A 249395-nucleotide genomic window follows, 5' to 3' on the forward strand; every position below is an offset into this window, starting at 1 on the left:
ATATTGGAGCCAGGTACTGATGGCTCACTCCTGTAATCCTAGCTACTCCAGAGGCTGAAATTGGGAGGACCAAGGTTCCAAACCAGCCTGGACAAATAGTTCACAAGACTCCATCTGCAGAGCAAAAATGGACTGGAGGTGTGGTTCAAGAGGTAGAGTGCCTACTTTGCAAGCACGAAGCTCTGAGTTCAAATCCCACTGCTAACCAAAAAATATTGGAGATGAGGAGTGGAATCTACTGAGGATGGAAAGACTCAGGAAAAGATCACTCTTTCCTCTCTGTCCCTGACTACATCTCTCCCAGGCCTTGTGGATTGCCTTTGCTGTGCCAAGCTCCATTTCGCTACCTCTGTCTCTCTGTCTCTGTCTCCCTGTCTCTGTATCCCCAAATTGCCCCAACCCCTCCACCTTTGCCTCAATTTTATGCTCTCTGGAGACATTTTTCTTTTTCTCCAGATAACTGAATTATGTACAAAAGAACATTACCAACAAGTCAAACAAAGCCTCATTGTTCTGTTCCCCTGACATTTTTCCCTTCCCCCACCAGAGGCAAATGTCATTATAAATTTGGGATGTAAAACTTTGATTCAAGGTTGTGTACTTCTGCCCTTCTGCCAGATGTGGTGGTACGTGACTATAATCCCAGCACTTGGGAGGCTGAGGCAGGAGGATTGACAATTTGAGGCCAGCCCAGGCTACATAGTGAAACCCTGCCTCAAAAAAAAAAGACTGTGGGCTTCCTGAGGACAATGATTGAGTGCTTTCATCCTTCAGATTCCCCACCCCAAGCAAAGGGCTCAGTATTTCATTTAACAAGCACTGTGACAAAATGCCTGAGATAATCAACTTAAAACAGGAAAGGTTTATTTTAGTTCGTGGTTTCAGTCCAAGGTCGTTTGACTTTGTTGGTTTCGGACCTGTGGTGAGTGAGAATATCATGGTGAGGAGCACATGGTAGAGCAGAGTTAGGGCCTCATGCTTGCTAGGCAGGTGCTGTACCACTTGAGCCACTTTGCCAGCATAAACTTCCTACTTTGAAAAAGTTTTAGGTTAACATAGAAGCTGTAAAAATAGTACTGGAGCCAGGCTTGTGCCTATAATCCTAGCCACTCAGGAGACAGAGATCAGGAGGATTGAGGTTTATGGCCAGGCCAGGCAAAAAGTTCCCAAGAACCCCATCTCAACGAATGGCTGGGTGCAGTTGTACCCGTGCGTCATTTCAGCTATGTGGAAAGCATAAATACGAAGATAGCAGTCTAGGCCAGCTAGGCATAAATTTGAGACCCTATTCAAAAGGTAACTAAAACAAAAAGGCTCAAGTGGTAGAGTGCCTGCCTAGCAAGCTGAGGGCCTGAGTTTAAAGACTAGTACCGCCAAAAAAAAAAAAACGTACTGAGAACTCACAGATACCCTTCATCCAGTTTCCCTGTATGCTAACATGTTACCTAACCACATCATTTTGTCAAGATTAGGGAAACCACATTGGTACATTACTATTAATTAAGCCATAGACTTTATTCATCTTTTATCAGTTTTACCACTAATGTCCTTTTCTGGTCTGGGATTCGATCCAGAGCCAAATGCACTGCATTTAGTTATCACTTCTCATTATTCCCTTCTGATCTGTAAGTTTCTCCATTTCTCCTTGGTTCTCATGACCTTGACAGTTTTGAAGAGTCCCGGACAGCTATTTATAGAACCCTGCAGTCTGGGCTTATCTGCTGGTTTCCTCATGAGGAGGATAAGGTTATGGGTTTGGGGGAAGAAGACCACAGAGGTGCAGTGCCCTTCTTATTGCATGGCATCAGGGATACATGACAGCCACATGACAATGTGCTCCCACCGACAGTTTGAATGAGGGTCCCCACTCTTCCACATCCTCATTATACTTCTCTCTGACTTCTTTTCTTTTTTTGAGTGGTACTGGGGTGAGACAGGGTCTCTTGAACTGTTTGCCTGGGCTGACTTTGAACCATGATCCTCCTGATCTCTACCTCCTGAGCAGCGAAGATTAGAGGTGTGACCCAGCGCATGGCTTTCTCTGACTTCTTGATTGTAGCCATCCTGGTAGGTACCACTGTGATGTTTGCCTTGATCACCTGGTCAGGATAGTGTGTGTCACTATCCTGAAGTTATTTATCCATAAAGTTGTTAGGTTTCTATTTCTAAACACATTTTTTATTCTCTACATATATTGGTTTGAAATGAGTTATTAAGTCCAGCCCACCTTCAAGGAGATCTCCATATATTTTCTGGAATAATTGTGCAAGGAAGATTTGTTCCTTCTCCATCATTTATTTGATTAATCATTTATTGATGCAAACATGGACTCATGAATTTTATAATTTGGTTATAATCCAATACTATGTTGTTTTTCCTTTTTAAAATCCATGTCCTTCCTGTACTTTTGAAAGATATTGGTCTATAAATCCAGAATTCCTTATAGTGTTTTTCTAAAGTAGAGATACCTGAATTAAACTCCAGTAGAGAAATATTTTTTCTTAAGTTTTATTTATTTTGTAAATTTTTTATCATCGTACTGGGAGTACATTGTGACATTTATAAAAGTGCTTACAATATATCTGAGCTGAATTTAATTTAGTTAAATTCACCCCCTCCATCATTCTCCTTTATCCCCCCATTCTTAGAATAGTTTCAACAGGTCTCATTTTTCCATTTCAGTAGAAAATTTGTGGGATATATGTGTGAACACGTCCACCCATTTTACAGATGAGGAAGTTGAAGTGTAGCAAGGTTAATTGAATTGGCCATGTTTATACAGTATGTGACAGGAATTTACACAGGAGTTCTCCTTCCAAAACTTCCAACAGCATATCTCTACCCTCTGCTTAAACCCCTCTTGTGACATTTAGCTCACTACCTCACAAGAGCTCTTCCTAGTAGGACTACAGTCACCCAGGTAGTGGGATGGAATGAGGGAAAGCTTGAACGTGGTCTAGGGAGGAGCACAGTAGGATAGAGCAGTGGGGAAGAAAAGGGATTTAGCTAGAGAGAAAGCAGTGATTGGGTCCAGGGCAAGGCAACTGAAGACCGGAGTGTTTCCCTGCATTTCAGGGAAGCAGTTGTCTGCCAGCCTAATAAAGTGCAGAGAGCAGTCAAGATCACTTCTAATGCCCCCATACCCACCTAGCACCACCTGTTATTATCTCCCTTCCCCAGTGGACAGCCTTCAGTTATTGTATTAACTTTTGCCCATCCTCTTAGATATAAACTATATTTACGGGCCGGTGGAGCACCTGCCTAGCAAACGTGAGGCCCTGAGTTCAAACCACAGTTTGAACACTAACTATATTCCTCAACTCAACAAATATTTCTTGAGCATTTGCTATATATGCTGGAGCCTATTGTAGATGACACAGGAGAGTGGGAAAGTGTGTGTGTGCGTGTGTGTGTGTGTGTGTGTAGGAGAGGAAGAAGGGCCTTCTATTGCTCCTTTTATCTGGATTAAATTAAGTATCTCTCATTTCGCTTTCCCTGATTTCCTTTTTTAAATAGCTCTATTGAGATATAATTTCACAGAGCATATAATTGTCCCTTGATAGCGTATAGTTCAGCCGGGCACCGGTGGCTCATGCCTGTAATCCTAGCTACTCAGGAGGCAGAAATCAGGAGGATCACAGTTCAAAGCCAGTCCAGGCAAATAGTTTGTGAGACCTTATCTCATAAAACCCTTCACAAAACTAGGGCGGGGGAGTGGCTCAAGGTGAAGGCCCTGAGTTCAAACCCCAGTATTGCAAAAAAAAAAAAAAGAAAAAAAGTGTACAGTTCAGTGGTTTTTAGTATTTTCACAGATTTGTGTAACCATCACTACAGTTTGAGAACATTTTTCTTACCTCAAGAAGAAATCATTTAGATAATATTCCCCTGTCTCCTGTTCTTCCCCTAAGCCCAAAGTAACCACTAATCAAATTTCTATCTCCATAGATTTCCTTATTGTGAATTTTCATGAATGGAATCATACAATATACAGTATTTGGGACAAGATTCCTTCTTTTAGTATGTTTTCAAGGTTCGTCCAAGTTACAGCGCCTTGCCAATGCTTCATACCACGTTCATCGATCATCTGTTGAGGGACATTTGTTGCCTCCACCTTTTGTCTATTGTGAACAGTGCTGCGCTAAACATCCATGTCCAAGGTTTTTCGTGGGTATATGCTTTCATTTCTCTTGGGTATATAACTAGGAGTAGAATTTCTGGATCTGTATATTTATGTATATTAGCTGTATATTTAATCACTTGGGGAACTGCCAAACTATTTCCCAAAGAGGCCGGACCATTTTCTGTTCCCACTAGCTCGGGATGAGGAACCCCATTTTTCCACATTCTCATCAGGACTTGCTGTCTGATGTTTGTATTCTAGCCATCCTAGGAAGTAGGAAGTGGTTTTGATCTGCAGCATTCCTGTAAGAGGTGCTTGAGTTGCTTTTGGTGGAAAGCACTGACCCCTTATTTGAGCCCACAAATTAACTAAAAACAGAAGAAGCTTGGCACCTCCATCTCCATTTTGTATCTGTCTTTGCTCTAAGCCATTCTCTATACAGTCACTTTACAATCACCTTGCATTCCAAAAAGGACAAAACTGATAATATCTTTATGACAATGAACTGGAGCCACCTCGAGCTGCCACACTCCCAGTGAGGACAATTATCCCAAGAATCCTCTCAAACAGGAACCAGATTTCTCCCTCCGGGTGATAACTTCCCAGAACTCAACCAGACCTCTAGACCTGACCAAGGTTGCCGGCCCCACCAGTCATGAGACCAACCAGACCACACCTGTGACTGGCCTATTTAACTATGCATACCTTTGTCCCCTGTCCCCAGTTCTTTTGTCCACGTAAACCTAAGCTCATGTCTGTACCCCAAGACGGCTGAAGATGAGCTAAATGCTTCCTCTGCCTCTGCCCACGCCATGTCCTGAGCTGTGTAAAAAACCTTCTCTGTCTTCACCAAGCCTCTTTATTTGGCGTTTAGGGGTGGTGGTCAGACCTGGCATATGGACTCTCAGGAGTTTGGGTCTTAGGTCCAAACTCTGATTTCATTTACGTGATGCCTACTGATGTCCGAGCATCTTCTCATGTATTTTTGGCCACTTATCTACCTTCTTTGGAGAGTTGTAAATTCACAGTCATTGTCTATATTTTTATGTTAGCATACATTAATAGTACGGGGAAGGTTCACTGTGCTAGTTCCATCAGTGCATACAGTGTACTTTGAACAAGTTTTAATTGGATTAGTCATCTTATTACTAATGAGTTACAAAACTTCCTTATATATTTGAGACATAAATATTTACTCTTTTCCTAACACTTGCCTGAAATCCAGGTCTGGTAGGAAAATGCACAAAGCGGCCTTGCTATGGAGAGGATGGTGCAATAAGGCAGGAAACAATCTCAAACCAAAGGAGCTGAAGGTGTAGAGAAAGGACTCAGCCTGGCTTCTGCTCTTTGAAGAAGTCTGTGAGCCGTGGAGAGATTCCCAGGTCAAGGGGAAGCTACATCTATCTAGCTGACTAACAGTGGTCCTCCAAGTAGTTGTTAACGAGTATTTGACAAGCTGGGCAATGGTGGCTCATGCCTGTAATCCTAGCTTCTCAGCAGGCAGAGATCAGGAGGATCGAGGTTCGAAGCCAGCCCCAGGCAAACAGTTCATGAGACCCTATCTCAAAAATATCAAAACAAAACAGGGCTGGAGGAGTGGCTCAAGTGATAGAGCGCCTGCGTAGCAAACATGAGGCTCTGAGTTCAAACCCTAGGACCACAAAAAAACAAGTCTTTGGCCATGTAGAGACTTTATTAAATGGTGCTCTTTCTGCAGAGAGCTTGGGAGTTGAAACAATCATGCCAGCCCCTCCTACACACACACACACACACACACACACACACACACACACACACACACACACACACAAGGTTTCCCCTGCCAACTTCTGAGTGGTAGGCCAAGGGAGAGTACAGTCACTCTGCTAGGCTAGTGTTCAGTTTAAGGGTTGCTAGGCAACCATGGGGTTTCATTCAGCCACCATCCCCAAATCCTAGCCCTGGCCAGGCTGCCAGCAGTATTACCAGTACCACAGAAAAGAGTCACCTGCCTGCAGGTTGGACACTGTGGAGGGCCAAGAAGAGTGGGCTCTAGGGCCTGGTTGAGAGGAGGCGGTCACAGTCCTACAACTTAGGATTTGCCACGGTGACCACGGTGACTACAGGTCACCTCTTCCACTCACCTTTGTCCACTTCTCAGTGTCCATTTCTCAGGTGAGGGGAAATGTGACACTAGAAGGTAGACCACTGGCACCCAAGGAGATCCCAGCACCTCTAAGGGTTCATCTCTTTCTTGGGGCTCATTACCCCAGCCACAACTTCACGAGTCCCTTCATTTCTGAGTGTCCCTCCCTACAGGCAGGTGGTCTAGGCCATGGGCAGCAGTGGAGGTGCTGCCATGCTTGTTTGGCTAGCCAGAAAGGACAGCGTGGTGAAGAGGGGCCTCTGGGCAGTCTGTGTGTTCCTGCACCTGCCTACCCTAGCACCAAACCCTGCACACGTGGGCAAGAGCTGTGCATGCCTTTAGCTCAGAGAACAGACACAGCCGCCAGACTACCGGGATTCAAACATCAAGTCTGTCACTTACTAGTGTGACTCCAGTAAGGCTACTCCACCACTCTGTGTCCCCTGTGCCACATCAGGGGTTCCCTATTGACGGGGACAACACTTTCTAACTCATAAGGGGATTAAGATGTGTTCACATATGTAAAGTGGTGGGTGTTAACTGTTATATTCATCCCAGAAGGAAAGGGTTCAGCTACACCAGCAGGCATGCGGCATGTGGTGCGTGAGTGGGCGCTTCACATATGCTCATAGTGAATCCCTGATGACTCCAGTTTGAAGATCTGCCTCTTGTGCTTCTGTAAGGAGGGAGTGAGCAAGCGAAGAGCTCAGTCTCCTGGCTCCCCTGCTGCCGGGGCCTCTGGACTCCACAGCCTGCCACACAGGGCAGAGCAAAGAATGATCTCTGGGCAGGAGGACATCAAAAGTATTCATTTCCCCTCTCTGCGGAATGGAAGCATGCAGCCTGAAGGAAGCAGGAAGGGCCTCCAGATTGGACCCTTGTCCATGTTTTGGGTCCTGTTTTTTTTTTGCAGTGTAGGGTATTTTCGAGATAGGGTCTCAAGAACTATTTGCCTGGGGCTGGCTTTGAACGGCGATCCTCCTGATCTCTGCCTCTCTGGGATTACAGACACGAGCTACTGGTGCCTGGAGAGTTCCTGCTTTTAAAGCATTGTGGGGTTTTCTGAGGTTGCAATGTATTTTCCTCCTGTAGGCAGAACCCAGGAAACTAAGCTACGTTTTCCTGTTCCCTTCTCTAAGTCCTCATGGCAGGAAGACTAGATCCTCCTTAATTGTTAACTTGGCCACCTGTCCCTCCCACTCCGTGCAGGCAAATCTTCACAAAGACTTGGCACCTCCCACAAAGAGAGCTTTGATTTCTCAGGAGTGAAAGTCTCTCATCCCATGCCAGTCTTGTCAAAGAAAACTCAAGCAAAGCGGAAGAAATACTCCAAGAGGAAGATATCAAAAGTAAAGGAGCGTGGCCCCATCCCCAGGACCCCACAGTTCTGAGCCCTTGCTTCTCTCACAGAGCAGGGAATCTGCCTTTGAGTGACTTAGCTCACTTGGAGAGGAGCAAAATCCAAAGCTAAAAACATTGATTCCCAGCTCCTGGGTTTCCCCTCACACCCGGGACTCTTGCTAGACAGAGGAATACACTTACCTCCTGAGATCACCAGCCAGCCAAACTTCAAATTCCGCTTCATCTCCATCCTCACACCCAAGGTCAAAGTCAAATTAAGACCATATATTGAGATGAAAGTGCAGGGATAGTGGTAGTGAGAGTTTGGATGACCAACTTTTTACAGACCAAACCTGGATATATCATACCAGACCCCTCCCCGCAAAAAACCATAATGAGCCGGGAGCCTGTGACTCACTCCTGTAATCCTAGCTACTCAGGAGGCAGAGATCAGGAGGATCTTGGTTCGAGGCCAGCCTGGGCAAATAGTTCATGAGACCCTATCTCGAAAAAAATCCTTCACAAAAATAGGGCTGGTGGAGTGGCCCAAGGTGTAGGCTCTGAGGTCAAGCCCCAATACTGCAAAAAAAAAACCCCAAAACCCATAATGCTATAAAATGAATAATATATGTGCTATTACCTTAACATAAAAATAGGTGTTTATTTAAAACTATGCTATTTATTATATTCTTTTCTGTATAGTTATTGAAATGAGACAATTCTAGGGTTAGTTAACAATGGCAATTCATAGTAATTAAGACTAAACTAATAATATGTGGGACCAAACATATAACAATGATTATGTTTCTTTCTGTCCGTGTGACACAACTTTTTAATTTTTTAGCTCCTTACTAGATATTTAAATTTTGTATAAGGGGATTCATTGTGATATTTCCATCCAATGCATATGCTGTACTCTTACCAAATTCATGCCCTCAATTACTCTTTCTTATCCTCTCTTCCTCCCCCTACTTTTCTTGGTGATACTGGGGTTTGAACTCAGGGCCTTATGCTTGCTAGGCAGGTGCTCTACCAGTTGAGCCACTCTACCAGCTCTTTTTTGTGTGTTGGGTATTTTCAAGATAGGGTCTCCTAACTGTTTGCTCAGGCTGGCCTTGATCCTCCTGATCTCTGCCTCCCGAATAGCTAGGATTACAGGTGTGAGCCACCAGCGCCCTGCTTCTTCCTTCCCTTTTAAAACAACTTTTAGTGGAGTTTATTCTTCTATTTTCATTCTCCACTCTTTTTTTTGGCAGTACTGGGGTTTGAACTCAGGGTCTTGCGCTTGGATCATGCCTCCAGCCCTTTTTGCTTTAATTTTTTTTTCAGATAGAGACAAGCTTTTTCCTGGTTAGGCCTCAAACCTTGATCTGAGTTGCTGGGATAATGGGTATGAACCACCTCAGCGGGTTCTTTGATTGAAATAGGGTCTCACTAATTTTTTGCCCTGGCTGACCTTGAATAGCGATCCTCCCCATCTCTGCCTCCCGAGTAGCTGGGATTGCAAGAGTAAGCAATGGCACCTGACCCTTTTTAAAAATTTTAATTGTCAAATTTTATTTATTTGTGGTACTGGTGTTTGAACTCAGGACCCTGTGCTTGCTAGACAGGTGCTCTACCACTTGAGCCATGTCCCTGGTCTAACCACTCTGTATTCTTTGTGTGTGTGTGTGTGTGTGTGTGTGTGTGTGTGTGTGTGTGTGTGTGTTACTGGGGTTTAAACTCAGGTTTCATGCTTGCTAAGCAGGCACTCTACCACTTGAGCCTCACCTGCAGTCCTATTTGCTCTGGTTATTTGGAGATGGGGTCTCACTTTTTGCCCAGGCTGGCCTGAATCACAATCCTTCTATTTTAGGCTTCCCGTCATAACTGGGATGACAGGCACAGGCCACCACTGCACGCAGCTAATGATTGAGATTGGGTTCTCGAGAACTTTTTGCCTGGGCTAGCCTGAAATCATGATCCTCCCAAGCTCAGCTTCCCAAGTACTTAGGCTTACAAGCGTGAGCCCCTGGCACCTGGCTCCATGTTCTTAAGGTACATGAATATGACTTTTCAAAAGGAAAGCATAGGGCTGGCAGAATGGCTCAAGTGGTAGAGTGCCTGCCTAGCAAGCTTTGAGGTCCTGAGTTCAAACCCAAGTAACAACAAAAAAAGTCAAAAAGAGAGTGTAAACACAATAGGACTAATTGAACAGATATTGCCTCTATTTGATTTTTAAAATAGCATGACATATTTCTTTTGGTCCCATGGTGTGGTAGGATATTTTTAGTCTTTCTGGGTTTTTTTCTGATAATATTCTGAACTGTCTGTAGCCCTTAGAACATCTTTTTGTCTTTTATATAGTAGTAAAATTGTGTCCAATCAAATATAAAATTTATTTTGCTTGCAGTTCTGCTCTTATGAAGCCCACACTGTACTCATTCCTTCTGTCACTCTGATGTGATGACATCAAGCCTCTCAACAAAAGAAGCTTGACCTTTGAATACTTGGGATTTTTCTCACTAGCAACAGCAGGTTTTCAGATTTCTAAGAAGGCCCAGCCACTTTGTGTCTACAAGATTGTTTTGGTAGAGAAGCCATTTTGTCAATCAGGCCTGTTGAATCTATAAATTCACCACACAGTTTATCCGGGTCTTCACACACTTTTTAAATACTTCATAGAAAGTTGATGTTATCACAAGTTAAATCTCTCTTTCTCAGGAAAGCACAGAGGTAATTTGAACTTGGGAAGTTGCTGCTGGAGTCCAGGGAAGTTAGTTTTATTGCAGAAATTGAGAAAGTCTCCTTTAATGTGGCTGCCTTTTCCTGGGAACTTTTGGGTTTTAGTTCTGAAGCAGCCTTATTTCCCCTAAAATGAGTCATGTTTTGCCAAATGTGTTTTCTTTTCTTGTTGTGACCCACACCTGACGTGGAACGGCGCAGATGAGGGGCAGTCATGTTCTCCATGCTCTGCGATGGTCTCTTTAAAGGCCTTGAATTTTAGAGGAGTAGCTGATAAATTTCTCTTTTGCTGTAATCCTTTTCTCCATCCTCATTCTTACTGCATTTCCAAACTAGATAAAGACATTCCTCTCTTTCCACACTTTGAAACTATATTTTTATGACTGGCTGACATATTAACATTTTTCCTCTTGCTTCTGCATGTTTTGCAGAAGCTGAAAAATGACCCCAAACTTTCATTATGAAAGCCTTAATCTTACAAGTAAGCCAAGCACATTGGTCTTTAAGCAGAGTTGTGCACGAAGTGTGCATGACATTTAACAGATCTTTTCATTTTCTCAAAAATAAAAAGTAAATAAATTGTACATAGCCCCAACAATACAAAGTCTCTAGACTGAGTGGAAGTTTCTACAATTTATATTTGTACTGTCTGCTGAATATACAGATAGATTGGTAAAATCTAGTGTTTGTTGTTTCATGGTTTCTATGGCTTCATTCATATCTTCATAGAAATAAAAAGGAAATGAGGCTCCAATTTGTTTTTAAATCAAAGTACCTAATATCTAGGGGAGACATTTTTTTTCTTGTTGCAATGTATCACATCTTTTTATATACTGTAGAAGGCACGATAACCGGTAAGATCTGACAGAAATAGCTCCACTAAGAGACCAACAACTGTTGGCAAGATTTCCCCCACAGGACATTTTAACAGCAAGCTCCGGAAATACAGCTTTAGTCATTTTCATAGCGCCACCAAGGGCCCCCACGACAAGGTATGTTTGCTTGTGTGGTATGCTCAAGTTCCCTCAAATTGAACTCTTTTCAGCTGAGCCTTGGCACCTTTGGAGGTGACTTTTGATCCTTACAGAATACCTGCAGGTTTCCCCCAGTACTTGTGGCTGTCGGTCTTCACAGGTGCTTTCACACCCTCTTCCACCATGCCCATGATCGGTGTCGCATTCTTTCCTCGCTCCTGTGTAGTATGTTTCTCGTGGGTCATTTATTGCTCTAATCCAGTGTTATTCATCTGTCATTAAGGTAACAATAGTTTACCCTTCAGTGTTTGTGACAATGGTATGTAGCAGTTCTCATTTTCATTATCAGAATTCTTATAAAACATAGTATTATGGTCTAAATTTTGTCCCCCCAAAATGTCTATTTGTAGTTTGAACCCCCAAGTATCTCAGAATGTGAATGTATTTGTAAGTAAGGCTTGTAAAGAAGTAATTAAGTTAAAGGGAAATCAGTCAGGCAGGCCCTAATCCAATCTGTCTAGTGTTCTTACAAAAAGAAGAAATTTAGGCACACAAAAAGACACTGTGGATGCATGAGGGCAGAGAACGTGAGGACACAGCACAAAGGCAGCCAAGGAGAACAGCCTCAGAATAAAACAAACCTTCCAACACCTTGATCTTGGACTTCCAGCCTCTAGAACAGTGCAAAGAGATATTTCTGCTATTTAAGCCACCCAGACTGTGGTATTCTGTTATGACAGCCTTAGCAGACTGATACACATGCTCAAAATATTCAGAATGTTCAAGGTTAAATTAGCCTAACTCAATACAAATCATGACAGACTTGATGCTCACAGTTTCGGGGAAATGATGCAATAATGGATGACCCTTTATAGTAAACCAGAGATCATGCTTGTCAATATCATCAGTCAGAGGGAAACAAGTCATAGCAACACTGAAGGCCATCCCCGTTTCCCGCTAGCAGCTCTGTAGTTTTCACCCCTTAGTGGGTCTGACCATGTGTGCTTCATTCTCTCCTCCTGCCATCTTCTGTACCCATGATAGAAAACAGAGACTTCACAGCTTAGGGAGAAGGTTCCTGGGACTTCACACATTCTATTATAAAAGTGGAGCAGTCTCGAGACTAACTGGGAGCCGTGGGAGATTGAGAAAGGACAAAAGACAAACATGCAAAAAGCTGGGATCAGGTGGGCTGGGCGCTCTGGTGGAGACACACAACAGCCTGCACCACCTCAGCGAGTTTATTAGATGCAGCAGCGAACAAGGAAGCAGAGCCACAGTTCAAGGGGCGGAGTGGCATTGTAGTTATCAGGAGCAGGGGGACCTGCGATCGCGGCTTTCTGCGCATGCTGGTCCTGTTCCTGTCTGAGGTCATGATGGACGCGTCCTTGCTCTCACGCTAAGCAGCTGGGCTGCATTTTGCTCCTGCTCCCTTCTGCAGCTGGGGGCTGTGCCCATCCTGGCCTGCACATTATTTGACATGGCTGTGCTCATGTCAGGTTTTCCTAGGCTTCTTATACTCCACTCTCCACAGAGCAGACCAAGAAAAACCAAGACAGTTGGTCATCCAAAACAGTGCTCCTAGAATCCCGCAGGGAATATTCCATTTTTCACCTAAGGGGTAGTCGCTTGGTATCTACCTTATAATGACTTTTAACTGTTCATTTATGTCTTCTGTATTCTTGTGTATGTATATTATTTTTCAAAACATACATATCGTAGTCAGACACCGGTGGCTCACACCTGTAATCCTAGCTACTCAGGAGGCAGAGATCAGGAGGATCGAGGTTCAAAGCCAGCCTGGGCAAAGAGTTCTCCAGACCCTATCTTGAAAAAACCCATCACAATAAAGGGCTGATAGAATGGCTCAAGTGGCAAGAGCACCTGCCTGGTAAGTGTGAGGCCCTGAGTTCAAATGCCAGTGCCACAAAAAAGAAACAAACTTAACTGAAATTTGGCCAAGCAATGAATCTTTGTCTTTTCCTTCCCACATCCCATTTCTGACCACAATGAACTGGAATTCGATATTTACTGTGTGTTTCCTCACATTCATTGGTCTACACTTGTGAAAAAAAATTATGACTTGGTAAGTGTTTGTTGAACGAATGATGTGCTTTCTTGGGGCTACCTACAAAGTCCCCCTCTCTCATAGCCTCCTTCTTGCAACTGCATTTTATGCCTGGCTGTGTTGGTGAAATCCTGGGGCTGGCTCTGTCCAACTGACACCATATTTTTTGAGTAGCCCTCTCCTGCTATCATCCCAGAATGTACAGGCTGGTACAAAATTCATTTCTTTAAGACATATGTATTGACTATCCACTGCACGCCCTGACCTGTGTCTGGAGTACAAAGAAACAAAAGCTAAATTGAAAGGATAATCAAATGCTGACTTTCTGGAAGGGAACATTGGTCTGTGGGAGTCATTTGCTAGGGGCTCTGCATTGATGCTTCCTGGAAATGACTGTTAGGCATTAGCTGCTGGTTAAGCAGAGCTGAAATCTGCGAGAGTCCAATCAATGTTTGGGAACACGTGAATTTCAGAAGCATCTTGCTGGGTTCTCTGACCTCCATAATTCTCTTTGCTGGTAACAATAACAAATGCCCCTCAATCAAGATGCCTGTTTTTCCTTTTTTTTTTTTTTTTTTGAGGGTGCAGTTGAGGTACAACAGGAGAGTGCTATGTGACACTAGAAATACACAGAGGGTTTTCATAGGATACCAGACCAGCTTAGGACTTGCCTAGACAGGACATTAAAAAAAAAAAACCAATCTTAGTTTCAAGTGGTGGGGGAGAGACAGCTGTGAAGTCTAGAAATAGGCATACTTTTTAAGCTTTTGGTTTATTTGTTACATAGCCTGGCTCTCAAAACCCCGAGCATAGTGTCAAAGGCTCAAAGGCTCCGATATGATCAGAGAGTATTTTCAAAGAACACAATCTTCTCTAGCTGATTTCAGCAGAAAGGGATTTTGGATTTCAGTGGTTTACAGAATCATCAATGGGGATGGAAGAAAAGGGCCCCTGCTGGGCTTCCAGGAATGCTCCCAAATCACACCACAGAACAGAGCCACCATGCAGCTGTGACTCCTGCTAGTGACAGGAAACTGCTTGTCAAACCAGGGCGCCACAACCATAGCAGCGTGTTCCCAGAGTTTGCCATCTCTGCTATGACCTATGCCTGTAAATGTTTGGCTTTAAGTCCTGTTTCCCTCCTACTGAACTCATATCCAAATTCAAGTCTTCAGCTAAATCTGATAAGAACTTAAGTCACAACCAGAACCCCAGCTGCAAGGAAATGTGGGAAATAGGTTTGAGCTTTCCAGCCTCTGAAATACAGGAAGGCACACGATAAAAAGGTTAGAATGAACACCAAGTGGCCAGTCCATAGGACCTGTCACAGGCACTGATCACTGATATTGGTCAAGGATTGTTGTATTAGTCAAGATGATTTCAATTATCCAGACATGGTGGCAATGTCTGTAATCCCAGCACTCAGGAGGCTGAGGCAGGAGGATCTGGAGTTCAAGGCCAGCCTGGGCTACATAGTGAGGCCCTGTCTCAAAAAAATATTTGTAATTGCAAATAACATAAAAACTCAAACTAGTTTAAACAAAATGGGGACTTTAATGGCTTGAGTGAGTGAGTAATGAGACCAGAGGCAAGGCTGGTTTCAGACAAGGCTGTCAAGGCAGTGCTTCCTCAATGTGGTTCCATGCTCAGGCAGGCTGTCCCCTGGCTGTCCTAAAACAGTTGTTAGGAACTCCCAAGTATGTGTTTCCTTCTTCATGGTCAAAAGAGAGAATCTGTGTCCCACTTGGATTTCCCAGCAAAGGCTCTGAAATTTGACCACTTTATATCATATATACACTCCTGAATTAATCACTGGAGCCAAGGGACAGTTGATATTAATTGACTTAGGCCAGGGCAAGATCGTATTCCCAAACCTATCACTGTGGCCAGAGGAGATGTTTGGAGGAACAGAGAATGGGTTCTTTATTTTAAAAGTTATTATTTCCACATGTAATGCATAAATATATTCTCACAAAATGTAGTCACTCCAGCCAAGTTGCCCTTCAGAATGGCTCCAATTTACATATTCATTAAAATGTATGAGAAGCTGGGCACCAATGGCTCACGCCTTTAATCCTAGCTACTTGGGAGGCTGAGATCAGGAGGATCGCAATTTGAGGCCAGCCCCTGGGGAAATGGTTCACGAGACCCTAGCTCCAAAATAACCAGAGAAAAATGGATTGGAGGTGTAGCACCCAGTGGGATGTTAATCTTTCCATACAGATTTGTATGAGTTCGTGTTTAACTTGGTAAACTATTTAATACAGATAGTAAAAGTTTTTACAAATTCTAAAACTCAAAGCAAGTTCTGAAACTGAATGCATATACAGTTATCTTCTAAGTCAGCTATGGTATGTGCACACAGGCAAATATTTCACATACATTCACATTTTGGTTTTTCTGAAAGATGTCTTCACATCTATGTCCAAAGATGACAGGTTAAACTGAATTCATGCAAGTCATTTCTATTAATTTTGAATAGAAATCTTTGAAGAGTACAATAAAAAGAAAAGCATGCGTTGCCACAGTTGGCACTATCTTCCGCCAAGTGCTTTATGTCATGTCAATTTATACCAACGAAGGAAACAACAGCCATTCATTCTTCCTACTGCGTTCCCTCAAGTGAGCCTTCCCTTCTATTGGTACTTGAGCTTGCTTTCCCCTCATGTCTCACAGGTGAAAAGAAAACCAAAACATGCTGCTGGTTTTACCTTAGATTCCGCAAAGGCCAAAAGACGATGAGCCGGGCACCAGTGGCTCACGTCTGTAATCCTAGCTACCCAGGAGGCAGCGATCAGGAGGATCACAGTTCAAAGCCAGCCCTTTACAAATAGTTTTAGAGACTCTATCTCAAAAATACCCGTCACAAGAAAAGGCTGGTGGAGTGGCTCAAGTGGTACAGCGCCTGCCTATCAAGTGTGAAGCCCTGAGTTCAAACCCCAGTGCTGTAAAAAAAAAAAATATATATATATATATATATATGTTTATTTTTTTTTGCCAAATAAAATGTTACCCTAATAAGAAATGTAGTGAAAAGATGAGGTTCTCACCCTCTACCACACTTAATTTAATCCACAATACCTTTTTATTTTTTTACTTATTTGAATATTTAATTCATTCCTCTTTTCAAGGTAAAACAATATCACATCCTGATCTCAGCATTTATACCTAAAGAATTCATGATAGAAACTTAATAGCATTATCTCGGAGAGACAGTTGGTGGAGAAAGGACTACATTAGAAACGAAACTGAGGCAAACAGGGATAAACTTTGAAGTTGCATACAAAGAACTGCAGCCACATGGGTGACCGGAAAGAATGCCTCCCACACACGCACCCATGCCAACCCAGCTAGTTCTTGCTAGGTGGCCATATGGGCTGGTGATGGGTCTTTTGGGTTTATCAAGGGAAGCCAGAAATTTTAACTTGAATGTGAAACCTATTGATATTTAAGTTCTGGCAGCTAATATAAAAATGTTTCGAAATACTTTCAGAGTCAAACCAACAATGTCTTTAGGCCATTGTGGGACACACACACCAGTTTTTGAACTTTGCAGTGGCTGCATGTGTAGACTGAGTGTAAGACAGACCTGCTTCTGGACTGTATGAGTTTTCTAGTGCTGCATAACACATTGGCACAAACTTACAAACTCAGCAGGTTAAAACAGTAGCCATTTATTTTCTTCTTTCGTTTTTTTTTTTTCTTTTTTGGCAGTACTGAGATTTGAACTTGGGGTCTTGTGCTTGCAAGACAGGTGCTCTACCACTTGAGCCAAGTCCCAAGCCCTCTTTTCCAACAGTTTCTATGACCAAGATTCTGCTTAACTGGGTGTCTCATTCAGTTCAGGCTGCCATTGCAAATTATTGTAGAGTGGAGGTAAATTAGATAATAGACGTTTATTACTCACAGCTCTGCAGACTAGACGTCTACCTTCGGGGCTTGTGGCATGGTCAGGTTCTGGTAAAGGCCCTCTTCCAGGTTGCAGATTCTTGGCTTCTCATTGTATCTTCACATGGCAGAAAGAGGGCAAGGCACCTCTCTGATGTCCCTTTTGTACACTTAATCTCAGCCAAAAGGCTGAGAAGTGTAGGGGGGTGTCCTTTCCAGAACAGCACACATCCTATTCGTGAGGGCTCCATCCTTATGACCTAATTACCTCCCAAATGACCCACTTCCTAATGTCATCACGTTGGGATTAGGGTTTCAACAAATGAATTTGGTGGAGCACTCCAAACATTCAGTCCATGGACCTGGATCTCTGCTCAGGGTCTCCAGAGGCTGAAATCAAAGCACTGTCAGGCTGAGATGTCACCTGAGCTCAAGATCTTCTTCCAAGCTCATCAGTGATTGGCCCAATTTACTTCCTCACAGTTGTAGAGTGACATCCTTGTGTTCTTCTCTTCCAGGGTCTGCTCTCAGCTCTTAGAGCCATCCTCGACAGGCCCTCTCAGAACATGATAGCTGCGTCCTCAAGGCTAACAGACTCTCCCTGTTAAGGACTCCCCAGGTCAGGTCACACCCACTCAGGGTAATCTCCCTTTATATTAACTCAAAGTCTACTGATGAGGGAATCTGTGCAGTGGCAAAATTCCTTCATCCTTGCCCCATAAAATTAACTGAATTATGAGAGTGATACCCATCATATCCATAGGTCCTACCCGTGCAAGGGGAGGAGATTGCACCAGGGGTATATACCAGGGGTAGAAATATTGGGGGCTGTTTTAGATTTCTAAGTACCACAGAGGCCGATGTCTACCATTGATTTCCTTAACTTTTTCTTTCTTTTTTTTATGGGTCTAGGACTTGAACTCAGGGCCTACATCTTGAGTCACTCAACCAGCCCTTTTTTTGTGAAGGGTTTTTTTGAAATAGGGGCTCATGAACTATTTGCCTGGGGTGGATTTGAAATGAGATCCTTCTGATCTCAGCCTATTGAGTAGCTAGGGTTACAGGTGTGAGCCACTGGTGTCTGGCTGATTTCATTAACTTAATGTAATTATTAGTGAGTACATTTACATCTGTGGTTTTCTTCTTTGGTTTATAATGTTCAACGTTGATTTTGTTCCTCTGTTCCTTTGTTTTTCCATTACTGTCTTCTTTTGTGTAAAACAAACATTTAATAATTTTTCACTTTAACCTTTTTTTTGTGTTTGTGGTGCCTGGAGACCTCCTGAGTAGCTAGGATTGCAGGCATGAGCCACCAGTGCCTGCAAAGCCCTATAGTTTGGAGGGTTTTTGCCCCTTAGTTTTTGCTCTGGGAGTTGCAATATTCATCTTAATTTAAAATACTGCTCTTCAGGGCTGGCAGAGTGGCTCAGGCAGTAGAGCGCCTGCCTAGCAAGCGTGAGGCCTTGAGTTCAAATCCCAGAACTGCCCTACCCAGAAAATATAATGTTCTTCAGATTAATGCTAATTTAATTCTAGTGAAATAAGATTTTGTTCTGATTCCCTGCATTTGTGCTATGCTTGTCATTCATATCACATCTTTATATATTAGAGTTCAGTAATGTAATTTCATACAGTTATCTTCTAAATCAGTTAAGAGGAAAAGCTTTATATGCATACTCTTATTTTTCTTTTCTTTCTATTTTTTCTTGCTATTTCAGGGTTTGAACTCAGAGCCTCATGCTTGCTTGGCAGGTGCTCTACCACTTGAGCCACTCCACCAGCCCTTGTATACTCTATTTTATATTTACCTACCTATTTACTAATGCTCTTTTCTTTTTTACAGATGGATCTGTATCATTTCCCTTTAGCCCGGAGGCAGATCACTAGTAACAGTTTCTCTCAACCTTGTTTATCTGGGGATGCCTTTATTTCTCTTTCATTTTCGAAGGACTTATTTTCTTACTGCATATAGAATTCCAGACTGAGATTTCCTGTCTTTCTTTCATCCTTTGGTATTTTGAATATGTCATCCTACTGTCTGTGGGCGTTTGTGGTTTCTGGCAGGAAAGCACAAATCATTGAGAGTCCTTTGTATATGACTTACTTCTCTCTTGCTGCTTTCCGGATTCACTGTTTGTCATCTTGTGACACTTTGTGACATGTTCAAGTGTGGGTCTCCTTATGCATTTGTCCTAGAGGTCATTTAGCTTCCTGGATATGTAAATTAATATTTTCTCATCAAATTTGACAAGTTTAAGGCTTTTCAGATATTTTTTCTGCCATCTTCTCTCCTCTTTCTGAAACTTCCATTGTGTGTATGTTGTACTTAAGGTAACCCTTTGTTTTCTGAGGCTCTGCTCCTATTTCCTCCATCTTCTTATTCTCTGTTTTTCAGATTGCACAATCTCCATCTTCAGGTTCAGTGATTCTTCCTTCTGCCAACTCGGATTTACTGCTGAGCTTTTCATTTCACATATTACACTTTTCAACTTTAGTTCATTCTTTCTTCAAATAACTTCTACATTTTGCTGATATGCTCTAGTTAATGAGACATTGCCACCATACTTTGTTTTCATTCTTTAAGTATGGTTTCTACTAGTCCTTTGAACACATTAAAAATAGCTACTTTGAAGCCTTTGTCTGCTAAACCAACATCCGGGCTTTCCCTAGGTAGTTATTTCTTCTTCTCCTTCTCCTTTTCTCCTCCTCCTCCTCCTTCTTCTTCCCCTTCTCCCCACCCCCTAGCCCTCCTCTTCTTCTAATTCAGTGGTACTGGAGTTTGAACTCAGGGCCTCTTGCTTGCTAGGCAGGCACCTCTTGAGCCACTCTACCAGCCCTCTAGGTAGTTTCTATTGCCTGTTTTCCACCTATGAATGGCTAATACTTTCCTGTTTCCTCGCATGACTCATAGTTATTTCTGCTAAGAGCTGGCTATTTTATATAATGCATAGTACAAACTCTGGATTCTGATCCCCCCACACCCGGGGCTTATTATCACTCCTGTTTGTTCATTTAGTGACTCGATTACTCACTTTGTAGCTGTATCTCCCATGTTGTGTGTAGTTGCTGGTGTCTGCTCAGGCTTTTTTTTTTTTAAGTCGCTTCCTAAGGGTTACCACTGAGTTAGCATGGCTTAGTGACCAGCCTATGATTGATCAGTAGGACTTCTACCATTTGCCAGTTAATCTGTGTGTGGTTTGGGGAACACATTCAAAAGTCACGCAGTTCAAAATTCTGCCCAGGCTTTATTTTCTTTGTGTGCAACATCTCATATTCAGTAATGGGATAGGTAGATAACTAGAGCCATTGCTGGTGTCTCCTGACCAAGTGTGCTGCCTTGTACAAGCAGGCAGATGTATAGACTACCAGGGATGTATGAAAGCCCACTGTGCCTGTCTTGTTCCCCAGATGTTCCTCTTCAATTTATGGCTGTTCTGATAATCTGTTTGTCCCCCCACTGCAGAGATCTCAGCGTAGTTGTGATGTTTGTTAAACTCCCACTGTTCTAACCAAGGCTCCATGATTCTTCTTGAATATATACTTCTTGATTTGTTGTTTGCTTTGGGGTCATATTTGTAGGAATTTTAAAAATGGAATTTTCCCAGTTTTATTGGTTCTCTTTCTTGGAGGGAGAATTTTTTCCAAACTCTTCACTCCGCCATTCTGTAAGTCACCACAGTTGTATGTGGTTGTACAAGAGTCTCTCTCCATGGACATAAATACTGTAATTTTCAAATAACCCTAAAAGAAAGAGGCATTGTTGCCTAAAAGTATAAAGAAATATAGGAAATCTTATACCTTATGCCACTCAATTTGCTGTGAACCTAAAACGTCTCTAAAAATGGAATCTATTTTGTGCTCCAAGGCATAAATCTGCCCAAATCATTTTAAATATTCAACTCATAAAAATAATTATTAAGTAATCTGATGGTCCTTAGCTTTTGTTTTCATGTTTTTGTCTTAAAATGTTTTATGTATGTGTGTATATCTATACACATATACATACATATACATGCATATATATGTGTGTATATATGTATAAAAACAATTTTTCTTTTGGTGGGACTGGACTTTGAGCTCAGAGCTTCACACTGGCAAAGCACTCTACTGATTGAGCCACACCTCTAGTTTATTTGCTCTGGTTATTTTGGAGACGGGATCTCATGAACTATTTGCCTTGGCTGGCCTCAAACTGCGATCCTCCTGATCTCAACCTCCCAAGTAGCTAGGATGACAGCCATGAGACACTGGTGACTGACTGATGTGTTATACTTTTGTGTGTTAAAATATATTTACTTATATCTTCATGTTTTATGCCTAGCCCACCCCAATGTTTAAAACACTCTCCTGCATTTATGTTTTTACCTTTATAATTTTATGCTCAGGCCCTTAATCTATCTAAAATTTACCTTTATGAAAATCATGAGGTAAAGATCTAATTTTATTTTTCCTGAATGGATAACTGGTTTTCCTAATACCATTATTAAATACTTCATCTTTTCTTCTTTTGTTAACGGTGTTGGTTCAGTCTGTTATCAGACTTCCAAATTCTTTGTCTTGTGTGGAAGAATCCATGGCAGGACACGTGGGTATAAAGGGAGTTTATTAAAAGAGAAGAGAAATAGAAAGGGAAGCATGGTGAGGCCCAGGTGGAAGCCGGAAGCCAAGAGAGCATATTTCTGCTTTTCCGGCGCTTTTAAAGCCTACAATAACCCGTGGGAAGGGGAGAACAAGGTGATTCACAGCCAATAATCAATGATTGGGGAAGGTCATGTGTGGTTCCTGGCCAGGTGAGGGCAGTCCCTGAGCCAAAGCATGGTTAATCTAAGATGTAGCATTTTTTCTATGAGTCCCAAACGTTCCCTAAATTAGCCTGCTTCACTTTGTCAAAAACTGGATTGCTCTACATATTTGAATCTATTTTGGACACTATTTGGATCCACTGATCTAACAGTCAAGTGCTGTTCCATTACCATTTTAATCAGTACACTCTCGTGTTAGGTTTGGCTATCGAGTGGGGCAAGTCTTCTGTCATATTCTTTTTCAAGATTGGCTCAGCTGTTGCACATTTTTTCTTCGAAGTGGTTTTTAGGATGGATTTGTTAGATTGTATAAAAAATGCCATAAGGATTTTTATTGGGGTTAAATTTATAGGCTTTTAAAAGTGGTTGACATTTTTATAACAGGAATTGTGTTATTCTAGAGTAGACCATATCTGTCACCTCATTCAGGCTTTCTTTCATGTCCTTCCGTTCAGTTTCCCATGTTTTCATATAGATTTTGTACACTTTTATTATTAGCTCTTTTTCCCAAAGCAGTGTATACTTCTGGGGATTACTGTGTGTGGGATTTGTACCTATTACTTTTTATAGGCGATCACTGCTGGTATATAAAAACATTTCTGCTTTTCTATGACGTGCTTACATTTTGATACTATGCTGAATTATTTTTATTGATTCTAATGGTTTCACAGTTAATTTGTGAGATTTTTATGTAAACAATCATATTTTTAACAAATAACAATGGTTCTATCTTTCTTTTTCAGTATTTATATCTTCGCCAAAAGTTAATTCATCCATTCCATTACTGTTTATTAGGGAACTCCTTCGTTCCAGTCAGTTCTGTACTCTGGGATAGGGGAATGGACAAAACAGACAGTTTCTGTCCTCTACAGCTTATATTTGACTCAGGAGAGATTGACAATCTAGAAAAGACAAAAAAAGGCCAATAAACATTGGCAAAATATCTCCAAATTTAGAAGCTTAAAATAATACTAAACGTTTATTAGCTCACACAGTTTATGCAGGTAAGGAGTCCAGGGGCAGTTTCACTAGGGGTTACTGGCTCAGGGCCTCTTATGAGATTGGAGTCGAGATGTCAGCAGGATGCTTCACTGTCTGAAGGCTCGACTGGGGCTGAAGGATACATTACCAAGGTAGCTTCTTCACATAGCTGCTAAATTGGTGCTGGATGTTGGCAAAAGGCCTCAGTTCCTTATCACATGGTCCTTTCCATAGGGCTGCTAACGGGTCCTCTTTACATGGCCCCAGGCTTTCCCCAGAGTGATCTAAGAGGAGACAGACAGAAACTGTAATGCCTTTTATGAATGTGCCTTAAAGGATACTCTGTGTTATTAGGGCCAACCCTGTTTAGTGTGTGTGTGTGTGGTTCCACAAAAGTACAAATACCAGGAGGCCTGGCTACCACAGACATTTATGAAGTCTGAGGGAATTACAAACCACAAAAGCTGAATATGTCAGTAGAAAAACGCAGAGAAGTAAAGGCCAAAACACAGGCTTGTAAAGAACAATGGAGGTGATTGCCTAGCATGCCTGAGGCCCTGGGTTCCATCCCCAGTATCCTACAAACAATGCAGAATTATAAAGGAAGGAAACACTTGGAGTGATTCTCTATCATAAACTCAATAATCATTTTAGAACAAATATTTTGTAATGCCTGAAATGAAATTTGTGGATAAATAACCTACCTAATCACATAATTTGAAAAGATGAATAGAATTATTACCAGGCTAAGTAGTCTAAGAAGACATAGTTCAAAAGACTCCAAGTTCTTGTGTCACCTAATCAGAGAACTGGGCAGAAACACAAAATGCAAAATGGTAACAAAACTATTGAAAGAAAAGGAAGAAAGAATAAGAGGAGACACCACAAGAGAAAAAGTGTTGGGCCCTTGCCAGGTGGCACAGAAGCACTGATTTCTTTAAGCTTAATTTATAAGTTGTAAGGCAGGAAAAATCTGGGCAGTTCTTAGAGAGGCGCTTGGGTGGCTGGCAGGTACCCTTGACACAGCCTTATCACATCCTGTGCAAGTGCTTTTGCTAATTTTTGGCAGACCCAAAGGCATCTCTTGTGACAGTACTATCTTGTGACAGTGTTTAGGTTGGCCAGCGTGTTTACAGCCTAGCTGGGATTTATGGCTGTAGAGATGGTTCAGGGCTGTGCTGGGGTGCCTGAGAGCTTTGTTTGCTTAAGAGAAGAAAGCCCTAGGGCTGGGGTGGCTCAAGTGGTAGAGCACTGCCTAGCAAGCAAGTATAAGGCCATAAGTTCAAATCCCAGTGCCACAAAAGAAAAAAAAGAGAGAGACAGAGCCTTAGGCAAGTTGCTTTCCCTGCCTACTAACCTGCCTCATAATTTCCTAATTGTAAGATGAGGGCATACATAGTGAAAAATTTTAGCAAAATAAGATGGGTTTCAACCTCTAATGAGTCATCCTCATCAGGAAGACGTAATGCAGTCAGTTGCTTCCACCTAAAAATGCCAACCAGTACAGGGGCGTTGTATTAGCTATCCGACTGCTATGAATGGTATTGCCATTGCAGTGATTTCCAAATGGTGGAAGACTCATGGGAAAATTATGAACAAAACAAATTACAATTTTCTCTGATTTGCCTGATTTGCATTCTGGAAGAATTCAGTTTTAATTTAAACTATATAAAATACTTCCGTTTTTATATAACATAGTTAGCTTATAAACTCAGATAACTTTAAACAGTCTTTTCACCAACCTTAATGTCCTATAGGACATTGGAAAGTCACAAAAGACAAGACTTCAGCAACTCTGCCTTCATTTGCCAGTAGTGCCCCCAAATTGTGACAACCAAAATCCAAAAACGTTCCCTAGGGAGCATTATAGCCTCCACTGTCACTGCTACTGTTGAGGGAGGTGATAGCTAAGATGGGGACACTGAGGCAGTTTAGCAGGAAGCAACGTTTTGTTTTATTGTGCTGACACAGACCCAGCGGACTCGTGTCCAAAGGCTGAGGCCTGAGAACAAAGGAGTCTCACCTTGCAAGCAGGTTACGGAGGCAATAAAATTAAAAAACGAGGTCTAACCCATATATGGTTATATGGAATTCTATAGGCTACTTCACCCTAGTTATTTACTGCCCCTCTACCCCTGATGCTATGTGACCTTCTTCACCTTTGAATTCTTTAGGTTTTATCTCTCTGCTATGCCATCGCTTCCCCACTGCTACTTTCTCAGAACTCAGGCCTGTCTGTTTTCTTCTGGTCCTCCTCCCTGCTACATCATTCCCCACTTTGATGCTTGGACCCACCTACGGTCAAAGAGCATCACCCTGATCTAGGCGTTTGTATTTCCATAGCATCATTACATGGGAGGCCATTTTCCTTTCTGTAATAGCCTCCGTAATAGCCCTGATAGATCGCAGTACCAGGGGAACCAGGCAGGGCAGTATTAAGCACGCTCCTAGGATTAGGCCCATTGCCCCTATCAAGGTTTTGAATCCACCCAAGGCAGAAAGCCACCCTCCAGACAGGTCATTGGGACCCCATCCTCTGCAAGTCTAGAGGGGGACATGGACGAGCTTTCTCATTTTGTCTGTGATCTGTTCTATGACCTTTCCCAATCTGTAAGCAGCAGTTGCTTAGGTTAAATTTTCCACAAACTCCTCCTTCAGAAACAAGCAAATAGTCTAAAGCCAAGCAGTTCTGCTAGATGGCATCACGCATCTTAGTGCTTTATTTTGCCAGCAAATGAGGGCTCTTGCAGTTTCATTAGTTATAATGTCAACAACAGCCAGCAGCCTGATGATGTGGTTGAGCATATATATAGGGGTGCGATAGCCCCAGGACACATCTTCTGCCCAGGTGGCAGGACCACAGTACTGGATGATTCGCTCGGGAGGCCATAGGTCATTTTTTTCCCAAGCCCAGTGGTCTCGAATGTTGGTCCCCCCCACAAACATAGCACAAAGTGACATTCAGTGCCTGGGCTATAGACTCAGCCAGTGAGAGGAACAAGGTTTTAGCTTTGGCAGAGGTGGAAAATTTACTCCTCATCTCCTTATAAAAGGAGTGAAAACCTTGGTATGAGGAAGTCTCATGGGTAACAGTTACTAATTTGAGGTGCATCAGACTCTCAGGTTCAAGACCCTTTTTTTATACTAATTACTTTTTTATACTAATTACTTTTCCCCGTGTTAATCAGACAGCTTAAGTACAGTGAAATTTACAGGGTTTCAGGTGCTACGGCTGTAGTTAGGGGCAGCTTTCCTTTGTGAACAAGGGCTTCATATTTTGTCCTTTGTTAAACCAGATCAGTAACAATAAATAGTAGTTATGCATCCCGTTCAAAAGAGAAGAGAGCAGATAAAAGCCTTTCACCGTGAGCCCAATCAGTGTGTGGGGGGGTTCTGCCAAGCCTATGGCGAAGACTAGTGTGAGAACTACAGCAACAGATACAGACAGGGGTGACAGTGCATTACAGTGAGATAACTGGGGTGAAAACAACCCGTTTCTCCCATTGGAGAGTCAACTCCTCAAACTTCTGCCGTGCATAGACTAGTCACCTTTTGGGGTGAATAGCGCAGGGCTGTGGTCCCGCTGTTCGTGGTCCCCTGTTGTTTCCCGGGAAGCGGAGTCCTGCCGAGGGAGGGTGCTCAGGTTCCGGAGGGTGATCCTACATGGTGAAGCCGGATCAGGGATGCGCTTCCACTCGAGGGAAGCTGGCTTGACTCGGTTATGGTGAATCCAAGGAGAAATCTCTGCTACTTTAACTGCAGTGGGAGTAGTGGACAAGATAACAACAAAAGGGCCTCTCCAATGGGGTTTTAATGGGTGGACATTTTATTTTATTTTTTTGCAGACAATGTCTTTTTTTTTAACTGAGTGGAATTACCATGGCAACAATATATTATCAGTATATATGTCCAAGAAAACACGTTTTTTTAAAAAAAGTTAAAACCACCATCTTTAAGTATCAAAGGACATGTTTAGAACCAGTAAAAATAGTTATCTTGTCTCTATTTAAGTAGAAGACCCTGTCTAAAAATATGAGTTTCTGTCTGGAAAGGCTTTAATGCCAGATAGCCACACATGCAATAAGAACCATTTCTTTAATCCTCTTGGCCTTGGTTATTTTTGAGAGGTCTGGCACCAGTGACTCCATTTGAAATTTGATGGCATTCCCCCTTGTCTTCAAACTCCTTGTCTCTGAGCAGTCTCTTCGGAAGATCTGTCCAAGTACTAACCAGGCCCGGCCCTGCTTAGCTTTCGAGATTAGATGAGATTGGGCTCGTTCAGGGTGATACAGCCTCAGACTGAAGATCTTTCTTGATTAGTTGCTCTTTTCTGGATTTTGTCTGTTTGGTTGGTTTTGGTCCCAAGTGTGTGTGTGGGGGGGAATAACAAACAGATCAGGTGGGAGTCAGCGCCAAATAGACCCTTTTGGTCAAATTTAAGCAACAAAGAGGCTTAGAAGGAGTGGCTCTTAGGCAGCAGGCTTCTGGACAAAGACTATACAAAACAAAATCTAACAAAAGCAGATGTCTAAAAGCTAGCCTGGTTGACACATAAGCACTTATTAGAGTCATTTTTTTTATGGACTTGATTGTAAATGCCCCAGAAGGATCAGAACTGTAATGACAAAAGCTTAAGAGTCATGGTTAAAATTTTGATGGACAATTTATCAACTAACAGAACAGTGTATCAGTACCACTAACCTTTTGTTACCATGTTTATCTAAATTTTGTATTTTAGAAGGTTTGATATACTTGAAAAACATAAATATATTTAATATACAGGAACCAGCAACAGCATCACAGCTCTATAGAGGTTATATATACATATTAGTTTAGTTGTTCTTGAAGTAAAACCTTAGATTTTTATCAGTTGGGGGAAGAACAGTTTTAGTAAACCCAAATAGGCCAGTCACAGACACATATAGGATACTGACCGTATTAGAATCACCCAAGACAACAGTTGTTTAACCATGAAGTCATCTAGAAAGTTTTATATAAACTGTTAGAAAATAAGAGGCATGGAAGGGGCAGAGAGATGGCTCAAACACCAGTGTAGGGTTTATTGTTTAGGTAGGATCCCTGTGGAGGGAGACCCCAGCAAGAGAGCTAGAGCCCACTGCCACACACAGGCTTGGGCTAGATATAGGGGGCTAGTGGAAAAGTACCAGGAAGGTCACTAAGGGATACTGTTGCTGGGCAACCAATAAGGATAAGTTGTAGTTAGGTCACTGTCTGTCCAAATGTCCTTGGCATCTCTCCAGGGAGATAAAGGTAAGCCGTCTGCAAGGGGGAGGGGGTCTAGTCTTAACATGGCTGTCCTCATTGTTAACCCAGCATAAACCAACTCTTAAATGAACGTGACTCAGTTACCTTAATAGTCAAAACCCTGACAAAAATCACCAGAGAATACAGGTAAATGTTTATGGGAATAAGTGTGGGGTTAGGAAACATAGTGGCCAAGAATCATGGCTCAGATGTTGATAAGGGATCACATCCCAGATTGTTGACATTAACAGATGGCTCATGACATACAGCAGATCCCACCAACCTGCAGTCAATGGAGCCCCCTAAAATGACAGGCCCAATCTGACCATCCCAAGGCAAAAATTCCCTCCATCCAACATGTGGAAGGAGTAGGACTAACACCTCCACTCTGTTGAGTCCAGTAAAAACTGGAAGTTTTGATTTCCTGTGTAGTGTTCCTTTTTGAGGTTTTTTTTTTATCCTACCTGGAGGATGCACTTTGGCTTTACATAAGTAAATCTGTTTTAACCCTCATATCAGTGCAGAGCAGTATTCCCTGTGCTCAGCTGCCTCTTGTCTCTCTGTGTTTTAATAAACTCTTGTCTTGACAAATTGTGGATTAACTTGTGGCATCAAAAATTCCTGACAGTTATCTTGACAAAACAAAAAACATTTTTAAGACAATTTTTTGTAAATGTTATCAAGAACAATACAATATTTTAAAGATAGTCTTGTTGTTATGAGCTTAGAGAATTAAGTTTTAGTTTAACACCAGTACATTAAGTTTTGACCTTACAAAACCTTTAATGTAACTCTTAAGATTTTAGTCAACTTAATAATTTACATAAACATCTATAAGCTCCATCTTTTTACGACAACTTACTACATATCTTTATGACAACTTATTTTGTATCCCCGGGGGACTGGTCTTTATCTTTTTTTAAGTATTTTTTATCCTTTTATTTTAAAAACCATATCTTTAATATATATATATATATATATATATATATATATATATGTAACTTGTTGCAATTAACTCATAAAATCTTTTAACTTAGAACCTTATATTTGTATGGGAAAAAAACGAGAAAGAAAGCAACCTTGAAATTATTTTTGTATAAAAGCAATTTATAGAAAGCCCATTTGTTAATAGACCCATGTATTATGAGAGAGAATTTAATTCCAGATTGTATTTATGGCAGAATGAAACATGCTAAACTCATTTCTTTAACTATGGCAGGCTGTGGCACCCCCTTTTCTTTTCTTTTTTTTTTTTTTCTCTTCTGGTCTGAGCTGGAGTGTTAACGCCTGAATGCCTGCATCTTAGTGAGACCTGATTGAAATAAGTTTGAAAGCTGGTTTTCTTAAAAAAGTAGCAGCAGAACAGAGTAATAATTTTTTACATTGACTCTGTAAGAACTATTTTCAAGATGTTTACGTATTTATGTGTAAAAAGCCTAAGTGGTTTATAGCAGATATAAAAATGAATACCCTGGTTTTTTGTCACCGTAAGTATCATACTAACCTTACAGCAGGGTTTTAAGAACCACACACTGAGCACACCGTCAGATGGATCATAATCTGACCAGCCATTAGCAAGGGAAACATAAGCATCTCATGACTGTCCCAATAACAGACCAAGACTACCGCACCAACCTTTTGCAACAGTTTTTTTATTAGCAACAGTCAAAGTGCTCCTTTTTTTTTTCTCACCCTTTTAGATAGGTTCTCCCTGTTTATACCCCCGAGAAGTAAAGGTGCCAGCAAGTTTAGTATTTCTGGCATATTTTAATAATCCTAAATTTTTTTCTATTTACTTTTTATTTTCAAGACATAGAAACTCAACTGAAGGAGTGTATTAAGCCTTTTATCCTTTTTTGTCTCTAAACATTTTATGACATTTTATTTTTTCTCTTGTTTTCTTTTTCTCCCCCCCCTTCACTTCATCCATGAAGACCTCATCCCAATTTTGTTTCCATTTCTCCATTTCCCTCTCTACATTCACAACCCTTCTGCAACATTCCTTTTCTTTCAAGTCTGACCAGATCTTCTGCATCAGCACAAGTCCACTCTTCATGTGTTAATTTTTGTAAGAGCTCAGTTAGTGCTGAGCCTCAGTCCTCCTTCAGGATGCCCATTTTGGGTGCAGATGTGCAAACTGGGGCACCAAAGCTACCCATCAAGACTGGAAGACTCTGACTCCTCCTCAGTCCACCCAATAAATTGCTACCTGAATTTAAATAAACAAGAGTCTGGGTTTTGAAGACCAGTTTTAGCCTCTTGGCTTTTCCATTTTCCTGGGTGTTTGTTTTGTCTTGTTTTTACAATTACTCCGTAAGCTTCATTAACCACAGTTTTATCTAGTGGCCTTTCCAGGGGCCATCCTAACCAATCTACTTCACAAAGGACATTTAGCTCGTTAGGAGTTAACTTAACTCCATAGTCTCCATTAAATCCCTTTTTCAAGTTTTTAACCATACACTGCAAGGGAGTGCTTTTACTCTGATTTCCATCCATCTCCTCCTGTTACCAGATGACAAGACAGACACAGAGGGGGAGGGGTTTTGGAAAAGCACTCCCTTCGTCCACCTCCTGCTGCTCCCCTTGCAGGGACTTAGGTGACTCCATATAAACCCTGGACCAGAGGCCCCGTTGGGTCTCACCCTTGACCTTATGAGTTCACCATGGAACTGAGGATTGGGAGCCTCCCTCGCTTCACAGCTGGGCTGCGTCTCAGGTCGCACTTTCACACACTCTCATATAGCACAGTACTTCCACCCGGCTCCTTAACCATAGAGACACAGTTTCACCCCAACAAGCAGTTACTAGTGGTCTCTGGGGAGGTGATCAGGCTCCCCTTCTGCCTCCTGAGGCAGGCCTGAATTTGAATCTGGCTTCTTACCAGTCTGATGAGTGGTGCTCCCCTTCCCTCGATGGTTCCTGCACCTCACTGGGTGCCCTCACCCCAACCTGCCAGGAGGATGAATCCCCCTTTTGGATCAAGCTGCCTGTTGGCACCTGGTGGGGTCTCCTCCCAGTGGTCTGGGGGACACACGCTGGTGACAAGGGAGGTGAAAACTCGTTGTGTCTCTGCAATCCCGGATAACGAGCCCCTAAGAAATGTTGCAGGGGGTGATAGCTGAGATACAGACTCTGAGGCAGTTCAGCAGGAAGCAATGTTTTATTGTGCCGACACAGACCCAGCAGACTCGTGTCCAAAGGCTGACCCTGAGAACCAAAAGGGTCTCACCTTATGTATCCTTGCAAGCAGGTTATGGAGGCAATAAAATTAAAACAAGGTTTAACCCATATGCGGTTATATGGAATTCTATAGGCTACTTCACCCTAGTTATTTACTGCCCCTCTACCCCTAATGCTATGTGACCGTCTTCACCTTTGAATTCTTTAGGTTTTATCTCTCTGCTATGCCGTCCCTTCCCCCCCTCCTACTTTATCAGGACTCAGGCCTGTTTTCTTCTGATCCTCTTCCCTGCTACACTACCTCTTCAACAACCACATAAGAGCAGATAGAGCCAGGCGCTGGTGGCTCACGCCTGTAATCCTAGATACTAAGGAGACAGAGATCAGGAGGATCACAGTTTGAAGCCAGCCCGGGCAAATAGTTCGAGACTCTATCTCAAAAAAAAAAAAAAACCCCACAAAACAGGGCTGGTGGAGTGGCTCAAGTGGTAGAGTGCCTGCCTAACAAGTGTGAGGCCCTGAGTTCAAATCCCAGCACGAGAGACAGAGACAGAGAGGGGGAAGGGTGTTGTTGCAGGGAGGTACTTGAGAACAGGACATGAAATATTATGGTCTTGGGGTTTCACTTAATGCCTTGACCTCTCCATACGTAATTATCGATGGAATGAAGATCTCAGAGCCAAACACAACCCTGAAACTGTTCCTTATACCACCAAAGACAGATGGGAAAGATAGAGAAGGGGACAAAGCAGCCCTGCAAGGTGATTCACTCCTGTAATCCTGGATAATCAGGAGGTGAACACTGGGAGGATCACAGTTCCACGCCAGCTGGGGCAAATAGTTTGCAAGACCCTATCTCACTCAACCAATACAAGCTGGGTGTAGTGACATGCCTGTCATCCCAGCTATGCAGGAAGTGTAAATAGGAGGAACTCAATCCAGGCTGGTCCTGGCATAAAACCAAGACCCTATTCAAAAAATAACTAAATTTAAAAAGGGCTGGGACATAGACACGCCTGTCTAGTGAGCACAAGGCCCTGAGTTCAAACTTCAGTACCGCTAAAAAAAAAAAAAGGTTGCATTTTTTTTTTGCGGTACTGGGATTTGAACTGAGGGCCTCGAGCTTGCTAGGCAGGAGCACTACCACTTGAGCCACTCCATCAGCCTGCCACTGCACTTTTGAAGAAGTCACAGTGGCATTTTAGAACCTGTCTCACCCCTTTTAGCATTTCGTTCACTTCCTTGGACCATAAACTGCGAGAGCTTCTGATAAGCTTGCTACTGATGAGGGGCGTCTCTGCTTTGTGTGTGACAAGTCGGCTTCTGACCACCTGGAAGGTTAAGTCATGGGGTTTGCTGTCGTTCTGCTTTGGTGTGTTTGGGAAGTCCTGAGGAGTTGAAGTGCTCATTGTCGCTGCAGTCTGCCGGAGTCTCTGGACTCCTGACCACATGAGTCCCAAGCTTGCCGGCAGCATCGACAACTGTGCGTCTTCTGGGAGTGAGTGGCCCGAGAACGCTGGCGGGCTTGCAATCCGCCCACTTCCATTTCCTGGCCTCAGACTCCGAGGCCAGTGCTAGGCAGATGTGCTAGATAGAAGCTAGCCCTCGCAGAGTTGTTCTGCTCGAGGATCTGACAGACTCTTCCAGAAACGGGAGTTGCTTCCCATGCACCCAGGCAGGGCTTCCGAGAAAGATGGCTTAGTTCCTGAGTGCTCCAATTATCTACAGCTGTGTAAAAAGCGATTCCAGAACTTAAGTGGCTGGAAACGACTCCATTATACCTCACAATTTTGTAAGTCAGTGATCCTGGCAGGGCTTGACTGGATGAGTTTTTCTGGCTTGACTAAGGACACTCTGAAGTGACAGAAGCGCTGGTTTGGAGGCTCCAAAGTGGCCTCACTCACATGGCACCTCACGGGTGACAGGAAGGCTGGCTCAGCTGGGACTGCTGTCTACGTTTAGCTCTGCAACATGGCCGCCTCAGGGTAACTGAGATTCTTGCATTGCAGCTTAAGGCTTCCACAGAGAGTGCTGTATCAGGCCTGGGGGAAGCTGCAAGTCTTTTATGAGACATAGCCTCAGAAGTTCCAGAACCATCGCTCTGCTGCATTCTGTTGGGCAAGCAAATCACTAAATCCACCCCAGATTCGAAGGCGAGGGAATTAGACTTTCCTTCTCAATGGGAAGTGTAGCAAAACACTGTGGTCCAGTGGCTCACACCTGTAATCCTAGCTAACTTGGGGGGCTGAGATCAGGAAGATCATGGTTCAAGGCCAGCCCAGGCAAATAGTTCTCGAGACTCCCATATCCAAAATAACCAGAGCAAAATGGTTTGGAGGAGTGATTCAAGTGGTAGAACACTTTGTGAGCATAAAGTCCTGAATTCAAACCCCAGTCCTACCAAAAAAAATCTGCCACAATGGTCTTATGGAAACACTCATTCATTCAGTCAACAAATATTTATTGAACATCTATTATGCACCAGGAACTGTTCTAGTCATTGAACATGGCAATGGGAAATAAGGCAGATAAATGTTCCTGTATTTGCAAAGCTTGTATCTTCCTGGGGGAGGCAGATAACAAACAAGAGAAATGAGTAAAATGTATAGTATGTTAGATTATTGCAAGTTCTAAGGAAAGAAATCAAACAGGAAGAAGTATTGAAATGAGGATAACATTTTTGATACTGTGACTGAGAAGGTGACTTATTTAATTTAAGGATCCGAAGGAAGTGAGGAAACTAGCCACTTACATATCTGGAGGCAAAAATTCTAGGCAGAGAAAATAGCAAGGGTGCAGGGCCTGAGAAGGGACAGTGAGGAGGCCAGCATGGATGGTAAGAAGCAAATGAGGGAAAAGAAAGACTCACCTTGGGGGTGAAGGGAGCCCCAGATCTATTAGGGTCCTGGGAGCTGGACTTAACGCTTTGGTTTTTCTAATGACTGAGAGGAAGCCATCAGACACTTGTGAGCAGAGGAGTGATGTGATCTGATTTATGTAATAATAGTTTTTGGTTTTTTTTTCTGGCAGTCCTGGGGTTTGAACTCAAAGCCTTGTGCTTGCTAGGCAGGCACTCTATCACTTGAGCCTCATCTCCAGGTCTGACAAATGTTTTAAAAGGAACATTCTGGCTGATTTGTTGAGAAAAAGACCAAAGAAAGTCAAGGGCAGAACAGGGAGTCTGGCAGGCTCTTACAGTCATTCAATTAAAGGTGATTGATTTGGTGGCGTACACCAAAGCAGTGGCCACGGGCATGGTGAAAATTGGTTGAATCCTGGACATACTTTGAAGACAGAACTATTGGAACTTATTGACAGACCAGAGATATTGAGTGACATTGAGAGAGAGAGAACAAGAAGGCACAAAAATATGGCTGCTTCTGTAAGATCAATGAAATCTCAGGTCTCTGTCCCTTGACGTACCCTGATAGCACTTTGCATGTGACATATTTTATTGGTAGAATTCATTCAAAATTCCTGTATGGTATTGGGACACCTAAGCCTAGAAGAATCATCCCACAGGATGGTGTGCTCCGGGGCTGGCTAGATTCTTGTAGCCTGTGCACATGAAGGTTGAGTGCCTGTATAATATTGCTAGGCAATCCACATGTTTTGAACACCATCATTTTAACATCAATTCACCAATAAAAAAAAACTCTTCTGATTTTCATAACGTTATTTTACAGTTTCTGGTGTCAATTATATATAACTTAAGTATTGTGAAGCCCTCTGGAGTATGGTATTCTTCAAATAACTAATCCATGGAATGTGTATTCCTAAGTAAGATACCAGATGTTGGCCAAAGCTCCTAGGATGTAGGATGTCTGCTGACACTGGCCAGATATATCTTTATATACCATATACATAAAAGAACCTATGTATGTGTATGCATTGATAAATATACATATATATCTCACCCTGCCCCATTGTCTTTGTTAAAGAATTTAAAAGCAAATTTCTATCAAATTTAACCCTGGTTGGCTTCAGCTCTGAGACCCAGAAGCACTCAGTTTCTGTGAACTTTGTTGCTCTTGTAGGTTTTTCCCCTGATGACTTAGATCCTTGTTGAGGCCATGAACTGACCTGGTCTAAATTTTTTTCTCTCCTTGTGCTGATCTAAGATCCCAGAGGTCTTGGAAAGGAATTCCAAATGCTATTTTTCTGCACCACTTTTCCTAGCTTTACCCCTTTTTAAAAATTATTTATTTATTTATTTTATTCATATGTGCATACAATGTCTGGGTCATTTCTCCCCCCTTCCCCCACCCTCTCCCTCTCCCCCCTTGTCCATTACCATCAAGGCTTATTTTTGCACTTTTTTTTGCAAGAGCCAGGAGAAACCGCACGAGAGCATGTGAAGGGGATTCCTTGCTCACCTCCCTCTGGTGCCCTGGAGCTCTGCCTCTCTGGGTGGGTGGGAATGTGGAGGGTGGGTTGGATTTGCTTAGGTAGAGGGGGGAAGTGTCTTAATTCACTGGAATACCAGAGATTGGGTCATTTATAAAGAAAAGAAATGTATGTCTCAGTTGTCAAGACTGGGAAGTTGAAGATCAAAACACGGCATCTTCCCGATTGCTGGTAGGCAAGGAGAAGAGACAGAGGAGAGGGGAAAGAAGAGGGGAAGAGAGAAAGGGGGAATAAGAGACACAAGAAAGGGCTTAAAGCTGGGCGCCAGTGCCTCCCGCCTGTAATCCTAACTACTCAGGAGGCAGAGATCAGGAGGATTGCAGTTTGAAGCCAGCCCGGGCAAATAGTTTTCGAGACCCTATCTTGAAAAAACACACCACAAAGAAGTCTGGGTGGTGTGGCTTAAGTGGTACAATGCCTGTCTAGCAACTGTGAGGCCCTGAGTTCAATGCCCAGCACTAACAAAAAAGAGAGGGCTTAAATCATCTGTTATAACAAACCCGCTCTTAATGACCTCACTTCCATAGCAGCATCAGTCCATTCATGAGTACAGAGCCTCCATGACCTGATCACCTTTTAAAAGTCCCACTTCTCACACAGCTGCCTTGGGGATTAAGTCCCCAGCATGTGGAGATACAGTCAAACCTTAGTAGGAAAACAGCAGCCTAAGCTGGGGAAGTGACATAGAAGGTGTAGGAGGCATAGAAGTGGAACCCCAATGTGGGTAGAGTAAAGAAACCAGAATGAATCTCACAAGACTGGAGCCTAAGCCACAACAGAGAAATAGTGGGAGACAAGCTGAAACCAAAGTTAGGGTCATGTAATGAGCGGACTTGAAAGCCTTCCCTCCACTAAGGACGGTAACATGACAACTCTTTCCTAGGCACTTTTCCTATCACATCTCATGTGATCTTTGTCTCGTGTAAAGATTCTTTTCTGTTTTGTATTTTGAGGATATTGAAGCCCAGAATAGTTAAAATCCCTTGCTCAAGGTTACCTAGCAATAAGTGGTACAGCGTGAACTTGACCTAGGTCTCTCTAGTTCTTGCCACAATTTTAAACAAGTCAAACTCTCCTGCTTAAAAACCTTCAGCTTCGGAAAGGTGAGGCCGAGAACTGAGCCAAGTCTGAAGCACTGATGGGACTCTACGCTGATTGTCCCCTTCATCCTTAATAGCCACCTGCTCTTCCTCCTTGCCCTCCAGAAACCTGGTCTGTTCTGAGGAGCTGCCCCAGGGCTATCATCATCCCTGCCCAACTGGGAGCCCTGAGGCCTGCCATCTCACCTGCACACCCTCACCTACCAAGGACAGGCACTTTGGCTCAGCCAGGATGGCAAGAACTGTGTGTATTCTCAGGTCAACTTTTGCTTCAATAGCCCTTGTCCCTTCTTGTGAACCAGCAACTGATACAAGGCATCCATCACAGCACTACTGTGCTACTCAAAGGGACGGCCACCAAGTGTTGGTTACCCAACATCAGCCCACGTGTTCATCTTTCTCACCTCTCTCTCTCTCTTACACACACACACATACACACACACACACTGACAGGACACTCCATTATTTGGGGACTTTCCATCTGGTCACATGCTTATGGAGGCACAGAGTACCCAGACGTGACCACACGCACACTTCCACCTTATGAACCCCAGCATGTGGCCAGTATCCTGGTCAAGCAACTAGGACTGGCCCTTGGGACCCCTTCTCCTCTCTCAGGAAGCCAGTCTAAGAGGTCCCTGAAGGCTTAACAGTGTCCCCTCTGTGACTGTAGAGGCTGAGGTCCAGAGAGAAGGAGCTGGGGAGAGGCAGGAAACCTGCCATCCTGCCAGTCCCATATTACAGTCAGGGACTGAGAGCTCCATTCTCTTGGAGTGGCTTGTGACAGTGCAGGCAGGCAACCGTGTAGAACATTTGCTTTTGGCCCATGTGTCAGGACAAGCAGCACTGACCTTTGCCCCAGAAGATGAAAGACATGAGAAGGTCAGTGACAGACAAGCTGCGATTGCTGAGGAAGGAAGGGCAGGTGGGTTCTCCAGCCTCGGAGCTGGTGTTTGTATCTGCTCCCATCAATCATTGGTATTGAATAAATATGTACAGCTACTGAGAACTTCTGTCCTCCCCTCTCCTCCTCCTCCCTTTATTTAGTATTTTCCAGTAGAACCGAGACTGGCTTCCAAGTTATAGCCATTCCCATTTCCTCCCTTCCTTTCTTCTGTCGTTCTCTCCAGGCTCCAGGTATCAACTTGCTGCAAAAGCCCAGTTTTTGCCTCAGTTTCTCCACTCAATACTGCAGCATTTTGCTGTTACTGTGGCCCTCTTGGACCTTCACTCAGACCTCCGAGTTGGCCCCTGACCCTCTGCCAGGCTTTCACCAAATTCTTCTCCAGTGGGAAGAACCCCATTCTCATCTTCCCAGGGCGCTCCTATGAGTGGACCAATCATTCCAAACTCCCAACTTCACCACCTGCTTGACTTAGCAGGAGATGGGATGGATATGAGGAGGTCTTAAGACATGCCAATGGTGGAAGTCCCCGTGACATGTGTCATGGGATAAGGCCTTGAGATTAGATATAAAGTAACTGACAGTTTCAAGTGCCCGACAAATGCTAGTTCCTTCCTTCTTCCCTCAGGCCCTCCCCAAACCTGGCCTCGCTCAGCCTGTAACTGTCCACCCGAGTCCTTCCCACTCACAAAGCTCGGCTGTTCGCAGCATGGTCCCTTTGGCCTGGCTGAAATAAAAGGATATAAGGCTAATTATTATGACCCTCTCCATGTACATATGCTTTTAATGTTGCAAAATATTTTCCCATTTATCATTTCATCATGTTCCTTCAGCAGTTCTCTGCAATATCAGCCCAGACTTTCTCCTGCTGAAGTGGAGTCTAAGAAGCAGAGTCACCCATCTACTCTGTAGTCACGCTGAAGCAATAGGATGGTTTGGTGGTTTTTTTTTTTTTAACATCTTTCTTATTTCATTATTTTATTTTTATTTTTGTTAATTGTTTATACATTTATTCATATGTGCATACATTGTTTGGGCCATCTCTTCCCCCCTATTCCCCTTTCCCCTTCCTCTTCCCCCCACCACCCTCGCTTCCAGGCAGAGCCTGTTCTGCCCTCTTCTCTAATTTTGTTGAAGAGAAAACATAAGAGATAATAAGAAAGACATAGCGGTTTTGCTAGTTGAGATAAGGATAGTTATACAGAGAGATTCCTAGCATTGCTTCCATGCATATGTGTATTACAACCCGAATTGATTCATCTCTACCTGACCTCTTCCACACTTCCTGGTCCCCTTCCCATAGTGGCCTCTGCCAGTTTAAGATTACTTTATTTTCTCCTTTACAGTGGGCACATCAACCACATTCAAGTTTTAGGTTTCCTTCCCTTTCTCCATTCCTCCCGTGCACATTCTCCCTTAGCGTGTGACCATGTCAAGAATATAGCAGTAGGTTGTTCTGATGCCTTCAAATGTTCCCATTTAAGGCCATTCTTGACTTTTGTGGTTATGTTGGAGTATGGATATTATTTTATTTTGTTTTCGTGGCCCTGAGGTTTGAACTCAGGGTCTCACACTTGTTAGGCAGGCTGTCTACCACTTGAGACACTCTGCCAGCCCTTTTTTGAAGGTTTATTAATTAATTAATTTATTTTGGTGGTACTGGGGTTTGAACTCAGGGTCTCATACTTTCTAGGCAGGTGCTGTACCACTTGAGTCACTCTGCTAGCCCCTTTAAAAGGTTTATTTTATTTTATTTTTGGTGGTACTGGGGTTTAAACTTAGGGCTTCATGCTTGCTAGGCATGGGCTCTACCACTTGAGCCACTCTTCTAGCTTGATTTTATTATTATTATTATTATTATTTTGGGAGCACTGGGGTTTGAACTCAGGGTCTCATACCTGCTAGGCAGGCGCTCTTACCACTTGAGTCACTCCGCTAGTCCTTTTTTATGATGGGGTTTTCAAGATAGGGTCTCATGAACTATTTGCCTGGGGCTGGCTTCAAACTGCAATTCTCCTGACCTCTGCCTCCTGAGTAGCTAGGATTACAGGCATGAGCCACTAGCACACAGCTTGGTTTTATTTTTAATGAAACTTCTGTTTTATATTCTGATTGACAAAGCAATACATGGTAATTTTACACCTTTTGGAAAATAAAGGACAGGGAAGGAAAAAAATTAGAAATTCCCTGATATCCACCATTTAGATCTAAATATTGTTTCCTTCCAGACTTTTCTCACAGCATGAATAATAGTTACAGTAATAACTGGTGATATGATGCTATACATAAGCACTACACTAAGGATTTTGTATTTATTATCTGGCTTCAAGATTCACAAAAACCCTATGATATACATAATGACATTTTTATCCTTCTTAAAACAGATGAATTGACGCACACAGAGTTGAAGTGATTTACCCAAAGTTACCACAACTATTGACTTTTGACATTAGAGTTTGAGTTCAGGAAATCTGCCACAGGCCCCAATCCTACCACAGGCCCCAATCCTACCACAGGCTCATGTAGCTGTGTGTGTCAGATGTTTCCTACTGGCCTCTCTACAGCAAGGTCAGCAGATAATTCAAAAGTCACCTGAAATAGTCCCTTACCCTTCTTTGCCACGTGCATTTCTTTTCACCAGAGCAGAATGGGCCCATGTTATACAACAGGAAGACCGAGGAAAGAAATTAAAGGCTGGGAATGGAGTGAGAAACAGGCAGTGTTCACAGGGAGAGGCAGTAACGGGCCTTGCCATGATGCAGCATTGGTATGGAAGTGACACTTGCCTACATAGAGCTGCAACAGTGCCTCTGGAGAAACGCTCCATAGGACATTGTTTTCAGAGGCAAGGTTTCTCTGTCCCTGACCAAGCCAAGACTTTTCAAAAGTTACTTAATATTCCTGAATCCTTATTTTTTCTACTGAGACTAGCCAGAGTGAATCCTCAGGGACCAGCACAGACCCTTGGACCTTCTTTTGAAATCCCCTTGGTTCAGAGCAATGGGGAGTCATTGAAGGCTGCTATGCAAATTAAGTGATCTGAGCAGGTTTGATTCTTGCTGCAGGGGTGGCACACCTTGTGCTCTGTGGAATGGTGGCCCCTAATAACACCACAGCCTTGGTACAACAGATCTTAAGGAGGACAATCAGAGCCAGACATGGTGGTTCAGGCCTGTAATCCCAACACTTGAGGCTGATGCAGGATTGTGAGTTCAAGGCCAGTCTAGGCTACATAGTCAGACCGTGACTCAAAAATAAAGGACAATTAGGGGCACCAGTGCCTCACACCTGTAGTCCTAGCTACTTGGAAGGCTGAAATCAGGAGGATCACGGTTCAAGGCCAGCCCAGGCAAATAATTCATGTGACTATATCTCAGAAAATACCCAATACAAAAAAGGGCTGGTGTAGTAACTCAAATGTTAGAGCACCTGCATAGCAAGTGTGAAGCCCTGAGTTCAAACCCCCTGAGTTCAAACCCCAGTCCCATCAAAAGAAAAAAGAAAAGAATTAGGAGGCTACTGTAATAGTTTAGGAGGGAAATGATCTTGGTGCGGCTCAGCATATCTGCGCGTGGAGAGTAGGGAGAACTTGAATTCGGGTTCCTGTGACTTCAATACCCACGTTCCTTCCTCAGTACCAGTGATCTCCAGGCACAGTCAGTCAGCAGGATGAGACAGAAGCTGAAGCCCTCCCACCACTGAATGGAACATGTATGAACATTACAAAGCACATGTGAAAATAAGATTCCAATGAAATAAATGGTTTTTCAAGTTCTTAACTGTCATGATAGCAAGTACATAGGACAAAGTGTATTTCTAGGGTCATGAATTTAAAACAGCTCAAAAGTGAATTTAAAACCCAGATTTAAAACAGCTCCAAAATGTTCAGCCTAGGGGCTGCTGTTTTGCCTGTCTCATTTGGGTATCACTGCCCTTAACTTGCTGTGTGACTGATAAAATTCTCTTGCTAGGAATAAAAGCACCAGCTTGCCACGTTTGGAGATTTTGTCATTTGTTTTCCATGTGTTTACATTATCCTATTTTCATTATTTTAGCTTTTGGCAGTACTGGGGTTTGAACTCAGGACTCACACTTGCTAGGCAAGCACTCTACCATTTGAGTCACTCCACCAGCCCTTTTTTGTGATGGGTTTTTTCGAGATAGGGTCTCGTGAACTATTTGCCCGGCTGGCTTCGAACTTCGAGCCTCCTGATCTCTGCTTCCTGAGTAGCTAGGATTACAGGTGTGAGCCACTGGCGCCAGCTGCATTATCCTATTTTTATAGGTGCATAAATAAATCTGTAATTTTACTTAACTGAACTCACACGAACAGAAGAAGAAATAAGCTGTTGTACATCAGAGTGTGACACTGTCAACCACTCTCATTATTCTCTGAAGATACCTCACATACATATTTATGGATATATGTATATATGGATATAACCAGCCATCCTACACGAGGGCTGAATGAAAGTGCCACTGTCAATCTTTATATTAAATAGTAACGAAGTATGGTTCCCATTTTGGGGGGGGGGTACTGGGGTTGAACTCAGGTACTGGGGTACTGCACTCACTAGGCAGGTGCTCTACTGCATGAGTCATGCCCCCAGGCATTTTTGCTTTGGTTTGTCTCAAACTCAAAATCCTCCTTCCTCAGTCTCCTCAGTGCTGGGATTCTGGTGTATGCCACCATACCTTGCCAGTTTCGTATTTTCAAGTTAAAAACTAGAGAAAAAATTCTAGGAACTGGGTGTGTTGGCACATACTGTAATCCCAGCTACTCGGAAGTGGAGATTAGGAGGATCATGGTTCAAGGTCAGGGTGAAAAGTTAGTGAGACCCCTATCGAAACAAATAAGCCAGGTCTGGTAGTGCATTTCTGTAATCCCAGTTGTGCAGAAGGCGCAGGCAGGAAGATAGCAGTTTGAGGCTAGACTGTCCCAGGCAAAAACATGAGACCCTATCCAAAAAATAACCAAAGCAAAAAATTCTGGGGGCATGGTTCAAGTGGTAGACTATCTGCCTAGCAAGCATGAGGCCGTGAGTTCAAACCCTTGTGCTGCCAAAAGTAAAAAAGGAAATTCTTATTTTCTCCTCGCTCCTCGATTTGGAGTCCTCTTCTATGTATAGTTGGCTGTCTATACTCTTGGGTTTTGCATCTGCATACTCAAACAACTGATAATTAAAATATTTGAAAAAATGCATCCATCAAAGAGACAGCTGTACTGCCACGATCACTGACGCTCTACTCACAATGGCTAAGAAATGGAAACAATGTAAGTGCCCATCAACTGAGGAATGGATAAAGATCGTGTGGCACATATATGCAAAGGAATACTATTCAGCCATAAAAAGGATGAACCCTGTCATTTGCAAGGACACGGATGGACCTGGGGGTCGTTAAGTGAAATAAGCTAGGCACAGAAAGACAAGTACTGCACGATTTCCCCCACATGTGGAATCTGAAATGTTGGTCTCCTAGACACTGAGAGAAGGTGGTTACCAGAGGCTGGGGAGAGTTGAGAGCAGGGAGAGGAGGGGAATGTTGATGCACAGGTGGTAAGTCACGGGTACAGAGGAGAAGTGAGTTCTAGTGTTCTACCACACAATATGGCAACTATAGAAAATAATGTACTGTATATTTCAAAAATCATAGAGGAAAGGATCTTGAATGTTCTCCCCACAAAGAGCTGATGAGAGGAGGTGGATATGCTTACCCCAATCTGTACGCGGCACAAAGTATGCAGGAGTCAGGCCATCCCGCAGTACACCATCGGCGCATCTGTACTGACAAGCAGACGTCTTCTTGTCGTCACCTCCTATACAGCGACGCAGTATTTACACAGCACTCGCCTTACACGAGGTGGAGGCCACCTAGAGCCGGAACGCACGCTGGAGGCTGCGTGCGGGTTCTGTGAACCTCTACGGCAATTAACAGAGGTCTCGGGCATCCGCAGAGTTGGGCATCTCTGGGACTCCTGGCGCCAATCCCTGGAAGGACTGCCATGGAGAAGGAGGGGCACTTTTCATATCATCCCCGCAACTAGCTCTGCCACCGCTCCGCCACCTTCTCAGATCCCTCACACGGGCGCCGTCTGACCACAGACTTTGTTTTTCAGACCTACAGACGTTCCCCCACTGAGGACGCTGGCTCCTCATGAGAGCTAAGTTGATAAAGGAAGGCTGGCACACTGTTCTCAAGGCACTGCTCAGTGAAGGCAGCAAAAGCCGCCCGGGCTTCGGCCTAAACGCTCGTTTGTTGCATGCCCGCGCGGTCGCCTACCTGTGACCTTCGCGCACCTGTGCGGCGGATGTCGATAGGACACAGCCACAACCCGCGGTCTCCTAGCACCATGCCCAGCACAGGTGGGTGCTTGGTAGATACTTTTCATTCACTTAAAGTCCCCCTTCCTGAACAATGCATGAGCTCCGTCATCTGCGGAAGCAGACTTTCTGTGTGCTGTTGCACACAGGGTGTCGCTGTAGCTTCTGCCACACAAAGAGCCAAAGTACTCACAGTACGGGTGCCGCTTAAACGAGACACGAATTCATTTCCTCATAGATGAGTCTGAGCTGCTACGGTGCCCCGCGTGCCTCATCCGGTTGCTTCACCAAGTTTTAACGTACCCCATCTTCTTGGTCAGATTGGCTCACTGCTTATCTTCATCCTAGCCAGTGGAAGCCCACGTCCCTTCCCGTTAAAGACACCATTCTACTTCCACTTACTGCCTTTCTCTCGAGATGCGCCATACAGCCATACCTAGCTATGAGGGAGACTGAAAACTGTCTTTATTGTGGGCTGCTGTGTGCCAGCTAAACGTTGCATGCCATGTTGTTGTGAGGGGAGGGAGAACAGATGTGGGAAAGCACCCAGCAGTCGCTGCCACAGGAACCTGTTCAACAATTTTAAATGTAAATGCTGCCAGTGAGACTAGGATATCTCCTGATTCTAGATAGGAGCCCAAAATAATCCCTAAAATCTCCACAGGAAGACATCCATCTCCAAAGTAATTAAGCTAGGACTGTGTCAGTCATAAGATTATCTCAGAGTGACTAAAAGAAAATCTATTGCAAGACGGGGGGGGGGAGTGTAAGAGCAACTTTGACCAAAGTATGTTATATACATGTATGGAAATACCACAATGAAAACCCTTTGTACAATTAACTTATGCTTATTAAAATTATCATTAAAAAGAAAGACCAGGAAGTTGCTAAGAATGGATGGGTACATCCAGATTTGGCTGGGGACTTATTTTCCCACACAAGCTGGCACCTTTCTCTGTTAAGGCAGTCTCTTGGGACTTTGCCCAGTCCAGGTTGGGCCCCTGCTCATTCTCATTCATTCACCCATACTTGTTAAGCATCGGCCACAGGTCAGGTGTTATGCCAGGCACTAGACCACTTTGGAGTAAAGTAATAACTTTGAATTTCTAGGCCACCTACCTGAAGATGTACCCCAGAATGATCATTGAGAGCACAGGTTGAGGCTGGGGGTAGAGCTCAAGGGCAGAGCTTGTGCTTAGCATGTGTGAGACCTTCAGCTCAACCTGCAGCACGTATGTGCACACACGAGACCTTGGACTTTCTCTGGGCTTTGATATGGAAAGAAAACTCCACTGAGCTAGTTGTCATGGTTTATCATATCCACAAAGCACACACTATGCACTGTGATTAAGTGCAGTCCTTGCAGAGGACCAACATCTCTCTCTTGGTACTGCCTAAAATCTGAAAGGTATTTAATTCCATCATGCTTAAACAAATAAATGAATTTGTGAAAGCCATTTTAAAGTTATGCATAGTTGCATCCCAGAGAACTTAAGGTGACAATTTACAATATCAAGACTAGGAGATCTATTTATTTCCTCCTTGTTGGAGGAAGCAGAAGAATCTCTCTATGGACCACTAGGAACAAGAAAGTTAGCAAATGATTATAAGAAACCAGCTAAAGAAGATGTGTGACCAGTGTAGAAAGATGAGGATCCTAAAAGATAAAATTTGGTTGGGGATTACCAGTGCTGTCCCAAGGAAAGAACTGGTAGGCACAGGCATCAAAGGTTGCAATCAGTGCCCTGGTTTCTCCAGACCTCGGTGACAGAACCTCTCCAGATGACACTTCTCTTGTTTTGACTGCACACCCACCAAGCAACCTTCTGATTTACTTACCAAGTAGCAAGCAGGCAGCAAAGGACTGGAGCTTCTGAACTGTGGAGTGGCAGAGGAAGTTACCTAAAGTCAGAGGGAAGGCTGTAACACCGGCTGCACATGCCCTCTTTGGATAGTTTTTGGTTTGATATTATTGGGCTTTTGTTTCTTTGTTTTCACTTCTTGCTCTGGGGAATCACAGTATATATAACCCAACTTATCACCTCCCCCAAGTATTCAGACTTTATTTCTTCAAAGTGAAGTGGAGGTCCATTCAGGTTCTTGTATGCTTTCACTTTAAAATTTAGTTTTTGAAATTTTTTTTTGGCAGTACTAGGGTTTGAACTCAGGGTTTTATGCTTGTTCGGCAGGCACTCTACCACTTGAGCCACTCCATCAGCCTTGGGTTTTTTTGTGTGTGTGTGTGGTACTGGGGTTTGAACTACACCTTGAGCCACTCCACCAGCCCTGTTTTTTCATGGGTTTTTTCGAGATAGGGATCCCCAAACTATTTGCACTGGCTGGCTTTGAACCATGATCCTCCTGATTTCTGCCTCTGGACTAGGATTACAGGTGTGATTCACTGGCACCTGGCTTGAAAAATTAAAACTTCCTGGTCCCCAAAACGTAACCTTTCTATGCAAATTTATTTTTTTAAACAATTTTTATGTATTCTCCCAGGGTAAGAGGAGACATAAACAGCAGCATGGTACAGTCACAGTTGCCTGCTTTGCAGAATTAACAATGCATCTTTGGGACCACTCCACATAAGTGCTACACTCTACCTACTGCTTTTTAACAGCTGCCAACTGCTCTTAATATTAATGGGTGAACTGCAGTTTATATAACTGAACTTTAATGCTAGCCATTTCATTTTCTTGCCATGAAGAAGAAATTCTGCCAGGCGCCAAAGTGGCTCATGCCTGTAATCCTAGCTACTCAGGAGGCAGAGTTCAAGAGGATCATGGCTCAAAGCCAGCCTGTGCAAATAGTGCACGAGACCATATCTTGAAAAAACCCATCACAAACATAGAGCTGGTGGAATGGCTCAAGGTGAAGGCCCTGAGTTCAAACCCCAGTACCACAAAAAACAAAAACAAAAAAACCCCAGTACTGCCAAAGAAAAAAGAAAGAAAGAAAATGGGTGCAGAGGTTCATGTCTGTTATTCTAGTTACTCAGGAGGGAGAGATCAGGTGCATAACAGTTGGAAGCCAGCCCATGCAAACAGTTCCAGCCCCAGCAAATAGTTCTGCAAGATCCTATCTCAAAAAACCCTTCACAAAAAGAGGGCTGGTGGAGTGGCTCGAGGTGAAGGCCCTGAGTTCAAGCCCCAATACCGCAAATAAATAAATAAATTAAATTAAATAAAAAGGAAGAAGTTCTGCAGCAAACATCCCCCCATGCTATCATCAGGCCATGCTGTTGAGTCTAGATCAACATGGTAAGTTCCTAGCAGCATCGCTGTTGGGTCAGAGACACATTCATGGTTAAGCGCTGATGTACACTGCCAAACTGCCCCCAAAGAATCTGTACGGGGGCTGGCAAGAGTGGCTCAAGAGGTAGAGCACCTGCCTAAGCAAGTGTAAGGCCCTGAGTTCAAACTCCAGCACCACCCAAAAAAGAAAGAAGCAATAAAAAGTCAGAGGGGGAAATCTCTCAAAAACAAAAATAAAACAAAACAAAAAGAACCTGTACAGATTTGAGCTTCTTCTAACACTGGGGAATGACGTCTATTTTTATTTGTGCTTTGCCAACCATGAGCATCGGCTAACTTTATTTTTTGGGCCATTCTGATCGGTAACACATGGCATCTCCTCGTTTATTGCTGGAAATAATAGCTTGGATGATTACGATGCTTTTGCAGTTGCTCTCTGGCCTTTCTTGTCATTATTTATCTAAAAATAAGCAATTGAATTACTGATAAAAAACATTCATTGTAAGAAGGAAAGTCAAACAATGCAGAAGAGAGGGTAGAAATGGGAGAAAGTCTCATCTCTCCAACCCATCAATCCCACCTCCCTTCTTTGAGCTGTAGAGACTATCACTGCGTGTCCATGAGTGTCACTCTGCTAGATACCAGGGCACCAGGCACTCATTCCAATTCCTCCTAGTTGTAATTACATTGTGAAAGGGGCATGGCTGGTGATTAGCTTTACAATATCCAGAAGAAAGGGCTTTCTGGGCAAATGTACAGTAGTAAAGGCTGCAAAGAAAATGGCTAAGCAATTTATGTGAACAAAGTGGCCTTCAAGCCTTTCTAAAGCTTTTAGAAGGCACCATTTCCCTATGATTAACATGCAAACTATAAATAACGTTGATGTGAGGTGGGTAAGCATCCCCCAGAGGTCTGTGTGCTAAAAACTTGGTCACTGGGGTGGTGGTACTGGGAGGGAGTGGATGTTTAGAAGTGGGACCTTGTGGGAGATCCTTACATCAATAGGGGGCTGCCCTTGGAGGGGATTGTGGGACCACAGTCTCTTCCTTTTCCTCTTGTGCTTTCCTGCCCATTAGGTTTTTCTCTGCCACATATTCTGCCCACCTCAACATGCCACCTCACCACAGGTCCAAAGCAAGAGAAGTATTCTATCATGGACTGGAACCTCTAAAATGGTGAGGCAAAATAAGCCTTTTCTTTTTATGAGTTAATTACCTCAGGTATTTTATTATAGTAATGGAAAGCTGACTACCCCAGATGTGCTTATTAAATCAAAATCCAGAAACACTGCAAGGACCCAAAGCTTAATCTATTTGCTATGTTTTGAAAGCAGTGAGATAGTATTTAAATAGAGAGGAAGAGGAGAAGGAATCAGCAAGAAAAGACACAGGTGGAATCTTCCTACAGAGACCGACAGACTGTGCTAAATTATTTGAGCCTTAGTCTCCTAAAATCAATGAGAATAATTATAAAATTTCTAGCTCATAGGGTTACTGTCATAATGATCTATACAAAATACTTAGCCCAGAACTAGGCATAGAGTAAGCACCCAGCAAATGGTAACTACTCAGCTACTCCTAAAATCTTTCCTGGAAGAGGAAAGGTGTTGGGAGTGGGACGCAGAATGACCCAAAACTTGGGTTCTGGGATAAGGACAGTGAAGAGGCCTGACTAGCAGTGGAAGATTCAGTCACAGAGCAGATGGGAATGGAATGATTGTGGAAAGGTGCTGAAGAGGCAGAAATCAATGTGAAGAGGCGGAACAGTTTGGGATGGAGAAGTCAGCGGGGCAGAGAGCAGTAGGGGGCTACTGCAGTACAGGAGAGAAGCAGGAAACATTCTACCAAAGGAGGAACCAGCGGGCAAAAATCTTGTGGATTAAGAATCCCCAGACCTTGGTGCCTGGTTGTTTGAGGTAGAAGGGAGGGGGTAAAGGGAAGAAGAAAAATCTATAGTTGTTTACTGAATGGACAGAGTTAGTTGGGAGGGGGTTATATCTCTAGCTGGTGATATGAGACTGGAATTCTGCTCCCTACATACTGAGTATGTGTGAGGTGACACCAGAAGACTCCAGTTAGTAAAGTTTGACAAAGTAAAACCACCAATGCCAAGATCTTTGCTTCTCCCTTCCAGAATTCTTAGAATCTAAATAGTTAAAATTCAGAATGGCTGATGTGGCTGCTACATGACAAGTCTCATCACACTCCTCTTTGCTGTGAAATAATCACAGATGCTAATTTCAGAACACTTATTTATCCCCTTTAGACAATGGATTTTCACCTACAAATTTCAGCACTGTTCTAAAACCTCAGTCCCATGCCTACTGAAACATAAGTTTGCTGCATCAAGAAGGCTGCTTCAGGGCTGGCAGGGTGGATCAAGTGGTAAGAGCACCTGCCTAGCAAGTGTGAGGCCCTGAGTTCAAACCCAAAAAAAATTAGTAAGAAAGCTGCTTCAGCCAGGCACCCATGGCTCACGCCTGTAATCTTAGCTACTTGGGAGGCTGAGATTGGGAAGATCATGGTTTGATCTTTCCAACTAGAGCAGAGGGAGAGGTCGCAAGACCCCCATCTCTTTTTTTTTTTGTGGTACTGGGGTTTGAACTCAGGGCCTCATGCTTGCTAGGCAGGTACTCTACCACTTGAGCTACAGTGCCAGCCCACAAGACCCCATCTCAAACAATAGTTGAGCACAGTGGTACCAGCTATGGCAGGAAGCATAAAATACGAGGATCCTGGCCCAGACCAACCTGTGCAAAAAACAAGACCCTATCTCAAAAATAACCAGAGCAAAATGGCTGGAGGCACAGCTCAAGCAGTAGGGCGCCTGCCTAGCAACTATGAAGCCCTAGGTTCAAACTCCCAACACCAAAAAAATAAATAAATAAAAAGGCTGCTTCAGAGACCTGACTCCAATATGGTTACCATTCCAACCTATGGCCTCTCTGACCTCAAATTATAGTTCAGAGTATGGTCCAAGTACCATTATCACTGTTATTATGGAAAATCTATGTTCAGGTTAGAACTGCAGAATCTCAGACTCCATCTCCAGGCCTACTGAATTAAAATCTGCATTTTAACAAGGTTCCCATGTTGAAGTCTCAGGAGCACTAACCTAGAACATGGTTTGGGGAGCTAGATAGTTTTTGGATGGAGCAGGAAGAAATGACTAAATGTAAATATAAAATGATGGTGTGAAGAGTCCCAATTTCAGAAGGCTGAAACAAGCAGCGAATTATAGAATTGAGGGAGCATGGTAGTAATGTAGTCAATAAATGTATTCAGTAGTGAATTAACATGAACATTCATTGAACACTTGCTCTCAGGTCCCTTAAGTATTTGCTAGACAGTATCTCAACTAACCTTCAAAATAATGTATAGCCTCATCACAAACCTACGAGGCAGGTACTGTCAACATTCCCATTTAATACATGAGGAAACTGAGGCACAGGGTATTTAATGACTTGCCCCAGTTCACATAGCTAGTAAGTGCTGGAAGTTGTCTTGGATTTGTGTGTGTGTATACAAATTGTTATATATAGAAAAGTAATAAAGGCAAATCCACCAAAACTTTAGCAGTGGTACCTCTCAGTGAATGAACTGTAACTGAGCGTCCTTCTACAATTTCCTTTTTTCTGCAGTTATTGGGGTTTGAACTCAAGACCCCATGCTTGCTAGGTAGATACCACTACATGAGCTATGCCACAGCCCTGATTTCCTTAGAAATTTTCAGAAAATTTAAAATTATTTTACAATAAACCTGCATTTATTTTATAATCACAGAAAAATGAAGATTATTGTCTTAAGGGGCAGATTTTTGCTTCCCACGTCTTGATGTCACCTGTTGAGCAGCTGGACACTGAGGGGAGTGGATTCTAACAGCTTCAATCAAGGAAAGTGTGTTAGACATGGTGGGGCGTTGCTTAAATGACAGAAATTTGTTTTCTCACAGTTCTGGAGGCTGAAGTCCCAGATTGAGATCCAGCAGGGTGGAATCTGATGAGATCTGTCTTCCTGACTCATAGATGACCACCTTCTCACTGTGTTCTCACATGCAGTTCAGAGAGAGACAGAGAAAACACACTTGTGGGTTTTTTTGTAGTATTGGGGTTTGAAATCAGGGTCTTTGTTTGGTAGGCAGGCACTCTACCACTTCAGCTATGCTTCCAGCCCTGGTGTCTCCTCTTGTAGGGACACTAATTCCATCCAATTCAATCAAGACCACATTTATTTTTGGTGGCACTGAGGTTTGAACTCAGGGCCTTGCACTTGCTAGGCAGGCACATTACCACTTAGCCACACCCCCAGCCCAGACCACATTCACTTAACCTTAACTACTTCCTTACTCCAAAGACAGATACACTGGGGTTTAGGGCTTTACCATATAAAGCTGGGGAGGACACCAGAATTCAGTTCACAACAAAAGGGACAGGATCTATCTACCTACTAGAGTCCATGCAGTTTCAAACATAATCCCTTAAACTTCTCACCAAGACCTGGTAAGGCAGGTGTTATTTTTCCTGTTGCATATGTAATAATAACAATAGTAAAATTTATTAGGCACTTACCACGTAACAGACACAGGGTTAAGAGGGATCTCTGTTAAGGCGTGGAAGAAAGCTTATTAAAATTATTGACTGCAGTTATGAGGAAAGTAGGATCTGTAAGTGATGTGCACAATTATTCAGTTAAGATACCCAAAGAGTGTTAAAGGTGTGGGCTGCTTTTTCTTAATTCTTACAGTAACGTGGGAAGAGAGGGAGGAACTAAAGAACCGTTAAACCGAAACGGAGCCAGTACTTGATAATTCTCAGCATCTCCACAGGGCAAACGATGCTAAAATTAAAAAATAACTTCCAAGCACTGTTAGAAAAGCACAATATATACAAAAAGCTGAGGTGTGAATGTACAAGCTTCTGTTAAAACCCCAGAAACACAGATGTGTCAGAATAGTACAGCCCCACCAAGGGCCCTTTCAAGACAGCCTCTCAAATAATAGCTTACAAGCTGCCCCTCAAGGGTCTCAGGAGTCCAAATTAGAGAAGGGCCAATCTCCAACACATCTACGGGCAGGTCTTTTTTTCTAAAGGAGTGAACCCCAGTGAAATCCGCTAAAGACTCAAAAAGACTTGTAGTTTATTTATCTTTATTGTATTTTAAAATCTGAAAACAGCAGAACATACAGTATTTTTTAAACACCTGGGGAATGTTCATACAATTTGAAAAAAGCCTAAGCTTAAATTAAAATGTTGTTTAATTATCACATAAAATAACACAGATGAAACAATCCTTTACATCAGGTGTGCCCAGTAAATAGCTGCACTGGGATGCATGTATAAAGTACACTTGGTTTTGTTAAGAGAGAACAGAAATTATACTGATGCTTATAACAAAGGGCTAATATTATTAGAAACGATTTTCGACTTATAAATGTGATACAAAGCTACAATGTGCAATAAGGAATAATACCAAAATAATAAGCACGCACGTGTTTCTCTGGGAAGCTTGAGATGACCAAAGCAAGCCCCACATGTCCTGAGGCTGTCTCGCAAAGTGGCAGGAAAGGCAGAGCTGTGGCTGGGACTGGCCCACCAGGGTAGATGGATACTGAGAATAGCTGCTGGGGCCAACGTGCAGGGTGGCAGGAGGAAGTCCTTCTGAGGATGCGCCCTCTGCAGCACTGCAAAGTGTCACTTTAAGTTCAAAAGGGAGGTTTACTTGTGTTGGTGGTTTGGGCATAGAATAAAACACAAATATGAAACATTATGCACAGGAGCAGTAAAAGCATACAAAAACGTATCTACTTTTAAACAGTTACTGTGCTTTTGAAAGTTACTGTGAAAAGAAAAAAAATTAGATCCATACAGAAGAGCAAATTCCTAGGGAAATGTCCAAAATTAGGCAAAGTGTGAGTTTTAAAATAATAGGTATTTATGTGAACCCAATATAGCAGGACTCCAACCCACCACACTCTTGCAACGCAGAACGCTGCCCAAAACCACCTTTCTACCATCACAAGGACATCCCAAACCTGCTGAGAACATTCTAGGCGAGTGGAACCTGAACAGGTGCGGTCGGAGGAGGTGGGGGGGTGGTCAGTCGCAGCAGGAGGCAAGGCGCCCCCTTTCCATCCTTGCGAGAACGCTCCTCCCGCCGTCTGCTCTCCTGCTGTTCGGGTCTCCAGCAGATGAACCCCAGCAGCAAGCCCCCTGCTGAGCCTGCAGGAAGTGCGCTCAAAAAGCAGAGTGCAACGAAGCAGCTGGGCATACATAAAGAACGTGAGCTGAGAATGCTAATGCTAAGATTAAACGCTTGAACAGAGACTAGACTACTGAACTTAACTAAGTGCTAGAGGAACCGTCTGCAAAAGAAAACCCGCGCGGGAACCTGACCTGACAGGCACCTTCTGTAACCTGCTGCTTCCTCGGCTCCCGGGGTGGTGTGGTGGCAGGGCTTCGAGGCTGCACCCTGCGGCCTGCATCATCTGTCACTGTCCATCCAGTTCATGTCCCTTGAGAGCTCTGGCCGGGGACCTGCCGTCTGAAGATCGGTGGCTTCGGCGACAGGATCCCGTGGTCGTCTCGCTGGCAGGACCAAGTCCTCAAACTCGGGGACGACGGGGCCAGGGCTGTCTCGGTAACTCGAACAACGGATGGGACGTGCAGATGATGCAGACACTCACACGGCGGGCTGGAAGGAGCTAGACGACCTCGTCGTCCTCGGGTCCCAGCCGTGGGCTGAGCAGCTCTCTGAGGGGCGAGGCAGGAGAAGCGGCTGCGGAGGCGCCGGCGAAGGTCGGGCTGCTGCTGCCACTGCGCATCTCTGGGGTGGCCACGTGGAACAGCGTGGGCGAGCCGGGCAGGCCGTAACTGGGTGTGAAGTGCTCCTGGTAAGAGCAGGAGGTGAAGTAGGGGAACGACGGGCTGTCTCGGAGGACGGGCGGGTCGGGCTCTACCTCGCGGAAAACTTCGGAAGACAGAGAGGCCACGGTGAAATTGCTCTCAGCATCGTGATCGGGTCTTCGAACCGGTGAAGTCGGGCTATAATTCTCGGAATGAGACAATGAATCACGGCGCTCTCTCTTCTTCCTTTTCCGACTTTTCTTGACAGGAATGTCGTCATCACTTCTGCGGGAGGACGCCCGGGACCTATGAAGGTGCCTGGAGGATTTGGCCCAAGAACGCTGCATTTTGGACACCTTCCAATTAAGAATATCAAGCTTTTGATCCAGGTTTCGGATAGCCTGGTATATAGCCTGGAAATTGGTAAGGACATCTTGCAGCGTTTTCTTTTTCTCTTCCTTTGAGGACTTGCGACGCCACACGCTTCCCTGCGCTTGGTTTTCGCCCGCGCCGCTAGCCATTTTCCTCCCACAAACCCGCACTTACTCTCGCTCGACGCCAATTAGTTGTAAAAATTACCGGAGGGCTTATTTGCCAAATTGCTCAGTCACCAAAGGCCGCTAAACCCTCCAGTCCCACTCTGGCCCAGAAGCTTTGGCACCAGAACGGCACCAGGAACCGCGTGAGGTGCTCCCTCAGCGGCGGCCTCCCGGGTTTGACCGTTACTGGCGCTCGAGAATTTCAACGGTTTTCCAGCCGTAAACCACGCCTGATCACGTGATGCATGCGTGTCGCAAAACCCAGGCGCGTGAGGACCCTCCCCCCCATCCCTGGCGTAAACCAGTGAGCTTTTGCGGCAGTGGAATACACCTATGCCCTGAAAAGTTTTGTTATTTGGAACGCTGTTAGCTTGGACTGAGACACAAAGGGTACCGAATTAAAAAGAGCAGCAGGAGCCGTAAAGTTCCATCGGCAGGAAGTAGGTTGATGAAGTTATTCAGCTGCAAGCACATACTCCCTTCCACAGAAAACGGAGGCTAAATCCTAAGGCAGAGACCAAAGAGGCCTTAAGAACTGGTCCAGACACACAGGGAAGAGGGAGAAAGAACTCTGCACTAGTCCCAGTTAAGAACCTAGCCTTGGGCTGAGGGTATGACTCAAGTGCCTAGCAAGTGCAAGGGCCTGAGTTCAATCCCCCTATCCCCTTGAGTCCTCTTGAGGTTAGAAGTTTGTTTTGACTAGTGTCCTTCAGTCTTTTTCAGTGTCTTGCTATGTAACCCAGACTAGCTTCAAATTCATGATCTGCTTCCTCAGCCTCCCAAGTGCTGAAATTATAGGTGTGCACCACCATACCTGGCTTCACATAAATCATTTTGTTACTCTTCAGAAAGCCCCATACTTGTTCAAAGGGAATCCTTTGGGTTTTGTTCTACAAAAAAGGCCAAGTTTGTGGTAAATGGGAATAGCCAAATTGTTGTGTGGCCACTTTTGTAACATACAGCTTCCTTCTAAAAAAAAAAAAAGAAAAAAAAAAAAGAACTGGTCCAGAAACATTCAGCATTTGCCCAGCAGGATTTCAGAATTGGCATTATCCAGTGACTCCTTAATGCCTCCCACCACCCCCAACTTTTTAATAGAATCGTCCACAGCGATCAACCTAAGCCTCCGAACCATTTTATGTTGGTTGTATGGGGGTGGATTACTTGTCTCTTTTTAGTTCTACAGACAACGGACTGAGAAGAATTTTACTTAGAGGACTGCAGCCATACCTGAACCTGATTTACATGCTGAGATTCTAGATTTTAAACAAATCCTTTAATGGATGAGATTGAAGAAAATATTGGGGAAAAATGTATTTTTCAAAGTTTTTGGCGGTACTGGGGTTTGAACTCGGGGCTTCGTACTTGTAAAGCAGGCACCTCTATCACTTCAGCCACTCCTCTACTCCATTTTGCTGTAGTTATTTTGGAGATGGGGTGGTCTCACAAACTATTTGCCAGGGCTGGCCTCTCTAACCAAGATCCTCCCGATCTCAGCCTCTGGAGTAGCTAGGATTGTAGGCATGATCCACCAGCATTTGGCTATGCTCCTTTTGGTGAGGGTGGGACCTTGGGACCTGTGACTCCCTTCTAACCCACAGGATATAGCAGTGGTGACAGGATGTCAGTTCTGATAATGTTATATAATCTTGCAAGGTATCTCCTGCTAGGAGACGTCCTTCCTTGCTGGCTTTGAGGAAGCAAGTGATCATTTTGTTCCACAATGACAAGCATGATCGTTAATTTCATGAGACAACTTAGCTGAGCTACAGTGCCCAGATATTTGATCCAACAATGTCCTGGATGTTTCTGTGAGGGGGTTTTAAATCAACGCAATTCGAGTAAAGCAGGTTGATCTTCATAGTGGGCCTGACCCAGTCAAAGGCCTGAATAGAACAAAAGCCTGACCTCCCCTGAGCAAGAGGGGATTCTGCCAGTAGATAGCTTTTGGACTTCAACTGAGATAGCAGCTCTTTTCTTGCTCTCCAGCCTGCCAGCCCACCCTGCAGATTTTGAACTTCCAAACTCCATAATCACACAAGCCAATTTCGTAAAATAAAGCTCTTAGTACATTCTCACCTACATACCCTATTGTTTCTGTTTATTTGGGACCAAGGGTGACACTGACCAGCAGACGCTGAGGCCTGTGGTCCAGCAGCCACCAAGAAATTTATTGCTCCCAACAATCATGTGAGCTCAGAAGTGGATTCTTGTGCAGTTGAGCCCCAGAGGAGAGAGGCCTGTCCTGGCCAACACCTGGATTGCAGCCTTACAGGAAACCTAGCTAAGCCATTCTAAATGGGTGTTGTATTAAGTGGCTAAGTGTGTGGCAGTAGTGTTACATGGCAACACACAGCTAACACGAGATGCTGTGAAAACCCAGGGATTCCTGACTGTTTAAACTGTGCATAGTTGGCCCTTAGTTCTTTCTTTCGAGGGTTCTCCTGGCTTCCAGTAAGTCAGCCCTGTATAATGCAATCTTAGCAGGAATATGCTATGGAAATATGGAAGCACTGTGGTACTATAGAAAGAGACTCAGGAGTCATTCAGATCTGAACTTAATGCCACCTCACTATTTTCTATCTGTGTGACCTAGGGCAACTCACTTCACCTTCCCACCAGCATGGACCTCCCTTTCTTTGACATAAGATTGTTTAATAACAGTATTGGCTAGTCAGTTTAACATTATTATAACAAAATATAAGAGGTGATAAGCTTAAAAAGAAGAAAGGTTTATTTTGTCTCTTGGTTTCAGAGGCTTCAGTCCATGGCCATTTGGCCTCATTGTCCTTGGCAGTACATCATGTTGGAGAATGTATGGCAGGGGAAGCTGCTGACCTCATGGCAGCAAGGAAGAAAAAAGCAGAAGGGACCAGGGTCCCAACACCCCTTCAAGGTCATTCTCAGTGACCTAAGCTCCTCCCACCAGGTCCCACATTCTAAAGGTTCCACCATCTCCCAGTAGTGTCACAGGCTGGCATCCAAGCCTCCAACACATGGGGAACACTTATCTAAACCACAGCAAGTATCTACTTTCCAAGGCTGTTGTAGAGATTAAACAAAATAATAACGGATGCGAAGCATGGAGTGCTTGAAACCCAGTAAGCACTGGGGATGCAGAACTACAGACAGTCTGTAGAGGGTTCCTTTATAAAACCCCAAGACAAGCATCAGTGCCTGGAATTGTCCCAGATCCAGGGCCACTCAGTCATCTGTGACAACAGCTGGTAGTAACATGATGAAGACCTGATGGCCATGATCACCATTTTGTACAGAAAGAAAAAGTCTAGAACTTCCAGGTCCGACAAATACTGGGCAAAGGCCCAGAGGGAAAACAGTAACAACAAACCCTTCGGGTTTGAGCACCACAAAGACGAGGCCCTGCCTGTGCTGCTTGCTGCAGTCCCCAGCAGTCATCATAGAGCCTGAACCACAGCACATGCTCAGGAAATCACTGACTGAATGAATGAACGAACAGTGAGTACATCACACAAGGGGCAGAGCTATGCTTTGAATATGGTTTGTCCCCTCTGAAACTCATGCTGAAGTTAATGTCCAGTGGAACAGTGTTGAGAGTAACAAGGACCTTAAAAGGGATTAATACTGTTCTCACAGGACTTGTGTGACCTTTTTGTCTTTTTGATGGTACTGGGGTTTGAACTCAGGGCCTCATGCTTGCTAGGCAGGTGCTCTATCACTTGAGCCACTCCTCCAGCCCTGTTTTGTGTTTTTGCTTTGTTTTGTTTTATAGATAGCGTCTCAAGAACTATTTGCCCAGGCTGGCTTCAAACCGTGACCCTCCTGATCTCTGCCTCTGGAGTAGCTAGGATTACAGGCATGAGCCACCAGCGCCCGGTGTGTGTGAGGCAGCCCCTTGTATTTTGTTTCTTCGGCAGCCCCTTGTATTTTGTTTCTTCTGCATACACTCACTTGCCCTGTCACCTTCTGCCATGTTGGCATGCCCTCACCAGACACGGCTGCTATGCTCTTGTGCTTTTCAGCCCCTAGAACAATGAACCAAAATAAACTTCTTTCCCTGTAAGTTACCTAGGCTCAGGTATTCTGTCACAATGTGTTGGGTGTTCATTCCCACCAGGTGGCTGAGCGGCAAGAGTTGCCTATCAGAGACCTCTGACAGGAGGACTGGAGTCATCCAGGGCTCCCTTCAGGCTGGATTATTTCTACTGCTGTCATGGAGAATGTCCAACCTCCCCCTGCCCCCCACCAAGAGAGGGAAATAGCTGCAGGCAGAGGGACCCTAGCTATTTCACTAGAGGGAAATAGAAAAGTAAATGTCATTTTGAGCACCTGCTGGGTCCCACGCACTGCTTTTGACACACATTACCTATCTCATTTATTTCTTACCAAAACTCTGAGTTAGGAATTCATACTATCTCCATGTGGCAGAAGACATAACTGAGACACAGAGATCTCACAGCTGGCTAAGTAGCAGAGCTGGGATAAGAACCTAGACCTGTGAAACTCTAAGGCCCACGTTCTTTCTACTATGCCAGTATTGGAATCTGACAAGAGCCACTGCCTTTCAGGAAGTCTAAGATCAGGGACCCCATCTTAGTTGACTTTGTGCCTCAAATTCTGTCTCAAATAACAGAGGCTCAGCAAATGTTTCATGAATGCACCTGTCAGGGAAGGGCTCTTTCCAGGGTAACAAATACTTCTTGTCTACAGTCACCAGGTGAGTGGAGGTAGAAGCTGGGGATGCACTGGCGAACAAAAAGCTAATCAAAGGAGATCTACCATACTCAGGCAGGAAATTGTCAGATAATGGTGACCTCTCTGAAGAAGGAAAAAGATCATGATGCAATTCATTATTGGGAGGCTGGGATGTGGCTCAGTGGTAGAGACTTGCCTCACATTCCAAGCACCATGGCCAAAAGAAGAATGGGAGATCAGGGGAGGCTTCTAGAAGAGAAGATATTTATTCTTCATTCACTCATTCATTCATTCATTATTAGACATTTAAAATGAATGACAAAGGCAGGTGTTGTAGCACACACCTGTAATCCCAGCACTTGGTGGCTGTCAAAATAAATAAATAGCTGGGCACTAGTGGCTTACACCTGTTAGCATAACTACTTGATTTTTTTAAAAAAAAATTTTTTTGGGTGGTACTGGGGTTTGAACTCAGGGCCTCATGCTTGCTAGGCACGCACTCTACCACTGGAACCACTCCTCCGGCCCTTGCCTAACTACTTGGGAGGCTGAGAGTAGGAGGATGGTGGTTCAAGGCCAACCCCTGGCAGGGAGATCTCAAGACCCCTTCTCAACCTGTAGCTGGTGCAGTGGTGTGTGACTGTCATCCCAAGCTATAGGGGAGGCTGAGATTAGGAGGATTGTGGTTCCAGGCCAGCCTGGGCAAAAAAGTTTGTGAAACCCCATCTTAATGGAAAAAAGCTGGACATGGTGGCATGGAAGGAAGTTTAAAATAGGAGGATCACAGTCCAGGCTGGCCTGGGCAAAAAGTGAGACTCTTATCTCCAAAATAACCAGTACAAAAAAGGTTGGGGGCGTGGCTCAGGTGTCAGAATGCCTGTCTTGCAAGCATGGAGCCCTGAGTTCAAACCCCAGTACTACCAAAAAAAAAAAAAAAAACTAGAAGAGGCCAGTCATGTGAAGTGTAAGGGAGTGAAACAGTTAGCACAAAGATCCTGTGGCAAGAATCAAGTTGGGGTGTGTGTGTGCGACTGACAAGAAGAAGGCAGTGAGAGAAAGGGGTGAGTGGGAAGAGGTGAGGTATATTCATTTGTCCTGACCAAGTGCCACTCATTGGGGACTTAACAGAAATGTACTGTCTCACAGTTTGGGAGGCTACAAATCTGAAGTCGGGGGTCAGCAGAGTTGGTTCCTTCTGAGGGGTGTAAGGAGGTGTCTCCCCAAGCTTCTGGAGGTTTGCTGACACTATTTGGCATTCCTTGCCTTCTAGAAGCTTCACCCTGGTCTCTGCCTTTATTTTCACATGGCATTGTCCCATGTGTGTGCCTGGGTTGGAATTTCCCCTTCTTATAGGAAAACAGCTATACTTCACTGGGGGCCACCGTCTCCAGGGCGACCTCATTCTAACTTAATTATATCTGCAACAACTTGTGTCTCCAAGTAAGGTCACTTTGTGACGTTCGGGAGTTAGCACTTGAACAGGATTTTTTGGAGGGCACAATTGAATGCGGAACACGAGAAGGTCAGAGAAGGCCTCAGAGTCCAGGGGAAGGAGTTGGATTTGCTGTGGGATGCATCGGGAAGTCACCAAAGGGTTTCAGATCAGACACGATCTGATTTGTTTTAAAAGGCTCGTGCTGGCTGCCGAGTTAGACTGTGAGAGAACACAGCCGATGCCTGCAGGACGTCGCCTGCCAGCGACAGGGATTCTCGTCAGAATGGCCACTCACTGGACCTGAGGCCTCGCTCGCACTGTCCGTCATTAGTTCACAGGAAAACCAAATTTAGCTTCCAATTGGTGAGAGCAACACATCCTCGTGACCACACAGGCAAATACTGTTTTCTTTCCTGGATGCTTACTTTTAAAACTTATAAAAAATAATGCAAAGTCTTGGTTAAAAACAAACCAACCTTCAAACAACAGCAAGGAGTAAATTAGCAAATCTAGGGCCTCAGGCAATGCACCCCACTCCTGTGCAGTTCCACTTCTTGATTTCCTCACAGTCACCTTTAAAAAAAGAATCTCTTGTTGGTGAGGTGGCTCAAGCGGTAGAGCACCTGCCTAGCAAGTCTGAAGCCCCGAGTTCAAATCCCAGTACCACCAAAAATAAATTATATATATTCCCCTTCCTAAAATAGTTTCTGATCAGCTCCATATGTCTCTCTACAGGTTCTTTTTTTATATGTTCATGGGATATATAAACTTTATTTGAATGCATAAATATGACTTGATGTCAAGCAGGAAGTTCTCCAAAAGGCTAAAATTTATTAAACGGTAAAAGTTGGTACTTTCCTCTGGTCTGTCTCTGAACACGGCTGGCTGACACGCTGTTATTAGCAGGCTGCACACGCTGCTCTTTTCACCCCCTGTCCTAAATCTTCAGGTAGCACTTCTCATTTCTCTGGGGACCTCTCGCATTGTTTTCATTTACAACAGAGGGCAAGATTCTTAAGTGCCCATCTCTACTCCGTCAGAGGCAAAACTACAGCCCTCAATTCTTGCTTAAATTGTGACTGCAAATGGCACACAAATGAGGAACTTAATGTAATGTACAAAGACTTGTAACTTCTGTATGCTATAATAGTAACCTGTTTTAATTTTTCATTAATTACCTTATTATTTCCCCTCAAAGCTATAAAAATACCTGTAAAGACACTGAAACCGCACTTTAAAATCATGGACTGATATGTTACACCTTTTTATTTATTTATTTATTTTTCTTATTTACTCAGGGGTTTTTCTTTTCTTTTTTTTCTCTCTTATTTTTTATTATTCATATGTGCGTACAAGGCTTGGGGCATTTCTCCCCCCTGACCCCACCCCCTCCCTTACCACCCACTCCGCCCCCTCCCTCTCCCCCCCATCCCCTCAATACCCAGCAGAAACTATTTTGCCTTGTTGAAGAGAGAGTATAAGCAATAATAGGAAGGAACAAGGGGTTTTGCTAGTTGAGATAAGGATAGCTATACAGGGATTTGACTCACATTGATTTCCTGTGCGTGTGTGTTACCTTCTAGGTTAATTCTTTTTGATCTAACTTTTTCTCTAGTTCCTGGTCCCCTTCTCCTATTGGCCTCAGTTGCTTTTAAGGTATCTGCTTTAGTTTCTCTGCGTTAAGGGCAACAAATGCTAGCTAATTTTTCAGGTGTCTTACCTATCCTCATACCTCCCTTGTGTGCTCTCGCTTTTATCTTGTGATCAAAGTTCAATCCCCTTGTGTTTGCCCTTGATCTAATGTCCGCATATGAGGGAGAACATACGATTTTTGGTTTTTTGAGCCAGGCTAACCTCACTCAGAATGATGTTCTCCAATTCCATCCATTTACCACCAAATGAGAACATTTCGTTCTTCTTCATGGCTGCATAAAATTCCATTGTGTATAGATACCACATTTTCTTGATTCATTTGTAAGTGGTGGGGCATCTTGGCTGTTTCCATAACTTGGCTATTGTGAATAGTGCTGCAATAAACATGGGTGTGCAGGTGCCTCTGGAGTAACCTGTGTTACACCTTTTTAAATAAGTACTTTTATTGTGACAGTACTAGGGTTTTCTTTTTTTTTTTTTTGGCAGTAAGGGTTTTGAACTTAGGGCCTTGCTGCTAGACATGTGCTCTATCACTCGAGCCACACCAGCAGCCCTCTGGTAAAATTCACAGTAAAAATTTGACCAACCTCACAAAGGCAGTTTCTTTCCCTAAACTGGCGTGGAAACATTCTGGTTGAACAGGAGCACTAAGCTGCAAGACCAGAAGAAAGATCGTGGAGGTGTGGAGGCACTGCGAGTCCCAGGGATCTGCCAAGCCTGAGCTCCAAGGTCTCAGATACCCTAGGCCCAAGAGCCGGGGGGCTGAGGGTCCCAGCCCCTGTATAAGAGGTGGAACAGTAGACGGTGCCTCTTGCTGCTTGCTGCTGTAGCCCACTGCTGCTGGAAGTCACGGACTGTAATAGCTGCAAGTGCCAGGGCTGCTGGTGTTTAAAGCCTGGAGCAATAACCCTCCAACCTAGTGATACAGCCATGACTCAGGCTTCCCAAGCCTGGTGCTACAAGCCCCTGGCTGTCAGGGTTCGAAGCCTCATGATTCTGCCGGTGCAAGGCAATGCTGGAGGAGCTTCTCCTCACCAATCCATGATTCCTATTCGGGTAGAGCAAAAGGAGCCCAGCCAGCTGACTGCTGACACAGGCGTGGGACCTCCTCAACCTGACAGCTTGAGGAAGCCCAAGGGAACCCCAAAGTGGCTTTTATTACCCTGAATATTGCGCTGTGCACTAGAGCCCTACTATTGTTTCTGAGCATGAGACTTTTACTTTTGAGAATAAGCTCAATGTTCGAGCAGTTGAGAATGCCTGTTCCAAGGGAGGAGTCCAGGGAGGGCCTGCGGACACTCGAGGGCCTAGGGAAGGGGCCCAGGAGGCCTGGCGCTAGACTGCCAAGGTCAGAGCTGCAGGGGCCTGTGGAACTGTGACTGCACTTGCCTGGGAGTCTCAATCTATGCCTTTTGTCCCCAGGCAAGCAGTACCAACTTCTCATTGTCAAAAGTGTCTTGGTCATACCACAAATGATATAGCTATCCTAACAAGGGAGGGGTTGGAGCCTTCTTTCTCCATAGTTTTCACCTGGGACACTGCTTTGAAAAAGAAACAACTTTCAGACACTTAAGCCCCTTAAAGGCAGGGACTGCTGGGTCATTGAATTTTTGTTGTGTCTCATTATGTAGTCCAGGCTGGCACGAACTTGCAATCCTCCTGCCTCAGCTTACTGAGTATTGGGATTACAGGTGTGTGCCGCCATATCTGTCTTTGAATTCTTTTAATAAGAGAAGCATGTTTTGTTATGTGCATTAAAGAACATCCAATAAACTAAGGACTACCGTGCCATTGAATTTACTATCCCAGCACCTGGCTATAAACATGAATTAATACTTCATGGCCTTCCTACCTGCCTACCCCTCAGATCTAGCTCCCCTCTGGCCACACCTTAGCCAGCCACACCAGTGCTTTAATGATGCGCTGACATTTGGTGATCGCTTCCCAGGTTTTTCTCTTCGCACTCCTCTACCAGCTGGCGGATCAGCATGCTCCTCATACTCCGTCAAAGCGACCCCTGTCTAAGTCCTACAGCAACAAGACCTGGCATTCTAACTCTGAACTAGTTACTGGTAACAGATGTGTTTTCCCAAGAAGTATTTCCTTAGAAGCAGGGATGATGACTGTGTGGAAAGGACCCACAGTAAAGTGATAAATAACATTGAGAATTGAAATTTTTGGTGGGGTCTCAAGCTTATGAAGAAGTTATTTTTACACAGAGATGTCCTTCCTGAAATGACCAAGGAGGCCAAAGTCAACATTGGTACAGGTGTGTTCAAATGTCAACTAGTGAAACTTTTTTTTTTTTTGCAGTACTGGGGTTTGAACTCAGGGCCTCATGCTTGCTAGGCAAGCGCTCTACCACTTGCGCCACACCACCAGCCCTTTCTAGCTAAAACTTGGACACATGATATGCTGCCTCACTAGTAGTGTGTGGCTAACAGAGAGGGAGGAGGAGTCAGATGCAGGAAAGCTTGAGAAAAGAGAAAGGCCATACTTAAAGTACAGCTTTCCTGTTTTCTAGCTCCCAGAGAGGTGCAAAAAGGAAGCCCTTACATATTTAACCATGCCTCTGTGCCTCATCCCTCCTTAATTTGCATGGTTACTTCAGAGGATTTCTCTCAGAAGACGTTTTATTCCCAACACACCATGGAAAGGGTACTAAGACATCTGGTATTCACGGGAAGAGTATTTTAGCACCATCCTTCTCTTGAAGTAACTGTAGGTAAGAAGCTTGCCAAAGGCCATCATCATACACCAGTACAAGCTCAAAAAGAGAGAAAACTGCAGCTCCCAGTGGATTCTCAAGTCCTCACCCACGTAAGAGGCAGGAACATGTGACGAGCCACGCTGAATGAGGTAGCCAGGCATCTGGAACTTCTCTGCAAACACAAGCTGCCCACCATGTACCTCCTTATAGCAAAAAGCTCTACCTGGGCTGTTGGAGTGGCTCAGTAGAAGAGCACCTGCCTACACAGCCAGAGGTCTGTCCCTAGTGCGTGTGCACGGCACACACACCCAAAGCAGAAACTGAATCTGTAAATGCAAAAATAAGTAAGTACTTGACAAACCTTTTGTCAAGAAGTGGGCCTGCCAGTAGGGTTTGGCATTGCTTTTACACTACTATCCCCCAAGCCCCACACCATGCCCTCGTAGTTTTTTTCTTTTATGATCTAATTCAATAGCCACAAATTTAGGGTCTTCAAAAACACATCAGACACCAGGTTGGATAAGGCTGTGCTTTATTACATGCATAATTACAAATCTGTGCTAAGTGAAAATGTATAAAGCAATGGCGACCTGGATTTAAGCCACACAGAGAAAGGGCTGGACAATCCCATTAGCCCTTCTGCCCATGTCTATTCCATTGCCTTGGACAGGATTGTTTCCACTGCTTACAATTTGCATAGCACTTTCCAAAGTACTTTCCATTCATTGTCTCAGTTTATCCTCACAACAACCCTGTGAGGTAGGTAGGGCAATTAACACTATCCCCATTTTGCAGATGGGAACACTGAGGCACAGAGCGGTTAAGATCTTGAGGCTAGTTAGTAGAAGCGTAGGGAATAGAAATCAGGTGTCCCAACTCCCCAGTCCATGTCTTCCTTTTTACACTATGTCACTATGCATGACCAGGGAGCAGAGAAAAGTGAGCAGTGAGCCACAGGTTTGGTTCAAGCTGTACCTATGAACAGGTGAGGATAAAGCTAAGAAAGCATGGCCGAAGGGTTGGCAACACTCAGCAGCTTGCTCCAAGCTTCCTGTGGAAACTCGAGCTGTATTGGCCTTTGGCTGAAGCCGGTTTCTGGATACCTAGCTACTGCTGGTGTCTGTGCATGAGCTTCACCTGCACTTTGACCAACTCTCAGGAATTAAAAATGTCCAGTCAGACGGGTTGTCTTTGGCTACTTCCTTTGGAGCTGGCCCTACGAATGAGCTTACCACAGAGCAGTTCACATGGTGCCAATGGGCTGGAACCTGGCCCCTCTCATCTTCCTGGTCTCAGTGACTTACCTAACAGCTGGTATACTTCCTATAGCCAGAAATGTATGGGCAGAGGTAAGAGCAGGAGGCCGGCCTTGGTCAAATGAAAAGTCTCCATCATGACAACACTATCACTCTTAGGTGACTTGACCAAGAAGATGCTGTCAGGCCCAACTCCTTTCTGGCCTGTACCTGGTTAGCAGCATAGCTTCAAAAGACAGCTTAAGAGAATGAAAACTATTCATTAAATGTATCATTTGTATCTTGAGTGGAATAAATTTTTAATCATTGCAGTCCCAAAGAACCAAATGTATAACTAAAAAAAGGAAATACTTATATAAAAAGCTGAGTACTAAAAAGGCAGGACAACAGGGAAGAAAGGAGGCTGAAGAGGAGACAAAGTGAAGAGGAGGAAAGAGGAGCATTCTTAAAGGGTCATATAGTCTGAAGTACCCTTGATATGACCATGAACTGAACAGCTCTGCCCTGCTGAAATCATCACAGGCCCCACCTTCTTCCCCATTTCAGCAGATGCCAGTCTCTCATCAAATCCTAGACTGCCCCTGAATTCCAACACATTTGGGCTAGCAGATAATAATAAGCTTTAGCAGCAAACACTTCATAGGTCTGCTTTAAGGCGCTAAAGCCCTCAACACTCCTAAGAAATATTGCTGGCTTTGGCCCCTATGGTGGAGTGAGCAAAGTGCCTGTGACCCCATCAACGCTGGAGCCGTTCCTGTTCTCGGAATGATGCTCTCCCTCCCCACCAAGGCCCACACTCAAAACAGTATGCTTATAAAAATGAAGAGATTTGAATTCAGGACATGGTGGGAGGAGAGGAAGAGGAGAGTACGGTTGAGGAAGGGAGAAGAGGAGAGATGGAAATTGTTTCTACTTTCTGTTTTGTCAGAGCTGTTTCTCCTCAAAGGGCCAAACTTTAGGCGAGGCGTTCATTCAATGAGTGTGCATGCAGAGGCTGAAGACCCTTTGGTAGGAACTTAGAGGTAGGAATTTACAACTGCAGGATTCATCTGGGCTGCATGACCTGATAGACCCCATTCAAGAAATGCAAGCTCCACGCATCACATTCTTTCTTTCTTGGGGATTTGGCAAAATTAGACTAACACCATGGAAAACCCACTTTTCTTCCCTGCAATCTCTTAAAAACTCTGCCCAGATGCAGATGTTTACAAATGAGCATGTGGCCAGTGAATGCTGGGGAAGTAACTTAAAGTTGCTAATTCACATTCTTCCCAGAACTCATTGGTCCTTTGGAGCTAAGGACAGAAACTGAAGCAGTCAGGTCCGCCGACCACCCAGGCCCTCTGCACCCTCTGAACTTCAAACTTACACAGTTCCTGAGCTCCCATCTAGGGAACTTTCACCCTTTCCTTTTCAATATATGAGGGACATAAAAGGGAAGCTAAAATACAAATGTACAGAAAGCTTATTATTTAGATGGTGCAATTCCTTCATGAGCGAATGTCTTAGGTTACCCTCTCCATAAAACTAGACTGCCCTCCAACCAAACATTGCTTTGAGCCTCTAGTTTCTTTGGAAAAGCCTGGCCCTGGAGAGTTCTGTGAAGGAACTTTTTCTCCCCTTGAGGCACATGATCTAGCAATTTCTTGTATACACTCCAACACCGGGGTGCATGGCGTGCGACATAGTTTGGCTTTCTTCGTACCGTCTGACACCTCTCATGTATTTTCTTACCAGGGCTCTTATACTGCTGTTAAGAGTCAAATCCCTCCTGGAAGGGAGTCCGGGCAACCCCAGAGGTAATAAAGCATAAAGGTTTTAGGGCATTGACGCTCGCCCCGCATATTTAGAGATCTAATTTTGTAAAAAAAGAACTCTGTTCTTCCTGTAAGGGTCTAGATTCAGACTTCAGTGCCAAAATAAGTGAACTGCTTTTGCAGTTCAGTCAGTAGATTAATCATTTGCTCAGCCAGCTGGCAAATCCTAAGTGTTGTGGATGTGAGCTAATCCACCAGAGGATGTCTGTTTTGTGGCTCACAGCATCACCTCTACTCTACAGCTCAGCTGAGCCAGGACACTGGGGCCAGAGAAAGAGGAGGCGCGCCAACTCATTTCTGACCAAACATTGAAACACAGCCATTATTTTGCATTATCAGTCCCTGCAACCTTCCTCCAGTGTCACTCATCACACATTAACTGCTTCAGCTTCCTTAAACTCTTTAGATTGAAGATACAAAGATATAAAATACAGCAGCTGTAAAAATCTATGGGCTCTCCCTCCCTTTCCAGCTGCGTGTCCACCAGATATTTTTCTTTGAAAAATCCAAACTCTGTTGAAGCACTTATTGCATTCTTTTCTAGACATTTCCCTTGTGTCATATAATTTTCTTCTTTTTTGGGTGGGACTGGGGTTTGAACTTGGGGCTTCAGGCTTGCAAAGCATGTGCTCTACTGCTTGAGCCATGCCTCCAGCCCTGCTATTTTCTTTTCTAATACCAAAATAGACTAGGCTCAGTTCCTTTTAAAATCACAATTTATCTACTCTTTTGCTATTAAGATATGGGCCTTTGAGGCTACCAACAGACCTCCCTATCATGGCTTTGTTTTAGGTTAAGGATGTCTAATTGCTGGAATGGTGATGGCAGAGAGAACCTTTCCCTTTACCTCAAGACAAGAGCTTCTGAGTGTCAAGATGCTGGCATAGCAGTCTCGTAGAGGACTCCAGCCACAATTGGCCAATCTTTGAGCCAAACCTTAGGACTGGAAATACAGTGACACTGTACACTATAGCTACTTCTAGCGTCCAAGCTACAAGAATTCCTGAGAATCTGAGGTTAATGAATGAAATTTGTCAGGAGTAAGGTATCAAAGGGATCTTGCCACTCTGGAGGGCCAATTGGTGCTTAGCATCTAGAAAGTAGACCTTGGCACAGTGTTATCTGATTTCTTGAATTTATTCTCTGAAGTAGCACCTTAACACAGGCTCACCTGCCCCAAATCAAGAACAGAGCCTACAAAAAACACAAGGGCAAATGAGACACCCTCTGTGTCACTGCTGCACTATGCAATATGACCAAACTTTCCCTTGCCATTAAATACCAGACATAGTAGCGTTTCCAGTTTTTCAAACTTTAGTGGGGAAGGACAGCTAATAAGATAAGCATTGAACTGGAAATATACAGATAAGAACTTTGATCTCTACATGATATACATGGCAGTCAGGCAAAGAGTCTCATCTCGAAGGAAGAGCTCAGTGGCGTGGAAGGGACAAAAGACATAAAGTTACCAAGCCATGATTATGACACCATGTACCCTGGAGCATTTTTTTTTCCTGTTCATTATATGCTAGAATGATATACTTGAAAGGAGAAACTCTGGTGGCTACCTTGATATTTTAAAAAGATAAAAATTAAAATAAGCCTTGGCTACCCAGCTCTGGGCAATAAAAAAAGATCTTCCGATTTTGGAAAGAACTAGAAGTAAAAAGTCCTAGACACAGGGATCAACAACTTTTAAAATGAGGTACACTGTGCTGATTAGGGGATGGTGGATACAGGGGAATGTGCCAAGTGACTACTGCTTCTGGATAGGAAGGATGGTGGGAAGAGCAGGGAACCAACTTGTAAAATGGACAAGGCTGAACTCTTAGTCCTGACAGTGCAGTCTTACTGGAATGGGCACCTGGGGCAGAAATGGAGGCACAGCAGCAGCATGTGGGCCACACGGCAAACAAAAGTGCTGCGTATCTTCTACATGTGCTATAAGAGTTCTGAGCCTTGGCTTACAATTTAACTAGGCTTAGTAGTTTTTTTGTTTTGTTTTGTTTTTTTGTTATTAGGAATGATTAACCAGGCATAGTGCTCATTTGCAGAAAAGACTCAGTACTGAGGAGGAGGAGGCAGAACAGAACGGAGGGGTAGAAATTGCCCGTGGATGAAACTATAGAAAATGAAATAGTGGTCAGAAGGATGCTGGTGGCTGTTTTATTCCACCAGGTGTCCCTATAATGTGATTAAAAAAAAAACTGCAATAAATGTGGCAGGAAATTGAGACAGGCACCTTTTCAATTGGATACAAGCACCTTTGGTGTCACCAGGCCTTGTCCATACCCTTGGGTCTTAGAATGGCTTTATTTATAATTCTGAGGACTCTCAAGGGAGTCACTGTTGCCTATCCTGTTCCAATTCCTTCAACATAATCGAAAGAATCCCAAGCCTAATCTATGCTCATGGGGATAACACTGGCCTGTTGTACATACTTGATGCTGGGAGGAACATGAATGCCCAGTTGTTTTAGTACAAAGGAATGCATGAGGATGCCAATGCAGCTCTGAATCTTCCCTGGTTTACCAGTATGCAGTCTCGACTTGGCTCCCTTTATTGTTCTTACATATTCCAGAAGCCTAAAGCACCATCATTCGTGGAGGTGGCGTCTGGGTAAGAGGATTAGTTAGGACCTCACAAAAATGTGAAATTCCTAGTCATTGACTTTGTTTAGGACTTTGCTAATCATTTCAAGGAAGCAGGAAGAAATTCTTCCTTGCTACTAACAAATTTGTGGCAAAGTCCTTGTCTACTGGTTAACAAATACCATCTGGAAAATTACCCTTTTTGCGGACAAGGAGAAAGTTCTATAACTTATCTTTATGCACTTCAAAAGAGTACCAGGAACAAGCGAGCTATAAAAGTCAACCTCTCTAAATTTGTTTAGAGGAGATTAACCAAAGCAGCATTGTCTTATAATCAGAAATTAAAATTAACATATACATACACACATAACAAACTAATAATGCTAAATATTGTAACAGAAACAAAGATAAGATTTGAATTGAATCTTCACAGTCTAGAAAATACCATTACTATTTTCCTTCTGGCTTTCCTCTCTGTGGTTTGAACAGCAAAGCCCCTTAGTTTACACTTCATCTTCCACCAATGAATGACAGATCCCACAAAAGTGACTTTGTCATGAATTTCCTGTGGGCTATATGTCAGGACGGCTGGAATTTTTCTTGCATAGTTTTTGGTGATTGCATATTGGCTAACAATTATTTTTAAATTAAAAAAAAATTTTAAAGATATAATTAAACCATAGCAATCTTGTTTACTCTTTCATGAAATCTTTCTAATGCAACATCACAGAAGCCTAACTGTATTTTCCCCTAAAAAGATTAATTTCCAGAGATTATGTAGTGCAACTGGTTAACTTGTAGGAAAGAGACAACACACTAATATGACTTCACCATCCAAATATGGGAAATGTGTTTTGGGTACCCAGTTAATAAAACATATCCATGGTCTGCAATGTCCTTCCTGTTTTAAATCCACAACAACCCCGTGACTCTAGTTGAAGAGAATGGAATCAGGATCTTGGTTCGCCATCTGTGCTATGTGTTTCAACACATCCTTTTTGGTAATGATTCCGAGCAATCGCCTGAAAGACAAACACAACACAACCAAACAAAAATAAATGTACAGTTAAAGCAGCACTCGCAAAGGTGACACTTGTCCTCTCAGCCCCTTTCCACCTTATCTTTAAACACTTCCAGAATGATGAGATCACAGGAATGCAAAGTATACAGGTCCCTAAATAGAAGCAAACTTTTCTACCTCTAGGTCTCAAGTACTATAATTTCCTCTGTGTTAAATCTTAGCTATCCCTAACCCAGTTCAAGTGTCCCCTGTTCTAGAACCTGATCCTCTGCCTTGCTCCCAGCAACAGTGTGTTCTCTGCAGGCCTCTTCGGCAGTACTTGTGTGTGCCTGCCTTCCCTATGACACTGCACACTGCTTGAGGATAGAGAAAGGCCTCATTCATTTCTGTGTCTCCCCAGAATCCAGTGGAATACCTTTTTAAATGAAGTAGGGATTCATTAAACGTTGAAAAAAACAATTAGGGAAAGTCCCCTTACTGATTTAGTTCCTGTGACACAACTGTTACACACAACTTCAACATTTTAGAGGAGGGGAAGTTCTTATACACAAAGCATGTTCAGAAAAACTCCATCCCTCTCCTCAACTTCCATTCTTTTCCAATAAAAATAGCAGGACTTCCTTACTGGACAAGAAATATCCTAGAGAGGAAAGAGTCTTGGGCTTGGGAGTCAGAAGGCTTATAGTTAAAAGCCTACCTCTACTACTTATTAACTGGGGACCCTCATGAAAATCATTACACCTCACTGAAACATGGTTTCTTGTCCTCAAATGATAACAACAAAGGAATTTAAAGGGCCAAATACAAGTAAGTAGCCAGCTCTTGTCTGTGGTTTTGCTTTCAGGTATCCATGGTCAACAGTGGTTCAAAAACAAAATACAGTAAAATAAGGTATTTTAAACTTTAGAGAGAAAGATTACATTCACATAACTTTATTATATTGCTATAATTTGTTTTATTTTACATTTATTTCTCTTACTCTCTTACTGATGCTGATTTATAAAAATTAAATGTTATTATTAACATGTATACACGTATAGGAAAATATAGCATATATAGGATTCAGTGCTACCTGTAATTTCAGGTATCCTTGGGTGGTCAAGGATGGGGGCTACTACACTACACGAACCCCACCTGATTCCATTACAATTTCAGTGTGACCTGTGCTCATGTACACAGCTATTTCCTTTGTAGGGGAGCAACTAACAGTTCATATCACTACACATTCTCTTCCACAAGTTCCTTTTCTAGTAATATGATGATAAAAGAGGCATATCAAAAAGGCCTAAAAGTGCTGCTCAAGTTCATTGAAACTGGGTTCTCCTTTCTGTCTCTGTATTTGCTCTTCTCCCACAATCTGCTTCACCTAAGCGTTCTTACCCATTGTGTGTAACCAGGCACTGCCGCAGTCCCAGCTTGCGGAAAATATCCACTACGATCTCCATGGGTGTAAGGTCAGTCACAGTGAAGGGGCTGAGGTCCAGGATGTTCCGAAGCTTCAAGGTGGGTGGAGTATATGGTGGCATTGGAGGAGAATGCTCAGTGAAATAAATGATGGAAGTGCTCACAACCCCATCCTGTTTCTTTCGAGCATTTTCTGTTTGAACAGAGGAAAAGAAAGGTTGAAAATGGAAGTGCTAGTCCTTCTGGTTCCTAATCAGTCCCCTCTTCCCTCTTTCTTCCCCTCTTTCATGCAGATTTATTGAGTTCCTTATCCCCTTTCTGAAATCCTTACCTATTGAAATAATGAGATCTCTTCGGAGGACAAACCCTACAAGTCTTTGGGACTCCCGGGACACCACCACTGGAAAGCCACTGTAAGTGGTTTCACTGATTATAGTCTCTACATCTTCCACAGTCATACTGTCCTGAGTAAGGACAGTCAACAACGGATCATTTCTGCGGGGTTTCATCACGTCCATTGCCAGTGTCTTATGAGCAAACTCTTCTTTGGCTTCAAGAAAGGGGTATCCATTGAGACGGATGTGGGCATCATAGATGCCCTCCCTCCCAAGAGCATCTGCCACCCACTTGCTTGTCATGGCTGCAGCCATCAGAGGCACAATATATTCCAAGCCACCAGTCAGTTCAAACATTATGACAACAAGAGAAACAGTCATCCGAGTCACCCCACCTGCAAGAAATAGACACAGGTTACTGAAGGAGACAAAGCACAGAATCCATTACATTTGTGGACCTATCAAGGCCCCATCCAGGAAAAGCTTACTTACTAGAAATAATGCTAGAACAGGGTCTCACTGACAACTGTGCAGACCCCAGGAACTGCATTAAAGTAAGGGTACAACAGATACAGCTTAGATATCTCAATTTAGCATAGTATAAGATGATGTTCCAATTTTTTCGTTTGATGTTTCTTTCCCCTAATTATAAAATGGACAATCCATGCTCGCTATAAAAAATTCAGAAAAGATAAAAGTAATTACTCATAAGCTCACTGCCTATCAGTGTTTACTCTGTTTAGAGTAAAGTAAAAATTCTGAATGATATTTTCAATTTTTTTCTATGTATTTTTACATAGGTAAGCTCATACTATGTTTAATTCCCCCTACTTTATGTTGGGAACATTTCACATATTATTACAAATTAAGCATCATATTTAAAAAATGTTACACATATTAATGTTGTATTTAAAGGCTGCATAATATGATGTCATATGGATAAACCATAATTTAATTACTTTCTTAATGTACATATTTAGGTTGATTCTAATTTTTTTAAAGACAGCATCTCATTAGGTAGCCCAGGCTGGCCTAGACCTTGAGATCCTCCTGCCTCAGTCTCCCAAGTACTGGGATTGCAGGTATATGCCACCATGCCTGGGTACTTTTTTTGTTCATATAAATAGGCAGCTATCTTTGTCTGAATTCCTGATTATTCCCCCAGTGTGAGAGAGTAGAATTAGCTTTCTTAAAGTGCTTAAAAGAATAGTAAACCCAACAGGAAATGAATAATCATTTAAAAAATCTCTGCAGTCAATTATGCTTAATATCACTCTTTTTTGTAATAAAGTGGGATTTTATTTCAGCCTTTTTTTTTCTGCTGTGCTGGGGATCAAACCCAGGGCCTGGTATATACTAGGCAAGTACTCTACGAATTAGTCACACTCTTTACTCTTCTTTTGTATGTCACTGGAGAAAGACTTTTTTTAAGTTTTAGCAAGGATTTATTTTAGTACAGCAGGATGAAATAGGGAGAAATGGAGGGGGGAAGCAAGAAATATTTCCCACTCCCCATGCAATAAATGGGAGTAAAGACTCAAGACAGAGACTTCTTTGAAATCAACACAAACACTACTCACCTAAGCAGGCTGCAGCCCCAACCATGGCATACAGGCCAGGCGTGATGCAGTCAGCTCCCTGACTACACCAGCTGTTGAAGATGGCCCAGTCATGGTGGTAATAAGCCAATTGCTCCATTCCTACTCCTAAAAGTCGGCCTGCGATAGCACCAACAGCCATGCTAGGGATAAAGAGGCCAGACGGGATCTGCAAAGAGAAAGCAAGAGATGGTTAGCAAGAAATGGCGTGTGGTTGCTTGGTATATGGTAAGGGCTGGAGGATTGACCCTCTGCGAAGCAAACAGGCCAGTGACAATTTAACTAGGCACTATGCTAGCAAGAGGCTGTAAAGATTTGTGTAACACTACAGGGACTAGGGGTTCTCTGGGACGTGCAGGCAAGAATGACTGCAAAGAAGCTTACCCTGATTCGGGGTCCATCAGGCAAGAGCCTGAACTCTCCAGACCAACACAGAGCTGGAGGCAGAAATTAGGCCTTTCCCAAAGAAAAAGGAAAATAGATGGAGTTTCTTACATATGCAGACATTTCTCCCAATTTTGAATTCTTAGAAACAAAAACCTACCCTTCACTGACTACCACATTCTATGCTGGGTGCTCTACAACAACCCTAGGAAGCAGGTGTTATTATTCCCAAATGACAAAGAACCTACATTCAGAGAGGTTAAGTCATTTATCCAAGGTCAAGATCTAGTAAATGCCAGTGCTGGGATTTAAATGGGATGCTCATAACCACGCTCATATATTGAATCCCAGCCCATCACTCACATAAGAAGGACAGTATGTTTTATAACAGCATAAAAAAGATTAAGCAAATAGAAATTGAAGATGAAATAGTGGTTACAGTCATGGTTAACCAAAAAAGGAAATGTCCTCTCTCTCCCTTCTTAGCTTCTAGGCTATTATAATGAATTATTAATATTATGTACTATGAGAGGGAAATGATGGTAAAGATAACCAAAAGAGCAGATTATTCTTAAACAGTTTGTGTTTGACTTTGGAATGCATTTGAAGCTGGCATTCTGATGGTCTATAAATTCACTTTAAGTAGAACAATGAATCCAAAAGGTGAAAAATTAACACGAAAAGCTTTGAAAATCTTTTCATGGTTTCCATCCTATCCTTGGTCTGAATCTCCATTTCCCTAGAAAACAGAGGGAAATGATCTGGCAGTAGGGTGCTAAACAGAAGAAACAGACAAATGAAAACCTAGGAAGGAGGAGGAAAAAACCTTAATGAAGTTTCCTTGTTTATTCTGAAACATGGAAATTATATCAGATATTAAAATTAAAATATGGCAGCCTGAGGTCAACTTTTAAAAAATTAACATATAATAATTGTACATATTTATTAGGTAGAGTGTGATATTTTGATCCATTTGTACAATACGTAATGATCAAGACAGGGTAATTGCCATATTCATTAATGTGGACATTTGTCATTTCTTTGTGTTAGGAACTTTCAAAATCAACTCTTCTCTTTTGAATAAGCAACAACTTATTATTAACTATAGCCACCCTATTTTGCTATAGAAAAGTAGAACTTAATCCTCCTATCAAACTGTACTTTGTACTCACTAACTAAATATTCTCTATCGCCTCCTCCACAGGGAACCACCATTCTACTCTCTACTTCCATAAGATCAAAACTTTTTTAGCTTCCATGTGATAAGCAAGAACATGCTGATATCTGCTTTTGATAAAATATTTTACTATTAACCTGTGAAATGGATCCCACTTGTTAACAAGGAAGCATTGATACCAACTGTAGAAAATATATTTAGCTATATATTGGGTCGAGCCCTATGAAAATGCTATTTTAGCAGTCAAAATGGTGAACTTCATGGGGTCAGCCTAATATTATGCATCACTAAGAAACTAAACACTGCCCCACAAGGACTAACACCGTGGGGGTCAGATATTGTTTTTTGATACAAAGTGCACCCAAATAAATACCTCACCTTCCTTTTTGAGGGGCAAAATATGTGCTGCAGAAAAGGAGAAAGTGTTTCTTCCTAAAATTTCATCATTGAGATTTGCATTTGGCCTAAAACTAGGCTTAGACAACTTGAGATAGAGGGACAATTGTCAAGCTACAAGAACAAATGGGGATAAAAGAGGCATTTGGGGGTAGGGGAATGACCTTGGGGAAGGTGAAGGCCTGGTACCAGGTATCAGGATTGAGGGACACCTTGATTTTGCCCTCCAAAACCCACAGGCACACACTGAACCACTGAGCATCACAAGAATTCCTCACCTTCATGCCAAAGGTGAATATAGTAATGATGATTTTCAGTATGAGTGTCAAAGCCAGCTGCCACATGGCACTGTAGACTCCCATGCCAGCAGGTCTGTCAGGAAGCTCACCACCCTTGCTTGTGTTGAAATGGTTCTCATAATCGCAGAGCTTGGAGGAGTCCAGAAGACCACAGTCATTGAATAGCTCAGAAATGAGCTCACTTGTGCTCATCCGGGTGTATTCATTCGGGAAAGCCAGGATGGCAGTGATGGCTGTCACGATGAGTACCTCTATGACAGGATACTTGCCCAACTGGGTGGTCTTCCGCTTCCGACACCAGGCAATGTTTGTGCGGATAAACAGAGCTCCCCACAGACCGCCAAATATCCCCAGTAGAATGAATGGCACAAGCTCAAAGAGATGCCATGGGGTATGAAACTCCACATAAAATAGAACTAGGCGGCTGTTCCCAAATGGATTGATGGAGCGTAGAGTAAATGCTGCCACCAGGGCAGCAAAGAATGAACGCCACAATGTTTTGAGGGGAAAATAATAGCTGACCTATGAAACAAAAGGTGAGAAATCAAACCAATCAGTATGCAGGAACTGTTTCTTTGAAAAACTGGTGCTGCTGACCTGAGAGGCAAGAATGAAAGCTGTGCACTGCCCAGGGATTTCTGGTCACAAGGTAAATAAAGAACCTGATGTGGACAGAGCACTCAGGGACTGCAATGTATGTGGGTATCCGCCCAAATCCCTGAAACAAAAGCACTCGCATGCTCGACAGTTAGAAGTAATTACCTCTTCCAGACTGAATAATACTCCGCCAATAGGTGCCCCGAAGGCTACAGATACACCAGCAGCTGCTGCAGCTGACAAGACCTGCAATCCAAACAGAAAATTGGTGCTAGAGTAACAGTGTTTTCGCACGCCCATCACATTTGAAAGAAATATTAGCGGTTACTAAACATGTTTAAAAAGTCTTTACATGCTCCATGTCACAAACAGTAAGGTTCGCTATTGACTTTGACAGCAAAGGCTGCATGCTGGGTACTGAACACATGCGTGGTTCACATGCTTAAACAGGAAAGAGAGCCTTCCCTCTGCGACTGAGGCATGTGCTTTATCCTAAATTAAGCCCCCCATTCGCAATACTCCCAGTCCAGTAACTGAATTTGAGTTTGGAGACCTACTTATTTCCCACCTGACTGAAGTGCTTACACTGAAGTATTTAACTAGCACTTTGTAAAGGAACATCTTATATATTCTATTCATTTTAGCAGTACTGGGGTTTGAACTTAGGGCCTCACACTTGCTAGGCAGGTGCTCTTACCACTTGAGCCACTCCACCTGGCCCTTCTATTCATTTTAATTGTGGTGAAACATGTGTAACAAAATTTTCCACCTTAACTATTTTTGAGTGTTCAGTAGTGTTAATTACATTCACAGAACTTTTCATCTTGCCAAACTGTAACTCCATACCCATTAAACAAACAACTCCTCATTCTCCCCCTTCCCATAGGCCCCTGGCAACCACCAGATTATTTCTTTCTTTAAAGGAATACTTTTATTAAAATGAGATGCTAAAGAAGGCTCTAATGATATAAAGCTGAACCTCTAATTGGCTCACAGCTCCTTGGGAGCCTCACTGTTCTCACACCGGGTATTGAGAGTTCCCCGTGCCATGTGCCCTACTCCATATCCAGCGATCTATGGAAACGGAAATAGGAAGACGAGATGTTTAAAGGAAGAGAAGGCCTAAGTATGTTTAGGGGTGGCAAAGAAAGGGGCTATGAGAGAAAGGAAGAAGGAAAAAGAAAGAGGGACAAAGGGACAGAGATAGACAAAGTGATAGTTAGAGAGTGTCACCTCTCTGTGTGGGCATGTATGTACATGTCAAATGTACAGGACCAACACTGGTGATGGAATTCATACATTTCTTTGGATTCCAGTTGCTGTGGAGAGAGAGATGATTTGGAGAGTGAGGAAGTATTTTAGAGAAAACTGAATAAAAGTAATTAAGAGTTTTGAAGAACGCAATGGTTCAAGGCAAAGTAAGCAGGCAGTTTTCTCTGGGCGTATGCACCGGCCTAGGAAATGGAAATGAAGGGGAGGGAAGAATGAGATCGCTGGTGTCAGCTGTGAGGAGTGTTAAATTCATAGCTTCGAAGGCTTTCATTTGAGAAGGATAAAGACATCTAACATGCAACTTGTGGAGGAGGATTTCACCATGTTTAGGATTAATTAGGAGGGAGAAGAAAGAGTTGAGTTGGCTGGTTTGTTTTAGTTTTATATTGCAAAGTTCTGTCCAAACCCTTCTTTCTCAAATATGTTTCACTTGCACTGCCCACTGTGACAAAGTCACTGGCCACTGCCCCTGATGGTGAGGACAATAAGGAAAAATAACTTGCACAAGGCCCTGGGTTTGATCTTCAGCACCACAAAAGCAAAACTGAAAAATGTGAATAAACAAAAAAAAATTGAAGATTAAAATATTCATATGAATCTATTCTGAGAAATATACGGTATTAATACAAAGAAACAGGAAGATCAAATTCCCTTCTCTTTGCATAGAGGCACTATTAAAGCAAAAATATGAAGGAAAGTGACCAGTTTCAAATCCAGTAACAGTCAATACTTCACTCTTGCCTATCAAAATGATTTTTCAACTCACCCACTTTCGCTGTACATCACTCCTATTAACAACCTCCCTAATTTACCACGGCCCTTGTGTCCCTCTGCCACATGACAGGGAGCTAAACAATCTACACATGCTAGCTTTCCTCTCCTTTCTAAGTGTGTCAGGAACTTTCTCCCGTGAACTACCAAAATTTATTCCATATTTGAACTCTCAACATCTTTCAGGTTCCTTCTGGGTCTTGTGGTTAATTTTCGTTTTCAGAAGAAATCACTAGGTTCCAATTCTGTGAAAAATCCTCTTTAATGAAATGACCCAGGTCTTGACCCACTCTCTATGTGATTTCTTTGCAGTTCAGGGAAAATAATACAAGAAACATTATTTTCTTAGGCTCTTAATTAGAGCAGGACAAAAAGTAACCAAGGACTTGGAAGAGTTTTTTAAAATGTTCTAAATAGCATACATTAACTATTGCCTAAATTTGAGAACTACAGAGATGCTATGGTGAGACCAATTTGGCTAGACTGAAGCAAGACATAGAGAAAAACTAATTCAAGTGTGGCATTCAGTAGAAATAAAACATGAAAAGGCTGATATCTAAAATACAACATTTATCTATATTCTTCCTCAGGAATAAACACTTTACTTAAAATCTATTATTTTGTACCTCCTTTTAGCATAGAAGCACCATATACCTGTACAGACATATATAATAAAAAGTTAAAGTCAATATTTCTCCTTCATTACTGCCTCACTCACTCACCCAGCACAAATACACATTTTTAACAGTTGAGGGTAAAACTACTTTCTGGACATTTTCTTTAAGTTCATAGACATATTTTTTTAATTACCTGAATTATGCTATATACATTAGTTACAAACTGGCTTTTTAAGTTTTAATTGTGTTCTATCTCCAGTATTCCATGTCAATATATATAGGGCTATCTATTATTTTTGATGGTTGTATAGTATTCCACAACATGAGCAAAATATGGTTTAAGTTCCCTATTGATAGACATTTGGGTAACTTCACTATGTTGACAAATATAGCACTGACAATCCCCAGGCACCTGTGTACACATACATGCTAAGAAGGCTGTAGGACAAACTCCTAGAAATAGACTTGCTGAGTCAAAGGGTATTTGCATTCACATTGGTAGAATCCTCAAATTGTCACCCCCAAAACTGTACCATTTATGCTCTCAAACAAAAAAAAGTATTAAGCATTAAGTATTATGGCATTTTTACCTCTCTGCGCTTGGCTTCATTCTTCCTGTATTTGTTGAAGCAGTGACACAGGATGTTCCCACAGCAACACGCCACGTGCACTAGGGGGCCCTCTTTACCCAGGCTCAAGCCAGATGACACTGCCAGCACCAAGGTGATGGTTTTGATAACCAGGGTCCACTTACCCAAATAGCCCCTAATAATGAAACCACTCAAGATAGTTTTTATCTGCGGGGAAAACACAGAAAGATTGAATACAGACTAAGGAATCTCATTAAGGAAACTCCATCTTTTGAACAAGTGACATCAAAATGTTTGAACTACAGTGACCCCAGTTTGGGTGGGACCCCAAGAACCCAAGAAAGCCACAACTATTCTTCAATATTCTATGTCCTCTGGGGGGAGGCACACATGACAACTGGACAAGGATGTAAGTCTGGCAGTGTGTAGAGAGACATGGGAGGCAGCCAGGAAGAGCAGGTGTTTTCCTCAGTTTACAAAATGGTGACTCAGAGGCATGTTCTGAGAGGGCAAGGTCAATGTTCTTAAAACAACCTGAAAGATGAGGTTTAGCCTTGATTCCCTGCCGAAGAAATTTGTGACTGTTACCTGGTCGGGAAACAGAGAAGGGCAAGATCATCCTGGCAACCTAAAATTGCAGTGATTTCAGTCACTGTCAAGCAACCTGAATCAAAAGAAGGTAGACCAGCTACCATTACCCCCTTCTAACCTAAATCAGATGGCCCAAGCTAAAAGGAGACTTGAAGGAAAACCTAGAGAATCCTTAGGTGGCCTCAGGATCTGACCTTGATTCATATTCATCAAACTGTGAGATATGCTGGGATACACATTACAAGATTTTAACCAAAAACCATCCATATTGTTACTATTTATAAGCCATTGAACATACCTCTGGGATTCCAGAGCCACAGGCGTAAGGTGCAAAGACTTTGACAAGAAATACGGCAAGGAAAGCAAACAGGAGAGCCCAGAGGACGTACATGAAGTAATTCACTATGTAGGCAAAGGCTCCCTGGAATAGGAGAAGACAGAAACTTGTTTTAATCTAGGCTGCCTCAGTGAGGCATGGGACTCTTCCGAATAATGGCTTTCCAGGAGAGAAGGTCAAAAGGAAAAGACCAGTATTAAATTGCTCAAATGTTTCTTGGCAGATTGTTCAGCAAACAACTACTAAAACACCATCAGACTTTGTGGTACTGAAAAGAAGATGCTTTGCCAAAGGAAATTCACAATGGATTGTAAGAACGGACAGCAAAGAAGAGCAAACCAAAACCCTGAAACAAAACTCACTTGTATGTGAGGGCCTTGATAGGCTTTGTAGTCAGCTCCATAATGATTCTGTGTTGCTTTTACCTAGAGCTTTAGCCTCCTCCTCCTCTTCTTCTTTTTGGAATGATTGAACCTTAGCTAAACATTCCAAGTGAAGACCAGCTCCAAAGCTCCATTGCAGTCACTTTTGACTACCTACCTTGCTGTCAAATTCTCACAGGAGATTACAGTGACTAAAATTCCTGAGTGCTTTTTCTTTTTTAAAAAAAAATTGTAAACGTTTAAGGTACACAACATGGTTTGGTTTGGTTTGAGTTTCTAGTGCTGGGGATTCAACCCAGTACCTCACATGTACTAAAGAACACACTCTACCACTGAGTCATGAGCTACACTTCCAGCTCCTATGTTTTTTTTCTGGTGGTGCTGGGGTTTGAACTCAGGGCCTCATACTTGCAAAGCAGCTCTACCACTTGCGCCACACTGCTGCTCCTGATGCCTTCACTACACATATACATAGTGAAATGATTACTGTAGTCAAACAGACTTACCTATGCGTCACCTTCCACATTTACCTTTCTTTGTATGTGTAGTAATAACACCTAAAATCTACTCTCAACAAAATTAACTCTAGTCCTCATGTGGTACATTAGATAACTAGACTTACTCATCTAATCTAACTAGATATTTATAGCTTTGGCCTACTTCTCCCCATTCCTTCCCCCTCTCTGCCCCTAGTAACCACCATTTTAACTCTTTGTTTATTCAGTGTTTTTTTTTAAAGATTACACATATAATGATTACATCTTGGAGAGAATTTTGCTACCACAGACTCAGCAACAAGGATGTGAGTACAAAGTATCTGATTCTAATTTTCCAGACTTTTCAAAGAATTAAATGGCAATAACTATTTTCATATGGACAAAATATATTTTTGAGATTATTCCCCTATGATAATGAAATGTGGCAAAAAAAATCTACTTTTGACGACTAAAAAGGATTAAGTTATGCCTTATGAAAAAAGGAATTTTGACCACTAGGAGGTTCTACTTGCTTGCAGAAATATTAGCAGTTGAAACTCATTCAAATTACATGGGATATAAAAACTCAAGGAACTTTTGACTTTTCAAAACATAAGACACTATGAAAATAATCCACTGACCTAGAAAAGCAGCAGAATATTCGCTCAGGTTTTCTTTTCCCTAGTTGTATGTTTGAGACAGGTTTTCTATGATCTGAGCTCCTTGGAGGAACAGAAAATTGCTACCTCTTTGCTTTTCAAATGTAGCTTGGAAGCAAGAAGCTTCCCAAAAAAAAAAAAAAGGGAAAGAAAAAAATAACAAAAACTAGCCAGAGGCAGACACCAGTAGGCCAAACTCTTGGCAGAAGAAGGCTTCTTAAAACCTAGAAGACTCTTTCCCCAGGCAAGGATTTCATTCATAAAAAGGAGAGGCAGGGAAATGTGTCACTCAAGCAAATCTCAACCTCCAGTTTGAGAGTAAACATTGGACACAAATACACACAGCTGTACAGGGGCAGCAGGGCGAGCATCATAGCCACAGAATTTTCCTGTATCTTCACTGTAGTGCTGGTTATGTATGTTTACAATAGGATAAAATTGCAGCGACCCTCTCCACACCAGTGTGTGTACCACTGATAAAATAAAGCCCATGTCAGTTTCCTGTACTGTCATTATTCAAGGTGTTAACAGCCGAGGGAAGCTGGGTGAAGGGTACAGAGGACCTCCTTGTACACTGTATTAACACTTCCTATGATTCTCGTTCTCTCTCTCTCTCTCTCCACACACACACACACACACACACACACACACACACACACCCACACCCACACCCACTCCCTAAGTTCTAGGACTTCTCAGACTTTACCTCTTAATCTAGGAGAATAAATAGAGACATTAGAGTAAGGATGGCAGTACTGAGGTTTTTTTGTTCTTTAAAAACATGAAGCTACTTGGGTGGCTAAGGCAGGAGGATCACAAGTTCAAAGCCAGCCTGGGCAACTGAGTGAGATTTTGTGTGAAAATTAAAAAAAAAAATCAGGGCTTGGGGATGTAGCTCAGTGGTAAACCATTTGCCTAGCATGTGCTAGGCCCTGGGTTCCATCCTCAGCACCAGAAAAATTGGAAATTTTACATTCTACTTTTAAATCATTGTTTACATTTAATTTTTGAAAAAAATTCCTTCCAAATAGTCAGGTAAAACTGATGATGTGCAAAGGCACATAACATTCATCCTGTGATTTTACCTGCTCTCTGGCACACTGGCCACACTCCAGTTTGAGAAGCATACACCTAAACTCTTGCAAACACATGGCATGTATCTTTCCCCTTATCAAACCCTTTCTCTGAGCCCCTATGCATAGTCAAATATATACATAAACTTTATCGCTCACTTTGTGTGTGTGTGTATAACACGCCACCTCCAATTGTTTGGGGACCAAGGTGGTAATAAAAATAATTTTAAATTTTTTATTTTAATTGACTCATAATAACTGTGCATATTTATTGGGTACAGTATGATAATTTAATATATGTATACAATGGGTAGTGATCAAATCAGAGTAATTAGCATTTCCACATCCTTAAACATTTAGCATTTCTTTGTGTTTTGAGCCCTCTAACTCATCTCTTCTAGTTCTGTATAAGACACGTAAGAAGGGAATGTAGCTCAGTAGTATGGCACTTTCCTAGCATAAACAAGGCCTGGGTGTGATCCATCACAATAAATAAATAAAATATGCAATCACTCGTTGTAAGCTATAGTCACCTTCTGGTGCTGTAGAACACTAGAATTTACTCCTCCTAACTACATTTTGGTGCCTGCCATCCCACCTCTCTCTATCTCCTCTTCCCCTCCACCTCCCAGATCACTAGTGACCCCTAGTCTACTCTTGACTTCTATGTTACCAACTTTAAAAATAAATTTTAAGAGTATAAACATATATCCTAGTCTTGTCTCCATCACTTCACCAAGAGAGTAGATAAGAGGAGGGAGCTAACATGGCACCCATTTCAGCTGGTGGAAGTCAAAATAGAATTGGGAGTTGAGAGTTTTTTGTTTTGTATTGCTTTTATTTTTAGTGGGAGAGATCTAACATATAATAAAGTGGTTAGAGAAAAGAAAGGAGCTGAAACAAAGTTACTTTTGCATCAAAAACATGCCATATAACAATAAAAATACGATTCAACTATAAGATGGGACTGTGGGCAATTTTATAGCTGGGTTTCTGTTTTTGTGCCATGGAATCATACTTTTTTTTTTTTTTGTAGTACTTACTGGGGTTAGAACTCAGAGTCCAGTGCTTGGTAGGCAGATGCTCTACAACTTGAGCCACAACCCCAGCCCTTTCCATTTCAGTTTATTTGTCAGATAGGGTCTTGTATTTTTGCCCAGGGCTGGCCTAAAACCGTGATCCTCCTACCTCGGTCTCTCTTGTAGTTATGATCACAGGTGTGCACCACCACACCCAGTCCTTATCATATTTTTTAGCCTTCTAATGCAATGCTCAGGGACAAATCACTTTTGGTGCCTATTTGATACTCACATTTTAACCTACTCCACCATCCCTTGATAGAAATTATATTTTACCTGTTGGCTGCCTCTGATATTTCTATTGAAATTATTAGGAAAAGAAAATTTTGATTACAATATATACTAAAAAAAGAAAAACCACCAGGCTTATTTAAGACAAACCAAAAATTTTAAGGTAATCAACAAAAAACAATTCCATACTTCAGAAGAGATGAAAATAGGGTAATACTTCAACCACTTAAATAGGGTAGCTGTCATGGGTTCTCCTTTTCATGAAAAGGAAAATAGTAGACAGTTCCACAATTGCATGAGTACAGTATAAAAAATGAAATAAAGGTAAGCATAAAATTCAGTGATTCAGAAATCACTACATGTTACCTCATCCGTGCTAATGATAAGCTGGGACCAGCTATTCCACTCTGGGCATTTGTATCTGTCTTCAAATGTGACGTGCTTAGACTTCCAGCAACAGTGTTCGTGGTTAAACCAGAATCCCCCAGTGCATATACCTTCTTTTAAGTCTGTCATCCAATGAGCAGAGATGTCTATCAGACCAGCTAAGGAACCTGATTTGAGAGGAGGAAAGGAAAGGCCAAAGTTAAATCCCATTTCTGAAACTCTGTTCTTCAGTAATCTGAATAAATTTTGTCAGTAAAAATGAGGGGAAAGGAATTAAAATAAGAGACAAGCATATACTTTCTTATTCCATTGGCAACCTCTGGCTGTTGGCTTGCTAGATTTTTGCTTATTATCTCTTCATTAAATATCAGTGTCTGTAACATTTTATATAGGGGGGACTTGGGAGAAAGGACAATGTTTGGGTGGACACAAGGGGCTCATGGATTAAGCTGAATTGACATGGTAAAGACATATTTTGACAGTTCCATAAGGACAGTATCATTATTTGACTCTTAATATACACAAAGTTGAGAAAAACATGAATTACCCCACTGAGGAGTAGCCTATGATATTTATTTGAGATGTCTGGGAAGGAGAGCTGATGAAGTTTATGAGGAGAAAGCTTGGATAGCAGGGTTTTGCTCCATGGGCAAGGGAACTGGCACAATGGCAGGAAGGCATCCTAAGCTAAGGGAATGAAATTTATGAGAGTATGAAGTGTGAGGTACATGGAAGGTTGGATGAAGCTGAAGACATGTTGACGCCTCCTGAACCTATGACATCCTGAGCTTTTTTCTTAGTGAGAAGGAGCAAAAGGTATTATTTACAGAACATTCATCAAAGAAAATGAATACCGAACTGGGGATCAGCTCCACAGCCTGATAGACTGATAGGGTTAAGATAGTTAAATTACTTTAGATTCTGGACTTCATGTCATTTCTGTTGTCCAGATGAAGCAACTCTGGCACAGAGAAATTAAATGCCAGAATCATGCTTTAGGGAAATAGTAAAGACATCGTAAAATTCACAGCCCCTGAATTCCCAGACTGTTCCTGCATTCAGACACACTGCTTCTATTGTTGCTCTCCAATGCTTAAAAACAAAATACTCTGTGGGTATGAGGGAACGAAAAATATTCACTGACCACCCAGTGCCAGCAAACACATTAAAAAGTTGAGGATATCGCATCTACATTCTACCAGGTGAGAGGTCATGTCACGTGTGTATTTTGGTGGGTGCTAATAGTGTTAGCACAGGTTATTTACTTGAACACCTAGTCAAATCCAGCACCTACTTTTGGCCACTCCATCCCCCAGCCTTCTCTTCCTTCTAAATCTTATTGCAATGTTGGACATGTCCAACATTGCTATCCTCAACCCCATCTTTCCTTAGTTTTCTACCTCTTCCCCACCTTTTCCCAATTGCTCTTTCTTCTTTGGCTACAAGTTTTATCAGGTTCTGCCTGCTCCAAAAGAATGAAATGCTCTCCTTGACCTTGTTACTGCTTTTATTTACCCTGTCTTGGCAATGACTACCAAAGCTTCTACATTGGCTGCCTTCCCTTGAAATCTGGCTCATAACATATATCTGAGATGGGTTTTCAAGGTTATTGATATGCTCTGTCTAACCTGTTCTCCATCATCTTCCTTTTCCTCAGCCTTTCTATGATAACTGGCATTACAGACTACCCAGTCTACTGTTAACCAGCTGCAAGCCGACCGTGTCCTCTCTTCTGGAAGAGCCAGAAGGGGCAGAGTTAATGCCCTAGGCCATGGGTTGGCAAACTATGGTGTGAGGGCCAAAACTTGCCTGCCCCTGTATTTGTCAATAAGGATGGATACCCTGTTGGCGGCCAGGCTCATCTGTTTACCTATAGTCTAGGGCTGCTTGTGTGCCACATCAGAGAGTGGAGTAGGTGCTAAGAGACCATTTGGCCCACAAATCCTAAAATATTTACTATCTGGCCTCTTTACAGAAAAAAACTTTAACAACTTTTGCTCTAGGCAATTTTTGAAAAGTTTTCCACTCCATGGCTTGTGACGTATCACCCCTAGGTAATAGCTGCAGCTGCATTAACAATTGGGCACTGTGCTAGGTGCTGTATCTCATTTAATTCTTACAGAAAACTTTTAATATAGGTATTTTTGGAGGTACTGGGGTTTGAACTCAGGGCAGGCGCTTTACCAAATGAGTCCTGTCCTCAGCTTTATAGGTACTTTTATTATCACCTTTCACTGATCAGTAAACTAAAGCTGCCAGGGGTTAAGAAATTTGCCTAAAGCTACAAAACTAGCAAGTAGCAGGGCCAGGATTCAAACCCTGGCTGCCTGAAACTAGAGCCTGCGCTATGAACTGCCACCTTCTACCATCCAGATTTCTCACCTAACTTCTATTTCAGCTCAAGATTCCAGATCTTTCTAGACTCCATCTTTCAGTGCTATAAGGTCATCCCTTTTGGCCTCTCTGCCTGTTGTCTTTGGCTTTCTGCTTCCACAATGGGAGAAGAAGCCTGTGTGGGAATGTGCGTTACAGCTGTTATCTGCATAGCAGGGATACCATTCTTAGATTGTGTATAAGTTGAGCATCCTTAATCTGAAATATTTGATGATCCAAAGCCTTTTAAACACTGACATAATGCCACAAGTGGTAAATTACACACCTGAACTCATGTGATGGGTTACAATCAAAATCTAGGTGAATTAAAAATATTGTATAAAATTACCTTCAGGCTATGTGTATTAAGTGTATATGAAATATAAATTAATTTCATATGTAGACTTGGGTTCCTTCCCAAAGATATTTCATTATGTATATGCAAATATTCTAAAATCTGAAAAAATCCAAAACTTGAAATACTTCTGGTCCCAAGAATTTTGGATAAGGGATACTCAACTTATATTATTTCCAGTGGTAGAAGAGGTTGGTGGACCATATAGGAAAAAGTACTACCATCCCACCTTTAGCCACCACGAAGAATGTGATGATAAGTTCCCTAAGAGTATGAGCTATTTCTTATATGCCTTTCTGTACCACCAAAGGGGAAGGTAAATAAAAGTTTAAGAAATAGCTGTATCTGGGTTGGTGGTGTGCACCACTATAATCCCAGCACTCAGGAGGCTGAGGCAAGAGGATGGAAAGTTTGAGGCCAGCCTGGACTACATAGCAAGTTCCAGGTTGGCATAGGCTACATAATAAGACCCTATCTCAAAAAAACAAAGGCTAGGGGTATAGCTCAGTGGTAGAGCACTTGCCTAGCATGCTAGCATGTACAATGTCCTGGGTTCAATCCCCATCACACGTACATACTCTCTCTCACACACACACACACCAGCTACAAAACATGTCTCTTATACCTCATGCAGAATGTGGTTTATAAAAAAAAAAAAAAACTGTCTCCAGTGGGACTCTTCCTCAAGAAATACAGTGCTAAACCCCTTTGCCCAATTAATTTATGCTAATAAAAATTAAGAAAATAGACACAGTGATAAATTCACCTTAAAGTGGACAGGGAATCTTACAGCATATAAAATGTGTTTAAATGCATTTCCTCATTTATTTAAGGGAGGTGATACAGGAATTAATACTCTTTTGAAGATGGGAACATTGAGCTTCCAACTAGCTAACCAGCAATTCATTTCAAGTGGGAGAACATAGCAAACAACTCAGCTCATGACTTGTGGGAGGGGTATGCCACAATTTTGGGAGATTGGTTTTGAGAACTAACAAAGTTTACCATACCTGATAAAAGACCAATAAGGAGCATCAACAACCAGCCGGAAAAAGCATCACTCACACTGTGAATTAAGGCCCACGTTGACTCTTTGCTTTTATTGGTAATCTAGGGGAAAATAAGAAAACATTGGTATACTTTCCACATACTCCTCCTTCACCTCAAAATGTCTAAGTAAAGAAACACAATGACAAATCACCTGGGAACAGAGACCAATTGGGAGTTACTTCCCCACACAATCTTCAGCTGAACCAATTTCACCAAGAACTTCAAGATTTATTGAACGCTACCTGTTCATCTACAGTATTGCGATGCCTACAAAGACCTTATGGAGGGCTTCTTCACTTAGCCACTACTTCCTTACACCATCAATCTGTTTTGTTTATTGTGGGAAGGGGGGCCTCTTTCTCTCCCTACAATAGCTATAGTTAATTCACAGCAAATAGTTTGTTTTGCAAAAAAATAAACAAACATGGGTTTATTTCAGTGATGAAAGTACAGTTTGAGGTTTACCTTCTGGGGCTGTGGTTTGACTCAGGCAAATTCCAGGACTTGATCCCACAAATCCCTAATTGTACATTGACCACAGTTACTAAGTGTTATCAGTGATGTGTCTTTCATTTTCAGAAACCTGTAGACATATCCGACGGTATCAGAAAGTGCAGAAAGTTTTAACATTTAGGTTCTAGCCTTGTCAATTTAACCCTTCAATGTCCACATTTTTTTTTTGGCAGCACTGGAGTTTGAACTCAGGGTCTCATGCTTGCTAGGCAGGCGCTCTTACCACTTGAGCCACTCCGCCAGCCCTTTTTTTTGTTGGGTATTTGGGTCTCTCAAACTATTTGCCCAGGGCTGTCTTCAAACCGTGATCCTCCTGATCTCTGCCTCCTGAGTAGCTAGGATTACAGGTGTGACCTGCCAGCACCCAGCTATGTCCACATTCTTAAAACCATTATTCTGACAGCTTTGTCACTAGAACATCCCCCTCCTTTGTACTATCACTTCTTATCCTTGAAATAATTCATTTGCTACCCCACCTTCATCTAGAACACAAATAATAAATTATAAATTTTTCAAAGGGAGTTTTAAAATGTATTTTAACCTATAACTTTAAGTTTCTAATTTCAGTGCTAAAAAAAGACGAGGTTACATTTTTCCCCCCGTGACATTGTTTCCTCTATGGTTATTAACAGTTGATGTGCTGGGCTTGGTGGCTCATTCCTATAATCCCAGGTGCTTGGAAAGCAGAAGTAGGAGGATCATGGTCCGAGCCCAGCCTGGGAAAAAGAACAAGAACCTATCTGAAAAAAACAAATTAAAGCAAAAAGTCCTGGCAGCATGCCTCAAGAGGTATTGTATTTATCCAGTAAGTATGAGGTCCTGAGTTCTGTTCCTCCCACCCTTCCAAAAACACCCAAACAATTTTTGCTAAAAAAATAAAAGTCCTTATGAACCATGTGATAAACATACTTTAATTGTTTCAGGTTATTAATTGGGATCACTTAACTCAGATATAACCACTAACATGAGAAATGTACCTTTGTCATATCATAGGCGATTCTCACAATTTGAATAACGTTGAATATGCAACTGATGACAAATTGAACTCTAAAAGCAGAAATTCTAAAGCCAGTAAGAATCTCAATTCTAATGCCTGCCTCATCAGTTGATATGGTAGAATAGGTGTGTGTGGTCCAGAAATGCTATAAAACCCAGAACATCTTATAGGCATCACTGGTTTGAGTTATGATAAGCAAATTCAGCAGGATTATCACAATTCCAGGGATTAAGAAGGAATTTCTCAAAATCTGTACCTGGGACAACCTGATTCCAGGTTGTGAGAAAACCACTCAGGGCTGGGAAAAGCTTAAGAATTAAAAACCAAAAAAAGAACAAAAAACCAGGTCGGGGGTGTAGTTCAGCCATAGAACCTACTATACTGTGTGCACAGCCCTGGGTTTGATCCCCAGCACCACAAAAAAAAAAAAAAAAAAAAAAAAGCAAAAGAGCGCTCTACCCGACTCTTCAGGAGGTATACTTGGCTCCGGGAGGAAATTATGAGCCCCAAAGAGAAGGGCTAACTTACCAATCAAAATTTAAAGTTAGTGTCTAAGCAGAAATAGTGAAAAAGAAAAAAAAAATACTACTATTGCTATTGCGACCCAGAGTGACTTGCCAGAAGGTCACCTGCTGAGAATCTCTGGGCTAGCGCTGGGCACCAGCCTTTGTTTGGTGGTGGGACTGGGGTTTGAACTCAACACCAACCTTTTTAATAGGCTTGTCATTGTGGCCCTTACACAAAGTACATGTAGTGATTCCCTCATTTAAGTGATACTGGGCATGCCTGTAATCACAACACTTGGGAGGCTGAAGCAGGAGAATTGAGATTTCAAGGCCAGCCTGGAATACATATTGAGACCTTTCTCAAAAAAAGCAAAGAAACTTTGGCAGACTGCTCAGAGATTTGGTCAACACTTTGAAAAGAGAAATGAGAAAATTCTCTTGACAAATTCAAAAGAGAATTCACAGCCCTAAGTACCACCTATTACCTATCACATTAAATTAAGGTACTTAATCTGAATTTAGCTGGTCTTGTGGTTTATTGGAGATAAATGAATACATTTACTTGGGTTTAATGGTTACACAAGCTATGATCATAAGGAGTTTATCTTGTATACTTCAGAAAACTCTAGGGCTACAAGAATTTTTCTTTAGTCTTTTTAAAAGCCCATTTAATTGCCTTAGTTTAAAAAATCTGGCTTCAAGGGAAAAAAAAACATAAAACAGAAATAAGATGGAGGAGGAAGATCTCTAACATTTATTTTGTCTCATTGCCCCAAGATTTTTTTTCACCTCTGCAGAGGCATGTATACACATTTCAGGTCTGTGAGGAGTTTTTTCAACCACTTATTATAGGAAGATATATCATCATTAAATGCAATTTAAAAAAAAATCTAGGATGAAAATCATAACCAAGATGTCTTTAAAAATAAAAATAAGTTGAGAAATTAAACCCTATACCGCCAGTAGAAACCAGATTCAGCTATATTCAGGGCTGGAATAAGGAAAGAATATATATCTTTAATTTCTTCCCCGGTGTTCCTAACACTCATGTACCATCTTTTGTCTTACCTCTCGGTGCCTATCCCGATCTCGAGACTTCTCTCTCACCCAATCAATTGTGTTGAAATCATCATAGGTCCCTACACCAGGGATTGGCTCCTCCAAGAAGTCCATGATCCTGTTTGAAGAGCCTATTCCGCCACCATTGTACGACTTGTCCCCTGTAGTGAACAGGAAACAGACATTGGTACTTCAGACACTCTTAACGTTTTTGATACCTTCTTTCCGAGCTCCAACAGGTACGCCCTTAAACTATCAGATGACTAGAGTAAAGGTATGTTGATAAAGCAAAACAATCATCTAGTGAGGACATCCATCACATGCAGAAGTTTCTGTGGTCTGGGCTCAAATGAGTAAGGCAGTGTGAATGGGAAGGGAAAGATGAGAGTGACGCAGTACAAAGAGAAATGACAGGCGCTGATGTGCAATGGGAAAGGATTTATGGAACAAAAGACAGGAAGGCGCTTAGAGGAGCTGAGGTGTTTTAGTTTATAGAACAGAGACAAAAGGGTCAAAGGTCTTTGCAGATGTATCACAGCAAGAACCATTTCACATTTATACAGCAATAATTCATTCGAATGAGGTGGATTTTGCCTCCCTGAGGACTTGAAGAAAGCATGCCAGCCTCTTCAAGAGTTAAGCTGGTTGGAATGTACACATTTTCCTTCAATAGATAAAGACTTTGATTCCGGATACAATGGGCTAGTAGGAACTCTATGTATGTGATTAAGTTGAAGATTTACAAACCGAGATTTAGAGAATGGTCCCTCCTTGATCCTTCAACTAGAAGAAACACATTCACTTGTCCACCCATCAGGGTTCTTAACCAGCTTGGTTTTCAGTACTTCCATTGCAATTTATTTATGCACATGCTTGCTCTTCCTTGTTTGTGGTGCTGGGGATGGATCGAACACCTTGCACATGCCAGGCAAGCACTCTATCACCGAGCTACACCCCAGGTCAGTAGTGTCCCCCTTTATCTTCCCTTCCAGACTAGAAGCTCTTTGCTGGTAGCACTCTATCTGATTCATCATCGCCTTCTCCACAGCATTTTAGCATACACTCCATGGTCAATAAATACCAGCTAAATCAAAATGTGTTTGATGAGTGGTAAGGATGAGGGAGAAGTATTTAACCAGTTGTACTCACACATGCTTAGTATTACTTAACAAACTTGTTCAAATTATTTCAGCAACATCCTCTGATGGAACAGTATTTTGGTATTAAACACAAAATTTAAAATGGTATTGCAGGGATCTAATGCGAATGTACCTAGGAGGAAATGCAGAGCAATGCCATTATTTAGTTCACCCAGCCAAAGCTCACATTTACAGCACCAACCTTGGCAGGGACAAGGCTTCATCCGGACTGTTTGGTAATGAACCCTTCTGCAGAGACGGCCCAACTGGGCTTGGCTGACTCCCTCTCCCCCACCTTCACTTCAACTCCTACTGGACAGCTTCAGCACTCTCACGGGGGTAAATTTGAATGGACACACCAAGCTGTATGTGGCTTACCAATTAATCGTAAATCTTCTGAGTGCCTAATTCAGCATACTTTTCATAAGCAATGTACACATTTCAAAGGAAAAGCTCAAGAGTCCAAATCATCTAGGGAGGACGTGGGACAGGAGGGTGGCATGGAGGAGGTGAACAAGTTAATCTTAAAACCCCAAACCAAAGTCCTTTCCATATCTTCACTCGTACCTGGCTGTAAAATGGATGTCTGCTGAATCACCAGCCCAGCGTTTCCTATCATGTCAGTGTCATACTGATAAGATGAAAGCTGTGTGCTATGTGAGAGCTTGGAGGGGGGGAAAGCCAGCTAGGAAATGACAGAAAGAGAATCAAGTATGTGGGAGGGGGAGTGGGACCAAGCTGTTTAAATTCTTAAGTCAAATGCTGACATGAACACAGGACAGCAAACAATCAGAAATCAACTCTGTAAGGCAGGTTAATGCTTCCATTGAATTTGCTCTGGTTTAAGAGTCTTCCTTTCTGGAAGAAAATAAAAACACAGGATTTTGTGAAATTGATTTTAAAAAGCATTAGCTAGCTAGCTACTGTTACGCTATTATATCGATGACCACCCTCCCCCCAGGCTTTATGGCAAAATGCAGATCGGCAACAACATCCTGGCAGAAAAGAAAGAATCCTATTACATCACTAGGTAATATGAGCACTGCATCATTCTCCTTTGTCGTCAGTCTCCTGTTAAAGACGCAATTGTCAGGCCCCTCCAAAGGGCACACAGCAGTGATTAGAATCCAGCTACAGACTGCTTGCGATTCTCCAGATCCCTTGCTCCCAGCGCATGCTTCAGTCCTGAGTCGGGCTCAAGTCTTACCTTCAATCACAGTTTTCTTTTTTTCTGCATCAAGGAAGAAATAACCTTAGCAGCCCGCATTTGCTCATTTAGGTTGAGGCGCTTTTACAGAAGGAGCCCTGCTCTGGGGCACTTCAGAAGGGCACTTGCTGTGTTCTCTGCCTTGCACAGCAACAAACGCCACCTAAAGAGCCACCAGTGCAGGCGGTCAGAGTGTGATGTCACTATTGAGATCACGTGACCAGACCCTTGGACCAGCCTTGGAGAAAGGAAGATTTTTTACTGAGCACAGAAGCCTTAAAGATGTAGTCGCATCTAAACAAATGCCATCAAACTTGGTGGGGGAGTCAGCCCAGAAAACTGGGGTCCTGATAAGTTTAACTTTTCAGACCTTGTTTAGCAGAAATTCCCAGAGGGCAAATGAGAAATGTTCAAAAACATTTAAAGTTACAGAGGTCCTAAGTAAAAAAGAGAGTGGCAAATATAGAAAAGGCTTTATAAAAATGCACAAGACAGCAATACCGTGGATAAAATCACACAAACATAATGCTAAGTGAAAGATGCCAGACACAAAAGAGCGAATAACATCATGATTCTATTCCTTTCACTTCAAATGCAGACAAACCTAAATTATGCCATTGTAGGATACGAATGATTACATCATAAAAAGAAGGAAGAAAATGACAAAAATAAAGATAGGAGCTATCCAGAGACGGTTGCTGTCTGGGAGGACATATGGGGACGATAGGACCCTGGTGGAACACTGGTCATTTTTCTTGATCTGGGTAACTAAGGGATCACCTTATAATTATTCTTTAAAGTGTACATGTTTTATGTCTCATTTTTACATACATATTATAATTAAAGAAAAAGATGAAGCCAAGTGGAGTGGCACACACCTGTAGGCCCAGCTACTTGGGAGGTTGAAGCAAAAGGATCACTTGAGCCCAAGAGTTCTGGGCCAGCCTGGGCAACAAAGTGAGATCCTGTCTCAAAAAAGAAGTTATTTGGGGGCTGGGGATTAGCTAGTGTATGGCATGTACTTATGCATAAAGCCATGAGTTCAATCCCCGGAACAGAAAAAGGAAAAGAAAAATGTACAGACTGAATAGCATATTAGCTTACCACACAAAGTCAGTTCTTTAATATCACCTAGCCACTTTGAACCCCAGAGTACAATAAAGAAAATGAGTTGTCCCTTAGTAGTAATGCTCTCCCCAGAATGTAGTATTGACTCTGATACTCATTAATGCAACCTGGGTGAAGGTACCTATCGTAGTCCTAACAGCAAATTCACTGATACATTCCCAGCCTTCTAAAGGCTTTTCCTTCCCTGGCCCTATTCTGAAGGCTATTTTTAAGCAGATCGTAATTAATTGAGCAATAAGCCCAGTTCAGGAAAGAAGAATAAAATTGTCATCTCCCAACTCCCTAAATGAATCAGCAGGACAGCCACTGTTAAACATTAAACCAGTCGTAGTATGCCCAATAATCAGACCCTGTATGTAGGGCTTTGAAATGTTATTACTCCCATCTGTTCTTAAGGCCTGATATATCCTGAAATGTTAAAACAACAAAACCTAAGTGTGCGGCACTGCATGAAATCTGTATGCTTTTAATTCATGATAATTATATCACTCTCTTGATGAACTAATGTAGCATTAATAAGAATTAAGATGAAGTAGCAATTGCTAGTAAGTGGCAAAGTGTTAAAATACTGCAAAAAGCAACAGCCATTTGTAGGCCAAGTGTGACTGTCTTCTACAATTAAACTTGTAGGAAATTATGTGCATCTTATTAAAAAGGATTACATGCAACTTCATAAGTCTCCTTCAGAGCCAGTAATTGAACAGGATTTTACCTATAGTATCTGAAAACCACTACAGAATTCACTTACATCATCAAATGAGACTTAACATTATTAGTTTTGCTTTATTTGTTTGTTTCTTTCTTTCTTTATTTACTGCAGTATGGGGTTTGAACGCAGGGACTCACACTTGCTAGGTAGGTGCTCTACCACTTGAGCCACTCCATCAGCCCTGTTTTGTGAAGGGTTTTTTGAGATAGGGTCTCACAAACTATTTGCCTGGGCTGGCTCTGAATCTCAATCCTCTTGATCTCTGCTTCCCAAGTAGCTAGGATTACAGGCGTGAGCCACCAGAGCCCTGCTCGCATTTCACATTTTGGCAGATAACTTAGCAGTCAATTTAGTAAAGATACTATATTCACTGGTACTTTAAAAACGTACAGTTTACCCAGGCACTGGTGGCTCACACCTGTAATCCTGGCTATTTAAGAGGCTGAGATTTGAGCCAGCCCAGGCAAATAGTTCGTGAGACCCCCATGTCCAAAACAACCAGAGCAAAATGGACTGGAGGTGTGGCTCAAGTGGTAGAGTGCCTGCTTTGCCAGTGTGAAACCTTAAGTTCAAACCCCAGTTCCACCAATGAAAAAGTATAGTTTATAGTTTCATAACTGGACCCATGTTAATAACTTTTAATTAAAGTTCATATGCTTTCTAACTACTATATCAGCACTTCTATGGGAGAGACTTTTCAAAAACTCCATGAAAATTACTTCCTTTAGGTACTGGAGGGCTGGTAGGTATGATGTAGCTTTCATGCTAAAGTGGGATTCAATTATAATTTAGATTAAGAAATGAGTCACCAGTACTCAGAGTTTGACATGCTATATTTATTTTATTCTTTTCTACCCTCCATTTCCTTCTCTGCCAAATTAGTAATCTCTAACATATGTTCATTACACATATTGCTCAGTATAGGTCAGCTGATATTATTGTGAAAATTGAACAAAATGCATAGTAGAGTTAATATTTTGGGGCAGACAGAGTGATCTTTCTGAAACACAGATCCGACCAGGTCATTTCCTAGTTTCAAAGTTGTCAGTGGCTCCTCAGGAGATGTTTTGAAAACTTTGAGCACATGAAAACCCTTTTAATGACCATTTAGCACAAGAGTGCAAAGCGATTTAAAAATATTCATCACAACATTTAGAATAGGAAAAATGAGATATTTAAAATGTATAATAATGATGAAACTAGTGATGACACTGCTAATCTTTTAGGTTTCATTAATAAAAGGGATTAAATGGTTTGCGTTTTCACCAAGGTATCTAGATCTGACGTGATAAATAGCTTAAGCTTTTGGCCACATTCCCTATCTGGTTATTTTCTTAGCATTTTTTTAAGTTAGTAGAAACTAAATTCCTAAAACTTAGTGGTCAAAACGGCAGCAGGACTAATCGGTAAATTACAAAGGAAGCAACAAAACACAAAAGGCTTTTCAAAAAGCAGTGCATTAAGGGTTAAGCTTTTAGTGTGTAAATACACTGCCACAGAAAGCAGAGCAAAATCAAACAAAGAGCCTGAATGTTAGATTGGGATACTTAGGTAAATTCAGATTTTTGCCTCAAATGGGTAAAAAAAAAGCAAAACTCATCTCAAGGTTTGAAGGCCCAGCGAACATTACATATAAAATAATTTAATGCTCTAACAGGAAAATATTTCAAGTTAAAGTACAATTAGATCTTAACCTAAAGGATAGAAGCCCTAAAAAGGCTGATTTACATTGTATGCATCCAGTAAGCCAGTCAGAAAAGAGTCAATGTTGAAACAGCTTTCCCTGTAGGTTAGGCTTAGGTCTAAAAACTTAATTAACAATGGGCCTTTAAAAGCACACTGCTTGAATGAAGAGGTATATAAATGAGTGCATTTAACCTAGCTCTCATCATGGAAACCAATTCCTAATTTTTCCTAAAAATCATCTGGTGCTTAAAAATAGAAAAACCTCTTAAAATACAAAAAAAAATCCTGATTTGAAAATAATGTTTACTTCAATCTCTAACCAATAAACCATTAGAAATTTACCTGGGGGGCTGAACAGTAACTGATTAAGTGAACTAGTTAAACACTAACAAAAAATGCAAGGGAAAAAGGAGAGACACAGACCTCAGTAGCTTGCTTCAGAAATATCACAGCTGTGGGAGCTCTCACTTGTTGCCAATAGCCTATAGAAATAAACACTCAAAGAAACTGGGCAGGACTATTGGTATATAACATAGGACTTGGAAATAGTCCCCTTTTAAATGTGTATTTTAGTTTTACAGGGATATATTGTATTTATGCAAGGCTAGAACCATATCTATGAAAAATTTGACATGATCCCTAGCACACTTCAGCAGATTTGCATCTTGTGGTTATTTAAATTTCACCTCTATTCAACAACAAAGTCTAAGAATCTGTGATGTGTCACTTCTCATGTCCATACCTGCTCCCTACTTTCTGTTCTTCTACTGGTTCATCCATTCTAATCTCTCAATAAGTCAAAAGCCCTTTTGCAGTCCCTCTCACCTATACATTTGAGAATACATTACAGATAAAGCTCTTGTAATTAGTCAGCATTTGTGGGACCTTTCTATTTAGCAACCATTTGGTACCTCCAGTTTGCTTTCTGTTTTGCTTTCCCTCTTACCCAAATCCAGTGGCCCAAAAACAAATGTTTGGAGAGTAGTCCTCCCATTTAGGCCCTGGGATGGTACGGCTGGACCACATTACACTTTAATACACTATCTTAGTTTGACCCTGGAATACTTACTCAGGGCGACTATTCTGCTGGTATGTAACTGTATGTCAATCTGGTTGTTAAATACTGGAATACCTCCGTAACTATAAATAAACTCTTTTCTGAAGACTCCCCTTCACCACTCCCTAGAAACTCCTGAACTTCCCCAGGATCCAGCAGCTAGAGCCCCAGAAGGCCCCAGAACACTGCACCAGTGCTATGCATGCCATCCAATCTGAATGGGTACTGTCCTGTGTTGATTTGAACATCACCCCTGCATTCATCTCTTTTAGGGGTCTGCTGCTTTGGTTCCTGCTCACAGCAGGTTAAAACTTGCAGGTGTCTAAGACACAGGAAGAACAAGGAAGAAGAAACTATCTTAACTCTGCTGAGAGCAAGACAATAAAAGGGGTGATGAGAGAAATGGCTAATGGAACTGCAAAAACTGCAACAAATTTATGATATATATGCTACTGAAATGATGTTTGCGAGTGAATGAGAACACAAGAAGGTGAAGCATGGCAGAAAGGACTAGGGAAAGCTTTACAGACAAGTCTGAGTCTAGATTCTAACACCACCTTCTAGTTCCTTGGTTCCCACTGGATACAGTTCTGTCTCCCTAGGTTGTAGATATTTGCTTGGGGTCTCCTCTGTCTTTACTGCCTCCTACTCCCATCATCTGCTCTAATTTGAACGTTCCCATCCCTACAGGCTCTCACCACCTGTAGAGCCAGGGTGATTTCCAGAGTTAGGACAAAGAACACTAGGATCTGAGCCTGGTATCTTCAGACTCCCACTGAATTGGAATGCCACAGAAGTCAATGCAGAACTAGTAGTAAAGGGGCTAGATTTGACAGAGCTTCTAAGAAAAAAGCCCTCGGCTCCCTTACTTGCTCTTCATTCCTTCCCTCTCAAATTTACACAGCTACAGCTACGGGACTAACAAGAGGATGAGGAATGTAATGGGTAGGGAGAAAGTACCCTAAAATGTTCACTACATAATATCACAGTGCTGGGGCATTGTTCAGGTAGCATGATTCTGCCTGATAACTTTTAAAGACTGTTTTAAAAGCAGCAATTCTCCAGTTTTTCTATATTAAGTCCACACTGGCTTCTGTACTAATAACCAAAAAGAAGATGGGGACAAGAGATTAACAATTATTCTTTGATGGGAAAAGAAACACTTCAAGAGATAAAATACCAATCAGGAGACTTTTAGGGGTCCATGGGAAGTGTGACGTCATGGATAGAAAAATGAATATAAAACAGCATGTGTGTGTGTACATGTATGAAAATAGCATAAAGAAACCCACTAAAACTGTTTTTAAAAAGTGGGGAGGAGTAAGGAGAGTTAAGAAAGAGTAGTAGAGGGGATGAATTTGATCAAAGTACATTATATGCATGTATGTGCATTTAACTTAGTGTATATACAATTAATTCATACTAATAATATATATAATATGAACTTTTAAAAGTTGTTTTTTTTTAATTTTCAATCATTTTATTTCCAGCTCAGGAGTATATAGGAATTGATATTCTTTTTTTTTTTAGATTGTTTTTTGTTAGTATATGATAGTTATTCAGGGGGTTTTGTTGTGAAATTTCCATAGACACATATATTGTACCCTACATATGAACTTCTAAAACATAAAAAACATATATTTTATCTGAGAATTATCATTAAAAAACACAATTATACTTATGTACAACAGTGTATGTATGTTATTCAATCCAGTGCTATTTGTAGTAGCAAAAACCTGGAAACAATGATAGTGTCCAGTTATAGGTGACTAGTACAAGGAAAGTAGACTGATGTGTATTGAAATAGAAAAATCTCCTGGATATACGGGAAAAAACAAGTCATAAAATCAGAAGTAGAACATATTTTTTAAAAAGTGTCTGGGCTGAGAATGTAGCTCAATGGTAGAATGCTTGCTTAGTGTGTGGAGGCCCTGGGTTTAATCACCAGCACCACAAAAAAAGAAAGAAAATGTGTGTCTATGTGTGATTGGATAGAGAAAGAACTAAACCACTGAATTCTTTCTAGTGGTTATGTCTGGCATAGGACAGTGTGTATGTCGGGGGCAGGGCAGACACTTTTACACCTTACCAAAATGGGTATTGCTTGCATTGTTAGAGTGAGGTGAATTATGTTTTATAAAAGTGATTTTTTTTGCGGTACTGGGGATTGAACCCTGGGCTTTGTACATGCTGGGTACGTGCTCTACCACTGAGCTACACAATCTGCTCCATATAAGTGATTTTTGAAAATAAAAATAGCAACACAGCTAGAAAAGGAGAGGCAGGGCATGCAAAGAGCAGAACTATATTCTGGGAGGAAGACCACTGGGATATTTACGGACAGATCTGATGATAAGTTTCTGGTGAGACACTAGGAGGAAAATGGCTTACTCAGTTTGTAAATGATAGTCTATGGGAAGAAAGCCATGGTCAAAGGGACCTATTGCACAGCAGTGAGAAGATCTGAATTTTAATCCTAGCTCCCTCTACAACTCACTAGTTGTGTCACCTTGGGCAACTCCCTTAAATTTCAGTGGGTATACAGGTCTGTCATCTATAAAATGAGAACATATTAATATTATTTTTAAGGTTCCTTACAATTTCATCCTCTATTATTTTAGTAATGATATTTTTGTTGGTAGTTCGTGTGTTGTACTGAATGACTTCTGAGAGGACCTTATCTTTGAGGAACTCCAAGTATTTTGATTGCATAATTATCTGAGAACACTCTTCTGACAAGATCAGAAAATGGCGCTACCAATACTTGGAAAAGAAAAGCTCATCAGTGAAGTACAGGACAACCTAGTACTTTTGCTAGGACCCAGCATTCCTGGCACAGGGTTAATTAGAGTTACACCAACGTGGCTATAATAGATCTTCGGAGTCCCCAGAAACATGGAGCTCACGCTCCCGAAGCATTACAGTACTCCTTTCCTTTACCACTTGTCATAAATTGGAGCAAGGTAGGGTGGAAAATAATCCACTCACAAATTTCAGTACTGCCAATGGGTTTCTAAAATACTGTACTTCTTTAAAGAAGGGACCAAAGTGGTTTCAATGATGAAAAATAATTGGGGAGTTTCCAAATTCAGCTCCTATGACTAAACAGCTAGAAGTTATTACTCTCATCCTTACAATAAGAAAAAGTTTTTCAAACTAAAAAACAACAACAACTAAAAAAGTCAAGCATTTTTTCCTGGAACCATGAGAGAACTGAGGTTTCAGAGGAAATTACTACCCCAGAATCTGAGAAGATAAGCTTTTTAAAGAGATAGATGCAGCTAAGATCTGCTTACCTGGAGTAGAAAGGGTTGGATCCACAAACTAAATGGCAACTTGGATGAACTGCTGAAGGCTGTGTGTGGACAAGCATGAATCTGAGAAACTCCTGGGGTCCACGGTCTCAGGGGGGGTTCCCACACCAAAGCTCTACTTCCAGGAACCTCTCCAAGTTCTCACAATGAAGACTCAAGGACCTCCTCTTTGCTCTGACTAGGGAAGGGGAAGAGTAAGCGTTGTGAAATGTGCCCAGAGATTTCTTCACAACAAAGGTCTACGCTCCGGGGAAAATACTTTGCCTGAGCCTTATCCCAGATCGGGGGTGGGGAGGGGAGGGCATTCCTCTCACTCCAGTCCCTCTAGCTTTCCAGTCTCACCCAAGGCAGAAAAACATATTCGACCAAAGGGCAGGGCTACAAGTAAACAGGTTGTGAAGGTTGCAGTAAGAAGGGAGGAGAAGGCAAGGAGAATAAAAAGCCCAGGCCACTGGAGGAAAACTTGTGAAGGTTATAGCCACAAGACCCAATAAAACACTGAGAATTAATCAGAAGATTATAAAATGACCTTTTCCCCCATCCTTTGCCACCACACCAAACAGGGCTCTGGTATAATAACAGTAAATTACAGTTGAAACAGTTTACAAGACACAGATTCTCTAGAGGAGTTAGACTTCCGGAAGCTCAAAGTCAAGAAAGAAGACAAAAACAAGGACGCTATAGGAATTTCACCCAACTGACATCTAGTTACACTAAACAGTAAATATGACCCAAGTCCTAGCCAGTTTGCCATAAATCCTAACACAATGAAATTAAAATAGAAAACAGTAACAGAAAAATAGCTGGAAAATCCCCCCAAATGCCTGGAAATTAAACACTGCACTTCCAAATAATCTATGGGTCAAAGAAATATCCAAATTAATTTAAAAATATTTAGAAGTGAATTAAAATATAACATATCAAAATTTATAGGATGCTTCAAAAGCAGTGTTGGATGAAATTCATAGTAATTAATCTCTATATTAGACATCAATACCTAAAATCAATAACCTGAGGGCAAGTACCTAAAAACATTTAAAGGAAGAAATAATACCATTTCTTTTCACAGTATCTTCCAGAAAATAATAGCATGCAGAGAAATTCCTAACTTCTTCTACGAGGCCAACATTATGTGAAAACCAAATAAAGATATTACGAGAAAGGAAAAAGCATAGATCAATATCTCTCATGAACATAGATGTAAAATACTCAAAATATTAGCAAATCAAATCTAACAATGTATACAAAGAGGCTATATATCACAACCAAGATTTATTCCAGGTATAGAGGCTGGTTCAACATTCTGAAAATCAACATATCTACCATATCAATAGGCTGGAGAAAAAAAATTATATGATCATATCGATTACCATCAAAATTTTCTTCATATAATTCAACATTCACTCATGATTAAAACTCTCAGCAAACTAGGAATAAAGGATAATTTTTTTAATTTAGTAAAGAACATCTTCAAAAAATTAATAACTAACATCATACTTTCTTCCCAAGATCAGAGCACTTGCCTAGCATGCAGGAGGCCTTTGGTTTGACCTCTGGTACAATATACATACATACATACATACATACATATATAGATAAAATAAAGCTATTTCACAAAAGCTACTGTAAAGAGAATGAAAAGATAAGTCATGGACTTGCAAAACATGTATCTGATAAAGAAGTGGTATTCAAAATACAAGGAACTTTAAAATTCAATAATGAGAAAACTACATAAATTTAACTGTGTGGGCAAAAGATCTAAAACTCATCAAAGATATACACATAGCAAAGAGCAAAAGCAAAAGACTAACAACACCATTTATCGTTAGCGAAATGCTAATTAAAACAACAATGGGGGCTGGCGGGGTGGCTCAAGTGGCAGAGCACCTGCGTACCAAGTGTGAAGCCCTGAGTTCAAATCACAGTACCACCAAAAAAAGAAACAAACCAAAATGAGATACCATTACACACCTATTAGAATGGTCAAAAATCCAAAACACTGCCAATACCAAAGAACTTGCATTCTTTGTTGGAATGAGTACAGAATGGTAAGCCACTTTGGAAGACAATATGGCAGTTTCTTAGAAAACTAAACACAGTCTCACCTATGATTTAATAATTTCATATCTAAACACACACCTCATTTGAAAACTTCTGACCACACCAAAGCCTGAAAAAATAATGTTTATAGCTACTTTTTCCCCAACTGTCCAAATGGGAAGCAACTGAGATGTCCTTCTCTAAGGTGAATAGATTAAAAAAAATACAGGGGAACATCTAGATAAAGAAATGCTATCTGGTAATAGCAAGGAATGAGCTATCGATTCACACAGAAAGATTGGTGAATCTTTTTGTTTGTTTATTTTTTGAGACAAGGTCACCCTATGTAGGCCAGGCTGGCCTTGAACTCTAAATAGCCCAAGCTGACCTCAAAATTCTGATCCTCCTGCCTCAGCCTCCCAAGCAGCTGGGATTACAGGCTTGTGCCACTCCATTGTGGAAAGACAAATTTACAGAGACAATAAATAGAAGGGTGGTTTTCAGGGGCTCAGAGGAGAGGGGTAAAGCACAGGAGATTTTTTAGGGCAGTGAAACTATTCTTTATGATACCGTAATAGTGGATACATGTCACTATGCATTTGTCAAAATCCATAGAACTTTAGCACAAAGAACTTCAGAACTTAATTATGCAAATTTTAAAAAACCATTTAGGTGTTGGGGGATCCCAGAATGGAATGCAGAATATGACAAAAGAATCTATGTATATCACAAATTTATGAAACAGCCTCACTGAAGAGGATGAGGGTAAAAGGGAATGACCCAAGTAACTATGGAAATGAATGGAATCTGTAGGAGCAAATGCAAAAGGAATTGTGCATAAACACTGCACTTTAATGGATAAAGCTCTCTTTCATGCAGGGTACTGGTTAATAGTTCTGAAATCATTATATATGTATACTGAAAATGAACAGTTATGTAATGGATGGTGGGAGCCAGGTTTCTCACTATTGGAGTGGAGATTACAGACTAGCAAGAGGAGGAGGGCTAAAATAACCCATGTGGTAATGTTTTACAAGTAGAGACATCAATCAGTATGATCTCATGTTTAGCTTAATGTAGATACAGGTAGCTACACATATACATATATATGTATGTCAGTATACATACATGTATTTTCTTACTCAGTTGACTGAAGGGCTTAGAAACAACAATGCCTTGGTGGAAATGAGCATGCCTAAATGCCTATATCTTCATTTCTGATACCATTGTCCTGTGAAAGGAACCAGGGATCCTTGCTGAGATGGCTAATTCTAGTACCAGTGTAGGAAATATACTGCACAAGCCTGGAGCATGTGATAGTGGCAAAAAGTAAGGAAGTGTTTTTTAAACCCCATAATGATAGGGGTATGGAAAATGGAGCCAACTAGAAGAGCTCCCAATGACTAAAGCTAGCACAATTTGCAGGACCCAAAGTATAAAATAAGTGAGTCCATTCTGATGTAAGTGATTGAATAAATCAATAAGAGACAGTAAACAAATCTCCCATGCGTAACAATCCCAAATTATTTTTGTAGGAGGTAGAACATAACTCTGTAGTCCTTAAGTGTGGACCATAATGACTTCCTTCCAAGGAGCACAGTATGGAAAATGGGAGAGTAGCTTTCTTTACATAAGTGGAGAAACCCAAGAACAATAAATCAACCAGGTGATCAAGGTTACCATCAACAACAGTAAGTCATGCTTACAGGATGGGCCTTTCATATGATGTGCTGAGAAGGGCACTTGACCTCAATGGTCTTCCTCTCCAGAGCCTATAATCCCAGTGTAATTGTGAGAAAAAAAAAATCAGATAAATCCCAATTGAGGGACATTCTACAAAACACCTAACAAGTACTCAAAACTGTTAAGGTCATCAAAAATAAGGCAAATCTGAGGATGCATCACAGCCACAAGAAGCCTAAGGAGATGTGATGACTTCACGTAACATGATACCCTGGAAGAGACATGAAGGTAAACACTAAATGAATCTGAATAAAGTATGTACTTTAGCTAATAAAAATAAATGGGGGAAACAGCGTGGCTATCAACTCTAAAATCTGCCCATTTTCCTATGAAATAACCTAAAGGAAGCCCGTAGAGCCTGTGGAAACCACCATAGGTGTCATTTTAAGATTCAGCACATGAAACTGGTGTGCTGTGTGGTCCCACAGAGCTCTTCACACAGGTCACTGTTTTTTCAAATTCAAAAAGCAGCAGCAACTGCCGCTCTCCCAGGCTAAGTGTCTAGGGAAGTTCCCACATTATGAGGACGATAGATTCCTGAGTACTTTTTCTTCTCTGCACACAGTTGTTCTAGTCAGACGGCTCAGGGGAGCCTAACTGAGGTCATGATAGTAGGTTTCTTTATGAGCTGGAGCCCAAGATGTTTTCCATTTATCCCTGGAGAAAAACTGTGACTTTTTTTTTACAGTATGGCACAACAACCAGAACTGCTTCACAAGTTACATGGTAGATTTCAAGTCCCATTACGTTTTTCATTCTGTCACATCTGACTGGTATAATTTTTTTCTGCTCTGGGACATCGGGAGGTTATACTGAGACTCTGCAGGTGGTTTGGGGAACACAGCCTACCCCATAACAAAGCTTAGACTTTGAAGTCATCCCAGATTCTTTTCTATTTTATTCCCCATATCTTTTCGGCCCTATTTATTTCCCCTCTGAAATTTCTCCAGAACCCTATTATTTCTTCCTCTTCATTTCTGTTGTCTTCATTCAGGCCTTTTGATCTTTTGCCTAGACTATTAAATCAGTAACAGTTTCACTGATCTTACAGTTTCCAGTCCACACTTCCCCTCAATCACTCTTCACACTGCCAATTCTCAAAAATTCACATCTGATCATATCATTCCTCTGCTTCTAAATCATTTTTTGGTGACTTGGTTATAAGATAAGGTCCCAAAGCACACACAATCTGACCCCACCTAGATTTCTAGCTAGATAGCCTTCCCTATCCTCTGCTGTCCTCTGCTACCACCCTCCCAAGCCTAAGAGCCTTAGGCCTCATGCAGGCAGACTCTTTGTTTCTAGAATTCAAAAGATACTCTCATGCTGCTGTGCCTTTACCCGCGTGGCAGGTATTCCTCTGCCAGGAATATGTCCTCATTCGGCAGTTAGGTAGGAGCAAGGAACCATGGGTAGAAAGATGAGGAAGTGAGAGAAAGAGGAAATCAAAGAGCATGACTAAAACAGAACAGTGCTGGGCTCATATCTGGGTGCCCCACAAACAGTGAATGAATGAATGGATGCAGCACTGACTATGAGACCCATGCTGCAGAAGCGGGCAAGTGAGAACAGATGGACCATGAGAACAGCTCTGAATGTTTTCCTGTTACTCAATGCTTTTTTCTGTTTTCCTCCTCCTCTGCTTCTTTCAGATCTCTGTGTTTATGTTTCTCTTAATTTACAGACTACTATAACACTACCTCAGATGCATTTAGCAGTGCCATGCATAATTTATTGAGTCATCTCATCAATCAATTTCTCTAGCCATCTGGAAAACCAGAACCACTTTTACTGCCTTTCAAGCTCCTTCTAACTAATCTTTTTAGTACATGCTATTGTGCCTGGTACAAAAATGTAGTATTTTATGCACAGTTTCACCATCTCATCTCAAGGACTTTGTGACCTTTCTCTATTGGTGTTGTCTTTATTAGGAAATCCCATGTGAAAACATTAAATAAAGTAAGAAAAATTTGAAAGCAAAGCAAGAACACTGCATCACTACAGAGTGTAGTAAGTGGGCTGATTTTCACATGTGGCTCACAAAGAGCAGCCTCGTTACTTTATGGTCAGCCCTTGTAAACCATAATCAGTAATTCTCCTAGAAAAGCAAGTGAAAAGTGGGGAAGGACTACTCATGTAAAAACACATTCTACAATCACAGGCAATGTCAAAAAAATTTTGTCTTGCCTTGGTTTTCCAGTCTATAAAATGGGAACAATGAACACTGATGCCCCAATTGTCTACTGCCAGCAACATGAACACACAAGCAGGACTTTGATGATAGGAAGGCTACATGAGACCATTTTTTATTAGAAGCAGTAACAATAACTAAGCTAACCTCTCTGATTTAAACAGAAGGCTTAAATAGAGGCAGCGAGTCTCAGTTTAGGATAACCCTACCTGACCACTTTACTAGAGCCAGTGATGCACCAGTCGCTGTAACTGATGCACCGCAGTTGTAAATATATGTAAGTGGAAGGAACACACAAAGTTCCCTTTTGTGGAAGCAGGCAAATACAGAAAACCATGAAATACCAAACCATAAGTAATTCTCTTTTTATGAACTTCAAATCCAGAGGCTGTCTCCTGGTGTCACTTTCTTGAAGTATCTTCCCAAGGCAAATTTCTTGAGATCCTTGTTTTTTGTTTAGTTTTGGTTTTCTAAGACAGGATCTCCCTCTATAGCCCAAGCTGGCCTCAAACTCTAGACCCTTCAACCTTAGCCTCCCAAGTGCTGAGAGTACTTGGTGTGTGACACTGCTCCCAGTCTTTTGTAATCCCTTTTAACCTGTATTTGTCATACTGATACGTTCATCCCAAGTTTGTCACATTCTCAGAGAGTCCTTACCCAATCATCCTAGCTAAAGTGTTATTCTCCAGTTATCATTTATTGCCATTCAGTTTATTTCCTTCCTGGTACTTATCACAATGGGTAATTAAGTACTCTGGCTACAGCGGCCCTCTGTATCTGCAGGTTGTGCATTTATAGTTTCAACTAATCAATCAATTGAGGGCTGAATTTTCTTTTTGGCAATACTGGGGATTTTTGAAGTTAGGGCTTCACATTTGCTAGACAGGAGCCCTTCCACTTGAACCACTATGCCAGACCTTTTAACTTTGGTTATTTTTGAGATGGGGGTCTCATGTTGTGCCTGGCTAGCCTGGACCATGATCCTCCTTCCTATACTTACTTCCCTCATAGCTGGGATTATGGGCATATGTCGCCATGCTCAGCTTGTCGGTTGGGATTGAGTCTTGCTAAAAGTTACCTCCCAAGTAGCTAGGATTTACAGCTCTTGAGTCCACTGTGCCTGGCTTAAAATAATTTTTTTAAAAAATGGTTTATACAGATATGCCCAGACTCTTTTCTGATCATTACTTTCTTTAAAAAATATAACAACTATTTACATAGCATTTACTTTTTCTTTGGTATTATAAGTAACCTAGAGATGATTTTGAGTAGATGGGAGGAGGTGCACAGGTTCTATGCAAGTACTGCATCGTTTTATATAAAGTACTTGAGCATCCACAGATTTCAGTATCTGAGGGGATTCTTGAACAAATCCCCCTCAGATACAGAAGGAATACTATATTTACTAATTTATTATCTTCCCCAACTAGATCAATGTTCTAGGTCAGTATCTGTCTTAACCCCTCCACTGTATCTCCAGTGTTTTCAATATTGCCTTGTTCATACTAAGTGCTCAAAAACCAGCCCATTAGAAAAATAAAAGTATTGCATGAATAGAAGACTTATGGGAAAAGGAGTTAAACTGTTTAGTAAACAGCTGATACTATGTTCAACTTCATTAATTAAAAATTATTTTTAAATGAGAGCTGAAATAATGGAAATCATTTACCTTCTATTGTGAGAATGTAAAATGACAATATTTCCAGCACTGGTGAGATTATGGGGGAAATAAGCACTCTCATACACTCAGGCTACACCAAAGCTCTCATGTACTGAAAAGATATATCTATTCCATGAATATGACATCATGGACATTCCATGAGTGACATCTTTAGGAAGGATAGAGGAAAGATCAGTGACAGCAGGGGTCAGAGAGGAGGGAGGTCTGATTGCTCAGGGTTAGCAGGAGGGAATTCCTTAGGGGCTGGGCCATTCTGTATCCTGTCAGTGGTGATTGCAAGAATCTAGCAGTGTGTTAAAACTCATAGGACTGTATGCCAGAAAATAAAGGCCGTTTATTCTGCATAAATTAAACGTAATTTGAAAAAGCAATGGTGGTCGGTAATAATGGTACCTTCCATCTCTCGGTCTAAGGGAGGAACATCATCTCTCATGGAGAAGTCCATAGCTGTCCTTGGTATGTCCATCAGGTCTTCGTCACTGGAGCTGCTCTGGAAGCTACTGAAGCTCCCCTGCTGAAAGCCTCTGTTATCCATGGCTCCTGGGCAGAAAGAGAAACAGCAGGCTTATCACAATGGCATCTAAGCTCAAAACCAGATTCTCTTTCTTTTGAGGTAAGTACGCATAACAAGGTTTACCATCTGAATCACTTGGAAGTATACAATTCAGTAATACTGAGTACAATGCTGTGCAACCACAACCACTATCTGCTTGTAAAACTTTTTCATCATCCCCATCAGAAACTCTGTATTCAAGTAAATGGAAGCTCCCCATCTCCAAGCCCCTGGTTCCCTCTATTGTACTTTCTAGCTCAATGGATTTGCTGACTCTGAATATTTCATATAAATGGACTTACACAGTGTACAGCCTTTTACGTTTGGTTTCTTCCATTTAGCATGTTTTCAAGGTTCATCCATATTACAGTATGTATTGGTATTTCACTCATTTTAATGACTGAACAATATTCAATGGTATGGATAAGCTAGTTTGTTTATCTAACCATCATTTGAGGAACATCTGGGTGGTTTTCACCTTTAGGGTGGCCACTTATGTCTTTTTTTTAGGCTCTTACTTTGACAATACAGACCTGAAAGCTACTTAATATATTCAGTTACCCTCTCTAAATAATATACCATTACTCTAGCTTTAACCATGTACTTAATGGTGTTTGATTTGATTTGGTTTTTTGAGATGGGGGTCTCCCTGTGTAGTCCAAGCTGGCCTAGAATTCGTGGTCCTCCTGATTCAGCCTCCCAAGAGCTGGGATTACAGGCCTGTGTCACTATACTCAGATCAATGGTGTTTTTTTGACAACCATTCAAATAAGTATAAAACCAGGATGTGAGGGCGATCTGGCTGCAACATCTCTCACTCCATTGCTCACCAGGATTGATCTGGCTGACCTGGTTGGCTAGGCTGGTATCCCCCCTTCCTCCCTCACCACTCCATAAGCTGGGTGGAAGACAATAACTGTTTTCCAGTGAAGGGTATACGAGTGGCTGTGTTCTCCTAATAGAACCTCCAAACAAGTTCTCAAGGACAAATGAGCATGAAACCAACCGAGGGTATACGTACAAGGATAATGGGAATTCACAAGTAATTACTGAAATAAAAACTACACATCACTAGTGAGAAATGTACTGGCCATTTGGGGATGGAAAAAGAATTCTCTTTTGCCTCTGGATTTTCCAGGACCTCCTAACACAATGTAGATGCACAGAAATGTCAATGATTGACTCAGGAAAAAAGAGGCATATTGTGCCATATTGTTTGCTCAAGAATTTAATATTGCCTTAAGAATAAAAAATTCTACATCCTAAGGGCAAATCTTCAGATTATAAATTTTACTCCCCTCAAAATCTTAGTACACTATTCTTAAAGAAAACAGCATTATGGCCAATTTTACTTTATAAAATCCTTACCCCCTCTCATTTTAAAAAGTGAACTCTTGGTCAAAAATCATAGCCAGGAAAGTTCTATTTAATTAAGTAATATTCCTTTTGAGGTTTCTAACTCTTTTAGGAAACTTCTTGTTTTAGGTTGTTGGAATGATAGGTGATGAATGTGTAGGAATCAAATAGAATTAAATAATAGGCCTGAAAACTGGAATCTGAGCAGATAAATATTTTAAATATTGAACATAGAGGAGAAAGAGCCAACATTTGCCAGGTGCTTATCAATTGTCAGACACTGGGCTAGTGCTTAAAGTGAATTCTTTCATTTTTAATGCTGTGGCATTATAACTCCTACTACCAATGAGGAACGTGAAGCTTGGAAATGCTAAGTAATTTGCCCAGGTAGTGCTTTTTAAACGGAAGCTCCAAATCATGTACTCCATTTCACAATATCTCACCTGTGATAAGGAGACCATCTCAAGTGAAGTGTGAGTGACATTGCATATGAATCATTGTGGGACATTGGGACACAGAAAAATGGTGCTGAGTAGGCTAGATGAGATGAAGTTTGGGAGGCAAAAATTGAGTAATTAAGAACATCAAGGTAATGGGTAAAACCAAGAGAACAGATACTCAAGGGGAAGTTTTGTTTACTCATGTGTAAATATGAATACAAACTAAAGAAATGCACTCTCTTCCTGCCTTGCTGGCTCTGGGCAAATGCTGCACAACGTGAGTGAATCTGAAACTATGTGAGTCAGAGGCCAGGAGAAGTTGGTCTAATTTTTGTCACTCTGGTTTTATAAAGACAGCAAAGTTTACAAATTTTATTCTCAGTTGACAAATTTTATACACTATTGCTATCTATACTCAGTAGCATATAATGATTGTTTTGTCTGATAAAATCATTGAACACCTGCTTTGTACATTGTTTTTTTGGCAACTAAAAATTAATTTATTAAAATGAATGAATTTTAAAGGTACATTGTGAGAGTTACAATAAAAGTTGCTGAGGAATATGGATTTTTTTTCTTTTTCCTTTTGGTGGTACTGGGATTTGAACTCAGGGCCTAAGGCTTGCATGGCATGTGCTCTACCACTTGAGCCACACCTCCAGTCCTTTTTTGCTGTGGTTATTTTGGAGATAGGGTCTCAGCTTTTGCCCAGGCTGGCCTAGACCACGATCCTCCTAATTTTATGCTTCCCACCCACCATGGAGGGGATAACAGGCATGCATCACAACACCCAGCTTTTTTCCATTGAGATGAGGTCTTGCAAACTTTTTACCCCAGGCTGGCCTGGAACTGTGATTCTCCCAATCTCAGCTTTCCACATACTTTGGGATGACAGTTGTATACCACTATGCCCAGCTATTGGTTGAGATGAAGTCTCAAGAACTTTTTTCTGGGGTTGGCCTAGAGCTGCAATCCTCTCGATCTCAGTCTCCCAAGTAACTAGGATTACAGGCGTGAGCTACCAGTGACTGACTTCCTTTTCCTTTTAATACATGGATTCTTACAATGCTGAGAATACAACATTGTAAAGGTGATCTATATTCTTTCCAATGTTTCTCTTTTGTGCTAGCTGTAGGTTAAACAATCATTTTTACAGGAATGTTAATGAAGTAATTTTCATGTGATTGATAATGCATGTATTGATATATACAGCATTTCTCCAATACCTATTTTGTGAATACGTAAAGGCAAACATCTTTCCGCATCACTGATAAAAAACAGAATTATCTTGATTGCAACCCTATCTGATTATTGTTCTTTCAGTGTTGTTTTCTATCTGGCCTCTGAGAAAATGGGAATTGAGACATAGATTATAGTGAAAAACAACAAAAATATTATCTTGGGATATTATTTTCACACATATCAAAAGTTTGTTGAAACATATTTATGATACTTTAAAAAATGCATTCTCATTATTCTGTAGTATGAATGAATACCTTAAAATCTGTGCACCTGTGAACTAAATAAAGCTTATACTGGAACATTACCATGTTTCCATGATGATATATGGCTGGGTAAAGAAGAGGACACATTTACCCAAAATCCTAATAATGTATAAAATTATTATTGATCATAAAACTATTTCCTTAGCCTGAAAAACAGCCTCACTGCATTAAATGGGGCCTAGGATGCTAAGCAACATGTTCAACAGCCTCAGCTGAGCTACTCACCAATCCCTGTTTGCTGGACTCCCTGCTTCCCTATTCTCCCTTCTTCTCTCTCCTTCTCCTGAGAGCAGGTCTCAGCTTCCAACCCAGCATGACAGGGTTCAGTCTAGTTTGTAATTTCCCTACCTTCTTTCACTAACAATGAAAAATCCTATCATCCTTAGCTTTTTTTTTTTACCTTGTTGAACAATGTCTCTGAATATAATCAGTCTCTCATCTCCCCATCTCTGCCCTGCAGATTCTGTCCTCATACCTGTGTCTCATGTAGACACCCCCTTTACCTGCTTGGGCTCTGATCCCACAGCAGAGCCTGTAATCAATGTGAAGTCCAGACATCATCTTTAACATGTTTAAACTACAACAGCACAAGCCAAGCTACCCTTCCCAGTGTGTCCCTCTCACACAACTTGGGCTTGGGTCCTTAACCTAGGCCAGCTACACATACAGATGTCCTCTTCAAACAACAAATAAACAAAAAGAAAAAAATTGCCCGTCCACTTTACTGTGGATCTTAGCTCCCATCTGACAGAGATAAAAGACACTTCCCAGCCTTACTCATTTTATCCTTATTTTATCCTTTAAGAAAATCAACTGCAGGTTGACTGTTTCTAATTCAAAAGCCAGAAATATGAAATGCCTCAAGATCTAAAATTTTTTGAATGCCAACATGATGCCACATATGGAAAATTCCATACCTGGCCTCTTGTGATAGGTGGCAGTCAAAACATGGGTTCACTAAAAATATGGTATAAAAGTACCTTGGGGCTATGTGTATAAGCTACATATGAAACACAAACGAGTTTCAAGATATCTATGTATATGCAAATATTCCAAAATCTAAAAAAATTGAAAATGTGAAACTTCTGGTCACAAGCATTTCTGGTGGTTTTTTTTGGCAGGTTAGGGGATTTTGAACTTGGGACCTTGTGCTTGCTAGGAAAGAGCTCTACCACTTGAGCCATGTAGCCAGTCCTATTTTTTGCTTTAGTTATTTTTCAGATAGGGTCTTGTGTTTTTACCTGTGCCAGCTTCAGACTGTGATCCTGCTACCTACACCTCCCACCTAGCTGGGATTAATGCATGCACAGCTTGTTTTGTTGAGATGGCGTCTCATTAACATTTACCCTGGGCTGGCTTTGAATTGTGATACTCCTAATCTCTACTTCCTAATTAGCTGGGATTACAGTCATAAACCACAATGCCTAGCTTTTTTTTTTTTTGAGACAAGTTCTCACTATGTAGCCTAGGTTGGCCCAGAATTTATGATCCTCCTGCCTCAGCCTGGCAAGTGTTGGGATTACAGACATGCACCACCCCACCTGTCTAGTTCCAAGGTTACTCAATCTGTAACTCTAACTTTCATCTTTCCCTCAGAGGCCAGTACTAAATTCCCAAGGATATCATTTGACACTTTTGTTGCTATTTCAAACTCAACAGAAGAAAAAGGAAAAAAAAAACAGTGGAAACAATGTTAACCTACACACAAATCATAAAATCCAAACAAGACATGTTCCTTGCCCTCATCAGCATTCTTTCTTAAGTACAGATGGCATCAGAGTCAATATTTACAGCTAATGTTTGTCTGACTCTGGGATTTTCTACATTCAAAGAACCTACAAAAAGTACTCAGTATCATGAGTAGGCATTCCAGGTTTCTAGAAATCTAATCTGAAAACATGAACCATTTTCGTTGATGAGAAGAACTGAGGCTAATAGAGTAGCTAACTCAGCAAGTTTTATTTCAATGTAAATGTATTAAATGTCCATGAGTTCCAGATGGTGAGTAGCACTGAAAAAGCAAGACAAATTGTAAGGTGATGCAGAATCCCTCCCCTCTCTCCCCACTGTTACGTGTGTTATTCAGGAAGTGATTTAAAATACATGGTTCCAGCAACTGTACGTTAGCCACACAAATCATAGGGAGAAAGTATGGGAAGTCCAAAAATACTTTATGTTTGGCTTTGGAATGTGTTCTGTAGTCATAGTTTCAGATGGCTGTACCTATTATTCTGGGAATTCGTTAAAACAAAATAATGACACTACAAGAGAAGACCCAACAAAGGAGAAGCTGGAAAACATCTCAGGCTCCCCAGAGGGACCTTGTAAGCCCCTTCCTGTATGTAACCCACTTAAACAGAGCATCCAGCTAAACTGAGCTGCCTATTTCAAACATTTCCTGAAGCAGCCAGCTGCTTCACTGTTTGGGTTATAAAGAGTTCCCATAATCAATGCACAGAAAGACAGGGTCAACACAAGAAAATGAGAAGCAGCAAGTAAATGAAGCAAAGCCGATGCTGTGGATGGGAGTACTACAAAGGAAATAAATGCAATCGGTAAAAGTGGAAGTGGTATTTGTCTGTGGATTACTCAGTCTGACAAAGACTTTAATTTTATTTTGCAGATATAAAGATGCCCAAGAGACATTAAAGCAGAATGAAGAAACAACTTAAAGTTGAGATTTGAACCCACATCTAGTGGAACTCTAAGCCCAGTGGCCTTTCCATTATGCCTTGAGGCTTCACTATGACATGTCAGTCCAAAGAACAGCACATCTGGGATAAATCAAAGTTCTAGGTAGCCACAAGACTGAGGTCAGGCAGAATTTGGGACAGGCCAGGAATAACGTTAAGAGGATTTGATTTATTTTCCCAACAAAAGGACCACAGATAGGACTTGTCATGCAATGGAGGGCCAAGAAGGAGGGAAATTGGGAGGATGTTGTGTGGTTGACATTTTTGTAACAAAGCTGACATATGCCTATTGTCACTTTCTAGCTTAAAATCTTAAACTGTTTCCTCGTTGCCTATAGATTTAAGTTTAAATTTCTTTGCATGGCATTCAGAGCCCTATCAAATCTGGATCCCATTTATCCAGACAGAATTATCTCCTGTCACAAATTTGTTATACCCCACACAGGCCCTGTAAGGTTGACTCTCTGTATCTGTCAGTGCTGCATTTGCCAATTCACCCAGCCACAGATCAGAAATCTTTGGGAAAAAACTGGCTCCTGAAATAATGACAGACTCCAGACTTGAACGTCTCATTATTATTCCCTACATGCTACAGTATAAAAACCATTCACATAGCACTTACATTGTATTAGGTATTATAAGTCATCTAGAGATGAGTTAAAGTGGAAACAGGAGGAAGTGAGTGTGAACTATGCAAATGCTATGCCATTTTATGTAAGGAACTCGAGCATCCATGGCTTTTGGTATCTGTGAGGGTTCATGAAACCAATCCTCCACAGCTGTGGAGGGATGACTGTACTTTTAGGCCTCCATGCCTTTCCATAGGCCAGCTGTGGAATCCCATCCATCCCCACCCCCATTCTCTTTTCTGGTGAAATTTCATTCAACCCAAGTCCAGCTCAAACAGACATTTCCCTCAAAACCCTCATTGTTTACACATCCATGTTAACTGCATAATCTCTTCCACTTGAGCTTTGTGAATACACTGCTCCCTATTTCTGTTGTTCCAACAATTTCGTGTTGTCTCAGAGTAGGTGTTCAAAAATGCTTACTGAGAATTCCAGAAGGAAGGGTTAACAGCTAATCAACATATTTACATGGCTGGCACTCAATAAATCTTTACCTTGCATTACGAGGGGAGGGAAGTGGGGATACAAAAGGTGTTTATTACTCCATCACTAACTCGGGAATTTATGATGTATGTGGGGAAAGAACCTTCACATCATGCAACGTACAACAGCTAAGTGTTAAACTGTAGAATAAAAGTACAATTGGTATTCAAAAACTGGAGAGGCAATTGCAAGCTAGAGAAGGTTTCATGGAGGAGAAAGGGTGTTCTCTGCCCAGGAAACAAAATGGCTAAGGGCTTGGAGATGAGAATGAGGCTAGCATTTGCCCTGACCAGAAGACTAGCTGGGTGTCCATGATCATTTGGATAGAGATAAGTCTCGAAGGACTTGGGAAGCCAGTGGAGTTCATTGTGGCTTTTGAGGAGCAACATGATAAAACACTATTTTTGGAGGTAAGTATGGCAGTGATAGGTTGGAAGAGAGAGAGGAGGAAAGGGCTAGGAAAGCAGTCTGCTACTTACAGTTTCAGTGCAGGATTTAGTTGCAAGTGGAAGAGGGGAAGGGGAAAGGAAAGAAGGGCACAAATTCCCACCATTTGGACTAACACCAAGGCAAAAGCCAGGTGGTGGGTGGACAGAATGGTACTAGTTTGTGGTATGGCATGCTGGTGTCCTGTTTTACTAGTGAAATTTACATGTCGGTTCAAATAAATTAATACTTCCATCTCAACTAACCCACTTAGCAAAAACAATCTTCCATTTCAACTAATTTGCTTAGCAAATCAATATGTGATCAGGCTGACACACATGACCCCTCAAATAAAAATATAAGCATGTCACATATTTCAACACTAACAAGCACAGAGAAGCAATAAACTTTTCTATTTATTGTTTTTGTTCCACAAACGTACTTGGCATGCATAAAAATGCATGGCATTCTGGGAAGATAATATATACCAGATACTGCAAACATGGAAAAGAGAGATGAGAGAGAAACAATGGGGTGAGAGAGGCATTATACAATTTACCAAGACAGGAGTACTGTTTCATCATTTAAAAGAAAACATTAAAACACTCCTATGTATAATAGTAAAAGCAATGTGAGTGCACACACACAATCTTCCATCTGCCCACTAACTGTACTCTGAGCTACTCGAAGACAGGGATACTTAAATCTGTGTCCCCACGTGGTTGCCACAAACAGAGGGCTCAGAAAAGAAACTAGTTTGTATTCCAATTTCAGTTTTAGTTATTTTATTTTGTGAAGTAGAAATGAAGTGTGGATCTTGGATGTTAACCTTTGAGATGACATACAGGTGCTTATTTTAGAGATTTGGTCTAATCTTAAATTCAAGGCACTTGCTCCACCTGTCAGACTTGCAGAAGATAAAGCCCTGGGAGGAAAAAATCATAGTGCTTCTTCTCACAGTGTGCTCTTCATCTGAGAATCAACCTCACAAATGAGCAGGGGTTATGAGAAATGATGCAAAGTCTGAACAGGCAATACCAGAGCAGCAGTCTTCAAACTTGTTGGTCTCAGGATCCCTTTATCCTCAAAATTATTGAGGACCCTAAAGAGCTCTTGTTTATATGAATTATATTGATAGATAATTACTATATTGGAAATTAAAACTAAGAAATATTTCATAAGTATATTTATTCATTTATTTAAATATTATATCCAACCCATTATATGTTAACATTAACATGTCTTGAAAATTAACTGTGTTTGCCAAAATAAAAATTAATGAGGCATTTTTGCATTCTATTTTATGTCTGACTTAATAGAGGAAAGTTGGATTCTGCTTCATACATTCTGTTGGCCATCAGAGCAATGGCATTGCTACCCATCATATAGCTTCTAGAATATTCCACTGTATGCTTATGGGAAAATAAGTGGGAAAGACAAATAATGTCTCAATAGTAATATGAAAAGTTTTGACCCTACAGATGCCCCCAAAGGGTCTTATTGCTAAAGTAGAGAAAGAACTCAGCTTGGAGAAACTGTACTTGGACAATACCCACAGTTGATGAGAAGGGAGAAGACACACAGTCAGACATGTTGACAGCTGTGAAATGAAGCAAATGACAAACTAATCTTTCCAAAGAAAATTCTTTCCAGAGAAGTAATAACCTGGATATATAAAGATATTTTAAAGTCATTAAAAATGGGTCACAATAGATGAATAAGCAAAAAAAAAAAAAAAAAACACTGCTAGGTAATTTACTAAAATTCAGATAAATTAAACTTAATAATATGCTATCTTCATTTAGCAGATCAGGTTTTCTTTAGTTTTCACTCAGAGATTCTTCAGATGTGATAACAAGTATTCTGTTACACAGGCTTTTAAGAGTATGAAAGAAGAAGAAAGTGAGGAATGCATATGGGAAAGGAAGAAATATGATATTCTATTTTGGATTGCATGAATGCATTCCTATTCAGCTCTAAGAATGTCAACTACAAATTGTGAAAAATGAATTCAGAAATTATAAGGTTAATCTACCAAAAACTGAATTTCTATATATTACCATAGAATTAGGAAATACAATTATAAAATAATTCATTTATGATAGAGCCATAAACTTGAAGCATAATATTGCTTAAATATTTATAAAAACCAAACATGAAGGAAAAAGGAAGGCATAAGTCAAGAGAGCTATACCATGACCTTGGTTGGAAAGTCTAAATACGGCAAGAAGGAAAGACTCATTTGAATGACATTACATCTATATATTATATCATCTCAGCCTCCTGAGTTCTGGGATTATAGATGTACACCACCCTGCCCAGCTTAAATCTCTATATATTACTCTAAAGTTCTCATAGCATCTTTTATATAACTTGATATGTTGATACTATAATTCATCTAAAAGAATAAATAGGTGAGGATACTAGTGTATGTACTTTCTTAAATATAAATATGGTAAACTTAATCCTATAGATTTTAATCTTTTACAAAGAAGTAATCATCAAAATCTTATGGCATTGGATTAAGAGAACAGATCCTCGTAATGGATCCAAACTGTCAGAAAAACTTAATAGGTGATAAACCAGAAGCAGCACAAATATAAGAATCACTTTTTAGTAAATAGTTGAGGGATGCCTTGATATAAAAATGGAAAATACAAGATTATAACATACACCACACTGCAGTAAGTTTCAGATGGGCTTTTAAAGTTGATTATAAAAAGAACACAGGATAGTATATTTACCTCAGATGTGGAGACTAGATGGAATTATTTCTGATTATAGAAAAATAAAATGGATTAATTCACATGTGCTAAAATAAATAACTTTTGACATCAGGAAATTACATCATAAAATGAAGGAAAAAGAACAGAAAGGTAATATATCTGTGTCATCGCTGATAAGGGTTAAAGAGAAGATGGATACAAACATGCGAGTAAAAAGCAAAGGAAGACTTTGGGGTTTTTGTCCAGCATGTAAGGAACATGGAAGTCATCACTCTTTTTCTCATGCTGAAAAAAAGCTGAGAAAACTAAGAATCAGCAGCTCTTCTTGAATCCATCAGAAAACTGAGGTCACAGGGCAAAGGTGCATATTGTTGCCACCAAAATTGGAGAGACAGGCTGGCAGACAGAGAATCACAGCTTATATCAAACAGAAACCTCCACAGGAACCCATACCAGGATGGGAAAACCTAACCTATAATTGAAGACTAGTTGAAGGATCAATGTGGACAAGTTTGAGAGTTAAAAACTCTGGGCAGAGTAGGGGTGGGGAACAGTAGTCTTAGGGAAACCCTCCATTTTGATGAGTGCTAAAAGGTTCTCACAGTGGAGAACACAATATCCAAGAACTGTAGGACAAATACAAAAAGTGTAACATATGCATAATGGAACTGCAGAGGTAAAAGAACCAAAGGAACAGAAGAAATATATGCTATAATAGTGACCAAGAGTTTCCCAAAATTCATGATGGGACACCAACCCACAGCTCTAGGAAGTTTCAAAGTACACTAAGGAGGATAAATGCCAAAGATCCTATATCTAGACATATCATATTCAAACTACAGAAAAATCAAAGGAAAAAAATCATAAAATCAGCCATGGAAATAAACACCTTATCTATGGAGAAGCAAGGATAAGAATTACAATAGATTTCTTTAAAAATGAGATAGAGAAAGATATACTACCACCACTAATCTAAACAAATCTGGAACAGGTTATTGATTTCTGACAAAGCAGATTTTATAGTGAAAAAATTATCAGAAGTCAGGTATGGTAGTACCCACCTATAATCCTAGCAGTTGGGAAGCAGAAGTGGGAGATTGTGAATTTGAAGCCTGCCTGGAATATATAGCAAGACCCTGTAAAGAAAAGGAAAAGGAAAAGGAAAGAATGAAAAAGGAAGGAAGGAAGGAGGGAGGGAGAGGAAGGACATCTGCAATGTCCTCCAAATCTCACATGTCAAAGGCTTGGTCCCCAAAGCAGTAGTGTTCAGAAGTGGGGCTTGTGGAAGGCAACTGGATCATGAGGGCTCTGATCCCATTAATGGATTAATCCATTGATGGATTCATACTTTGATAGCTTTACTGATGTCCTGCTTCACCTTGGGCCCAAAACAATAGAGCTAGCCAAGTGTGGAATGAAATGTGCGAAATCGTGAGCCAAAATATGCCTTTTCATCTTTAAGTTGATTTCCTTTCAGTATTTTGTTACTAACAGAAATCAATAGAGAAAGTCAACAAAACAAAAAGCTGGTTCTTTGAAAACATTGATAAAATAAAAAAAAAAAACTTTAGTTAGGTTAACTAATTAACAGAGAAGGCACGAAGTACTAATATCCAAAACAAAATAGGAACAAGGCATGGTGGTGCACACCTGTAATCCCAGCACTTAGGAGGTACCCAGCACACAGGAGTATCCCAAGTTGAGGTCAGCCTGGGCTATATAGTGAGTTTGAGGCCAGCCTAGGTTACATAGTGAAACTCTGTCTCAAACAAACAAAAAAATAGGGACCATCACTATTGATCACATAGACATTAAAAAGATAATGAAAGAATATTATTAACATTCTATGTCTACACATTTCATAGCCTAGATGAAATAGATTAATTACCCTTGAAAAACACAATCCACCAAAGGAGAATTACATACAAGGAGAATTAAATTATGTGACAAGCACTACAGCTACTAAAAAAATTGAGTCACTCATTAATGAACTTTCCAAATGGAAAGCACAAACCCAGATGGGTTCACTGGTATATTCTACCAAACATTATAGCATTCTTTATCATCTCTTTCAGAGGATAAAAGCAAAGGGAATACTTCTTAATTCATTCTATGAATTCAGCATTGCCCTAATACATTAAAACCAGATTCAGAAATAATAAGAAAACTACAGACCAATTATTTCCTGTGAACATAAATGCAAAAATCTTGAACAAAATATTAAAAAACTGAATACAACAATGTACGTAAAGAACTATACACCATGACCAAATGGAATTTATACCAGTAACTGAAGGGTAGTAACATTCAAAAATAAATTAATGTAATTTATCATATTAGCAGACTAAAGAAAAAAATCACATGATCAGATCAATAGATGCTGAAAAGCATTTGGCAACATACAACTGCCCATTCATGATAAACGGTCTTAGTAAACTTAGAACACAGGAACTTCCTCAACTTGGTAAAGAACATCTACAAAAACTTACAGCCAGCATGATATTTAAACAGTGAGCAACTTGAAGTTCTCCAGTATGATTAGGAACAAAGCAAGGATGTCACCTTCTCCTACCATGCCTTTTCAACATCATACTGGAAGTCCTAGCTAATACGGTAAGAAAAGGAAAGGAAACAGAATGTACACAGGGTAGGAAGGAAGAAATAAAATTCTCTTTGTTTTTAGATGACATGATTGTAGATGTAGAAAATTCCAAAGAATCAACAAAAACACTTTTGGAACCAATAACAACTATAGCAAGTTTTTAAAATACATAAAAGTCAACTGCTTTCTTATATATCAACAATGAAAACTTGGAATTTGAAAATAAAAATGCAATGCTATGTAAATTAGTACCAAAACCTGAAATAATTAGGTATAAAACTAACAAAATGCATACAAGAGTTATATGAGCAAAATTACAGACCTAAATAAATGGGGAGATATTTTATGCACTTGGATAAGAAAACAATATTGCCAAGAAGTGAATTCTTCCTAACTAAATCTATGCAGTCAATGAAATTCCAGTTAAAATCCCAGCAGATTATTTTGTAAATATTGACAGACTAATTCTAAAGTTTACATGGACAGGGAAAAGACCTGTAATACCCAACACAACAATTGAAAGAAAATAGCAAAGTCAGGGGACTCACACTCCAACTTCAAGACTTACTATATGATATAGTAATTGAGACAGTGTGGTGTTGATGAAAAATAGACAAATAGATCAACAGAAAAAAATAGGCAGCCTGGAAACAGACCCACAAAATATAGTCAGCTAATGTTTGACAAAGGAGCTAAGGCAACACAATGGCACAAAATAGTCTTTTCAACAAACAGTGCTGAAACAACTGAACATGGCCATGCAAAAAATTAATCTGAACGTAGTTCTTCAATTTTCACAGAAAATAACTCAAATGGATCATTGGCCTAAATGTAAAACACAAAAGTATAGAACTCCTAGAAAATAACATAGGTGACCTCAGGTTTGGTGATGACTTTTTAGATACAAAACCAAAAATATGGCCCATGAAAGAAAGAATTTATAGATTGTACTTATAATTAAAAACTTTTTGAGACCAGGTCTCAGTATGTAGCTCAGGCTAGCCTGGAACTCTCTATCTAGCCCAGGCTAGCCTCAAACTCAGACTCCTCCTGCCTCCATCTCCTAAAGTAGCTGGGATTGCAGATATGCACCACCACATCCAACAATTAAAAACTTTTGCTCTGCAAAAGTCACTATTAACAGAATGAAAACAATCACATACTGGGATAAAATACTTGTAAAAGACACACACACACACACACACACACACACACACACACACATATAAAGGACTGACATCTAAAATATACAAAGTACTCTTAAAATTCAACAATACAAAAACCCCCAAACAAATCAAGTAAGAAATGAGTAAGAGACCTGAACTAAAGAAGACACTGAGATGACAAAGAAGCACATGAAAAGATGCCAACATCCTACATCAGCAGGGAGTTGCAAATTAGACTGAGATACTACTACATACCCATTAGAATGGCAAAAATCCAAAACTTAACCACCAAATGCTGATGAGGATATGGAGCAACAAGAACTCTTATTCATTGCCCAACTACTTTGGAAGACAGCTTCGTGGTTTCTTACAAAACTAAACATGGTCTTACCATATGATCCAGCAATTGCACTCCTGGCATTCACCCAAATGAATTTATGTCCACACAAAATCCTGCACACAAATGTTTACAGTCCTTTTCTTTGTAATTACCAAAACTTGGAAGCAACCAAGCTGCCATTCAATAGATGAATGGATAAACTGGTACATTCAGACAATGGAAAGTTATTCAGCACTAAAAAGAAATGAACTCTCAAGTCATGAAAAGACATGGAGGAGCCTTAAGTGCATACTGCTAAGTAAAAGAAAACATTCTGAAAAGGTTATCTACTGCACGATTCCAACTACATGACATTCTAGAAAAGGCAAAACCTTGGAGACAATAAAATAATAAGTGGTTGCAAGAGATTTAGGGTAGGGGAGAATAGGCAGAGCAGAGAAGATTTTAGGGCAGTGAAACAAGCTACTCTGTACAATACTACAGTGGTTAGCATACAGTATATAGTGACATGTATACTATAATGTATATGCCATTACATACTTGTCCAGACCCATAGGATGGACAAAACAAAACAGGAGCCCTGCTGGGCATAGTAGCATGAGCTATAGTCCCAGCTACTTGGGAAGCTAAGGCAAGAGGATCACATGAGCCTAGGAGTTGGAGGCCAGACTGGGTAACATAGCTAGACCCCATATAAAAAAGGAAAGAAAGAAAATGAAACTCTAATATAAACTATAGAGTTTCCTTAATAATAATGTATTATTATTGGCCTGCCATTTGTGACAAGTTACTAATAGATGCTGAGGTAGGATGTAGATAGGAATTTGTGCTTTCCACTCATTCTTTCTGTAAACCTAAAACTGCTCCAAAAAAAATAAGTCTATAATTTTTTTTAAGTTAAAGAAAATAGCTCAAGTGGAGGAGCATTTGTCTAGCAAGCACAAGGCCCTGAGTTCAAACCCCAGTACCACCAAAAAAATTTTAAGTCAAAGGAGACTAAAAGAGCAGTTTACTCATAGGGAAATTTTGATGCTAAAAGTCATCCTGTGAATTGATGATTTGAGCAGAAATCTCCCTAATAATTAAAGAATGGAAATCTACAGTTATGTAAGCCAATGGTTCTCAAACTTAAATGGGCAATCAGAATCCTCTGGAGGGCTTGTCGGAACAAATTGCTGGGCCATGTCCTCTACTTTCTCATTACATAGGTCTGGGGTGAGGCCTATGAAATGGTATTTCTAGCAAGTTTCCAGACAATGCTAATGGTGTTAGTCCTGGCATAAATGCTGAGAAAAATTAGAATATGGGACTTTCAGCTATACGAAGTTAAGGGTACATATTAAGTAAGTTCAAGCTTTCTGCAGTGTATACTGGAGAAGCTGGGAGAGAAGGACTAAGAGTCTGAATTTATAAGTATCAGCTGTTTAAAAATTTGAGAAAGATGACTAAAATATACTTGCTGTCTCTATATCTTTCATCACTATTTGTAATCCTATGCTGACCTGAAAATCATACATTTGTAGTGGGCAATAGGCAAACATGATCAGAAAGGTAGGAATGGATAGATCAGCTTAGCTGAAGTACAGAGTAACCACTGAAAAATAGTGCTGAGGATATATTAGGGACAGGCAAAATCTGAATTCTCCAACCCCTCCCCCTCTTCTATTGTCCTAGATATCTTTAACTTATTTGACTGCCCCCTCACTTCCAGAAGATAAAATGTGCTGCTTGAACTCGGGGACACTTTTCTGCCTCTCTCTATACCCACACCTGAAGTTAAAAAGTAAATAGGGACTCAGGAAGACAAATACCACGTTTTCTCTCATATATGGAGTCTAGATTTTAAAAAACATGAAAGTAGACAAGGGACTATTTGGGAAGAGGAAGAGGAAGGTGACCAGCAGGAGGGGGGACAAGAGAGGGTAATGGGGAATGAATCTGATCAAAGTACAATATACACATATATGAAAATGTCATAATGAAACCCATTATTTCATACAATTAATATACACTAATTTTATTAATGTAGATGGGGAGCATATTAAGAGTTTCTAAGAAACCCGTTTATGTGCCCACTGGACCAAACACCCAGTGGCTGCCTATTGTGCACATTGCCATGCTTCTAGTAATGAGCAGAGTGGCTGGCATATAGTAAGCGTCCCCTAAACAACTGCTGAAATAATCTGAGGGAGGTGATACAGAGATGAACAGTCCTCTTCCATGAAAATGATGTACCTGTGCAGTTGAAAAGCTCAGTACTCTGTGCAGTGGAGATGAGAGAGGAGACAGATCCAAAGGCCTAAGTACCAGAACTGAGTGTGTGTACACCTGCCTACAAGAAGGCTCACTCTACCCTTCCGGTCATGAACAGGTCATGGGGAGATCTACTCTTCTCTATGCTTCTGATAACCTGCTAAAAACAAGATCCATCTTTCTGCAGGGGGAAGAAGAAAAGGAAGACCCATTTCACTGCACATTGAGCATGTGAACATGGTGTTAATAAAGATGCTTATGCTCACACACACAGTAGGCAGTAAGGCTACTGCATCTCTGACACCCAGAAGGCAATAAATACTTACTAAAGAAATGAATAAGTGAATGGAATAGAAGGGTACGCACTGGTCTACATCAGTCCAGGCTTATGCTTTTAGAATTTTCATAGCAGAGCATCATTTTGAAAAAGCACTCAGCCCCAGGTACCAAGGATGAAAGGGAGGAGGAAATCAGATGTTGGGCCATCCATACTCCCTAGGTGAGAGAGATAGACAGACATACAGAGAAAGTGATGGACCAAGAGATAGACTGGGACAGAGACATACAATATCTCTCTATGTGATTATAGTAATACAAATATTATAGCCTACAAGGATGTAGGCTGTTCTCATTTCATATTGTGTGTTGTGCATATAAGACCAATGACAGAAGAGACCCTATTCTTCACTCCCTCTCCAAGTAAAGTCTGTGGTAGGCATCTAAAGGCAGCTCAGAGTATTGTCTGCAGGTCCTGGGTGATAAGGGATAGCTTATAAGCTCAAACTCCTACATATCCTGTAGGTATGCAGTTTCTCCATGAATGGGCATATTTTCCCCCAAGAGGATGGGAGAATAAGAAGGCTCACTCCTTGGCATTCTCCATCACTTGTGACTATATGTTCTGTGGATCCATGTAAGTTGTTCTTCTAAAATTGCCCACCTCTCTAGAGAGCACATCCAGAGACTCAGCCCATCTTATTTATCACTGCATCCTCAACACTAAACAGTATCTGACACAGTAAAAACTCAAGACACTAAAGAAGGCAAGAAGCAAGGCATAATGTCACTGGGCCTTTTTAGAGGTAGGAAAGGCTCCCTGCCATTGACTCCTTGGCTGGAGACAGTACTTGAGATAGCATTCACCTCTATGCTGAAAGGAAGTGAGTGGGAGAATAGATCAGAAGGCTCTGCTTCCTGTCCCAAAACCCAGTGTGGACAGCAGGAGGGAACACAGAGGACTCTCACTCATACTCTGGGTACATGAATATGTAGACATTTAATAAGGACATTTATTCTAGTCAGAGACAAGCCCCACAGAGTGCCTGAAATCTCTATTCTGCTGTGTGCTTCTCCAACACACACCTGTCACTCAAAAAAATTCCAAGGGAGGGAGGAAGGAGGTGATGCATAGGCTCCCTGTCCTTCTTGATGCAGACAGCCTCACCCTCTCTGAACCCTTGCCCAGGTGCATTGCATTGAGACAGCACTGGCACCCAGATAGCAAGGATTAGAGAGGAGGAGCAGGGTAGAAGGCTGGGGCTCTGAGGTGCTCAATGCAGAGAAGGTTCTCTTACATTGGTCTGTGTGAGCACAGGAATGAGAAGTCTTGCACTTTGCGTGTTTTGGGAGAGGGTGTCAATAAGAAGTCCCACTCTGTGGCCCACCACCAACCTAGCACATGCAGGAATTTTGGGTGACACGGAAGTCCGTTATTCTACACATCTTCTTTGAGGCAAGAACCAAGTCCATCCGTGAACTACCATCTGTTCATGGCCCTGGAAGCACAGTGTGAGCACATCTTAAGTGTTCAGTCTGTACTTGTGGAAGGAAGGGGAAGGAGAAGGAAGGAGGGAGAAAGGAAGGAGGGAGGAAGTGGTGATTCACAGGTGCTTTGTCCTTCTGCCGGCAGTACACGGCATGTAGTCTGAGTGTACTGGAGTACGGGCTGCATGGAGGCAGCGCTCGCATCTAGGTGGCAAGGATGCAAGGGAGGAAGGCTCAGGAAGTGCATACCACATGCACATCCACAGGTTCCGCTATCTGAGTGAGGGAAAGAGAAGTTCAGTTTCTGGCACCTTCAGCCTATCTATCCACCCGAAGTTGGAAGTCATAATGAAGTTTATTCTCTATGAGCCTACTACACAGTATGGCTGGTATCTTCAGACTGGTTAGTTCACTACATGGTTAGTTCACTATGGCATTCCTAAGCAGCAGAAATTCAGTAAATTTGTTAAAGGGATGGATAAACAAACGGATAGACCAAAAATGCATGCACAAATGACCCACATGAGAAAAACAAACCTGCTGCATAGGCATATAGGATCATGATCTTGTATATTTGAACAAGCCTGATGCACTGATAAGACAGCACTCGTGCTGAGTGTGGTGGTACATGCCTGTAATCCCAGCACTTAGAGCCTAAGGCAGAAGGATAGTGAGTTTCAGGCCAGTTTGGATTACATAGCAAAACCTTGCCTCAAAAAACAAAAACAAGAAACAACATAAAAAGAGGTTGGGGGCATAGCTCAGCAGTAGAGCACTTGTCTAGCATGTGCAAGGCCCCGGGCTTGACCCCCACCACTGAAAAAATTAACAACAAAAAAAGATAGCACTCATTCTGCAAGGATAGGAGAGTGCCAGCAAAAATCAGGGTTGGGCACTCTTGGGGATATACCCAAAAGACTGTGACACAGGTTACTCCAGAGGCACCTGCACACCCATGTTTATTGCAGCACTATTCACAATAGCCAAGTTATGGAAACAGTCAAGATGCCCCATTACTGATGAATGGATTAAGAAAATGTGGTATCTATACACAATGGAATTTTATGCAGCCATGAAGAAGAACGAAATGTTATCATTCGCTGGTAAATGGATGGAATTGGAGAACATCATTCTGAGTGAGGTTAGCCTGGCCCAAAAGACCAAAAATCGTATGTTCTCCCTCATATGCAGACATTAGATCAAGGGCGAACACAACAATGGGATTGGACTTTGGTCACAAGATAAAAGTGAGTGCACACAAGGGGGGTGTGAGGATAGGTGAGACACCTGAAAAACTAGATAGCATTTGTTGCCCTCAGCGCAGAGAAACTAAAGCAGATACCTTAAAAGCAACTGAGCCCAACAGGAAAAGGGGACCAGGAACTAGAGAAAAGGTTAGATCAAAAAGAATTAACCTAGAAGGTAACACACACGCACAGGAAATTAATGTGAGTCAATGCCCTGTATAGCTATCCTTATCTCAACCAGCAAAAACCCTTGTTCCTTCCTATTATTGCTTATACTCTCTCTTCAACAAAATTAGAAATAAGGGCAAAATAGTTTCTGCTGGGTATTGAGGGGGTGGGGGGGAGAGGGAGGGGGTGGAGTGGGTGGTAAGGGAGGGGGTGGGGGCAGGGGGGAGAAATGACCCAAGCCTTGTATGCACATATGAATAATAAAAGAAAAAAAAAGGAAAGACAGTGAAAAAAAAATCAGGGTTGGGGGACCTGCATGCCAGACATACATTTTAGTGTGTAACAAGAAAGTTCACACTTCTACAGGCAAGAGAAAATAATGTTACAGGCCCTCTCCTGTCTTTTAATTTTGCACAGAAATGTGTCTACACTTAACACATGTACACATATGCATGCCCAAGGGAGCATGTGTACACATAAGAGGATGAGAAGTCTCAATGCCTGGCACACCTGCGTGCCTGTTGTCTCAGCCTAGGAAAGAACACTCACCACACACCTCCACTGGATAGGAAGTCCCTTCCTCAGCAGGGCATGCCCAGCACAGGCACAGGACATCAACAGTGATGAATAAACATGTGCTGCTTGAATTGTTAGGCAGAAGATTCATGATGACAAGGCTCACCCTCCTATAATCCATGCACACAGGAGGTGTTTCGAGAATTCACAACTCCGATATGCAATGGGTATGGGAGAAGGAGCAGTTTGTTCTTCTGCATACCGTGCATTGCGTGTGCGTGTGTGTGTTTAAAGTGTTTGGTACATGCCCAGAGAAATAGTAGCAAGGCTCTTCCCTGCCCTTTTGTGGTGTGTTCACTTCACCTTCTGTCCTTACCAGGTGTATGGTGGCAAGAGAGAGTAATGAGATGAGGTCCTCCCTGTCACAGCCTGAAAGACCATGCATGAGGAATGGGGGAGCTCATTCTCTCCCACCCCCTCACCTGACTCGCTTGTCACTGTGATTTGTTGATTCTCAAACTTGAGAAACTATCAACATTAGTTGGAAGGCTTGTTAATAATGAGTACAGACTGCTCTGGTTACAATTTAGTAGGTCACAGGTGGGGCTAAAGAATTTGCATTTTCAACAATTTCCCAAGTGAGCCTGATGCTACTGGTCCAGCACAGCACTTTTAAGAACAACCAATCTCAATGGGAATCAAATGAAAGCTGGTTCATGCCTGTAATCTCAATACTTGGAAAGTGAGGTATGAGGATCGACAGTTTGAGGCCAGCCTGGGCTACATAGTGAGACCCTATCTTAAAAAAAAAAAAAAGGAAAAAAGAAAGAAAAGAATGGGGCAGTAATGTAACACTCTACTATTTATCTATCTATGGTGCTTGGATTTGAACTCAGGGATTCTTGCTAGACAGGGACTCTACCACTTGAGCTACTCTGCCAGCTCTTTTTTTTTTTTGTGCATTGAATATTTTCAAGATAGGATCCCACAAACTATTTGCCCGGGCTGGCTTTGAACTGCGATCCTCCCGATCTCTGCCTCCTGAGTAGCTAGGATTGCAAGTGTGGGCCACTGGTGCAAACTAAGGCTCTACTCTTTTAAACATAGATGAGCTTACACTTTGAATTTCATACAAGGACAGTGGACTGAGACAGCATTTGTACACAAGTACCAAGAAGGGGAGGGATCTGAATAGAAGGCTCAAACATCTTCAGATTGTGTGTGTGTGTGTGTGTGTCTGTCTGTCTGTCTGTCTGTAAAAGAGAAGGTGGAGAACTGAGAAGGGGGTAATGGGAAGGCTGCCTCCCTGGCACAAGTTTATGCATGAATAATGAGGGAAGAGGAAGTTCACTATCTTAAACTTGCCCACTAGAGGTGTGATGGAATCTATGTTAGTCATGTTCACCATCTCTCCACGATCAGATCTGCACTTGACAGGAGGCTATCTCTGCTTGTGAGAGGCATGAATGAATGAAGGATGGAGCTTGTATGCAGGTACTCTGTGCTCTACGTGGAAGCTGCTCAGCCTTTGAGTGCTTGCCCGGGCATACTACATTGACACAGCACTTACACCCAGGTGCGGAGAATGGAGAGGGGGAGCAGGGCTAAGGGCTCAGGCATCGGCACACCTACACAGCATGGGTGGGTGTGCTCACACATGTATATTATAGGAAAGACTTATGTTCCACATATAGTATGTTCACATCTGATGCAGACAGGTAAAGAAAAAGATCTGTCCCACACCCAGCAGTAGGAAGCAAAGGGCAGGAAGAAGACTTCCTTATTTTATTCTGTCTAAGGGAAGGGTAAGAGAGCTCACTGAAGCTGGGTCTGGTACATGGCCTGTAATCTGGAGGCAGAGACAGGAGGATCAGGAGTTCAAGGTCAGACTGGGTTATACATAAAGGGAACCGGAGGTGACAGGACAGGAGGAGAGGGGAGAGAAAGCAAGCTCACTGGTCCACACGCTGGAGTGGGAGAGGGGCAGCACACCAAGCTTCATCTCCTCCCTCCCTGTGCATACAGGTCCATGTCTTTGGATGTGACTGAGGGCACAGAGTCAGGGAGAATTTGAGAAATTTCATCCAGCAGAACCTGCACATCTTCCTGCATGTGGAATGGGAATTGAGGGACATAGACATCTACTTCATTCTTTTGAGCAGGAGCCTATGTCCACAACATTTGTGGATCGTAGTGTTTATTAGTCTCCTACAGGAATACAGGGTAGTAATCTTGTCATTTTGATCCCTGCTACATCCTCCATGACCAACATAGTACCTGGTGTCTAATAGACACTTGAATATTTGTAGAAGATGGAGAAAGGAATGGGGAGAGCTGGTGTGCAGGAGGTCTGTCTCTTTAAATGCAGGCAAGGCCCCCATCCCTTGGAGCCCTTGGATAGGGACTAATGAGTCAACACAGCACTGAAACCTAGGATGAAACAAAGTGCCAAAAGGCCCACTCTGTAGTTACTGGTTTGTGTGTGGGTAACCAGGTGGGCCCCCTCCTCTGCATATAGTGCATATATGTGGGATTGTACTGAGGTGTAGAAGATTCTCCTACACACCTGTGTGAGGTTGCAAAAAGAGACAGACAGAAAGGGAGGAGAGATGCGGGGATGTGTATCAAGTCCAAATCCGTGGCCCACCCACCCTCACAACATGCAGGCATAATGAAAGTGAAGGAGCTCACTCCTCCTGAACTGCTTGCTCCTTGAAGGGAAGGGCCAGATGTGGCTCATTCTCCCATGGACCAAACACCCAGCACAACACCTGTAATAGAGTAGGTAATCAATAGACAGACATAAAGGGTAGAAGGAAGCTGTAGAGATGCTCTGTCCTATGTGAAGATGATGCTCTCCCTCACTGAACCCTTGCCCAGGTGCACTGCATTAAGAACGCACTCTCACCCAGGTAGCAAAGATTAGAGAGGAGGAACCAGAACAGAAGATTCCAGCACCTGCACACCTGGCACATGGGTTTAACAAGAAGGCTCCCTGTTTTTGCCTAGTGCTTTCACCCAGAATTGAACTAAAGTAAAGAAAAATTTCTCCTAAAATATCCATGTGCAAGATGAAGGGGATGGATAACAAGTTCCCAATGTGGTCCGCTCACCCTCAAAACATGCAGGGAGTAGTGAGAAAGTTCATTCTCCGCCCCAGACTCTTAAGATCCAGGAAGGCAGAAGCCAAGTCTGTCATATTCACTCTTCTGGATCCCATGCCTAGCACAGCACTGAAGACACATTATTTGTAGAAGGAAAGAGGGAGCCAGGGGCAGAGGCAAGAAAGAGGCAGGCGGAGCAGCAAGCCCATGAGAGGTGATGTACAGATCTTCAATCCTTCTCCACGCAGAGGAGGCTCGCCCTCTTGGAATCCTTGCCCAGGTGCACTGCATTCAGAAAGCACTCTCACCCAGGGACAAAGGATTAGAGAGGAGGAGCAGAGCAGAAGGCCCAGGTACCTGCTCTTGTTTGTGCATGTCTGTGCATATTTAGCTCTCCTGGTCCCATCCCAGCAAAGCATCACTACATGCATCTAAGACCGACACCTCTCCCTAGGGTGTATGTATGCATTCACCACCAGGCATAGGTCACACAAAACATACAACGGTGCACTGCGAATTGCATCTTTTTTAGATCATACTCGAGAGGCTGCATGTGTTCAATACGTGTTGGGGGGTGGCAAGAAGGCTGGGACCATGCATGTACAAACACATGTTGGAAGATGGTACATTGAAGGGGATATTTTATTCCCTTTTGTGCCCCCGCTCAACTCTAAGCTTATTGTGCAGAGACTACACTCTCTGGCACCAGCAAGCTGGAAATAAAGAGAAAGCTCACGCTCAGACAGTGGTGGAAGCCTGTCCATAGAGCAAATGAAGTACATTGTCCCACAGGTGCCCTTTAGAGAGCTCGGGGACCTTAGCCATCTTATTCACCATTGTATCTCTAATGCCCAGCACAAGGTCTGGTATCTCACAGCAAACAAAGATATGGGAAACAGGGTGGGAAGGTGGCAGAAGCAACGTATAGGCACTTGGTCCTTCTACATGCAGACAAGGCTCGGCCTCTTTGAATCCTTGAATAGGTGTGTTGCACTGAAACAGCACTCACACCTAGGTTCCAAGGATTTGAGAGGGGGAGCAGACAAGAAGGCTCAGGCACCTGTCCTCTATGTATATGTGTGTGTGTGCGCGCATGTGTGTGTGTGTATGTGTGCACATGTGTGAATGCAAGTGTAGCTAGAACCAAGAGTCTTATTCTATGCATGTACAATGTTATTTGTGAGCTGTTGCACAAACAGGCAGAGAATGTTCTTTCTTACATGGTTTGGTATGAGATTTCAGAAGTTTCGTGCTTTTGTGAATGATATTGGTAGTGGGAAGTCCACACTAAGCCAACCCACTCTCAGGGCATGTAGGTGGAATGGCTGACAAGGAATTCCATTATTCTCCCTCAACTGTAAGCTCCATGAGGGCAGGGCCCAGGCATGACTTATTTATGACTGTATGCTCATTGCCCGGCTTAGTATCCCACATAGAACAAGTGGTCAATACATATTTGCAGGAGGCACGGGAGGAGAGAGAGGTGCTCTGTCCTATGCGAAGATGAAGCTCTCACTCTCAGAATCCTTGCCCAGGTGCATTGCATTCAGACAGCACTCTCACCCAGGTAGCAAGGATTAGAGAGGGGGAGCATGGCAGAAGGCCCCTGGCGGGTTAAGGAGGGGCTTACCCTTCTTCACACAAGGTCCTTACTTGCTGTGAGAAAGAAGAGAAGGTTCTTGAGCTTCACGTTGAAGATGCCTAGGTGAACACATATATTGTCTGTTCTCTTAGCTATCAATGAGAAAGTATGAACCTGGAAGGACAAACATGCTGGGAGTAGAGAAGAGTGTGAACGAGAGGACAGAGAAGTTTCATTTTCCCATAGGTCGACAAGAAGGTAATATAGTTTAAACGGCACACTTGCTAGCAAACTTTAACATGCATCAGAATCTTTTGGAGGGCTGGTTACATCTGGAGAGACAGGTTATAGGGTTTCTGATTCAGTAGGTCTTGGGCCCCAAAACTTTCTATTTTGTAACAAGTTCTCAGGTGACACTCATGCTGCTGGTCTGGAAACCTTACTGGGACAATCACTGATACAGCAGAAAAACCATGGACTCTGGTATCCACAGACCCTGGTTCAAATCAACACTCTACCACATATTAGCTTTGCCCAAGGTCATGGACTTCTTCTAAAAAATGGGGATAACAAAAGCTACCTCTTAAATGGTATGGAGAAAATGAAATAAGATGACAAAGCTAAAAGTGGACACAGCACTTGGCACACAGCTATTATTGTTCTTACCTCTTACCCTCCATTTTATGTACATGTGTTTGAGTGGATGCGCACATCTAAGAGGGGATGGTCACAATCCTACATGCAAGGGCCATGTGAGAGGAAAGAGGTCTGAATATCTGTGAGTGTGAGTACCTGCTGGGGGAAAGCATAGATTTGTTCTCTTGAATTTCTTGTGTGTGAGTTGGTCTCTCCTTCAGTCTCTGTAAATCAATAAAATTCACACCCTTTCATATGAAGGATAGGAAGGAAAACATCAAAAGCTTCACTCTCTTTTATGTGTGTATGTTGGAGGAAGATGGATATAAATGAGGGAGGGGAATGGGAACATCTGCCATGTGAGTGTGAAATGTAAGGGCCCTGTATGGGCACATGCCCGTGTAAGCTTGACACATAACTACAGTGTAGGTGTCCCCTGCGTGTTCATTCTCCTCTGTACCCTGCTTGTGCATACATGTACATATGACTATCTGTGTATGTGCAAAAGTGACAGAGAGTACCTATAAGCAAGTACACCTTCATCCAACCACTAATTCAGGGAACAATACCAAGACAGCCCAGTTTCCTTCCTGGTAGGTGTGACAGCAGGGTCAGGTAGGAAGATTCCACCTTGCTTACCATGTCAGAGGCATTTTGCACGCACAGATCCACATCCCTAGATGCCCATGTGTCCTGGGGAATGGTATGGAGCGCTTGGGGAAGCAGGGGACTAAAGAGTAAATTAATTCTGCAGCATCCCCAGCATGCACATGTACCTACACAGTGAGCACAAATGAGCTTCGTCTCCTATATATGCCTATAGTCAGTATGTTCGGGGAATTATGACTATCCTGCTCAGGGGCCAGCAGACTGTCTGGTGCATAGTAGGAACTACAGCCATGCACTACATCATGAGGTTTTGGTAAGCCACAAGCTGCATATACAATAGTGGTTCCATTAGTGATGTTGCAGCCATCTTAGTTTATTTAAGTACTCTGTGATGTTCAAACAATGATAAAATCACCCAACATATGTCTCAGAAATCCCATAGCTAAGCTAAAATGCATGACTGTAAATACATATTGGCAGGCAGGCAAGAGAGGGAGGTGACATGCAGGTGCTCTGTCCTTCCCTCCATCTGCAAATAAAGCTCATCTACTCTGAATCCTTGCCCAAATGTATTGTGTATGGAAAGTACTAGCAGCAGGTATCAAGGAGGAGAGAGCAGGAGCAAATGAGAAGGCTCTGGCACCTACATTCCAATGATGGCATGGAAGGGGTGAAAGACAAAGCTCACTTTTTCCAGTCCCTTGAACAGGGACTGGAAGGCAGTCTTAAGGGAGTGGGGGATTTTATTTTCAGGTGCAAATTCACCACATAGTAAGCCCCGGGCCCTTCATGCTTTGCCCAATAATGGATCCCCAAATTCAAGAATTGTTTAAAAGAGGTTATAGATAGATGTTCTCTTCTCTTCTCCTCCACGCATAAGATGCTCACCCTCCACAGGTCCTTGTCCAGGTGCACTGCACAGGGCCATCACCTGCATCTGGGTAATAAGGAGTAGAGAGGCGTTGTCCATACATGCACCCAACTCACAGGTGAGACAGTGGAAAGAAAAGGTTCTGTACTTGACTCCTCTTCTCCCTCCTATCAGTAAATCCATTTGGCTCTAACTTGAAAATATATCCATATATGATGACCACTTTTCACAACCTTCACCACTACCACCCTGCTGTAGGCCTCCAACAATCTCACCTGAATTATTCCCATGACCTGCTACTCAGTCTTCCTGTTCCCCCATTCACCACACATCAGTCAGAACAAAGCGCAGAAATCCCCGATAACTTTGATTTTAAATTGGAAGTGCAAGCATGAGCCATGAACTCATGATGTATTTTACCTAGAAACAAGAAAAAGCAACCACAAAACATTTTTGTTGTTGTTCTGATCTTAAAGAAGGCTAGCAGTGACCAAACTAGAGCCTAGGCCCAGATATGGTCAAACACCACATCTGACTGAAAGAAGCCAACGCTGCCTGCAGATCTGTCAGCCTCCAGGTCTAGGGAAGGAGACACCTGAGATGAGTTAGAAACACTGTGCATCCCTAAAGGTGGAGAAGATAACTCTAGTGACTCTCTGGGACCATGTCAAAAAGACTGAAGACCAATCTGAGGCAGCACACACTGGGAAAAGAAGGGACATTTGCACTTCACTGAGGACAAGAACTGCAATGGAGTGAAACACCAAACACATTTAAATCTAAGTTTATCATAACAGTTTTTTAAAAGTCCTCTTTGGAATAAGCTGGTGAACTAACTCATTATTTTGAGTTCCAATGAATGAGGAGAATCAAGCATTTATCCTGTGCTCCTATAAAAACTGTACTAGCAGGTAATTAAATAGTAGATACGGGGAAGGTTTTCTTTAGAAGTAATCCAGCTAATAAATGAAGAACAAATAATGTAATTAGAATATCATCATTTTGCAACCCTAATGAGATAATGGCCTAGGAATTGAGCACCAATGGCAAATTAACATCACAGAGAGAGACAACCAGTCTTTATGTGCCTCTTGGTGGAAGTAATTCTGTCCCCCTTCCCCAATATTGAGCTCAAATCTGATCAGTCTTCTAGATGCAACTATCAAGTTACAGGAAATACAAACAAGGAAAAGGAACATGTAAACTACATCAGAGGGATGTAGTAGACCTACTTTCTTCCAACAAATAAATTATAAGGAAAGAAAAAATAAAGATGGAGGGGGAATTATAATTCAAAGAAAAAGTAAGATACCTATGAGTCAACTGAAATGTGTAGACTTTATTTGGCTCCTACATTGTGATATCTCTGAAACCAGAGGAAATGTGAATAATGGACATGTGATATTAGGAAATTACTGATAATGGCAAACAGAGTCCTTACCTCCTAGAGATACAGACTAATTGTCAGCTCTCCCTTTCCTCCACATCTTACTTCTTCCTAGTGCTCTGCTGCTGCTAAAATGGCTTTATTGTTCCCAGAACACAGTAGGGTCTTTCCTGACTATCCTATGGAGTACTGAAATTTCATCAGCATCTTTCTGTGATTGTCCCACCCACTCCGTACCCCCTTTCCTTGCTTTATCATTCTCCAGAGCACTTATCACAAACTGACACACTACGTGTTTCACTTACTCATTTTGTTCACTGCCTGCCTCCCCCTAGTAGGGTATAGATTCTCGTCATTTGATCCCTGGTGAATCCCTCATGTGTAGGGGAGAACCCAACACATAGTAGATACTCGACGAATGTTTGTTGTATGAATGACTCATCAAACAAATCAGCTGTGAGTCCCAGGTCTGAGAAGAGAAGGGAGATAGTTCACAATCTGATTCATGTCTGTAAGTTTCTCCAAGGAAAACTCCTCTTGTGCAAACAAATGAGCAAGTAAGGCATGGCACAGTGAGGAAATTTTACTCCTTGTACCCTAAATGTATGTGTATGAGTGCACACTTGTATACATAGTAAGGAGCATGTGCAATTTCCCTCATACCTTGGGTTTATGAGAATTAGCTAGGAGGCTCCCTTTTCATTACACTCCATGTATGGGAGTCCTGAAAAAGCTCTTCTCTCCTACATGCCGGCCTGTACTTTGCATAAGAAAAGGTAAGAGCAGTCTTCCTCTCTTGCCAGATTTGTGTATGATGGAAGTAGAGGAAAGGAGAAGGACATTCCTTTAGTGTGTACTTCTATTTTTGTGGAGGTGTGCTTACGTGTGAGTAAGCATGCACGAGAGAGCAAGGAAAGCTGAGGCTCGACATCCTGCAAACCCTGCATGTGGGAGGGGTTTTCAGAGTTTCACCCTCCACCATGCAAGGGATGCAAGAGAAGGAGCAAGGAAGGGCTCACTCTCTTGGCACGATGTGTGGGTACATGTGTGGATATGCTCTAGGAAGCAAGGGACAGTAGCCTGGATATCACATGTGGGCAATGAGGCAGCTATGGGAGAAGTGCTGGTGGGAAAACCAGGAGGGGGATGCACAGAAGCAGGACAATCATCTGGAAGGGGTGGCTGGTGGCAACTGGCATACCACTCTATGTCACACACAGGGCACATGAAAGAGGACCTACATCCCTTCCATGTGGCTGTGTAAGTACTCACACCTATGTACTGGAGAGCGAAGAGAAGGCTTGCTCTCCTGCAAACCTTGGGTGTGGGAGGGTAATTAATACACCAACGGTCCTACACTCAAGGCATGGAGGAAAGAAAGCAAGTCAGGAGGCTCACTCTCCTGTACACTGTGCACACACACGTAAGCATGTGTATTGTGTGTGTGTTCTAGATGTCTTAGACAGGCACATGTATGACTGTGCTGCAGGTATGCTATAATGAGAAGGTGCATTTGTGTACATTCACATATGTACCTTCAGGAATGTTCACTATCTATGAACTTTTCTTTTCACTTTTCTTTCTCTTATTTTTATACCTAGTATCAGCCTAGCATTTATTATTGACAGAATAAAATATCTATAAAGTAATGATTATCCCTATTTTACAGATTAAAACATTGCCAGGCCATGCACATAGGACAAATGGTGACAAAGCTTAGGATCTGAGCCAGGCATGGTGACACACACACCTGTAATCCCAACTGAGGCAGGAGGATTGTGAGTTTGAGGCCAGCCTGGGCTACATAGTGAGACCCTGTCTCAAAACAAAACAAACAACAACAAAAAAGAAAGTTGAGAAGCTGACACTTGGATCATTAGAAAGGGAACCTGACAAAGGAGGCTCAATCCCCTGACCACTGTGTGTGCTCACCGAACAGGGGTTAGAGCAAGAGGACTTTCACATGGCCCAGGAAGATTGTGAGACATAGTCAGATCAGGCATGTATTTTGAAAATATGGCCAACTAGATTTGAGAGACTGTAGACTACTCAAATCCTCTATATCCTTGGCCTGAGCAATTGGGAATGCTGTTAACTGAGTTGGACAATAAGCAGAGAGGAGAAGGGCTTTTAGAGGGAGAAGGAAAACCGGGAATTCAGCTTTGGATACGTTAACGTTGTACACAGTAGGATATAGGCATCTGGAATTCAGCAAAGAGGTTCAGGCTGGAAACATAAATGGGAAAGTCATCCACATAGGATGGTATTTAGAGCCAAGGGACAAGTTGAGGACAGCTGAAACTAATGAGAAGTGGGAAAAAAAGAAGCCCAGACTGAGCCCTGTATCTCACTAATGTTTAGAATTCAGAAAAAAAAAAAAAAGAGAGAGAGAGAAAGAAGTCTCAAAACAGACTGAGAGAGAGGCTTGTGAGTTAAGAGGACAACAAGGGCTGGTAGAGTGGCTCAAGTGGTAGAGCACCTGCCTAGCAAGTGTGAGGCCCTGAGTTCCAACCCCAGTACCACTAAAAAAAAAAAAAAAGAGAGAGAGGAGAATCCTGGAAGGCAGGTAAAGAGTCTGAAGGCAGCAGGAGTGATCAACTGTGTGTTAATTTGTCAATTAAGATGGCAAAACAGCCCAACAAACTCAGAAATGTGAAGGGTATTGGGGACCTTGACAAGGGTAATTTTAGTGGTGTGTGAAGGTTAAAGCCTTACATGGAAGGTGTTCAAAAGAGAAAGGGAAGGGCCAAGGATGTAACTCAGTAGTAAAGCATGCATGAAGTGGCCTAGCATGCATGAGGCCCTGTGTTCAGGGTGGACAGATGGAGGGATGGGGGGAGTGGGAGTCGAGGTTGGGAAAGAGGGAAGAAGAGTGAGGGACAGAGAATAAAAAAATAGAAATGGAGACACCTTCAGAAAGTTTTTTCTATAAAGGAGAACAGGGTGGAGAAGATAGTGCTTTTTAATTTTCAAAATTATTTTTGAGTGGGAAATGCAGCAGTACATTTAAAGATACATACAAGTGCTCAAGTTCTCAGAGAACAGGTGACACTGCTGTAAAGCTAGGGGAACAGATCTCTGGGGCAGGGGCTGAAATCTACCACAAAGGGGAGGGCCTGCCCCTGGCTACTGTGCTGAGAGGTCATCTGTTGTATGGGGAGGTGGGGTGTCATGTCCAGGCACACCTGTAGCAATTAGGGAGACGTGAGAGCTTTGGAAGGCCCCTTTTGATCCACTTTTTCAGGGAAGGAGGAAGCAAGGTCAGCAGCTGAGAGCGAGGAGGAAGGAAGGGAAATGACGCTGGAGGTTTAGAGGAGAGGAGCATTGTGAAATAGAAACCAGGGCGGCACTTCCCAAGCGTTTTCATACAGTAAGGCCAGGAAGCTTAGCTGTGAGTTTGCTTTTAGCCAGAATCAGTGGCTCCAGGCAAAGCATGTGGAGCAAGGGAGTTCATTCTGTGTTAATCTTTTACACCAGTGACCCTTTTCAATTCTTACAGTAACTCCAGGAGGTTGGAGTTACCCCAACCAATCAGTTACCCCATTTACATGTTGTGGAAATTGAGACCCAAAATAAGCTGCTAGTCCAAGATCTCAAAGCTAGTGAGGGAGCAAGCCAGGATGCCCCCACAGGTAATCTGTCAAGACAGTGGGCCTTAGCTACCTAGCCATCAAACCTCAAAGCTTGTGTGGACCCATGTGGGTAGGAAAATCAAAGGTGACAAGGACCCACTTTCTGGCATATCCCAGGTTCACATGTGTGGGAGGAGGGAGGAAATGAAAGAGAAAAAAATCATTAGCATATAATAAGGCTCAGAGGGGGTAGGGGTATAGCTCAGTGGTAGCGCATAGGCTTAGCAGGCTTGAAGCCATGGGTTCAATCCCCATTCCCCCCAAAAAGTTCAAACTTCCCTCATAAATGTGTTTGGTTGCACAAAGTAGTAAGAAGTGACTGACACTGTGGCACATCTACTACGTACATTAGGAGGGTGTAATAACAAGATTAGTTTTACTTTACTTTAAGCAATGCGTGGGATGGCAGGTGAACAGCTCTAGAAAGCTCACAGTCTGCAATGCTGGATGACATGGGACAGAGCAAGTGTCTCTCTTACATGCACACCACTCACATATGCACATGAAGAGTGAGCAGGATGAGAGAGAGGCTGGTCTGCAAAATCCTGTAAGCAGGATGGGGACAGGGAAATACACACTCTAATAGGTGGGGCCTGTAATATAGAACCAGTCAATGGGCTCTCTTGCCTTTGTTTGTATGTGCTTACATGTGTGTGCACGCACGCTTAGTGAAACATTTTTTGGTGGCACTGGGATTTGGACTCAGGACCTTGCGCTTGCTAGCCAGATGCTCTACCACTTGAGACATGACCCCCAGCCCTTTTTGCTCTATTTATGTTTTAGATAAGGTCTTGTGCTTTTTGTCTTGGGCAAAACCCCAAGCAGCTGGGATTACAGGCATACACTACCATGTTGTTTATTGAGATGGTGTCTCACTAACTCTTTTGCCCAGGCTGGCTTCGAACTGTGATCCTCCCTACTTCTGCCTCCCTAGTAGCTGGGGTCTGCCACACCAGGTTTGGAAGCATGTTTTTTAAAAGCTCATAGTCTTGTGTGGTCCAGGTGGAAGATGGAACAGCTCAAGAAGCTTGCAGTACTGCATAGGTGGCAGTGCGACCTGGGGAGAACAAAAAGAAGAGGCAGAGAAGGTGCAGGTGAAGGAAGAATGCTTACTGACTAATCCTATACAATTTTAGAACAACTTGAACAATCACACTATTTTTGATGTAAATAATTATCAGATGAGCAATGGTCTACATCCTCTGAAATATTTTAAAGACAGGGCTGTTCATGTACAAACCAAGGAAGCAAATTTATTAATTATAGGATAATTCTTTTCCATAGATGTCAGTTATATGTCAAGAGAGACTATTGTGTAATAAGCCATATTATGTGTTCACTTTGACATTCTGTGTTTAGTGTTCAATCTTGCTGGCCAACAGATTATAGCTTAAAAGTTGCCCACTATCATTGAATGATAAACCCCCATTTCTGGTCTTATTTGTTTTTGTAAATTTTGAGATGCATATTATTTTTTATTCCTCAACATACCCCACCATACAAAGCACACACTAGTAGACTGAAGGATTCTTCTCCCTCCAGTGTGTATGTGTGTGTGTGTGTGTGTACATGTGATTGCATACATGTCCGTGGTCAGAACTAATTTGTTTTTAAAGTTCATCATCCCACAAAGCACACTTGTGGGCAGGGCACTCAGAAAGAATGCTAGGTTGACAAGACAAGGCCCCAGCTCAGAAAGCTTGCATGTGTGGGAGGGAACTGAGACAGTTTACACCCCAACATGTGAAGCACGGGAGACAAACAGGTCAGGAGTCTCCTCCTGTCTCCCTCACTGACTGAGAATGTGCCCAGAGGAGTGAGGAGGCGTGGGTGATGCAGAGCCTCATTCTCTTACACACCTGTGTACATCATCTGTGGTGCACCCGGGGGTGGGAGGGTGTCATCAGAACTAGACCTGTAAGAAAGTCACCAAGAAATCTCAGTCCTGGACGCTGCAGAGCAAGAGAAAAGGAGCACAGGGACTGTGTGTGCTTCTGGGGGGATACAAGAAAGTGCATTCTCCTGAAAGCCCATATGTGGGAGTGGGAATGAAAAAATATTCATTCTACCATTCAAGGCAAATGGGAAAGTGAGGGAGGGGTCAGATGCCTCAGGCTGTGTGTGCATGCATGTGTGCACTCGTGTAGGTGTACAAGTACACACATATAAAAAAGGCTCAAGGTTATCAAACTGTGTGCTGTGTCATGAATGTGTGAGTGAGGAAGAGAAGTAACAAGGCTTGCTCTCCCGCAAACTGCACGGGTGGGAGGGGGTTTGGAAAATTTCCTCCCCTACAGTCAAGGCATATAAAAGGGCGGGGTTCTGAAGGTTCTCCTAGGCAGGCAATCTGTGAGTAAGAAGGAGGGAGGGAGCGCACACAAGGCTCATTCACTGTGAATGTTAGGTGCGGGTGGCAGCTGCAAAACTCACACTGGGACTCTTCTGGCCACCAGGCAGCGATCAGGTTGGAAAGTGGGAGTGCCATGAGTCTGATGCAGAGGCTTGTTCATTCATGTATTTTGATCATTCATGTATGCTCACTCTGTACAGTACCTATGCAGGTATATGCGGGTGCCCATATCATGGCAGGAGTGGAGGGGGTGGCAGGAGAAGGTCTAGGGACTGTACCTCATTAGTGGGCATTCCTGTGCACATCTGAGCAGGAGCATGCATGCAGGAAATGGGGCTCATCTGTGTTATTTGAGCAGCACAGTGTAGTCTCGGCTTTGGAATCCCGTGCTCTGCCTTTAATAACAACGTCTCATCTCCACACCTGCATTTCTTCTCTATGAAATGAGGGTGGCAGGAGCACCTACCAGGACACCATGACTAGGGTCTAGCTCAGCACCTGAGACACTGTAAGTGCTAAATGTTAACTATTGGTGTTGACATCAGTAGCGGCAAAATTGGTCTCTCTAGGAAAATGTCACTCAAAAATCATCAAAAATGACCCTGATCCCAACAATTCACCTTTGTCCTCATATGGGACCAGAAAAGAACTACTGAAGGATATTTAGTTTCAGACTTTATGCTTGATAATGTGAAGCTAAGGGAGAGAGAAAGAGAGAGTTGAGAAGCCAGATAAGACAGACAGATATGGAGGTGGAAATTTCAATTTAGCTCTCACCTATAATCCTACCTACTTGGGAGATAGAGATGGGGAGGATTGTGGTTTGAGGCCAGCAAAGGGTGGGGGGAGTCATGAGACCTCATCTCAATCAATAAAAAGCTGGGCATGGTAGCATGTGCCTGTCATCCCAGCTGTGCAGAAAGCAAAAATAGGACTATGGCCCATGCTGGCCCTAGCATAAATCTGAGACCCTATTCAAAAAATAACTAAAGGAAAAAGGGCTGGGTACATGGCTCAAGGGGTAGAGTGGCTTGCCTAGCAAGCTCAAGGCCCTGAATTCAAACACCAGTACTGCCAAAAATGTTCATTATTAAGCCAGGCGTGGTGGTGTATGCCTGTAATCCCAGCATTTTAGAAGCTGAGCAGGAGGCTCATGAGTAAAAGGTCAGCTTGGGGTACGTAGTAGGACCCTGTCTCAAAACATCAAAAAACAAAGTTCATATTATAATTTTGAAGGAGAAACTGGTAAAAATGGATCAGAGACTGGGAAGGTCATGTATGTGCTCAGGTGAGTCAGATACTGAGGTAGAGTGTGAAGGGTAAAACAGTACAACAGGGACAGATGGGAGACGAGATACTAAGTGTGATTTTGACAGCTCTGGTGGAAATATCTGAACAACAGAATAAGCCAGAAAATCAGTTCCTAAAAAATCCTGATGATAGCTGGGTACAGTGGCTCATGCTGGTAATCCCAGGAGACTGAGATGGAGAGGATCACAGTTTAAGGTCAGCCCAAGCAAAAAGTTAGCAAGACTCCATCTCAACAAAATAAGCTGACCATGGTGGTGAGTGCCTGTCATCCCAGCTACGTGGAAGTTGGTAGGTAGGAGGATCATGGTTTGAAGCTGGGTTCTGGCAAAAAGTGAGAGTGTATCTGAAAAATAACTAAAGCAAAAAGGGCTGGAGGTATGACTCAAGTGGTAGAGTGCCTGCCTAGCAAACATGAGGCCTTGAGTTCATCCCCTAGAACCACCCCCACCAAAAAAAAGTCCTGAGATAATGGTGCATTCAGCAGCGTTCAGAGTTGGGAGAACCCTAAAAGGGAGGCAGACATTTGGCGTTTGGTATAAATAAGTGATTGCTGTCCTCAAGGAACTTGTGTCTACCTAAAATGACAGTCCTGTCACTTTACACTCTGTAATATCCGACCCAGCTCTGAGACTCCATGATACAACAAGGACAGTACTGGACCAGAAAAAAATATCATACTGAACTACTCACACAAGACAGTTGGAGCAAAATATGAGAATTTACATAGGAGCAATGCTGCTGCAGACCAGATGGGGAAGAGTGAGGAGCAACCAAGAGGATGGGAAAGACGAAGGCAGGTCAAGAGGAGGAGGAGGGTGCTCCAGAAGGCAGGAAGAAGTGTATGTGAAGGTACTACCTAGGAGGCCACAGATAAACCAGTTTGACTGGAGTGGAGAGTTCTGCCAGGGAGAAGGTGAATAAGGTCAAGGCCATGTTGCTGTCTTTAGAAGCTTTAGTGAGCAATCCCTTAGGAGAGGGAATTTCTTTTTTTTTTCTTTTATTCATATGTGCATACAAGGCTTGGGTCATTTCTCCCCCCTGCCCCCACCCCCTGCCTTACCACCCACTCCGCCCCCTAGGAGAGGGAATTTCAATGGGCTTACTGATGTCACTTCTCTTAATGAACGTGCCCATTTGAGCGTGAAGAGGAATAAACTGAAAGTCCAATTCATGTGTGCATGGAGTTTACTGCTTAGAATGAGACTAAGACTGATATTTAAAATGACTGCTTATAAGTCAGCCCTTTAAGGCAGGCAGGAAGTCCAGATGGACTAGAGGACTGTGATGACAATATGCAAAAACTGGACTGGCTGCAACAACAGAGCTGCAGGTAATGGACAGTAACCAAGGTTTCTTAGGTTGGAGAGTAAAATGCATCTTCAGAAGTTTAGTCTAGCAGCAGGTGGAAATGTGAGTTTGTACTGGGGAGAACAACTGTGAAGCTCAACTCTCATAACATACTGATGAGAGAGTTCAGGAAAGCACAAACTAGGCTGAGGAGAGGTGAGGACAGAAAGGAAGTGATGGGGGCGGGGTGAGGAGTGATTCAGTCAATTTCAAGAACAGGAATTGGCAACTCATTCTATGCCATGAAGATGAATCTTGCAACAGTCTTTAGGAACAGGCTTAAATGAGAATGACAGCTGAGCCAAAGTAAATGAGATGAGCATGAGGGGCACTGTCAACAACCTCCAGAATTTGCATGATCAAGCTTGGGTGTGATCATATCAGAAAATGCCAAGGATTCCAGAATTAACCCATAGATAGTGGTCAAAAAAATCAGATATCTGAGGGTTTCTGCATCCTTCACTGATTGATCACATTGCATTACAAAAAAGTAAACAACAGAATGATGTATGCCACACATACACTACAGCATTTAATATACTTTTGCTACCCTTTGTCCTTAGCAAGCTACCTATGTTGTGTTCCCAATATGACACACTAATACTTGCCCCATTTCCCAACTACTGTAGCTCTAAAACCAAGGCCTAACACATGATAAAACTGGCAGTTGAGTGAATTTTATTTTATTGCTCAAGGGAAATTTAAACAAAACCCCCCGACAACTTGGAACGATTTTACTCATGAGCTCAAGTCCCCTCTAAAAATAGACACAGTTACACCATTCATTTGGTACATAAACTTATTACATCTTGCCACTTGGTGGATTGGGAAAATGAATAGATTCATTATCTCTTCGTTTATGCTTGTCTTAGGACTGTCAAGCCTCTGCACTCCACATTTCCTCTAAGAACTCACTCTATGAATGTCTCCGCTATGAATCACTCACATAGCACTTACATACATCCTGCCTCGCAATCGTGTTGTTTGCATTGTACCTTATTTTTCTCAAAAGGAAACAATGACTGCCATTGCTTGGAAGCCTCGAATACAGGTGGAAGCTCACTAAGTATTTGTGAAATAAATGTTTGCCTTTAGGTTGAGTACAGCATTTCCCATTCTGTTTGGAGTATTGCTATTTCAAGAGCCCAAAAATGTCTTAGCAGCAGCTATTCAAATTACTTCCCCTTTCCCAATATTGCACAGGAAAATACAGATAAAATGATTTACTAATTCAGGAAGATTTCAGGGTATGTCAAGTTTAGGAACACAAATTCCATCCTCCAGTCACTGCTCTGCCTAACCACCCACCCAAGGTGTGGTTACTACTAGCATGACAAATACCACCTACATCTCACTCTGTAATTCTAAAACATAAGCTTATGAATAAGCCTTGATCTGAATTTAGGTCCAAGAGACAAGATACATTGAATTCAAAGTTATATATTGACTTGGTTAGTCTTTATTTTCTCAATGGGCTAGAGTAGAAAAAACATTAAAGAGTCTGGGGAACTGGTTTCTCTTTCTAACCCTGTCTGACTTGAGAGCAAGTGGTTGACACTTCTGCACCCTAGATCCTTCATAACAAAGTTGATGTGAGTGGCTGGAGGGGGTGTCTTAGCTCAGTGGTAGAGCACTTGCCTATCATGTACAAAACCCCAGATTCAATCCCCAGCACCCCAAGAAAAAAGTTAATATGAACAAACATCTGCTGGCAAGAGGAGGAGACAGCCTACTAAAGCTTCATGGAAGATTTCATCCAATCTTGTTTAACTTTTGTGACCCACTGTTATTATTTGAAGAGAATATGAATAAGCTTCTGCCTTATGCTATTCGTAGGGTTTATGCAGCAGAATACAACCATGCATAATGCTTCTAGGAATATCTCCCCTCTTGGAATAGGGTACAAAATTGAATTAGGAATGTATCAAATTCTGCACTATTATAGATTCTATATTACCATATAGAATCTCTGTTATGAGATTCTATATGGTAAAGGGGACTAAGTATGCACTAGAACTAACATAGCTGAAAGGATTTAAGTTCTAGTCTCCTTAACTTCTTTTTTTGGCATTTGACATGAGATGACTCCCTAATTCTTAAACTGCCCTCAGTTTATGTTGCTGTAAGGTATTGTGGTTCTCCTACTACCTCTCCAATCCTTCTTTCTTTTCAATCTTTGTTGCCACCTCGTGAATCAGCCTCTTGAGTGCTGGGATTGCAGGTGTGTACCACCATGCTGAGCTGTGCTAAATTTAATTTTTAAAATTTTAAAACCTCTGCTGTTATTTCTCTCTTCAGTGATCACATATTGAATCTAGAACAGTCCGTGAGAGTCATGATCCTAATCCCCCTCCATTCCTCTCCCAGCTTTGGAATTTAACACATGAAAAACATACATCACACAGTACCAAAAGTTACAATTGTAGAACCTTGGCAACAAAAGACCACAAAAAGGAGCAAATATTTCCCTTACATGTGGAAAAGCTGCTATCTATCCCCCCACACCCGTCTTCAGGTTTAAACAAAGCCCTTAAATTAAAAAAGCAAGGACAACCGGAAATCCTTCCTCTCCAAATCTCTAGGGAAACACTGCTCTGAGGCTGACCCTGGTGGTGGAGAAGGTGGGTGTGGGGAGGAAACCTTAAATGCCTAGAATAGAGAGCTCAAGCCAAGGGAAGAAGAGACCAAAATCTGCTGGGGCCCAGCACATCTCTCTTGAATGCTGAAAGTTCACAGGAGTCTCACTTCCTAACTTGTCTTGCTGGATTCTTAAATCTATTCAAACTATCTCATTGTTTTAACTCAGCACCCAGCCACCCATAGTCAGGTCAAGGAAACAACAGCTCATCAGCCACACACCCTGTGGTACTCTGCCTAATAGGAGCTGCAAAAGTGAGCTTTTGGTGGGCCAGCAGAACTCAATTAACTACTTTATAAACCGAGGAAAAATTATAGCCCCACATCTTAAAGAACTTTATAATTGAAGTACATACCTTAATTAATCATACAGGCAAGCAAATCACTTGCATTAAGAGCAACCTTAAAAAGTTGCTGGTGCTTTCCTCAAGGTTAATGTAACATTGAGTTAAGAAATTATTGCTAGGGGAAAAAAATTAAGAAAATATACAGAGCACTCAACATACCGTCCTAGCAAAGTGTTGGTTGTGCTGCACTAGACTAACAGTGTGAACTTTTTCTCCTTGACACAAACTGTAAAATGACATTTAAGTATTTCTACCCTTCCTTATGCCTAAACAGAGATCTTGGAGATTTTTCCAGTGATGCACCTAGATCAGCACTGAGAATGTTAATGTGGGTGTTGATTAAAATGTCAGCCCTCTGAACCACACAGGGCCTTGCAGAAGAAAACAGGCAGGTTTCCTAGCAGATACTTTCTGAGGGCTGTGCCTAATCTTAGGGCAGGATACAAAATATTCTGTCAAAATTTACCTTCTGAAAGCTCAAAGAAAGCAGTAACATGGGAACCATTTTGTTATTTTTCCAAGCTGAAATTTGAGAGGCAAAAATTATTTTTATAAGTGTATATATACTGTTATGAAGTCTAAACAGCAATCCATATGCAGAGGCGCTATCCATTTGGATATTTTGTATACATGTACATATATGAATATGTATGGAAATGGGGGGAGGGAGAGAGAGGAGAGACACTGAGACCTTTTTGCAGATTCTATGGCACAAGTCACGAAGATGTAGCCAGCCAGCTCATAAATTTACCGCTAACCGCAACTAAATATAATTTAAAACACCTGGAAAACTTTTTAAATAAAAAACTGAAAGACTCTATAGATTTGGCAGTTGTCAAAATCTGTGCTGCCAGACAGATGGCGTCAATGCTCTCAGGACAATGAGACAAGTCAAAGGCTTAATTCATTCAACTAAGCAGCACCTCTGCACATGGATTACTATTTACACTTCATAACATACACTCCCACTATTGCCATGTGTTTAAGAAACCACCATTGGGGCTGTGAAAGAAAGGAAAGAAAGTTCCCAGGCAAAATCTCACCCCTCTTGGTTATACACGTGTTCACTTTGAGGTAAATCACTGAGCTGTAACTCGGGATTTGTACCCTATTATTGTGTATGGGTTTTATTTTAATTGAAAAGTTTTAAACTGTCTTGGCATCCTTTGGCTAACGTAGTTGCATCATTAAACACCTTGCTATATAAGTGTTAAAAGGACATAGGAACAGCATTCCAGTTATTTAGAATAAAATCACTGGTAGAGATGGAACTATAACTGCTTCTGAGCTACTGGCACATGGCCAAGAAGATCTGGCCCTGCAACTATATACATAAGGGAGAGATCATTCATTGATCAAGGGGTGTGCAGACTGGACCACTTAACCTGAAATAGGCTAATTCAGCAATTTCCAAAGTTTAAAGCTTCCTCTAACCTCTAACGGGAAAAACCATTGCATGGGGTTGGAGGGGGGGGGGGGGAGACAGAGTAAAAAAGAGAGGGAGAGAGAGAATAGAAATTAGATAAATAAAAAACACTCCTAATTCCCTAAATTCATAAAATCAGGACAGGGAATAACTGGTATCAGCATAAGATGTCTATAAAAGGGACCATATCCAAATCAAAATCTGTACCATGGTCAAACCCACACAGTAGCCAGAAGGTTCTGTAACAGGGCATTGTTGGAAAGTGAGTACTTTATATGTGCCTAGACTATATCAACTATATCAGTCTACTTAATATACTTTTTAAATGCATGTTTTAATCAAATACCTACTATGTACTATGGAAGACACATTTTTGGAGGGGAGGAAAAATAAGCTATTTTTATTTGTACAGAAGAAAACTGATTTATTCATTTAACCAATATGTGTTGAGGAACTTATATGACTAGGTGCTAGGATACAACATGTGCAGGGGAGGTTGGATATGTTTTATTAGCATACATTAACTGCACAAAGGGGTTTCATTGTGATATTTCCATAAACGCACACAATGTACTTTCAACAAGTTCACCCCCTCTACTATGCTCCCTTACCCCTCTTTTCTCCTCTTCTCTTTTTCAAATATTATTTAGTGGACTTCATTATGCTCTCTTCATGTGTGTGTGTGTGTGTGTGTGTGTGTGTGTGACATACTTTGATCCTGTTCACCCCCCTTTATCTTCTCCTTTCCCTCTCCCCACCTTCTGCTGATCCCCCCCAAACAGTTCCCCTTTATACTCATGTCCCATTATTATTATTTGGAAGATTCATTTAATACCCATTAGGTTCTCAGACTACTTTCAAAGGCATTGGGTGGACAGGACCAACACCAAGAGAATTACTACAGAAAAATAAAATATGGTATGCAATCAAGTGCTGAGCATTATGGTACTAAGTGAACTCCAGAGCAGCAGGAGTTCAAGGGAGGGATCTATTCAGTACAGCTTCATAGAATTGCAGGGTGAACACAGCCCTGGCCCTTTAGCCTGGGCAGGCTAGACTGCCAACAAAGCGGCAGGGCACTCCAGCCAGGGCAGGGAGAGTCTCACCAAAGGGCAAGGTAGTATGAGCCAGCATGAGGCAGAGCATCGCTACTCACAGTGTGACTCAAGGACTGGTGCCTGTCCCCAAACTCTTTATTATGAGTGTTAATGGAGATAACTACAGAAATTAATAAGCATTTAGGAATTTTGTAATTTGACAGAGTGGTTTTATGTCTTATGAATCTAATAATAAATAATAAAGATGAAACATATTTTATATGACTTTTAAGTTCATTCTTCTAATGATTTTTATTGTATTTTGCAGAAGTGTCATCTAGGATGGTTTAGCAGTTAAGATGAAAACAGCAGGTCTTCCTTACAGCTTACTTGGAGAAGCGCTGGTGAGGGGCAGGGTAACCCCTCTGCCCAAAGAGGCAGAGGTGTGTAGGACTGCTGGGGGGAAGCAAAGAGGAATAGATGAGGGGAGGTAAGACGACCAAGTCCTTGAAATTTAGGCACACAGAGGAATTTCTACTTGAGATAGTAAGTACTGGAAAGTCACCCTAGGTTCATGAATAAGGAAGTGACATGAAGCAAGCAGTTATTTTATAGGACAGAGTCTGGCGGCAGTTTGTTGGGCTTGATTGGAAGGGAGAACAATCTCTCAGAACATAATGGGATTAGAATAATTTGGAAATATGAGGAGGTTGAAACTGAAATCTTGGCCAGGGGGTGAATGATAGCACTGCAGAACAAGGGGCAAAGCTTAGATTCACTGGCTATGGGTGAGAAAAAGGAAAAACAAGATTCCATTTTCTTGCTGACACAAAAGGACCTTTCTCTAAAAGAAAAAGCTAAGGCATGGCTGAAGATGACAGGTAAAGACAAACTATAAGGAATACAGGGGACCCAAAACGCTATTTACTTTGAGGATCAAGGGGTTTTTGTGGAAGGTGAGGCAGGGCTGGGATATTGCCACAGGAAGCAAGAAAGGTTTAGAAAAGTGCAATCTGTAAATTAATCTATATAGTTTCTACCCTGAGATTCCTTTGCACTGCGGTGTGTGTATTTTAAAATAGTTTCCCACCTGGCTTCCTTGGGCCTCCCTCTAACAGACAAAGACAACAGGGTATTATCTGAGATTTAACAGAGCTTAATTAGGATACCCCTTTTACTTGGGGACTTCTAAGAAGAATGTTTTATGATTCCTTGGAAACACCATCACATAAAGCTTACAATTATAACATTCAGCACGTGGTACAGAGCATTTCCAAGAGCATTTAACATGAAGGCAGTGATCCTACCTCGGTCACACTTGCACCTGTCAGGGTGTACTTACGCAGTATTTAGTAGACTGCTTTTCTGCAAATGCATTGCTATCAGGAATTTTCTCAAAGCACATACGTATAAATTTCTTCCTGAATCTGGTTGAGAGATGGTCTTGCCAGATAAGATGCCACCCATCTTGTATGAGAACTGCACTGTTCCCCTCCAAAGGGGGTGGCAGTGGAACATAAGAAATGTAAAGGGACTACCAATAACTTTGGAAGACACAAAGGACTTAGGTGGCTGCAGTCTCCAACAAGGTCACACCTCTAGAAATTTCCAACAGACTTTAGCCAATGAAATATTTTAGGGACATAGGGCAGGTGAGGGATGCCAATAAGAACAAGAATATATCATTTCAAAAGTGTACCAGCAATAGAAGCTGGTTCCCTCATGAGCACTCAGACCTCGGCTTATTCTGTGCCTCCACATTAACTGTTTCTGAGCATGCCTTGCATTGTTCCTTACTGTATAATTTTTTTGTTTTTGAAGATTATCAAGTCCAGCAGCCTTTTCTGAGTAAGGACAAGTATATATTCCTTAACATTTTTCAAAACTGTAAATTATGGAACACTTAGTTCTAAGATACATTTCTATATACACCTTATTTTTCCATAAAGTATGATTATCCCACAGTCTACAAAAAATTGGAGGGGGGGTGGGCCTGCTAATGTATAAAAGGTCCTTCGGTAAAGAAACATACTAAATTTTTCATTTAATTCATAATTGGGGGAATGATTTGCTAGTGGAGACAGGAAGATAGATTCCTAAGTAATTATTCTTTTTTCTAAATTAAAAATGAAAATGGACAGAAAATTAAACCATAAACGCAAAGGGAAACTCACAATCCTTAAAAGTTTACCTACATATGAATGAGCTACCATGAAGATTAAAAACTAAAAAGGATTTTTAAAATTTAATCAAATACACAAATGAATCCTTATATTGGCTAATGAAAGAGCAATTTATTTTCATGTCCCAGAAAAGATATCCCATGTAGATGTTTTTAAAGCAATGTTAATTGTTAATAAGTAGAGAAATCGACTAAATAAGGCCGTATAAGAAGCCAGACATCTGGGCAGATGGCAAAGTAACAGTGTTTAATGCAGTTTTTTTTTTCAATCTGGAAAAATGACAAGTATTATTAATTTTAAAATAATCAAGATAGGACTCAATTACTATGATTGTTTAAAAAGCAAGTCAGGTCCAACTGAAAAGTTTTGCAATTCTAACAGTAGAAAAGTGAAGTCACATCACAGTGGTAGGCATTAAGATAATAGGGAGACCACAAGAAAAACAAATAGAATACTATGAATAGCCTAACAAGCATATAAGAAAGGCTACAGTTCTATGGCAAATGACAATTAGATTATAGGTTGAGCATCCTTAGTTCCAAAATCTGAAACCTGAAATGTTCCAAAATCTAAAACTTTTTGAGAGCTGACATTATGCCACAAAGGAAAAATTCTATACTATGAAGCTTTGTTTCATGAATGAAATTACTGAAAATATTATATGAAATTACCTTAAGGCTATGTGTATAATGTGTATATGAAACACAAATGACTTTCATGTTCAGTCTTGCATCCTTTCCCCCAAGATACCTAATTACGTGTATGCAAATATTCCAAAATCTGAAATCCAATACACTTCTGGTCCCAGGCATTGCAGATACTCAACGTGTGTTAGAAATAAGTGAATCACTGCACACAGCAGTAAGAAAGTGAAGCAGCATGATAGATTGTGGAATTAAGGCTATCTTTTCACATCTTTAAATCATCCTGCAAATCTACTAGAGTGTGAATTTAAAAGGAAAAACTCTTCATACATAAGATAATTATAATGGCACATTTTATTCATTAATTATAAATTGTATTAAATAAAATTTAACCCTCACTGATTATAAAAATGAATGCTAAAAGGATTACAACTTATAATTATGCCAATATATATAAAAAGAGTAAGACATTAGTTACAGAATCTGTATAAAAAAAAAAGGCAAGTTTTAAACCAAAAAAACAAAGACACTATAAAAATGATAAGCAAAAGCACCAGAAAGTAATTTTTAAATACTCAGGAAATAAAATAAAATGTAATTATTTTTTACAAAATTAAAAACCTGATTAAATTCAACATGACAGAGACAAACACAAGCCTACTTGGGGAATTATTCCATTATCTTAAAATGGGGAATCTTATTAGCAACAAAAACAACAAAAGAATTCAGTACATCTAAACAAGACAACCAATACAATCATCAAGTTTATCATAAGATTCAAGAGAAACACTTTGGGAAAATGTCCTTTTCCGTAATAATTTATCATATACTCAGACAATGACATTCTCAATAAATATGAAATGGCAGGATTTTTGCACTGAAAAAGACAGCAAGAGAAGAAATGAGTATAAAGCCAGGTATGGTGGGTCACGCCTGTAATCCCAGCCCTCAAGAGGCTGATACAGGAGGATCACAAGTTTGAGGCCAGCCTGGGCTACATAGTGAGACACTGTCTCAAAAACAAAAACAAAGAGGAGGAAAGAGAGAAAGAGAAGAAAGAAATGGGATATAGAAACACAATTCAACCACCTGGAAATCATAAAAATGTATCTTTCTTAAATGACAATTGAATGAAGAAAGTAAGGACTGTTTAAGATAAAAATGGTGAATCAAAATATATTCATAGCTCTAGAAGCCAAACTACTAGAACAATTAAGCAAAGGAGAAAAAGCAGACCGATTGCTGACTTTAAAGATACATTTTGACAGTGGGTTACCGAGTGAGCAGCTCTGGAGTGCTACTGCACAGTAGGTGATTATAGATAACAGTAGTGTACTATATTATTTCTGTAAGTTAAAAGAAAGGATTTTTTAAGTTTCATCATAAAAAATAATAAATGTTGGAGGAGATTAACATGTTTAACCTGATTTGGGCTTTAAACGTGTACTGCACACTACATGATACCCTATTAATATGTATACTCATTATGTTTTATATATCAGTTAAAAACTGGAATCTGAACTCAGGACTTCACATTTGCTAGGCCACTCTACCACTTGAGCCACTCCACCAGCCCTGTTTTGTGTTGGGTTTTTTTCAAGATAGGGGCTCGTAAACTATTTGCCCGGGGCTGGCTTTGAACCGCGATCCTCCTGATCTCTGCCTCCTGAGTAGCTAAGATTTTGCTAGTAGCTGGTGTGAACTACCAGCGCCAAGCAAAAAACATATTTTAGTTATAATTAATGTAAAAACTAAATCAGGGGATTCCATATGCAAATATACTAAGTCGTAAAAGGAATAACTTTCTAAAAAACAAAACAAAAAACCAAGTACACAAAGAAAAATAAGGAATCAAAATTATCAACAACCCTCAAAAGAAACAAAAGGCACTTAAATGGTTCAAATATTGTCAAGTTCACTTTTAGAAGGTGAATGTCAGCTTCATTACTAAATACTTGTGCTAAAATCTCAAAAGGAAAATTACAGATTTATGTTATTTGTGGACATAGATGAAAGATTCTAAATATAATTTTAGTAAAGTATACACTAGCACTTTAAAAGAATTGTTCATTATTACTAGTTACACTTTAGCCTAAGGTTGAAAGGCTAATTTTAAATAAGCAAAATGAATCATAAGAAAAACAGTAAAAATGCAAGTTGCTGAATAAATGTGATTTTTAAAATCTGAAAACCCAGCATTCAATTCTGATTTTAAAAGCAGAAAGATTTTCTTTCAATATCATAAATATGGTATGTCTGAAAGAAGTCAACAGTCTTCTGAAGACACATATAGGAGGTATTCATCTCAAAAAAAAAGAAACTCACAAAGATATGTCATCACCATTCCTAACCATGTTAGAAAATTTGACCAGTGTAATTCAGTACAAAAATAAATTAGTAAAATAAGAAAATTAAGATAGCAGTATTATCATACTACATAAACTATATAACCTAGAAGACTGAAATATTTGAGAAATAAAATTTAAAATAACAAGTTCAACAAGTGGGGCAAATTACAAGATAAAACCACAAAAATCTATTACATCTGCACTCCAATAATAAACATCTACCAAATATAACTAGATGGACATAAATCCTTTTTACCACAGAAATGATCACTGAAAATATACACACGTGCACATACTCACACATGCCCTAAAAATCACACTAAAGGGACACAAACATATTGCAGAGACTAAATATGGCAAAGATGACAATAGTTTAGGCCTTTGTTTCCACATGACAGTTACCAAATTCTGTCAATGTTACCTCTGTAGTATTACATTAATATGACATCTAAAAAGCTTGCCGTGTAAATATAAAGTTGCTGGAGGCATGGCTCAAGTGGTAGAGTACCTGCTTAGTAAGCACAAGGCCCTGAGTTCAAAACCCCAATGCCAAAAAAAGAAAAATAAAGTTAACAGTCCCTCAAAACAAGAGGTTAGAGACAGATGCTTTTATAAAAGGAGTGAATAGAATAAAACACAAGTATATGATTATGAAGTATCCCGTTTGCCCATGGTGATAGAGAAAGAAAAACAAAACCAAGTAAATGGTGCACACCCATAATCCCAGCTATTCATGAGGCAGAGATAGGAGGATTGTGGTTCAAGACCATCCTTAGGAAAAAGTTAGTGAGACCCTATCTTAAAAACAAGCCAGGTGTGGTGGAACATGCTTGTAATGATCGTGGTGTGAGGCCCTCCTGGGCAAAAGCACAAGACTCTATCTGAAAAAACAAACTAAAAGCAAAAATAGACTGGGAGTTTGGCTTGAGTGGTAGCACACTAGCAAGTGTGAGGCCCTGAGTTCAATCCCCAGTACTGCCAAAAAATAACAATTGTGGAACTACATGGTTAACGAAGACACTCAGGAAAATGTTTATAACATATACCAACTGTTCTGATCCAGTAAGAACAGGTCTCCCCAAAAATAGATCTCTCACATCCAAAAAGGTGTTTCAAACAAATATGTTTCTCGAGGCTGACACATAATATTCTTCAATCCCAGAGCTGTGAAAAAACCAATCGCATTTTCTCCCTCACTCATTGGTCACTCATTTTGAAGAATATGCACATGAACAAAATATGTGTGCTCTGCACTAATTATGTATGTTAATTATGTACAGATTTTTGAATACCAATTATACCTCAATAAAGTAGGGGGGGGGACATGCAGTCTCTCATCTCAAAGAACCTACATGATATTTAGTCTAGCCATTAAAATAAGTATTTATATCAAGCTGATGCGTGGAAATGAACGTACAAAATAACATGTTAAAAAAAATCTAATAACAAAAACAAAAAACTGTGTACCAAGTGATAAAAAGCAGTGAGAACACATTCTCACTCTACACATACAAATAGAGACAAAGGAAAGAGAAAGAAATGGTAATAGATAGTAATAATAAAGAGTTGGGATTTCAAATGTGCAGAATAGCTCTCTCTACATGCACACAAGTTTGCACTGTAACTTTTAGGATGCTTACACAAGCGAACTTTGGTGTTGTTTAGCTGTTTCTGTTCTAGAGCTGTGCTACTTAGAAGGGACCAGCCTTCTTGTGTAAGTAGCTCAGTGTATTCCTCTTTTCCCCTCTCCTTCATTTCTCTTTCAATTGCCAATAACAAAAAACTAAAGTACTTCTTAATTACTTGCTGTATTTACTGGAAGTGGGGTCTTATGTTCCCTTTTCCTAATTTTAAAACCAGATGAATGGAACATATCCTATTTCTTTACTTTGCAAATGTTACTTTGCCCCAACCCACTCACCTCCCCGCTCTTGTGACTTTTAATTGAATTTTTTCAGTGGGTCAGCAGCCCTTGATAAAATTTTTAAAAAAATTCTCCTACCCCGTTTTATATGATTCTATCTGTTGGAATATAAAAAGAAATCCAGCCAGGCACTAGTGGCTCACACCTGTAATCCTAGTGACTCTGGAGGCAGAGATCAGGAGGATTGCAGTTCGAAGCCAGCCCAGGCAAGTAAGTTCACCAAACCCTATCTCGAAAATACCTAACACAAAAAGGGCTGGCAGAGTGGCTTAAGGTGAAGGCCCTGAGTTCAAGCCTCAGTACCGCTAAAAAAAAAAAATAGAAAAAGAAAGAAAGAAATCCAGAAAGAAACATTATAACTTTCCCATTAGGGTTCCTCTACCTTCATGCTACTCTTGGCCCTTCAAGACATTCAAAGGGACTTTATGATGCTTATACTGAAAACTTCCAACCTCATTTTCCCCAAATGCCACCTGCACTGAAAGCAATGCATTGTCTCTGTTGTCACATTGAAAAACAGTCCTAAATTAGCAAGGCAAAACAGAGAAAGAAATGAACACAGGTAATAATGGCAGTTAACGGGAAAAGAGGAACTACCACTAAAACCAGGATAATCACCCCCAGATCCTGTCCAGTACGTGGCTGACGGGCTGTACATGGAAGCAACACAAAGCCTTACAACTCAGAGAAAGTACGCTGGGCCCAAGGACTTAGCAGAATCTCCTAAACTTGGTGAATTGAATCCTGCAAACATTTATCATATTTAGCGCAAACATGAGTAACTGTAGCCCAAATACGTTCTTCTCAGTATCTTTTTGCTATTGTCTCCAAAGTTCAACATCCGCTGCTTCAGGCTGCTAACAAGAGAAAGGAACAGAGTTATTAATATTTAGATTTAAATCCTGACTCATGAAAGGATTTAAAACTGCACCTGACACATAAGTAAATAAATAAATGAAAACCTGCTAAGACTGAAGCATTATCGCCGAGGCATGGAAAAAACGAAAGACCTATGGTATCCTTTGATACAATTTCAGGATGTATTTTGGTTTGCTCATTTAATTGTGGTTTATTTTATTTTTTTGTGCCTTGGGTGTAGTATAAGGCTTGAATTTTCAGAGTGAGAAGTAGAGCAAGATGTGGATAAGGCTCGGAGTCAGAAGAATGCATTAACCATGAAATCAAACATTACAATAGACTCAAGCAACTTCAGCTATGTAGGAGAATGAACAGTGGAAAACAATTCACACAATGTCTTTGCATTATATTGTGAGAAATGATGACTCATTAGGGAAAGGAACTTTTAATAAATGATATCAGGGAAATGATTCAAATTCATTCCAGATGAGCCAAGGATTCAAACCTTTAGTTAAGAAAAACTATACATACTCAATGTGTGAGACAATGTTATCAATACCGAGGCAAAAGAAGAAATGATCACCTATGCATGATGAATATGGACAAATAAAAAGAAAGTACATTTGTCAGGTACAGTGGTAGTCCTGGCTACTCAGGAGGCTGAGACAGAAAGATTGTGAGTTTGAGGGCAGCCCTGGCTACATAGGCAGGTCCCTGTCTCAAAAAATTAAATTTAAAAATAAAAGCCACAAATTAAAAAGAAACTGCATTTAAAAATAAGGTATATTAAAATTACAACGCTTAAAAGGAAAGCAATACAAATAAAAGTAGTCATGATTTTGATAGAAAAAGAAAGTAACATAGAAAATAATAAAAAGTTATGATACAATCTTATAGTTGATACTACTTTTCCCTGGAAAAGTGGCTAATAGATATTTAAAACACATTTTAATACTCCCATTCTCACTTTAGAGATGGCTGCTTTCTGTCTATTGAAAGTGTACTCCTCTCCTGATACACTTTACTATCACTTTCACTACAAAAAATTAGTTACTTTTGGCGGCACTGGGGGAGTTGAACCCAGGGCTTTGCACTTGCTAGGCAGGCGCTCAATCACTTGAGCCACACCCTTTTTGCTTTAGTTATTTTTGGGATAGGATCTCACATTTATGCCCAGGTGAGCCTGGAACACAATCCTCCCGTTTACACTTGCCACGTAGGTGGGGTGACAGATGCACACCACCACGCCCATCTCTTTTGTTGCTGTTATTGTTTTGCCTGGGGTTGACCATGAACTGCGATCCTCCTGATCTACACTATGGGTGAAATCTCACTTGGCTGAGCAAGAAAACATCCAGTTTCCCCCAGTTCCACCCAGAATTACAGGCATGAACCACTGCACCCAGCTAAAACATACTTTTAAAAACACTTCTGGCTTTTTAAACTTATTGTTTCACTAAAGCCTATATTAGAGAAACAAAACTTTCAACAGGGTGAGCAAATTGTTATTAGATACTCTGCATTAAATATGGAATGTTATTTTAACACTATAATGTAAAACTAAGAGAGACAGAATATAATTAATTCAGCATTCCAATGATCCTAGGAATATTTGTATCTTTTTTTTTTTTGTCTTTTCTTTTCTTTGGTGCTGGAATTGAACCCAGGGCCTTGTGCATGCTAGGCAAGCGCTGTACCACCGAGCTACATCCCAGCCTGAATATTTGTATCTTTAACCCTAAAAACAGTAGACAGTACTAGACTTTATTTGTAAAAGTACAAAAGAATTAAAGAAAAATAAAGTGGAGAAAGTATAGCTAAAGAGGTAGAGTCAGTGGGGAAGTCAAACTTTTTTTTTAAATGTTGATCGAAGATACAAAATTTCAGTTGGGGGAATAACTTCTATTTTACTATATGATGACTAAAGTTAATAATGTATTATATCTTTGAAAATCACTGAGAATAAATTTTAAGTGTTCTCACACAAAAACAAGCATGCCAGGTAATACACATGTTAATTAGCAGCATTTAGTCATTCCACAATGTGCACGCATTTCAAAACATGTTGTACACCATAAATATATATGAACTGGTCAATTAAAATCAATCTCCTGAACATTTACCTAATATTAGAGGAAAAATAAATAAATTCATGAACACGCTGCTAAACAAGTTGAATAGGTTCTGACTGGGTAAAAATCAACTCAATTTTGTTAGGCAGGAAGAATACACAGAAATGATTCAAGACAGGTGAAAAGCTTCAGAACTGTGATAACAGAAATTAACAATATATAAGAACTATGGATGAAGTCATTCTTTCAAACAAATCAGCTGCATCACAAATGTCTTAAAATTGGTCAGTGGTTAAATAAACTCTAGTATATCTGTGAAAAACTAAACACTAGCCATCAAAAGTGAAAAAAGGATAAATGTGTGTGGCCCATGTGGGGTGCCAGGAGATGTGGGCTGTGGCAAGACCTTGCTAAAATAAAAGTGGAACAAAGAATACAAAGAGATTGCAGAGTTGTATAGAAACAGTATTTTGTGGGAAAGCTATTGCTTTCTTTTCTTTAAAGGTATTTCAGTATACAATAAAGAAAAACTCATGGTCTCTTCAGCCTCTTTTTCACTTATTTCCCCTCATGCTCTCCAAAATTGGCCCCCTAAGCTATGTCTTATTGTCTTCTTCCTCTCCTTTGTGGGGCTTGTGCTCCAACTGTCCCCATCAGACCTCCGCATCTCCAGCAATGCACTCTAATCCTGCTGTCCCCTCCAGCAATCCTCCACTCTTCCACACACACTTTGCTCCTGCCTAGATCATCCACATCAGTTTTAAATAATATCTAGGCCAGGAATGGTGATGTATACCTGTAATCCTAGCACTCAGGAGGATGAGGCAGGAGGATCTTGAGTTTGAGGCCAGCCCAGGCTACACAGAAAGATCCTGTCTCACTCTGGGTGAGTCTACCTACAGGCCAAACCTACCCTCTCCACATATCATATTCACTAAATAAAGGGCACACTTAGATTAAATGGGGGCTAAAATCATTATGTAAGAAAATTCAAAGGAGATTTCAAGAGTGGCAAGGAAAGGATACATAATAGAGACATTAAAAAAAATCAAGACTGGCTCTGGATTCAATTCCCACCACCAAAATTAATTAATTGACTAATAAAATGAACCTTTACATTTAAACAGCAGGGCTGGGTGGTGGTTCAGTGGTAAAGCACTTATCTAGCATTTTCAAGGCCCTGGGCTCAAACCTCAGCACTGCAAAACACAAACAAAAAGATAAAGAGCAGCCATTCTGGTTTTTTTTGAAGTGTTTTCCTACTAGGGTCAAGGAAAATTGTAGGTCTATTGTATTTGTAGAGGAAGTCTTAGACATGCTCTAATCTAGCACTTTTATTTTACAGATGAAGACACTGACACCATACACATGTGTGGAATTATCACAATGAAGTCCCTTCATATTATTAATGTATAAATTTTTTAAAAAGACACTGAGGCCCAGGGTCTTGTTGGCACCAAGTAAACACTTCACATACACCCTTTTGTCAATGAAAACAAAAAAAAGTATCAATTCTGAAACAAGAAAGTGATTTATTCCAAGCCAAACAAAAAGACCATACCCCATGAATATAAACTCTCCCAAAGGACATGATTCCCCCGTAAAGCGATGGCAAGCCTTTTATAGCCCTAAGAAGAAAGTAGATGGGGTTATCAGATAGGAAAATGACAAAAAGGTGGGCAAATCCTCCACAAGATCCAGGTGCCCTCTTCCCAGCCTCAAGATTTAAACAGAGGCCTAATGTACATTGCAAAACTCCATCCAGCGGTCACACAAAAATGCTAAGCTAGACACAGAAGCTGATGAGAGTTGGCTGTCAAAGGGGAATAAGTAGCCTAACACAATTCAGGCTTCTTAATTTATAACACATCATCTCTCCACAAGGCCACAGTGCTCTAATCAACAAAATTTAAGCAATCTAGAAGCTCAAATGTAGCCTTTTGGAAGGAATTTTAGTCGGAGCTCTCATACAAGCCTCATTATAATCCTCATTTAACAGTTGAGGGAAACACTCAGAATATTTAAATACTTTCGTGGGACAGTTAAGTACTTAATATGGGACAAGCTACATAATTTGGGGGCCCAGTACAAAATGAAACCATGAGATTTCTTGTTCCAGAATGATTAGGAATTTTAAGCTAGCAACAGCAGAGCATTAAACCGAGCACAAGACCCATGTGAGTGCCCCAGCCCCATAGGGCTGCATAGGACAAGTAACAAAATTGACACTGGGTATGCAGTTAGTAAAAGTTGAAAAGCTGGAGGCTAACCCACCTCCACCAGGTCTCAAAGTCCTTATGTGTGTACCCACTACATTATTCTGTCTCCTGGGGAATTTAAGGGATCAGCTTACCCAAGGTCAGACGTTGGTTTGCAACAAAGATAAACTCTAAATACAGGCAGCTTGACTCCAGTTGCCCATGGCTACAAAAGAGCCTTTTGCGCCATGTCCCTCTTCCAGGTGATTGAGATCAGCTAGTTATGGGCAACTGGAGAGGAGCAGCTGTCACCATCACAGCTGAATTGGCTCACTGCTGCTGGCTGGCCCAGGCCTGCCCACCACCTGCTCTGCAACTCTAAAATCAGACTTTGCGTAGCTTGGACTTCTGGGAAAAAGGGAAACAGGCACTAGGAGATGGGGTGTTCTTTCCTTGTTTTCTTTTAGTCTCCCTGCATAGATCCTTTATGGGAGTAGTCTGGACACAGATATTTTGAAAAAGTCCCTTTGTTGTCTTGATGTATTATCTTAGATAATAATCACTAACTTAGTCTAATAAAGAGAGAAAGGGATCTCAGAAGTCTCTTGCAATGTTACCACATTTGACAACTATGTCACTGTGGAAATAGCACTACACTTGGGGAGAACTATACAAATGATTTAGAATTCTAGCACTAACACTCATTTGATGTTGGACTCTGGCCATGTCATTTTACTTCATTGAGCCTCAATTTCCTTATGTATAAACCAGGGATGCACCATCAACTTACCTGAGTTGTGAAGTGGGCTTAGATTCACTACACTGTGCCTGGCTCACATATGTTCCTCTATGCACAATAATTGCTTTTTTTCAAGTGTGTATTCAATGTTATGGAGCACTGCCCTCACATACTCAATTTGTAAGGGCAACAAACCCCTAACCTCAGCACCTGTTTCAACTCACCCTCCCCCAATACAGACATGTTCTAAAATCCTTCCCTGTTCCCTAACCGCCACTGAATTAAAAGCTGCTTTTTCAAGGCAGTCTTGCTATGTAGCCCAGGCTGGCCTTGAACTCAATACCTTCCTGCCTCTGCCTCCCCAATGATGGGATTACATAGGTGTGCCACCACATCTGACACCAATTAAAAGCTTCTTTAGCAAATAATCCAAATGAATTACCTGAATAAAGTATAGGTGGGCATCTACTGTTTATGATGCAAGCTTCCCCCCTAAAGGTGAACTCTTGTTTCAGTCTTATATAAGTCCTCAACTTCCTTAATGAAGCTTAAGAAAAAATTATGCTCCAAAGTTGTTTTTTCGATAACAAAATTAGTCTAAGTGCATGCACCTGTCTTGCTTTTCCTAGGACCTCAAATTCCACAAACCATCCTTCTTCCCAAGCAGAACTGACAATTGGATCAAGCTTAACTTTGCTGCCATAGCAAAACGTTGCCTACCGCTGTCATAACCTTTGAGAACACCTTGATATTTGTTATCACAGAAGAACACCATGCTGTAAAAAAATACTTATATACACAGACAAAGCCTGGAAGAAAACACAAAAATATTAAGAGCTGCTATAGTAGAGGGCTGAGCATACTGGCATTTCTTTTGCATAGATGACTGCAAATTAAAAGTGTCTGTCTATCCCCTGCCTCCTCCCAAAACCTGTCACTTCATAACATCATCATCCCCACCTCCCTCCATTTCAGAAGTCTTGTCTATTAGTGGCCATCTCTCTTCCTTGTTTATTCTTGGGTTTAGCAACTCTCCAGGAATATTTGATACCAGTGACACTTCATCCTGGAATCCACCACTTCCTGTAGATTGCCTAACATTACTCCTTGACTATTCCTGTGCTGGCTTCTCTTGGAGTTCTGTTACTTCTGCCTGCATTTGAATCCCCTGGAAGACTTGTTAAAATAATTTTGAATCCCACTCCCAGAGCTTCTCCTCTGCTGGGTATGGAATGGGACCCTAGAATTTTCTTCCTAACAGTTCCTACATGATGCTGCCATTGCTGGGAACCACTCTGAGAACCACTGCTTTAGTAAAGACTGCTGAACCAGGTTAGATCCAGATTTCTCAACCTCAGCACTAGGAACACTTTGGGCTGAATAACTCTTTGATGTTGGGGGCTGTCTTGCACACTGTAGGGTGTTTGGTATCATCCTTTATGAGGCAAGCAGATGCCAATAGATGGCCCTAGCCATCTGTGACAACCAAAAATGTCTCCAGACACTATCAAAGGTTACCTGGGGAAGGAAACCAGCTGCTAGTGAAGAAGCACTGAGTTAGACCAACAACCAAGCTCTCCTTCTATGAAGAGATGACACTGTCACCTCTTAGTCCCAATTTTGTTCCTTGTTTGTTTGTTTGTTTCACCCATGCATCCATCTTACTATGTGTCAGGCACTGTGCAATAGATAAACATGTCTACTCTTAGAGACAGGCAGGAGCTGGCTAGACAAGAGGGATGTGGGTTGAGAAATGCAGGCAGAAAACAGGGGCATAGTTAAAGAACGAGAGTCAAGAACTACCAGTTGCTCCATGTGGCTGGAAGCAATGCTTTTTTTCCCTTGTAGGAAAGGCTAAAAGTGATGAAAACAGTATTAACAACTCTTTACTCTCCTATGAATGACTTCCAAACCTTTTATCTCCTATTATTCATCTCTGATCATTTGATTTCCCCCACTTGTGCCTTAAGCTGCTGCCAATGAATTTCTTTCTTCTAGCCTCAGAGACTTAAAGAATCACTTTTTTCAGACGCCTGAATTAAATCCTCCTCTTCTCTTCTCCTAGCATGGAATCCAATACACTTGATTAGAATTGTTTTATCTGCCTGCCCTACTAAGACCACATGTTCTGTTAGAGCAGGGACCATGATTGTCTTGTTCTTCAATGTATCTCTAGCATCCTGCACTACGTCGAGCACAGAGAAGCCACACAAATATCAGCTCAATAAAGACACATGTGGAATTAAGTTCCATATGTCCCAAACTGAATACTCACCAACCTATTTCTTCTCCAAACTTCTCTATTCAATATCTCAGTTATGGAACCAACAATACCTCTATGTCCTACACCCCATTCCCACAGTCTCCTCAGAATCTTGGCATTCTCTTTCACTTCTTTTTTTCTTTCTTTTTCTTTTTTGAGGTTTTTTTTTTGTGGTACTGGGGTTTGAACACAGGGCTTTGCACTTGCTAAGCAGGCCTTCTACTATTTGAGCCACTCCACCAGTCCTTCTTGATTCTCACTTCATCCATCTTTGATATTTCAAGTGAGAAGTAAGATCTGTTTCTAAACACTTCACAAATACTTCATCTGGAAGACAGCCTATGGAAAAAATACAAGCTTTGGAATCAGGTAGAGGCGGGCTCATCTCACTTCAGCCTCTTAATTGCTGGGTGACCTTAACCACTTTACTTATACTCTCAGAGCCTTAGTTTCTTCATCTATAACTGTATTTAATAACACCAACCTCATAAAGTTGATACAGAGTTAAACATGCACCACTTAGCACTTCAGTGTTACTTAATCAATGTTTCCTTTCCCTACAGCACCCCTGGCATGAGTAAGAAGCCAGCAGGAAAACAGAAAGAGCAGGTCAAACAAGGTCAATAAAATGGAGCAGACTGAGAGGGATAATAGGAAAAGTCAAAGAAGATATTAAAAAATCTTATTCCCTTCCAGAGCCATACTGACTTCTCTATTGTTTCTCTCAAAATTTCACATGTGACATCTATGCTAATGTGGGAATACAGTACTACCCAAAAGAAATTAAAGCATATGTCTACCAAAACACTTGTGCACATGTATTCATAGCAAATAATAGAAAAAATGGAAATAACACAAATGTCCATTAAACAAAATGTGGTCTAACCATATAGTAGAATGTTATTAGGCAATAAAAGGGAATGAAGACATTATGCTAAGGGAAAGAAGCCAGATATAAAAACATATTGCATGTGTTTGTACACATATTTTATGATTCATTTAAATGAAATACCCAGAATAGGCAAATCTATAGCAACAGAAAGTGGGCTCATGGTTGGCTGGGACTGTAGACTACTTATGGGTAGGGAGTGTCTTTCTGGTAAGACACAAATGTTTAGAAATTATGTGAATGTACTCAAAACCATCAAATTGTAAACTTTTAAAATTTTTTATTAGGATATAGTCATTATATAGGGAGGGGATTCATAGTGACAGTTCCGATTAGACTTATATTGTACATTATTTACATTGCCCCCCAAATTATACACTTTAAATGAATGAGTTCTATGACATATGAATTATATTTCAATAATTCTGTTAAAAAAGAATACAGAGGATAAAAAGCCAACTAGAGAAATGGCAAAAAATATAATTATTTTCTTCTCATATTCAATTAGATATCATACATCCTACTCAAGACTGCTGACTTGGGCCAAAGAGCACCAATCTGGCTGTAAAGTCTCTCTGGCACTGGCCATGACAAGAATTCATGGGCATTGTCAGAGATATTATTGAGGGGACAAAAGGGGCAGGTTTGTAGAAGTGAGAGACAGGCGCTCTAGAAGAGGACTTCTCAAACTGTAAGGTAGCATCTTGTTTTCACAGAGTTGTTGTGATCTAAAATGAAGGAATGCACTACAATGATTTGTAATCAGTAACATGCCATATGAATGTTGCTGCACAGTGAAGTCGCACATTTCTGAGAAGGTGGGGGAGGGCATAATTTTGAGAAGAGGAAGGAAAATGGTAGTAAGATTTCCTTTTTCCTTCTTCTTAAGGGGGAGTATATAAAATGACAGTCACTTGACCTCAAACACACTACGTTAAGTTCTATATGTTGTGACAAGGGGAGAGCACATATGGGAGATACAGGAATAAGTAGAAAACCCATAACATGAAAGTGTTTGATGTCCCCTCTCCAGAGGAACTAATACAGAAACCTTAAAACAACAGGTTTTCATGAGCAGGGGATCAGGAACCAGTGCAAAGATCAGTTAGAGTTAAATCAACATGGGTCGTAACACATGGGTACATGAAAGCAATAGTAGGAATCTTTCTGTATAGCTATCCTTTACTCAACTAGCAAAAACGCTTTGTCTTTCTTATTATGCATATGTCCTTTCTTCAACAAAATCAGTAACAAGGGCAGAACTGGACTTGCCTGAAACTGAGGAAGGGAGAGCGGGGAAGAGTAAGGGAGGGGGGCAGGGTGAAGAAATGACCCGAACAATGTATGCACATGTAAATAAATAAACAACAAAAAAAGTTCTATATGTTGGAAGCACCTGGCAGTTTTTAAAATGTTATGATCTTAAATTGCTTTAAAACTCATAAAATCAGGGGGAGAGGCAGGGGGTGGGGGGAAAGGAAAGGGGTGGGGGAAGGGGGGAGAAATGACCCAAACATTGTATGCACATATGAATAAAAGAAATTAAAAAAATAAAAAATGTTTAAAAACTCATAAAATCATCACATGTAGACAGCTGATAGCTTATTCAGCAAAGTAATTGGGTGTAGAAAGAATATGGACTCTGGGGTCAAAAATCTTGGAGTTGAGGCCCACATCTAATGCTAAACTTTATATCTTTAGTAAATTCCTCAGTGTTTCTTCACAATTGATATGAATGGGGAATATATATCTTCCCTGTATCACAAGGTGTGTCAGGATCCACTGAGCTGATACAGTGTCAGCATTTTTGTCAGCTTCTGGATTGGTTGCCTCACAGATTTTTTTTTTATTGCACAACTCTATCAGTAGAAAAACAATTAAGTATGTACGCCCATGTGTGTACTCCTATGCTATTGCTATATACAATATAAAACATATACAAAAAAAGAGTAAGGAAGTGTGATAAAAACAAAGATTAAAATTTCTATGGTAGATAAGATTAATTAATGTTAAATTTACTAGAATTGTAACTATACTACTGATGTGTAAGAGAATCTTTCTATTCCTAAGAAATACACACTCAATTATTTGAAGGGAAAAGGCCATGATGTATGTACCTTTACCCCTAAATGGTTCAGAAAATATGTGTACTTACACACACAAATGTACACCAGAGCATGGGAATTATAAAGCAAATGAGGTGAAATGTAATAACTGAATCTGAGTAAAGGGTGTTCTTTTGTGTATTTTGGGCAAATTTTCTGTAAGTCTGAAATTATTTCCAAATAGATTTTTAAAATTACAAGCCCTAATCATTGACTGGGACTTCCAGAATGGCAGAGTAGGGAGCTTGACAGATTCCCTCCCTGGCAAAGCAATAATTGCACTGGTAAGAAAAAAATATTTTAAAAAGCAATAATTTCAAGTCTTTGGAGATTTTCCAAAGGGCGTACAGAAAATGGAGAAATACACATTCAAGAAAATCTACTAGATGTTAGCATGAACGTGAGCATGGGTAGCTTCTGAGCTACAAACTGCTTCTTTACCATCTCCCCCCAGTTCTGTTTACAGACACTCCACTCTGGATAGCCAAGAAGATGGGGGCTCCTTCCTTCTCCCAGCTACAAGTCTGGGATTACAGTTTCACCCCAGATGGGGAAGGTTGCTGGTATCTCTGATCACCCCCCACAGCCCTGCATTTCAGAGTTGTATTACAGGCAGGCAGGCAGGCAGAAGACCAAGACCAACACCCCACCCCACCCCACCCCACCCCTACTCCAGTTGTAGGGTGGAAACTCTACTCCAGGTGCAGCAGGCCAGGAACACTGGGCACTAAATCACCCTCACCCCAGTACCTTTCCAGAGTAGAGACTGCAACACCCTTTTGTCATAAAACTACTCAAGTAAAGTAGGAATCAAAGAGAACTTCCTTAATCTGATTAAAGATTGTCTCTGAAAAACCTAGAGCTAACATTAATGGTAAAGGACTGAATGCTAAAATCAGGAACAAAATGAAATGTACAATCTTACACCATCTATTCAATACCGTACTGAAAGTTCTAGCCAGGGCAATTAGGCATAGAAAATAAAAGGCATCCACACTGGAGAATAATAAGTAAAAGTATCTCTAAATATAGATGGCATACTCTCATTTATAAAAGACACTAAGGAACTTAGAATTACTAGAATAAATGAGTTCAGTAAGATTGTAGAATACAAGGTCAGCATATTAAAAAAACATGCATTTTTGTGCACTAGCAACAAATAATCTGAAATAGCATTAAACAACTACAAGGGCTGGAGGCATAGCTCAAGTAGTTGAGTGCTTGCTCAGCAAGCACGAAGCCCCGAGTTCAATCCCAACACCATTGAAAAGAAAAGAAAGAAAACAATTACATTTAAAATAATCAGCAAAAACAATAAAATGCTTGGGAATAAATTTAACAGTTTTCTGTTAAAAATTTGTACTGTGAAAACTCCAAAACACTGTTAAATGAAATTAAAGACCTATATAAATGCAAAGACACCTCATGATAGACAATAGCAAGTGCTGACAAAGATGAGGAGAAATCGAAACCCTCACACAATGCTGTTGGAATTGTACAATGCTGCAGCTGCTTCAGAAAACAGCTTGGCAGTTGCTCAGAATATTAAGCCCAGAGTTATCACATGACCTGGAAATTCCTCTCCTAGGTGAACAGCCAAGACAAATGAAAATGTATGTCCACCCAAAAACTTATACATGAATGTTCACAGGAGCATCATTCATAAAAGCCAAAAGTGGAATCAACCCAAATGTCCATCAAATGATGAATGGATAAACAAAATATAGCATTGCTGTATAATGAAGTCCTATTCAGCCACAGAATGAATGAAATACTGCTACCTGCTACAGCCTGGATAAGCCTTGAAAAATTTATGCTGAGTATAAGAAGCTAGTCACAAATGACTAGATATTGTATAATTTCATTTATAGGAAATTTCCAGAATAGACAAGTCTATAGAGATAAGAAATAGATTAGTTGTTGTCTACAGATTGGTTAGGGCTGGAAGGAGCAGGAATTGACTGCCAATAGGTACAGAGTTTCTTTCAAGGTAATGAAAATGTTCTTAAATTAGACTGTGGTGAAGGTTGTACAACTCTACATGTAAGACAAAGCCATTAAACTGTACACTTTAAATGGGTGAATTGTATAACATGTAAATTATATCTAAACAAACTTCAACCAAAATGTAAATGCCCCCAAACAAATTAATTAAAGGCAGCAATCTATAGGCTAGGTTTAAAAAGCAAGAACTTACAGATGATATATTGCCTACAAAAAAACACTCTTTAAATATAATGACACAAAAAGTCAAAAGTAAAAGGCTGGGAAAGGATACTGCACACTAACACTAATTGGATGAAGGGCGAATGCTTTATTAACAAACATCCAAGTAGATTTTAGAGCAAAGATTCCCAGGAATAAGAAAATGGTCATTTCACCATATTAAGAGGAATGAATGATTCATCAAGTGCACATAATAAACTTGTAAGCACCTAACAGCCAAACTTCAAATATATGAAAAAAAAAATGGATAGACCTACAAGAAGAAATGGATAACTCCAAAGCATAACCACAGTTAGACATTTCAACACCACTCTCAACAACTGAAAATAGAGTGCAAATCAGAGAGGATATAGAAAACCTGAAAAGTAGTACAAACAATTGAACTCTACTGACATTTACAGAGTACTTCATCCAAGAGTAGCAGATTGCACTCTTTCCAGGAGCACACACAAAACTTACCAGGATAAACCATATTCTGGGCCACAAAGCAAGTCTGAATGACTTTTTTTCTGAATGAATTTTTAAAAATCCAAATCATACCTAATATGTTCTCAGGCCACAATAGCATTAAATAGAAAATCAATAATAGAAAGACAGCAACAAAATCTCCTTGGTGTTTGGAAACCATTAAAAGCCTTCTAAATGACCTGTGAATTGAAGAAGCAATCAAAAGGAAAATTAGAAACTATTTTGAACTGAATGAAAATGAAAACACACCATATCAAAACTTATGCAATGCTACTTAAGAAGTACTTGAAGGGAAATTTATACCACTAAACTTAACTAGACACTAAATTAAAATTTTGAAAAGAAGAAAGGTCTCAAATCAATGCCTCTGCTTACACCTAAAGAAACTTACAGAAGGCAAGTGAAACCCAAAGTATGAAGAAAAAAGAAAATCTTAACTATCAAGTAGAAATCAATGAAATAGAAAGCATAAAAACAATATAGAAAATAAAGTGGTGATAAGCTGATTCATAAGATGATGAATAAAATGTACCAACTTTTAACCAAATAGAACAGGCATGGAAAAATGAGAGAAGATACTAACGTCAGGAATTAGACAGGGGACACAATTACAGTGAGCACAGTAATGTGGGATACAAGGTTAACATATAAAAGTCAATTCTATTTCTATATACTAGCAATAAACAATCAAAAATTGAAATAAAAAGTACTACTTTAAATAGCATCAAAAACTAAGGGATAAATCTGACAAAAGCTAGACAAGACCTGTACATACACTGAAAACTACAAAGATATTGCTGAGAGAAATGAAATTGCAACCTACATACAGATACCTAGGTTTACTGTATGCCATTATGTCTCAATAAGGCTAATAAAGTAGATAAAAATCAAATGTTCTCAAGGCCGAACAAACTCTCAGAAGTCATCAGACCAATCCAAGGCCCTGTGACTATTCAATGCTCCTGATACTATGCTGAGGAGTGTGACTTGTGTTCACCTTCCAAGTGGAACAAGGAACACAGGAGTGTTGGCTGACCTATTTCAATCCGCTGGTATCTTAGGAGCACATATATTTCACTGTACATGACACAATATTCAGTCATTGCACACACTGATAAAGGTCAGGAAAGGTTTTGTCCCCTGAACTTTGCGACTCGGTTACTAAAAGACTGAGGCAGGATAAAGTTATCCCATTTTAGGTCTATTAGGAGTCTGCTGTTGAGAATAACAGAAGAGAGAGGCTTGGGAAACTGAATAATGTGTTGGTTGAAAGAATGAGCCTTGGAGACAAGTACCTGACATACAATAAGTGATCCAAAAGAAACCTAGGTAAATAATATAATTAAAAACAAAACTTTAAATATATACCATTAATTCAGAATTTGTCATAATCTGGATTACAGTTGGGTAGAAAAAGATCTTTATATACAGGGATAAAGGAGTTTGGTAAACACATCAACAGCACAAGAAATATTTCAGGGGACATGATAAACCTCATAGGCGCCTTGTAAAAAACCTATTTAGAGCTTAATACAGGCAATACAGACTATGGGAAAAGACTGCCTATACTCAAATTCCAACATCATGACTTAATAACTACATGAACCTGGGCAAGGTACTGAGCCCCTGTGTGACTTAGTTTCTTCATCTATAAAATGGGGGGGGCTATGAAATAGTACCTACCTCATAAAGTTGTTGTGACCATTAATGAGTTAATATTTGTATAGTGCTTACAATACCATCTAACACATAGTTTATCCTATTTAAATAGAGTATGAATTGCTACTTATTCACTAGAGCTGGAACTGACAAAGTTTATTTTAAGCTACATTTACTTTTCACTAAAATGCACTGACTTTACTTACAATTAAATAGAATTAATAAAGGTTCATTTTAAAAAGTAATCTCTTACCCACTCCTCTTGTGATGATTCTTTGTAAAGAATATACGTTGGAAGTAGTTTATTCCCCAGGGGCTGGCCAAGTAGCTCAAATGATAGAGCACCTGCCCAGTAAGCATGAGGCCCTGAGTTCAAACCCCAGTACTGCCAAAAAAAAAAATCCTAGCATGGAAGTAGTTTATTCCCCTGATTGGAACCAAAAGAAGCTCAGCACATTGTTTGACAGTTTCTGGCACATTGCTGGTGCTCAAGAAATCACTGCTAGTCAAACACCCTTCCAGGCTGAAGCAAATTTACCATATTTACTATTGTTATTCAGACAGTCAGAATTAAAAATTCAACAAGCATTACATCCAAACAGGGAATAAAGGCCTCATAAAAGGTAGAGTTACCACCCAACTGGTTAGCCAACTTCAATGAATTTGTCCAAGGTAAGAAAAGTGCTAGTTTACTGAAGACTTAAGGCTTTGGTTTCAGTCAAAATGACTATGTGATACAGGCATTCCTTAGGACTTCTTCGTGAAAACATGGAAAAAAGACAGAGTTGAACTTTCTCCACAAACAGCAAGAAGGCACTATGTTCTTGTTTGGTTGGTTTTGTTTTTTAAGGTAGGGTCTTGTATTGAGTTTATTGGGGGAGGGACAGTACTGGGGTTTGAACTCAGAGCTCACCCCTGTAATCCTAGTTACTCAGGAGGCAGCGATCAAGAGGATCACGGTTTGAAGCCAGACCCCCGGCAAATAGTTCCAGAGACCCTATCTCCAAAAATACCCAACACAAAAAAGGTCTGGAAGTATGATTTTCAGGTGGTATCACATTTGCCTAGTAAGAGTGGGGCCCTGAGTTCAAACCCCATACTGAGGAAAAAAAATAAACAATAGTCACTGAAAGTGAGGGTCTTCTGGCATGATTTTGGGAGAAATGTTTCATGTTGTCTTTGCCTAGTTAATGGCAGGATATGCCTTTTTCTTTGTCAGTCCCAGCTGATTTTCACATCCTTGTTCTTTTCAACTCTTTCAGCAAGATAGGCATGGATGCTATGTATCTTCCAGTTTATTTTCAGTTCTGCAAATGCTTTTATCAGGGACGAAATGACATAACCAAGAAGAGCCACCATTGTATTTTACTGACTGTGAAAGACTTTAGGGGCATGTGGAAGCTTTTCATCCCTTCTTTCAGTTAAAAGTCATGACTAATGACTGGAAGGGAGGGTATGGGAAATGAAGATGTTGCTACTTTGATTATATTGAAGAACAGGATGTGATTTTTCTGAAGTCATTTAAAATCTCAGGACCATGAACTTCTGGTAAGGGACAGAGGAAATTTCACAAAGACCAGGAAGAAATTATTTTGCTAGAGATTTGCCAACATGATAAATATGGACTTAAATGAAAATGTTAAGAAAAAACAAAGATATAACCAAATGAGATGTAAAAAGAAAATCCATAGTACAAGGGATACTCATGGCTTCTTGGGAGAAAACAGGGCAAAAGAGCTAGAAAGCATAGCCAGGACTGAAGAAGTAACTTCAGTGTACTGGTAACAAGGTCAATGTAGTGCTCAGAATACCAAAAAGCAAATATATCTGGTGAGGCAATATCTGGTACTTGGTCACAGAAGGAAGTAGTGTAGTGGTTAAAGAGAGGTGCCAGGCTGACCAAGGTTCAACTCCCTGTTCTGCCTTATATTTGCCTTGTTATCTTGGACAAGACCCCTGCCCTCTCTCAAGCCTTAATTGGCCTATCTGTAAATCGGGTATTAGCATACTTATTAAACTATTAATGAAAATTAAAGGTTAAAATGTATTTAAATATCCATCACAGTGTATGGCACAGAGTAGGCATCTAAAACATGGTCACCATCATCATCACCATCACAAATACAGTAAAAAAGTAGTGCTTTTTCATAGAACTCAACAAACCAGAAGGTAGAACACTGGTAAATAACATTTGGTTGAAAATGAAAAGGGAAGCAAAAGAAGTAGTGAACTTCCCTGGAACAGAAGGAAGGTATAGTACCAAATTCTGTTCCCCATATTTCTTTTCCCCTCTAAATGGGTGCAGGCAGCCTCATATGTGTGTGTGTGTGTGTGTGTGTGTGTACGCATGCATGCACCTACTCATCTCTGTTCTCCATATCCTGGGACACACAATTTATCCAATATGAATTTGTAAGTCATGCTAACCTGTGAACCTTCAATTTTTAGTAGAGAGAATGGTGCAGAAGCCAGATTGCAGGAGCTGAAGACTGACAGATGAGGAAACAGGGATGGCTCTTCCACCATATTTTGAGAAAAGGGAAGGAAAAAGATATTTTATTTGTCTGTGAGGCTGGTAGGACTAACAAGATCTGGTGGGAGGAAGTGAAAAGGAGATTCTTGGATACGTTTTCAGACAGAAGAAAAGGAGCTCTTTAAGAAAAATACTTCAGATACAAGAGAAAGAAGGAAGATGATTAGTGGAATAGACTATCTTAAAGGAGGGGAGGCGTCAGGGGACACATAAAAAGAAAAACAAGGTTAGCCTTGGAAAAGACACAAAAAGAATGAAGATAAAAGTAGCCATGGAAATAAATGACTGGAGGAAAAGAGTTTGTAACCAGCAGGCTCTCTCTTTGCAAGGAAGCCCGCAACTAGATTACCTACTGAGAGAAGTTGGGATAGGGAGGCTAAATTAAGGGACTGGAGGGTGTGGTAAGAAAGTGGAACAGTTGCTGTGGGAAATTGGAAAAGAAACCAGCTAGGAATGTGTAAAAAAGGATTAGGGAGCAGCCACTGAGGATCCAGCTGTGGTTAGAAACCCTGATTTGGTCATGGATATAATCAGCATGGTGAGGCAATTTTCCTAGTACTTAGTCAGCAGCCTGGGAACAGGACAGAAGAAAACAGATGCTAAAGTCCATCTAGGCTTGGCGATTGGCAGGGCAGGTGCAGTGGAACAAGAGGGACATGAGGGACATGAGGATACTGTGGGAATTAATATCAAATGGCTGGCAGTGCTACATGCGGGTGGGAAGTGCTTGTTGGGTGGGAAAGAATGCAGAAGCAGGAAAGGGCTGAAAGGCAGGGAGAAAACAGAAGGAACTGGAAGTGCAGATGTGGTCAAAGAGGTTCTAAGAAAATACCAAACAGTAGATGTGGAAGGCTAAAGGTTTTAGAAAAGCTGAATTTCAGAAGTATAACAGTTCTAGATGGTGACACGATTAGTCAGTAAGGCCATATGAAGAGGTTGCTGAGGCAGAGTGAAAATGAAGGTCATATGATTGGAGGTCAAGAAAGAATTATTTGGGGGCATCTGGCGGATCCATCAGTATGCCGAGTGATGAGGTGCAGGATGATGCCAGGAGTCAGAGTAGCACAGAAGACTAAGTTAGGTGCCAGAGCCCTCAAAGAATGTAAGCAGGTCACCCAGAGATTGGTCTAAATCAACAAAAAGGGTCAGCATAGTTCCTAATAACATGCAGGTCACAGAAGAAGGGGAAAGGAAAGTTGTTAGAAAACATTCTGGCACCAGAAGCCTGCTTGACATTGAGGAATTATCAAAAAAATGAGCAGCTTCCATTTAAGGGGGTTGTGAAAAAGCAGGGTCATCCAGAGAAAGAGTTTCAGAAAAAATGGCTGCAAATATGTGGACATTTCTTGACCAAAGAACAAGAGTTCTAAAAGGCACAGGAGATCCAAGAAGAGACTGTTCGCCGGGAAACAATATGCTTATGAAAGGAGAAGGGATGTGCTGAATTTATACGGGGGAAATTTCATCCTTTAGGATGCTGAGGAAGCAATGAGAGGAACTAAAAACTCTGTAACTAAGTTTGACCAAGAAAGAAGAAGTAATTGATAAAAGCAGAAGTAAAAGAAACTTTTGGAAATATGGCCATGTCATCTTAAGTGCTGTTGGGTAATGACAATCAACAAAAAAATGATAGGTATAAAGATATTCCTCAGATATTGAGAATGAGAATTTCTGTAAGAGACCACACATGACTCTTAAGCGGGCTGATGTTTAAGAGAAATAAAATATTTGAGATAAAAGGTCTCATATTATTAGCAATCCCCATGATCTTAAAGCATAAAAAGGAGAAATAACTAGAGAACACAATGTAGCTACACAGAAAACATGCTGGTACTCTACAGGAACTAATATAGCTATAGCAGGTGCAGATTTTTCAAGGTAAGATCATCTACCCTAAGTAGAAGATATATGAGAACAGGTGTCAGAGAGAGGGAGAGAACAAGTGTGCAAGCAAGGACACCAGTGGGATGACTCAGTTCCTATTTCTATTCCATCTTAAATGATAGGGACAATTTTTCAGACTGCAGCAGAACATGAATAATGGTTCATTAGAACCCAACAGATGTTGAGATATGGAAAAGAGCAAGCAGTTTCCAAAGAATTTGGATCTGTGAGCCCAGATATAAAGTATAGCCTATAGTATTAAGATAACCTACATGCCTGATTGAGAAGCCTCTGCTGGTAGTCTCTGAAAAAGAATCACATTGAACTGGGGTCTAGCATGCATGGGACCTGAGGTTCAATCCCTAGTACCACAAAAAAAAAAATCACCACAGTCTAAAAGATGAATGAAGGCCATAGTTTGACAACTAACATCCCAGGACATTTCTGAAACAGCTCAGAAAACAAAAACTGCTGATCTTAAAATGGGGGGAAAGTCTTTATGGAATATTAAACAGATGTTTATAAACAATGATCAGGTCATGAACATGGTAGATGAAGGTAATGGCACTGGCTCCGTGTTCTTGAGTTTCAGTAGTTATTAGAGGCATTTTTTCCTTATAGAATACATTCACATGAGACAGTGAGGTATATCCTAGACTATTAAACAAGTAGGTTGATTTATGATTGAATAACCTTACTCAAAAAGAATGCTAATGGAAAAAACAGTCACTAAATTCAACAACTTGGATGAACTTCAAGGAAATTATGCTTCGTGAAAAAAAAACCCTCTCAAAAGGACACACAGTGCTTGATTCCATTTAGGTGACATTCATGAAATAATGTAATTAGAGAGATGGAGATTAGTGATCGCCAGGGGTTAGGGATGGGGAGAAGGAAGGGATGTGGCTATAAAAGTTGACACAAGGGAGTCCTGTACTGATGGCACTTCGGCATCTTGACTGTGGTGGTGGTTATGCCAGGCATGTGATATAACTGCACAGAGCCACACACACACTCAAGTAAGCTCTCCTTAGTGTTCTCTCATGCATAACTTCTAAGGATTGTACCCATGTTGATTTCTTGGTTTGATATTGTACTATAATTGTGTAAGACGTTACCACTGGAGAAAGCTGGGAGAAACAGTACATAGGATTTCCCTGTATATTTATTTGCAGTACCCATTATTATTTGAATAGATAATTATTTCATTTTTTTCAACATTTAAATCTCAGTATTTTATTTTGTTGGCATATATTCTATTGTACATAATAAGGGGCTTCATCATGACATTTCTACACCTGCATAAAATATACTTTGTTTATAATTACTTTAAAATAATTGTTTTCTTTTTTTGGCAATACTACGGTTTGAACTCAGGGCCTTGTGCTTGCTAGCCACTTGAGCCATGCCCCCAGTTTCCTAAAATATTTTTTAAAGAATGGTAGTTAACAGATCAATGCTCACTTCACAGAATTTGCTTTTATGCCTTAGGGCTCTGCACTTAGCACTATTGAAATACTATTTTTAACTCAAGTTAGGGAAGACAATGAAAACATGCTCATAAAATTTATAAATGATATATAAAACTTGGAGACACAGCTAATCAATTTTCAAATCTATTTCAAAAATATTGACAGGCTACACACACTAGGTGTTGCAAGGTAACAGAGATAAAGATAGAGTCCATCATTTTATCTTGTGCCACAGTACCTGACACAGAGAAGAGAGCTCAAAAAATATGGTGAAGGGGAGTAGAGTGTCAGCCTAGCAAGCATGAGGATGAGTTCAAACCCCAGTATCACCAAAAAAATCCAGTGAAAAAATAAGGGAGTGCAAGTTTTTAAAATATTCAACAGGTTTAGCGGGAAGTTCATCAGAAAAGATTCTTTAGTCAACAGAATGATTCCCTCAAACTGGCAGATTATTTGACCTCATTAACAGAGTGTGTATTTTTTTTGAGAGAGTGTCTCACTATATAACACAGGCTGGCCTTCAACTCACAATCCTTCTGCCTCAGCCACCAAAGCATCTAAGATTACAGGCAGGTGCCACCATGCCTGGCAGTGAAGTATGTATTTTTTTGATGGAGGGAAGAGGTAAATATTACACTATCACTGTGCTCCGCCTGTACAGGACCAAGTCAAGTCCTGCGGGGCATGCTTTAAAGGAGACAAGAATGAAATGGCATGCATTCCAAGTAAGGCAACTAAAATGGTTAAGTGTCTAAAAACCTTGTTATATGAAGAACACTAGAAGTAATGCCTGGAAAAGATTTTTTAAAAGTAGTCAGTACAAAGGACAAGCTAGAAGATAATAAGTAATGTAGGCCCTAGTACAATGATAAAATTATTAAGTACTCACCATAAGTAGCATGATCCTCTACAATTTACAACGTGATTCACACTTGCATCTTTACCTGTCCAATGTCTGAAAAGCTAGCAAACAGGAAAAGGGTCAGATTTTCATCTACATAGACCCAGTGATGAGAGATTAGTGACAGATTTCAGCTCAGTAGAAGGAAAGATTCTCAAATACTTCAATCTTCATGAAAACAGAACAACAACGGTAAAAGCAGCAAGGATGTGCTAGTAGACATCTGAAGTACCGTACATTTTGTGATCTAGGTTAATCATCACAACCTTCCTATAAGATGGACACTATTAGCCCTCTTCTACACTTGAAAGAACTAAAGCACAGAGGACTTAACTGATCTGCCCGAGGCTATAACCACAGCTTGCCAAATGTCAGAGCTAGAATTCAAATTCAGGCAGTCCCACTCCTGAGCCACTGCTTATAGGGTAACTGGAACAATCACCTGCTAAGGCCATTACAAGGGAATGGCCTGTTAGCCTCAGTCAGAGAATGCACTAGATTCAGATATTTCTAGATAAACAGGTTTCTAGGAATCCTGGATGATAGGCCGTTTTAGATTTAAAACCAGTGTGGACAGCTATGCCCACCTTATTTTTGACAAAGGCACCAAAAACATACAATGGAGAAAAGACAGCCTCTTCAACAAATGTTGCTGGGAAAATTGGATATCTGCCTGCAGAAAACTGAAACTAGATTCATGTTTATCACCCTGTACTAGTATCAACTCAAAAAGGACCTTAATATCAGACCCAAAACTCTGAAGTTAGTACAGGAAAGAGCAGGGAATACTCTGGAAGCAATAGGTATAGGCAAAGAATTCCTGAGAACTCCAGCAGCCCAGCAACTAAGAGAAAGGCTGGACAAATGGGACTACATGAAATTGAAAAGCTTCTGCACAAAAAAAGAAATGGTCTCTAAATTGAAGAGACCACCCACAGAGTAGGAGAAAACATTCCCCGGCTATATATCAAAGGACTGATGACCAGAATATACAGGGAGCTCAAAAAACTAAACTCCCCCCCAAATCAATGAACCAATAAAGAAATGGGCAACTGAACTAAACAGCACTTTTTCAAAGGAAAAAGCCCAAATGGCCAAAAAAAGAAAAAAAAAAAACACATGAAAAAATGCTCACCATCCCTGGCCATAAAGGAAATGCAAATCCAAACCACACTAAGATTCCACCTTACTCCTGTTAGAATAGTTATCATCAAAAACACCACCGACAACAAATGTTGGTGAGGATGCAGGGAAAAAGGAACCCTAGTACACTGCTGGTGGGAATGTAAGCTAGTACAACCACTCTGGAAAACAATATGGAGGCTTCTCAAAAAACTAAACATAGATCTACCATATGATCCAGCAATACCACTCTTGGGGATATACCCAAAAGACTGTGACTCAGGTTACTCCATAAGCACCTGCACACCCATGTTTATTACAGCACTATTCACAATAGCCAAGTTATCGAAACAGCCAAGATGCCCCACAACCAATGAATGGATTAAGAAAATGTATTTATAAACAATGGAATACTACTCAGCCACAAAGAAGAATGAAAATTTGTCATTCGCAAGTAAATGGATGGAACTGGAGAATATCATCTTAAGCGAAGTTAGCCAGATTCAGAAGGCCAAAATTCGTATGTTCCCCCTCATATGTGGATTATAGACCTAAAACAAATACAGCAATATTATTGGACATGGGTCACAAACAAAGGGGAGAACGTGCACAGGAGGAATAGGGAAAGGGAAGAAAACCTAAAACTTGAAAGTGTTTGATGTGCCCACTATAGAGGAGCAAATAAAGTAACCTTAAAACGACAGAGGTCACTATGGGAAGGTGACCAGAAAGTAGTAAAGAGGTCTGGTAAGAGATGAATCAATTTGGGTTATAATATACATATGCATGGAAGCAATGCTAGGAATCTCTCTGTATAACTATCCTTATCTCAACTAGCAAAAACGCTATGTCTTTCTTATTATCTCTTATGTTTTCTCTTCAACAAAATTGGAGAAGAGGGCAGAACAGGCTCTGCCTAGAAGCAAGGTGGGTGGGGAAAGGGAGGGCAGGGAGCAGGGGGGAGAGATGGCTCAAACAATGTATGCACATATGAATAAATGTATAAATAATTTTTTAAAAGATTAGTGAAAAACCACAGTGTGGAGCCCTTCTGGAAGTGGCATGGCTCCAGTATAGGCTAATATTAGCTCTAAGGCCCCAAAGCATGTTCTTGGAGAGTGAAAGCAATGGCACTGGGTCTCAAGAGTTAAGACAGTCCTTTGGAATAGTGGTATGATGCTATATGTTGAGATTGGTTTTGACTTCATCAAAATTTGCAATCTGAAGGTCCATTAGAACATTAATGCCACCATAATTAAATCACATATCTGTGTACTATTTCTTATTCCAACTCCTGCTCTCACCAACTGATGCAATATATATTAAAATCACAAAGATCACTATAGCTTGACGGTTTTAATTAACAAGTTCTCATAGCTCAACCTCTATAAATTGAGATTTTGACTTCTGAGGAAACAGAGCAGCAGTAAGGTTTTCCTTCATTAAAGATTAAAAGCGGAGTGAATCTGCCATGTTGAAAGTCAATTTAATAGTAGCTACATTGAACTGTCTTCGGAGTACATGGCACGTCATTAAAAGTAGAGACAGAAGCAAAAAGAGCTGAACGCATGGCTTAAGCAGTAGAGTGGCTGCCTAGCAAGCATGAGGTCCTGAGTTCAAACCCCAGTACCACCACCCAAAAAAAAAGGAGAGATAGAAATATCAAACACTAAGTCAAATCTAGATGACTTTTGGGGAAAAATGGAAAATAACAGTAAGGTCATCATAAGAAACAACTCAAATTATCTCAGACCTGTAACAACGGCTAGACTTGTGGCACGTCATAGGGCATAGAGAGTGGGGTGACTGTCTAAACAGCTAATCAGGAGACACTGCAAAAAACCATGCCAACTCTGTAGAATGCTTTTTTGGGTGTGTAGCGATATCTTCACTGTCACCCTCAGGGTTCTAGCTAGAACTTAAATAGCAGATGTTCCAACTAAGGGCTGGAGAGTTTTTACTGCTTTCAAAACAGAGACAACAGTCAGCGCAGGGCATGAGGCTGAGATCAGCATCACTAAAAAAGCCGTAACTTGGAAAATGCAACTAGTTGGGTGGAATAGTATTGGTTGGGATTCTCTTTATTTGCTTAGGGACTCTGGAAGATTAAGTGACCTGTCCTAGGGAATGCATGAAAGGCAAGTTAGTAACAGACCCCAAAGTCAAATCTAGGTCTCTCTCCTCAAAGGAATGAGCACTAGCCTGTTAGTCATGAGAAAGTTCTGCCACTAACTATCCCACTGAGTGTAGGTAAATTAAAGAATAAAGCTAAGTACCCCCATATAAAATAAAAGGGGTGGCATTTGGGAGAAAACAATCATTTTTTATCTCATCTTATCCCAAAAGAAATGCCAGCTGGATTTGAGATTTAAATGTAATCAAAATCATAACTATCACTATGAGAAACATGTCCATCCCTAACATTTGCAAGGCCAGGAGGAAGAGTGGCTCAAAATCTCCTTCCTTTCTCCCCCACTACTTCCTACACAGCTGGGGGCCTTGGGCATCTATGAGTGGATCCCACAGTCCTCACATTCAAGCTTCACCCACACAGTTCTCCCAGGAATCAGGCACTCCTTAGATGTAGGAGAGCTCAAGCCATAGCACAGTCCTCTCTTGAAAGAAGGGAGCCAGGAAAGAAGCTCTGACTAGCTTTGGAAGCAGGCTGCACAGGGCATTCTCTGCCTTCAAGGACCTGGAATGGGGTCCTTAGAAGAATAAGCAGGAGTTCCAGGTGGACACACCTCCTCTGCCCTCAGAATCCCTTGGCCTGTAAGACACCTGTAATATATAAATCATAAAGGAAAAGGTTCATGTATTTGACTACGGAAAAATGCAAAACTTAAGCCAGGTGTGATGGTATACTCCTGTAAGTAATCCCGGCACTCAAGAGGTTGAGGCAAGAGGGTCAAGAGTTTGAAGCTACTCTGGGCTACAGAAAGAGATCTTGTCTCAAAAAAAACTTTTGGACATCAAAAACAAATCAATTTCAAAGCAAGTATCAAAAGTGAGAAGAAACGTGTAACATGATAAAGACTATCCTTAGTAATTAACATACAGCAATTAAAAAGTAACTATCCAATAATCTAAGCATATGAAGAAAGTTCAACTTCACTAGTGGGCTGGGGGTATAGCTCAGTGGTAGAGCACTTGACTAGCATGTGCAAGGCTACCCCAGCTCCATCAGAAAAAAGAAATCCTTTTTGATTTATCAAACTGACAAGTACTTTCTAATCATAATATACAGGATTAAGAAAAGCTTAAATTGACCAACCTTTGATCATCCTTTACCTTTCTGTCCAGCCAATTCTATATTTTACAACTTATACCAAAGAAACAGTTAAGGATATGCCCAAAGATTTCACTACAAGGATATTCACTGCTGGACTGGTAACAATATAGAACTACTGGAAGCAATGTGAATGTCCACCAACAAAGGAATGGTTAAATACCTTATGGCACATCAATAAGCCATAGTAGTCAAAAGTGTTATTTTAGATGAAGAGCTGATAATATGTAAATATACCCACAATGTAAAGATGAAAAAGGCGGTTTGTAAAATGGTGTAATCCATTTTAGTATTAAAGTTACACACATACATAAGATACAGAAGGCAACACACGTGTGTTGGTGGTGCTTTAAATTTGAGATGTTAAATTTTTCTTTGTTGCTTATTTGTATTTTCTATTTTTAAAAATGGTTATAACAAGAACATAATTCTTTTTGAAATTTTTCATTAGCATAAGTTAATTGTACAAAGGGGTTTTATTGTGACATTTCCATACATGCATATGATAAACTTTGATTAAATTTTCTTAACCCCTCTGCTTTCTCCCTCTCCCACATTTTTAATAGTTTTTAGTGGACTTCATTATGTTATTTTGATACATACATGTAATGTACTTCAATCATATTTGCTCCCCATCACCCTCTCCTTTCTCCCTCCCCTCAAATAGTGTCCCTTTTATAATCATTATTACATTTATTTCTAATTTTGAAGATAAAAGTTATTTCTGACTAAAACACTTAGCTACTCTAACATTCCACGAAAGCACCCCTTTGTAGCTTCAACATTTTTGGATTCTATAAAAGGAAAAACCAATTAACTGGATGGTATCCTCTGGAGAGCAGAAAGGAAGAGTCACTGTAGCATATTCTACATTAATGGGGAAAAATTCTATTAGCATAAAACAAGCCAAAATTAAAAAAAAAAACACCTCGAAGACAAAGGCAGTCTCCTTGCAAATATATACTAGAGACTTTCCACTACTTGGTTATAAAGTTCTTTTCTTTCCAAATTTGATCTGGAAAGTAGTATTTTTGTTTGTTTTCAAAGTTCTTTTTTAAATGCCAAATGACTACCACACAAAACCAAAGCAATCAATTTGATGTACAATTGGCAGCTGGAAGGAAAGGGCAGAATTCAACATAGTGGTACCAGTGGGGTAAGGAAAACACTTCCCACTTTAAGGTAGAGGAATTTCTGTTAGAGTGGCACTCCTGGCCTCTTCCTGCCCCCTTACTTACTCCTCCCCATGGAGGGAACTACAATTATTTGCCTGAGAGATTAGATAAAAAGAAATGCATCTTAATCTAAATGTCAAGGTGGGGCCATTTTAACCACAGTTTAAAAACGATTTATCTCCCTGCCCATCTATCTCTACATACCTAAAAACATACGCGCAGGCACAAACTATGTATTTAATCAGCCCTTGTTGCCTGGCTGATTCAGGAGGTCAGAAATCAAAAGACTTAGATAAGTAGTCTGCTCTATGCTAGGAAGTTTCCTGCATGTAAGAAACTGGTCTGATGAAGAAGGCACTGCAACACAAAAAACCACATTTCAAGGTATCTGACCTCTCTCCATTTTGTGCCACACAGAGTTTCCATTTGTTGAGCAGAAAACCATGCTAACTCAGTGAGTTGTCATCTAGGTCTGCATGTCCCTACCATCTTTCTCCAACCAACTCAAATGTTACCTCCTTCCTAAGCCTTCCCTCTTCACCCTAGCTGCAAATTACCACTTATTTTCTTAGTATTCTAAGTCCTTTGTTTCTATCATTCATTATGTATGATTGTATGTACAGTCATGTGTATACATGTTCTTTTAATAGGTTATAAGTTCCTTAATGGAAAGATCAAGTTGATAATTTTACATGGACCACAGTATCAACAAAGTATCTTATAGTTACTCAATAGGTGTGTATAGGACTAAAATTCTAGAATGCTCACAAGATTAAAAGCTTCCCTGTGCCTCACCCCTTAATAATTCAGTCTTAGAAAACAGACTTGATGTCCACCTAAAGACTTAATGAGTACAGCAGCAAACTTTAGCCCAATGTATTTAATTTTTTTTACTTCTTCCACTTACATAATAAAAGGAGCTAACTTGATAGAACTCTCTAGAGCAATACTTTCTTAACAAAAACATAAGCCACATCTGAAATTTTATAGAAGCTACATTAAAAGAAGTAAAAAGAAACAGGTGGAATTAACCTTAATACTGAATTTTATTCAACCCAATATATATAAAATGTTATGCCAACAGGTAATCCATATAAAAAAATTAAGATATTTTAGATTCATTTTTATCACAGTGTCTTTAAAACCCAGTGTGCATTTTACACTTACAGCCTAGCTCCATTCATACCAGCCACTGTGTATTAGCTAGTTGGCTTAATTTCTTTTGGCTTCAGTTTCCTTGATTTTAAAGAGGGGATAACAATATTTACTTTATAGAGCTGGATTGAAGTTTAAAATGTAATATATGTGAAAATCTTAGAATAGTACATGGAAAACTGCAAGGGCTCAGTAAATACTAATTCCCATCATCATCATCCATTTATGAAAAATCTGAGCTAAAAACCCAAGTATATTTCCTAAGTTCATAAAGCAAATCAATGATTTCTACTTCCTGTCTTTTAAATAGTTATCTATTAAACTAGGAAGGGCAGGTGGGAGTGATGGAAAGTCATATTTTTTAACCCATTTAAAATTCCAAACTGGGAACCAGATGGAGTTTGGGAGTCAGTCCAAAAGCCAACATTTTTCAAAATGGTAGCTTAGAGCAATGCCATCTAACTGTGTTATACTAAGTTCCTTTACCCTTCATTTCCTTTAAGCTCTGTTCCCATTCGCTATAATATTACATTCATGTCAATACATGTAAAAATGTAACTTATGCTTTCCTCTGTGTTATTTGGGGTTATTTTGGTATTTTAATGACAGGTAATATTGAGTATTACTGCATAAATTTACAAAATGCTCAGCATCTAACATGATCCAACCTTTTGTCAAAGACTTGATTGTGCTCTTCAGGACACTCAAAGAAGAAAAGAGGAGATACAGAAGCCATAGCTAAATTTAATGAACAATGGCCTACGTACAAGTCAAAGAACCTAATTTCTGGCCTTGACCTTGGGCAACCCACTTAAACTCCTGAGCTGTATCTCAGTTTACGATAAGGTCACACTAAGTATTAAAATACAGAATCACTCAAGATAAAATTACTTCAAATCTTGTTTACCCCTCTTGAAGTGTTCTGACATTAAGTTCCCCTGGAACTTACTCAATCTTTGAGAAAATTGAGGCCCAGAAAAGCTAAGTGGCTGGTTCAATAGGTATTGGTAACTAGATGGCACAGCAAAGGGACGCCAGAACATGTTCATGGATCGTGTAGCAAATGGGTACAGAGAGTGGGGGAGAGGGGGAGAAAGGAAGAGGGGAAGGGGGAAGGGAGGAGAGAGAGAGAGAGAGAGAGAGAGAGAGAGAGAATAAAAGGAGGAAAATTGGATAAGTAGTACCTGGAATAGACAGGAAGGGATGGGACTGAAGGCAGAAGCAGACAAAAATAATACAACTTTTCCTCTGAGGCTGGATAGCTTTCTTTTTTCATTCAGGTTGTTACATTAGGTCAGGGGAATCCCTCAGGCAGAGGGATTCTACATTTGGCACCCATCTCCTCTCAAAGTAGACCCACATCCTAGGCCCCATTTACCATCTATACACAAAAGATTCCTAAATCTTTACTCCAGCCCAGATGCTCCCCTAAACCACAGATCCAGGAGAAATTAACATCTCTATTGGGTATCTGATTGGGTATCTGATAGGCTGACATCACCATCCCACTCTGTCCTAGCTCCAGAAGTCTTGGTCTCAGCAGAAGGTCCCACACAGTGGATCTGGGTAAAGTACTGAGCACTGTTTTTCATTAGAGTCAGAGCAGCCTTAGCAGTGATAGTATTCATTGACGAATTAGTAATATATTTGAAAGTCTTCAATTAGTATAATTCGTACCAATGCCAGGTATAGCAGACAGACCATAAGGTGATCTCCGATAATGTCCTACTCTTGGTATTGGTGTCCTCACATAATTCTCTTGTCCAGAGTGTAAATAGGACCTGTGACTAGGTTCTAATAGAAAAAAAAGGCAAAGATAATGGAATATCACTCCCTTCACTAGGTGTATTTGTGTGTATCTATCTCATATATGCGTGTATATATAACACACAAAAAAGTGCAAATGATTCCTTTTTGTTTTAGGGGGGAGAAAGTTGCTATGATCTTAAATGCCTATGGAAAGGGTCATATGGCAGGCAACTGCAAGCAGCTGCTAAGATCTGAGGGCCTCAGTCCTACAACCACAAAAAAATAAATTCTGCCAATAACCATGTGAGCTTGGTTGGAATCTCCTAACTCACCTCCCCAATTCCAGTCTCTCTTGACCATTACAATTCTCTGCTCAAACCCCTTAATTGCACCCCTTTGTGTACAGCATGAAGTAAAGAGTTCTTGATTTTGGAGTCATACTTGAATTCAAGTCCTAGCACAACCACTTTCTAGCTATGCAACATGGAGCCTCATCTTTCTCATGTATTAAGTGAGAATAATACCAATTTCCTTATAGGTCTTAGTTTCCCAGGGTCAGTCCTGTTTATGACCACTTCATCTGATTAGCACTCTACTCTCAACTGTCATGGTTTGACAATAAATCATATTTGGTCAATAAAGAGTTGCTATTAGGACTTAATGAAACGATGTATATGAATATATCACACCTAGTTCTCTCAAATGCACCTGGTATTTTTTTTTGTGGTACTGGGGTTTGAACTCAGGGCCTATACCTTGAGCCACTCTACCAGCCCTGTGTTGTGAAGGGTTTTTTTTGAGACAGAGTCTCTCGAACTATTTGCCCTGGCTAGCTTCGAACCGTGATCCTTCTGATCTCTGCCTCCTGAGTAGCTAGGATTACAGGCATGAACCACCAGCACCCAGCTACACCTGGTATTTTGCTTGCTGAAATCATATCTCCATCATAACTATATTTCTCTACTTCGACACTACACAGTGGACCTCAGATACCATCTCCTCACTTGCCCAACTCCTGTGGTATTTGTGTTAATTGTCTTTCCCTAACTGTTACAAATACCTAAGGAAATTCAACTTAAAAATTCAAAAGGTTTATTTTGGCTCATACTTTTTGGAGATTTCCGTCCATGGTCAATTGTCCCCACTGTTTTGGGGCCTGTGGCAGCACAGTATATACATGGCAGGAGCATGTGATAGAGGAAACTGCTGACCTCATGACAACTGGTAAGTGAAAGAGAGAGGAAGAAGAGAGGCTGGGTTCCCAATATCCCTTCAAGGGCACACCCCCAATGATCTAACTTTCTTCCACTAGGCCCCACTTCCTAAAGTTTCCACCACCTCCCAATTAGCACCACAGGCTGATACCAAGCATTCAATCAATCGTCCTTTGGGGGACATTCAAGATTCAAGCTATGGCAGTATTCCCATAACTGTCTTAGAATGTGTCTCTAACACTCACTTGAGTTGTGGTTATTCGTGCACAAGTTAACTTCCTCTGAGACTGGCATTGGGGAGAAGAGTGTCTACTTCTGAATCTTCTTAGTCCCACACATAATACTTAGTAATATTTTCTACATAGAAGATAGTCACAAAATTACTTACTTAAATTTAGAAAGAATGTAGAATTTGGGCCACAGAAGTGTATTCCACTTATTCACAGACATTGCTTCTCCTTTCTTATTCCCTTGAAACCATTCCATTTGCTATTAGGATCACAGCAAGAGTACTCTAATAAGTTTGCTTCTTTCATAACTGGCTACTGCCCTATTTTTGGGTGGCAGGGGAGGAGGAATTCTGGGAGCTATGCTCCTAGGAATACAGAACAACTAAGAGCACAGGTTCTACAGCCAAACAGTCCTGGACCCATGCTACACCAATTACAACCTCAGAATATTACTCAACCAGTTTATACCTAAATTCCTGCCCCTATAGTTATCATGACTATTAAATAATCCATATGAAGCACATCTGAAAGCACATGGTAAGTAGTCAAAAATGACAGCTATTATTAGACTCCTTTCTTTTTTTTTTTTTTTTGGTAGTACTGGAGATTGAACTCAGGGCTTTACACTTGCTAGGCAGGCGCTTTACCACTTGAGCCATTCTGCTGAGCCCCTAGCGCTCTCTTTCTTGGTCTCAGACCCACACGAAGTCCAGCCCACTCACAGCTCAGAGATTTCTCTGTCTTTCTACGATGTCTTCATTTCTTCTTCTAATTCCTCCCTCCTTCCAGCCCCATCTACACTAGGGCCATTTCCAACAGCTTCTATGATCACTGGCAAAGGTGAGAATTTTCCTGCCCTGGTTCACTATGCATAACCTCCAGGTCAAGGTTCAAGTTCAGCCCCAAACTACACTCCAGGAAGCTCCTCAAGTGCCCTGATCCCCATGTAAGAAGTGCTTAAATCGCTTTTGCGGAAAAGCACTGATTCCTTACTTGGGCCTATGAATTAACTAAAAACAGGAGAAAAGCTTGGCATCTCGGTCTCCATTTTGTATCTGTTGTCCTTTGCTCTAAGCCATTCTCTTCTGCAGCCACCTTGGAATCAAGAAAGGCTAGGAAAGATTGATAGCACCTTTTTTACAAGAAACAAAAAACTACCCCTAAGGGACAGTGGGGCCTTGCAGGACAGACCACCCCCCAAATGAGGACAATTACCTATAATGATGAGGCTACACCCTAGGGCAGGAGTAATCACCTCATAGGAACCAGATAGCTCCCCTCAAGTGGTGACAGTGATAATGACTTTTCCAGAACCCTTCTCGGAACCCTCGGACTAAGACAATGGTCAACCAGAACACACCTGTGACTGGGACTGTTTAACTATGCATACCTTTGTCCCCGCCCCTAACTCTGTCTATTTAAAGCTAAAGCCCATATCTGTACCTCAAAGATGGCTGAAGATGGGCTGAGCTCACTCTGCCTCTTCCCCTGGCATGTCCCAGGCTAAGTAATAAATCTCCTTTCTCTGCCCTACACCATCCTCTTTATTTGATGTATGAGGGTGAGTGGACAGGCCTGGCATGTGGAAGCTCAGGTGTTTGGGCCTGGGGTCCACAACTCCGGTTTCCCCCACACCCAGAAAAATCTCTCAGAAGTTGTACTCTTCATGCTTTCAATTCCCACCTATAACTTGAAATGACTTAGTCATTCTCCTTTCTCACAATTTTTTCCATCACTTCAGTTTCTGCCACCAATATCCTGGAGTAACACGTGTCTTGCTTCTGAATCATTGTTAAGTATTCTTCAGTCCACCTCCTGGGTCAGTCAGCACAGGACAGTCTTGTCGTTGAAAGCCCACAACTGGGCAAAGGAATTTCACACTATATCAAATCAAGAGGCCATTCAGACAGACATCCCTTTGACTTGTGTCTCTCTTTTTGAGGCAAATGAACCAAAATGAACCTGAAAGAATTGATGATTTCACCAAAACTTTATAGTAAAAATATTAGGCAACTTAACACCCTCTGTGCTTCAAACATAAGCCTATACCTGCATTTCTCCTCAGGTCCTTAAGCAAAAAGCTCAAGAAATAACATTCAAACAAACTGAATAAGAACACCTATTATTCCAAACACCGAGACACTTAATTTTAAGCTGTGGCCTGTAATACAATTACTATACTACTTAGGATATTAAAATACCCAGAGATCAAAATTAATGATATAATTACAATTATTTCATCAAAAAACTACTGCAATCACAATTTTATGTAACTTAAGCTTACTTATTTTCATAGCATTAAGATTTAACAAGGCAGCATCTCTCCTACCCCCAGCCCCCGCCTATGGTGACTCCTTAGTCGCATTTAGAGCCCTTAGTTTGCTGTGCTTCCCATCTGACCACCCATCCAACCATTATTACACCTTTTATTTCTTAGTACAAATTAGTAGTGTCAAGGAAAGAACCTATGAGGTATGGCTTTTATTTAAACTTTACTATTTAAAGGTACTATAGGTTGTTGCAAACAAATCAAGCAGTATAGAAAGTATAGTCAAGCCCTGTAACCCATAATCTCCAAGGTAATTGAAAATTGTTTCTTAGGCAGCATTCCAGAAATTTTCAAAGTATATGTAAACATACATATATACAAGGTAAGGGGGTTGGGGATGTAGCTCAGTGGTAGAGTGCGCTTATCATGCCTTATCTCATTTTCATTTCCATGACAACCCTGGTTGAAAGGTCAAGCAGCTATTATTCATTAAGGATTCAATAAGCACATACTATGTGCTGAGCACTCTTTGCCTTGGAATAAAGAAGATACATGAGACACTCCCTGCTCATCCACTGGTCTCATCCCCAGCACCATAAAATTTTTTTCAATAAATAAAAAACATTACTTCCAAACTCATATGTATCTATCGCATAATATCTCCCTTCTTTCTTTGTGTTGTACAAACGGGATCCTATAATAGCTTCCTGTACCATATTTTCCACTTGAAAAATGTATCTTAAACTGAAAAGAATAGTTTCCCACAGTGTGGATATACCATAATTAATATAGCCAGTCTGTCATGCTGGACATTAAGATCGTTGCCAGTAAGAAGATAGTAAAGCAAGCAACATGATTGCTAACAAGTGACCTTTGTGCGGTTCCTTTTTGGAATAGATTCACTGTGACAAAAGGTATTCACATTCTACATTTTCATAAGGACTTCCAAGCTAACCTCTCAATGGATCCTACCAATTTATACTGCCACAAACTGTGCACAGAGGTGGGCTTGTAAATCAATCCTCAGGTCTGAAGTTCCTGCAGCTCAAACAGGATATTTAGTACAATAGTGAAGCACTGGCCATTTTGTTACATCTTTTAACAGTTTAGAAAACCAAGTGCCACAGTTGGTGGCAGGCACACCCTACTGTGATTAGCCTTGCTCCCATCCAAATCCAAATTCAGAGGGTGCCATTCCCCAGTCTTAATCCAGCCCTTAGATAATGGATTTGTTCAATTCAGAGATTTAGGAAGTGAATTCAGCACAGAGAGAAACCTACGTGGCCCTTGGCAACACTACCCACAATTATCTCTTACATCAGGAGTACCACATAATGGTGTGATATAAGTTAGCTCCTACTCCCTCAAAATTAGTTAAAAGGCTTATGGTAATGGAGAGACAATTTGAATACATAAGAACTCAGTACATCAGCATATTCATGGCATGGGATCTAATTGAGAGATTTTGCTACTTTAACAAAGAATGGGAGGGGTTTTCCTAGTGACAGTTGGATGTCTGTAAGCATCACTGCATAGAATGTAAGGAATCACATCTAGAATAACAATCATTTAACATTTTATGTTTTGCAAAACAGCTTACCATACTTTATCTCATTTAATTTCCATGGCAACCTGGTAGCGAGGCCAAGCAGTGATTACTCATTAAAGATTCATAGTATGCGTATACTACGTGCTAAGCACTCTCTGCCTTGAACAGGAAGATGGATGAGACACTTCCTGCTCATTCACTGGTCACCCTGCTCTTCCTTATCTATCTGAAAGGCCTTCACTTGGGTAACCTGACCTACAAAGTCCCATGTGACCCGCCCCCTGCCCATTCTTCCAATTTCATCTGGCACCCCTTTATACCTCATTCACTACAGACAAGCCACACTGAATAGCAGTGGGAAAGAACCCAGGTTTTTTTCACCTCAGAAATTTCTATTTTGCTTCCTACACCTGGAATCCTAACTCGTCCCTGGAGACTTTTACTTATCTTACAGGTCTCACGTGAACCTGTCATTTCCTCCCAGACCCTCTTACCTCTATAAATGATGTCTTGTCTATTATTCTTCTTCCTCAACAGGACTTGACTTTCCTGGCACTCGTAACACTTCATAAGGAAATATATATTTGTACTCACTTCCCCCCAAGACTGCAAAGCTTAGGAGGGCAGGGACCATGACTCCAGTACCCACCAAACACAGGGCCTAGAACAAGGGAGACCGGAGAAGAAAAGTATGGGACAAACGTAGCCAATGCCCTTGATAGCTATACGCAAGAGCAAGGGAATGCACACAGAGGCAGGAGTGTGGCTCATGCCTATTATTCCAGCTACTTGGAGATGGAGATAGGAGGATGCAGTTCTAGGCTGGCCCACGCAAAAGCACAACACCATCTGAAAAACAAACTAAAGCAAAAGGCTGGAGGTGTGGGTCCAGTTGTACAATGTTTGCCTGTTAAGGGTGAGGCCCTGAGTTCCAACCTCAGTACTGCCAAAAAAAGACACACACACACACACAAAGAAGGGAAAGGTTAATTTTACCAAAAAATGGGGGAGGCTTGGGAGAAAGCTGGTTGACAGGTAAGTAGATGTATGCCATAAACAATTTACAGAGCATGCAGCTGGCAGATGGGAAAGAGCAAGAAACATATGGCGTTCCTCAGAATTTGGGCTTTGATATTGGGTGCATGATGGTACAATTATTCAATACAAAGAAATGTAAGAGGAAGAGGCTCTTATTATTTATTATCACAGTACATAATCCAAGAAAGAAAGGTCTTGACAGAGTTGGAAATTTGAAAGGCAGAGACTCCCCTGCCCACCTGCCACTCACCATTCTCAAGCTAAATAGGAAAAGTCATGATTTCAACCTTGACATACTCAAAACCGAGTCATAGGTGGCCCACAGGTAGGCCAGACCAAAGAGATGGTGGAAGGACCAGAAAACAGCACAGACACAACCAGGCAATCTCTCTACATCTGAATACTTTTTTGGGCAGAAGATGTCACTGATGCAATTAAGCGTGGTTCTCTTTGGGGAGGTATGCAGAAGGAAAAAAAAGAATTCATTGCCCAGAGTTTCTCACACACCTAGTAATAGGATGGTTTCTGAATCTCTTTCTGATTACTCTATCCCGTAATTTCTGTGTTGCTCTATGTGTCTCATGGAAGTAGTCAGGGAAGAAATCCTAACGCCACCTAATGCCAGAATGGTTTGGAGTTGAAAAGCATCAAAATACGGCATTGCTAAGAGGGTCACCTCACATTGTTAATGCCTCAACAGCCTCTTTGGTCTTACCACAGTCCTATAAATACCTGGGGTGTTAACGGAGGTAGGAAGAAGGGTCTGGCATTTGTTGCTACCAACAGTGAAACTTTCTAGTCCTACCTCCCCTACAAGTGACACACAGAACTGCAGTACATGAAACAGGAAGTTCTGAATCGTAATTCTGGTGAAAACATAAGAACCCTCAGCATATTTCAAAAAATGGTAACATAATGACAAGAAGGAAAACATATCCCCAAAGACTCAATGAAAAGGCAATTTTTTCAGAAGAAAAAAAACACCATACTTTTCACAGTAGCGATAATGTATAGTCGGAAAACTATAAAATACCCAAGTCAAAGGGCTGAATAGGTAAACAAACAAAGAGTGAGCCAGCTGAGCAACACTGACTATAAGAAGCCCCAGAGTCTCATCCTGGCTCTAGGTACCAGCTGTGTGGCCTAGAATATCTCAACTTCTCCTTTGCAAGATTGGACATTTGAAACAGATTATAATCTAAAGATCCTTTCAGCTTAAAAATATCCCTTGAATAATACACTTCACTTTTATTACATAATTGTAATACAATCAGAGCAACTACAATGGACCAGGCATTTCCATAGTTACCTCATTCTCATCTAAAAGCATGTGAGGAAAATATTATCATAATTTTTTGCATATTATAATAGTAATGGCTAGCATTTGTGAATAATGAACAAGTGCCAAGCAGTGGCCAAAGGTTAATATTCGTATTAACCCATTGCATCCTCCCAATAATCTAATAAGGACTATATATTAAAATACACTAATTAGTAAAGTAGATATTATTATCAATCCCATTTTACAGATGAAGAGGGTGAGGCACAAGAGATTAAATAACTTGCCAAAAGTCACATGGCTAGTAGTGACAAAGCCAAGACCTAAACCTAGTAAGTCTGTCTCACAGAACACACTTGACCCTGGGTGAAAGGACTTCAAGTTTTTTGGAGTTGAAGTAACTTTGGCTACCAAACAGCAGAGCTGGGTTCAGATTCAGGTGTGTGGGATTCCAGAGCCTGTGCTTGGAAAGAAGTTTCCAGAATACTCTTTCCACTTACCCCCTTTCTCAAAGCTTGCCATAAGAATCCATCCCCTACCCCCCTTTTTTTGTCTTCCCCCCGAGGAGTTGTGGAAAGGTGATTGGTGATGAGAGACACTCATTTTTTATTTTAATTTTTATTTATTTATTTCTAAATTGACAAAGAACTCAATTCTGAGTACCTGCTATAAGGAAGGTGCTATGCCAGATGGAGGAAAAGGGGAGGGCTCTGCTTCCTTACTACTTCTACAAACAATGGGAGAGTCACACAGATACTAACATTTGGTCAGTGATCAGAGGTCAGGACCAGATGGATAGTGGTCCAATTAGCCAGCCACAGGGCTATGCAGATTTCACACCAAACCTCACTGACTCTGTGTGCCTCTCCCTCTTGGCCTACCATGTATTAGCTCACTGCAGTGTTTACAAATACGTTGTGATGCGCCTTAGAAAATCTACAAGGTCCAAATATATACTTCTATAGGATTTGAAGTCAACAGAACAGCTGCTCATTGCAACTGTTCTATCATAATTTTCCTCTGCCTTATTTTTATGCATACCCTCATATATTCTGCATACATTATGATGGAACCTCTTTATTAGATGCAATGTAATTTCCCATTTTGTTTTGTTTTGTTTGAACGCAGGGCCTCACACTTGCTAGGCAGGTGCTCTACCCTGTGAGCCACTCCACCAGCCCTCCCAATTTGTTTCATACAATCAACCTATCACCACTCATTCCCGGAAAGATTTGTTGGAGTCAATAGGAGAGACAGCCAAAAATTACAAGAGTACTTGAGGAAACAGTAAGAGCAAAAAGCCTGCTCTAACCACATCTCCAAAGGACTGCTTGATTTTCTTTGGTTTTTTAATTCAAAAAAGGCAGAGGGGCACACAGAGTGGCTGAAGCAAGTGTCCAGAAGCCCAAACTCTGTACTCCTTTTTCGACACAGAATTGAGGAGTCCACTGATTTTTGTATCTCATTTTCAAACTTTGGTTGCTGGTTGTACAAGTAATATATATTTGTTGTATAAAAGTTGGAAAATAAACATAAGGAGAAAAAGTGTATCTTACCACCTAGAGAAAGGCACTTTAACAACTTCGGAGCATGCACTTCCTTCCATTCTGTGTTTCCCTCAGGAACATTTCCCGCATTAGTCTTAACTTTTTTTATTAATTGCATTTTTTATGGTACTGGGGTTTGAACTCAGGGCCTCACACTTGGTAGGCAGGTGTTCTACCACTTGAGTCAAGCCCCCAGTCCTTTCATTTTTTTTTTTGAGGCAGGGTCTTGCTATGTAGCCCAGGCTGGCCTTGAACTCAAGATCTTGCTGCTTCAGCCTTCTGAGTGCTAGGATTCCAGGTGTGTGCCACCATGTCCAGCTATTGGTCTTGATTTTCAATGGCCAAATATGTGTAGATCTACCATCATTTACTTACATTCCCTTAGTATGAAAACCATGTCTTCAGTTTTTTACTACAAATATCTTAAAAGGTATGTACATATATATTTCCTTCAGAAATTACGTTTTTTAAATTCACAAGTAATCCATGTTATTTACAGAAAAATGGAAAGATACAAGTAAGCAAAATTAAGTCAACTATAATTTCTTTTATTTAATGTTTTTTGCAGTGCTGGAGATGGAGCCCAGGGCCTTGCCCCTGCTAATCACGCACTCTACCACTGAGCTGCATCTACTTAGTAAATTCTGTGTATAGCCTCTCAGATCCTTCTTGATATTGTACATACATGAATACAAGTATACACACTAAAATGGGATCATCTATTAATACTTAAGAGTAATAATAATAGTTACTGTATACTGAGTACTTCTACATATCAGGCACTGTGGTTTCCCATTTAATCCCCTCAACAACTACTCAAAGTTCCAGCACTTGGCTGTACAATGGAATTACCCAGGGAGCTTCAAAAATTTAAATCTCTACATCCCAGATTCAGGACAATTGGGCTGAGTGAGGCCTCAGTTTCTGAAGTTTTTGAAGATCCCCAGGTGATCCTAATGGGCCCAGAGGTTGGGAACTATTAGGTTAGCTAGCATTTTATCCCTATTGTACTGATGGGGAGCTTAAGGAACATACAGCAGATAAAGATATAACTGGATTCCAGGTCTAAGCCCAAAGCCCATACTTTTAACTAGGAATCATTTAGAATCTGCTTTTTCCCCATTTAGCACTATATTATGAGCCTGTTTCTATGTTAATACATAGGTCCCCACAGTGCCATTTTAGTAACCATAGTATTCCACTGTATAGTTGCAACAGAATGTAAGTGTAACCACTTTCCCCCTTTATAGAAAATGCTACAGTTAATATCCTTATGATACATGACTGGGTATATCCTTAATTATTTCCTTAGGATAAACTCCAGGAAAATTAATTGCTAAGTCAAAAAGTAAACACATTTTTCAAGCTTTTGATAAATTTGCCACATTGACGTTTCCAGCAGAAGTGTGCAAGTACAGCTGCTTCCTTGTGTTCTTGCCAACTCTGGGTTCTGTCATTCCTTTCTAATCTTTGAAAATTAATATTGGAGAAAACGGCATGCCATTCTAATCCCCCTTCCTCTGATGACTACTGAGATAGTACATTTTTTATGTTTATTGGCCATTTGGATTTCTCCTTTTATCTATTTTTCCTCTGAACATTTTTCTAGTAAAATTCTTACGATTTTCTTATTGTTCTGTAAGTCTTTACCTGTTGAGGATAATGAGTCTTGCTGAAATTGTTCCTAGTTTTCTCATTAACTTTATTTGTGGTTGGTGCAGAAGTTTTTAATTCTTACATAATTGATGATATTAATATTTTTCTTTATTATTCTACCTTTGATATTATGCACATAAATATCTTCCATACACCAGGATTATATAGACCCCTACTTTTTCCATTCCTTTATCATTTCTTGCTCTCTTTACCTTTTAATTCTTGAATGCAACAATTTCTAAATAGGATTACACATCAGAGTTGCTCACAGGCTTCTTCAAATGCTCAGGTCTTAAGGCTGAATCACAAGTTAGGGGGATGAAACCAGAGCAGGAATATTTTTTAAAGCACCACAGGAAATTCTGATACCCTCCCTCCTTTATTAAGAAACACTATTTAAATACTTTTAAATTTATGTTTATATCACCATTCCAAATTACTTCACCATGTTAAATAAATCATTTCATTAATTTGAAATGTTACCTTTATCCTAGTTGGTAAGTTCCAGGAGAGAAGAGACCATACCTGTTTTCCCTGACCACTGTATCTCTAGGGCCCAGCAGAGTGGCCTGGCAAACAACTCAGGTTCAATAAATGTTAGCTGTAAAAATAAGTAAGACCTGACAGCATAAGTTTCCAACATCAAACTGGCTAATCTTCTCTTCAATATTGTCTTCACTGTTAGACAAATACAATGAATGTTATTAACACTGACCTTGAGTTATCAAAAATATTAATGTGCCAGGCGAGGTGGCTCATGCCTGTAATCCCAGCTACCCAGGAGGATCAGAGTTTAAGTCTAGTCTAGGCAAAAAGTTAACAAGATCTCCATCTCAACAAACAAGCCTGATATGATGGTACACTTCTATAATCCCAGCTGCAGGAGAGGGGTAGACGGGAGAATTGTGGTCTGAGGCCAACTTGGGCAAAAAGTGTAAGACTCAATCTGAAAAATAACTAAAGCAAAAAGGCCCAGAGATGTGGCTTAGATAGTAGAGAGCATTTGTTTGCCAAGCATAAGGCCCTAAGCTCATACCCCAGTACCACTAAAAATAATTTTAAAGTGTGCCCTGTACATTCTTCTTAAGGTGGTCCAAAAATGTGTTAGAAGGCTCCATCAAGTGAGGTCAAAATAGTAATGTGGCCATGTTAAAGAGGTAAATGAATTCTGATCAAATTCTCCCAGGAAGGAACTAGACAGCAATGACCCAAGAAGCCAAGGAGATTTGGGTTCTTGTAGCTTTTGTAGTTTTTCAACTCGTTCCTCCAAAGACTTCTAAGGACAGACCTATACATTCCCTCTTGCATGAGCCCATGGACAGAACGTGGAGAGAGGACCCTAAGAGACCCAGGCTTTAGTTCAATGGCAAAGATGGCCTACTACCTCCCTGACCTTCAGCATGTGGCTAGCTGTGTTCTGATCTCTTCAGGTCTAAACCTCTACTTGAAAATCAAACAGACTACCACAGGGACACTCTGAAATCACCTCTACCTCCTCCAGGGTCACAGTCCCACCCAGGCTAAAGGAAAATATAGTGATAGCAGTAGTAGTAACAATGATCACTAAATTTTAAACTAAATATTCTAAGCATCTTATGATTATAATAAAGCACACATTTATATGTTCCACTTGCTTTGCATGTGTTATCTTATTTAACTTCCCAACAACTTATAAGGTAAGTTCTATTATTATCCCGTTTTACAAAGCAGAAACTGAGACTCAGAGAGGGTAAGTGACTTGCTCAGGGCCTCACAGCTACCAAGTGACAGAACCATCACAGTTGGATTCAGGCCCACATTGCTAACTAGTACACCATACTATCCTTGGCCCAAAACAAGGGATAAGTTGCAGTGATCCAAAGAGCTTACTTCTATGGAATGATGTCCCCCTCTTTACTAATGCTCAAAAGTGAGATTTTACTTCAGTGTAATTTTTAGCAGCTCAGAGTACAGCCTGAGCTTGCCAAATATATTATTTATTAAGAAAACATAACATTGTATTAAGAATTCATAAATATTAAAATGTTATTATAAAATAAATAAATCCTTAACAACTAAAGACATTTCTGTGAACTATGGAAGAAAACCACACAAGCTCTTTATGCGTTGTTGAACAAACCTTTAGATCCCCACCTGAACAAACTCCAGTTGCATACTTTCAAAACTGCTTTTGAAACATCGACCTGACAGCCCAAAGGCATCTCAGTCCAAACAGTTCAAACCAAAGCTCAAAACTCCAGGAGCCCCCATCCTCATGCCCTTCAGCCACCTCCCAGGCTTCCCCATCCCAGACAATGGCACCACTAACCCCCAGGCCCAAATTGACTGTCAGTCTGGGGTCAGTTCTTTCCAAATCCAGTCATAGAACATCCTAGAACTCACCCCATTCTCTCTAACCTCACTGCTCCTGCTGCTTCTCAGACCCTTGTCATCTCTCCCCAAAACCACTATTCCAGCCGGAATGAGGGCAGGCTTTCATTGTCTCCAGCTCCCGCCCTCCCTCAGCACTGCTGCCAAAGTAATCTTTCTAAAACAAAATCTGCTTGTTATTTCCCTGTTTCAAATCTCTGTCTCCAGGATAAAGTATAAAATCCTTCCTAGAATATACAAGGTTCTTTATTTTCTGGCCTCTGACTACCTTTCTTGCTTCATCTGAGGTCATGCCCCTATACATCTCACACCAGGCAAACAAAGCAACTTGGAAGTTCCCAGACAGTGCTTCTCTGTCTGCCCAGAATGCAATACTCTCATTTGCCCATCTGGCCAACTCCTATTTGTTGTTGTTGTTGTTTTGATAGGATCTGGCTGCGTAACCCAAGTCGGCCTGTAATTCATTATGTAGCCCAGGTTGGCCTCGAACTTGAGCTTCCTGCCTCACCTTCCCAAGTACTGGGATTATAACCATGAACCACCATACCCGGCTACTCGTTTTTATCAGATCAACTCAAAAGTTTCACCATATTTTTCTCTCATGGACCTCTCCCTATTGTAACATTTACTTCAATGCAACCAATTATTTATTCATATGTCTGTCTTTCCCAGACTACAAGGAACCGTTCAAGGTCCTGCATCATATTTGTAGCTCTGTATGCTGCTGTCGTTGAAAAAAAATGTACCAAGACTTAAGCACGACTAGCTACCCTGCTCGTGATAAATGCCCACCATGTAAGTCAAAGCCAGCATACAGACCAAATTCCATCTCAACAGTGTCTTTAAATTGGCAACCCCTATATCTCAAAACTGTTTGTTACATTTTGTGGCTTACATGTTTTAAACAATAACCAACACAATGAAACATTTTTAACGGATACTTTAGAATAACAACAAACCTATCGGTGGAATATTAATAGATATTCATGCTATTTTCACTCCATTCCACCCAAGTGACCTTTAACCTTTTGTGGGTCACAGACCAATTTTGGTAATATTCGCCTATTATTTCCTAAACCCACACTTCTTCTGCTAAACATAAAAAATTCTATACACCAATAAAGATTCTGATAGACTCCTGAAGGACACAATCTTCAACCACTCCGAAAATTTAAAAAATACCTTTATATGTACTAGAAATTCTCAGGTCAACATGAGATGTAATCTATCGGCCAAGATACTAGTGAGCTTGGCTCTCAGGTAGTTTTTATTATTAAAATAGGCATTTTTCTTCTATCACCAAATATAGACATTATAACATTAAATGTACTTATTCAAACTGCTTAAATCCCAAGGAAGCCTTCATTGGAAAGAGGAAGCCAGAGAAGTGCCAACATCTGTCTCCCCCACCTTTGAGAATCTTATAAGACAAATTTGCTGGAAATAAATGAAAAACGCAAATAGGAAAAATCTCCTGATTCCTCACATATAACTCCCATGAGCATGTGTTTAAATGAAGGGAGTTTTTTTTAAATGCTTCTGGCATGACATTTTCCTAACTCCTCCCTAACCTCCACTTGAAAATAATTTGAACTTCTAGTTACAGCAGCTACTTTTAAACTAATGTTCTTTGTCCTTGCAAAGACAAAGGGTTAAATTAAAGAAACAGCTGGCTGCCTGCCACTGGCTTGGGGGCTTGAGTGTGGGGGGTGGAGGATAGAGTAGGAAGAAAAACCAGTTAGAGGAATAAGTGCTAATTTCTTACCCTGCCACATGGCCATCTTGAACCTAGCTTCTCCTATGTTGGGGTCACAGGCTCAGCGTTTCCCAGAGCCCCACCCCCCAGGTTTGTAGAGAGACTTGAATGGTGCGTAGATGGAAATGAAGTTGTGTGGTCCTGCTTTCTGCAAGATGCTAAGGTCCCAAACCTGAAAATGTAAACAGAAAAATAAATACCTAAACAGAAAAAAAAATTTCAAATGCTTGAAAATTATCTCCTACCCCTCTCTGAACCTCTTTCAAAGATATGCAGACATGAGCAGTGTCAAGTTTCCTCTAAGCAGGGAAGAAAAGAATCAGAGATCTAGAGCCAGTTAACATTGCCACACAATGCTGTGGGACTGCGCTATAGGATACTGAGTGAATCACTAGCACTTCAGTCACTGGGGCTCAGAATCTCCAAGGATGAGTGCTTGGATGAGATAACAGCTGTGTCTTTCCTATCTGAGACTTCAATGCTCTGATCCAATCCCCTCCTCAACCCCAAAACACCCAACTGTACATGAAGAAATCAGTAGAGAGGGCTGGTGGAGTAGCTCAAAGGGCAGAGCACATGCCTAGCAACCACGAGGCCCTGAGTTCAAACACCAGTACCACCAAAAAAAAAAAAATTAGTAGAAAATAAAGCAAATTTTGTAAAGCGTTTTGAAACAGATGTTGTATAGGGAAAAAAAAGAAAGGAAGCATAGTAAAAGAAAAAAAAAGTGAGAAACGAGAGTGCCCACAGGGTGGTGGTTCTTTCTGTGGACTTCGTCATACTTTTTCCCACTTTGCAAATTTCCTATGCTGAACATATATTGTTTATATTGTTAGGGTTGGGGAAATAAACCAAGAAAAAATGTAAGTTTAAGTAAAGTCAAATTGGTTCAGCTAATTCCCATGGGTAAAACTTCAAATCCAACCTTAGGACAATACCTAATTTGCAATAGTAGAAAAATAAAAAGAGATATGACTACTATAGTTAGTTGTCTATTAAATACTTGGTCCATTTAAACAAGCTCTTAATAATTTGATCTTCCTTAGTAGTCCATCTGCTATTTCTCAGAAAAAGTCCTCATCTTTTTGACCTGGTGAACATCAGAGTCCATTACTATTTGCATAGCTTTTACACAATCAACACCTCCAACCTCTGAAGTGCAACAGCCCAAATACTAACTCGACAATCACACTGGCTCTTTTGATTGAAAAGACAAAAAGGTTAATGTGTACACTAGTCCCAAAGACACCATTAGAGAAAAGACAGACAGTGCTTTGGATAAGGAAAGGTTCCCGAAGTCCAAGAAAACTAAGAACTTAAGGAACTCCCAGGATGAATTCACCAGGAAAAATCGCTCCGATGACTTATCTGGAACCTGGCACTGTTTGTTTTCGGTTTACTTTTTTTTTCCCCTCTCATTTCGCTTGCAGTTATGAAGTACTGTTCTGTGCGTCGTGAGACTTGGAGAAAACTAAAACATCTCTGAGGATGTTAAATGTATGTACAGCTGTTTCTTACCGGCTTTTAACACTCCAGCTTCTGAGTTTCCCTCATTTACTCCGGACAGCTTCCACTGACGTTGTCACACTGGGCAGACGCACTACTTCACCTGGAACTCCGGGCAACTGATTTGCTCTGAAATGGTAATGAAGGTAAACATGAAGCTAAGTGAGGGCAAAGCTTTTCCCTTCCTGGTAAAGACGCTCAAGTTCTACGGTGGAAAGTCTGGGGAGAACAAGCTACGCGCGTTAAGTAGCCAAAAAAAAAAAAAAATGGAAAACGCGCAGCAACTACTTTTCCGAGCGTCTGGACTCGACTTCGCCAAGACCCACACAAACCTGCAGCAAGTCCAGGGCAGGAGGGACAAGGATCGGGCCGTGGCTGAGATTTACCAGCCAACGCCAGCCTACTTCAGTCCTGGAAAGGGAACACAGGCAGCTAAGCTCCCTGATTCAAAAACGGGACGGGCTTGGCGCCGCTCCGCCAAGAAACTTTCTAGGGCAGCCCAGGGACCCTTCTCCGGGAACAGGGTTGGGCTCCCGGGAAGATGCCGCCCCACGCTGGCTGGAACTAGCCTGTCTACCTCCTTCGATGCCAGGAGGTGGCAGCTGGGCAGGGGAACCCCCATCTCCGGGGAGTGCAGCCAGCAAGGGAACGCTTCCCCTGTGTCGCCGCACTTCGGGAGTGCTCTGGAGGGTGCTCCGGGAGCCAGCGGCCCGCAAAGGACCAGTTGGGGAAGGGACAGCCCATTTGCCTTTACCTGTCACCGGTCAGGAGCTGCGGAGCCCGTGTCCACCGCCGGTGGGCAGCGCGCTCGGTTGACTCTGGCGTCCAAGACACCAAGTTGAGCTAGCGCCCCACGTAGCCGGCAGAGCTTCATTCACACAGCCCAGCCAGGGAGGAGGGGGAGCGGAGCGGGAGCGCGGCTCATGTGACAGACGCCTAGCGAGTATCAGTTCAGCCCAGCCAGCGTCTGCGCATGCGCGCCACGGAGGGCACCTCCGCCCAGCTGGGGAGGGAGGGGGATGCCGGCCAAGGAGGAGCCGCTGGGAGGAGTTTGAGCGTGCGCAACCGCAGTAGGGCGGCCGGCTCGCTGCCATATTTAATGAGTACTGGGCGGGTCCTACCAGTGCTGGGCGTGTCAGTTTTATTTGGAAAGCCATTCACCATTTGGTCTCATTGTTTCCAGTTTGCTAGGATCGTGGTTTTGGTTTTTGTCCTTAGAATGAAATATTTATCCTGAGCTTCTGGCCCACAGAGTAGTTAGTAGTAAAAATCTAACAGGAATACAGTTAGATCACATATTTTGAGCCTCTTATATGCCAGACATTCTTCGAAGTCTTTTACTTTGTTCGTTTCACTTAATGCTCACGATAACCCCGTGGAGTATGTATAATTATTTCTCCATGTTTACTCATAAGAATACAGAGGCACAGAAAGGCTAAGTAACTTTTCAGACCTCACATAACAGTAGGAATTGTGATCAAATATAGTAATGCTAGCAGCAGTCAACTTGGTCCAACACTGGAAAATCTCTATGTCTGTTCCAGATATTATCACCACTTTAACCAATACAAAACAAAGGCCCAGAAACGCAAAACTTAGAGGATTAGTGTGTGGTACATTCCAACCGAGGTTCATCGAATTCCAAAGTCATGGCACTAGGATTTAAAAAGCAACAGCCCCACCTCTCGTTTTAAAAAAGAGAAAACAGGCCAAATGGGATGCTTAACTTTCTTAAGATGACCCAGCTAACCAAATTACTGGAAAACCAAGTCTGGAATCCCTATCATCAACCCAGGTAATCTAACTAGAACCCAACTACTAATTCAGAGTCTTTTGCAGTGAACAATTTTGAATGCCTACTTTGGACAAGTTAAGTGGTCAGGGATGCAAAACCTATAACCTCGCCCAGTCAGCATAAGGCCACCAGAGACAGAGACAAATTCAACATAGTCAAGCTTTTGACCTATTTCAATAAGGAGACCACACACCAGAAAAACCATGACCAGAAAAAGAAAAACCATGATCATCTCACTAAACAAAGAAGAAGATAGGATCATTACAGGATTTGGGGAAATAATGAACTTCAGATGAATTTTAAAAGCAGTGTTTTACTAAGCTCAAAGCAAAACAGGACTGTCACTTAGGATCACCATGAGGTTCTGAACCCAGAAAGTAAAGACAGAAATGCTGTGTCCAGATACCCCTTATCCGAAGCTTTGCACATGGTTTGGAAATCAAAGGTACTTCTCTGTGTCAGAGATACTTGTGTTGGACAGACAAACATGGATGATTCATCTTTACAGACTGATTTCAAGTAGAAAAGTTTCTGATAGTCTATGACTTTAGAGAACAAAGTGAATTTTTTAAAATGGGAACCACACAAGCGTTGTTAGCACTTTGCAGTTGCAGAAGACAGAATTGTAGGAGAATCCCAGGAGATAGAACGAGAAAGTAAAGCGGGCTCAATTTTTTTTCAGGACTGGGGTTTGAACTCAAGCCCTCGTACTTGTTAGGCAGGCACTCTACAGCTTGAGCTGCACCATGGGGTCCAATTTTGAAAGATCCGGAATATTGAATATTACTTAATTCAGAAAAACACTAAGAATTGAGGGGATTTTGGTGTGTGTGTCTGTGTGTGTGTGTGCATGCACGCACGCTGAGATTTGAACCTAGGGTCTCGTGCCTGCTAAACACATTCTCTCCCACTAAGCTATACCTCTAGCCCAAGAATTGAAGTTTTTGAGCAAATCCTTATACTGGAACACTTCTTTATGAAGGAGAAACTGGGGTAATTCAAGAAGAGTTTTCTTTTCTTTCTTTTTCAGAATTGCAGGATTGAACAAACCAGAGACTGTTTGTTGATTGAGCAGGAAAAGCTACTGGTGAAATATAAATTGAAGAGGCAAGAGAAGGCAGGCATAAGTAATGGAGTAACACTTGAGGTGGTAGAAAGGAGGTCGAAAACACAAGCTAACCTTGGAAAAAATGCCTTTTCCTGTGATAAAGGGGGTTGGAAGGGAAATCTGATTGGAAACAAACTTGTATTTCCAAGACATGTGTTCGAAGCGGCCACTGCAAAATGAGCACTTTGACTTTACTTGGAATACAGGTATATTTGAGAGAGCCGCGGCATTAGCAGTTTATAAAAATTATGAAAGGGATGCAGTACATGAAGATGGCCACTTGGTGTCGCCACTGACCACCAACAGCTTGAAGGACGCCAGCTGGGGACCACATTTTTATTTATTTATTTATTTATTTTCTGCTCTTTTTTTTCTTTTATTATTCATATGTGCATACAAGGCTTGGTTCATTTCTCCCCCCTGCCCCCACCCCCTCCCTTACCACCCACTCCGCCCCCTCCTTCTCCCCCCCCTCAATACCCAGCAGAAACTATTTTGCCCTTATTTCTAATTTTGTTGTAGAGAGAGTATATGCAATAATAGGAAGGAACAAGGGTTTTTGCTGGTTGAGATAAGGATAGCTATACAGGGCATTGACTCACATTGATTTCCTGTGCGTGGGTGTTACCTTCTAGGTTAATTCTTTTTGATCTAACCTTTTCTCTAGTACCTGTTCCCCTTTTCCTATTGGCCTCAGTTGCTTTAAGGTATCTGCTTTAGTTTCTCTGCGTTAAGGGCAACAAATGCTAGCTAGTTTTTTAGGTGTCTTACCTATCCTCACCCCTCCCTTGTGTGCTCTCGCTTTTATCATGTGCTCATAGTCCAATCCCCTTGTTGTGTTTGCCCTTGATCTAATGTCCACATATGAGGGAGAACATACGATTTTTGGTCTTTTGAGCCAGGCTAACCTCACTCAGAATGATGTTCTCCAATTCTATCCATTTACCAGCAAATCATTTCGTTCTTCTTCATGGCTGCATAAAATTCCATTGTGTATAGATACCACATTTTCTTAATCCATTCGTCAGTGCTGGGGCATCTTGGCTGTTTCCATAACTTGGCTATTGTGAATAGTGCCGCAATAAACATGGATGTGCAGGTGCCTCTGGAGTCACAGTCTTTTGGGTATATCCCCAAGAGTGGTATTGCTGGATCAAATGGTAGATCGATGTCCAGCTTTTTAAGTAGCCTCCAAATTTTTTTCCAGAGTGGTTGTATTAGTCTACATTCCCACCAACAGTGTAAGAGGGTTCCTTTTTCCCCGCATCCTCGCCAACACCTGTTGTTGGTGGTGTTGCTGATGATGGCTATTCTAACAGGGGTGAGGTGGAATCTTAGTGTGGTTTTAATTTGCATTTCCTTTATTGCTAGAGATGGTGAGCATTTTTTCATGTGTTTTCTGGCCATTTGAATTTCTTCTTTTGAGAAAGTTCTGTTTAGTTCACGTGCCCATTTCTTTATTGGTTCATTAGTTTGGGGAGAATTTAGTTTTTTAAGTTCCCTGTATATTCTGGTTATCAGTCCTTTGTCTGATGTATAGTTGGCAAATATTTTCTCCCACTCTGTGGGTGTTCTCTTCAGTTTAGAGACCATTTCTTTTGATGAACAGAAGCTTTTTAGTTTTATGAGGTCCCATTTATCTATGCTATCTCTTAGTTGCTGTGCTGCTGGGGTTTCATTGAGAAAGTTCTTACCTATACCTACTAACTCCAGAGTATTTCCTACTCTTTCTTGTATCAACTTAAGAGTTTGGGGTCTGATATTAAGATCCTTGATCCATTTTGAGTTAATCTTGGTATAGGGTGATATACATGGATCTAGTTTCAGTTTTTTGCAGACTGCTAACCAGTTTTCCCAGCAGTTTTTGTTGAAGAGGCTGCTATTTCTCCATCGTATATTTTTAGCTCCTTTGTCAAAGATAAGTTGCTTATAGTTGTGTGGCTTCATATCTGGATCCTCTATTCTGTTCCACTGGTCTTCATGTCTGTTTTTGTGCCAGTACCATGCTGTTTTTATTGTTATTGCTTTGTAATATAGTTTGAAGTCAGGTATTGTGATACCTCCTGCATTGTTCTTTTGACTGAGTATTGCCTTGGCTATTCGTGGCCTCTTGTGTTTCCATATAAATTTAACAGTACATTTTTCAATCTCTTTAATGAATGTCATTGGAATTTTGATGGGAATTGCATTAAACATGTAGATTACTTTTGGGAGTATCGACATTTTTACTATGTTGATTCTACCAATCCATGAGCATGGGAGATCTCTCCACTTTCTATAGTCTTCCTCAATCTCTTTCTTCAGAAGTGTATAGTTTTCCTTGTAGAGGTCTTTCACATCTTTTGTTAGGTTTACACCTAGGTATTTGATTTTGTTTGAGGCTATTGTAAATGGAATTGTTTTCATACATTCTTTTTCCATTTGCTCATTGTTAGTGTATAGAAATGCTAATGATTTTTCTATGTTGATTTTATATCCTGCTACCTTGCTATAGCTATTGATGATGTCTAGAAGCTTCTGAGTAGAGTTTTTTGGGTCTTTAAGGTATAGGATCATGTCATCTGCAAATAGGGATATTTTGACAGTTTCTTTACCTATTTGTATTCCTTTTATTCCTTCTTCTTGCTTAATTGCTCTGGCTAGGAATTCCAGTACTATGTTGAATAGGAGTGGAGATAGTGGGCATCCTTGTCTGGTTCCTGATTTTAGAGGGAATGGTTTTAATTTTTCTCCGTTAAGTATAATGCTGGCTGTAGGTTTGTCATATATAGCTTTTATAATGTTGAGGAACTTTCCTTCTATTCCTAGTTTTCTTAGAGCTTTTATCATGAAATGATGTTGGATCTTATCAAAGGCTTTTTCTGCATCTATTGAGATGATCGAGTGGTTTTTGTGGGGACCACATTTTTAAAAAGGAGAGAGAGCAGTTTTATCTTTTGCGAATTGGAAAACAAACCAGTTATGACAGTGGGCTCTGGAGCCAGACTGCCTGGGCTTGAAACCAACCAGGCTCAGGCACTTATTAGTTGTGTCCCCTTGTTGGCATTACCTAATTTCATTCTGCTTCAGATTTCTTATCTGTAAAAATGGTATACTGGGATTAAATGTATTCATAGCTATAGAACAGTTACAACATAGTCAACACTCAATGAGCATGAGCTAGTATTGTTGCTGATGACAGTGATGATGGTGGCAGTGATTATGATAGGGATGGGGATGGGGACGGGGATGGTGATGGTGATGATAAGACTCCAGCTTTTGGATCCCCAAGTTTTAAAGGAGCTATTTATTTGGGATGTCCAGATGTTTACCTTTCCAAGCAAAGAAGTTAAGGTGTGGTGCTAATGAGGCAAAGTTAACAGTTTTGCCAAGAGGTATAGATTCTGACTATTAACTCTATTGTCTTTCCCATAGCCAGACATGCTCCAGAGAATCTCAGCTAAATGACCTCCATGTGTATGCACATGGTCACAATAACAGTGAATGTCTCTGTAGAATAAAAGGTAGCACTTTAGAATTCATTTTGCAAAAATGAATCCTTGGCTTCACAATCGCAATAGAACTCAGTAACCTAACTTATAACGTAAAACTAAATTTCAACTCTAATATCAAATCATTCTCCACAATGCTTGGATTTTTCCCCACAATGCTTGGATTTTTCCCAACTATTATACACTGCATAGCCCCTAACAACGCATGAATACTAAGCCAAAAAACAGCATCAACTCTCCTAGATGCAACATGAATAGAAAAATCCGCACCCAAATCCATGAAAACCTCCAGAGCAATACATTGTGGTGACTCACAAGCTAGCATGTCTTCAGCAACATTAGCTTTCATTCTGCAATTGACATTGCAAGTCAAGGCTGAAATCGTTACAATGAATATCTGTCCATGTAAAGTATAACTGAATGTTACTTGTATTCTTTTATATAATTGTTCTACACTTTGTTGAGACTTTACTATCATTAAGTCACTGTGCTAGCCCCTCAGGATAGTAGTTTTCTTTTCTTTTCTTTTGATGCTGAGGATTGAACCCAGGGCCTCTTACAGGCTAAGCATGCACTTTGCTTCTGAGCTATATCCCCAGTGTTAAAGTAAAATATCTTGAATGCTCAAGAAATGCCAGGGATAGTTCTGGAAAAAATGTGATAGAATAAAAGGAAACCAACAAAGTTCCCTAGCTCATGAGATCTACAAGACCGTAGATTAGGAAATCCTGATAATAAAGTAACTTGAAATAATTTGTAATTGTCAGGTACCTGAAGAGCTGAGTATCAAAATTAATAAGTGACTTCTTTACCAATAATGCATAGCTACCTCATAATTGGAGAAATACTAATGAAAACTACTTAGTGTTTGGGTTTCGTGGCACTACTGGAGGTTGAACTCAGGGCCTCATCTTGGTAGGCAGGCACTCTACCAATTCAGCCATGCCTCAGCCCTACAGTGAGATACTATTAACAAAGTATAAAACTATGTTGACAAAAGCAGGAAAAGTTCCCCTCACAAATTGCTGATGACAGTGCAATTAGTCAATTGAAAGCAATGTTGCAATTACTGTAAAAAGCAAAAACATATGGGGCTTTGATCCCAAAATTACATTTCTAGGACTTTCCCCTCCGGTTATGTTTGCATAGGTGTAAAATGTCATGTGTGCAAGTCTGTTCACTGTAGTATCATTTGTAATAACAAAAAATTGGAAGCAATCACATGTCCCCCATAGGGAACTGATTAAGTTAGTAATGGAACATTCATCCAATGGGGAAAAAAAGAATGAGAACGCTCTTTGTGCACTTACATGTAAAATCATCTTCAATGTGTTATATGGAAAAGCTAAATGTAGAGCTGTGTACTTTCTCAATTTTGTGCCATAGAAGTGTTATTTCCTGCTCAGTTATAGATTTTAAAAAGTAATCTAGAAAAAATCTAATGACTTGTCAAGGATAGTGAAGATTAGATCAAAGAGCCAATTGGTTAGCTTACTCTTTAAGGTCAGTCAAAGAAAGATCCTAGTAGTCTGTGAACAGATGCTAGAAAGTCTGTGATATGCAAAAACCTAGTCTTTATAGTTCTCTAATTGGGTCCAGCATAATTTTTGACCAATGGTTTTCATGAAAAATTTTACTTTAAAAAAATCTCATATCAGGTTGGCCTCTAAATAAGAGAAATCCAAGTCCAATTTGGACTTGAGAAAAGGCCATTTTCCTCAGCTCCATGGTGTCTCAATACTTTTCTAAAATATATTAAAAATAAATTACTTAGAAAGATGAAACAAGCATGGTGTGGTGTCACATGTCTGTAATTCCAGCTGTATGGGAGGTGAAGGTAGGATTACCTACCAGGTAAAAACACAAGGCCCTATCTCAGAAAATACTAAAAGCAAAAGGACTAGGGGGTGTGGCTCAAGTACCAGAGCACTTGTCTAACACGTGCAAGGCCCTGATCAAACCCCAATACCACCAAAAGAAGATGAAATAAAACAAATACATAAAATATAAGCCCAATTCTTTTATGATTATATTCAACAGACATAAAATTATCCCATCAAATTGTTACTAAAGTTTAGAACATTCATTGTGGTTTGATACAGACAAATAATAAACAGTTTGTGGACCGACACTGGGCCACAGACCACACTTTGAATAGTACCACCTGACAGCACTGCTATGGTGCTCAGCTCACTGTGGGAGTTCAGTAAATCCCTACAACAGAGGCTGGGTTTAATCCCTCATTCTCACAGTGTTTTCTACTTTAGAGTGTTTTCACACCTCTTTACCCCCTTCTACCCTCACACCAACTACAGAAATGAAAGGAACAGATTTTAACACTCTCTTTTGGCAGAAGAGGAAATTGAGGCACACAGATTAAGTGATTCCCCTGGTTTGAAACAGCTACTTAGAGTCAGAACCCGAATTCGTCTCTGACTGGTATTGCATTTAGTGGCAGTAGCACTAGGAACTAAGACCCCCCCCCTCCACCCAGTCAAAGGGAGTTTCATACGAGTTCCACCAAGTAAGAAAAAAATATGACCTTATTTTCCAGATGACAACAGGTCATGACAGTGGGGTATGATACCAAGAGCAGAGGGCTACTTTGGAATCCAGGCTTACACAAGACATTTTACCTCTGAGCCTGACTCCTATCTCCAAAGGGGATAATAACAGCTTCTCTACAAAGCTGCACTAAGAACTAAATGGTGAAAGTAAATAGCCAGTCACACAGTGCAGAAAGAATGGCTATTTAATGTTAGGGTCAGTTTGACAAGGGCCTTCAATGAAGGTGTTCATATTGAAAACATGTAGAATGTGGCGCCATCTACTGGTAGAGTAGAGAACACAGCTCTAGAAAGAGGACATTGTCCTCTATTGGAATGGATCTTGCCTCTATTGCCTTGGCTTCGAGAAAGCTTGAACCCAAATGAATGGGACGTTACAGTTTTGTGTTAGTCTCACCTCTAGTTCCATTTTATTTTTCCTATCTGCATTTCCCTTGGCCTTATTCTCATTTTTATATAATTTTGTAGTCACTTAAAATACCTTTAGCATACACAGAATAATGATTTGTAAATCCACTGAACTAAATATGAATTTGATAAGAATGCATTCTTTTTTTTGTTATTGTTGATCCATTATTCTGGTAACCTCCAGAATCTGACAAATGGTATAAGAGTAGATAAGTTCATTCTAAGATCATGGAAATAAAAAGAATTAAAATTTAACATAAAACTTTAAGACTCCAAAACTTTAATGACAGCTACCAGAAAGTACTGGGAGGCTACATCCTAGTGAACTGTATTCATTCATTTGTACACAAAGTACTTACCACACACACACACACACACACACACAGTGCACTGTTATAGGTACAGAAATACAACAGTGAACAAAAGTCAGTGCCCTCACTGGGGGATGGGAGTGGGGACAGATGATACGTAGGGAAGTAAGATATTATGTGGCATTCATGGGAAGTAAGTGCTACAGAAGAAATTAAGCTGCGAGGGTGTATATAAAAGGACCGAGAAGGTTACGACTTAAACTAGGGTAATCAGAGAAGGTCTTGAGAGAAGGAGACAGAAGGTAGCACTTAAGAAAGAACTTGAAGGAAGTGAGAGGAGGCCATGCTGGTACTTGGAAGAAGGGCTCTAACAGTGCAGGTCAAGGGAAAGCAAGTGGGAAGGCTTTCACATGGAAGCTTGCCTGGTGGGACTTGGAACAGCTGCTGTAATAGAAAGAGTGAGCAGGAAGACAGAAATTGGTGATGAGGTGAGATCCTTACAGTCATGTAAGGACTTTGACTTTTGCTCTGGTTTGAACCATGGCTTGGGAGCCATGGGAGGGTTTCAGAAAAGGGGTGATAGGATCTAACTTCTCTCTTGAAAGGATCATTTTGGTTACTGAGTTACACAGGAGGACAAAGGTGGAAGAAGCATCAGTTAGGAGGTGATTTTAGCCACCGAGGCAAGAGATAATGGTAGCTTGGTGATAAGAAGTGGTCAGATTGTACATTTGCTTTCGAGGTTGCACCATCACAGTTTGCTGATGGATCACAGTTTGCTGATGGATTGGATGTGAGGTATTAGAAAAAGACCAGAATGAGCCCAAAGTTTGTGACCTGAGCAACTGGGAATAATGAAGGACAAGTAGATTGGGGAGGGTGGAGATCAGAAATTCAGTTTCTTAAACTTTTGCGGGCTTACTTGTTTGTTTGCTTTTTTAAAAAAACTTATTACTGGGGCAGCAGGAGTGGCTGAAGTGGTAGAATGACTGCCTAGCAAGTGTGAGGCTCTGAGTTAAAACCCCAATGCCACTAAAAAAAACACAACTAATTACTGGAAAATGATTTCAAATTAACAGTTACATTGCAAATTTTATGGCCTAAGGATGCACCTCGGTGGTAGAGCACTTGCTCCATGTGGGCAAGGCCCTGGGTTCTATCCCTGGCAATGCAAAGAAAGTAATTGCAAAATTTAGCTGGGCACCGGTGGCTCACACCTGTAATCATAGCCACTCAGGAGGTAGAAATCAGGAGGATTGTGGGTTCAAAGCCAGCACCAGGCAAATAGTTCATGAGACCCTATCTCAGAAAAACATATCACGCACACAAAAAAAGGGCTGGTAGAGTGGCTCAAGTGGAAGAATGTTTGCCTAATAAGTGTGAGGCCCTGAATTCAAACCCCAGTACTGCCAAAAAAAAATTGCAAAATTTAAAGTAGAGCAAAAAACACATATATGCTCTTTACCCAGATTCATCATTGTTAATATTTGTCTTTTTTAAAAGTTTTATCTTATTTTTAATTGACACATAATAATTGTACATACTTATAGGGCACAATGTGACATTTCAGTAAATGTACATACTGTACAATGATCAAATCAGGATAATAGTTTTTAATATTTTAAATTTTGAAATACACATTAGATACCCAAGTGGAGATATTAAATAGGCAGCCATGTGTCCAAGCTGCAATTTAAGGCAGAGGTTTGGATCAGAGATACAAACTTGAGAGTTGACAGCAGACAGCACTTAAAACCATGAGGTAAGATGAAAGGAGAACTAGAGGAAAGAAGATGACAGCCCCCGAGTCTTGGAGCACTCCCACATCAGGAGATCAAGAAGCCAAAACTTAAAAAGCAGCCGTGAGGTAAATCCAGAAGCGTGTGGCATTCCACAATGAAGAAAGTGTTTCAAGAAGAGGGAGGGGAGAGGGGACTATGGTTGAAAAACAATTAATTGGGCTAGTGGAGTGGCTCAAGTGGTAGAGAACCTGCCTAGCAAGCATGAGGCCTTGAGTTCAAACCCCAGTACCACAAAAAAAAAGAAAAGGAAAACAATCAATTGAATATTGCAAAAGAGCTAGTAGAAAGGATTTTCAATGTTCTGATCACAAAGAATGTGCGTCTGAGGTGGTAAATATATCAATTATCCCTATGTAATCACTATACATTGTATGCATGTATTGAGATGTCACCCTGCACCCTGTGAACATGGACAGTTACAATGTGTCAATGAAAACTGAAAACATATTAAAAATAAATAAAAATGTATAAAAGGTTAAGGGAAAAGGAGGGAGAGGCCAACCTAAGTTCAATGCTACTGATGGATCAAGTAAAATGAAGATGGCGTAAGATTTGGCAAAGTGGAGGTCACTGGTGACCATGACAAGATCCATTTCGATAGAGTCACAGAGAATGAAACCTTGATAACAGTGGCACAAGAGAACATGGAAAAGAGGGAGCTCTTGCTTAGATACAAGATATAGTGAATAACCTTATCCTTGTTCTTCTTGCTAAGAAAAACCCTGCATCTTACATATAAAATAAACTAAGACAATGCTGAAAGAAGAGAAGAGGGCAAACCCGCTAGGCACCTTAGAATGGCACAGTGCTTGAGTGCTGTCGGTGGAGGGCTCATGGAGAGCATAACTTTTCACCCTTTCCCTTCTTGGTATCAGAGGAGGCCAATGAAGACAGAGATTTAAATACGATCCAATCTCATCACATAACACCCAATATGTCCAGGAAACAAATGAAAATCACTAGTCATAACAAGAAACAAGACACTCTCACATAAGAAAAAACAGCCAACAGATACCAAGACCCACATGGCACAGACACTGGAACTCTATTTACAAAAATTTTGAAACATCCAATGCAAAAATGCTTCAAAGAGCAATTATGAGTAGGCTCGAAATGAGTGAAAACAAAAAAATTCCAAAAAAGAAACAAATGATATAAGAGAGAAGAACCAAGTGGAAACTTAAGAACCAAAAAATATAATAACCAAAATTTAAAATCTGATGACTATGGAGAAAATTGAGTGAACTAGAAGACAAAAAAAAAATAGAAACTATGGGAAGGGGCTGGAGGAATGGCTCAAACGGTAGAGCACCTGCCCAGCAAGTATGAGCCCTGAGTTCAAATCCCAGTACCACCAAGGAAAAAAAGAAAGAGAAAAGAAAAGAAACTATGTGATTTGGACAGAAAATAGACTGGAGAAAAAATGAACAAAGCCTCAGGGACCGATGGGACTAGAGTAAAATATCTGACATTCACGTGTTAGGAAATCTAGAAGGGGGCAAGGAAAAGGGTGGGATTTAAAATGTTTTTGAAGAAAATACAATGAATGAAATTCTCCAAAATCTGAGAAAATATATTCACCTGCAGTTTCAGTGGGTGAGCAAACCTCAAACAGAAGAAACCCATGTCAAAATATAGTTAACTTTTTTGTTGTTTTTCTGGAACAGGGTCTCACTATGTAGCCCAGGCCGGCCTTGAATTTGTGATCCTCCTGCCTCAGCCTTCTCAGTGCTGGGATTACAGCCCTTAGAGTGCTGGGATTACAGGCATGTACCACAACACCCAGCTAAAATAGAGTAAGCTTTTGAAAACTAAAATCTTAAAAACTGCATACCAAAGAGCAATCTGCATGGCCATGCTCATTGTCCCAACAACAATTATTATTGACAACAGCTGAGGTGTGGTATCGGCCTAGGTGTCCATCAACAGATGAATGGATCACTGTCCCAAGCTGGGCTGTACCCCAGCAAAAAATGGGGGAGACTATCAGAAAAATAGTAAAGCAAAAAGGGTTAGAGGTGTGGCTCAAGTGGTAGAGTGCATGCCTACCAAATGTGAGGCCCTGAGTTCAAACCCAGTACTATTAATTAATTATTTCATTAATTAAAATAAATTAGCAGAAGACATGAAGAGATGTTTCACCAAAGGTGTAAATCCACACAAAAAGAGATGTTCAATGTCACTAGCCATTAAGGAAATGCAAATTAAGACTACAACATGGTATCACTGCAGTTACTAGAACAGGTCAATTAAAAATAAACAGTAATAATAGTAAAAATGGCAAGGATGAAAAGAAACTGGATGTTTCTCACATTTTTGGTGGGAATGTAAAATGGTGCATAGCCACTCTGGAAAGTAATAGCAGACTTTCCAGAAATGGTATGCTTCTTAAGCTAAACACACTTACCACACCACCATGGTTAAGTTCAAGGTATGAAAGGAACAGAAGGGGTCCATGTCAGCCCTGGGTCACTACAACAGTCTTATAGTCTTCATCTGCCAGAGAGCTTCCTGTGGACCCTGAAGGCCAGAGAGCTGGTCACCACAGTCTTCATGAGCTCCCAGCCATACGTCCACCAGATAAGTGGTGTGGGAACTTCATCATGGCAGATGTCACGAAGAGCCTTTCTCTGTTATACCTCTCAAAGGAGAGCAAGACACTGGGTCGAGCTCCTCAAGGTGGACAGCATGACTTCACAGTGGGCAACTCCATTGTGTCCTGGTGTCTAACTGTGACTGAACCTCATGGTGTACATGTACCTGCCACAAGCCAAGGAGAGTTTGGGGGAGAGGGGCGTGTGTGCCAGCTGCCTAGGCACACTTCCATGTGGGTACCTGCATGTATGAGTTCTGGAGGAACTTGGACAAGGGAGCTACCAACAGGCTCGGCAAGAACTTGGTGGTGTGGGAGAATGGCTCCCTGGGCTGGTGAAGACCTACTGCCAACTGCAGACGCTGCAAAAAGCACTGACCACCATGCTGCCACACCATGCTAGCCCCAACCCTCACGCCTTCCACATGCCACACACAGAACACTGCATCGTAGAGAGAGCTGTGCCCAGCTTCTTCCACAGCAAGCTTCTCAACTTCTACCTTTATCTTAGTGCCATGGAGTACAGTGAGCCTGCCAAGAGGATCAGCACCATGCCCGACAATGTCCTGGATGGCCTGTAAGAGACCCTGGCACACCACTGCTTTCTAACCTGGTGGATACTGCCACGGACCCTGGGGCACTGCCTGCCTCCTGCTTTTTGTACAAAACATAAAGAAGCAGGATTGGTACATGTGTTAAGAAATGGATCTCAAGGACATTATGGTGAATGCAAAAAAATAAAAGCAAGCTGGAAATGTTGCATATTGTTGGATTCCATTTATACAACATTTTCTAAATCAGAAAATTACAACTAATTAAGAGATTAGTTGTTGCCCGGGGTTAGGAATAGGGGGTGGGAGGGGAGAGGATGTAACTACCCATGGGTAGCAGAAAGATGTTTGTGGCAATGAAACAGCTCTGTGTCTTGATTGCTGTCAGTTTACCCAAATCTACATGTGTGTGAATACAGAATGCATCCACCATATTCACCCACATTCCCCCTTTCCTTGTGCCCACCCCCTCCCACTGGTACCCACCCCCAGAAAAGGTCTATTTTTCTCTCCTGCCCTTCATTTCTAAGTCTATATTGATAGTCCATTTTCAATAACACTATCCATACTGTTAGATAATCTTTAGACTGTGTCCTCGGCACAGTGTTTTCATTGGTGATTAAAAAAAACAAAGAAGAAAATAATCCACATATGTGATACGATGACACAGAACTCTGCACACACATCGTGGCCATAATTTCTCAGATTTGATATCAAACAATAGTTTGTAAGATAGAACTATTGGGGGAATCTGGATGAAGTTTCCAAAGGGCCTCTCTGTACTATTTTTGTAACTTCCTGCGAATCTATAATTATTTCAAAATAAAAAGTGAAAAAACAGAATGGGAGAAGAGGAATTATAGAAATTGAATGTAGATAATTCTAACAAGGAATTTTTCTGTAAAGCGGAACAGAAAAAGAGTGTGGGCGGTGAGCAAAAAAGATGGTGACTGAAAAGATATCTAATTTTTTTAATGGAAGCAATGATGGCATGATTGAAGATGATAAGAAAGAACCCGAAGAGGGCATCCTGAACAAGTGGAGGGGTTGGGCTCCCTAGGAGTGGGGACGGTTCATCCCTAATGGTAGAAGGGGTAGAGAATAGTGCAGATGCAGGTAGCTGAGTGGGAGCGCTGGAAGAAATTTGTGGGCTTTGTTGCTGATTGCCTCTCTTCTCAGTGAAACCGGAAGCAAGGTCACGGCTGAGAATGAGGATGTGTGCGGAGGTGCTGAGAGGTTTGAAGGGAGAGTAGAAGGTATGAAATAGTTGTCTAGGAAACCAGCAGCGTAAATGGACTAAGATAATATTATGTGATTTCCTGGCAACATTAAATGCCCACTTGAGGTTCGTGGTCTTGAATTTAAAGTGAGAGTGTCACTTTGTGTTTTTCTCTAGCTATGTTCAGCTCCAGGGATATTGGAGAAGAGTAGGAGTTGTTGACAATGACAAGATGGATACAAGGGACTGCAATTAGGTAGAGGACAAAACTGGAAGAGAGGATGCAAGAACCTGAGAGGCTACAGTGTGGGAAGGATCAGGTATTGAGGTATTGGAATCACAAAGAATGAAGACAGAATTAATGGGAGAGAGTGACAGTGAGACCTAAGCTAAAATCTATTTTTTAGACATGGTCTCAGTATGTAGCCCAAGGTGACCTTGAACTTGTGATTTTTCTGCCTCTGCCTCTGCCTCTTGAGTGCTGGGATGGCCCATGTACATCACCATGCCCAGCAGGAGCTAAAATCTTTGAGAAACTAGAAGAGTAGCTTCAGGTCTATAGATAACAACAGCAAAGTCACAGTCGATAATATATTCTGTGACAGGGAATAGCAGATGGGGATTTTTAGGGATGAGAAAGGGAGAATAATCTGGAAAGAGCAGTGGGAGACCTCAAGCAGAAAGGACTGTGGGGTCCTTGGGTAGATCCAGATTCGAATTAGATCAAAAAGTGAGGGGAACACCCAGCAAATATGAAAGAATATAGAGATTTTGCTAATGACTTTGAGCTCTCAATAAAGTGACTATGTAATTTCAATCTAGGACCTTTTTGAGAATGACAGATGCTAAGCTGAGCAGGACAGTGACACACCATCTGTAAACTGAAATTGTCCTGGGAAAACCAGGACAACGGCTTTAGCGGCTACAATAGGAGAATTTCAGAATCTGGAAGGGGCTAAGAGGTAGACTAGGGAATTAGACAAAGTTGTGGGGGGAGCTAAACCATGAGGCACATGGGTATCGTGACTAAGGAGTCACAGAGCTCTTGTGGTGACTGACATAATTCAAGTGGAAGGACACAAAAAGCTTCGTTCTGGTGATGTTAGGCAGACGGTCATGGCCATACCTGCAACTGTTGACAGGAAGGAATGGATGGGTGGTCAGGGCTGTTCTCTCCTGCAAGTGGAGATGTGGAGTCCAGCAGGTGGGGGGAATTCTATTTCTAGACAATAAGGATAGTAACTTGACTCTCCACTCCACTAAATAAGATCTTGACATTTCTGAAGCTCTTCACACTTTGAATATGAATTGCTTTAGGAGCTGGGATGGACTGGCTACAGTGGGAAAATTAACGGACCTCACTGTAAGAAGCTGAGGATGGCAGAGACAAAGGACTTTCTGGTGTTTCCCACGAAACTACAGGAAAAACTCTTATATTACATGTGGAAGCTAAGTAAGTTGACATCATAGAAGTAGAGAGTAGAATGATGGTTTATCAGAGGCTGGGAAGGCCAAGTACAAAAATACAGTCTAATAGGAAGAGTAAATTCTAGTGTTCTGTATCAGCGTAGAGTGAATATAGTTAGCAATAATTCATGGTATATTTCAAAATAGTGAAAAGAGAGTATTTTGAATGCTCCCAACACAGAGAAATGATAAATGTTTGAGGTGATGACCATGTTAATTACCTTGAACTGATATTACACATTGTATACTTGGATCAAAATATCACACTGTATCCTGTAAATATGTATAATTATGGGTCAATTTTAAATTAAAAAGTAGCCAGGCACCCGTGACTCACACCTGTAATCCTAGCTACTCAGGAGGCAGAGACCAGGAGGATCACAGTTCAAGACCACCCCCAGTAAATAGTTCATGAGACCGTATCTCAAAAAAACCCCACACCAAAAACAGCTGGTAGAGTGGCTCAAGGTGCAGGCCCTGAGTTCAAACCCAGTACCTCAAAAAACAAAAAAGTAGAAAATACCAAGATGAATAGGAAAAAGTATAGAGCTCATCACTCAGCTCTAAAAACATAATGGCACAAGAACACGATGGTTAAGGTGATGTTTAAATGCTCAAGCCTCAGGCTGGCTCCTCTTTACTTTTCTATGTTCATTTCCAAAATGAGTTCATCTGGTCTCATGCTTTTAATTGCCATCAATAAGCTGGTGACTTCGAAACTCTTCTCTCTAGACCCAACTTCTCCCCTAAACTCCAGATAAAATAGCTAATTTCCTTCTTGACATCTCAACTTGAATGTCTACTAGATTTCTCAATATGTTCAACCTCAAACTCCTTATTCTTCCTTCAAAACTTGTTCTAACCCCATCCAGCACGATCCATCTCAGTTTGTGAAAAACTATCCTTCCAGTTACTCAAGCCAAAATATGTTGTTCATAACCTTAATCCTGATTCTATTCCAGCTCTCTTTGGTTTGACTCTTTTTCTCACACCCCACATCCGAGCTACATTCACCAAGACCCTTTGCTTTCTCTGCATAACACACCCAGGACTGTACCATTCCCGCCTTTTCCCCCACTTCCAAGCCACTCTGAAACACCACGACCTCTTACCTGGGTAGATGCAATGTTCTTCTGTCAACATTCCACCCTTGCCACCAAGTATTCTATTTGCAACACAAAAGTGATCCATTTATAACACAAATCAAATTATGATTTGTGCACCCCTCTGTTCAACACCCTCCAAATGGCATCCCCATCCTACTCAACTGAAAATCCATCATCCTTATGATGGTTTTCAAGGAAGGTACTCTATGATCTGTTCCCTGCATAATTCTGTAACCTCACCTCCCACTCTTCTCCACCCTCTCCCCTCCTCTAGTCCCAGGGACCTGATGTTGCTGTTTTTAGACTGGCCATGCTCCTCCCACTTTGGGGCCCCCTCAGCACTTGCTGCTCCCTCCGCCTGGCAAGCTCTACCCCTTACCCCTAGACATCCCCATGGCAAGCTCTCCTGCTTCACTTGAGTTTCTGTCATATGTGTTTGTATGTCCTTCTACCACCCCTTCCACAATACTACCCCTTCATCCATTCCCTTAACTTGATTTGTTTTTTCTTCAAGCACTTTTTATAACGCTACCTGTTTTACTCATTTTGTTTATTATCTCTTCCTCCTACTAGAATGCAAGGTTTACACAGGCTAGAAGTTTATTGTATCCATCACTGCACTTCTAGAAGCCCGAACAGTACCAGGAAATAGTAAGTACTCATAATTTTGATTGAATAGAGATCAAAGTATAAAGACTGATCAAAATAAAAATTATATGAGATGATTTATATATGTTATTTTAAGTAAAATTCTGGTTTTAGATTTATTCCTAGATACCTTATTGGTTTTATTCGATTGAAAATGAGATCTTTCTTTAAAATTACATTTAAGCGATTGCTACTATGTAGGAAATATATATATTATATATATTCGACAAGGTTGTTTTATATATAAGTGTATATATATATTCACATATTCTAATAGCTTATAGATTCTCATGGAATTTTTACATAGTCATATCATGCCAATTATATTTATATGTTCTTGTACAATAGTTCTTCCTGTTTTTTTTCTTTTTTGTCATCTTAGTGCACTCATTAGAACTTCCAATATCATGCTAGATGACAATGGTACTAAGTTTGCTGTAGGTTTTCGGTAGATACTCTTTTCACCTCTGTGCCTGTTGTATTTTCTTGTCTGTTTTTAAATTATGAATGGGTGTTGAATTTTAGTTATTTTTCCATAACTAATGATCATCTGGTTTTTCTTCTTTTATCTCTTACTGTGGTAAATTACATTAAGATTCTCTAATTAAGCCATTCTTGAAATAATGGGTTAAACCTTACACGATCATATTTTCATTGTTCAGCAGGGAATAAATGTGTTTGTATTTTAGCTAGGATTTTTCATTTAGCTTACAATCAAGATTGGCCTCACCTGGGTGTGGTGGCTCATGCCTATAATACTAGCTACTCAGGAGGCAGCGATCAGGAGGGCCACTGAGACCTCATCTCAACAAACAAGGTGGACATGGTGTCTTCCCACCTACATGGGAGATGTAGGTAAAATCTTTGAGGTCTGAGGCTGGCCGTAGCAAAAACACAAGACCCTATCTGAAAAATAACTAAAGTGAAAAGGATAGGAGGCATGGCTTAGGAGGTAGAGCACCTGTTTAGCAAGTGCAAGGCCCCAAGTTCAAAATCAAGTACCACCAGAAACTTTAAAAATATTGGCCTATGAATTTTTTTAAATTTTATTTTATCATTTCTACATTTGCTTACATGTGTCTACATTATTTGGGCCACCTACCCCCCTGAATTTTTTATTTTCATGTACTGCCTCAGTCAGATTTGGGCATCGAGATTATTCTAGCTTCAAAAATGTGTAAGGCTGGGCACTGGAGGGTCATGCCTGTAATCCTAGCTACATGGAAGGCTGAGATCAGGAGGATCACAGTGTGTGGCCAGCCCTGGCAAATGGCTCACAACCCCATCTCAAAAATGGTTGCAGCAAAATGGACTGGAGGTGTGGCTCAAGAGTGGTAGAACACTTGCTTTACAAGTGAAAAGTCCTGAGTTCAAACCCCAGTCCAACCCCCCAAAAATGTGTAAGGTTTTCCTATTTACCAGAAAAGTTGGAATTATATGGGTTTTTTAAAGGTGTTTTTTTTTTTTAAAAACTATGACAAAGTCATTTTGACCTTCCTTAAGAGGATATTTTTACTACCAATGTGACTTATTTCATGGTTACTGGCCTAGTCAGCTTTTGAAAGTTCCTTGTAGTATTTTGGTGACAAGTCCCTTATTGAATATGGATTTGCAACTACATCATCCAAGCCTTCGGCTTGTCTTCTCATTCTCTTAACAGGGTCTTTTTAAAACAGAAGATTTCAGGACTGACACAGTCCAACTTACCAATTGAATTTTTATGGAACATACTTTTGGTGTTATATGCAAGAAATATTACCTAACCCAAGATTTAAAACAATTTTCTACTATGCTTTCTTCCAGGGGTTTCATAGCTTTAGATTTTTCATTTGAGTTAATTTTCTACATAAAAGGAGGCATCATCAAAGTTTTTTTTTTTTATATGGATGTCTAATCATTTGAACATCGTTTGTGGAAAATTCTACCCTGTCATTAGTGAACTGCCTTTGCATCTTTGTTAAACTATCAATTCTGTGGGCCTATATTCAGACTCTCTGTTCTGTTCCACTGATTTATCTACCAACATGCATGCCAGTACCACACTGTCTTGATCACTGTAGCTTTGTAGGAAATCTTAAGGTCAGTTTCTTTAAGTATTCCAATATTATTCTTTTTCAACATTGCTTCTGACTATTCCAGGTTCTTGGAATTAAAATATGAATTCTAGAATCAGCTTGTAAATTTCTACCCAAAAACTCTGATGGGATTGTGATTAAATCTGTAGATCAATTTGGGGATGATTGACATCCTAACAATATTGAGTCTTCTATGATGGTGATATATATATACCTCTCTTAAATTTCTTACAGCAATATCTGTGGTGCACAGATATTTCACTATTTTGGGGGGGAGGTTAAGACAAAGCATTGCTATATAGCCACGGATGACCTTGAACTCACTGTGTAACCCAGCTTAGCCTTGAACTTGTGATCCTTCTGCCACAGCCTCACGAGTGCTGAGATTAAAGGTGTGTACCACCATGTGCAGATCTTGCATATATTTTTTGGACTTTTATGTCTAAGTATTTTAATATATTTTGATGCTACAGCAAGTGACATAGATTTTTAAAACTTGAATCTTTGGTGTTTTGCAGCTAATGTATAGATATGCAGTTATTTTGTATATTGATTTTATACTCAGCAACATCTCTAAACTCAGTCTTAGTATCTTCTTTTGTGGATTCCTTAAGATTTTCTATATAGGCTATTGTATCCCCTCGCTATAAAGAGAATTTTACTTCTTCTTTTCTACAATGTGTGTCTTTTTTTTCTTTTTCTTGCTTTATCGCACTGGCTATGACCCCAGTATAATAACAAACATAAGTGGAGAGCAGGTATTCTTCTCTTGTTTCTAATCTTGGGAACAAAGCTTTCAATCTTTCACTATAAATATGCTGCTGCATGTGGATTTCTTGTGGATGATCGTTAACAAGCAAAAGTTATCTTTTTTCTTAGTTTTTGTTTTTGGGTGGGACTGGGGTTTTGAACTCAGGGCTTTGCACTTGCATTGCAGGTTATTTTGGAAATGAGGTCTTGCAAACTATTTGCCTGGCTTGGCCTCAAACCGCAATCTTCTCAATCTCAGCCTCCCAAGTAGCTAGGATCACAGGCATGAGCCACTGGTGCCTGGTAAGAATTTTATCATGAAGGGATAGTTGATTCTGTAAAATGCTTTTTCTGAATCTGCTGAAATGAGCATATGGCTGTTATTTTTCATCTTTTAATATAGTGAATTATGTTGATTGGTTTTCAAAAGAGATCAATCACCTGTTCATGGTGTATGGATGGTTTGCTAAAATTTCACTGAGAATTTTTGCAGCTATATTCATGACAGATGTTGGTTGTAGTTTTTTTTGGGGGGGTGTTGTTTGTTTTTGTTTTTTCTTTGTTTCTCCTTTGGGTGTCAGAGTGATGTTAGCCACATGCTATTAGTTAGGAAGGGTTTGATCCTCTTTATTCTGAAAGAGATTGTGTAGAATTTGTATTATTTTTTCCACAAATGTTGGTAGAATTTAGCCATGAAGCTTTCTGTGCCTTAAGTTTACTTTGTGAGAAGGTCTGTAAATAAAAAAATCATTCTTTTTCAGTAATGGGGCTGTTTTAGTTATCTATTTTCCTAGAGTGAGCCTTGATAGTATATTTCTTTCAGTTATTTTCACTTTTTACCTGTGTTGTTGGATTTATTGGCATCAAGTCCTTCGTTATCCTTTTCATGTGTCTAGTTGAATAGAGGTTTATGAATTAGCATGATTTTTTTTCAAAGAACCTGCTTTTTGTTTCATTCTCCTATCGCTTTTCTAGCTCATATTTTAATGATTTCTGCTCTATTAGTTATTATTTCTATTCTTTGGTTTAATGTATATTTGAATTGCTTCTTTTTCTGGTTCATTAAGATGGGAGCATAGATCCTTTATTTGAGATCTTTTCTCTCTTACAATGTAAATATTTGGTGCTATAAAGCTCCCTCTAAGTACTCCTGTAGTTGTCACTCTCAAATTTTGATATCCATATTTTCATTTTCATTCAGCTCAAAATGATTCTTAATTCCCTCTGTGATTTCTTGATTTTAAAAATCAAGAAGGAGCTGGACACCAGTGGCTCACTCCTGTAATCCTAGCTACTCAGGAGGCAGAGATCAGAAGGATCACAGTTCAAAGCCAGCCTGGGCAAATAGTTGGAGAGACCCTATCTCAAAAATACCCATCATAACAAAAGGGCTGGTAGAATGGCTCAAGGTGTAGGCCCTGAGTTCAAACCCCAGTACTGCAAAAAAAAAAATCAAGAAGTTCTTCTTTGTTGGTGTTGGGTTTTTTTGGTTTCTTTCTTTTTTTTTTTTTTTTTTGAGACTGGAGTTTGAACTCAGGGCTTCTTCTCACTTGCCAAGCAGGTGCTCTATCACTTGAGCCACATCTCCAGTCCATTTTGCTCTGGTTATTTTGGAGATAGGATCTCATGAACTATTTGCCTGAGCTGGCCTCGAACTGCAATCCTCTCAATCACAACCTTCCAAGTAACTAGGATTATAAGCATGAGTCACCAGTGCCCAGCAAGAGATTTTTAATTAAGAAAAAAATGTATGTATTCACATAGTTACTTTTTGGTCTCTTCATTTCTTTATGTAGATTCATTTCTTTATGTGGTGTTATGTTTCTACCTAACAAATTTCCTGTAACATTTTTACTGTCCACTGGGGTCTGCAAACATCTTTAAATTTCTTTCTTTTTGAAAGTAGTTTGACTGAAATTATAGGTTGACAAGTTTTTCTCTCAGTCCTTTAAAGGTTTGGCTTCACTGTTTTCCAGCTTACATGGTTTCTGGTGAAAAATACACTATCATTTTTGTATTCATTCCTCTGTACACAGTGTGTCCTTTTCTGGTTTCTTTCAGGATTTTTTTCTTCTTCAACTTGATATTAACATCTTTATGTTTCTCATGCTTGGCGTCTTTTGAGCTTTTTAGGTATGTAGGCTTATAGATTTCTCATATTTAAGAAAACTTTGGCCATTATTTCTCTTAATAACTTTTCTTTGTCCTCCTTTCCTCTACTGGGACTGTGCACACACTAGACTGCTCAGAGTCACCTCACAGCTCACTAATATTTTATTTATTTTCACACTTTTTCTGTATAGGTTTCTTTTTGCACATTTCTATTGCCATGCTCTCTCTTTATTTAGTGATTTTATTCACTAATCTTTTTTTTAATTGCAAGATCTAATCTGCCACTAACCTCGTTCAGCATAGTTTACATTATACATTATATTTTCATCTCTGCAAGTTCATTGTGCATCTTTTTAATACATTTGCCCTCTCCTTAACATGCGTATGCTTTCCTGAGTGCATCTGGAATGTAACAGTTGTTTTAATGTCCTTGTCTACTAATTCTATCATCTGTCCCTTTTCTGGCTCTGGTACAATTGACTTTTTCTTATTATGAATCATTTTCCCACTTCTTTGCATATCTGGTAATTTGTAATTGGGTGCTAGATACTGTGAATTTTAGGTTGTTTGATACTGAATTTTTAAATGTCTTTGAACAATTTTTAGCTTTTTTCTAAGATGCAGTTAAGTTACATGAAAAGAATTTGATCCTTTTAAGACTTGCTCTTAGTCTCTGTAAGGGGAAATCTGGAAAGATAAACAAAAAACAAAACTGAGTTTTCCCTGTTGCCAAAAGGTAAAGAAACCCTTTCTTGTAATATTTCCTTAAGAAACCTAGTATTTGCGAATATTTCCTCTTCCCTTTGATATATGTATAAATCTTTTTAAAGACTAAATAAGCCTCTTGCCAGCTTTATAACCCAGGAATGTTTTTCTTAGGAGATCTGGAAGCATCTCTTTGAAATGTGGACATGAAGGAAGATAGCAGCCCTATCTCCACTTGTCCTGGGAGTTTAGCCTAGATTCCTTGCTCTAAGCCGCAAGCACCTGTTTGTCAGAGACAGGAGAAGTTTGATTTTTCCTTCAGATAAGAACAATTAGCTAACACAGATGGTTACTCCAATTACAAGGTGACCTTAGGTTGAACTATGAAAGAATGTACAGCAGTCCCCTTATCTGCCTGCATACATTGCAAGACATTGTGCGGATGCCTGAAACCGTGGATAGTGCCAAACCCTACGCACATACATATGTAGGTGTCATATATATTGCATATATATTTTCATATACGTAGTACCAAACCTTACCTACTTATACACCTACGAAGAAGTGAATTTATACATTAAGCATAGTAAGAAATTAGCAATAAACTAGAACAATTATAACAATATAATGTAATAAAAGTATTTAATAGCTGAGTGCCTATAATCCTAGCTACTCAGGAGGCAGAGATCAGGGGGATCACAGCCCGGGCAAATAGTTTGTGAGACCCTATCTCGAAAAAAAAAAATGACAAAAAAAGGGCTTGTGAAGTGGCTCAAGATGAAGGCCCTGAATTCAAGCTCCAGTACTGCAAAAAAATGTTTAAAAGTATTTAATACTTATAGATGGCTTATTTCTGGACTTTGTCATTTAATAGTTTCAGACCACAGTTAACCTTGGGTAACTGAAACCATGGAAACCAAAACTACAGATAAGAGGGGATTACTGTGCAGTTGCCCTTCAATATCCAAGAAGGATGGATTCCAGGACTTCCCAAGGATACTGAAATGTGGACACACTCAAGTCCCTCATAAAATGGCAGAGTACTTGCATAGAAGCTATGCACATCCTCCTGTGTGCTTGAAGTTATCGCTAGATGACTTGGAGTATCTGATACACTTGTCACGCTGTGTTGTTTAGAGAACAGCAGCAAGATGTTAAGTGTAAATACCACGTTTTTCTTTGAGTATTTTCAACCTGTAATCGGTTGAATCCACTGCTGCAGATCCCCAATTACAGAGGGCCATTATTCATTTATCTTAAGCATTTATCGTGTGCAGTGGATATATTTAATGCACGAGAATGGGTTTCTGACTGGTTTTGCCATCTCACGAGCACACAGCCTGTGATGCATCCTAGTCTGGTTTAATGCTTATTCAGTAATAAAACGGTTCTTTCTTTTCTTTTCCGCATTCATGAAGAGGAGCTCCTGGGCTACCAGGAAATTTTTACTTTTAATTTTTCTCCAACAGATCAGAGCAGCACTTGAAGGCTAATATTGCCCTGTATTGAGGCAATACTCCTCTGAGGAGTCTACCTAAAGCCCCAGCCCTGTTAGGGCTCCAAAACTTGTTTTGTATGCTAATAATCTACGATTCATTCCCAGTCCCTGGGTGAGTTCTCCCCATGCATGAGCTGATTCCCATTCAGCTGAAGATTCAAAGAGACCCCATGTGTATTTCCAGAGCACACTCTCATTCTCCCTCTCCCCCGCCCCAACTCTCTCCCTCTCCACCATCCATACCCTATGCTATGAATCTGATCACTTGTTCCCCTCCTTAAACTTGCCTTTCATTTTCCCCAGCTTTATTGAGATATGGCTAACAAATAAAAATTGTATGTGTTTAGAGTATTTGACATGTTTTGATATATGTATGTATTACGAAATAAATCAAGCTAATTAACATATCCATCACCTCACATACTCTGTGTGTGTATGTGTGTGTGTGTGTGTGTAAGTACAACACTTGAGATGTACCCTCTAAACAAATGACAAGTCTATGGTATATATTGTTAACTGTAGTCTCGAGTACTTACTCACTTCTGTCTCTTGACTCAGGGAGACAGCCAAACTGCTTACATCCTCCCTTGCTATGCTGTGACCTAAAAAAAACCTCCAAGCAGTGATCTGGGGTGATCATAGGTTCACTTGGCTTCGATTCGCTCAAGTATCAGTGTTGATCGTTGCCTGGTGTCCAATGCCTGAAAACCCCTGTTTATATCATTCATTCATTCCTTTTCGTTGTTTTGAAGCAAGAAGATAAACCCAGTTCCTTTTACTTCATCATGAGCAGAAGAGAAAGTCTTTGTGTTTCCTTTTAACCATGTTTTCTTATTTTTCCCCTACTTTCCTCTCTTTCTAAAAAACCTGTCTGGGCTGGCAGAGTGGCTCAAGTGGTAGAGCGCCTGCGTAGTAAGCATGAGGCCCTGAGTTCAAGTCGCAGTACTCAACCAAACAAAAGCTGCCTGATGATCTTGGAAGTTATGTTACATGCATTCCCTTTTAGAGGTGACTGTGTTTTCCATCCACTGTCCTGGACAAATGATGGGCTTCCTTGCCGTGTTTTTGGCACTGTGGGTGAAATCTGACTCGTTCCCTCTGTGTGGAGGGTGGTTTATGACCCGGTAGGTGGAACTCAGTTCTTGCTTAGTAGGCTCAGCTTCTGTCTCCAAAAGCATGTCAAACTCCAGTCCTTACAATGTACCGGTTTCTCAAAATGTTTCATCCTAGGACCCACTGACACTTAGAAATCCCAGCATTTTCTTCTGGATAATGTGGAGTAAGCAAACTCCAACTTTCTCTACCAGTAAACACAGCTGTAAAACCTAGACAGAATGCACGAAGCAGCTATCCAAACACCCTGCAAGTAAATAGTGGAGAACAGATTGGGGAAGAACACAGATGTCATAGGACACCGAATTATCGCTGAGTTGACTACCATAGCTCCTCTGCTCTAACTGGCATGGATTCATGGCAGTCCTGAACCCAAAAGTATATACTAAAAACTGCACGTGCTGATGGAAGAAGGGAAAGCCTAAGTGAGTGTAGGAACATACTATGTTCATGAATTGAAGTAAAGATGTCAATTCTAAGTTAATCTACATGGTTCACACAATTCCAATCAAAAGCCAAGCGATATTTTTGTCAATAAGCTGATGCCAAAATTTATATGAAGATAGAGAATAATAATAACTAAAACAATTTTGAAGAAAATAAAGTCAAAGTAATCATTACTTGTTTTTAAGACTTACTACGAAGTTACAGAAATCAAGACAATATAGCGTTGATGAGAGGAGACACGTGTAGGTCATTGCAGAATAGAGAGTCCAGAAAGAGACACACCAATCTGGCCATTTGATTTTTGAGAAATGTGCAGAAAGGGACTGGGAATATGCTCAGTGGTAGAGCCCTTGCCTAGCCTGGGCAAGGCCCCGGGTTTGATCCCCAGCATCACAAGGTAAAAAAAAAAATTAAGGTACAAATGAAATTCATTGTAGAACGGAAACTATTTTCAGCAAATGAACGAATGATATTGAAACATCTAGACTTCCACATACAAAAAGTGAGCCTTGCCCCTAACCTCACAGCTTATGCAAAATTAATTCAAAATCAAAGATCTAAGTATAAAATGCAAAACTGTGAAAAAAACATAGGAGAAATATCTCCAACAACCTGGATTTAGGTGGAGTTTTTTGATATGATACCAAAAACATAATCCATAAAAAATGCTAAATTTGATTTCACCAAAACCTTTTGTTCTGTGAAAGACACCATTCAGAGAATGACTAGAGGCTACAGGCCAAGAGAAAATATTTGCAAATAACAAATCTAACAGAGGACTTGTTCCCAGCAGATATATTTTAACTCACAACTTAAAAGAAAATTAAAACTTCACTTAAAAACAGTTAAAGGACTCCAACAACCTCATCAGCAAAGAGCATGTATGAATGAAAACTAGCATGTGAAAAGACTTACAAGAGTATGAATCACTAGGAAAATGCACACGAAAACCACGTTGAGATAATACCGCCCACTTATTAAAATGGCTTACATAAAAAATATTGACAAGCCCAATTGTTAGAAAGGATGCAGAGCAAGTAAAACTCTTTTACATTGCTCTTCAGAATGCAAAATGATGCAGCCACTTTGGAAAACAATTTGGAGTTTCTTCTAAAGTTAAACATATGCTTACCACAGGATCTGACAATCCCACTCCTGGGTATTTACTTTAGAGAAATTTAACTGGGTATTTACCTGCAACAACACCCATACACAAATGTTCATAGCAGTTCTACTGTTTTGTTTTGGTTTGGGTATTAGTGGTACTGGGACTTGAACTCAAGGGCCTTGTGCTTGCGAGGCAAGCGCTCTACCACTTGATCCATGCCCCTGCCCCTCCTTGGTTTTAGTTATTTTTCAGATAGGGTCTTGAACTTTTTGCCAGGGCCAGCCTCATACCGTGACCCTCCTACCTCTGCCTCCTAAGTAGCTGGGATTACAGGTGTGTACCTCCACAGCCAGAATCGTTCTATTTGTCATAGTCCCAAAATGGAAATAACCCAAATGTTCTTCACTGGGTGAATGGCTAAACAGACTGTGCTACTACTCAGCAACAAAAAGAAACAAACTATTGATTCACCCAACAACAAGAATGGATTTCAAAGACCTTATGTTGAGGGAAAGAAGCAAGTTTCAAAAGGTTGCCTGTTGTATGCTGCCATTTATTTGACATTCCCAAAAATACGTAACTGTGGTGAGAGAGAACAGATCAGTGATTGTCAAGGCCTGGGCCGGGAGTGCAGTGTAACAAAAGAATAGCAAAAGGGAAAGTTTTTTGATAATAGAACTGTTTTTAAGCTGGGCGTGGTGGCACACACCTATAATGCCTGTACTCGGGAAGTTGAGGCAGAAGAATCACCAGCTCGAGGCTAACCAGGGCTACACAGTGAGACCCTGTCTAAAAAAAAAAAACAAACCACTGTTATTTATTCTTATCATGGTGATGGTTACATGAACCCAAACAAAGGCCAATTCAAAAAACTGCATGCCGACCAAGTCAGTTTTACTATATATTAATTTAAAAGTAAAAAATTAAAGGTTATTGAACTAAACATCCTAAAGAGCTTTTATTTATGTAGGTTATTGCTTCCATTATTTGTTGCAATAGAAATTAAAAGTGAATAAAAAATTAAATATGATTTCATTAACTCATTTAAATTAACAATATTGAAAATGCATTACATGTTACATATACAGTATGCATTTAATGAAAAACAACCACGCATTCAGAGATGAATGAAAATGTAGTGTCATTGTTTTGCACCTCTTTAATGTCTTGCTTAATAGAAAACAGCTGTAGTCTCACATCTGCTTCTACAGCCAATCTGCTGGACTACTATACGTCATAGAGCCCCGGGAAAACCCCACTGGGCATTTGATAGAGAGAGTGGCAAATTCACATCCATTCCAGTATTACTGTGAACGTAGTTTTGACTTTGTGGATCTACAAAAGGATCTTGGGGCTTCCCAAGGGTCCCCAGACCTCCCTTCATCATCGCTGCCAGTGTATGCTGGAATCTGACCCTCTTCTGCAACTCATCCTCATCTCAGAGTCGCTCATCTAACTTTGCATGCTCTCTTGTTCCCACAGGGGACTTGGAATCTTTCTTGGTTTTGAATGTGGTTATACCTGTTTTGTTTCCATTATAGTTTATCCGGCATTTATAGATTTGAGGTGGATGGAGGGTTCTCGCATCAGCTTTGTCTACCATATTGGCTGTAGTTGGCCCTAGCAGCATGGTGCCGTTGGTCTTTTTGATTTTCTTTGGTGTGGTTTCCTTGAGCTTTTTCACAGTGTTTTTTATCTTTTCAATTGTGGGTTTGTTTGCTTATTTGCTTCTAATGTGGCTTTGGAATTTATTTGTGACAGGGTCTCACTGTGTAGCCCATGTTGGCCTGGAACTCATGACATAGCCCAGGTTGGACTCAATCTTGTGATCCTCCTTCCCCAGCCTCCCAAGGGCTGGATTATAGGTGTGAGTCACCAAGCCCACCTTTAATTTAGCATTTGTCTTCTCATCTTTGAATCCTTATAATTCTTCATCATATGCTTTTAAAAACCATCATGATAGCTATACTCTTTCCAGTGTTTCCTTTGGAAAAACTCATTGTGTATACTTTTCATTTCCTTTTGCTTACATTCCTTTTTCTTTTCTTCATTTCCCCCAGTTTTTATGAATAGATCTTAAACTGGTTCCTTTCTAATCACCACTCATAATTTTTTGATGGACTGGTTATCTATTGAAATATACTGTAAAAACCAGACATGGTGAGCATACCTATAATCCCAGCAACACTCAGGAGGCTGAGAGAGGAGGATCACAGGTTCAAGGCCAGCCTGGGCTACAGAGTGAGTTCCAGGTCAGTCGGAAAACTTAGCAAGACCCTTGTCTCAAAATTTAAAAAAAAATCATAGTACATATTCTTGACATAGGTTTAATTTTACCCAATTATATTAATTCATTTGTTCTAAGAGAGCATCTCTGCTCTATCTTTGTCACCCTCTACCAAGGGCAAGAGTTCTGGAAACAACGTTCTGTGTTGGGTGTCAAGGCAATAATAATACTGAAAACAAAAGTTGGCCTGCACTGGGTGCTAGTGGCTCACACCTGTAATCCTAGCTACTTGAGAGGCAGAGATCTGGAGGATTGCGGTTCAGAGTCACCCAGGACAAAATAATTTTCAAGACCCTATCTCAAAAATACACAACTCAAAAAAGGGTTGGCAGAGTAGCTCAAGTGGTAGAACACCTGCCTGGCAATTGTGAGACCCTGAGTTCAAATCCCAGTCCTGCTTTTCATTATCACCAGTCACCAACAATTCTGAATATCAGTGATAAAATACTCCTCTCCCAAAGGAAGTGCTCCTATCATCTCCCTCTACTCATTGCCATGTCACAGACCAATCAGATCCCTGTGATTCAGGTCCTTATGGCACAAGAGATTTATAAGAGTCCTCCTGGATTGGCAGAGTGGCTCAAGCGGCAAGAGCGCCTGCCTAGCATGCATGAGGCCCTGAGTTCAAGCACCAGTACCACCAAAAAGAAAAAGAAAAGAGTCCTCCCATTTTTGCTGGGATGTTTGTGTGTATTGGTGGTGGAAGGAAAGGCAACAGACTCATCTTCAATCCAGTTCTCTGTTTGCAGTCCCACTTTTCATTCTTATCAATGCCAAATGCTGTCTAGTGTGATGGCCCCACCTCCTTTCAGCCTTCTTGTAGAGTTTTCTTCTGGTCCTAGGCTTCTCCTCTTCCTCTTGCCTAGAGACTTCACAAAAGCAATGATTTTCATCTGTTTTGTTTACTGTTGTATCCCTAGTGTGTACTCTGTCTGACACAGAGTGATTATCTACCTTTCTATCTAGCAGTCAATCATCAGCCGTGATCATACTTTTGCCTGTATTGTTGTCATGCATCTCAACAGCTGGAACCACAGGCAGCATTATGAAGTGGACTCATTAACTCAAGTACATGCATTTGTAATTTTGGCTTTTAGGATATGCACAAGAGTGTGCAGTGTCTACTTGTCTCCTGCCTTTTTAGCATTTGCCTTTCTTGGGACGGCTAGGTCAGTTATTTGCCCATCTGCTTTCTCTGGTTTCCTTCCAGACTTTCTGTCTTTGGTTCTCTGAAGTTCAGATATGCCTAGGTATGGGCTTTGGGGAATTGCCTGGGGCGGGGGGTTATCTTGCTTGGCGTCCTCTGAACTTCCTGAATCCGTGGTTTATTCTCTATTGCTAATTCTGAAATGTTTTGGCCACTATTGCTTCAAATATTTCTTCCGCCCTTGTATTAGTCAGAGCTCTCCAGAGAACCAGAATCAACAGGAGATAAATGAGAGATAGGAACTGCCTTTAATGTTTGTTGTAGCTGTAAGTACAAGAGGCTTCAAAGTCCTCTGATGTCCTTATTTTTTCTCCTTTCCTAGCTGTGGGGTTTCTCTTTACATTGCTCCTCAGAGACAGTCTGTGTCTTACAGATCTTTTAGCTTTGAGTCATTGCTACACTGCAGACTTGGTGTGGCAGTAGGGTGCAGGAGAAGGGAATTAGCCTGTAATCTTCTTCTTAAGTTTCAGTCTTTTAGTGGGCCTGGGTCTCAAGACTCCAACTACCCCACCCATTCCCTTCCCCAACTGCAGTGTTTCCCATCTATTTCCATTAAGCCTGCTCCCTAATGACTAAGGAAGAGGTTTTCTCCCTTAGGTGATACAGGAAGCCTGGAGTTGGGTGAAAATACCGTCCCCAATTGGGATAGATTTTTGTTGTGGAGCAGTGTTTGGGGTTACTCTTGCCCTACCCTCACCAGATCCACAAGTGGAGTTCTCTCAGATCCTTACCAAGGAGGTCTTGGTAAGGTTAATGGAGGGAAAGCCTTCAAAAATGTGGGGCTTCTACGACTGGGGCCCCAGATGTTCTCAGTCTCATGCTAGTCTACACTCAGCTTCCCACATTTTGTCAAACTCACTAGTCAAGTGAGTGGGCCTACCCCTTACGGCTTCCATCAGCTTCTGTTCCAGTTAAGCACATCTCAGGTGGTGAATCTCTTCAACTCTATCTGCCTCTCCAGGTTTCAGGGTCGCATTTTGCCCCGAGACTTCGATTCTCTGATGAGTCTAAGAAAAATCATCTGTTTTCAGTTTACAACACTTTCTTGTTTTTAAGGAGCCGAGTGATGACTTCCAAGCTGTTCCCATGTTGGAGCTAATAACCAGAGCTGCTATCTCGATCCTGTCATTTTATTGCTGCTGTATGCGCATTTGTTCTCCTTGACTTTTGCAATTGTTCCTTTTTAAAGTTACTTCACTATCAAGTTAGTGAGGTATTAGGGCAGAGGAAAAATTAATGTGGGATTCAATCATCCATCCTTAACCAAAAGTCTCAGTCAGTTTCATAATATTAAGCCATTTTTGAATTCTTGGGATAAATAAAATTTGGTCATGATATAGCTTTTTCAAATACATTGCTAATTCACTTAGCTAGTAATATTTAGGATGTTTGTATCTAGTTTTCAGGTGAGATTGGTCCAAAACATTGACTTTACTGTTCTTATCCAGTTTTGACATAAAGAACATATACTTCTTGCCTAAAAATGATGTACAAGAGTTTCCTTTTATATTTCCTGGAGTAGTTTGAATTAGGTAGGTTGGTAGATGGCATCTTACCAGCATTGTTTCTTTTTTATTTCTAGGGAAGAGGACATTTTTAAACTACTGATTCAATGTTTTTAACATGTATCTTTCAGACTTTCTATTTCTTCTTAATGTTTGCAAAATTACATTTTTCTAGAACATTGTTTTAGATCCAAATTTACATTTATTGGCGGAAAATTGTCTTTTCAAAGAACCAAGAATAGCTTTTATTGATCCCCTCTACTGCATCCTTGTTTTCTGTTTCATCAAAGGAACCATAATTATGCTTTTTCTTCTGCTTGCATCAGGCTTCAGCTGTTGTTGATTGTCTAACTGCTTTAATTAGATGATTAAATCATTGAATTTAGCCTTAAGTACTGCTTTAGCTCTACCTTATGAGCTTTGATATCTGTATTGTCATCATTCAGTTCTAAATGTGTCCTAACTTATATTATGATTTTCCAATTCGATCCATGAGTTGTTTTTGAAATATACCAAACAACTTTTCAAGTTTTTTTGTTGTTGCTTTTTATTTCTGACTTAATTGCATTGTGATCAGGGAATGTGGTCTGAATGAAGCAAATTCTTTGGTATTCCCTGAGACTTTGCTTCATAGCTTAGAGGTAGTCCATACCCTAAGTACTCTTGAAAAGAAAGTATGTGGATTAACTCTCAGATGCGTAGGAGTATGTGTGTATGTGTGCCCATTAGATCAAACTTGATAATTGTGCTGTTCAGATCTATTTTATTATTGACTTTTTGTCTGATTGATCCAACAGCCTATGAGGGAGCTATGTCAAAATCTTCTATTATGCTTATAGATTTGTCAGTTTCTCCTCCTTGTAATTCTGACCATTTTTGCCAATTACATTTTGTAACTTATTATTGAAATGTATAAAATACAAAGTTTTGAATTTTTTATATTTTATTACTGAATTATTCCTTTTAATGATCTTAGGTTTATACCTGGAATCTATTTTTGTATGGTATGAGTTACACTAGTTTTCCTTCAGTGAGAACTGCCTTGGATACTTTTTCATCACTTAATACTTCCAAACTGTGACCTTAATATTTTAGATATGTCTCCTTTAAAGAGCTGTTAGGAGGATTTTTTTCATAATCCAACCTGATGCTCCATTAGCTGGATATTCTAACTCACACATATTTATTGGTATCATTGCATTATATTTGGATTCCATTATGCCATTTGAATTTGTGCTGTTTACCCTCACTTATCATGACTTCTTTATTTTTTCTTCTCCTTTCCTGTCTTCAGTTTGATTGATGGATTCTCCCCTTTTTTTTCTTCAGTGTATTGGAGGTTATATACATTATTTTACTCATTCTATTCCCCCTTCTATTAGTCTGCATACTAGAGAGTTATAAACTCTGTTTCTACTTTGTAATGCTTGCCTCAGAAATAATGTACAATAATGTAACAATAAGTTACAAAAGTCTAAAATTTGAAAAAAACAAAGTTTTACCTTTCTTTAAAATGATACAAGAATTTAGAACTCATTTGTTTATTGTTATCTGGTATTTCAATTAGCAAATTGAATATCATCCATCTTCTGTTGAGAAGTCAGCTATCAGGCTAATTTCTGTTCTTATAAGGTAAGTGTCATCTGTCTCTGGCTGTTTTCTTTTCTCCTTGTTTTTCTACAGTGTCTGCATTTAGACTTGTTTTTACTTATATCGCTTGGGATTTGTTGGGCATCTTGAATGTGTGGATCAATTTCTTCCATTTGGTCTAGAAAAATTCTCCGCTATTTTCTCTTCCAACATTGCCCCTTCCCCATTAATATTCCTTTCCTCTTTCTCTCAGACTATAACCAAATGCATGCTAGACTGTCTCAATGTATCTTCCACACCCCTTATTCTCTCTTCTGTATTTTCTATTTCTGGATCATTTCTTTGGGTTTATCATCTAGTTCGTTAACTCTTTTTTCACTTATTTCCACATCTCTGCCAGGTATGTTCAGTGAAGTGATATTTTTTACTTCTACAAAGTTCTTTCCTACCCTATGTGCTATGTCACTTTTTTGGGTTCCTCTTCCTTGCAGATATTTTCAAAACAACAATTTGCTTCTTTATGCATGGTACACATAGTTGTTTTAAAAGTATGTGTGTGATAATTGTATGCTCGGCAGTCTATGTGGGTCTGTTTCTAGTGTTTCCTTTCCCTGTTGGTTCTAAATCAAGTTACATTGTTTCCTTGCGCACATATTTTAATCTGCTTTTTGGTCATTGGACATGAAAATTTACTTGAGGGGTTCCTTGAGGCCTGGGATGAATATCTTCTCCTCTAGAGGCTTTGTACTCCTATTGAGCACCTTGGTGTACCACTTGTCTGGGAACCACCAAAAACCAAGTTCATGCCTTGCAGTTCATTGGCTGACCCAGGAGGTACATCTTTATAAGGACTAGAGTGGCCTTATCTTCTCAGGAAGGGTGGTTTTTTTGTTTTTTACATACATAGTCCCTTTTTGACCTTGCTTTTCAGCAGGAGAGCTCCACTTAATGCCAGAGCAATTTCCTGCATAGTTCTCTGGTATCGTCGAGAACATGGGCAGATTTAGTTCTGGCTGGGTCTCAGCTTAATGTGGAGAGGGTCTCCTATTAAACTCCTACCTTGGGTTGGTCCTGAGCCTTGAGCTCTTTCCCTCTACCCCCCGCCCACCCACCGTGTGACCATTGAATGAAAGTGGAGGCAAGTGCCCTCAGAGCAAATTGGCTTTGGCTTTCCAATGTTCTGTTTACCTGTACAGCTACATGCTTTCATCCAAAAATTGTCTGGAAGTTTCTCTCTGTCCACTTCTCTCTGAAGTGGTTTTGAGAGATTTTATCCAGCAGTTTTTCATTACTTGAGTAGGAAAGTTGAATCAAATAACCAAGTCTGCCATAGCAAGGCACCAGAAGTCCTTGCTGTTAAATGTTTAAACATGCATACTTGACTTAGCAAGGTCTAAATTCAGACAACATTTCTGCTGTCTTTCCAAACAATGCAAGAATCTTAGAATGCTTTAAATATTAATAATCCCCTGCTGGCTGACATGCTTTGTGCTCCAGTGTTTTCAGTGCAAGCTTGTTTTTATACTCTGTTATTATTCAAAATTATTGCTTTCCTTTTTTAAGAGACAGGTTTTCTCTATGCTGCTCAGGCTGCCTTCAAACTCTGGCTCAAGTGATCCCTTTACATCAGCCTCCCAAGTAGCTGGGACCACAAGTGCACGCCACCACGCCATTATTGTTTTTGCATACTTACTGTTATTTAAATTGCCCCCATTTACAATTTTGTTCACTGTTCCTTGCTTTCTATTTCCCCCTTCTCTCTACTTTCCATTTTCCTCTTGCTAAGGTACATTTTTCAGTAGTTATTTTGGTGAGAGTCTAGTATTGCTAAAACTTTCTCAGTTTTGTTTTTCTGAAATATCCTTATTTCACTCAAAATAGAGTGCTAGTTCTTAACAGTATTTCTTGGGAATACGAATTCTATTCTTGTTCCAGCTGGTGACTTGCCTTCAGGGTTTCTTTGCAAGGATTGCGTTTTTATTACAATTATTAACATATATTCATCGTGGAAATGAATGGGTTTCACTGCAACACTTATATACATGCATATATCATGCAAGGACTGTATTTTTATTGCTGCCTGTTTCTGAGCGCACATTCAACAGACACTCCCTTTTTGGAGAGTTCCATGTGTCCTGGATTATAAAAGTATATTGTATTTGCTTTCGCAGAGAACCTAGAGGCTTCAATGATTCTGCCCAAATCTTTAGTTTCTCAGCATGCAGTTCCCATAACACACTGTAGGTAAACTTAGATGCCCCCACCATGTACACATGACATAAGCCTGTGGTTTTATCTTTCCCCATGCTCCAGAGAGAGCATAAGCCCTGCCACTGCTTACTTTCCAAAGCGCTTTTATGGACATATGAAGCTACCACAGGCATCACCTGGAGGTTTCAATTGTATTTCTCCACCTCTGGTGGATCTGGGGCTGTTTTGCTGTTACCTGTATGGCTACTAGATTCCCAGCTCTGGGCTGATGAAGTGACTCAAGTGGTAGACTGCCTGCCTCCCAAGCATGAAGCCCTGAGTTCAAACCCCAGTACCAGCAGGAAAAAATAAAGTACATTTCCAGCTCCAAGACTCTGGACCCTAAGGGTCTGCTATCTGGAAAGAAAATCATAACGGACCATTGCAGTGTCACTGGCTTTAGCTTTTCTCTTTGTTTCTGTAGACATTTAACCTTTGGTTTTTTGAGGCTAAGCTAGATATTTAAAATTTCATTCTAGTTCATCGCATGTTAATATGTTTGTAGTGGGGAAGTGCTATTCGTATCATCTTTGTGTCGCCAGAAGAAACCACATTTTACATATATGATTTTGCACCTTTATAATTAAGCATTTACCTTATCACTTCCGTTTTCATAAATACCCACTTCTTCAAGTTCCAAAAAAGAAGTCCTCCTCGGAAGCACCTAGACTGCGGACACATATGAGGCCAGGCCTCTGTCGCATGTTGGATTATGTTCCAGATACACCACTCATGTAGTTTAAACGTGGCATTGTCTTAGCACAGTGATTTTCAACCTTTAAACATTTTAGTAGCAGAAGCCTTTCTTATTACTGGGAGCTCAAAATGTAAAACAAGAGAGATGCTTCTGTGACTAAAGTGTGGTTAGCAGTTCTGGTGCTTATCAATTTGCCCTCCCCTTTGCTTCCTGGGGTGCTCTCCAGGGTGTTCCCTGGAGTATCTTCATAGACTCCCTAGGCCACCAGTGCCATGATGCAAGAACATATAGACTAGATCAGTGGTTCTCAACGTGTGGTCCCAGAAGCAGCATGTATGTCACCTGGGAATGTGCTAGAAATGCAAATTATCAAGCTCTCATTTCCAGATCTACTGAATCAGAAATTCCGGGGCCGGACCCAGCAGTCTTCTTTGTGACTCTGATGTTTGTTAGCTGGAGAACTTACTAGCATATAGTACCCTATTATTGAAAAAAGAAGGCTGAATGTTGCCCAAGATAACATCTCTGGATATTTCAATTAACCCAAGCTTCTCGGGAAAGTTTTCTAGCCACCATTTTTTCTACCTGAGTGACATTATATATATTCTCAAGGTTCAACATTGCAATGGCATGAGTCCCTTTGAATTGGCTCAGTGTGTCAGAAATCACTGGAAAGAACAGGTATCCCTCCGCAGCTCATTAGAGGGAAATAATGAAGTTCCTCCTAGTTTTTCTTAAACAAAAAGACTTAATGTCCTAAGCTCGTAAAATTATATTGAACAAAAAGAAGTGAGACATAAAAGGATGCACACTGACCGATTGCACTTATAGAAGGTGTGAAGACAGGCACACCAACCTATAGTGAAAGAAGTCAGGATAGGTGCTTTTGGTCGCTGGTAATGTTCTGCTTCTTCATCCGAATGTCATTTACAGGATGTGTTCATTTTGTAGAAATTCATCAAGTTATAGATGATATGCTCCCTTTTTCCACATATTTAATATATTTCAATACAAAAGTTTACAAGTCACGTGGTGGCTGGGGATGTAGCTCAGTGGTAGAGTGTTTGCCCAGCATGCTTGAAGCTCTGGGTTCCATCGCCAGCACTGAAAAAAGTAATAAATAAAAATGGCAAGGGGCCGCCTTCAGGGGAAGGTAAATGTGTAATGACACAGCTGTGAGTACAGCACTACATACTCTCAGAGGACCTGGGCCTTCAGAAATACATATTTAGAGAAAACGCAGGTTGCTGGCACTGGCTCTACTGTGTTAGGACAACATGCATTGTATGAAGGCCACTCTGTTTCCTGATTAGAAAAGACCCTTTGGGTTGACAGCATCCCTGATCAGGACTCCCTGTGGATAGGGAAGAGGTGATGCAGTTACCTTTGTGACCTGTAGGCCAGAGTTAGCTGGTCTGTCTAGGAAATGGAAAGTGGTAGGGTTCTGGCTTTCCAACCAGGTTAGGCCAAGAAACCATAGGAAGGATGTGTAATGTGTGACAGGGCAGTAACCTATTTTCTAGTCCCTCATTCTAAGCTCTATGAGTGGTCATCTTTTTTGTGTGCCTTTCTGGGTTCAGGTCATAAATCCACATATAAACTGAGTCCCTCTGCCTTATCAGCTTGTGGATATAGATGGAGTTAAGGAATGAGCTTAAATTTCACCGGCTCTTGCCCCTATCTGCTCTCAAAGGAACTCCATCCCGAGTATAAAATAACCCGATAGTATTTGGAAGTCCCCAGTAGGTCACAAATCAATCTATTTTCACCATCTCTCATATTTTTCCTTCCTGATTCTTGGCCCCATCTTTGTGTGTTCTGCCCATAAAGCTGCTTAAGAAGTAATAACCCTTTGTCTCCCCCACCCACATCACCACCGCTGCTGTACCCACCACAGGGGATATTGGTGAAGTTGTCAGGGTGCTGCCTCCTGAGCTCCCTAATGTCTCCAACCATAAAGGTGCCTGGCCATGCACCAGACATGCCCCTGCCTGAATCTCAGTTTGAACTCATGGTTAATACATACCTGCTTAATACATGTTGCCTGGGGTCCCACGGTGGCATGAACTGAACACAGGCCCTGGGATGCTATTACATTCCATGGCTCAGTTTTGGTGCTGGTGACTGATAGAGGCATGGGGCTGAGTTTGACCAGTTCCCCTGTTGCTGAGGGAC

The 249395-nt window shown here is 40.9% G+C and overlaps 1 protein-coding gene across 3 annotated transcripts; it reads right to left on the reverse strand.

Annotated features, from left to right (window-relative positions):
• Window positions 1–65823: 65823 nt before the first annotated feature.
• Window positions 65824–209771, reverse strand: Clcn5 (chloride voltage-gated channel 5). 3 transcript variants are annotated; one of them, XM_074063790.1, is made up of 15 exons: window positions 209565–209771; window positions 208823–208939; window positions 207314–207476; window positions 111791–111937; window positions 93512–93663; window positions 90388–90487; window positions 86629–86816; window positions 82323–82445; window positions 81434–81640; window positions 78349–78429; window positions 77566–78108; window positions 75313–75499; window positions 73729–74127; window positions 73374–73590; window positions 65824–71994 (listed from the first exon to the last, which is right to left on the reverse strand). In XM_074063790.1, exons 3-15 carry the CDS (start codon window positions 207327–207329, stop codon window positions 71904–71906), a joined length of 2451 nt encoding a protein of 816 aa, XP_073919891.1. In that variant the 5' UTR covers window positions 207330–207476; window positions 208823–208939; window positions 209565–209771; the 3' UTR covers window positions 65824–71903. The 3 variants fall into 3 exon arrangements, with proteins under 3 accessions (XP_073919891.1, XP_073919893.1, XP_073919892.1); XM_074063792.1 differs by lacking the exons at window positions 111791–111937; window positions 207314–207476; window positions 208823–208939; window positions 209565–209771 and adding an exon at window positions 103725–104028; XM_074063791.1 differs by lacking the exons at window positions 111791–111937; window positions 207314–207476; window positions 208823–208939; window positions 209565–209771 and adding an exon at window positions 95849–96050.
• Window positions 209772–249395: the final 39624 nt, after the last annotated feature.

Source organism: Castor canadensis, chromosome X (genome assembly GCF_047511655.1).
Source record: "Castor canadensis chromosome X, mCasCan1.hap1v2, whole genome shotgun sequence".
In the NCBI taxonomy this organism is placed as follows: Eukaryota; Metazoa; Chordata; class Mammalia; order Rodentia; family Castoridae; genus Castor; species Castor canadensis.

What these genes read in the sequence shown, in the direction of transcription:
- Clcn5 (XM_074063790.1), bottom strand. An exon ending in TATTCACCTTTGGCATGAAG is followed by an intron (nt 75,500 to 77,565) that starts GTGAGGAATTCT and finishes TTCTCTTTGCAG; the next exon opens with ATCCCGTCTGGCCTCTTTAT. An exon ending in TGCCTGGTTACACACAATGG is followed by an intron (nt 71,995 to 73,373) that starts GTAAGAACGCTT and finishes TTTGTCTTTCAG; the next exon opens with GCGATTGCTCGGAATCATTA.